Source organism: Lynx rufus, unplaced genomic scaffold, assembly GCF_022079265.1.
Source record: "Lynx rufus isolate CCGP_SWC_20201006 ecotype Redwood Valley unplaced genomic scaffold, mLynRuf1.p SCAF_13, whole genome shotgun sequence".
Lineage (NCBI taxonomy): Eukaryota > Metazoa > Chordata > Mammalia > Carnivora > Felidae > Lynx > Lynx rufus.
Genome location: NW_025814827.1, coordinates 23141593 through 23393234, shown reverse-complemented (window position 1 = coordinate 23393234; position 251642 = coordinate 23141593). Strand labels below are relative to the sequence as shown.

The 251642-nt window shown below is 38.7% G+C and overlaps 2 protein-coding genes across 6 annotated transcripts; both read right to left on the bottom strand.

The window, feature by feature from the left end:
- Window positions 1-22297: 22297 nt before the first annotated feature.
- MYO5A (myosin VA) lies at window positions 22298-211201 on the bottom strand. Of its 5 annotated transcripts, none has more exons than XM_047075091.1 (41): window positions 211129-211201; window positions 148154-148264; window positions 144737-144908; window positions 142688-142832; window positions 123337-123493; window positions 118570-118713; window positions 110453-110534; window positions 109994-110101; window positions 108150-108256; window positions 100741-101006; window positions 100029-100110; window positions 95292-95432; window positions 93073-93198; window positions 91742-91825; window positions 88308-88469; window positions 86726-86823; window positions 84701-84787; window positions 84505-84613; window positions 81994-82205; window positions 80956-81112; window positions 76980-77219; window positions 75527-75775; window positions 72232-72325; window positions 69768-69916; window positions 65271-65384; window positions 58150-58293; window positions 57844-57897; window positions 53436-53663; window positions 48787-48887; window positions 45839-45919; window positions 43860-44058; window positions 41360-41434; window positions 40020-40113; window positions 34762-34908; window positions 32549-32703; window positions 30492-30581; window positions 28776-28926; window positions 26577-26859; window positions 24697-24871; window positions 23253-23333; window positions 22298-22974 (listed from the first exon to the last, which is right to left on the bottom strand). In XM_047075091.1, exons 1-41 carry the CDS (start codon window positions 211153-211155, stop codon window positions 22822-22824), a joined length of 5634 nt encoding a protein of 1877 aa, XP_046931047.1. In that variant the 5' UTR covers window positions 211156-211201; the 3' UTR covers window positions 22298-22821. The 5 variants fall into 5 exon arrangements, with proteins under 5 accessions (XP_046931047.1, XP_046931048.1, XP_046931049.1 ...); XM_047075092.1 differs by having other exon boundaries at window positions 69771-69916; XM_047075093.1 differs by lacking the exon at window positions 41360-41434.
- Window positions 211202-224980: 13779 nt separating this feature from the next.
- Window positions 224981-246073, bottom strand: ARPP19 (cAMP regulated phosphoprotein 19). Its single transcript, XM_047075090.1, has 4 exons — window positions 246031-246073; window positions 245750-245804; window positions 232694-232816; window positions 224981-227930 (listed from the first exon to the last, which is right to left on the bottom strand). Exons 2-4 carry the CDS (start codon window positions 245792-245794, stop codon window positions 227760-227762), a joined length of 339 nt encoding a protein of 112 aa, XP_046931046.1. The 5' UTR covers window positions 245795-245804; window positions 246031-246073; the 3' UTR covers window positions 224981-227759.
- Window positions 246074-251642: the final 5569 nt, after the last annotated feature.

Here is a 251642-nt window from a genome sequence, read left to right as displayed (position 1 = left end):
CTGGTGCCTGGTGACCATGAGTAAATATTCCTTTCTGTTGAGAGATTGTACCTTCAGGAGTTTTCAGTCACAAAAAGATTCTGAGCAATAAAATTATGACATTTTAATTTTCCTTATTATAGTTCTATGTATTTTCTACAAGTTGCATGTATTACTCTTAGAATAAACAATCTTTAAAAGCAAATGACAATATATATGTCCACAAAAAAGACTTGAACATAAATGTTCATAGTAGCTTTATTCATAATAACCCAAAACTGGAAACAGACTAGATGTCCATTAATAGGAGAATGAGTTAAAAGACAAACAAAACTGTGGTATATTCATACAATGGAATACTACTTACCAATGAAAAGAATCAACTACTGATATAAGCAAGAATATGAATGAATCTCCAAAACATTAGGTTGAATCACAGAAACATTACACAAATGAGTATGCTATGTATGAATCCCCCCTCTTTTTTTTTTTTCAGAGAGAGTGAGCTTGAGCACGTTAGCACAAGTGGTAGAGGGGCAGAGGGAGAGAGAAAATCTTAAACAGGCTCTACGCCCAGCCTGGAGCCTGATGTGGGGCTCAATCTCACAACTGTGAGTGAGATCATGACCTGAGATGAAATCAAGAGTCGGATGCTTAACCCACTGAGTCACCCAGGCACCTCCATGTATGAATCCCTTTAAATCAAGTGCTAGAACAGGTAAAACTAATGTAAGGTGGGGAAAACATAGGAACAGCAGTTGCCTCTGGGAGTAGGTAGGGCTGGGGAGTGAGTGGGAAGGCTCTCATGGGAATGTTCTGGGGGTGATGGCAACATTCTATACCTTGAAAGGGTTTGGGTTACATGGGTGGTCAGCACTTTTCAAACACCACTGAACACAGACGTGAGACTGGTGTTTCACTATCTGAAAATTTTACACAAAGAACCGAACAAATATGAAACTCTTAACAATAGACATACTAAAATATTTAGGAGGACACGTAGCAATGTAAGCAGTTTACTCTAAGATGCTTTAAAAAATAAGACGGCCCAGGGGCTGGAGAGAAGCAAAGACATGTAATACAACAAATATGGTAAAATGTTCATGGTAGAATCTAGGTGGTAGGACAGATGTCCGCTATAAAGTCCCTTTGACTTCACTGTATACTTAAAATTTTCATATGCTGTTGGAGGAAATAAAGAAAAGTATAAAACAAGTTTCAGAGTGCCAGTACTAGACTAGGAGCGAGTTGATTAAGGAGTTGATTCATATTAGTTAATATGAATTGACTTACTTAAGCAAAGAAAAACATATATTTCATTGGCTGGGTATCAATCATGAGTCCCTAAGTCATTTGGGTTGTTTTAATTCTTGATAGGTAGCTGAGAGAGAGGTATGGGTAAGATTTCAGACACAGAGACAGAGAAGATGGAAGAACGACCTAGAGGGCAATGATACACAGTTAGGTATACATGTCCATGCAGGTAGGTGGATAGAAGCCTCATAAACACACTCACACCCACTCCACACATACTTGTTGCCATGGGCTACCATGTTCTACTTCAGTCTGCTATCAAAAACATTTATTGCTCGGGGCGCCTGGGTGGCGCAGTCGGTTAAGCGTCCGACTTCAGCCAGGTCACGATCTCGTGGTCCATGAGTTCGAGCCCCGCGTCGGGCTCTGGGCTGATGGCTCAGAGCCTGGAGCCTGCTTCCGATTCTGTGTCTCCCTCTCTCTCTGCGCCTCCCCCGTTCATGCTCTGTCTCTCTCTGTCCCCAAAATAAATAAACGTTGAAAAAAAAAATTAAAAAAAAAAACATTTATTGCTCAAAAAGAATGAAATCTTGCCATTTGCAACTACATGGATGGAACTAGAGGGTAGTAGGCTAAGCGAAATTAGTCAGAGGAAGACAAATATCATATGACTTCACTCATATGAAGATTTTAAGATGCAAAAAAGATGAACATAAGGGAAGGGAAGAAAAATTATAGAAAAACAAGGAGGAGGACAAAACATAAGAGACTCAAATATGGAGAACAAACAAAGGGTTACTGGTGGGGTTGTGGGAGAGGGGATGGTCTAAATGGGTAAGGGGCATTAAGGAATCTACTCCTGAAATCACTGTTGCACTATATGCTAACTAACTTGGATGTAAATTTAAAAAATAAATTAAGTAAAAATTTAAAAAAACATTTATTGCTAATCTCATAAAGCTGATTCATTAATGGAATATCCCACTATATCATGAAGTGGCATGACAGAATTTTAGGTCCTAGATTTAGGGTCCTGGGAGATCGTCTGCTCCAGGTTGTCTGTCATAGTTCTTTTTAAAGCCAAAGAAAGCTGACTTCAAATGAAATGGTGGCGGCCTGCTCTGTGAAATAGGTGAAAGTAGAGGCATTCTGAGGAGGATCCCAGTTGGGGGGCTACAGCTGAGATCCCTGAGATCCTCCCACAGAAGCCAGGAGTTCTGAGAAGTAATGTTAAGGTCACCAAAGCCAATCCAAGCCTTTTGTTTTACTGACCCCAAAGATGTCAGCAGCTCATCAAACACCACACAAAGTCTCAAAAGCCAGGATTCCATGGAGCCAGGGCCTGCAAATCCTACTTTGAACTGCTTGTTAATTAAATAAGTCTGGCTTTGAAAATAATCTTGAACTCTCAACACGCAACCATCTACTTGAGAGCACACAGGCTGGTTTGTTTCAGCCCAAAGCAGAATTCAATGGTAGGCAGTATTAGGATATGTATGGAACTGAAAGCTGGCTTCTTTTGAGGGGTGGTGCATACAAACGGCCTCCTCAGCCCCGACTCTCCAGGCCACCCACACCTTCCAGGCCTGGTGCCTCTGCCAGCAATGCTGCCAGTCACCTAGGGCCCTGCAGCTGCAACCCAGCCTGGTAAGTAAACATGACAAAGTTTATCCAGTTGCATGTCAGTTACACCCATTGGGTCCCTCCCTCCTTCCTCACATTCCTCGACCCACAAGGCAGTGCTTCAACCGGGAGGAAGAGTTCGCTTTGCGGAATTTAGACAAACAAACGCAGTCTGTGCAAACAGTGTGACTAGCTCTCATGTGATTTCCCCGGTGTGACTCGTTCCTGTGGAGCAGGAGCCTCCGGACTCAGACTGCCTGCCAAGCCCTCAAGGGACGGGCCTGCAGGGGGGGGCACGGAGCAGAGGTGCCTGCCTCCCACATCCTTCCTGCGAATACCCTCCCACGAAGGGAAATCGTGCTGTACCTTTATTTCCAAGCCAAGGGAGGATCAACAATGAGGCAAAGACTTAGGAGCGTGACCCTTAGGAAGTGATTTGTCTTCAGGAACATCCGAATACCCCACCCTACATGGTCAGATGAGAGAAGAGGGCATCTTCTCGTGTTGCCTGCCTATTTGAAGGCATCAACTGATGTCAGCCACAGAAAGGGCTTGAGGACTTTACAGGAAATAGGGAATATCACACATTTCCTTCCTAGCAGCTCTCTGGACTGGGAGAGAGTCTCCACTTTCCCAGTCGGCCAGGCCAGGGCAGTGATATTATGCTCCCTCCGCTGCCCCTCCCTCACCCCTCCAGGCCCTTCCCAGGCTCCCTAGCCTCCCCTCTGTCTCCCAGTGTCCTTCCTAGCCCCTCTTCCTGACAGGCTTTCTCTAGAGAGTGTCCTCCATTCCCATGATTTCGGGGACTGCCCTGGCACCTGTGCACGTGAGACCTCCAGCCCAGATCTCTCCACAGGTCTAGACCACATGTTCAGTGGTCTCCCAGACATCAGGCCCTAAATGTCCTTGGACACTCATAAATTCTAAGCTCTAATGACCACTATGTCTATCCCAAACCCACTCCTCCTCAGTTCTCTTGTCCCTCAAATCAAAAACTTGGGACAGTGCTGGGTTCCCTTCCCTCCCTCCACCCTCAACAACCAAATGGTTATCAGGTGCTGGAAAGCCTACATCTTAAACAAGTCTCACCTATCTGTCCTATTCATCCCACTGCCATGGCCGTCAATCAGCTCCCCCTCCCCCAATCCCACCCCCACCAATCTTCTCTTGACAGATGTCACAGTCTGCTGAGTGCTTCTTCAACCAGGTAAAGCACCAGGTTTCTGTGGTCAAACAGATTCCCTCACCTGCACCTGAATCAGAATTTCCATGGGTGGGCCCCCGCAAGATGAAAGCTTTAAAATTCCCGCCCCCAGTCCCTTATAGATTTTGATGAGCAGCCAGACCTTGGAAGTCACTGTCCTAGCCAGTTTTCCTCCTCAGGCTTCCTTGCCTCTTCAGTCCACCCTCTGCCAGCTGCCACCCAATCCACTAGCAGTTTCTAGAACATGCCAAGCTCTTCCTTGGCTCTGTTCCTTCCACCCCCGGTGCCACTCCTCCTCTCCTGGCCAGTGAGCAAACTAAGATTCAGCTCACAACTCCTCTCCTTGGTGGCACTTTACCTATTGCTCTCCACCCCAGGCAGGATTGAATGCTTCCTCTTTAGAGTTCTCCCTGTCCCTTCCCAGAGGGACACAGAGGTTTTGAGGTAACTTTCCACCCCCCTCACTGGCATTTGAGCTTTAAGAGCCTTGTCTTTGTATCCTGGAACCCAACACAATAACTTCCCCATAGCCAGCATTCCATAAACATCTATTGAACAAAATATTCAAATTCCCAGTTTAGTTGCACCAATTAAAGACAAAACTTGGTATTTTAGTCTTTATATACTTTTTTTTTACTCTTTTGAAGTACCCATATATAATACAATGGATACCTCTAATTTTCTAGAGTTATTAATGATACATAGAAGTCTAAAAGCTTCTTACATTGGCCAAATGGAAAGCCATTAAACTGAACTTTGCCTTTAGTTTAGACAGAGATCTTGAACTGCTAGTCAAGACACTTCTCACCTTGCACATCTGAGTTCTAGCAAAACTTCCTTGCAGATGTCTTGTGAGTTCCTTATTCACAAGCAAGAGTAGTAAGTGACTGAAGGGTAATATAATTTGTGAATCTGTGGCTAAAACCAGGTATAACCTGAGTCCCAATTAATGAGCCAGAACAATTTAAGAAATATCTCTAGAGGCATGCCACAGAGTTCTCTGCCTCACTGCCCACTTACCACTTTGCCCAATATCTTAGATGAAAAAACCATACTCACATATAGCAAATATACAACTATAAAGTGGATGGACTTCCCATGAGTCCTCTGTGTCCTTCCTCCCTTGAAGAGGAGGAAGATGGTAAAGGTGGTTGAACCATAGTTGTGGTAGTGGGAGGTATTAGGAACAGAAGCTTTTGGGATGCCTGGGTGGCTCCGTCAGTTAAGCGTTCGACTTTGGCTCAGGTCATGATCTCACAGTCTGTGGGTTCGAGGCCCATGTCAGGCTCTGTGCTGAAAGTTCGGAGCCTAGAGCCTGCTTTGGATTCTGTGTCTTCCCTCTCTCTCTGCCCCTCCCCTGCTCATGCACACTCTCTCTCTCTCAAAAATAAATAAACATTTAAAAAAAAAAAAAGAACAGAGGCTTTTAATCCTGCCTCCTCCTCCACTTCTATGTGATCTTAGGCAATTTACCTAACCTGAGCCATTTGTAAAATTGGTATAACAACATCTACACATATCACTGCTTATTAAAATTAAACCATGAAAGATGGTATATAAAGTTCTGAGGATGGCATCTGGCACAGAAGAAGTGCTCCATGATTGCAAGATACAAGTAACCATCATTATCTTCTTCAGGCCCACAGCTCTCTCTGAAAGCAGAAAAACTCATTCATGCATGCGCACACACATTAAATGTTGCTTAAGCCCCCACTGTTCCCTGTTCTCTGGAAACTCTTGGTCAATGGGGGAGACAGTTAATGAGTGTTGACAAATCAACATGCAAGGTGTCCAGAGGAGCTGGCTGTAAATATTTCTCAGAAAAGACACTGCTCAAATTGAATTTGGAAGGTGAGGCGCTACTGAACAAAGCAGTTATTTTAAGCACAGGGAGTCTTGCAAGCCAAGGCATAGAGTGCTGACCAGCAGCAGGAATACACCAAGGGATGGCCGGAAATTTGCAGAATGAGCTGAGGTAGGAGTGGGCAGGCAGTGGGGAGATGCAGAGGTGGAACCTTGTGGCTGGTCAGTGAGTCTGAAAGTGACAGGGGCCTCCAGAGAGGTTCCAACAGTGAATGGCCAAACCGGTTTTTCTCAGCGAGATTTTAAATCATGGAACTTCTGGGTCAAATGCTCTCAACACTTCCAGGGCATGTTGCCAATAGCTTTTGAAAGAGATGGGTCATTTTACACTTCATCCCGGCAGCTACTGCTACTCTCACCACACTTCCTCCCAGGAGTCCCCTCTTTCTCAGAACCTCTCTTCCTATGCTCCGCTACCAGCTCTCCCATCTCCTCCCTGTGATGGCTCCATCTTGGGCCCCTCTGAATAGTTGTATTTCCCAGTGTCCTGTCTTGGCTCTCGTCTCACCCTGGGCAAGGCTCTCACTCCCTGGGCTTCAACTACTACCTCTGGGCAGAAGACTCTTGGCCCAACCTCTCCACCCACCTCTAACCTCCCAGAGCACTGGCCCCTAGAAACTCCTTCACCACCTCAATTATTGCAGGGACAAATTCTGCCTCCTGACTTTCATAAGATCTCCTCCTCCTGCTGTGCCTGTGTCAACGGCACCCCCTGCTCTCATCATCCAGACTCTGACCTCTACAGTCATCTTTGACCTCTCCCTCTCCCCAGTCCAGTCTTATCATCACCTACCTCCACAGCCTCCCTGGATTGTGTTTCCTTTTGCCCTGTCCAATACTGCAGCCTGAATTCTTTCCCGGACACTTAAGATGACCTGAGAATTCAGCTATCTGAGTGTCATGGGCATTGCCAGTGTACCCAAATTCCTAAAACACAGCCCCTGATCCTATCTTCTCCCACTCAAAATCTTCACCAGAGTATAAAGCCCCGATCTAATTCTTGGGCACAACCCTCCCCTTCTCAGCTCTATCACCCAGTAGGCTCCTCCATGCCTTTAGGGCTTCAGCAGATTGAATTATTTGACCTTTCTCATTTCTCACTAATTCGAAAACTCCTTGAGAGGAAAGACTATCCTTTAAAAAAAGTCTTTCTAACCTCCCCCAAGCACAATGTTTCATGTACAGAAAGTGCTAAATAAATGTTTTAGGGGAGATAATATGCCTGTCTTCAAGGCATAGCAGGAAGGGAGATTAGACAGGGGATAGGCAAGTAACAGCAGTGTATATAGTGACTGAATGAGGTAGCCTGGAGATCATGGATGGGTGTGGCTGTCACACAGGGGTTCCAGAATGGACAGTCCACACATCACCCTGCTGCAGAGTCACTATTTGCTCCTGGGTGCAGAAATGGGTTTTAAGTTGTTTTAAAATGTTGTGTGGCTAAGATTATGCAGAGAAGCAGCACTTCTGGAGCTTAAAGGAGGTCAAGGGTCCCAGTCACAAACTTTGGCTTAAGCCAACCCTGTATGCTAGCATTCTAGGACAAATGGCTAAATCTGTGGACTTGGGAGGGTTGCAGGAAGCGGTAGGGAAGCAAGGGAGAGGGCTTAGATTTTATTTCAGTTTAAGAAAGAACTCCTTAACATGGGACACCTGGGTGGCTCAGTCAGTTAAATGTCTGACCCTTGATTTCAGCTCAGGTCAAGATCTCACGGTTCAGTAGCTTTGAACCCTGTGTGGGACTCTGTGCTGACAGAATGGAGCGTGCTTGGGATTCTCTGTCTCTTTCTCTTCCGCATGCCGCCCCCCACACCCCCACCAAAATAAATAAATAAACTTAAAAAAAAAATGAAAGAACTTCTTAGCACAGCAAGCTCTTTAAAACCTAAACAGGCAACTACACAAACAGGGAGCTTCCCACCTCTGGAACTGACAATATGGGGACTGACTGACCTGGGACAGAAGAGATAGCCTCAGAACAAAGGTGTCTACTTGGACACCAAATGGGTAGGGTGGCACATCAAGACTCCCTCTGGCTCTGGGATTCTCAGATTCTCTGTCCTTCTAAGCTCTTCTCTAGAAAACTCTTCCGTATCAGTTTTCCTACATTATGCCTGCTACCTAGTTGCTATTTAAAAACACTTGTAGTGTAAGGTCTTGATGATAGGGAAGCTCACACCTGTGTATTTTTGCTTCTGGAATAAAAATGTTACCTAAAAGAGGTTAATCAACAATTTTCTGTTCTCCAAAGTATCTTCCAAGAATTGCCTTGTGCCAAGATTTTCTTTCACCTCCAGTAAGTTGAAGACCTCAGAAGCACTGTCAGATATCTGATGGTTGACATTCTCACTGATAAACTATTCTAGGAGAGTCATGGTTCAAACATTGCCCATTTAGAAGTCTAGTTAGTGGAAAGGTGTTGGAGGGCACAATGGCATTTGGATGGTTTGTACTTGTATTACTAATTCAGTAAAGTAGAAGAAAAAAGTTTGCTTAAACAGTTGTGAAACAATTATTTACAACTATTGTTTATATCTACAGGAAAGTGTCTTTTTAAATATAAAGCAAGGGCATGTTCAGTGGAAATGGACAGATTCTAGTGTCATCCATTTGAATACTGGGAAACATAGATTTTACTCCACTGGGGTGTGAGAGGATGTGCCTTCATAGCCTTTCAATTTTTTTTTTTTTTTTCAAAAGGGCCAACACTTTCAAATTATTTTTCATCCAGACAATTAGCCAAGCTCATCTCAGAAGGTTTTGGGTGTCAGAACGCTGTGGAGTCCTTGGCCCTGGGGAAGAGGTAGTTTCAGAGGAATGCTCTAGAGTGACTCCCAGAATCAGGGTGTATGTGAAGTGCTTTATAACTTGTGAAGCGACGTATAAGTGTTAGGTGAAGAGCCTGTGACCCCTGGATTCACAGAAGCCCTCAATTTCTAGCACCGGTGAAGCTTGCCCCGCACGCGCAGGCAGCCGCACCTTTGGACATCAGATGAACTTAAATGAGCGCGCAGGCATTTCTGAAGACCCAGTAATTCTAGAAAGCATCCTGAATACCGCGGTCCTAAGCTTCTTGTTCAAGGGCTCTCTGAGGAGGACCAGGATAATTATGGATACTATTATTTGCCCGTGACTGAGACTTCTATGTCCCTGTGAGCAACTCTGATTTCACTTGTGGCTCGGGAAGAGGGGACCGAGAGGCACGAGAGGTGGGGACGGACGCGCGACCCCGGGGCACCGAGAAGCTCGGGCCCGGGAAGGCAGCCCCTCGCACTCGGTCTTCCCATTCCGAGGGGACCCAGGCTCCCGGGGCGGGGCGGAGGCGCTTTCCCCCGCGGACAGGAGCCGGAGCCCTCCGGTGCCGCCGATCCCCAGGGCCTCCGCGACCTGTCCCTGCGGCGAGTGCGCCAGGTGCACAGGTGTGGGCTGGGCGCCAGGTACAGTCAGCATTAGCGCCGAACCATCTTCCCTCCCGCGCACCCGCGCTTCGGTACCTGCGTGTAGAGCGCGGCCACCGCCATGGGCGAGACAGGCCAGAGCAGCTGGAGGGCCGGGAAGGTGCGAGGCTCCGGGACTAGGCGCGCGGCTTCGAGACCCGGGGGCAGGTAACTGCGGGGCCGCCGCGTAAATCTGCGAGGGGTCACCTTGCGGGGTAAGTTTTCCTGCGACGACTACCTTCCCCGGGGCTAGCGGCCTCTGGAGGAGAGAAGTCGCGGATTGGTTCTTGGGCCCCAGCCTGGCGGGTCGGCGCTGCGATTGGCTGGGGCGGGGGCTGCGGGCAGGGCTCCGGCCTCCTTGCGGCCAGGGCTCGGCGGTCAAGTGGGTCCACCTGGCGGGGGTGCGGAGCGGTCCGCCCAGGATTCGCTGGCTCTTGGAGGCAGGAAACAGGTGTGTTCTGAAACGCTCCCGTCCAAGTTTTAGTTTCCTTAGTCCGCAGCGTGTTTACTGGAAGGAGCAGCAGATATGACCATTGCCGTAGAAAAGTCCAAGGGAACTTGTAAGACAGTTCAGCCGGGTGACCATGTTCAAAATCAAATGTAAAAATGAATCCTTTTCCTTTATGTGAGCAATAATCATTCAGAAAATGTTATAGAAAGATGGAAAATAAGATATTTACAACATCAGTGAACATATAAAGTGTCCAGAGATTACACTAAGAGAAATGCGCTCGGCCTTTGTGGAGAAAAATGTTTAAATTTCTCTTCAAGGACATAAAAGAAAGCCTGAATAAATTGAGGGTGAGGGCTGGGGACAGGGTAAGATGCCATTTTCATGGATGGCACTATTTAATACTGTACTGGTGTCAATTCTACCCAAATTAATAATATAATGTGTGAGTCTAATGTAGTTGGAATAAAAATCCTAGCAGAACTTTTGAAAAGTTGTACAATTATTCTATATTTTATATGAAGTAAAATTCATATATAACAAGACACTCTTCAAAACAAGGACCAAAGAAGTGAGATTTGCCCCACACGTATTAAGGGATATCGCAAAGCCATCATCATTAAAACAGTGTGATACTGGCATGGGAATGGATAAATGAATAATGGAACAAAATGGAGTCCCCCAAGAGGGCCCCACATTATATGGTGGCTTTAAGGATCAGAGTGGGAAAGAAAAGAATATTTAATAGATGGGCCCATTGTGTGTGTGTGTAGGAGGGGAGAAGAAGCAAATCCTTGGCAAATGCTGTATCCAAAAATAAACTCCAGATGGATTCATGATGAAAACTTAAAAGTAAAACCATAATATTCTTAAGAAAAAAATGAAGGGTAACACCTTTTAAATGTTGGGTTATAAGGGATACAGGAGTACTGATGCATAGGGGCACTTGTACCCCAATGTTCATAGCAGCACTCTCAACAATAGCCAAATTATGGAAAGAGCCTAAATGTCCATCAACTGATGAATGGATAAAGAAATTGTGGTTTATATACACAATGGAATACTATGTGGCAATGAGAAAAAATGAAATATGGCCTTTTGTAGCAACGTGGATGGAACTGGAGAGTGTGATGCTAAGTGAAATAAGCCATACAGAGAAAGACAGATACCATATGGTTTCACTCTTATGTGGATCCTGAGAAACTCAACAGGAACCCATGGGGGAGGGGAAGGAAACAAACAAACAAAAAAAGACGTTAGAGTGGGAGAGAGCCAAAGCATAAGAGACTGTTAAAAACTGAGAACAAACTGAGGGTTGATGGGGGGTGGGAGGGAGGGGAGGGTGGGTGATGGGTATTGAAGAGGGCACCTTTTGGGATGAGCACTGGGTGTTGTATGGAAACCAATTTGACAATAAATTTCATATATAAAATAAAAAAAAATAAATGAAGATTGGACAAACATGAAAAAAAAAAAAAAGATGACCTTAGTCCATAATTCACAGGAAGAAGCAAGAGCCAGCAGAAACAGTAAATACCAGAAATAGATACCCAAGATATACTAAACTGATTATAAGATAAAGATATCTAAAATGCATAAGGTCTCCCAATCTTTAATTGAAAGTGTAGCTCTTTGGGGGTCAGATTTTATAATGGGCCCTTATTTCTAACCCATCACCTGACCCAGCCCAAGATATTGTTTCTTTGTTCTCATTGTATCAAAACCTAAGCCTCTACTTTTCCCAGACCAGCAAACCCCACTAGTGAAGTTCTGGTTCTGTTTCTTTTGTTTGTTTCATCTTCATTTCTGACCCCCAGGGGATTTCTTATGAGTATGCATTTAAAAGAATGTTTTTCTTCCTACCACTTTTTTTTTTTAGATTGATGAAGTCTGTAGTTGTATTTTAAAACTTTAAATAATAAAAAATGTTAAGATTAAAAACAAAGAATTTCCATGTAGAAGATTTAGAGACTATAAAAATGTTAGAAAGTAAAAATAAGTGTTTTTAAATAAACTTGGAATTATAGCCTAAAAAAATAAATAAATAAATGTTGGGTTAGGAAAGAATGTCTTAAGACACAATCATAGAAAAAATGATGCAATTTGCGGTCATCAAAAGGAAAGATTTCTTTTCAGTGGAAAACCACCATTCATAAAGAAAGGCAACAGACTGGGAAATACACTTGCAACTTAACAACCAACAAATGATTAATATGTATAGTATTCATCTAAAATAGACAAGAAACTACTGTAAATTGGTTTTAAAAAGATACTAAGTCCAATTTTTAAAAATTTACAAAAGAAATTAATAGGTAGTTTGTCCATGGGAACACTCAAATGGCTGGTTAGCACATAAAGAGATGTCAACTTTATTAGTAACCAGAGAAATACAAATGAAAACAAGGAGATATAACTTTATACTCATTGGATTGGCAAAAATATTCGGCTTGAAAAACATCAACTAGGATGTGAGAAAATAACTTTTTGCTCCCACAACTGGTGGGAGCTATACTAATACACCATTCAAGAGAGCAATTTGAGAATGTTAATTAAAAATGGGTTTAGGCATGGGGCGCCTGGGTGGCTCAGTCAGTTGGGCATCTGACTTCAGCTCAGGTCATGATCTCACAGTTGTGGGTTTGAGCCCTGTGTCAGGCTCTGTGCTGACAGCTCTGAGCCTGGAACCTGCTTCGAATTCTGTGTCTCCCCCTCTCTCTGCCCCTCTCCCACTCTCTCTCTCTCTCTCAAAAATAAACATTAAAAAACTATAAAAATAAAAAAATAGGTTTAGGCAGATAAATTATCACATAGACCTGAAAAAAGTTAAGTAGATCTTCATCACAACACAGTTACATATCAAAGGAGATATTCATCAATATCCATCAACAGGAGAATGAATAAATAGTGTGTGTGTATGTGTGTGTGTGTGTGTGTGTGTGTGTGTGTATATATATATATATATATATATATATATAGTATAATACTCTATAGCTGCCAGCAAGAATGGATGTGATCTACTTAGATTGACTCAGAGAGATGTAAAAAGCCATGTTGAATGGACGTATGGTACAAGTCTTTATATATATTTCAAAACTAGCAAAGACTGCAATAATATGTTGTTCATGGAAAAAAGTATATGTAAATGAAAGTGTGGATGATAAATTACAAAGTCATCCAATTAAATATGTGAGAGTGAATATCTCTGAGGTTGAGGGAAATGAGATTGGTGAATAAAGAAAAAAGAGGAACTTGGGGCTCCTGGGTGGCTCAGTCAGTTAAGCAACCAATTTTGGCCTAGTTTGTGATCTCATGGTTCATGAGTTCGATCCCCGAATTGGGTTCCACATTGGCAGCAGAGCCTGTCTGGGATTCTCTCTCTGCCCCTCCCCCACTTGCATGTGCACAGACTCTCTCTCTCTCTCAAAATAAATAAATATAAACTTAAAAAGAAAAAAAGAGGAACCAAAAAAATTTCAAAGAACCTGGCACAGACCAACAGTGATAGGTGCCACAAAAAAGAGGATTATGATGAACTTAATGTTGTGTACCTCTGGTCCAAAATAACAACATAAAGAAAAAAGGCATAAAATGGGTAGGAAGAGTTACCTGGTTGCTCAGAGTTAAGAAGGGTCTAGAGGTCTAGCCACGTTTATCATTTAACTAAAAAATTATAGGGGCGCCTGGGTGGCTCAGTCGGTTGGGTGGCCGACTTCGGCTCAGGTCATGATCTCGCGGTCCGTGAGTTCGAGCCCCGCGTCGGGCTCTGTGCTGACAGCTCAGAGCCTGGAGCCTGTTTCGGATTCTATGTCTCCCTCTCTCTGACCCTTCCCTGTTCATGCTCTGTCTCTCTCTGTCTCAAAAATAAATGAGCATTAAAAAAAAAAAATTAAATAAAAAATTATATTTTTTTATTTATTTTTTATTAAGTAATCTCTATTTCCAACATGGGGCCTGAACCCTTAACCCAAGACCAAGAGTCACATGCTCTACCAACTGAGCCAGCCAGGAGTCCCTTTAAATACAATTTTTATTGAAGAATAACATACAGAAAAGTAGACAAATAATAAGTGTACAGCTTAATGTATTCTTACACATGGACATATCAACACATCCAAGTAACCACCGCCCAGATCCAAATATAGAACATTTCTAACATCCCCAAACCTTTGATGTCCCTTTAAGTCATTACCCCTCAAAGGTAACCACTGTTATAACTTCTTTCACCGTAAGTTAGTCTTACCTATTTTGGATGTTTTTATAAATGAAATTATTTGTGTATCATCTTTGCATCTGGCTTGTTACGTGACATGTAACAATGCTGTTGTACATAGCTAAAGTGTGCTATTTTTTGTTCCTAGATAGTATTCCATTATATAAATATTCTATTGTTTATTCATTCTCCTGTTGATAAATATTTGGGTTATTTCAGTTTGTGGCTATTATGGATAACACTGCTATAAACATTTTTACATAGGTCTTTCAATGCACAAACATATGCATTCCTGTTTGATATATAAAAGGAGTAGAACTGCTGAATCATTAGGTATGCAATGCTCAATATTGTTAGTAGATATTGTTGTATATATATATATATATATATATATATATATATATATGTATATGTACACACACACATACACACATATGTAAGGATTTTTTTAAGTTCTTTTTAAAGTAATCTCTACACCCAATGTGGAGCTTGAACTTACAACCCCAAGATCAAGGGTCACATGCTTTACTGAGCTGACTAGATACCCCTAGATATTGTTGCCTTTAAAATATTGCATCAACTTACTTTTTTTTTTTTTGAATGTTTATTTTTAAGGAGAGAGAGAGAGAGTGAGCATGGGCACACACAAGGGAGGGGCAGAGAGAGAGAGAGGGAGAGAGAGGATCTTAGCAGGCTCTGGGCTAAGAGCAGACAGCCCGATGTGGGGCTTGAACTCAGGAACCATGAGATCATGACCTGAGCCAAACTTGGATGCTTAACCGACTGAGCCATGCAGGTGCCCTGCATCAATTTACTTCTATAAATAGCATATGAGTTTCAGTTGTTTTATATCCTCATCAACGATTGATACTGTCAGTTTTCTAACTTTCAGCCTCTCAGAGGAGTATGTTATAATATCCCTCACAATCTCTGCCTTGTGATAGAAGTGTTTAATCCATTCACATTTAATGTAATTGTTGATATGGTCATTTTGTTTTCTATATGGCTGTCTTTTTTGTTACTGTTTCTCCTTATGTTTTTGGTGATGGTGGGTCTTTTGTTGTTTTTGTTTTGCTTTTTTGTGTGTGCACGATTTTAATTCCCATTAAAAAAACAAAAAAAAAACTTAAAAAAAAACAAAAACAGTATTTCTTGAGTTAATTTTTTTAATGGTTCCTCTAGGGATGAAGATATACATCTAAATTCATCACAGATACTCTAGGTTAATACTGTGTTACTTTCCTATGGTTGCTGTAACAAAGTACCACAGACTGGGTGGCTTAAAACAACAGAAATGTATTCCCTCACAGTTGTGAAATCACTAGCATTATTGCTATTGCTGGGTAAGGGGTTTAACTGCACTTCATTCCAATTAAGTGAGCCCCTCCAAAGGCAAAGCTGCTGGCTTTTATAGCTTGCCTGACTCTGGTAGAATTACCATGCTATCTGACCTGGGTGAGGGGAGAAGATAGGAGCAGCCCCAGGCAAGACTGTTAAACAAATGCTGTTCTTACTCAGAGGTCAGTAGCTTGTCATAAATAAACACTACTAATTTGTTGTATGCTGTTGGAGAATTTACAGAGCCCTAAAATTGTTGTTTTTGACACTTTTGTCCAGTGTTGTCCTTACTTTTTTGAGAAGAGAATTTGCTGAGCCTCTCAGTCTGCCATACCAGAAGTGAAAAGTCTACTTAAAAAAAATTTTTTTTATTAAGAGATAAGTTTTATACCATACACTTCACGCATTTAAAGTATACAACTCAGTGGTTTTTAGTAGAGTCACAGATTAAACTGTCACCACAGTTTATTTTAAGTTTCATCATTGGGGTGCCTGGGTGGCTCAGTTGGTTCAGCATCTGACTTTGGTTTAGGTCATGATCTCAGTTTGTAGGGTTGAGCCCCATGTCAGGCTTTGCGCTGACAGCATGGAGCCTGCTTTGGATTCTCTTTCCCTCTCTTCCCCCTGCCCTGCTTGCTCACTCTCTCTCTCTCTCAAAAATAAACATTAAAATAAATTAATTAAAAAAATTTCATCATCTCAAAATGAAATTCCATGTCCCTCAGTTACTGCTCCGTCCCCTTGATTCCCCCTGATCCAACTCCTCCCAGCTCTAAGTAACCACTAATCTGCTGTATGTCGTCTCTCTTTTTTAATTAGCCTGGCTAGAGGCTTATCAATTTTATTGATCTTTTTTAAAGAACCAGCTTTTGGTTTCATTGATTTTCTGTCCTCAATGTCTTTGATTTTTGCTGATTTATATTATTTCTTTTCTTCTGCTTACTTTGCATTTAATGTTTTCTTCCTTTTTTAAGCTTCCTAAACTGGAAGCTTTAATGATTGATTATGTATGGGTCTTTCTTCTTTTCTAATGCATGCATTCAATGCTATAAATTTCCAAATGAGCACTGCTTTCACTTCACTGGACAAATTTTGATGTTATATTTTCATTTTCATTTAGTTCAAATATTTTAAAAATTCTCTGGAGATTTCTCCTTTGTTCCATGTGTTAGAAGCATGTTGTTTAATCTTCAAGTATTTAGGGATTTTCCAGCTATTTTTCCATCATTGATACCTAGTTTAATCCTAATATCATCTGAGTGCAGACATTATACGATTTCTATCCTCTTAAATATTAAAGGTGTGTTTAACAGCCCAGAATGTGCTCTCCATTGGTGTGTATCTCATGTTCCATGTGCTGTGAGTTTATTTATAAGACACTAACAAAAATCCTTTATTTCCATATCTTTATTTGAACAATTTTCTATAATAGCTAGGAGAATACAGCATTAGTGACGCACATTTACTAAGGACAACATTAGACAACTACAAATTTAGAGCGTAAATGTCAATCTGATATTGTTTTGGTTTTCATCTTATCACTAGGTGATATCTAGTGAAAACCCAGGTTTCAAAGGCTTTTGCTGATATGAGGTGAATTGTTAACTTATTTTTAAAAATTCCATGTGGGATATGCTGGGATGGTTTCAGTTTAAAACCAGAGGTGGTTGATAGTGCCTTTCACTTCTCAGTATTTCTGCTTCCTTTCTAATGGATGAGTATTTTACCTAAGAACTTTTCAAAGATTAACCATATCATGTTTTTCTATGTAGATCAAAATAGAATTCCTTTTACAGACCCAACAAGGAAAAATATTTGAAAAACTTCAATGTTCATTTTCATTGTAGTTAAAAGGCATATCCATTTCACAGCAAATTAATAATTAAAGTTAATAATTAAAATACAATATGTTAAATGTCATGAGCTCATTCCGGTGTAACACTGTTAGAGCAATTTAAATTTTCCAAGGACACAAAAAAATGAACATTACTCCAAGAGTCCACAAAAATACATAACTAGGAATCATAAATTACAACATACATATCCACATTTAAAGGAAAAATTCATCATTTGTTGGAAAATATTAAATGGCTCAAGTGATTTAGAGAGCCTGAAATATAGGCTACAGTTTTATAACATGTGGTACCAATAAGATATTTGAAACTATTGACTGAAAAATGCATGAAAATGTACTGACCTACCAAGCATTAAATTATACGTACCAGTTTCCACGCAAGAAACATTTTTCTTTCAAATATTTCAAGCTATATCACAATACTAAGGAAATGTTAATCGTTTTCAGTCATTTTAGGAAGCTAATGACACTCATTAAGTTAAGCTAATGAACATTTTCGCTAGACCAAATTATAAAATTAAAAAATGTATAAAATGCATTTTGGCAGGTATTTTACAGATTACTTTTCAGTTCCTGATCTGTTGAGAAGTCTACTGTAACTCCAGGTTGATTTAATTTAGGGTAATACAATGGAATAGAACTTACAGCACTCTTCCCTATTTTCATTCAAACTTTTACATATAGTACAGGGTTCTTTAAAAAAATTTTTAAAGCATGTCCATGGAAGGTGTTACAGCTGTACCCTTTACCTGTATCAAGAAAAGATCTGGGGAAAACAAGCCATTTAAGCATTACCAAGAAGCGAACTGATCTATTTCTTCCATATGTTCATTTGCTTACTTGTGACACCAAGCCCCCCAAACTCAGGAACACTGTCTCAGCCCACATTCACTGGCTCTGAGACTGGTGCTGCCTGAGTTCCAACACCTGTTTGGAAATAACAGAAAAGAAAAGGAAGGAGAAGTAACAGGAGGGGAGAGTCATGCAGGAAGAAAAGGAATTAGCGGTTGGAGGCCACACCCAACCAAAACCCTCACAAAACCTTGAGAAACACGGCAAGATATCCTCTCCAGGTAAGTCGGTCCCTTACAGAGGAAAAGTTCCAGAGAACTTAAGGCAGCTCTCGGAGGGAAGGGAGCAGGGGTTAAGGCGGTCCTCACAGCACGCCCTGAGAAGAAATTACAACGCACTTAACCATGAACGGAGGCCACAGCAATACACACAGCCTCTCTGACACGCATGCACATAGCGTACCTCCTAGCTCCAAAGTAAACACCGGCAGCATGCACACACCAAAATGTCCAAACACACGGACGTGGATACGGCTTGCCCATAGACAGGCCTCAGAAGGTACCCAGGGGCTTGACGGCCGGCTGCATAGCTCGTCTGGTGGCTCTTGTGCTGGCTCTGAGGAGTGTGTGTGTGGAGACTGACTTTCCTCTGAACTTTTGGGAGGCTTTCACTGCTTCCAGTCAGTTTGAGCCAGCCTGCCACTAATTAAAGACCTAAGCACAGAGTGTTGCACCTTTCAAGGGAGCTCTGACTCATTACAAAAATCACACCTAGTTATAGAAGGTAACTGACAAAAAGAAAGCCACCAGGCTCTGGGCACTTCATCTCGTTAGCACAGACAACCTGGTCCTTGGCGCTTGCTCAGTTCCCATATGCCCGTTGCCAATTTTGATAAGAAAAAAAAAAAAGCACCTCTTGTTGACCCAGGGTACCCCATGGGTACCAGGAGAAACCAAATGTCACCTCGAGATCTTTTACTTTCCTGCTCCCACCTGCCACTGCTACATTCAGGAAAGCGGCATGGCAGGAGGGCTGTGTGACCTCAGCAAGTCACTGACCTCTTTCTGTGTAGCATCAGCAAGTGACTATAGTAGCTACCCTTTCTGCCTTCCAGTGCTGTTGTGAGGACACAATGAGGTAACAGAGGAAGTGCGCTGAAGAAAAGCATAGCCAGATACAATGTCCTGTTCTGCACTACTTTCAGCAGGAGAATCTAAGGGTCACGTGCTAAGTTTTGCTTACTATTTTATTCTAAACAATTGCAGTTACCCAGAGGATCCTTGATTATGCCTCCTGGGGAACTCTACATTCTGGTAACTGTGTGTGTGTGTGTGTGTGTGTGTGTGTGTGTGTGTGAGAGAGAGAGAGAGAGAGAGAGAGAGAGAGAGAGAGAGAGAGAGAGAGACAGACAAGGTGGGGTGGGGAGGGCAGGTTGGTGCATGAATATTATGTGAGGATTTCTCAGGATAGGACAGGTACCCCTTGACCTAGGGTTACCAGGATAGTAATTTCTTAAAACAATCACTACACTGAAATTCCCAATATTTTCATAGCCTCCCTCACATGGTATTAAAAGATCTGATCTGTGTTATGCATAATTACCCAGAAAGAGCCAAACGGGATAAAGCAAATCATACAAACTGACCAGGATCCTCAAATTTTCTTTTGGTGGGCTTTGGAATGTATCTTTTTGTACTTTTGCACTTGACAAAAGAAGTGTCAGGTACATGGATATTTTTCAAAACTTCCAAAGGAATCACTTTATGGATCTTATTTTCCCTCTTCTTTATAGTAACGCTCAGGTCAGGCAGACCAAAGCCTTAAGCCAAGGAAAGCTACAAGGAAAACTGCTCCTAATTTTTCAGCCTTGCATTCCAAGGTATGAGCTAGGTCTATAGGTAAGGTGAGTGAGGAGACTATTGAGAAGGGGCTACGAAGATAGGACTGTGTTCTTTCAAGATTTTTCTGTGAATCCCTACTGTGTGTCACAAGGGAATTATGAAAAAGCAAATTAGTGATAATGTTAAAGAATGTACTGCTGAGAAGCGAGAACAAGAAGTTGTGCAAAGATCGGCCTGAAGTCAGGCCAGGGGGGCAATTGAGGACTGACTCTACTGCCTTCAGCACAGTCAGAGCAGCTGAGCAGACAGGCAAGTGGTGTATGGTCCAGCTGAGGGAGGGGAAAGAGTGAACAATGGAATGCGCGGCTGGAAGGCTGGGGAAGGGATGTTTGAAGTTGGGTGAGGAAATGTGGTTGGAGAGAGGGTGGGCTGTCCTAAGAGGGGCTCAAGGAAACCCCTAGTAAACAAATAACTGTTGCATCCTCAAGAAAGTAGCACACGGAGTCATTTATCAGGTCTTGGGGTTCCCTGGTTGTAAGGTTGTAGTCTTGTAATGACTAAAGATCTTTATGTTGCTAAGAGAAGTTGATTCAGATCCCCATCTTGGGTTCTGGGTAGGCCTTGGAGGAAGCTGGAGCCTGGAATAGTAGAGTCTTTGCGTGGCCATCACTGAACAGGAGAGATTCTGGCCCAGGTGTGGAACGGAGGCTTCAGCACTTTCCAGCACAAAGGCAGGAGACAAGAGAGTGATGTTTGAGGATATGAGCCGTCTGGGCTCAGATAAAGGGCTGCAACGGCAGTAGGAGCTACAGCATGCTCTTGAAGACCTGACAAGACTCAGGGCATGCACATTACACAGGAACTAAGCTGGGAAAGGGCCCAGGAGGATTTCCAGGTCTGAGGTGGACAGCCTGCATCATCATGACATTTTTTTTGGCGTTTCCCCTGTGCAATGAGTCAGTACTCTGGCACATTCAGTACTAACCAAGAGGTAAGAGTTCATTGTTCACTGAAAACCACATTGACAGTTGGGGAAAACTAAGAGAACCTGATTGGATCAGTAGTGTTTTTGGCTGGTTTTGCAAATAAATAAATGTATCCAAACTGAATATGGCAGTACATGATTCAATAAAAATTACTAAAACTAATTCACTTTCTAAAAGCATATATGTAAATCATGTACATTTAAGAAAGGTTATAGCTACACCAACTTGTGGCTTTACATTTTATTAATCCCCTAGAATTAACAGGCACCAAACAGTGATCTTTCAATTAGAGGGTGAACTCACTGAGTAACTGTATCTAGTTTTTCTAGGACCTAAGAGCCAAAAGGAGAGAATTTTAGATGTGGAAGGGTCCAACTCTCTTACTGTATAAATGAGGAATGTGAGGCCCAAATAAGTTAACAGACAGTATTTATCTTTTAATAACAATCTTTATCATTGATTTGAAACTGTTTGACTTCCATTAATATTGCACATGTATTAATAAGATGTCATTTTTCATAGACCATCTAACAGTTAAGTTATATAAATCTATGATTGTAATTCAGAACCAGAGTTTCTAATGAAAACTAAGAATTTGCTTTTGCACAACCTGAAAGATTTACTGTATAGGATGTCCAGGAAAAACTGAGAATATGTTTAATTAGAATTTCAGAATGAAACTTATAGGATCTGGCTCTTACTGAAACAAATCCTCTAAAATTCAGCAGTCTTCTTATATAAGTCTTAAAGTATTTCTAGTATGATGCTCTTTAAAGTATCTAGTGGTACTGAGAACATTTATAGAAGTTGCAAAGCCTAAAAAAATGGAATCATAGTATTTATTATATACCTTGTTTTGCATAATTTATAGGATAATCAAGGTTTCAAGACCCGAACCATGACTATGCTGACACTCTTCTCTAGATAGTGACTGAGATTAATTCTTAATAAATTAAGAAGAAAGAAAACCTGGCTGGGTTGAAAATATGCAGTGCAGGAATCTGATCTGGGAACTAAAAATAAGTCACTTCACAGAACACTGTACCCTGATGTGATATCCACCCAGGGAAAATTAATGAGCACATCAATGTAATACATTCTGAATAAATAACGACATCAACAATAGCCACTTTGTCTAATCCTATCCCTAAATGTCAAACATTTTGTCATATTACTACATGACTTCCCAGTGTCCGCTACTCGTGCAGGGGAATCTGTATATATTTGCACATAATCCAGTTAAAATGGTCTGATTGAATTGTAAACAGAGTTGATAAAAGAGAAGCTTACTGTTGTAGTGCCTAATAAGAATATCGCTTACATGTTAAAGTATACAGTATGTAGCAGCAATTTAAAATGCTCAGTAAACTACAGTACAAATGGACTTCTATGCTATATGGCAAACCAACATTCTCTTAATATCTCTATATCAGAGTGACACATATAAGGAAGTTACTTGACCAATTACTTTACATATTGCCAGTTTATTTCTTTGATCCAGTTTGACAATATCAACATAATTGATTCCTGAACTGATATGATATATACTCAATGGCAATTTTTCTTTCAATTCTTCTGGTTCACACAGAGGAGGTTCTTTGTTGGTGCCTTCCTAACAACAGCTCATAGCTGGAATTTACATTTTTACCATACCATTAGGATGCAGTGCTAAGGATTGAAAATAAATGCTGGCAGCTGGAGACACTCTTCCCCCTTCTGTCTGCCATTTACTTGCATGTAACTCAGGATACCTAACTGATCAAGGGTGAGTGTTGCTATGAATTAAAGGTAACACAGTACAAAGAAGCCTATCTGTCTCTCCAAGGTGATGAAAGTATTTAGGGAGATTTCCAGTTAATAACCTCTTGTTTGAAAGATACTCAGTACTTTCTCTTTAGAGCATATTTTCAGTAGCTCACTGGAAATAACGGGTTCTTATTTCAGGCAAGAAATTTACTGTCACTGTTTGCCTTGACATCACATCACTTTCAGACCCGTGATATGAATCCCAGGCCCAGGCTGGCTGGAATTTGGATGGTTTCTAGTGCGAGGGAGGATGGGTTAAAAGGAAAGGTGACAGGAAAGATGTGTTTAGCATCCATGAGCAGCTGAGGAGAGTCTTTCCTGTCTCGTAAACGCATCTGAGATTTAAAAACAAAAAACAGAACATCAGTTCTTTGAATCTACAAATATTTTTTTCCCACCAAAAATCTACCAAAAAGTCTTCAACTGCTAAAGAATGTTTATATTTGTTTTAAAATCACTGCATTTTTTCTAATAATCTGTTACCAAAAGTTAATGCACTGTCAGAATGAGATAATACAATAACAAAACCACACTTTCCTTCAATAAACTGTAAATTTCCATTCAAAAGACTGTGTTGGTGAATCAAAGGAAAAGAAAGCCTGGGAGATCTTACCTGTATAGTACGAATAAATGCTACAGAGACTCTTTCTTCAAACTCATTAACTGGAGTATACAAATTCAACACTTTGACAATCTGCGAGAAATGAAATGATCAAAGTTTTCAGCATATAACCAAATACACACTGGGTGCTGATAATCTGGGAAACTAAAAGGATCTGTGCATACAGTTTATAATTCTACTCAGGGCTGGGTTGGGATGAGGGAAGAGGGAGCTAGTCTAAAGGGCACATTTACCTTTACTATGTGAAATTTTTAAAATAAGAATGTATTAATGTATTATCTGTACTTTTAAGAAGAAATATAAATCTGGAAAAACAATCAAACTATACAAAAGAACACAACATGAAAAGGAAAAGTGTCTCACTCAATCTTCCCAGTCTACCCAAATGGCAACTTTTAACAGTGTCCCTAGTTTCCATCTAGCTGCTTTCTATACATATTCTATGTATAGTTTGTGAAGATGTCTATGTTATGAGATGCGTAAAGAACATTAAGAAAGCCCAAGAGTCAGCATAGAAATAACTGGCAAAAGAAAAATGGGTAAGGTTTATGCCTATTTCTTGCCTCGTGCTGTTGCCACTGTCCTCAAATGTCCTTCTCACTTCCTTAAATTCAATACCCAGCTTAATGGAGCCTTCCTCGAACACAGTGACTGCCCCTCGGCACTTCCTTTAGACATCTTACTGTAGAACTTGCTAGAACCTCTTATAGTAGAATCAGTTAGGTACATCTGCCTTGTCTACTAAACTGGAAATTCTTTTTAGCCAAGGATTGTTTCTTATTTTTTGAAGCATCTCCCCCAGCAACAGGTATGGTGCCTCAAGATAGGAGCTCAATTAGTCATTTATTGAAATAAAGGAATAAGAATAATCTGTCTTAAAATAGAGAAGTCTAAAATATCATTCAATTATCAAATAGTATGGAAAATTACTTTTTGGAATACAGGTTCCATAGAATGCAGAGAATGTACACCCCATGAGAGCAGGGACATTGTTTTGTTCTTGGTTGTATCCCAGTGCCTGGGACATTATGCAGAACACTATACACACTGAATAAATATTTACTGAGAGGCGCCTGGGTGGCTCAGTCAGTTAAGCATCAACTCTTGATTTTTGACTTAGGTCATGATCTCACGGTTCATGAGCCCTGTGTCGGGCTCTGTGCTGACAGTGTGAAGCCTGCTTGGGATTCTCTCTCTCTCTCCCTCAGAATAAATAAATAAACATTAAAAAATAAATAAATATTTATTAAATGTTGACTGTGGATGACTGAGTTGCTAGTAAAGTCTCCTTTAAGACCTGTATAGGTATATGTCTTCTCTGACACATATGAAGTCAGCTTAGAGACCAGAGCAATGGCTAGGAGACCTCCTCACTTCCCTGAGCAGCACCCGTGAGGAGTGCTACCTTACCGCACAGCAGGGCAAAGTGTTTTACCTGGGCAGTAGTTAAAGCACTGCACATGGAACAGATGGCTTCTGCGTCATCATCTGTCTTCTTTTTCACTTGCAAAAGCTGCGCAGCCTGAATGAGAGGTTCCAGGGTTTCTTTAGCCCCACTGTTCATCAGATTCTTGTCACGCAGCCACTCTTCCAGTTGACTGACATTGTACCTGTGCCAAAAAAAGAGAGAGGGAGAGAATGCAAATTTACCGAATGTTATCATAAATGTCTTAATTTTTTATGTATGGCTTTGTCAGGAATTTCAGTTAAAATGACAGCCAGTATTTATGTTCAATTTTCTTAAATCTTACCAGTGCTTAAAATTTTATTATAGCCATAAGGTTTATAATCATAATTATATAAGAGTAAGTGACTAGAGAATATAATTAACTTCAATGGAAGGTAGAAATATAGCCATTACAGCAAAAGTTATGAAATATGACTTGCTGAAAGACAAAATAGAACACACAATATGGCTGTGTCCTTATTAAACAGCTGACCGGAAAACACTTTCTAGCTTATCTTACAATTTCAGAGGGTAGAATCAATAACCTCTGAGTATCCATTCCTCTTTATTACAGGTTAAATTCCAAGTTAGTCAAGAAAAACAAGATCCTTCCACACAGACCTTGTGCTCCAGCTCTGTTTAGGGAAGAGCCTGGGTGATAGGGTAGTGGCCTGAGGAAGCTCAGGGATGGAAGGACAGCAGGGTAAGTGGGGGCCGCTGGAAGAGACGAAGACTCCAAATATGGAGAGAGACATGGAAACTGCACAGACGCCAAGGTTACAAGAGGTGGTCAACCAAGTGACAGTGGTTTTCATACTAAAATGCTAAAGGGACGCATGAGCAGCACTGCACAATCAGGCAAATAGGAGACCGCATGTTATTACGATGGTGCTTCACGTGTATAAACAAAGCTTACAGAGAAATAAATCCTACTACTTGAGTGGGAGGCATTATCTTTCTAACATTAACTACAATGGCTGTGCGTCAGAATAGAAAATTTGAAAAGAATGCCAAGGTTTCCTGAGATTAACTTTTGTAAGAGAAATCCTTTTTTCCTCTCTTGGCAAATATTCTATTTTAAAATAAATGATTTGCAAAAAAAAAATCAATTCTATTATGAGTATGAGGTTATGTGGTGGAGTAGTTGGGCATAAAACTGAGTGCACATTTTCTTAAGAGATGAGGGGCATATTTGAAGTTAGTAACAGATCTATTAGACACGTTCTTGTTACCATGGTACAAAAAGGTGTTTTGTCAAAATAACTTTCTTTTTTTTTTTTTTTTAATTTTTTTTTTCAACGTTTTTTATTTATTTTTGGGACAGAGAGAGACAGAGCATGAACGGGGGAGGGGCAGAGAGAGGGAGACACAGAATCGGAAACAGGCTCCAGGCTCCGAGCCATCAGCCCAGAGCCTGACGCGGGGCTCGAACTCACAGACCGTGAGATCGTGACCTGGCTGAAGTCGGACGCTTAACCGACTGCGCCACCCAGGCGCCCCTCAAAATAACTTTCTAAGAGAAGTCAAGCATCAGAAATCTTCATTATAAAGAATTAGCTATTTTGTTATGTACAATTAAAACACATGCAAACGGCGAGGAAGCAGCTATCTCAACTGTAAGAATTTTGCATCATCTTCTCTCCATTCCCTCAAACAAATTAGCGTCACAGTGGAGCGGGGTTCCCAACTAGTGGTGGGTAGAGCCTACTGAAAGGCACAGTCAGGAGCGGTAATGAATGAAAGTGGAGAAGCCCAGCCAGCCAAGAGAAAGCAGCTCCATGTCCGGTCCTCCCGTGCTGCCCGGCTGGCGGTAGCAGACATTGGGTGCACTGACCTCAAACAAGCCATCAGCTTTGGTGTTCGCTCACCTGATCTGCATGCCTTTACTCCAGGAGCACATGTCCTTCCGCAGAAGGAGGTTGTTCAGGGTGATGGCCCCAACAATGTAGAACATCTGTTTGACCACCTGCTTGATCAGTTCAGGGTCCATGCCGTGCTGACACATGACTGAATGGAAGGAGTTGAGCTGCCGGAGGATGGAGTCCAGTGTATAGGTGCCCTCGTCAGCGATGCTGGAGGTTCGCTTTCTTAGCCCTGTGGGCTTCACCCCAGACACGCCCTGAATGGTTTCATGCTCCAGCATGCCAGAGACTGCGGGAGTAGTTCAAGTGTTAGAAGAGAAGATGCGTGTTCCACGTGCATACACGCATGCTCACACATGCTCTCACACATTCAATTGAGGAAGATCATCTGAGTATCAAAACAGAGGGAGAAGGAACTTCCCAAAAAGAGGGCTTCCAGATTTTAAACTTCAATGAAGGAATAATTCTTAAATGCGAAAATTTACCATGAAACTAAGAAATCGTAATGGTGTATTTTCAAAAATAGGAAGCAGCAACCTTATAACAACACAAGTGTGTGATATCTTGGGAGGGTTTTTGAGAAAGATGTAGCAGTTAGGGAGAAGATAAGATATTCTCCAGGGATATCTAAACCCCACAGGCAAACAAATTAAGTAGCAAGTACAAGAGGAGATTGGGCGGTGGTTGTGGAGAAGCCTTGAGAGGGGATGGTCGTGTGGGGCTGGAGAACTGGGCCATTCCTTGCCCTGAACTTTCCACAGTGGCAGAGAGGCCCCGGGGTTAGCCTCAGCCTCCCAGAACTCAGTTTTCTCGAATCTGGGGCACTGCTGCTCCCTCCACTGTGCCCTCACAGTGTTTGGCTTATGCCCCCTCGAGGATGGTTGTGGGATGACCACCGCTTGGACTGACAGCGCCTTGACAGCAGGGGCCATTCCCGATTCAGTTTTTACATCTCCTATTCATTTACATCTCACAGTGCTAAACGTGGCTTCCATAGCACCTGACAATGACACAAAACACTGGTGGTTATTATCACATCACTGGGAGATGGGGAAAGCAGTTTAAAGGGGGGCATCTTGGAGGTAAACTTCTTATTTAGCCAATAAAAATAGGCAAAAATAGAAAAAATATTGGCTGAAGTTGACCTCTGTGTCCGTGTCACCTCTTACATTGTAGCTGACCTAGGTCGCTTTGAACACAACCTTTAGGGGACAACTGAAGAACTGATGACTGAAGTTGTCCCGTGAAGAAATCACTGCTATCTCCCATGGCTTCCTCAGCCTTTTTGGTTTCTAGTTGGTTAATTGTGGGCCTATGATGGAAGACAGAATACTAAAGGCAATGAAGAAGTTGTGGAAATGTGGGAAACACACAGGTAGGAAAAGAAAGTGTAGCTGGGAGTAGCCTTAAGAAGGTGTTGCTGATTTGCCTGAAGATAACAGAGTTTGATAACTTAAAACAAATTTAATTCAATGCATTCAAAACTAGCATCCTGCAATTTATATATGCCTCCTAATTCCTATTTCATGAATGCTACCCATTCCGAAGGAATAGAGGTAGTATAGTACATAAATACACACTCAGAGTGAGCATATGCATATAAAAGAGAGGTATGTGGACTCACACACCTAGCTGAATACACATATATAGAAACACACACACGTGCACACCCCAGTCACTCATCCACTGAGAAAATGCTACTTTAAACCAAATTGTCTTTAACAATTCCGTAGGGGCCACAAGATGAACAACCCACCGTGGAGTGTCTGACACCTATTCTTGTTGCTGTGGTACCCCGCAGCCCTTTTACTGTAGCCTAATAGGCAAAGTGCAAACTCTCCCCAGCCTCCTTAGTCTTAGATGGGCCCTGAGGAGGCTCAGTGTAGCAGTGTCCTGGACCAGAGTTTAAAGTTTTAATTTTTGAAAACTGGACAAGGTATGAGGTATATTGATGGGTATATAGCATAACCCGGTCTTAAGGGAGAGGACTCACACAGTGGGGAGATTAACTAGATACTGCCATTTCGATCATATGGAAGCAGTGATTCTGATGTATCCCAGTTAGTCACGGCTGGGGTTCTGGGATTCCTCAGCTAATTTCAGGACTCGGTCTTACTACTTTATGTTCTTTGTATGAAGAAACAAATGCCACTGGTGGGCACATGAGGTAGACAGACCTCGATGTCAGCAATGCTCTCGCCTTACCGATCATTGGCTGAAGGATGTTCTCTAACACCCGCACGAGCTGCTGGTAGATCTGAATGGCTAAGTCACTTAGCACCTGCCGGTACTCAGCCAGGTCAAAGTTGGTGAGGCAGTGTTCATTCTGGCGAGACGTGTTGTGTTTCATAAAGCCCTAGAGCCATAAAGCAGAGTTACTGACACCCGTGAAATAAAAGCTCTCTTCTAACTCCCTCGTTTGATCAGACGTCTCCTGCTGTCTTTCCTCTGAAGAGTTTCCTGTCTGCTCTGCTCTTGAATGCCAGACAGTCATTCTCAAATGCTGGTGTTTGTTTCCATCATATTCCCCTTCCACTTCTTACTAGCTTTTGAATAGTATCTAAAGTTGGCAAGCTAGCATTCAGTGAAACAAGATGGGGGAACTTAGTTTAAAAAAAAAAATTAATGAGTGTTTTCACTTATGAAGCAGCAGGTTTACTGCCAAACAGTAAATTATCTAAAGCACTAATCTCTTAACTTCCTATTTATAAATATTGCACCTGAAGGGCATACATCATCTTAAACTAGACTGGCTTCTACAGAGATTGGTGAATAAATAAAAAATTTCCCTTCATTATATTTCATTGTAACCATACATGATTTTCAATCCAAGCTTAGAATGGAATCTTTTGGTGGTATGAGCTAAAATGGGAAGCCAACTGTACAGGCAGGTACTTTTGTCAGACGTTGCCTGACAAAAGGCAATTGCCTGTTTGATGGATTCTGCACATAATCAAGCATGTGCCTCCCTAAAACTACCTAACAACATGGTCAGAAGTGGGGCCTGACAGGACAGTTAATGGCCCCTCGGGGGGATTCTAGTCTGTCTGTCCCACCTACTCAGGGAGCACGTCTTACTCATATTTATATTTTCCGTCATTTGCCGGGATAGTCCCCTGCTGCTAGCCTCTTGGTGCCCAGAAAATGCTACCGCTCAGCTTCTCTGGCTGCTCTCCCAGCACAAGGTGGAGGTATGGAGGGCAGTGGTTAGGGGCACAGGCTCTTGGAGGTGAGCAGACCTAGAATTCTAGCACTGCTCCTTATGGCTAAGAGAACCTGGGCAAAATGATGAACTTCATCGAACTTCAGTTTCCTCATCTGTAAAACTGGGTTATAATCCCTACCTCACAGAGATGTTGCAAGAATTAAATAACACAGAGTAAGTACTATCTGATATATACTGAGCAGACCTTAATAAAGAGTAATTATTAATAGATAACAGTATTGAAATATTAGTTTTGAAGTCTAGTAAACACCTGATGAACATATCACTACAAATAAAAGCAAAACAGGTTTTGGGACCAGTCTAGAGAGACATGCCTTAGCTTGATCACCTTTCATGCATTTGGAAAGCCCAAATCGATGAATTTCTTTAAGTAGTTCTATATTTCTCATATCAGTCCTTGAAAAGCCCACTTCTGCATGCTGACAAGAGGTTTCACTGCTGGTAACAATTCATCGACAAATGCTCATTTTATTTCTGCTATGCTTCATCAAAATACAAACTCTCAGAGGGAAGAAACTATGTCACTGTCTAAATCACTGTTTCATAAACAATGAACATCAAACAAAGCTACAGCATCCAAGCCACCTCTGAACTCAGGCTTCTAAATTAATGGCTAAACGTTTTGTGCTTTTCAATTTTTCCCTAAAAAGTTCACAAAGTATATCACACTGGTGTTTTAATGAAGGTTTTCTCACCTCTTCTCCACTGTACTGCTTCAAACAGTGCAAAAATCGGCATGTGTTAGAGAGCCAGAAGGAGACGGTTTCAAAATCATCACCTCTTTTCTGAAAGAGAGAAAAAGGCTAAATTCACTTTTCCTTAGGGAAATAACAACCTGAAGGAAACTGAACAGATACCAGAAGGCCTCAGTTAAATTATAAAGAATTACAAAAATAAATCACATTGCAAAGTCTTACATCATTGCTAGAAAATTTCAACCGAGTTTGTTGGTTGGTTGTTACTTTGCTTGGCATCTAGTTTCTTGCCATTAGAAAAGGATGCCCAGTCACTCAGTTGATGTCAGTTTAATGGTCCCTTTCAGCAGAAAAAAATTCATCAAGCCACAGCTTACCCCAACTCACTTCCTTCAGGATTACTAAGGGGATCAGAGAGGACTAAAAGCATAAAAGGGAATCACAGACTATGAAACGCTGAAAGCCGGATTAGGTTACAAATCAGGTCAACATTAAGATACAATTCCTGAGCAGAGAATCAGAAACGGGATGAAGGAAGTCCTGTGCAGAAAAGGAGACAGGGGAAGCTGAATAGCTCTTCATCAGGACTGGGGCACATGTCAAACAACCAGTTGCTAAATCAAAACAGGGACTCAAGGCAAATACACTTCAATTCAAAACTGGGATGTGAGACAAGCTCACATCAATTTTAAACGGTATTGAAAGGGTGTTATATTCTAGTACCCATCCCTTTTTAATTTTTAAACAATTTGATATAATAATTAGTTAAATTAGAGAAATGTCTTCTTGCAATTAAGATGAGAGGGAGAAAACGCTTTGGTTTTGTGGTCTTTGCAGGAGCTGACTTACAAATTAGTAAAACTTGCAGACTAAGTGCAATATAGCATCAATACACCAAAAATGAAATGAGTTATATCAGAAGACATTCATCAATTTTTAAACATTAAATCTTCAGAAACCCCATGTTTTAGTAACCACCGTAAAACTAACTGCATAGCATATCTGCACAGCAGGGATGGAGAACCAGCATTTGTCAAAGGTTCACTAGCAGGGACTGCAAGGAGGGTGTGTTCAATGGGGACAGAACTTCAGTTGTAGGGGTATGAAAAAGTTCTGGAGGTGGACAGTGATAGGGTTGGCACAACAATGTGAATATGCTAACGGCACAGAACTAAGCACTGAAAAATGGTTATGCGGTAAATTTTATGTTATATATATTTTACCATAATTTAAAAAATAGTGCATTAAAGACATCTTAGATTTGAAAGCATCCACTGGGCATGTTAACTACCTACTTATCTCCATCCTAAAAGTTCTCATCTAACTTCAGTTAGATAATCAGAAAGCAAAGTGCTTGGAGAACATTTTCTTAGCTCCTCATAAAAACACGTGAGGTAAAGCTAAGTATAATGTTCATTGTTTTTCTAGAGAGGCAAGAGGAGTATTATGCAAGGTGACTCAGTGACTACTGAGTTATGTAGGGCTTTCTACTCTATTACATAATTCTGCTGCCGTTTCCAAATCTTTCCTCTCTGTTAGTATCTATGTGTTGCTTCTCACATGGAACCAGGCATTTCAGGTAACAAGGAAAATTATGGGGTGAGTTGGAGAATAAGAGGAAGAAAAGTTGGAAGAAAAATTATAATGTTTTATCAGACATCTTTTTATATGAATGAAACATATGGTATTGAACTTATTTAATACCTTTCTAACTAGAGCAACATACTTCCTAGATATATGGATCACACTAAGTATTTTTAATTTACTTTTAAGACCTCAAAGCAGACTATTTCCATTTATGGAGAAACTTAATTTACTCTGCACTTAGGTACAATTATATCAAATTAATTTTGATTACTGTTCAACCTGAGCCCCAGTATAAAAGAAGGCATACAGACTTGCAAGAAAGAATGCTTCCTATAGTGGAAGTTACCAGTGAAGACTGCAAAGTGTCATATCTGGTAACTTAGCTCCAGCTTAAGGAAGGAAAAGTAACTTGGGGCAGATTCTGTCATCATTAAGATTAATTATGAGAATTTTGTTGAACATGAACTGACCTTTAATACTTTTTTGATGCTGTTAATTGTTGATGTTAGCAATGACCTTACTTTCTGATCATCATTCAGGTAGTCAGCATGTCGAACACACATAAACAGGATATATGCTGGTAACCCTGGAATCAAATTGACTGCCACACCACGTGGCTTCAGTTCTGAAAGGAAATGAGGAAAAATAATCTTATATAACACTGAAAGTCTTCATGAGGAATGTTTTGTAAGATACAAAAGCACAGTTCTTGTGAAAGAATTCAATCATTCAGGGCTAAGAGGTCACACTAAAAAAAGAAGCATTTTAATAGCTCATTAAGTAGAGAAATTTTGAGTCTTAGTTGGGACATATGAATCTTAGTTGTCTATATAATGACAACTCCCAAGTTTATATCTCTTGCCCTGACTTTTCCCTTGAATTCCAATTTAATGTATCAACTGCCTTCTTAACACCTCTGCTCAGGCACATCGAACTGAGTCCATTCCAAACCAAGCCACTAGATCCCTTTGGAACCTGCTCTCCCAGGAGCTGTCCCCTTCTCAGTTAAATGGCAGTTCCAGACTTCTGGTTTCTCAAATCATGAGCTTAGTCAGCATCTTTGACTCATTGTTTTCTCACACCACACATCTAATCCAGTAATAAGTCCTATTGGCTCTACCTAGAAAACCCATTCAGAATCCAATTACTTACTCTACTGGCCATCCTAGAATAGACTATGCTCTTCTCCTGGACTGTAGTGATGGCTTCCAGACTAGTTTCCCTGATTCATCCGCTGCTCCCTAATAGTACATTTTTCACACAACAACCAGAGTGACTCTATACAAAGATGTAGGTCAGATCCTGTCACTCTTGTCCTGAAAATCTTCCAAGTTACTTCTCATCCATTTATAAAATAAAAAATCTTCGCTATGGTCAGTGTGATCTGGCCCTGTTCCCTTCCCCAGCTCACAATGAATCTCCTTGTTGTTGGTTGAATATGCCAGGCATGCTACCACTCCAGGGACTATGTACTTACTATTTTCTGCCTGGAATGTTCTTTCCTCAGATATCAGGATGATTTGCCTCCTTACCTCCTTTGATCTCTGTTCAAAGATCACCTTATTGAAGACAACTTTCTGGACAGTCTTATATAAACTAATACATTTGCCTTTACTCTTTATCCTTTTCCCCATTATATGTCTATTTTTCCTCTGTTCCCCACCATCCCCCAAAGTAAGATCTATGAGAACAGGGACTTTATTTTCGTTCAGTATCCAGTACCTAGAAAATACTTAGCATGTGGTAGGAGCTCACTAAATGTTATTGAACTGATGAATCTTTGTTAACTCTATGCTTAAAAACCAGTGGCTTCTAAACATTTTTGCTAAATAAAGATCATGCTGAAACTTAAGTGCCTCTGCACCTATATATAGCACTCATGCCATGAACCCTGGGAACATTAAATCAAGTATAATTGCCAATCACATTACTGTCACCCCACACCTGCGGGGAGGAATGCTATGCAAAAGCTGAGAAGAGAGGTTTTTTCCCTTTTTCAGTTCACAACTTTCAGGCTGTGTGCACTCCCTACTCACTTCCCACTGTCCCCTAAAGAGTCTTCTTGCAGAGCCAGGGGGCTTACACACGATCTTAACCCTATGCTGCTCTGAAATGCTTCCTTCATGTCCATTTCATTTGTTCAGTCCTCTCCTTCCATTGCTGGGATCTTTTCCCTAATTCTTTTGTTTCTTCTCTTTCACCAAACTGTTGTTTTTGACATATTTAGTTGTCAAAGGAAGCAAGGAAAAAATGAGATTCAGGAAGTTCAGTGGCTGAGACCAGTGGGTGTTCAACTGTGGCTTACACTTCAGAATCCTTTGAAAGATTGAAAAACATATACCAGACATGGTCAGGCTCTTCCCTCTAGAGATTTTGATGTAATTAGTCTGTGGTGGGGACTGTACGTTAATACTTCTCAAAAGCTTCCCCAGATAATCTAATCTTCAGCCAGAGCTGAGAAGCCCGGGCCTCAAAAGATCCTGATAGGTGGATTCCAGACCAGTCTCCCTGCAGGTTGACTGCAGCATGACGTGGTCAGGATGCTACTGTAGAAGGATCACGCACAGTATGCAGTGATGACTAAAGAAACCAGCGTTGAATATTTCAAACATTAGTGACTAGTCTTTCCCACTGCCGACGCATGTACCAGAAAGACCTTTTATCCCATGCAGAAAATACTTGCCCAGAATCAGGTTCTTAACAAGCTTTTGCTCATCCTCCTTCTTGTATTCCAGCATTCCTTGGAAATCCTTTTCTTTCCTAGGAATATTGACCGGACGGATGGGTTCATCAATGATCTGTCCTGGGGATATGTTCTCCATTTGGCCCACTTCATGAGAAACAAAAAGGAGAAGAAAATATTTTCCAGGTAGAAAAGATAAGAGGGTTCCATAGCCCAATAATTTTAAACGAACTCTATAACAACAAAAGCTTGTCATATTTGCCACTTACTTGTTCCCTCTTTAAATACCTTTTTCTGCTAAAATTGAGTGGACACTTGGCAAAATTATATGGTGATGTCACCCTAACATCCACTAATGCTTGGCTACTATCAATATCAAAGAACCTTACTTGATTTAAAAACATTTTTTTTTTTTTTTGGTAATAAAATTTACTTTGTAGTAAGATTAAATGTCCCTGAAGTAAGTGGTTTAACTTCTTGGTTAATTAATCAGTACCATCATAATGGTTAAATATACTTAAGCTTTAATCACAGAAGAAAAAATATAATATTCTAGGAAGAAGCAGCAAGAGTATTAAAGATTCCCTGTCACATTTAGCTCTATGAATCCAGTCATCAAAGAAAAAGAACACTTACTTTCACTGTATAATTGCAATCAGTTCAAACCACATCAAGATAAATGGCAGAATAGTGTTTGTTCACACTAGTTGATGTGAAATGTTATCATTTTTCACAAAGGCCTTATAAGGCAAAGCACTAACTTTTTCCTACTACCCCTCATCCCCAAAGAAATCATGAGCAGATAAAACACTTCTATTTAATATGATTTCCTAAATATTATTCTGGTTTTTGCTTGTTTGTTTGTAATCAAGTGCTAAATGACTTAAGTTGAAACCATTTAAAGTATAACCACTGGTTAACAACCCTTTTAGATGTTAAAAATGGTCACTATTGTTAATGGCAGGTGCTAGAGAAGGATTATGCTAAGGATTAAAAAAAAAAGTCTTCAATTTCATCTCAAAATTGAGAATTAAATGAGAAATGCAAGGGAAGAAAAGGAAACACAGAGTCATGGTGGTGTTTGTGGAAGTATGTGCTAATAAGCAGGTTTTTCTTCTTTTATCTATAGGGAGGGGGCAGTTAAGAAATCTCTTTAGGCATAGATTGAGTTGAACCTGGTGTCAAACAAACAAAATGCAGCTCAGAAGCATTAGAAAATTTAATGTTGCTGATTCTACAAGGTATCAGTAGAGCTTCCCCTGTCACCCTGGGCAACTTCCTATGTTAGTTCTGGGAAGCCAGCTCCATAGGACAAGGTTATCACAGAGAACACCAGTACCTGCCAGTGTTCTGGCTTAAGTGGCAGGGAGCCAGCCTAGTGACACTCCGTCCACCTCATGCTGCAGCATCACACACCGGGATTACCAGCGCTGACAATCACCACCGTCCATCACCACTATGATATCTGAAGAGTGATCATATCGTGATTGGACAAGTCAGGACTGGGATATCTAGTGTTTCATATGCATGGTAAACTGTATGTCTCTATGCAGGAGACAGGAGATTCAAGCTATTTAGTTTTACACAAATTACTTCTGGAGTCAGTTTAAACACAACACCATGAAGAACTCAGGATCAGCACACAGTGGGCTTCACAGCTTATACATATGCTGCATGTAAGGTACAAAAGAGTAAAACCCCTGCCATCTGTGTTACTAGATGCTTTGAGGCATAGAAACAATTCTGAGAGAGGAAACAGAGGAAACAGATTCAATATATTATATGTTTATCAATAAAGGTACATATTTGGACCCTATGTAATCCAAAAAGAATGTTTTAAACCTACTGATTTCATCCATTGATGATGAGATATACCATTATTTTATATAACACTGAAGAAGGAAAAACACTGCCAATTAAACTACAACCCATCAACAATTTTTGAAAGACGCAACCAAATTTGAGATGTTAAAATGTAAAAATTTGTATATCTCAGAATTTATGAAATACAGTAAATATTTTTATTAGATTTCATGTTTTAAAAGAAAGCTTCACTTTCCTTTTGCAAAACCTCTAACCAAGATATTTTTGGTTCTGTACAAAAATGTCAGAGACAAAATTTGCCATATTTTCATTAAAAGTTTCTCTCTGCCTTTGAATTCTCCTCAGAGATTTGAGTCTTTATAAAAATGCATAGATAAAATATATAGATGTAAGCTCAACACAAACTTGATTTATTTAGCAAGCTATCTTCTAATTAAAATAAAATGTCAAGCTTTATCTAGCATCAGGAAAATATAAGGCCACAAAGAATAAAGCCAGGACGACATCCCAGTTTTCAAAGACTCAAAAGATCTTGGGGTTGTTTGGTCCAATGTTTCATCTAATACAGACTTTCTTCTAGAAAGACCTGAAGCGATCTCTATTTTCTATTTTCTAGATTCGTTATACTTGAGGGATAAAATATTCTGAACCTTCTTGTCCTGGAAAAGGAAAGGAAATTGCATAATTTTTTAAAAGTTAAATTTTCCTCACTTTGGTACCAGAAATATCTTGATTTCAGGCTTAATAGAGACAGTCAAATAAATTCCTACAAGAAGAGAGGTTGTGTTGGAAAATATGACACAAAAGGAGAGTTAAGTGTTCCTGGAAAGCTTGGGTTCTAGTTTCAGTTTGGCTACTAACTGCCGAGACCTTGGCAGTCACTTACAGTTTCTGGACCTCCGTTTTTTACTCCCATGAAATAATTAACTGATTTCCAGAATTCTTTTCGGTATAAATTCCCTGACTCCATGAAAATTGAGATGGAACACCCACTACTGGATTAAAATACAGCACAAAGCACATCAAATTTTGAAACACTCTCAATTTAGCTATATCAAATTATATATGTTGGCGTTTTAAAAAAAAAGCCACACTGGCTTCTAAAAAAGTCTCCTTAATTAAGGGTAGCCCATAGGAGGAGACAAGAGTCTTGCTATTTTAAACCAGAAGAATTTAAGTATATTATATTTAGAGAAAAATATAAGAAAACTTTTAGTTTTTAAAAGATGCTTTGTTGTAGAAAGTTGCCTGTATTTTCTGTATAATGGGAGATTAGGAAATATGAAAAGTATTAGAAGAGCTTGCTACCTTTATTCTCTAATTTGGGGGGGCGGGGAGGGACACTGCACTCAGCACGTGTCCAAGTCACACACATCTATTTTGTTTTATTCTTTAGATACATATCATTTAACTCGAAATATAACTTTTCTGAAGAAATGATGTCTTTGTTTAATCTATGAAGTGTTTCTCAAATGCTACTTATAGATTTGAGAACATAGCTGGCAAGATAGTTTCATTGATGAGATTGATTTCTGATTGATAATGGCTTAAAATTTCTGACTTCTTGAGGTATTCTAACCTATCTCAATTTAAAGTATACATAACAAAAAAAGCTGAGTAAAAACTTAAAATAATAAGTGGCTTTGTTATTTATGAAATTTTACTAATGTATTGCAAAGAAATCATTAGAAGTTGAAAAAACTAATCAGCTAGTTAATATCCTTAAAATCAGTTCTTTCAGGCACTCTGCTAATTATCACCTCATGATATAATTAAAGCAGAATTAAATGCAGAAAGGTTTTCCAAATAAAGATTTTTTAAAGTTCTGTCGACAGACATTACAGTCCATGTGTGTGTGTGATTTGGAGGCTCAAAGTTTTAATGTAACATATGAATCATGTAATGCTACATGATTATAAATAATGGCTCCAAAGTAATCTATATGGTTTCTAAATAAATATCTCAACATTCGTATACCCAAAGAGTATTATCCTCTTCAAAGTGAACACCTATGTTGCCATTCTAAATATTTCTGGAACTGATTTATTTGTTCAACAAACACTGAAGGAATGATTATCGTGGGTCAGACACTATGCTCAATGCTGTGAAAACAAGGAGAAATAAGAAGTGGTCCCTATGCTCAGGAAGCTCATGGCCATTGAGGAAGCCAGTGATTCAAACAGAAAAACTGCTAAAAGTATGACTGTGAAAACCACAAAAAATGTGAGCCATCGTGGTACACAGAGGGCAGAGCCATAAAGCCTGCCTGCATGATCAGGAGAGGCTGCGCTTGGGGATGTGACATATGACTCTGGTCTCAAAGGATGAGCAGGACTTGAGCAAGAGAAGATGGAAGACCAAACAGAAAGGACAGTCAGGACAGACCTGGAATGCTGAAAGAAGGAAAACCACACAGAGTTAACATGGTAGACTCTTCTGAGCATTCCCAGTGTTGGGGACTCTTCATCCTTTGAGCCAAGCAAACACTATGCAGAGTGACACCAAGAGAACAGATGGGTAGTCAGACTGCACAGTATCATTTCTGGTCAAAATCGCATAGGTTTGAAGGCAATTCCAAAGAGGGTCTCTAAATCTCTTGAACAACGAGAACATTATTAGAATATGCTTAGAACCCGGCTTTACCTCCATTTACTGCTATATCCCTGGCACCTAGATACATACCTAGGGAAGGAACAAGCATACTGATCCAAAAGACAAGATTCATTTGTATATAATAACAACTGATATTTGATCATTTTTTCAAGGTGTTTTCCCATCGTCATATACAAACCATGAAACGCTTAAAGAAATTTTCTTTATAATCATAATTCATTTTTCCTTATTTACTTCTCTTATTTTCTCTATTAGATTCTTTGAAGATGCAGACTTAATTTTACTCATCTTAGTTTCCTTAATACTAGAAGTTAACAGTAAAAATAATAATGAAGTTGTATATAGCATTTACTATGTGTCAGGAAATACACCAAATACATTATACACATTAATTATTTCATCTTCACAAACTGTCAGATAGATGCCATGATAATTCCCATGTAACAAGTGGGGAAACTGAGGCATAGAGAGGTTCAATAACTTGCCCGACATCAGAGGACTAATAAAAGAGCTGGGAGTTGAAGCCAAGAAGCTTGGCTATAGAATCCATGTGCTTAACCTCTGTTATACTGCCAAGCACAGTGTCTGGCACAAAGAATACAGTCATTAGATGCTTGTTGAATGAATTCTCTCTCTTCACAAATTACTACTACCATGAAAAGAACATTTTTCCCTACTAGCAATGGAAATTTCCACTCTATAGAGGCCAAGTTTGCTGGTCTAATACCATCCTTAATAACTGCATGCAAACCTGTTAGACCACTAGTATAACAAACATAAAATCAAGATTTGGCAACTGTTATAAAATCATGTTTAAATACCTTCTAGTTCACCAATTTTTTTGGCAAATACTTTCAGTTGTTTTTTCAGTTTTCGAACAGTCTTGTCTTGTTTTTCAAGTTGCTCCATCAAATCCTAAAGATTAAAATGAGAAATATAACAGAAAAATCAAAATGGGCCTTCGAAAAGGCAGAGAAGGAAAGCAGACACAAAATCACAGGAATAGCACTGTTAGTTTTACATAAAAGCTCCAGAAAAGCTCGCTGGTGGAGCCACCACCTGGCTAAAACTGGCAGGCATGGGAAATACAGCTACCAGAAAAGCCAAATGTTAAAATACACACTGCCATAAGATCCTTTACAGCGTGATGGAGAGCAGGCTCCCTGGGGAGTCTTTTCCAGTAGACTCCATGTAGGTAAAACAATTGAATGCTCAAAAAATGTACTGCTTTTCCAGTGGAATGCTTTCCTTCAAGGGGGAAGAGGCAAAATAAATTTTGATGAATGCTCAAAAAGTTCTGTGGGAAGTTTTAAGGATGGTTGAACTTAGGCTGGGCTTTTGACACCTGTGTGTGAGAAGCACTGTCTCTATGAGACCCACCCTTTGGAGATGCTAAAATTAGTCCTATAACTTAGAAGTTTGGGGAATTAAAAGGTAAGATGAAAAAATAACCACAGAGAAAGAATAAAGAGTGGCATGTGGCATAACATACACGTAAAATTTCACAGGTGATATAATTTTTCTTATAGAGAAAAACGGGAGCAATTCCTAATGCTTCATGCCCCCCAAAAAAAAGAAAAGAAAAGAAAAGAAACAGTGCATTCAAGGGGAAGGGGTAAAAAAGTCTGTGATGACTGGCTAATTAATCCAGAATTCTCAGATCACAGGCATAGTTAAGAGATCAATAAGTAAGAAGAAAATGGGTAACAGCAGACTTGAAGCTTAGGGGAGAAGTCAATCAGTGATATCCATGGTTATTATTCAGGTTATGGTGAAGAAAAGTATTTACAAACACAAATACTCATTCCCTTTGCAGTTTAAGACAGCACAGATTTAGATAGTAGACCATTGAGTCAAAGGGAACAGGTGCTAACATTTCAAAGTGTTCATTTGTGTTTCCTGGATTGTACTTTATCTTTCAAATCACATTTTGCTTCCATCACACTGTAAGCCTAGTGTTAATAACAAATCCAACGTGACAATGGACGCAAGACACTGATAGAGGTGACACCACTGGCTACGAGACAGCTGTGGGAAGAAACAGGTTTCGTGAAGGTTTTTGAAGAGATTCCTGAGGAGGGGCGGGCAGCAGTGTGCTGTTCAATAATAGAGGCTACAAGTAGCAAAGGAGACAACAGAAATGCACTCCGAATTTACATACAATCATCCGCTTGTAAAGTGAAATCCGATATGATTGATACTTCTTAGGGTCATCTGCATATAATTCCTCAAAATACTGAAAAAACAGGCACAATGGATATTTGTTTTTCTCTGTGTCTTTGAGGGGAATTCAACTTCTCAGCAAAATCAATTTAAAAATATTTTTAAAACCCAAATAATTAAAGTATATATTCTTGAAAGGCTCTGCCATTGCCTTCTGATCTTTCCAGTATAGATGATTCTAATTATATATATATATGCATATATATATATATATATATATACACACACATACACATATATTTTCACATGTTCAGAGGACACAGGCAACATCATTTCACGTGCTCAGAGGACACAGCTCAGGCATCATCATTTAGCAGGTGAATAGAGCAGTGGCGATTATTCCTCAGATAAAGCTGTTATTTCACTCCTCAGACCTGCTCACGAGTTGCTCTATTTTTTTTTTTTTTTCCGCTGTCAGCAGTAGTGACAAGGGCAAGAAGGCAAATGAAGTGAAAGGGAGAATCACGGCAAGGTGGCACTCTTGTCTGAAGTTGTAAAGGCTGGTGAGAAGCTGCGTGCCCTCTTTCCCTGAAAGGCAGCATGGGGAAGGCCTGTGGAGTATGCTTCCAAGAGGAGGGAGAAAGGCCATCTTTGTGTTCGTGTTGGGAGGCAGGTGGGTAAGAGGGTTACGCAGGGTAGGGTTTCTAAGAACACTAAGCCTAGATCTCACTGCTGCTTTACTATTCTGCTCAAGTGTTTCCTAAAGAAATGCACAATTACGAATGAGAAACTGTATAATGGTTTTGAAAAGTGCATTATTCCCTACACTTAAGTTTGAAACCATTCTCCAGAGTGAGGTATGAGAAGCAGCTGACTTGAGGAGGCTTTTCTAAAACTCAGAGAAACTCATTAACTAGTCTCTTCCCCTTAGAATTTGAAAGCTTGATTTACTTTTCTATTAGCTATGAAAAACTGCCAAGAAAATTCATCCTGCAGACAAGCTTGCAAAAAAAATGGTGAATCAACTTAGTAAAAAAAAAAAAAAAAAAAAAAAGACTCTGGGAACTTGCCATCCAGAAGCATCTTGATTTCACGGTTTCACCTTGTATTTTAAGATAATCATTCACAAGCACAGCATTTATACACTGATGAATCATTATAATTTAGCATATTTATCAATACTTAAGCATTCAAGCACTGTTCATTCAATTTAAGCAACAATACACTTGAGAGTAATAAAATGACATTTTAAAAATATTCCGTGATTCAGAATACTTTCTCCCATGAATTAGTAATATTTCAGTCACTCTGGAAAGAGTCCAACACCTGCTGTCACTTGCCTCTCCCATTCCCACAACAGAGCCTCATGCAGCAAGCTATCCTCAGAGGGACAGACAGTGAGAAGAATACTTTTAGGTTTTGTGTCTAATTTAATAAAAGGTGGGTGAATAGATGACACTAGAAAACTATTTGTAACATAAATGATCACTAATGGAGTTTTGGAGTGGTAATTCAGACTGTTAAATCTGCAGAGAAAATCCAAACTATTTTTATTAAAGGTCATTAAACGCTGAACAACAACAAAAAAGACCGGTCACTACCAAGTCTTAATAGCTTTTCTCAAAACTAGGCTGACACGACAATATAGATTTTATGTAGAAATGTGGAGCTATAACTTTTCAATGACTTTTAATTTAATAAATATATTTATTAAACTTAAGTAGGTTTAAAAAATCTGTAATAAGTTATTTTGTGACAGAAATATTTTAGAAAATATTTCCTGTAAAAGAAAGAAAGAGGAAAAAAAAGGAGTAAGAAATAACTTGGACTCTGTGCCAGCACTCAGAATCTGGCAAGAGAAAAAAAAAATATTCATTGCACTTCTGTTAGAATAAAAAATGTATAAACTTGAATCCTGATGTCCCTGCACCCTGACCTGGGCTCAGGTATGCTGACGCTATCCAATGTCCACCAAAAGCCCCTGCTTCGTTCTGCCAACCACCTTTCCTGACCGTCACTCCAACCCCACCTGTCTGCTAGAGATGGAGGCAGGAATGGCCTTCGTGGCTGCCTAGGGACCAAAGGTCAAAAGAGCTTGTTCCTGGTCTCTACTGTGACAACCACATAACAACCTCCTTATAATGGCAGGGTCTGAAGCTGAAGTGGAGAAAGGAGGTCACCTGAGTTCTCAAGGATAGCAAAAGCCCAGCACACAGTCAGGGGATATCTCCCAGACCCTCCAAGCTAGGTCTAAGAATGCTCAGACACGCCAGAGCCTTCTGTCAGAAACACAACCTGTGCACGTGCCTTTTTCATTTCTACCAACACAATCACATTTTCCTTACTCCATCTCTGCTAGAGAAAGAGGGTATCATGTGTGAGGCAATGAGTCTCTCCCAGTCAAAAAGGATGTGTTTGATCAAAAAGAAACTAGGACCGTGCTGGAGGGCCAGGCACTGCCTACTAAGGAATGCACGGACCTGGGCGCCTCTCCTTACCAAATTTTCATTGGTCAACCTGGTGATCTCGTGTTGCAGGCTGGCCTCGATGCGGGCCTCCGGGGGCAGCTGCAGGTTCTGGGCCAGCAGCTGCTGCTGCCGGTTGTTCTCCTCCTTCAGGCTCTGGATCTCTCCACGCAGGGCTTCAGCCTCATTCTCGTGGCTCCTCTTCTGTGACTGGAGCTGGGATTCCAGGAGCCTGAGGAGAAGCCACACAGGTTGAAAAGGGAGAGGACACCTGAGTCTCTGCTCGGTGGGTGTGACACTTTGTGCTCACTTGCAAGGGCAGGAAGAGTTTGTGTAACTTCTGATTTCATTAAAGTCAAGAAGCTCAAACAAGGGCCAGCAACGGAAACAAGCGCTCTCATATTTTGTGTCTTTCTGAATTGTGGACCCTGCTACAAATATATCATCTTCAAAGGCTCTAACAAATAGAAAAGTTTAAGCTCTTTTGAAAAGTTTGTAAGAAATGATGACTAAAATAATCAATTTAAAAGACACAGCTTTAATCTGGTTTACAACATTTACATTTGAGTTGGCAAAGACAATACCTTTGTCACAGAGTAACTCTACACTGCAGAGGGCAAGATTACAAACTTCCAATCTAATTAAATATGCCTTTAAGAATTTCAGTGTTACTAATTTCAGGCAGAGAGTGCGCCCAGGGTCCCATTTCTACTTTCTACTCTTATCTCTGAAGGACAGAAAGGCTCGAGTGTGACTCTGAAATATATACAGATTTTCCCAAATGCAGATCGTTCTAAAACTTCATATACATGCATTTTAAATTTGTCATCTTCTCTCTTCCCCATAAACTTCCATATCAATAACAGAATCCTAACAAGACATGGTTTTAGAACAGAGATGTTAATAGGATGAACAAAGTGGTTACTGCTTCTCTGAGCAAGCATGCAAGTCAGCTGTGCCTGTAAGTAGACCAGGGTGTTGGTGGTGAGAATATCAGCACCCCCCATTTACGATGCACCCCCACTCCTACATCCACCCCTTTTCCAAACACAGAACCAAGTTATGGTTACAAATTAACTAACACAAAGAAAGAAATGACGTCCTTTTATCCTAATCCCCTTTGTTATCAGCTGCTGGGCAAAAGTTAGTGATGCCATTGCAAGCAAATTGTTAACAACAGACTGAAAATATCTAGTAATTATAAAATTTCAAAGGAATCTGAATAACACCACAAAGTTAATAATGATGGCTTGTGGTTAGAACAAACAAAGCAGAATAAGCAGGAACTCCTTGAAAAAGAAGTTAAGTATTTTAAAAATGTAATTACTAACGTAGTATTTTTATGAGATTTTAAAAATACAAATATCCCTAGAGCAGATGAATGTCTACGTTAGAAAGCTGCTGTTGTTTCAATTTTATTTTGCTTTCCCCTAAACACATGTAATGTGTTGAGTTTAGGTAATTATTTTGAACTGCAGCAATGCAGGAGACCCCCCCTGATTTGTGGTCTCACATATCAGAATTTCACAAGAATCACATAGAAGGCCAAATTATGCACTCAACACTGCTGTTAGGCAGCATGGTACTAATATAGAAGACCGCACAGTCTCAATGCCACAGGTGCTTATGTCCTTTAGATTAGTCATTATTCCAAACAAGAAACCACTAAGTAATAGGTATTAATCTCTCCTACGGTAATTTGGGCTCTAGTTGAAAGGTTTTGTCTTTTTTCCCAACTCCTACTGGGAGATTCACAAATTTTAGTGTGTGAAAGAAAGATCCTTCACTTATGGCCCGCAACTCCTATATTCACTATCAATCCATTTCAGCTTTAATTGCATCCTTTAGTGGAGAAGATATTTAAGAAGGTGTTGGCTGAATGTTCTAAGTTTTGCTGAAATTTACCCAGGAAGACAATTAATGTATAAGAAACATAGAAGTTAAAGTCAGGAAGACACTGTTAGTAAGAGAAACAAATTAATAACATTCCATTTTGAAGAGACAAATATAACCTGTTGGCTTGTTTTAACCCTTCATAAACCAGCCACAGCTCTCCATCCTCATTCAACTCATGGCAATCCATAGCAGGTGATCTTCCATGCAAAAGGAACAACAATGCAAAACACAAAGGGATACAGGACGGTCATGAGATGATGATGGACAAGAGCAGCACATGGTATTCCAATACTTAATTAAGTCAATGAGACTTTTTTTTATTAATTACAAATGACTTTAAGACATTATCACAAAAATTATTTTTGGTTAATTTTTTAAAAAATGGGTAACATATAACATCACATGTCAATGGGTAGAAAGTAAAACAAAATACAATCAAGGAGTGAGAAGCACTTTTTCTGCAAAATCTGAAATGAATGAAAAGGTGAGAAAGAGGTTCTGTTTTTAACATTTTATTCAGCTAGCAGAGTGATCTTATATGTCACATATTATATTAGAGACCAAGCATGACAATCACACACACATAGAACAAAAACGTCAGCTGTCTTCATGGGGCAATCTTCACAATCCATTTCAAAATGAATGAAGCTTTAAGTCTTCTAAGTAGAAACTGGTTTTCACTTAATAAAATCTGCTTTCCTATTTTTAAAACTGTCTTAAGAAATTCTTATAGGGGTAACTTATAAATAAGTATATGTCCTAAGTTCTCAGCTTTTATGACATGATTATTAAAAAGATTTTTTGTGTCAAAAATTAACGTTAAGATCTGGAGAAACTGCTTTTCTTTTAGAGATGTGACACATTTTAATAAAAGTATGTATAAATAATAAATAATAATGACAAAGTCAAGTACAGGTTTTTTTCTACCTGGAGTATAAAAATAATATTTTGGGGTATTTGCCATCAGACACTGTCCTACATCCTTCCACGTGTATGATTTCATTTAGTTCTCCTAGTAACCCATCATGTATCATTTGCGACACTGCAAAGGGAGACACTGAGTCTTAGAAATAAGATACCTGTGGAGGTTACACAGCTGGCAAGTAGCAGAGCCCAGGGCTATCTGACTCCAGAGTCCAGGTTTTTACTCTTCCTACTAGACTTCTCTTTATATGATGTGTACATAAAGCACAGGCCAGAGAATGCTCTTCTGTTTACCATCTCCCCTTGGAGAGTTTATCCATTTTCATGGTCGCAATTATATTATTATATGTTGATGACTTCAAAATTTGTATCTCAGTCTATATACCTCTTCCATTCCAGATCTATATTTTCAACTGCCTATGGATTTCTCTCCTTAGATGTCTTCCTAGCTCCTTAAATTCATTACTTATAAATCTGCTGGTCATCTCCACCCTGAACTTCCCCACACTACAGACCCAGGATCATGAAATGGCATCACCACATCCAACCAAGTATCCAAGCAGACACTTGACAGCCACCCTCCATAATTCCCTATCCCTCACCCGCACATCCAAGCCACAAGATTTACTGACTTCATCTTATGTATCTTATGTATCTTTCAAAGTGTCCCCTTTCAATCTCAACTGCCACCAATCACATCAAAGTCACTGTAATCAGTCATTTAATTACAGTAATAGCTTCCTAACTAGTTTTTATGCCTTCAATCTCTTTCTACTATAATCTGTTCTCTAACATAAAAGCTAGGGCTAGCTTTCTAAAATTCCAATATCATATCATTCTCCTACTTAAAACATTTCAACAACTTTGACTGTCATTGGAGTGATGTCCATATTGTCTTGGCTGTCTCCCCAACAGCCTACAAACTCTGTGAAAGCAAGAACTACATTTATCTTCCTTACTGCTATATTCCCAGTGTGTGACACAAGGCCTAACATGAAAGTGGCATGCAATACATATCTCTGGTGATGGAATAGCAGAATGGATGGGTGGACAGTGTAATATAGCTCTTTCTATACTAACACATTCTTACATAGAAGTTATGCTTATACTTTATATCATAAATTAAAATTTAAGTTTAATCCAATACTTTTTAAGCATTCTCCATTCTTACCCATAAAACAAGAACAGTACCTTAAATTTTGTATGGCAATATTCTTTAGTCTGTAAAGTATTTCTGTATACTAGCCCTGATACGACACAGCAGGAGACTTAGACTGCACACTTGTAACACAAATCCCCAGAATCATCTTTCTCTGTGATCATCACATGTTCTCTTAAGCATGTAGCCTGTAAGTTCAGAGTTCAAAGGCAAAGAGGCTCTGTTGGGAAGTGGGGGTGGTAGGAAGGCTGAAGGAATTGCAGAGATGAGACTTCACTCTGTGATAATCTCAGCTACAGGGGAAGTCTTTAGTAAAGTTTCATCATTTAGTGGCTGTGCAAATCCTGTACCTTCAGTCAGACTATCCAAAGCTCTTGGGTGCTAAGTGCCATCTATAACTTCACTTGTGTTTGTGGTAAATAAGATAAAATCAGAGTTAGGATTTTCTCAAAACACCTTAGGAAATGTGACAAATACTTGGTCTTAAATATCAGGGTCCCATCCAAGTACTCTTGTAGAATGATATGGCCAACACTGATATGATTCCAGACACTTCCTCACTTCTCTCCACTCTGAATTTCAATTACCGAAAGCTAAAGTTGCCCCTATAAGCCTTTACAAATAACCAACCATCCTGAACAAAATATGAAAGTGACTACCCAAGACAGTCCAACAGTGAGCAATTGGTTTTCCTCTCAAGGCTAAGACCCTAAATAATACAGAAATATCATCCCTTGATGTAAAGAACATTCATTCCCCTTGACCCCTCTCATCAATAATGCTACCTCAATATTATAACTGAGATTTTAATGAGGAATTTATTAGAAACCTTGAATTCCCTCTGAAAGTCAGATGGTGTCTAATAAAGGTCAGATGATGTCTATATAAACACTTTGACTTACTGTACAAAAGACTGGCTTAAAGACAAAGATACACATGACTATGATTAAACCAAAATGAATAAAAAGAAAATGGGCTTACCTGTTTGTTTCTTTCAAACCAATGTATGCTTGTGCTATTTCACCTTTATCTTTCATTTTTTGCACATCTTCCAAAAGTATTGTGGAATCTGTCATTGTATTCTGAAGGGGGAAATGACACATTTCCACATTAACAGTCAACTCGAAAGCTTTAGACCACACACAACATTGCTCTTTCCTCCAGAAGAGAGGATTTATGTGTTCCTCCAGAGCTCCTGGTCCCACCAGAGTGCCAGGCCTGGCCCCGTGCAACTACAGAGGAGGGTCTGGCACAGGCAGCTAAGATCAAGAGACACCTTCAGTCCCTCTCTTGAAAATCCCTATTGCTCTACTACAAAGGTGGTGAGATTCTAGAGCACCAGTGTCCTGTAAATAAAATCACTTATGGGCTGTGTGTATTTTACATGATGTGTAAAAATATATATGTGTGTGTGTGTGTGTGTGTGTGTATATATATATATATACATATACATATATATGTATACAAATATATATATATATACACATATATATATATATATTTCATTAAATAGCTCTTTAGTGTCCTTGCCTGATAATTGTTCTAATGCTATATAATAACACAAATATATATATTTCAAAGTGTGTATATATATATATAAAGTATATGTATACTTAATATATAAAGATATAGATATATTTCCAAGTATACATAAAGTATTACAACAATAACTAGGTAAAAACACCAAGCAACACTGAATGAACAAAGACCAAAACTATTCTTTCTACTACTTGCCATCTAGTTATAATAAAATAAATGCCCCAGTAAAACACCGTAAAGTTTGACATAAACCTCATCTTTCCATTAAAAGCTCAGTACAAAAAAGTGGATGATATGCTTTAGTAAAATTAGAAGTTTTTTCTCACATATTTAAATATATATAAATGGGAATGATTTAGCTCCCTGTAAATATCTACCATCTGCTGTTATTCAACTAACTCTTTTTCTGTCTGTTACATTATAGTATGGTACATAAGTTTTTGAAATACATATCTAGCAGGTCAGCATTACTAATGATTTTGTATAAAAAGCACTTTTCTGCCAACATTTTTAATTCCTTTTTTTTTTCCTTTTTAGTCTAATCTGTCTGACAACCAATGTAATTTCCACATCTTGCTTCTAGTTGGCTACTCTCTGTCTCTCCTAAATCAGGGCAAGAATAGACTAAGAACTATTGTTCTTTGGCTTCTAGAGAATAATACACTTTAGAACACAGGGGACCATCCTATTTGTCTAACTAGTATATGTCTGATCTGTTAGTCAATGTTTGCTCTAAAGCAAGGTCTCACAATGAAGTGGACTTAATAGAATACATTTCGAATACCATGATCTTAGAGACCAGTTCCAAGTTCAAGACCAGATCTTGCTAAGAAACACACTTCAAAAAATCCTACTTTTCTCCTAATGCTGTCTTTTTTGTAAGTTTATAAATGCATCCTCAGAGAAGACCAAATATAATCTGATAAGAGCTTTAACAAGAGCTTATGTTTTACTGAATTTTAAAAATCTTTCCCATAAATACCACATAGAGCATTTCTTTACCTATTATTTCTAAATATTTTAGTACATATTTCATAGAAAACTTTTTTTCTCTTTCCCTGAAAGAAAATTTTTCTATTCTACAAAGGGATGTACTCAGATTTTTGACATTTAAGTAGCAACTCTGAAAGACCCAATCCCTATATTAAATGATGCCACATGTATTCTCTGATACCTGAACACCTATATGATGTAGTTTTGAACTTTCAGTAAATTAGGTAATTTGATCCTATTAACTAATGTAAAGGAAAGATAAACTTCTTGATAGGCTGCTTTCCTGGTAGTAAGCAGCCAGTCCTTCCCTCAGCTGGTCCATCTTAGCTAAGAAGTGGTGGTTGGGGCATGGGATCAGACTTGGACCACAAGTGTTAGGAAATCCCTGACTCACTGCTCAAAGTTTGTCTCCCCTCAAGCTAGTGACCAGAAGTTCAGAAATGGTTGCACCATGTAGGAAAATCCTACCCTTCCCAGGAAGGCTGTACTCCATTCCTGAGGCTCTTTCTCACCCTTGGCCAACAAACTCAGAGCTTTGAGACAAGAGTGCAGGACACACTGAGCTTTTAGGTGTGCTCCAAGTTACGGGACTCCCATTCCAAGCCCCCATGCTTGTGGATGGCCTACCATAACTACTATAGTGAGTCAGAGAGCCAACTCTGAATTAGAAGCCACGGAGACCTCTCTGTTGTCCAGACTGGAGCCTACTACATCATTTTTCCACTGACTTCTCACACACGTAAGGGTCAAATAGAAAATTAATTTGTAAATATCAAAACAGACTTGGTGGCCAGAAGCATCAATTGCATATATTGGGGAAATAAAACTTAGGGTTAAATAAGGTATTTATTAATTTTTTTTTTAATTTTGTAATTACCTTGTCATCCTGAAAATCACAAGCCAGCAAGCACAAAGAACAAATGGAGAAAACAATAAGCCCTTAGTTCCATAAATAAACCCCATCAATGAGCACCATCATAACAGAGCAAAGCTAACTGTAAAATAAACCCATGAGTTGTCTCTCCTAAAACCAACTCTGTAAATAAATTAGTATTCATGGAACTGGCATGAGGTGGACATTAGCATATACATATGTGATAGTTCTCACTTCTCAGGAAAAACTGCTTGAAATCCTATTTGAGTTGTTTTGGTTTTTCTAATTGTAGGGCATTTGTGAGTATGTGAGAAAATGACCCTCCTGTTAATGTGTAGGGGTGAAATTCTTATCCTAGGTCTGTGAGAGTTATGGTAATGCTCTGATAGGAGGTCATTTGTCCAAGTGAAGCCTCCCAGAATACTTGGGGGTGAAGCAGATAAACTAGACATGGCTGGGCTGGATTATCACCTAGCTCACTGGATGTCACTCACTACTGCCCTGCAAAGGAGTTGTGAAATGAAGTCTCTGCAACTGGAAACTGAGTGCGACAGCCAGGGGTTTGAAAAGTCTTTATCTGTGTCACAGGCATTTTTCTAAACAAAGAAGAAGCTGCTGCCATGTGTAGGCTGGGAATTGGAGAGCAGGGGCCTGAGAGTTGGAGACAGGGCCATCCCATTAGGGGCTAGAGAGTATTTGTGAGCTGGGTAAGTGAGGATGTGTGATACCAGAACTATGTGCTCTGTTAGCTAGGTTGTTTTCATGTCCCTTGGTTCATTTTTCTTTTCCTTTCCCTTAACTTTAGCTAAAGTTTCTTGTTAGAATACCACTTTGTCACCAAAGAACTAGAGAGAGGAGTTGTGATTTTGGACTCTGCTCCAGCTAGTGTGCAGAGACAGGCTTGTATCTCAAGGCCCAACCACAGTGGTAGTCATGGGAACCAAACTGACACAGAGAAGGTGAGACGTATAGGGCCAGATCAAAGGAAAGATTCCCCTGCCAGGATCTTCTCATTTCAGACTGAAAGGTTTGTGATTTGTTGTAAAATAATAAAGCCCATTTCTTTATATAACTCTATTTATGGCTGGGATGTTTTTTCCCTCCCAAATTATTTAGTCACAAATATCTTGTTTTCAGAATTTGATATTTTCTGGATCAGTGTTGATCTCTCAGGTACGATCTGCCTTTCTTAAACCCAAATGTTATGTGCCAGAGTCAGTATTTTTAACCACCATGCAGAACTACCATTACTCTGAGATCTTCCAGTTAATTTATCATATGGTATGTCATGCAGCTGGATTACTTGATTGTCTAATTCTTAGTAACATTTTGTTTGCTGCATGAACATGGGCAGGGACACAGGCTAGGTTTTAAGATGATTACCCAGAGTCCCTCTGATGGCAAATGACAAAAAGGCCCATCTTTCACCAACACATGACAGCACTGGGTCTCAAATTACCTGAGGCTTCACAGCAATGACTTTGAAGGGCCATGTATACCCTCTGGCATGGGTCCTTTCTGTGGAATCACTACACGCAGCCCCTCTCACCCGCCACCCATCCCCCCCCCGCCCAGCCCCCGGTTTGGGACAGCTCACCCTATTAGACAAAATTCCCTGAAGTGAGCAGAAATCATCTCCATGGAACTTCTACTCAATGATCTCATTTCTAAGCCTTTTATATGTTATCTTTCCAGTTAAAAGGGCTATTTTCAACAAGTAATTTTAAAGTCATATTTAATACCTTCCCACAGCAAGACAATTTATGGATTTATGTACTTAAAAAAAAGAGTAAAATCTTATTTCTTATTTATTCATTTAAGTAATCTGTACACCTAGCATGGGGCTTAAACTCACGAACCTGAAACCAAGAGTCACATGCTCTTCTGACTGAGCCAGCCAGGCACTCCAAATTTTACTTCTGATCAACATTTATCATGGCCAGATTACTACTTCAAGATTAATTTTAAAAGCCCTTTGCTTATGAGAAATGAAATTTGGAATATCATTTGGGATTTCATTTATTTTTTGCTCACTTTAATTGGCATTTTCAACAGTTTTAAAGCAACATTTAGACTTTTAAAAAAATGACAATATCCTTTAGACTAAATGCTAATTAGACTAAAAATGCTCCTAAGTATTTGCTTCATTATAAACTGGAGGAAAAGGATAGAAAGAAAGAGACTTGTTCCCAGACATCCACTTTGGTCACTTGCTCATGCTTACCTTGGGTTGGATAGCCTCCTTCTGGCTCACCAGCTGAGATCTCAAGATGAGGACTTCCTCCTTGCGGACATCGAGCTCCTCACTCACAGAGGTCAGCTGCTCCATGAGGACACGGTAGGCTGGTGCACCTGGAGCGGTCACCTCTGGGGCACTTTTCTCACTAAGTGCCTTGCGTAACTCATTTAGCTCATTTTTCAGTTTTTTGTTTTCTGATTCAAGCTCTTGGCGCTGTATGAAGAGACAAAGAATAGTTCATTGCTGTTATCTTCAACTTTACACTGGAATTCTCTCTTCGCCCAAGATGGTAGAATTGTGCTGGAAAAGACTGTAAGAGTTACCCTAGTGAATGGCTTCCCAGGCTCTACTGGGATCTCTGTTCTTCAAATTAAGAAAGCTGACATCAAAAGGGATTTAGCAAGGTGAATGGTAGTTTGCTTCATCAAACCAAATTCCAGAATCACATTTATTCCGGGCCTGCCTAGGGAGTGTTCACAGGCCTGGAGGGATTGCTAAGCCCCAAGGGGTGAGTTTAGTCCAGTCCTCTTAGAGCCCAGGTTTTGTTCACAGGTAAATATAAAGGCAGGTATGAGGGTGCAGCTGGTCAGGTTATTTCCAATGAATTGGGGCCTGGTGGGGTTAGCTGAGGACTGGGGACACGGGACACGGGCTGGTGGGAGCCCAGGGCTGCAGTGGGAGTGTGCCTTCAGGAAGTGGGTAGGCTCTGTTCCAGAGACAGGGCTGGGCTCCTGCCGCTGGGCTTTGACCTGGGAGTGCCACAGAGCCTTCAGAGGCCTGGGCTGGTCCTGTTCCCAGCAGTGCTCCTGCTCACAGAAGGTTCAGATGAATAGAACCCTGAAATCTTAAGTAGCATCCTCTTATTTCCTTTGTAAAGCAGAATGGAAAGAGCGATGAAATCTTAGACTTTCAACTTCTAATAAAAGAAATTACCATATCATTTAAACTAACAAAATTCCATTCAGTGTTTTGATGACAACAAATAGTATATTTTTCAAACTTCACTGACATGTGTGTGACAGGCTTGTGAAGTTGCTGGCAGAAGTCCTGGGAGGTTGGGAGGAAGGGATGGGTCACCTCTTCCTTCCGCCATCCAGATGGCCACACTCATCCTTTATCCCCTCTATACTTTCACATACTACCAGCCATCCCCATGCTACCAGTTAGCATTGCCCTCTCACACGCCACTCAAACAATGGCAATGGCAGCCCAGAGTAGCGTTCTGACACTGAAATACAAATGTCTCAGGATACTGGCTGGGAAAGAGTAAAGCAGACAGGTATTTGAAAGCACCATGCTGCCTTGTTTAGCACATCACATAAGGCCTTACAACAGTGGAAATGAGACAGTTCTGGGTGTCAAAGACAAAATATTTTATTGTTTCTTCCAGAGCAACTACCTTGGGTTTGTAGCACCATACCAAACCTGTCAACATGTTACAGTAAAACAATTTATAGTCTTTTTTTTCTACTATAGAATATATAATGCTTTCTTTCATGATGTAATCTATTCTTAAGTGAAAATGAATGAGCCTTCCTATCCCCAGTCTCCCATCACCTGGTAATCAGATTCATATTGCTCCTTTCTACAAGAGAAAATATGAATGTCTTTACTTGGACACTAAGGTCTGATGCTGTGCTTCCCAAACCTTAAAGTGCATCAGAATCACCTAAAGAACAGATTGTGTGGCCTCACCCTTGGGGTTTCTGATTCATACCCCTGGGGTGTGAGATCCACAAATATGCACCTCCAACAAGTCACCAGGTGATATTGATGCTGCTGGCCCAGGGAGCACATTTTGAGAAATACCAAGCTAATCCTTGGGAACTTTATGATCTGGGCCCCATTTTTAACATACCACAGAGAATGTCTTTATTTGTCCATTTTTGTGTGATCTGGAGATGACAATCCTACGTTCCATGGGCCTGTGCCATCCCATCCCATATGATCCTTGTCTTCTATGACCCATATTGTGAGTTAGTCCTTTAGACAAAGGGTACAAAAGGCAAAAGAGTCAGGATAATAGAGATGACTCTTTGGTGCCACCCTTTTTTCTCTTCGAAAACATAAGTACTGTCACAAGTAGTGCTATTACTGAAGGAACAGTAGATTTATTCATTTTATAATTTAGAAAGGGCAAAAGGTTCTTCAGGGTATTTTATTTTATTTTATTTTTTTAACGTTTGCTTATTTATTATTTATTTTTTATATATGAAATTTATTGTCAAATTGGTTTCCATACAATACCCAGTGCTCATCCCAAAAGATGCTCTCTTCAATGCCCATCACCTACTCTTCAGGGTATTTTAAAATACTACATTTTTTTGGTAAGAATTAATTTTCAAACAAATGATGCTACGAACCTAGGGTATTTAGAAAGTTTCCTACTGTCTGGTATTCAAGATCAGGTTCTACCCACCTGATAGCAAATCTCTTAAATGTTCTAAGCATGCTTTAAAAAGGAAATACCTTATCTGAGAAGTTGTGACAATGACTAAGATAAAGTGTAGGAAAAACTTTTCAAACTGTAAAGCAAATACGAGGTATTATCAGTAAAGTGTTTATTAAAGGTCAGTGGAAGAATTCTAACTGCCTTCAAGGGGAGGGCTGCTAAAGAAACTGTGGGCTGGGCAGGGATTCTCTACACCTAGATGTGCAGCCTCAAAAGGAAGCAGTAGCCACCAGTTCTGGGCTGTAGGAAGTTGCAAATCCACAGAGGACAGGTCCTACTAATGTAAATTATGTTCCACATCACAGTATTAGGAAATAACGTATCAGGACCAGATTGAAGTAATATTACTGAAAAAAACAATAATGCAAAAACCCTCATGACAGTTTAGGGAAACCCTAGGAATTCTCAAATACACATAAAGGCTTTAAAATAATGTGTTTCCTTATGCTATTTTGTGGCTTTTCTAATTCTTAGCTTGGGTTATAATCATAAACCTTGCTATAGTTTTCTAGCTATTCTAGAATATAGTTCACAAGAGGAGAAAACAGTAAAAAATAAACATAGGCAGAAAATGTCTGAGAAAAAGAAATTTAAGACTAATAACCTGATTAATAACCTAGAAAAAATTTTAAAGCTGGGGGTGTTTTGATAGCTGATAGCCTGATAGCCCAAACTTCACAGGGCTGACAAGGTTCTGATTCTGGAAAGCAAAGGAAGGAGCTGAGTGAAGCACAACCTACCCTGATTTTAATTTAATTTAATTTAATTTAACTAATTTTAATTAATTAAAGTAAACTCTATGCCCACCGTGGGGCTCAAACTTATGACCCTAAGATCAAGAGTCGCAGGCTTCGCCGACTAAGTCAGCCAGGCTCTCCAAGTACATCTATCCTTTATCAAGAAATACGCTCTTGTTTATTTTAAATCTCAACTCTTGGGTTACCCAAGATGCTTTGTATTTTAAGAACTCCTGTTCCTTCTTAATCAGAGCCTTTTCTTGTGTTTAACTGCTCTGGGACACAGAGTGCCTGCTAGATAGACATTGCCTTTAACCATTGAGAAGACAATTCTTGACCTTCATTTTCCTCCTCGCAACAGTTTCTAAAAAATAAAACAGAATATGTTTCTACTGTAATACCTAGCAAACTAATACCTAGTTATCTTCCTCTACAAATACGTAGTTTCAGTGGGGTTTGGTGGTTAGAGTACGGAATTTGGAGCCAAAGATAACTATGTTCAAATCCTGTTCCTGTTGGTTTCTAGTGGGGTGATCTCAGGGAAGTTATTTATATCTCTTAGCCTCAATTTTCTCATCTGTAAAATGGGAACTAAAATACTCACTTGCAGTATTATTCTAAGAATTAGAGCTAATATGTACTTTACATAATATATACTTTGCATACTAAAGTACATATTAGCTCTAAGATTACTGTAAGAATTAGAGCTAATACATAAAGTATAGGCATTTAAAAATGATGATAATAATGATAGCAACCAACATTCGCTGGGTACTTAACTATGTGCTGGGCATTATCCTAAGCAGTTTACTGGATTACTTCACATAATCTTCAGACAGCCTTATAATATAAATATTACCATTATCTCCATTTTATAGATGAGAAAAGTGAGGCACAGAAAAGATACATCACTTATACACAGCCATATAGTGGCAGATCTGGCATTTGAACCCACGCAGTCTGACGCTAGAATCCATAGCCTCAAATGGCAGCTACTGCTCCTGATCTGCTTGGACTCAATTCTAGCTTATGTGAAATAGAATCTACAAAAAGGAACAACACAAGGCTAGAAGTAAGGCCTGAATAAGGTTGAAGCTAGGACTTCTGGTGCCCTTAAAGACATTCTGTAAGAAAAACAGAAGCTCTGAGCAGATTATTTGCCAAAACAAGATATTCAAAGCCTTGAGCAGTAACTTCCCATTACCTTGAGTGACTCATATTCCAGTTCTGCGCCTCTAATTTGTGGTCTTTCTTCTTCCTAGGGAAAATGTAAAGTTAAAAACTTTATAAATAAGTAGTTACATTTTAATTGTCACATTTTTACCCAGAATATTTCCTTGCTCCACAGAAAATAGTGAGGAGAGTTGAGCCCTCACTAAATGAACCAAATTCTGCTCAAAGTACTTCTGGGCAGGGTTTCCATTAAAGAAGAGATTACAGACTTGCACATAAAGTCCCAGGCTCAGAGCTCAATTTGCCCTTAGCCCTGGGCTGGAGGAGCACTGCATACCTTTGCCTTGCTGCGGAGCACCTGCTCCTCCTTGCGGTCCAGCTCATCCTGCATCACCTGCTTCTCCTGCTCCAGCTCTGTGACCCGCTTCTGGAGCTTGAGGAACAATGACATGTCCAGAGGTACCTTCTTCTCACTTGGCTCCTAAACCCCAGAAATCATAAGATGGTCAAGATGATCCAGAAGATGTACAAGCCAATGGGAAAATAATGAACAGTCCAATAAAAAAAAAAAGAGCAAACTTACAGAAGAAAAATAAATGGCCAAAAAGTATATAAATAACACATCCAACCTAGCTAATGAATAGAGAAATGCAAACTAAGCAACAATTAGCACTACTTTCCCCTGTCAGATTGGCAAAGACTGGAAAGATTGAGAATGCCATGTGTCAGTAACAGCGTCTTATATAATACTGATGGAAGTATAAGTAGGCCTTGTAAAAGGGCAAGGTAACTGCACTTATTAAAATTTAAATGTGTATACCCTTTAACCTAGCAATATGTGTTTAAGAATTAATCCTGCAGAGATTCTTATACAGGTACACAAAAATATATAGAAAAAAATGTTCATTGCAGCATGTTTTGCAATTGTAAAAAATGGGCAAAAAACCCCTGAATGTCAATACAAGAGTTGCTTAAATCGGGGCGCCTGGGTGGCACAGTCGGTTAAGCGTCCGACTTCAGCCAGGTCACGATCTCGCGGTCCGTGAGTTCGAGCCCCGCGTCAGGCTCTGGGCTGATGGCTCAGAGCCTGGAGCCTGTTTCCGATTCTGTGTCTCCCTCTCTCTCTGCCCCTCCCTCGTTCATGCTCTGTCTCTCTCTGTCCCAAAAATAAATAAACGTTGAAAAAAAAAAATTAAAAAAAAAAAAAAAGAGTTGCTTAAATCATAGTATAACCACACTATAAAATATTTTATAGCTGTTAAAAAAAAAAAGAAATAGATATACATGAGTGGATAAATATGTCCTAGATAAAAGCATTAAGCGAAATATACAAGTTGTAGGGGTATTTATATTATTATCTTATTTTCATTACAAAAACAAACAAATAAATGCATGTGACTCTTAAATATATCTAGCACATGGCATACAAAATTCGAAAAGGTCATCAATGGTTATCTTGGAGAATGGAAGGTGCTACGGGAAAGTTTCATTTTCTACTTTACACATTTCTTTTCTTTTCTTTTTTTAATGTTTATTCATTTTTGAGACAGAGAGAGAGAGTGAGCAGGGGAGGAGTAGAGAGAGAAGGAGACACAAAATCCAAAGCAGGCTCTAGGCCCTGAGCTGTCAGCAGAGAGCCCAACATGGGGCTCGAACTCACAAACCATGAGATCATGACCTGAGCTGAAGTCGGAGGCTTAACTGACTGAGCCACCCAGGCGCCCTGACTACTTTACACATTTCTATATTAGAATTGTTTATAATGAGCATGACATGTTTTTCTATTTAGGAAAAATGATTTGTGAAAAGGTGATACCATAAATATATTGAGATCAGACAGAGAAAAGCGAAAAACTAAAACATGTATAGCTCTTAGTAAAGTGAAATATAACTGAGTAGCATTTGAAAAGTACATCAATTGGTTCCAAAACAGACTCATAGTGAGAACTACTATGTGTAAATAAAGAGACACTAACTAAAGGTGAGCAAAGGGAAAGAATTACCAACCACTACCACGGAAGTTCTGATCATGACTTAGGTGATTTACCTGGTTTACTTCAGGTTTGAATTTTTAGTGAGGTAAGAAGAGAAAGAATTGTGTCATTGGATTTAATGGAGAGGATAAAGAGTCTCTTTGTGTTAGAAAGAGAGAAAACAGTAACAATAACTTAATTAAATGGTCAAAGTGTGATTCTTAACTGATTAGTAAATCTTATATTTCAAATTGTCAATTAAAACAATTTTTTTTTTCTGATGTAAAAGCAAAATAAGCTTATGAAGAAAGCTTAGGAAATAAGTACAAAGAAGAAAAACAAAGCCTTAATCACATACCCAGAAAAAACCTACAATTTCTGTCCAGTCTTTTTTCTATAGATTTAAGTAATTGGAATATTTTCATTCTAATTTTGTATTGTCTTTTAAATTTAGCATTGTATCACAAATGTTTTCCAAATATAGAATATGATACTTGAAACCATAATTTTTAAAAGCTATATTGACATGTGTACCATCATTTGATTATCTATTACCTTACTGATGGGCATTGAAGTTGTTTCTAATCGTTTGCTATTGAAATATACTAAAATAAATATCCTAGTACATAAATATCCAAATATTAATGTTTTAAAGTCTGCTAACTTGGTTGGACCAGCTTACACTTCCATCAAGCAACCAACACCTTGCCTGGTACAATGATGGTTAGGATTTAAAAAAAAAAAAAAAGGCTCAATTGATAGACCAAAAGTGGTATTTAAGTATAGTTTTAATTTATATTTCTTCATCTTTTGATGAGGTTGAATCATTTTTATATTCATTAGTTATCTTCGGTCTTTTGTGAATTGTCAGTAGTGTCGAATTCAGTGTTATTCCAGTTGTAAAAAAACATCTAAGAAGAATTAATTAAACTAAGAAGTGGGGCATTTATATGTAGACTATCAAGGTCATTTACCCACAAACTAGTTAGACCTGGATTTTTGCTTACTGTCCACTCTTGCAATGTTAATGTTCAACAGTAAGAAAAAGTTTAGGTATATGGTATTCACCATAAAGTTTGTCCTGACTTAGCAGAACAGACATAACATCCTGCCTGAACACGAAATTATTACACACTTTCATATAAAAACTCATTTCTATACATCCCATAAACACTTGTATATTAGCTTATTTACAATGTAAACATTCCATTCATGTGTTTTTAATGTTTGTTCATCTATTAATGATGTATGTGTACCTGAAAATTTTAATTATTTAATCTTTTTTTACACTGTAATAAAAGACTTTACCTCACAATGAGTATAATATTTCACTCATTGTACTCAAAATGTCATCATTTGGGAATCATTCCTTTCAGCCTTGAATGGGCATTTTCATTTAAAAGGAATCTTCTTGGGGCGCCTGGGTGGCTCAGTCGGTTGGGCATTCGACTTCAGCTCAGGTCATGATCTCATAGTTCATGGGTTCAAGCTCCACGTCAGGCTCTGTGCTGACGGCTCAGAGCCTGGAGCCTGTTTCAGATTCTGTGTCTTCCTCTCTCTCTGCCCCTCCCCTACTCTTGTGTGCTCTCTCTCTCTCTCTTTTTCTCTCTCCAAAATAAACATTAAAAAAATAAATAAGAAAGTAAAAGGGATCTTCTTATTAAAATGGGACGGGGTAACTCTTCAGATATTACCAAATACTACATAAAGGATTAGTTGATTGCTAGATAAAAGCAAAATTCTATAGATAGGAATATTAAAATAGGAAATGAAAGAACACAAAACTGCTTGAGGCATAATGACTGGTAATTATTTAGGAGTGCTCTGCATGGTGTCCATTCTTAGCCCTAATGACATATCTAGTCAAAGAGATACCATTTGTCTTCTCTACACCACATGAGCAAAAAGGAAGAACGGGCCATCTGGCTCAAAGGTTTCTGGGGTTTTGCTTTGCTTTCCTTCCTCAGAAAGGACTTTGTCATCCAGAGCTTTTCTGAGAGAGTGAAGCTTTGAAACTGACCTAAAAAATAACAGTCTCTCATCTGAGGAAAATGAGGAAGACAAGAGAACTTATTCATAAAATTACCACCGTAGGTCTGCAGTCATTCTGGAATTATTGCTAACAACAGCTGAGAAAGTTATGGTGACCTTTTCCCTGGGTTTGACATGTGTGAGGAAGCTCAAGGGCAGAAGCAGAACTGGGGTTATTTGTCAATGGCTACCAAGAAAGGAGAAGCCAAGTTTCCAAGAGAATGCAACACCTGACAATGAAGATGCACATGTGGGAGGGCTGCACAGAAGTGGAGCTGAGGTGGGCTCTCCAGAGGGAAACAGCAGTGGAGGTGACAGCCTGACTCGTGAACAACAAATCACAGGTTTGGCAAAGATAGAAAGACATTAATTCTTTTTTTTTTTTTAATTAAAAAAAATTTTTTTAATGTTTATTTATTTTTGACAGAGAGAGAGAGACAGAGCATGAGTGGGGGAGGAGCAGAGAGAGAGGGAGACACAGAATCTGAAACAGGCTCCAGGCTCTGAGCTGTCAGCACAGAGTCCGACGCAGGGCTCAAACTCACGGACAGTGAGATCATGACCTGATCTGAAGTTGGACGCTCAACCAACTGAGCCACCCAGGCACCCCTAGATTTCTATCCTTCTGATCCTGACCATACCTCATCAAAATTGTAGGATATTCACTGGAAGCCTGTTGATAAGAACAAAAACATGGACTTATCGAACACTTACTAGGTACCAAACACCATTGCAAGTGCTTTCTAAGAATTACCTCAATTATCAACTTACTATAAAGTAACATAATAATAATAGCATATCAATTCACAGATGAGGAAACTGAGGCACAGAGAGACTGAGGCTAAAGTTATGGACTCAGTTCCAGGAAGGAGAGTTATAGTAGTCGGTCCAATGTTCAAGATAGCCTTTCTAACCAGAGCCGGCTACATTTCAAATGCATGTACTTAATCACAAGGAACAAGATGACTAGTTCAGTGAAAAGTCTTTCCTATTAGTGAGAGAAGATTTCCAGGTGCACGACCTACTGCTAATGGTCAGTGCATGTGAAGGACAATATACAATGCTCCAGATCTGTCTGTGATTTCTGGAGCACAATTCATACTTCATTATTCAAAAGAGATGAGCAAAGTACTAAATCCCACTCTAAAATAACTGTTTTTTAAATTTATTTTTACTTTTTGAGAGAGACAGAGAGAGAAAGAGAGAGAGAGAGAGAGAGAGAGAGAGAGAGAGACAGCACATGCACTCAAGTAGGGAAACAGAAGAAGGAGAGAGTGGGTTCTGTGCTCAGCTCACTATCGTGAGGTCATGACATGAGCAGTAATCAAGAATCAGATGCTTAACTGACTGAGACATCCAGGTGCCCCTAAAATAACTCTTATTTGGGAAAAGATTCAGCAGAATATAGGTGAGAATTAGAAACAAAAAGGTTACCCCTCCCCTCAAATCTGGAAGAATTTGGACAAAACTTGAAAAGAGTAGAAAAATTAGGTAAAGCACAGAAGAGTTTTTGAGATTAAAAACATAATGTCCTCAAGAAAAACTATCAATAAGATGCCTCTTGGCCCTGAGTTTAATACAAAATAATCTGCAGCAAAAACACCCTTTTCTGTCATGGCTTTCCTCTCCCTTGCAGGAGCTGCTCAAGAGGTATTGCACTGAAGCCAACAGTTTGTAAACATACTTCCCTCAGACTGCTGGGAATGAGTACTCCCATTAAGACCAACTGCATGCAATCCTAAAACCTTCATATCCACTAGAGGCTCAGAGGCTGTAATTTTGAAATCTTCAAAGTCTAACTTTGTGGTAGTCTCCAAAGATAGCTACCAATGATTCCTCCCAACACAAATGTCTTTTCTCCTATCAAGAGATGAAGTCTAGGGCATCTGGGTGGCTCAATCGGTTAAGCGTCCAACTCTTGATTTCAGCTCAGGTCATGATCCCAGGGTCACGGGGATCCATACTGAGCATGGAGGCTGCTTAAGATTCTCTCTCCCCCTGTGCCACACCCCCCACCTCCCACCGTCAAGCTCTATTAAAAAAAAAAAAATGTTTAAAAAAATAAAAAGAGATGAAGTCTATTCTCCTTCTCCTGAGTCTGGGCTGGTCTTGTAATTTGCTATGACCATACAGTGTGGCAGAATTGACACGATGTTGGTTCTGGGCCTGGCCCTAAGAGCCCGGGCATCTTTTGCTCTTACATCCTTAGAACCTATTTGCCATGCTGCTGAATAGAGAAACCACATGGAAAAGCCCAAGGAAGAAAACCTCGGCATCCGAGCTAAGGCTGGGAGGTGCTCTAACCGACACCATGTGGAGCAGAAGAACCACCCAATCAATATTCAAAGAGCTTTGAACAATAATAAATTGCTGTTGTTTGAAGCCACCAAAGTTTGGGATGGCTTGTTACATGGCAACGAATAACTGGAACCACCTCTATTCTGCTACACAGTGGCCAGACTGCTGTTATCAATGGTCCCCAGACTAATGTTAGCTATAGACAGAAATGGCACTGGGGAACTGCAGTGTAAAGTCCCCGGATGGGAGGAAGTAAAGAATGGAGCTCCTAACAGACCAGCCTCAGTTTGAATGCCGGGTCTGCCACTTATAAGCTGTGACCTTTGATCAGTTAACTTAGGCTTCTTGTATGTATAGATTCCAACTATATGACATATTTCCTTAAAATGAACACAATTAGATGGCAGAAAATTCATTCCTGAGTAAAACCAAGACAAAAAAGGAAAGAATCATTCAATTTTCTTTGGCTGTTCTGCCAGAAGCAGTCTATTTCTGACTTGGCCATTTTCTCAGAATATGACATAAAAATAGAAGAGCTGTGCCTGAATTATCCATTAGTGAAACTAACATCACATTTGAAAAGAAGATCTGAGAATTAGTTTGGCAAAAATCTAACTTAAAGTCACCATACTCTTGGAGTTACGGTAATGTGCCATTTTGGTTTCATACACCATAACACAAAACAGTAAGGCAGATTTATAAGCTATTTTTCTTGCATTTTTGTGGAAAAAAATTATTTTGGTAAAAACTGTCATCAAACAGAGGCAGCAGATTTGCTAAACTCTTGGACATTGGTTATTTATAATATTCAAGGACAAAACAATTGACCTCAGTCTGAAATAAATTCATGACAGGCTATGTTTTTTTGTAATAGGGTATGTTAAGATGTAGAAGGGAACTGTAAAAGAAAAAAATCTGGTCATCAAAATTACATGAAAAGTTAAGATGTCTATTGACAACAAAATATATGTAGTAAGTAAGCAAGTACATATAGGAAAATATAAGTAATAATTTATAAGCTAATTAAGTACCCATTAGTCACTTATGAGTATAGTTTGAAACGATTGTTACATTTAAGGGCAAATGGGGTCTGCCCCACAATGGAAATGTTCTCTGTTAATAACAGCATGGTCACATCCTGGTGTCTAAAATGTACCTCTGTCCTCAATGGCATATCTTCAGTTTCTGCAATTTCAGAGCTAAAGGTGTATTCAGACTCATTGCTGCTATGAGTGGAGTCTGTTCTCTTGTGTCCAGGCTTAGGCACATTCTGCAAGGCAAATAAACCAAGAATAATTAACACAACATAATGAAAAAGTTAAGTCAGACTTAAGACAGCATCCACCTTAACTTGGTTCTAATCCCCACTCACTGACTTGCTGTTCTCATGCCCAAATACGATGTTCCATGTTGTCCTTACCAAACCTTTACAAAAAGGTCATTTTCTGGACTCTTCAAAGAAAGAGAAAGATGCACCATCAGGGCATGACAAGAACACAAAACCAAATACTCAAATGAAAATCATCTGTGATTATTAGCAGAGTCCCCTTTGGGTTTTTAAAGTTGTGAGTAGCCAGTCACACTGGGTGAAGTGTAGGTATAACACCTCAGTACCCAAACACTGACTTCAGTGTTGCAATTACATAAAACTTGGTAAAAAGCTAATGAAATATGTTTAATTAAAGCATAATCATTTTCCTGCATTGTATTTGAGCATAAGTGGAAAAAAAGAGAGGGGGTTCTACATAGGTGACTATAAATTCTGCCATTTTTGTGCATGGAGTTGATTTTCTGGAGTCAGCAGTGGGAAGTGTGAGCAGTACAGGAGAGGTAAGAAACCTGTTCCAAGAATCCTCTGAAGTCCTGAAGTTACTGATTCAGGGAGTCCAAGTGACATTTCTATGACATGTGGTACCTATGAGATTAGCATTCAGAAAGCTGATGGAAAACAAGTTAAGCAATTACAGTCTGTTCCTTCGTGTAGGAGAAAGGGTTAGAGAATGACTTGAAGAAAGAAGGAATAAAAAGGCTCGGTTTTGTACCCCTCACTCCTGGGGTGTTCCCCACCCCCCCCAACCTCAGAAGAGGTGAAAATGTCCAGAAAGACCTCTGGAAACTTTTCATCTGTCCAATTTCCTTTACTCCTTCCCCCAGCTGCAGGAAGAGCCAGAAGCCACAAAGAGCTTCTTTGCCTCTCTCTCTCTCCCATAACCAAGCTTATAGAGAACAGACCCAACTGCGTGACTAAAGGAAAGCCAGCATCCAGGGGCAGTTGAAAGTCTCCAGGCCACCGCAACCGGTACTCTGGTGCATAAGGAAGATCCAAGAACACCAGAACTTCTGAAACTAGCTAGCAGCTAGGATCCACCCTAAAGGGGACAATCACTCCACATAAAGTCAAAGGCACTCAGATTTACTTTCTGTTTACATACACCGGCAACCTTAAAGTTCCTAGCCCCAGCCAACAGGTGTATGGGACGCTGTTTATTAATTAGTTGTGTCATTAAGAAAAACAGGTCCAGGGGCGCCTGGGTGGCTCAGTCGGTTGAGCGTCCGACTTCGGCTCAGGTCATGATCTCATGGTCCGTGAGTTCGAGCCCCGCGTCGGGCTCTGTGCTGACAGCTCAGAGCCTGGAGCCTGCTTCAGATTCTGTGTCTCCCTCTCTCTCTGCCCCTCCCCCGCTCATACTCTGTCTCTCTGTCAAAAATAAATAAACATTTAAAAAAAAAAACCAACAAAAACCCAGGTCCATATAAATACGGAGACAAAGGGTTTTAATAAGCTTATTTAAAGATGAGTTAGACCCCTATTTTTCCTCAGGTATGTATTACCAAACAACAAATAGCTTAAGGTATGAATAGAAGCAATGCTATGTCTGTGATTTAACGTAACTTTTGTATACAGGACAGTGGTTAAATGCTCTGAGTCTATAGGAGAGAGCTGGGTAGGAATTCCAGGTCTGCCATTTTCTTGTCCCTTACTTCTCCAGGCCTCACCTTCGTTATCAAGAAAAGGTAGATAATAATATTATCTACCTAAGAGGGTTTATGTGAGGATTAAATAAGATAGCGCAAGTAAAGAGCATGGTTTTTGGCACGTAACAAGGATTCAATTAATGTTAACTGATGTTGCCATAATTGTTAGGACTCTGAAGTAATGCAACAACTCCCTCATGCATTGCCTTTTGTTCCCCAAGTTTTTAGTCCATATGCTATTCAATTACAAGGACAAACATACTACTTGATCATCAAGTGCTCCTTCAAGATCTGCATCTCATGCCTCCTCTTATCTGTCATTTCTCCAATAATTCCTTCTTTTCTTGGACCTGTCTTACTCCCTTCGTCAAGATTAACGACCCCACTGTTGACACGCAGGACTCCCTCCTTACTTGGAATGAATTTATCTTTAAACACTTCACAAGCCTGTATTCCATTGCCTCATTATCCTTTCACTGTCTGCTTGAATTTCCTTGGCCCTGGGTTTAGTATTTTCTTCCTTCTGCTCTACAACTGAATGTTCCTGGAGAAAAATCCGACAACACTTCTTGGTACCAGGGTCAACAAATCTAGTAATCACTGGTAATCAGTGCCATTAACTTTGGCCCATGTATCACAGGTTACCAGAAGCGCTGAAGCAGTCTTTCAATTCCCCCTCCCTAAAGTTTCCTGCCATCCATTTGAGGAGTCTATTTACCATAAATGCTTCCTAAGCATTATGGCAGTGAGAGCTGCATCTGCAGAACAGTGTCAATGATAGATTAGCCGAGTACCCATCTGTTAGTTGCGAAGTCCCTACCTAAACATTAAAATAAGATATTGCTATTATTTATTTATTCCTAAATTATAAAGTCCATTTTTTAATTCTCTGCAATTCTTGGCAAATATTTTCTACCAAGACTGCAATCTTCACTATGTCTGGAACTAGGAAAGGGGACCTAATGAAGAGCTGAGTAGGAAGCAAGTAGATTCTCATCTTCCTTCCTCTGCTATTTTCCTTTTCCCTCCTTCTGACCATTTTGTTACCCAAAAGGAAGGACAATGAGTCATCGGCATACAAAAGAGAGGGTTATAAGCTGAGAAATAAGAAATTAAGCAGCTAAACTGTCCCTGGAACTTGATTACATCTTCCTTTTCCCACAGCACTTCTGGGAACAGAATGGGTAGCAGGCAGAGACTTGCTCAGCAGGAAGGAATAGCCCTGCTAAGTTGCTGGAGGATGGCCATTACTGGAGGGTCTTTTTTTAGACATTTCCAGGAATGTGCTCAGAAAGTGATGTACACGTGGCACATGCTTGTCTCATTTTATTTTCTGAGGTTCACAAGACATGCAGTATTAAAGAATCCCAGAAATTCTGAGGGAGAAAAAAATTTATCTCTCTTTCAACAGAGCTAATGTGGTTCTCACACTTATTTGACCTCAATCATTTCTTTTCCCAATGCCACTTCTTAACATCTCAAGTAACTAGTGTCTTCAGAAGCACCTCATGGGACACAAAGCTTAGTGCTAACCAAAGCATAAATTAACTATAAACGCTGGCACAGTTATCTAGAAAATAGGATAAAAATACACCCAAGAATGGAATTCTGGGGAACATGATATTCAAAGACAGAGGAAAAGGACTCTAGGGAAAGCTAAAGATGGGAGAATGTAAAGGAGGAAGATTGCAGCAGGGAGAGCACGGAAGACAAGATTTAATGAGGCTCCTTTTGATTTGTCAATGATAAGGATAATGGTGACCTACTCTTATAGTTTCTCTTTGCCACGTTCAAATCAGGATAGAGTAGCAAGGTTTGAAATAACTGTCCAACTGGCATTCACATTAGGTTTTTTAACCTCTTTGAGACCAGATTTTCTCATCTTCAAGGTGATACATTTATTTCATTTTTTTTGTATGTTACATAATCTCCTTTATTTTCCCTTGTTAAATGTCATATTTAAAAAACATTGTCAAAGGGTACAGATAAAGGCAAAATTTGAAGCAAACATTCTCTGCCACAGATATCTGATTACCTTGTTTTTTATAAGACATATTTCAGAGCATTTCTAGCCACGGGTACCATCAGGTTACCTTCAAGGCTGGCACCTACAGGGAACAAGAGAGCTAGGGAACTCTTTGTTTCCTGACAGCAAGATAAGTAGAAGTAAGAGGCTGTGAGAAACTATTAAAAGTATAAAAGATACATTGGTAGATGCAGAAGAGTTCTTGAAATAGATGAAATAATTTGTCACAAATAGAGGCTGAACTTTCCTTTTGTAGGAATATATCTTTGAAACTGCAACAAAAACTAGTGAAGGAAATACTCAGTTATATAAATATTTGCTTTACATGCAAATTTTACATGAAGTCATCCAATACATAAAATGAAGTCCAGCTATATGACTTTATACTCACCTACAGTCCAGTCTTTAAAATGTTTGACTTTGCAAAGTATTTATGAATAAAGTTATATGATTTGTGGGATCTTCTCTACAACAACTCAATCCACTGGATAGGGTGGGAAGGAGGGATAGAGTCGGGGTAGAAGTGTGTCGGCCATTTTGGAATTGGGTAATAAGTACATGAAGTACACGGGGATTCATTCCACTATTCTATCTGCCTTTATAAGTGCTTAAATTTTTTCATTAAAAAAAAAAATCAAGTGTTTGACTCACTACCATCAGAGTCATCTCTTCCTTGAGGTCATCATATCGTTCTTCTAAGCGACTGAACTCATTCAGAAGGTTCTGATATCTCAGCCTTTCATCATTAAGATCGAGTTCCAGTTGTTTTGTTTCTTCTACTAACTTCTTCTCCATAGTCTCTGAAAGAAAGAAGAGAGAAAAGCATAATAAAGATGGCTCTACAAAATTCAAGAGTACAAACATTTACACTGACTCCCAGCTTCTCTGCAAAGAATTTTTTTTTACCACCATGATCTATGAAAAGTATCTTATTGAATGTAGGGAAAGAGAAAATACCATGACAAAAAAATGAAATTGTTTGTTAATAACAACAATCATCTACTGAGTTCTTCCATATACTATGGATTCAATGCCACTACTTCATTCACTGGTTATGGCACATCCTTGATAAACTTCTACTAGTCATTGTCTAGTAACTAAAGTACTGTATTTATTTTTTATTCCAATATTCTGTTTCAGGCTATCACAAAATTCTTTTGTCCAAATTAGTGTACTCTGTCAAAAAGTCAGAGATAGTTCTCAGATCTCTGAGGGAGTGGCAAACTCTCAAGGAACACAGCTATCCTTTGCTACAGTCAACTCTCTGCTCACCTCAGTCCCCAGGCTGAGATCTTATGTTTTCCAGCATGCTGAACCGCCCCCAGTCCTATTACTCTCCCAATTCTAACCAGATAAGATCCCCATGTCTGGTCATGTGTGTGGTTACTTCTCCTGTGTGCTGCGGGGGGCACCCTGAACTTTCCATTTACCACCCCATTCTGCTCGCTCTGTTGCCAGCAGCTTGCATTTGCCTGGGATGTCATCTGGAGACTGGAGACGAGCCCCTGACTATAAATAAAGCAATGTAAAAAAGCCACAGATCTCAGCTGTATGTTTTAACTCACTGAGTCAACCAGTCACATTTATAAATGTATTAAGCTTCCTAATATTTATATGGCCCACTTTATCCTCATGCTTTGTGACTAGACCTTAATCTGCCCTGCTTGCTTCGATGGCTTCACCATTTCTTTCCCCATCAGCTCTATCATAAGGGCAAGGGCCGCAAGTGCCTGGTTTCTACTGCTTCCCTGGTGCCCACTACAGTGCTTCCCTAAGGTAGGGCTCTACTAATGTGTAAATGAATGAGTGAAAGAATCTCTTCTCCCTATGACATTCTATAAATTGTCTTGTTCTTACCAGTTTGCAGAAGCTGCCTGAGGCTACCAAGAAATTTTCCCTAGGCAAATCCAATGTTATTTCTTTGTTCTTCTCATCCAATTTCAAGTAACATTTTACAATTTCCCAGAAGTATTTTCATCATTCTGGATCTTTCCATTACATTCTGCATCCTAGTAGCCTTCTTTCCATGTCTTCAGTGACTGTTTCAATCTCTCCTATCAATTTTCCTTTCTGGTTTCTTTTCTTCACCTTATCCTTTACCTGTGGACATCCTATAAAGCTTAATTTCAGATTTCTTCTCTTTTCTTTACATTAGTCCCTTTTAGGGAGGAGGTGGTAGGGGAAAAGGCACAGAGGGCTCTCTTACCATCATAGCTTTAATGGTACCTTAAGGCCTATTTCTTTCTGTCTCTAATCTTTAATCTCAATTTGTTTTTAGGACATCTCTATATAGAGGCCCCAGCTGACATCCAAAATTTAACATTCTAACAACTGATCTCATTAATTTTATTCATAAACAAGTATTTTCCCCCTTATTTTACTCATTAGTAATAACACATCATTATTGTTGAAATAGCTCATGTCAAAACTTTAGAAAATTTTTATCCCTTTTTTGAATACCACATCAAAAAGGATAATGTTCTGGTGATTCTTTCATATACTGTATCTTTGCTCGAATCCATTTATTTCTCCCTGTTTCCACCACCAATTACTATAGCTTAGATCTACATCTTCTTAGCCCATGTTTACTTACATGTGGACTACTTGTAAATTATCATAATTCTTATCTATCTTACAAATGGAAAATGGAGTAAATGTCCACATCTAGTTAGTTTTCTATTCAAAAAATTAGAGTTGCTTTTTTTTTCTTTTTTGGTGGAAAAAAGGTAATTTATCTTGGGAGAATAATGTCTATTGGTTTAGCAAAAAATAAGTAAATAGACATGCACACGTATTAGCTCACGATTTCTTCCTAATTCAGTAGAATCCTATGAGTCATAAGTAACATCATAAATGGAGAACAATTCATTTTTTTTAATTGCAGATGATAGTGACTGTACATGAATTCACATTCGTACATAGAAAGATGAGATTTACGAGTTCACCAACTAAATCAAACAAAATACTTACTGTGCTTGCCTCTTGGAACTTCCTGAGTTGAGGGATGACAATCTCAACTTTTTAAAACATTTAAGCTCTAAGCAAAGTTGTAACTTAGAAAACGTTGGTCTGAGGTTGGCTGAAGCACTGTAGGTTATGGCCACGCGAGCCTTACCTGTCATCTCCTTAGCCTGCTCCACGATAAGATGATTGAGGGCCTCTTTTTCCTGCTTCAGCAAAGTATTTTCTTCCTTCAGATTTGATACCAGCTATAAAATAAAACAATAAACTCAGGTGGCTGCAGTAGACAGAGGACACCCAGTACCAAATATAAAGACCACACAGCAGTCCCTCCTTACTTCCACATCTCTGTGCCCCATTTCTGTGCCTAGTTCTATCTAGTCTTCTTTCAAACTTGGCTCAAGAATTACTCCAGACAGCCTTCCTGGAAACTCCCTCCAATTGGGTGTCTCTCCTACAGGACCCTGTATGTCCCTTGTTACAGCCCTTATAAATGATTTACTTTTCCTTCCCCAATAGACTAGAAATTCCTGGAGGATGGAGATAACTGCTGTTATTTTACTTTGTACCTTGAGCATTTAGCAACTGCCTGACACCTAGTAAGTATTTGCTCTTGAAGGAATGATAATGCCTTCTCACCTCAACAGCCTAACACAAAACTTATGTGTACTCGTGATTCAGGTATTAAGAGAGATTAAGAAGGTTCAGAAAGATATGAAGGGCATTTTGGTTCTGGAATTCACTGAATTCCTTCTGAAGCTCCCTGCTGTCTGTCTTGAGAAAGAGAATTTCCCTTTCATCTCCTTTTAAGAGTTTTACAAGGTTGCAAACTGGTCTTTTTATTCCATGTTTAAGCATTGGCCTTACAACAGTGTGAAAGTATTTAATGCCACAAAACTGCACACTTAAAAATGGTTAAAGTGGTAAATTTTATGTTACGTATATGTATATTTTGAAACACACACAATAAACAAAACACATTGACCTTTCACTTTCTAGTTCCCAGTTGGATAAGGATTCCCAGGAAGCAAAAATCAAAGCAAAGGTTAACTGTGCAAAGTCTATAATTTACTCAGTTCATCGTTGAAATAAATATGTGTTTGTGATGAGTGAAATTTGAATTTTTCTCTAAGCATAAATTTAAGGAACTCTTAAAGTGATAGCTTCATTCATTCATTCATTCTTAAAGTAAGCTCTATGCCCAATGTGGGGCTCAAACCCATGACCCTGAAATCAAGAGTCACATGTTAAAGCAATAGCTTTAATAATAAAGAGAAAACTATCAGGAGTTCAGAGACAGAGAAAGAGGGCTCTGTGACTGATAATCCCTAAAGACCAGGGAGGTTAGACAGGAATACTGTGCCAGAGCAGAAGTCAGTCCAGAAGGTATTCCTTCTGATGGCTCAATCTCTTCCCTCCATACTGATATGGCCTTAATAGCTGCTCTCAGTAGAAACGCCAGAGTTCCCTATGTGCTTGTGAAAGAAGTTGCTCTGTCAGCGGTGTGCAACCAGTAAACTGTGCTGCTTCTTTGAAATACACGTGCCTAGCCCCCCCCTAGAGCTTGGCCAGGCATCTTTCTAAAAACTCTCCAGGACATTCTGATACACACTCCTGGGTACAAACCACAGGTCTAGTGTACCTTCTAAGCTCCTTGATCAGCCTGGCTGGGAATGTAGCTTTTCTGACCACAAAGCTGGCTGTCACAGTGGAATTTTTTCATTCTTCTCGATCACTACACTCTACTCAAAAGAATTAATGGTAGTGCCTACTGGGACACGTGGGTGGCCCAGTCGGTTAAGCATTGGACTTCGGCTCAGGTCATGATCTCACAGCTTGTGAGTTCAAGCCCTGTGTCAGGCTCTGTGCTGACACCTCAGAGCCTGGAGCCTGCTTCGGATGTGTGTATCTCTCTGCCCCTTCCTTGCTCACATTCTGTCTGTCTCTCTCTCTCTCTCTCAAAAAAAATAAAATAAATAAAATAAACATTAAAAAAAATTTTTTTAAGAATTTATGTTAGTGCCTATAGCTCTCTCTGGGGAAAGCAGAAGATAATGAAATAAAAAGAAAGGAAAAATCTCAATCTGTTCATGTGTGCTATTCTTTCAGACTAGAAAGGTATGAACTTAACTTTGAAGAGGAAAAGAGAATACTCCTACCAAGCCTAAATACCCTATGGACTCAGAGGAATCTGAAAAGCTTCTGTGGGCTCAGGAAATGAAAAGGAGCTCTTAAGCTTCAAGAATATCCCTTTCAATGCATATTTGAATTCTGATAGAGTAAGTTTATCATGTCAAAATAACGTGTTTTAAAGGCATTGTTGTTTCTGTACACAGAACTCAGATCTGCTAGAGACAGAGGAGGAAGTATTTTATTAAGACCCTGAACACCATGGAAAGATTGTACACTATCCTATCTGAATTGCATCGTAGCTCTTTCCAAGGTTTTTACTGCATAGGCTGTATTAATATTCAGAAGTCAATACAGAAAAAGCATAGGAAACTGGGAGTTTTGCCAGTAGTTACAGCCAACAGTCAAATCTGTTTTCACTTAAAAATGGTAATACTAGTGGAACTTATGAAAATCTATCACTTTTTTCAAGTAAGCTTTATGTTGAGGTACTTTTGTTTAAATTTTTTTTTTTTTTCAGCGTTTATTTATTTTTGGGACAGAGAGAGACAGAGCATGAACGGGGGAGGGGCAGAGAGAGAGGGAGACACAGAATCGCAAACAGGCTCCAGGCTCTGAGCCATCAGCCCAGAGCCCGACACGGGGCTCGAACTCACGGACCGCGAGATCGTGACCTGGCTGAAATCGGACGCTTAACCGACTGCGCCACCCAGGCGCCCCGAGGTACTTTTGTTTAAACAATACATTGTATCGCTGTTTGAGAACCTTAATGTTTTCCGTATTTAATAAAATTCTGATAGAAGTTAATATAAATGTGTGTAATGTAGAAGCACCAATATGCAGGCATTCTTGTTATTGTTCTATCTGCACAGCAGCTCCTGGCTACCCTCAGGGTGCAGACATTTGGATTTCTCTCTCTCGGACTTCTAACACAGCCTTGATGTGGGTTTCCATAAAGATCTCTACTATCAGCAAGTGACATTTCACGGTTTGATTGGTTTCTTAATCATGTTAACTCTTTCGAAGAAAAAGGAGTCTACACTTCATCCAGACCTATGTATTTAAAGTAAGAGTGAGAGTAGGTACGTGGCCTTTAATTCTCTTCTTTGCCTATGATCTTACTAGAGTCAAAAGATTCTACTAAAAGACGCATCATGTGGGAGAAATGCTTGGAAAATACTAATAAGGAACGGGAAGCAAACTGACATTTGTATTTCACCTTCAGGTGAAACCAACACTGAGCCACATGGGCCAGGTCATGATGACAGCACATTTCCTTGGTGAAAGGAGTAGATGGGGATACGATAACTAGATCCTACCTGCTCAGTTTCCTGTTTGTACCTATCTGCACGCTCCTCAATGGATTTTTTCTCCGACTGAGTTTGTTCCAGGTCTTTCCGGAGCTTGGCAATTTCTTCCTGCAGACTGAGGACCCGTCCAGTAGCAATCTTAGCTTCCTCCTCACTTAGTTGAAGACGCTCCAAGTCACTTCGTAGTTTCTCAGTCTCAGAGGTGTATATTCCTTCCAGATTGGTCAGTTTCTCCATGAGGCATTTGTAGTCTTTGTTCTTTTAAACATATACATAAGTAACAATAAGTAAACATATGTATCATCAAATGTATTTTGAGATAACCTTATTTATTGATCATATTCATGCTGTATCATCACAGCAACAATAGAGTATCTAACCACAACCTGTACAATTAAGGCCTATTCTTAGGGATACAAAAAGAAGATTAGGCACAGTTAATTCTGTAGCATGGATGTGATTTTCTCACAGTCACAAGGTAAGTACCACAGTAAATTCTTAATTTCCTATTCTTAAGCCACAAATAGAAACATCTATACTTGCTTTGGAAAACAAATCCATATTCTATAAAAGCCGTATGCTCCCAAGTGATTCTTAAAAATGATAAAATGGCCACAAAATTGCAAGTTACTTACAAATCGTTTTGTTACCTTAAAACTCCTCCCACTCAGAAAACCTTCCTGATGGATCCTGCTTTATTCTATTTTTTGGGTTTTTGTGTGTTTTTTTTTTTTTTTTTTTTTTTTTTGCTGTCCTCAGTATTTATATATTACCAATTACCATTGTATCATTTGCATGTGCTAAAATATTACTTAGTAACTATCTCTAGGAAATCAAATTTTATCTCTGCAAATAGACTGTAAGCTCCCCCAAAGCACAGACGTCTTCCTGCTTCTTTTGCCATCTCAATGCTAAACGACTCATCTGTAAAAGGAACATTATACTTTATGCAAATGAATGATAATGACAAAAGAGATTTAGAAAGTATAAAGTATAATATGACTCTTGGGCATTAAGGTCTGGCTGTAAATTTCCTCCCTTAGTCCTTGCAATCATAATCTTACCTATAAGCTTGTTACTATTTCCGTACTCCTTACTGTCATTATTATTTTACCTTTTTGCTGCGACTAAAAAGTAAAATAAGGAGAGATACTGCTGAAAATAATCCCAGTGGAGTTCTTCAAGCATGCCCCACTCTCAGGGCTCCTGTTTAAAACACACCTGGTTGGGTACCTGGGTGGCTTAATCAGTTGAGCATCCAACTTCGGCTCGGGTCATGATCTCATGGTTCGTGAGTTCAAGCCCTGCAGTGGGATCTATGCTGACAGCTCAGAGACTGGATCCTGCTTTGGATTCTGTGTCTCCCTCTCTCTCTGCCCCTCCCCGCTCAGAGTCTGTCTTTCTCGCTCAGAAAAAAATAAACATTAAGAAAAATAATTTTTTTTTAAATAATAAAACACACCTGCTCATCAACTTTGCGCTGTAGCTGCATTATCTTGTTTTCCATGCCGATGTGGAGCTTCTTATAGCGCTCCACAGAGCGGGCCTCGATCTTGAGCTTCTTTAGCTCACGCTTGGCCATCATCCGCCGGAAGCAGCACTGAAGATAGATGATGGCATGCATACTCCTCCTGTAGTAGGTACGAGCCAGCCAGCCCCGGACCCACTTCTGAATGATAACTGCTTTGTGCTCACGGAGCATCTGCACAGAAGAGGTAAGTACAGGTAATGTCAGACCCTGGACTGGACTCAAGGTTCAACATTATATGGAATCCATAAACTATCTAAAGGGAAAGATACAAAATTTGAACCAACAATGTGCTATATGGATTGTACATAGCACAAATATACGGAGGCACAAAATTATTTTAAAAGGAGATTTAAAAAGTAGACTCAGGGGCGCCAGGTGCTAAAGTGTCAGATTTTTTCAGCTCAGGTAATCATCTCACAGTTGGTGGGATCAAGGCCTGCGTTGGGCTTCACACTGACAGTGCACAGGCTGCTTGGGATTCTTTCTTTCCCTCTCTCTTTGCCCCTTCCTTGCTCACGTGCACATGTGCTCTCCCGCTCTCTCTTTCCCTCAAAATAAATAAAATGAAAGGTGATTTGAGAATCATATAAAAGTCTGTGTTATGTTCATATGTTATGTGTATACATATGATGATAATGATGATAAGCAGAGGATACACATAGATGCTGTGTATGTGTATACTAAAAGGAAAACAATTCTAAAAACAAAGAAAAAACCTTATTAGGTTTCTTATTGGTATATGACTTCTGTTAGCAATAGGTGATCCCTACAAAAAGAATTGAACCCTGTAGTATTAAAATAAAACACTGACCCCCCCCCACACACACACCCTTACTGCTGATACCATATGACCATTCATTAGGTCGATGCTTGAAAACATGAGGCATGACCTGCAAGCTGACTATAGAAGCCAACGCTAGGGGCACTGCAAAGTTTGTTACTGATTTATTGACTTTATCCCCCAGAAACAAAAAAATAACACTCTTGTTTGCCATATTTGAGGAATACCATTTTAATGAGGATCTCCCATTGCTATTTCAAATGTAGCTGGAATCCACTTAGGAAATGCCAAGGTAGTAGGGAGAAGCTTCAAAAGAAAAGTAAAAGTTGAAGTGAAGTAAACTAATCTTAATTTTGATTTTATACCATATTGTCTAAAAAAAATTATATTACCCTAAATTTACAAACAACTTATAACAAAAAGTTGCCTTATGAAATGAATTTGTTAATAACAACCATCAAGTAGGGAGTTTATAAACAATTTCCAGAAATGATAGGGAAAAAACTCTTGAATTTTAAGAAAGGTTAAACTAGCAAAACCTTGAGGTCCTTCCAAGGACCTTGAGGTTTAATGAGATAACTCTTATGTGATATAGATGATGTTTAAATGTACACACCTAACTATTTATTAGCAATTATTACAAATGGACATAATGTATCTCTTGTGAAACTTTTTATATGTAAAAATCTCTGAAACTATTCAAAAAGAGAGAGTACCTTAATAAAATCATTAAAAGAATAGCTTCTCTTTTTAGGTTATTTAACAATGAAAAAAAGGTAACATTCTAAAGAATACATTTAAGAGATAAGTGGTTAAGTTTTAAATGACCAAATACAAAAAAATCATAGGTGTTTAGGAGATCTTACTAGTCCCTCTGGCAATTGAAGGCCGCCCTTTCTGGCTGCTCCCCTAATGCTAAGGCAGCCTGCAGGTTCCACTCAGTACAGTCGCCGTGATTCACATTGCAGTGAAGCCAGCATACTGAGCTCTCACAGAACATCAAAATCCTGAGGGAGCCCCTAATCTCATCCGGATGACTAGTGACCAACTGGGTTAGACTCAGTGATGGAAACTGAAGGCTTTCAGATTTAAAACTCAAAAGCACACAGTGGTAAAGCTATTAATGCCATTTTCCTATTCCATTTCCTTCTCTCCACGTTACTTCAGACATTGGTCCATTTCTGAAATTTAGTCAAATGGAAACAGTAAATAGAGAGCTTCCACTCTCAATCTCATGTCCATCAGTGAGTCAGAAAAATTAAATAACACCTGCTCTCCCTTTAAGATCCCCAAATCCCATGAAGGGGAAGCTTGGACTGAACACAGCCAGAGGAAGCACTAATGGGGTGCTACTGGCCTAAATGTGAGTTAGCCTCTAACTTGCAACCCCTGCCACATCTAGTCACAGTGGGAGCTGAATTGGCCAGAGCCTGCCTCTGCTAGACCAATGGCCCCACAACCCAGTTCAGATGTTCCTGAGGCAAATGGTGGGGGAGTGCGCGGCAGGGAGTAGGGTAACCAGTTTGTTGTATCAAAAAGGTCAACATTAACAAGGCTATTCCCTCCCTGAAAGCTCATGCTTGTAGAGAAAGAGCACCAGAAGGTGTGCGTAGAGAGAGAGACCTAGAGTAGCTGTCTTCAAATTTTCTTTAAAACAGAGCTATAGGGGCGCCTGGGTGGCACAGTCGGTTAGGCGTCCGACTTCAGCCAGGTCATGATCTCGCGGTCCGTGAGTTCGAGCCCCGCATCAGTCTCTGGGCTGATGGCTCAGAGCCTGGAGCCTGTTTCCGATTCTGTGTCTCCCTCTCTCTCTGCTCCTCCCCCGTTCATGCTCTGTCTCTCTCTGTCCCAAAAATAAATACACGTTGAAAAAAAAAAAATTAAAAAAAAAAAAAGAGCTATAGAATATGCTCATTCAAGTCTCATCAACTTTCATTTTTCCTTATTCTTTAAAATTATTTCAAAATAAGAAATATAAACACATAAATAGGACCTAGGTCATGTTCACGCATTGTCTGTGACCAGAGACATGTCTCTCAAATTACCCTACTGATGCTCATTCTAACGATGATGACCACAGAGCTCTAAGATCCAGACTGTATTTCTGTCTTATGTAGAGTATATCCTAAAGGACAGACTCAAAGCCTTGCCAAAATAAGAGATAAAAATCATATACTGTCAGACGTGATGATTAAGATTAATCTGGTGATCCATTATGTATAGTCATGTTGATTATTGCCAGCTATAAAGATTATTTGTCAAAAATGTCTCAAGCATCATATTCTAATCAATACAACTGTAACCACATTAATGTAATTTATTTTCTTTTCACCATGTTAAATTCTTCTAAGGTTGTTTCGTTCTTGGAACTATCTTATGCCCATCTATCATATATTCTACCTATTCACAGCTCATCATAATTGGCTGAAAAAAGGCCCCTAAGGACCTCAGATCCTCATCCCTGGAATCTGAAAGTTACCTTATTTGGGAAAAGGGTCTTTGCAGAGGTGGTTAAATTAAGGATCTTGAGGTAGGGGGATTATTGTAGATTATCTGTGTGGGCCTCAAATCCATCATAAGCATTCTCATAAGAGACAGACAAAAGAAGCAAAGTTAGACACACAGAGGAGAAGATAATGTGCGGATGGAGGCAGAGGCTTTCGTGACATAGTCACAAACACAAGGGACACCAGCGGCCACTTGGCAAAAGCTGGAAGAGGCAAGAGACAGATTCTCTCCTAGAGCTTCTGGAGAGAGTACAGCCCTGCTGACATCTTGGTTTTTGGTCCATTGATACCAATTTTAGACTTTTGGCCTCAGAACTCTGAGAGAATAAATTCCTGTTTTTGTAAGACACCAAGTTGTTGGTGATTTATTACAGCAGCCATAGGAAACTAATACACTTTTTTTTCAAATTACAAAGATAAAAGGGGGAAAAGGAAGTAATTTATCCACTATCCTGTTAATAAATATATGTACTTATTTAATATTTAAAAATATATTTCAATTGTTGGTTGTCTCCCTTCAGTTTCTATGTCCACAGGAACCCCCGTGGTATTCTATACAGACGTAGAATTTGATTAATGTTCATGGAATGAATAAACAAAGTTGGAAATAACGCCTCACCTTGCGGTACCTATTTCTGGCCAAGTAGCCTCGCAAATAAGACTGAAGAACAATAGTGGCCATTCGTTTTATCTTGTATCTCCTGCGGACTATGTACATGCGCCAGTATTTCTGAATGATGGTTGCTGCCTTGGTTCTGCGCAGGAACTTAGCATAGCTGGCCAAAGAAAAGAGCAGTATGTTGTCAGTAATCAGACAAACCCAGGAATAAGTTTTGTAGAGACTTAAAGCACCAATATCTTCAGCATAATAAGTAGTACCTCCATTGTCATTGTTCTAATAATGTACATGTTAAATCACTTATATTTGTATAGCAACTTATAGCTCCCCCAAATATTTTTGCACTCATTATCTGATTTGAGCCTTCCCTAACCCAGAAAAGTAGGATGTCCCACATTACCTGACATTACAATAAAGAAAGTGAAGCTGAAAAAGGTTTGCTCTTTCTAGAACGGTGCATATTGTCCCTTTTACATAGCCAACTGGCTGTCCACAGTCATCCCATGCTTACTTACCACCAGCTTTCTTAGAAGTGCCATTGCTAATGTGTCTATTTATCCCTAATCTATCTGTTTGGGCATAAATTCTTCATCATTAATTCATTCCTACTGACAGTCCTAAATTAAAATTATCCTCATATGTAATCACACTGAAGTGTCATTCTCCTCCAGACCTCCTCAGTTAATTGCTCCTAAAAACTCCTCAATGGAATCATTATTAACAAGCACATATTCATGATTATTTTAAAGATGATTTCTTCAAGCTCACATAAAAGTACAAAGTATAAAAAATACTGGGGACATGAGTAGGCAGTAATTTGTAATTTTTTTGAAGATGAATCTACATCATTCATAAGGGTGAGTGAAATTTTATTCTATTTACTGTCTTGTGAGTCAACCTGTTATTCTTTGAAACTAAGAAGAGGTGAGGCATTGCCTTCTCAAATGGGAAGACCACTCAAAACTGTCCTCAGTTGGACAATGAGCTCTCCAATGCCAGGGGACCTGAGTCAGGGTGGACAGGCGCCGAGAGACCTACCATCGGGCCTGGTAGCCCCGCACGTATCTCTGCACAATGATGGCCGCCTTCCGCATGCGCAGGTACTTCTTCCGCAGCAGCCACCCTCGGATGGTCTTCTGGATCCGGATGCAGGCAGCCCTCAGCTTGTCCGCCCTCAATTTTTCTAGATAGGCTACTTGACCAGCACGGAAAAAGATCTTTGTCTTACCAAACTGGTATTTGTCCTTGTCCTATTTTTTGGAAGAAATTGTATACTCAGAAGTAGAAATGATGACCATGTAAGTGAACTTTTAAAAGAGAAAAAATATATCTAAAAGCAGAATCAGTAAAGGGATGAAGCTAGTAGCTAAAACTTGGGCTACATCATAATTAACTAATGGAGCCAGATTTTTTATCCTATGTAAGTTGAGCAAATAGAAGGGACTGTAAGGAAAACTGCAGTTTAAGAGTTATTTTCCAGAATAATTCTACCTGGAATTATTATCAGAGGCCAAAAACTTGGTTGTGAGTTATAGGCAGCTATTATTTGCATGTTTGCATTTTAAATATCTCAAGGAAATGGAGATGCTGACACTCCCTCTGACTGACTCAGGCTGTAAGTTTTACATCAGGCTGTATGTTCCATGAGAAAGCTGAAGGGACAAAAACACCAGCATGAAGAAAAAGGCAGGAAGCCGTGCACACAAAATTAGAATCGAACAAAAAATTTTGCATATTCATATCAAGAGTTAAGTTTTCAACAGTTATCTGTTGCTTTTATCAACAGAATCGAAAAATAAACAAACACAATCCTACACATGTATCTAAAATCCTTCTACAAATTTCAAAACTCCTTTTACAAAACCATAATCACTTATATTGCTCATTGACTTTGGATTACAAGATATGCATGCTATTTTTGGCCTATTGCATTCTGATCCACTTTATCTAGAAGGAAGCAGGTTATTAACCATGCTCATGTCAAAGGAAGAGTGGGATTTATTTATAATAATCACTACCATGATCTGCAATTCTAAGGGAAAACAAAGAAAACTACTTTTCAGGGTAAATAAGTATCTCCTATCCATCTTGCACATGAACCCGCAAAATCAGAAATCTCCACATATACGTAAAACATGTAAAATTATTTCAATTTAAATCACAAAAGTTTACATAGGAAGCCCAGCTGGAGACCTAAACAGCTTAAACAGAGCTAGAAGGTGGTTCCTCTCCCCAGCCCCCACCCTGCCCCATCTCATCTCAGCTTCCCCCACCACACCCCTGCTCTCTTCTACCATATAGCCTCCTCTGTCAAACCACCCTGTAGAGCCCTGAACCAGGCCTGGCATGGTCTGGGTGATGAGGTAGAGAACTATCCCTACCTTCTGCTCTCTGTTCCCTTCTGAACCCATGATAGAAAGGAGTTGGTCCAAACTCAAAAAACATGATTATTATACATTACAAAGATAGTGGCCTTAGCTCCTCAAAAAAAAAAAAAAAAAAAAAAAAGGTTTTATTACCAAAGACAAGATATTACATTTAGCTAATAGTTAATAATTAGGACTAATTACCTCAAAGTTAGGTAATCCATCCAAATTAGTGTCAAACAAGTGAAAATATTTTCTAAGAAAACCTCTCATGAATCTTAAATTCTTCATGAATTAGATCACTGGTTCTCAAAATGGAGTCCTCAGACCAGCATCAGCATCACCTGGGAACTTGTTAGAAATGTGTATTATTGCGCTCATTCCACACCCACTGAATAAAAAATTCTGTGAGATGGGGCCCAGAAATCTGTATTTTGACAAGCCTTCCAGATGACTTTGATGTATTCTGAAATTTGAGAACTCCCTAGCTTGGCATACAAGACCTTTCAAACACCAACCTACATTTCTTAACCATTTCCCTACTGTGCCATACACCAATCTTATATAGCAAAATGAACACATTTTGCCATTTTCTGAGCAATTTCTATGCTTTCCTACTCCTTCACACTTGTCCCTAGTAGAATATCCTTCTACTTTTATACAATCTTACCAATTCTTCTGGGCCTGACCAAAACACGCATCTTCCATGAAATTGTTCCTCCTTCCCATAGCACACGTGGGATGTGCTTTGCCTTCCTCTGATTTCTTTAGTATTTGATAGACACTAGGCATATTATACTTACCTTAAAATGAATGAATTTCCAAGACAGACTATGTTGCCTTAGGACAAGACTTAGTTTTTTTTTAATCACACAGTACCTGGTCTTTTATCTTCCATAAGTAAGTACGAGGTAAACTTTTACTGATAATGATCAAACTCTAAAACATATGTGTCTCAAGTCTGGGTCCAGGCCTCATTCTGTTTCCTGATAGTAGACCATCACCCTCACTAGGGCTAGCATCCTAAACACAATGAGCCTCGACCTCTAAGACAGTGTGCCCCCCACCTTCTCACCCCCATATAATCTGGATTAGTGGTATTTCCCAGGGCATTCAAATGTTACAATCACAAGGCCTTTGGCCAATACCTGTTCAGATAAAGTTAAGTGAAAATCTTTCTTACCGCTATCAGTTTCTCTAATACATTCTTGCATGTTTGCTTTCTGTCACTCAGCACATCCTTTTGCTTCATTAGGACACGGTAGCGACTGAAAAATTCTTGGTAAGTCCACCTACGTAAAGAAACTCACATCAGCTTATTTAAAGAGGTAAGAATGTCTCCCATAGGATCCCTTATATTTGAAAACTGCCACGCTCACCGTGAGGGGAAGCCTGCTGCACTGATGCGGATGGTTTCCAGGACACCACATGCTCTCAGTTGCTGCACCGCCCTCTTCTCATCAAACCTATGTGTACAAGTGAGCATCAGTAATACACAAAGAAGCCTGGTTATAGCCACAAAGTACTCCCCTCAGTCCAGAGAATAAATTATTTTGTAAAGAATCAAATGGATAAGTTAGAAAAGAAAACATTCCAAAGTTGGAGCAGTGATCAACAGGGAAAACTCTGTATGACAGTGGGGAGGAGACAATCAGCAGGAAAGATTAAGAGCTGTAAACATTATCTGTAGCTCATACCACAGACCCATAAGAATACCACTGAGCATATTTTTAAAAACCCCAAGCCCCTCTCTATTTTGCCTATACTCATTAAATGCCTTGGCCTGATGAGCTGTTTTCTTAATTCTTTAGCTCACTCTATACACCTACCTGGAATAAAGACTGGCCAGCTCTGGAGATTTCTCTAAGAGGAACAAATTAAATATGCCCTATTTAATTATTTAAAAAAATATAGTGGTGTTCTAAAAGCTATTCAACTTTGTGTGTGCATTTATAGTGTCCGCATCAAGGAGAAATATTTTTATTTTGTATTGTATCTTATATATGTTATGTTTATTTTACTCATATTTACTCATGCCGTTAACTGGCGTGTAACATTAAACTGACACTAGAAGAGGAAGTAGCGAGGCCTGCTTCCTGCTGGATGATCACTCTTTGTAGACCCCCAGTTAAACCTGGAGTACCCTATCCGAGCCTCCTGCTGTGCTGTCTTGTCAAGCATTCTGTTGGTGGTGGGAGATGAGGTTGGCTGATAGAAAGTAACACCCCTAGGTTTGTCCAGGAGAGTGGCCCTGGATGTGGCAGCTTTTCCTGCCTCCCATTTCCTCCAGAAAGGGCTTCTCGGCACCATTCAGAACTGCCCTGCATCTAAGGCAGAATCTCAGAGGACAGGATCGGCAGGATGTAGGAAAATGAGCACTCATACATTATAGGGTGGGAGTGGGAATTATTACAACCTTTGGTAAATGTGCCTAATCTATGACCCAGAAACTCCACTTCTGGAAATATATTATCCTAAGAAGATAATCAGGCAAATATACAAGAATGTTTGGCAAAATATATTTATTGTAGCATCGCTGGAATAACTTAAATGGTCATCAAGAGGGAATAATTTAAATAAATGATGGTATGTTTATACAATGAGATACTATGTAGTCATTAAAATGATAATACGGATTTTTACTTTCTAACATGTAAAATATCCATATTAAGTTAAAAGCAGATACAAAACAGCAATTACAGCACAAGTTGCTTCCTTTTATTACTGTCTCTCTTTCTCATTCTACCTCTTAGTCTCTGTCTCTGTCTGTCACACACACACTCAGAGCAGAGAAGGAAGGGATGTTGGTTGGTCAAGAAGGATCTATGTGAGTTAATACCAGTTATCTCTCAGGGTATAATGAATGTTTTTTCGATTGTTTTTATCCTATTTTATATTTCTTAAAAACTGTTTTTGCAATGCACATGCATTACTTTCAAAATTAGAGAAATAAATATTTACATTTTTGGAAAAAGAAAAAAAACTTCTCCCTTATACATGGTATTTGTGTAGGATGAGACATTTGGTAATAGTAGACATTCTCTGATGGCGTCAACAGTTGAAAAGTAGCAGAGAGAACTGTGAACATTCACCAACGCAGCCTTATCCAATCCAGCTCTGGAGTTAACTAATGCCCAAATTAACAAAAGCCCAGAAAGATCTTGAACTAAAATAAATTCAAAACAGAAGGTAGAACTAGGAATGCTTGGTTGACCTCAACTTCTAAAATCTTTAAAAGACCACCGGCTGATTTACCGCTAATTTGTTATCGTATTCTCAAAGGGAAACAAAAACTAAAAAACAAAAACAAACAAAATTTACCCAAATATTTTTTTCCTTCTGTTGGTATGGAAATCCTTATGGGAGGTGAACTCTTTTTAATTTAGTAGTTGGGAAATACTTACGTGAATGGGAACTTGAAGTCATTGGGCTTAATACAGCGCACATAGTGAGGGGTAGTGGCATTGAGGGTCTCCATAAGCAGGTGAAGGGAGTTTCGGAACTGCATGGAAAACAGAACAGAAAGGGACATCAAGGTTTTGTCAAAATCAATGATGATATAAAACAATTAAAAAAATTTTAATGACACTATGGGAGATGATTTTGCCACCTATGAATTTGATCCAGCCTCAAAGGGGGGCTGCTACTATTTAAGAATACAGGGCTTTAGGTTAAGATTTGCTTAAACTCTGCCATTTATACAGGCTTATTCTACTAATATACATTTGTTCTCCTCCCACCACTTTTCCCTGCCACTCCTTTTTTACAGACTTATTTTCTTAGAGCAGTTTTAGGTTCATAGCAAAATTAAATAGAAGATACAAGGATGTGGGTGCCTGAGTGGCTCAGTTGGTTAAGCATCTGACTTTGGCTCAGGTCACAATATTACAGTTTGTGAGTTCGAGTCCTGTAACGGGTGAGCTCATGCACCACTTCAGGTGAGCCCCGCTTTGAGTAAAAACACGAGCCCCACTTCAGGTAAGCCCCAAATCTCTCTCTCTCTCTGTCCCTCGTGGGATTTTCTCTCTCTCCCTCTCTGCCCTTCACTCACTTGCACATACACACACTCTCTCTCTCTCTCTTAAAAAAAAAAAAAAGTTATATGCATTTTCCATATATCTCCTGCCCCCACACAGGTACAGCCTCCCCCATTATCAGTGTTCTCATCAGAGTGGTATATTTGTTACAACTGATGAACCTGCTTTGACAAATTATTCACCCAAAGTCCATCATTTCCATTAGAGTTCACCCCCACCCCCACCCCTTGAACACACGCTTCTGTAGCTTTTTGTTGTGAACCTGGAGTTTTGACTAAAAATATAACTTTCCTTTAAGAATAATAAATCCATTTAATTACGTATAGTGGAAATTCTGCTGCAAGATACTAATAAAGAAGCAGGGGACTTACAAGAGCACAGGAAGTGAGCAGGAGGATGGGGGCGTATAGCCAGTTTGGAGTTACCATTAGGGACACAGGGTCAAGCCTGGAGGCTGTGGTCCTGTCTCAGTCCCTGTTTCTTATTTTACCTGGGCATAGGGCCCCCCACACAGGAAAGCAAGCTGACTGGCTTCCCATCCAGAGCACCCAGCTTTGTCCAGACACTACATATGTGAGTAATATCTCCTATTCCCCACAGAGCCGAGAACATCAAAAAAAAGGAGAGGCTTCTGCTTCTGCACTGAGGGAGCCGGTGCTCTGTACAAATCCAGAGAGGAAAGAACCAGAGGACAAACAAAAGGCAGCAGTGGTCTGTGAGGGAGGATATGCACTACCAGAATGAAGACCTAGAGAAAATTATTTGGGGAAAGGCTTAAACAGTCATGGGTCTAAGCCTGGGTGGAGAGGAGCAGGAGGAGTTTTACATGTTCCCACAGTAAAAGCTCTAGTCTCTCTTCACCTCCTCTGGGGTGCTAACAGAAGAAGATCTGAGACTTCAGCTAAGCTTGAGGGGAAGGAGCCCTGCAGTGGCAGCTCCCTGAACTCACCTGGTGCCCCACTGTTTTCTTGTGCTCTTTGGCTGTCTGGCCTGGTCTACCTTTGGTCAGTTTTGCAGGAGTGCGGGTGAGGGGCGTGCGCCCTGACGAGGTGGCTGAGGTTGGACTGATGGCCTTCTCATCATCTTGAAATAGTTCTGGTAGCATCTTAAACTGAGTCAGAAACAATAAAAGAAAATTACACTCTAAATAAACACAAATGTAAACCTTCACAAAACAATGTTGAAGACTTGGAATCCACAGTGATTCCCTTCCTTAAGTAACTCCTTTGAGAGTCCCATTTCAAATATAATCAATATCTGTGTTAGGAGCTAAAGACAGAAGAAGGTGACACAAATGCTACAAAAATATAGGGGGAAAAAGCAACGATTCTATGACCATGTTTGGGGGAAACAAAATCAAAACTACTCCAGTAACACTTGAAATCCTAATCTACAGGAAATGGCCACTATAAACATATTACTCGTCTTTAATTATTTTATGAGCAAAATACTAATTGAAAGTCCTATCTTTCAATAAAGTCCCAGCTCCACAAAATGTTTTATCATCATGTTTCAACTGTCTATTAATTCAAATGGTAAGCACCAGCTTAAAAAAAAAAAATCACTGGAGATCTCAGCAAGAAGGGTGTCATGAACTAGTTTTTTAATATCATAAGATTCAAAAATAATCATGAATTAATAATAAATTTTAGAAAATAGCATAGATTATAAGGAAAAAAGTTAAAAGCCCTGTCCTTGTCCTGTAACCTTTTATATTTGTTTTCAAGGGATTGATAACTTGATTGCATAATTCCTGCAATCAATCTTGTGTTGTACCAGGTTAGCACTATGAAAGACTATTAAAAGATCTAGCATGGGGCGTCTGGATGGCTCAGTTGGTTGAGCATCCAACTTCAGCTCAGGTCATGATCTCAGGTCATGAGTTCAAGCCCCACATCAGGCTCGCTGATGTTAGCCTATCAGATCCTCTGTTCCCCCTCATCCCCCATCCCTTCTCCACTTGTACTCTCCCAAAAATAAACAAATATTTAAAAAAAAAGATCTGGCACTTAACAAGTGGATGGATGGTATTAGTCAATATGGTTGGGAGAAATTTTATGGAATAAAAGAGACTTCAAACTAATCCACAAGAAAATCTTGATATATGTAGGTATCTTTTAAAGAGTGCCATATTCCACATAAAGTAAATCCTTCAAATTATAATTGCAACTACCAATTATTTGTCTAAAATTTTGGCATATCTGCCGAAAAAATAATTTTCTTAGGAGAGCCGTTTCATTAAAAAACAAAATCATGGGGCGCCTGGGTGGCTCAGTCGGTTGAGTGTCCGACTTCGGCTCAGGTCATGATCTCACGGTTCTGTACTGACAGCTCAGAGCCTGGAGCCTGCTTCAGATTCTGTGTCTCCCTCTCTCTCTGTTCCTCCCCCACTCATGCTCTGTCTCACTCTCTCCTTCAAAAATAAATACAAACATTAAAAAAAAAATCATAAAATTTCATTTGCTCCTGATGTGCATATTAATCATAAGGGTAATTTAGGAAATAACTCATGATGTATAAAACAAATTGTTATATAAAACATATCAATAATGGCTGTTTGCTACACAAATGAACGTATCCTTTGCTTTACAAAATAAGTAATACATTCTAGTTTGGTTGTCTATAAACAGGAAAACATGTTGTACCACTATCTTGTATTACAGTGCCAAAGTTGTGTTCCAAAGGGGTAAAATAAGAGTTCCTAACAGTTTTGATTTGCAAACCCAAGCTATGTGTATCATACACCATCTCCCAACTCCAAGTGCAACAATGCTATATAGACTGGAGTCCCTCCAAACAACCCCTCAGAATGCATGGCTATCTTCTGATAATTAAGGATCCACTAGCCAATCAGAAAAGTTAGTCAGAATAAAGCTACAACTAATTACAGGTGCCTGTGAATGTTCCACTTAAGCTAAATTACCTAGGCAGAGTAGTTAATACAAGAATTTCATGGTTTTTATCACTATTCATAAATAGAAATGATTTATAATCTAACTGAATAATATTCAGGGAAAGGCACTGTGAAAGATTTTTCTCTTATACATAAGTCCTATAAGTTATAAAGCATTAATACCCAGTGCTTATAAGTGAAAAACTGACTTTTACTTAATGTCATTACTTTTCTGGGGATTAAAACTGGAATTTAGTCTTTACATGATCTTTCTATTATCAAAATAATTGAAAGTAAAAGTTTTAATTCTAAAAACAAGAGTAAAAATGTTTACAGAATATTCCACTGAACTTAAAAAGTCTCTCTTAGAATAAACTAGGAAAACAAAAGTGCCAGTCAATAGTCTAGAATGATTCACATGAATAATTTTAGTTTTTGTTTGTTTGTTTGTTTACTGAACAATTGAATATTCATTTTGCTGAACTAAGTAACTGGCTTCCTGGTTTGCTCCCCAGGATGAAAGTGAGCAGTGTTCTCCTCCCCAACTTTTCCTGAAGAGAGAGTCAAAGAGTGGAGGTTGAGACCAAACTAATAACCAATCAACTGCAGTCATCACATTCTCTGCAATCAGGAATATTCATTTCTAACCAGAAAGCACTCTTTCTAGTATATATGCCTATGGAAAATAATTTGAAAGTACTCTGGGCCACACTTGCAACTGTATTCCGAGATCTAAAGATCAATCTCCATCTGGATGGAGTGCTTAAGGCCATGTTTCCAGAGCAGCCTTTTAAAATGACACAGCAAAAAAAAAAACCCCTGTTTTCTCTCATAGTCTCTCACAATGGCATAAGAGAATCTAGAACCAGTGTGGAGAAAGCAATTTCACATACAACTGAAAGACAACATTGCATAATGGTCAAGAGCACAGACTCAGCCAGACAGCTTGTGTTTTAATTTGACTTGAAAACTTACTAGCTATGAAATCTCTGTGCCTCCATTCCCTCATCTGTAAAATGGGAGTGATGGTAATATCACCTCATTATAAAAATTACATGAGTTAACATTTCTAAGGCATTTAAAACAAGACCTGACACACACTAAGTGTTATGTATTTGATAAATTAAAAACTCACAGTAAAGCTGATTCTGTTAGAAAAATCATCATTATTGTTAAAAGGCTAATGTTTCAGGGCGCCTAGGTGGCCCAGTCAGTTAAATATCCGACTCTCAATTTTGGCTCAGGTCATGATCTCATGGTTTGTGAGTCTGAGGCCCACATCGGGCTCTGCACTGATAGCAGGAAGCCTGCTTGGGATTCTGTCTCCCTTGCTCTCTGCCCCTCCCCTGTTTGCTCTCTCTCTCTCTCTCAAAATAAATTAAAAAAATAAACTTAAAAAAATAAAAATCTAATGTTTTATTACTTAACACTTTAAGATCATTAGCGATTAGAGACAGTATATACATAGTTACATGTATATACATAATTACCTTGCTTGATTTCAGAACTTTAATTTGTTCTTCAAAAACAGTGTCTTTATTCTTTTCCAGAAAGCCTTCACACTGGTATTCCACCTGAAAACACATGCAAAATCTCCTTAACAGAACTTTTGAACAGATATTATTGTCATCGACAACAAAAATGCTTTTTAGCTCAGGCTATATGACTGGCTCTCAGCAAACTGGAATCGGTTTTATTCTAAGAAATCAGTACCATTCTTGGGAAGAAGTACGTGAACTCTAGAGTAAAACTCCTCAAATACTGTTTTTCCTAGGGAACAGTGGTAGTACTGATTAATTGTGGTCTAATAGATCTTCCCAATTCATGGGTAATGAGACTCATAAGAAGTTGACTCTCATCTCCCATGCTGGCTGAAAAGGGCTCTTCCAAGGCTAACCCAATGTATTTTCTTATGACTGAGATCACCATCCAGGAAGGGTAGTCCTCTTGGGAGAGAAGAGATTAAATTGGGAGAGAGATCAGAAGGAACAAATGGCTGCCTGACTGAGAGCTGAGGTGGAGGCTGGGTAAATACGATGTGACTGGTAAGTGGAACTACTCGAGAAGGGACTGTTCCTGCTTCCAAACCGCCAACTACTTCAGGCATCTACCACTCAGGGTGCTCCCCAGCCAATACCGCAAAGCCCTTAGGTGACCTAAAGTCACATTCTTAGGCTTCCAGAGAGGATTAAGGAGATTCAGAAGGTCTTCAATTCCTGAAGGAGACCCCAGAGAGCTTACCCCCAATGCCTATTTACACTTCCTTGAAATATAAATTAGTCTCATGGCTCTTGATTTTCTAGGTACACTACTGAACTTGTGAAGCAGCGAGTCTGCGTGCACTGTCAGCAAGGACCGACTGACTCAAACACAGAGGGGGATACAAGTCCACAGGCTCTATTCTGACCCCTCCAAATTTTTCAGCAATCTGAGGCAGCAATCTGTAATCAAACACATTAACATTTCTACATTGAAGTACATAAATATCCAGCCTTACTGGGATAAATAAATACTATATATAACCTCATGTTAGTTCAGGTCACAGATCAGGTTTAGCCAAGAAATAAATGATGAAAAGATTTTTTAACTTTCAGAGTTCCTTGGTTTGCAGAAATATACAGGATTGTAGACTCATATTTATTTCATGATATAATTCCATCTAGGTTGAAGGAAAGGAAAACTGACAAAGCAACACATTTCCTATAAGGTCCTAAAGAACGCAAACTTCAGCAAAGAAAAAATTGGTATCGCTTGACTATTGATTTTTTTCCTCTTTGAACTTAAGTATTCAGAAAGAAAAAATATAATAAAGCTTCCTTACTTTGTCAGCAAAATGTTGGATGATGAAAGCTTTGTTTGACAGACGGGGCTTTTCAAAGAGTGCACATTTGTTCAAATGTGTGTTGTACAATTTTTGGGCCCAAGTGTCATCTGTACCTTTAGGCATCTACATTTAGAGGAGTTAAGAAGAAAGAAAACCAACAACAGCCAAGGTGAATATTGTTATGAGATTCTTCTCATGCATTAACCAAGAAAGCATTTTTTTGCTTTTCCAACAACTTTTATATTCAATTAGGAACTCATTCCTTCCACATTTTTCATTTAGATGCCAAAATCAATTACTAATGAAAAGCATTGATTGAGACCTTCCCACGGGTGAGTCAGCCCAATCTTTGGGCAACTCCATCTGCCTATACCAGGAATAATCAAATAAATATTCTGTTTTTAACACAACAAAAGCCTGACAAATAAAAGATGAACTACTATGATTTCACGTATTTTTTTTAAGTAAGCTATACGCCCAACGTGGGGTTTGAACTCATCACCCCGAGATCAAGAGTCATGTGCTCTACTGACTGAGCCTGCCAGGTGCCCCATATCATGTATTTTTTTTTAAGTTCTTAACAGCTGCACAGAGTGAAATATTTATATAATTCAGAAAGGTATAAAATGAAGAGTGATCTCTCATCATTTGCACCAACTTTTTTCTTTTTGACTAAAGGCATGCACACAAATAGGATCATTCTATAAGCTCCTTGCATTTTTTTCTTAATGATAGCATTCTTGTATTTATGGCCACCAGGTTGTTATTCTTTTTTTTTTATTATTATAAAATGGTCACCATTACTTCTTTCACATGTATACCTTTGATACTTTTGCAAGCATACTCATAGTGTGAACTCCCAACAGTTCCACTGTTGAGTCAAAAGGTACATGTGCTTATAGTTTTGATAAATATTGTCAACTTTCCTCAAAACTATGTTGTATTAACTCGTGCCCTTCCTCAAGAGTATAGATGCAATAAACATTCATTTGGTATTATCAAGTGAAAGGTATTATCAAATTTAAACTCGCCTATCTTGCGGCGCCTGGGTGGCTCAGTTGGTTAAGTGTCTGACTGCGGCTCAGGTCATGAGCTCGCAGTCCGTGAGTTTGAGCCCCGCGTCGGGCTCTGTGCTGACTGCTCAGAGCCTGGAGCCTGTTTCAGATTCTGTGTCTCCCTCTCTCTCTGACCCTCCCCCATTCATGCTCTGTGTCTCTCTGTCTCAAAAATAAATAAACGTTAAAAAAATAAGTAAATAAAAAATAAACTCGCCTATCTTATAGGTAAAAAGCAGTATCCCATTTTTGTTTTCATTTGCATTTTTTATTAAAAAAAATTTTTTTAATGTTTATTTATTTTTGAGACAGAGAGAGACAGAGCATGAACAGGGGAGGGGCAGAGAGAGAGGGAGACACAGAATCGGAAGCAGGCTCCAGGCTCTGAGCCATCAGCCCAGAGCCCGACGCGGGGCTTGAACTCACGGACCGCGAGATCGTGACCTGAGCTGAAGTGGGACGCCCAACCGACTGAGCCACCCACGCGCCCCTCATTTGCATTTTTTAAATTTCAAGTGAAACTGAGCATCATATTCATTCTTAATGTTGTAGGAAATCTGGATGCTTAGGAGAACCAATCTATGGTAAGTTGTAACTTATGGCATACAAACTACAGAGGAGTTAAGAGAAAGGATAGGTTATTTGTCTAAGATCACTCAGTAGTAAAGCTGGAGATCCATTATTTTCCCAGTATATTGTGTCTATAAATATTAAAGCTAAAACTCCCTTTCTACCATATCTGTCAGTAATAAAGAATAAGCAGTCAATTTTTAAATCAAAGATATTTAGGACTATTATTCAGAATATCTTTTGTACAATTTCTTGCATTTCTTTAAATATGTCATACCACTGAACAAAAATACCAAATATAAGCATACTGAAAACAGAAGTGGTTAACACTGGGTAGTAGTTATGTCTAATGTTAATTTTTCACACAACTTAGAAGCAGCTGAAAAGAGAAAGGAAATTCTCCAAGTTTCAATTGTAGTTAGAACCATTTGGGCCTAGTGACTCTTCAAAATGCAAGCTAGGGTGACACCCCCCTCCCCCACTTGCCACGGTGGCACCTCATGGTATACTAATGAATCTCTGCTTAAACTCATTTAACTTCAAAGACATACCTCTTCTGATAGACTGGGTACATCAGAAAACCATATTTACCTTGCATTCCTCATCCAGCAAATCTAGAATACCTAGTTTAGATTCTATAAGATTAATGCAAGGCTGATTATCATAAAAATCTATGAGTGTCCATGGAATTTGTTCCTTCATATATTCTTCTTGTTCTAATTTGAAGACATGCTGAAATGAAAAAGAAAAACTGGTGTTACTGAATCATTATAAATAATGTTAGTCAAGAAAAAACATTTATAGAAAACACTCTAAGAGGAAATCTGACAATTTGAGATAGTCCATGGCTTCCAACAATAATAATTTCATGGGAGAAACATGATTTACATACAGAGAACAATAATAAGAAGCAAATAAAAATGAGAGACAGTACAATTTCAGCTGTAAACGATTCTTGGTGAACAAGTAAATCTAGATATGTGGATGTATTAAATAGCTGACAAATGTAGCAGTCTTTTTAATTTATTTTTTATATGTATACATCCAACACTGCACAATACACTTTTTGGCCTCAGATTGTTGCACAGTGCTTCTAACAATGCCGTAGCTGGCTTGAACAACCATGCAGAGCAGATGCCTCTTAGACTACTAAACCACACTGGGCGATGCTTACAGCATGGGGAAGTAATGCTCTTAAGGGACGGTGATATTGAAGTTCATGTGCCTCAGAATTAGCTAACAGTCTTTTGTGTCTGCCTCCATTATTTTCCACATCAGGGAATCTACAGCTCACTTTTCTAGATTCTACATCCACTGCTGCAAGCAGCTGCAACAAGTAGCAAGGTACCACTGTTTCTGCTAAAGGCATTGGCCACCAACCTCACCACTGCTTATCTTCATTCACTCGTTCAGACAAATATAAGTATCCACTTTCTCTATGTGCAATTACCACACACCATTAACAAAGTAGACACGGGTTCTGCCCTCACAGAGTTTGCAGACTAGTGGAAAATCAGATAGAAATCAAATAATCACATGGGATCAGAAACTGTAGTGTTACAAAGGAAAATAATTCAAAATAAGGGAGCAAGAGTCCTCATCTAGTTTGGACACGGGGTGGGGGTGAGGGGAACACAGGAGAGGGGAGGGAATGCTTTCCTGAGGAAAAGCTGCTGTGTGACATGAGCTCTGCAGATGAATGGTAGTTAAGTTAGTCTAGGCAGAAGGGCAAGCCAACCACTGGTACAGTTCTTGCTTCAGGCTGCCCAATGCAGCAACCCACAACTTCTAGTCTTTCTAAGATGTTAATGGCCTTGACTCATTCGTTGTTGGGGGTTTCTGCTTTCCTTTGTCTCTTTTGTGTCCCTTGTTCTCTCGTACATCTTGATGTTTTTTTCTGGAAAGAATAGCCCTCTGTGGCTATGTCCATACAACATATTTTCTAGGACCCCAAACCCCATGAAACTTAGGTGTCACTCTGATTTCTCAAACATATTCTCCTTATGCACCTGGAATTTTTTCACTTTATTCTGTACTTGTTACAATGCCCTTCCTGGCTCACCTGCAGCATTTACCAGCTGCAATAAGCTTTAGTAATTAAAAAAACAAACATCCATAGGAATATTTATGTCATGTTAATCAGAAAGTAAATTTCTTCTGTTCTTTTGATGAATGAGAAGGCAAATGGGGCACCAGGTGTCAGCAGGATACCCTGACTGATGGTACCAATATTTCCCAAAACAATGAGCCATGTCTTTTTTTAATTCAATAATGTATATGCAGTCTCCACAATGACAACAGAAACAGTGCTCCAGATTTTAAATAGAGCTTGTTTCTCTTCCATATCTCTCTGCCTAATTTGGAAAAGTCCATGAGGCCTCAAAAATTTTAGATACTTAGTTGTCAAAAAGATAATGTTGGCATGAGGTTCAACACAGCGAGAGATCCTTGGTCAAAAAGTAATGCCTCCAAGCACTAAACATGCCAAACACCGTCTTTCTCACACCCAGTGCCCCACCCATAATCCCTGCCAAGGGAGCGGCCCGAAGCAGACAAGTTCTTCACTGTGAGACCCCAAGTTCCTAGTCACAGCTGGTTAATTGCTAGAGATCTCTGAAGAAGAAATGAACAAAGTTAATCAGAATCTCTTCCTCAGCTGTTAAGAACTGGGAAGCAGGCAATTAACAGTGTAAGCTGAGGCTGAAAGAAGTCAAGATGAATGGGAACTAAGCGAGTTAAGAGGATGAGAGGAGCAATACAACCACTGGTGGATTCACAGGAAGCTTGAAGTAAGTGGGGAGGAAATACATACAGAACAGAAGGGAAGAATATGCCATCTGATAGTAAGAGGGAGTGGAGCAGCTGTGCAGAGAGAAGCTAAGATGCAGTATGGGGTGTGTGTGTGTGTGAGAGAGAGAGAGAGACAGAGAGACAGAGAGAGAGAGAGAGGGAGGGAGAGAAACAGAGAGAGAAGAAGGAGAAACAGATCAATAGAGACAGAGGGAAAGAGAAAGAGAAACAAGAGAATCAGAAACACACATGCAGAGAGAGACAGGGCATCCTTGAGAAATAGACAAACTAGCCAGTCCCTAATGAAGGCCGGTGTTGGTTCTTTGTATTTCTAGTCACGTTGTGCCAAAACATACTAGGAAAGAGCAGAGGCTGTGGCTCTGATTAAAGTATTAAGAAACTAAAAAAACAAAACAAAACAAAACAAAGTATGAAGAAACTCAGAATAATTAGTCTCTGATAGGTTTTTATTAATGATCCTTATGCAGAGATGAAAAACACACCAATTATATTCTTATAGAAATAGTCATAGCCTAAGGTTTGAAGATCACTTCTGCATTATTTCCTTGTGCCAAGTAGCTTAATTTGCTAAATAAAGACGGTCCAAATTTTTATCAGAGCATATGCACTATTTTTTTAAAAAATCAAACATTCTAAAGGTTTGGTGAAAACAAGCAACAATCCCTTGTCCCATCCCTCCCCAACTCAGTCTCACTCTCTGGAGAAAACCATTTTTAACTCCTTTCGTTAAGCAGTTAGGCAGGCATGAGTGAGAAGAAATATAGCAGATGCTAGCCACAGGCTCAGAGCCACGTCAGAGGGTTAAGAGCTACCTTCAGAGCCACCTCTAAGGGGTAACAGAACAGGAAAGTCCTAGCCACAGAGCGGGCTCAAAAGCCACAAGGGGACTTTCAAGAACGGAGCATGCACACAAAAGATGCAACTTGCCCTTAGGTTACACAAAGTCACAACAAAGCCCATTGGAAACTAATAAATATACAATACAGAAAAAATTAGAAGGCATCATGGGTAGACACATGCGCAGATGCCAGAATGTTATATAAACCACCGGTTGTCCATCAAAAACGTCAAAGTCAAATTTACATGTACACAAGGCAGACTTAAAAGGATGCAGCTGGAGCTTGTCAGGGCCATTGCTACTGTTGCTCTGGCAGTGGCCCACTTTCTCTCTTCAAAGTGTACTGTACTTATCTACTCAATAAACTCTACCTCCCCATTCTGGTCTCAGGTCTCTAATTCTTTGGTGCATCTGGCACAAGAATCGAGTGACTCGACAACACCTTAGCTGTTTCTTCTGGTACTTAACCTCTAAAGAATATGTTTATCTGCTATTTTTTTATTTATTCATTGGAAAAATCATCTACTGATCTCTTGATGAGACAGATGAGGCTAAATTCATATATATCACCTCTCCACTGCTCCTCTCCTGTCCTCCAAATATTACTACCTTTAGATCTTCTTTTGATTTTTATTAATTTTGTAATTTAAAATAATACCTTTAAACTTCTATTTTTTGTCCTCATCAACTATAGACCATACCACTTGACCTCTCTCTTTATAAGATAAGGATACTAAAGGCTCTTTTCCTGTCATTCAGCTCTCTTCTTTCCCATCTTCAATGTCTATAGGTGGCTCATTTTTAATATCCTCTTTCTTCAGTACTAATAACCATCCCTAATCTTGCTCTTAGAACTGTGCTTTGCATCTGCTTAGCACTTTACATATTCTAACTCATTTAATCTATACAACCATGATAGTAAGTATGATCATCATCCCCATTATATATATGAGAAGACTAAGGCCCAGGAAGGTCAATTAACCTGCCCAAGATCCCTTGAGTAATCAACAGAGAAGGGGGGGGATTCCAATGCAAGCAGTTTACTTTTGGGGGTCTACTTTTTGCTCTTCACTATTATAATCTACCGTCCCTCATTTTTAAATACCTTGAAATCCCCCAATACCATGATAATGCTTGAAGATATTTGACATTACTACTCCACAAGAGCCTCTCTCAAAATATTCCCATTGCCATTGTCCTGGTGAATGTCTCAGACTGCTGAAGAGAATATGTAAAACAGCATATGTAAAAAATATGTACAAAAGAGAATGTATTCTGATTTTTTATTCTGGCATTTTGCTGATATAGCAAGTAAGAGTTAAGATAGTCCTAACTCCATAGGAACAACACACTGAAGGATATCCTGGGCTCACAACTTCATACTGCCTATGTTACCACCTAACATACTTCCTGCATACCTCACTCAATTTATTTTGACCAAATTTTCAGTATACTCAGACTATAATATAAAGATCACCTTGAATCCTATCTGGGCCATAAACATATTTCTGGTGTTGCACTTACTTATTAATCATAAGTTCCTCATCAGCTCAGCTGTTCTAAACCCCAGATAATAATTGTAATTTACAACTTCACTTCAGAAACCAGACTTTAAAGACAGAGTAAAATTCAAAAGAATAATTTATAGTAGAATATTAGTTAAAAAAGAAAATTCTTACCATATTGAATTGTTGCTGTAGTTTTTCATTTGCATAATTTATGCAAAACTGTTCAAAACTATTTATTTCAAATGTTTCAAATCTGTAAAACCAAAAATATTGTGTGAAGAGAGAAAAAGAAACAAATAGTTTTTTAAACTATTTAAAATATACACATTAGCAAGAAAGAAATGGGAAATTTTCTAACATTGTAAAACTTTCTTTCCACATCAGTGAAGATAAAGATCTATAAGTCAGTAACATGGACTCTGTACCCAGCAGACAGGCATCAGCCATGTAGCAGAGAGATTTTTTTTAAAGGGTCCAGCATGCAGAGGTGTTCAACAGTTTAAGTTTTTGAGGGCTAATTCATCCCCAAGTGGGGGAACAATCAGAATTATGACAAAGCAATTGCTCCTGTCACTTTACAGATTCACACTCACATAAGAAAGGGGAAATGGGAATAGAGATCTCATAGGTTCTTTTGCAAAACTACACAAGATAATAAAAATATTAGGCATCAAAAAGCACAAGTATACAGGAAAGGTTTTAACAGTTAAAAGACGGTACTCAGAGAAGGCAAATTACCAAATGAAATAAGATTTTTAGAAATGCTCTTCTAATGTTCTTTTCTCCTTACCAGTAGGAGACAGAATCTAATAGCCACTTAGAGTTACTAGGTAATCTCTAGAAAGAAATGTCTGTGGCAGACCGCTAAGCCAAATATACTTACCCATATATGTCCAGCACTCCAATAAAAGAGTGCTGTTTGACAGCAGAATGGAGGGCTTGATTGACATGATCTACAATCCAGTTAAAGAGCTTGGCATAAATGTGCTTGGCCAAAGCATCACGGGCATTTGTGGCCTGCAGCTTGGATATGGGTTTGATGTATGTCTCCGTGGTGGTAGCCAGTTTCCGATGGCAGAGCCAGTGACACATCTCTTCATAGTCCACACCCATAAGGTCACAGAAGATGCTGAGAGGTTCATGCTTGGGCTGACAAAAGAGAGTGGGTTATTTCCAATAGAATTTACTAGAAAACACTAAAATGAGGTAAAACAAAACAAAAAACAAACAAAAAAGAACCACAAAAACAAAAAAAAAACCCAGCAACTTCTTTGTTATGAATGTCCAGATCACTTGAAGCTGATCAGTGATAATCACAATCATCAATCAAACCAGCATCTAGGTAGCATTTTATAGTCTATTTTAGGACTCATTTCACAAACTATCTCTTCCTTTGTCTCTTCACAGCATTTGTTTTTAACTGTCTTCAGGCACCTTCATTCAGTCAGTTGATCAGAAGATCTGTCAGCCTGTCAACAAATATTTACTGAGTGCCGACGATATGCCAGTAAATAAAACCAGACATGGCCCCTATTGTCAGTCACTAAGGGATATGGGTATTAATCAAATGATTGCTCCCTAAAACATAAAATCACTGCAAAGAACAAGGGCACTATACTATGATTCCATGTAAAAAGAGCATGCCCTATTCAAAAGGCAGGGGCCCGTTGCCTTGAGAAACAGAGTTGAGATCTGAAGGATGGGAAGGAAAGCAGTGACTCAGTGAAAGGGTGAAGAAAGGGTCTTCAAGCTGAGGGAACAGCTGGTATACAAATCCTGTGGTTGGAGAGAAACTAGCAGTATGAGAGACTGAAGCTGAATGAGGGAGAAAATGTCTGAGTTGAAACCAGAGAGACAGGCAGAGGCTACACCATGGCTGGTCTTTATCCTGAGAGCAAAGGGAAACTATTGAAGGGTTTGAAACAGGTAACTTGCATGACTTCTCAGATTGGAATCTCTTTAATGACTTACACATCCCTATCCCCTACAATGTCTTCTGTAGGCCTTGCATTGAGTAGACATTCAATAAAAACTTGTTTAATTTAATCCTTATGAGTGCATTATATTTTTTAACATCTTCACTAGCATGTTTCAACTGAATCTGATGACATTCTTGGAGAATAGGCAGGATGAACATTGCTATCTTTTAACTGAAATCCAAGAGGACAGCTTGTCAAACATCGCATGGCCAATTTATAACAGGGTTGTTATTAGAACCTGGGTGTCCTGAACCCTCTTGCACTGTTGGTGGGAATGCAATTTGGTGCAGCCACTCTGGAAAACAGTGTGGAGATTCCTCAAAAAATTAAAAATAGACCTACCCTATGACCCAGCAATAGCACTGCTAGGAATTTACCCAAGGGATACAGGAGTACTGATGCATAGGGGCACTTGTACCCCAATGTTTATAGCAGCACTCTCAACAATAGCCAAATTGTGGAAAGAGCCTAAATGTCCATCAACTGATGAATGGATAAAGAAATTGTGGTTTATATACACAATGGAGTACTACGTGGCAATGAGAAAGAATGAAATATGGCCCTTTGTAGCAACGTGGATGGAACTGGAGAGTGTGATGCTAAGTGAAATAAGCCATACAGAGAAAGACAGATACCATATGGTTTCACTCTTATGTGGATCCGGAGAAACTTAACAGAAACCCATGAGGGAGGGGAAGGAAAAAAAAAAAAAAAGAGGTTAGAGTGGGAGAGAGCCAAAGCATAAGAGACTCTTAAAAACTGAGAACAAACTGAGGGTTGATGGGGGGTGGGAGGGAGGGGTGCGTGGGTGATGGGTATTGAGGAGGGCACCTTTTGGGATGAGCACTGGGTGTTGTATGGAAACCAATTTGACAGTAAACTTCATATATTGAAAAAAAAAAAAAAAAAGAACCTGGGTGTCCTGACACCCTCACCTCCTGACCCTTCCCACTGAAGCAGTCCTTTCCATCTTTCATCTCCCTCCTCCCAAGCCATCAATTCATATACAAATTAGCACCACAACCAACAGCATGCTACAACTCCCTTAACTAAGCAGCTAATTTCATTCATATAAATATGAATGATTTGACAACATTTAGAATTGGATCAGTACTATCTAAACATATTCTATACCATAATATTAGATCAAGGCTATAAACTGCTTTGTTCAAATTTTCTGTAACTTTACTAATTTTTGGCCTTCTTCATCTGTCTCTTCTCTTTGTCTTCTCTAATAATTGAGAGAAGTCAAAAATCTATCACTATGATAGATATGTCTATTTCTTCTTGTGGTTTCTGTTGATGTTTGCTTTACATATTTTAAGGCTGTGCCTTTAAGTACATGTAAGTTTGGAACCATTACATCTTCCTGTTGAATAAAATCTCTATCATTACATAGTACTCTATCTCCAGTGCTTTTGGACAAAGTCTATTTTGTCCAATATTGATACAGCCTCTGCCATTTTTCCCTAGTTATTATGGCGTGTCTTTTCTAAACTTTTTATTTTCAAACTTTCTGTACCTTTATGTTTTAGGAATGCTCATTTCAAAAGTATATAGCTGAATTCTTAAACCAGTTATTGTTATCTAGCACTCTAGTTGTAGGTTTTTGAGGGGAGCAGGAGCTGGTGATTCATTTTATTTTTTTAACTTTTTGTTCTGAACTGGTTTTATTTATTTTTATTTATTTATTTTATTCCTGGATTCCTGGTTTTATTTTTTATTTTTTTAATATAATTTATTGTCAAATTGGTTTCCATACAACACCCAGTGCTCATCCCAACAAGTGCCCTCCTCAGAGCCCACCCCCCTGTTTTGAACTAATTTTAGACTAACAGAAAAGTTACCAGTGGTAGGAAGAATTACCTTCACCCAGATTCCCTAACAGTAACATTTTACCACATTTGTATCATCCTCTCTTATATACATGTACATACACATTAATTTTTCAGAACCTTTGAGAGCAAGTTGCAAACATGATGCTATTTTAGTACTAAATATTTCAGTATGCATTTCCTAAAAACCAAAGATATTATCTTATGTAATTATGGTATCATGAAAAAAATTTGAAAATTAGCAATGATGGAACCCTATTATCTAACCTATAGATCTAATTCATTTCTCCCTGATTGATCTAATCAATCTCTATGCAGGGGTGGGGGAGATATTTTTATAGTCTAAGATCCAGTCTAAGTTCATACACTGAATTTGGTTGCCATGTTTCATTAGCCTCCTTTAATCTGAACAGGACTTTGTTCTTTTTTTTGTCTTTCATTTGTGACCTTGACATTTTTGAATAGTATATCCCTCAATGTGTCTCTGTATGATGCTGCCTCATGATTAGATTTGGGTCATGCCTTCTTGGCAGGAATACCAGAGAAGTGATGTTACCCTCTCAGTGCACCATATCAGAAGTTATATGATACTGAACAGACATTTTTCCAAAGAAGACATCCAGATGGCCAATAGGCACATGAAAAGATGCTCATTATCATTCATCAGTAGGGAAATGCAAATCAAAACTATAATGAGATATCACCTCATACCTGTCAGAATGGCTATAAATCAAAAACAGAAGAAACAACAAGTGTTGGCAAGGATGTGGAGAAAAATGAACCCTTATGCATTGCTGGTAGGAATGCAAACTGGTGCAGCCACTGTGGAAGACAGTATTGAGGTTCCTCAATAGTTAAAAATAGAACTACCCTATGATCAAGCAATTGCACTACTATTTACCAAAAAAATACAAAAACACTAATTTGAAGGGATGCATGCACCTCTATGTTTACTGCAGTATTATTATTTATCAAAACTATGCAAACAGCCCAAGTGTCCATCAACTAATGAACGGATAAGGAACATGTGCCCCCCCACACACACACAATATTATTCAGCCATGAAAAAGAATGAAGTCTTGCAATTTGCAACAACATGGATGGAGCTACAGAGTATAACACTAAGCAAAATAAGTCAGTCAGAAAAAGACAAATACCACATAATTTTACTCCTATGTGGAATTTAAGAAACAACAAATAAAGGAAAAAAAGAGAGACAGAAACAAGCCAGAACAAACTGATTATCAGAGGGGAGGTGGATGGGGGGATGGGTGAAATAAGTGATGGGAGTTAAGGAGTGCACTTGTGATGAGCACTAGGTGTCATATGGAGGTGTTGAATCACTATGTTGTATACCTGAAACTAACATAAAACTATATGTTAACTATACTGGAATTAAGATAAAAACTTAAAAACATGTTCACTATAAACTACAAACCAGAGAAATAAAGAAATACCTTTAGAGGATTTTTAAAAGCAAATGACAACAACAACAAAAAGAATTAAAAAAAATAAGTTAAATGATGTTGTTTGGTCTCATTACTGGTCTTGTCAACTGTGGTCAGGAGATTAAGGAAATGTCTGCCAAGTTTCTCCACTGTAAAGAGAGCTATCATTCCCTTTGTAACTATTAAGTATTTTGTGGGGAGTTCTGTCTTTTCCAGCCCAATACACTATTCATTATTATTACTGTTTAATTAATGAAATTTTACCTACATTTGCACATGCTTTTCTAGTTTATTGATCCATTATTTATTCTCTGACTTTAGATCTTCTACTTGGGATCACTTTCCTTCTGCTTAAACCACATCCTTCAATATTTCCTTTAGTGAATACCCTGTTGGTGACAAAATCTCCCAATTTCTATTTGTCTGAAAATACTTCTTTTTTTTCCATCATCCTGGAAAGATATTTTTACTGGATACACAAATTAAGTTAATAGTTACTCTAGAACACTGAAGACAGTAACACTGTTTTCTGGCTCTTATTGCTCTAGTTAAGAAGTGAGCTATGGGTTTAACTGCTATTTCTTCAAAAGTAGTATGTCTGATCTCTTCCTGTTTTAAGATTTTTCTTGGGGCACCTGGGTGGCTCAGTCGGTTAAGGGTCCGACTTTGGCTCAGGTCATGATCTCAGGGTTCATGGGTTCGAGCCCCACACTGGGCTCTGTGCTGACAGCTCTGACCCTGGAGTCTGCTTCGCATTCTTACTCCCTCTCTCTCTGCCCCTCCTTCACTTGTGCTCTCTCTCTCTCTCTCTCTCTCTCTCTCAAAAAGAAATAAACACTGAAAAATTTAAAAAGAAAAAATTTTTCTGTCTGCCTCTGGTGTCATTATGGAGAGCCTAGGGGTGACTTTCTTTTTATTTATTCTAATTGGGATTTTTTTAGACTTTCCAAATCTGAGGTTTAGTGTCATTTTCACAATTTCTGAAACTTATTAGTAATTATCTCTTCAAGTATTATATCTGCCTCATTCTTTTTTTTTCCTCTAGGAACTCTCATTGGATTAAAATTAGATTTTAATACTCTATCCTTCATCTCTCCTGTTTTAAGTGCTCCATCTCTGAGTCCTGTCATGCATTCTGGAAAATTTCTTTACATGTCTCTTCTAGCTCATCAGTTCTCTCCTCAGTTGTGTCAAATTTGCTATTAATTACTTTCAGCATTCCAAATAGGTCTGACTCTTATCTGTTGTTTCACCTAGCTCCTTCTATTTTGTTTCCTTGTGGAATTTGTGATTTTTGACTGTGAGCCAGTATTTCTTGTAACTTTTCTCAGGGGACTCCACTGAGGCCTGGTTTGAAGGTGGATCATCCAAAGTAGACTTGCATGTGCTTCTGTCAGCCATCTAAGGCACCATCAGTCCAGGACCAATTTAAGCTAAGTTTTCTGTATTTAGCTTTCTGGAACCATCTAGGAATCACAAAATCAGTCTGGGAGGAAGTGTGAGGGTCAGTTCATTGTTGCAAATCTTTAGGGAACTATTTCTCCTCCTTCACTTAGCAGCAAGGCTTGCTCAAACCAGTTACCTTTTCTTTGTACTCTTGGAACAGGTGGTGGGCAAGCTTATTACTAGTTTCTCATTTAGGGTCTCAGCTTTAGTCAGGAGTTCCCCTGTTTATATGAGTCCTACTCTTTGTGTTTTGTCTTCTGAACTCAACTTGGCTACGAAAACAAAAGCTCAAGGTCCCTGGGTTCAGCAAATACCTTATGGCAAGTCCTAACTTCAGGGTTCTCCTTTCTCATAGTTCCTATTTTCACTTAATTTCTGACATCTGAGTAGTTTTTACATATTTACTAAATTTTTTAAAAATATATAATTTATCCTGGCTGGCTTAGTCAATGGAGCATGAAATCCCTGATCTGGCTAGGGGTTGTGAGTTCAAGCCCCACACTGGGTGTAGAGACCACTTAAAAATGAAATCTTTAAAAAATATGCACATAATTTATCCAGTATGAAGATCAATCAGAGTACCTAGTCAAAAATCGCTGGAAAAGAATGTCTCATTTTACAGATGAGGCAACAACGGCTCAGAGAAGCTAAGTAACTCACCAAAAAACCTAGTGTGAGTAAACAGTAAAGCTGGGATCGGATCCAGGCAGAGACACTGAAACATATATTTCAAAACTAAAGTCTAAATCACATGAATTAATTTACACATAGTTTTGCTAATATCAACTTGGGTATCTAAACAGTGAAACATAAATCTTAACATTGTTTCCTATCACAATCTTGAGAAAGCAGGATGAAATAAAAATTAATATATCAAAACTCCCTCCATTTTAATAAAATTAAAAAACACCTAAAAATATAGTGTGTGTGTGTGAGAGAGAGAGAGAGAGAGAGAAAGATTTGATGGTGGTGATCAGCAAATACTACAAATCATAAATGCCCAATGAGGATAATCAGACTGTCAGATTTTGTTACAATTTAAACAATTGTTTTCACATATGGAATTGGGTTTTAATTCTCAGATGCAATTATCACTATGTGGAGAAGAATATGCAAATCCTCGTGAAGACACCCTATCCCCCAGCCATCTAGTTCATTTTCCCAGGAGTAACTACTACTAATAGTTTCCTCAATAACTTTTAAACCGTATTACAATTCCACAGCTGAAGACACAAAATTTTCAATTATTGGTACTTGTGCCATAGGCCAAATAAATCCTTCTCTCGAGATGGCCCCAATCCAACTTTCACATCTAATACTTCCCACCTCTGTTCATATGGACCAGAAATGTATCCAAGTTCTCTCTTCTCCTATCCCTAACACACACAATCACTGTGCACCAGGGATTAGCATCCATATTTCTTTATTTTCAGTTCCAGATTCTACTTGGAGTAATTTATCCTTCTAATAATTATCTCTCTGATAATATTAATAGAGATACTTCAAATATACTGCTTCCATAAAGAATCAACAAAACTGAAACACAAATAAGCCGCTACCACACTAAGCATATTCTGAACTTACAGGTATTGTGCAGCTGTCTGAATCCCGGGATGTAAATGCAACATTGCCTAAGTGAAGGATGCCAGCAAGTATTCGGAAAATTCCCATCTGATAAGACTCACTAATTCCTGAAACAGCAGAGTAAATGAACAAGTGATTACAAACCATTACAACAGACAATTTTAAGCCTATTTTTACCTCTTGAATATTGCCAGATGTGCAGATAGTAACATGTCGTCATTAACAATTTTCACCTTTACTGACATTAACACGTAAGACAGTTCAGCAGCATGGTTGAGAGCACAGGCTGTGGAGCAACGACTGGGCTCAAGGCCTGGCTTTGCTCCTGACCTGCCATCTCACATGGGCAGGTACTATCACCCTTCTATGTTTCTGTTTTCTCATTTGAGATATGGGAATAGTAGTGAGTATCTCAAAGGGTGTCTGTGAACATTAAATGAGAAAATTCAAGTAGTCATGTAGTATACTTAACACACTATGGGACACGTGGTAAATGCTAAACAAATTATCACCATCATACACTGGAATTAAGTATTTTATTAACATTATTATCTTTTCTACTCCAAATGCAATTTGCAGCCCAATAAGGCTGTTTTGATTCATATTATTTAATTACTTCTAACTACAGACCAAGTATAAGTCAAAGAAATCCCAAGATTAGAAGTGTTCAGGTTGGTGCTGTCTCCCAGCCTGATGAGAGAATATCTAAATGCAGCATTAGAGCAGGAACTGAAGGAGGAGGCAGGATGAGACAGCTGTTACAGCCCTTGGCTTTTTATCTGATCTGGCTTCATTCTTCAATAAGGTAAGAATTTCTTGAACATTAGATATAATTATATGGAAGTAAAAGTAGTAAAATTATTTCCAAGTATATAATCATATACGAGGTAATTGAGAGTTGATCTCATAATGAATGCTTTCATTAACACTTACATTATGGCTTTTATTAATTTGCCATTTTCTATTTACAAATATATTCAGCCCTAGAAGTAAAGCGGTATTTTTCAAACTTAAATATGCATATGAATCACCAATGGATCTTGTTAACATACAGATTCTGATTCAGTAGGTCTGAGATGAGGTTTGAGTTTCTGAATTTTTGAAAGCTTCACTATGGTTTTGTACCATACTCTGATTAACAATGCTTTTAAATCACTTAGCTCACCTCATGGTATTCCTCAAAATACCAACACATGATTTAGTTATTAATATTCTGAGGTCTTTAAAATAAATAATCCACCACTTAAAGCTGTACATTAGAGTTCTAAAGATTAATTTACTCACATGTAGACCTCATTTTTTAAATCTCAGAAACAAGACAGTGACATCTCATTTTTAAAATGTTAGAATAATCTACATATAATACAAAGTTTTGTCACTACACCAGCTCACCACATTTCCCAGCCACAAAAGACCCCAGAAAAAACAAAAACAAAAACCCTACAAAATGTGAGCTTGTTCGGGAAACCATAACATTTACTTTAGGTTTCAGATTCTGTGAAAATTTAAAGAATTACAGTTCGTCCTACTTACTTTAATGCCCCCAAATTGTTCTTTAAACAGCTTTATTGAGGGATAATTTACATACCATAAAATTCACGGTTTGAAGTATGCAATTCAGTGATTACTTGTGCAACCACTACTACAATCTGATTTTAGAATAATTCCCACCACCCCAAAAAGAAACTCTGTGCCCATTTGATGTGCAAAGGTGTTTTATAAGGAATGTTAAATCTCCCAACAACACTCACAGCCTAATACAAAGCAAAGCCAATATTCCAAGCAAAGGTTGTTTAAATCAGAGAGATACTGCTCACAAGAGCTCAAAAATAAAATTACATTACCTAGCAAAGTGCAGGCCTGCCTGGTATGTGCCATCTCCTTGGTATCATCAACTCCTTCAATCACAGGACTGCCACCTTGCTTTGTGTAATGAAAGTTATTTGCATTTCCTGTAATTAAGGAAAAAAAAGATTTGCAGTCTATGAAAAAGCTTTGACTTCTACCTTTATGTCCACTCTAAAGTAGAGGCACTGATAGCACAGATAAGTGTACAGAGTCTGGAGTTCGATTCCAACTCAATACTCAAACAGGTATCAACACATGGCCAATCTTGCTTCATTTACACAGTCATTCACCCCTTCTCCATCCCTAGGGTATCGTGAAGCCAATTACAGACTTGTTATCATTTTATTCATAAATATTTCAGTATGAGATAATCTCCCTTTTACCAAATAAGTTTATGAACTTGGGAATTAAAAGAAAACAATACCAGGACAATAAATTTAACCCCATATTCATACCTAATCGCAGCATTTTAAATTCAGGTAAATTTGCTGAAGCACAAAGCTGATAGAAGATATGATAGTTTCTCTCCTCTTCTGCCTTTGAAATAAGAAGAGTTTTCAATTATAGCATTTTAACCTAAAACTCATAAAATTCAATCACAAAAATTTTAATATTTAATTCAGTGCAATAAGTTGTCCCTTCCCAAATTTCCTAATACAGGATTATGATTATTAAATTTTATGATTAGCTATGTGCATATATGAGTATGTATCTATTAGTTACATTCAACAAAAATTATCTGATAATGATGTTTTTGGAAGTAAACTAAACCCATGTTTTTGGGAAACAGGTATCCTCTGCTGTTCTTTTTTTCTTTTTTGTTTGTTTTTGTTTTTCATTATGTTCCTTAAGTCTTTATTTATTTTTTTAATATTAAATTTATTGTCAAATTGGTTTCCATACAACACCCGGTGCTCATCCCAACAGGTGCCCTCCTCAATACCCATCCCCACCCACCCCTCCCTCCCACCAACCATGAACCCTCAGATTGTTCTCAGTTTTTAAGAATCCCTTATGGTTTGGCTCCCTCCTTCTCGAACCCCCTTTTTTCCCCCTCCCCCATGGTCTTCTGTTAAGTTTCTCAGGATCCACATAAGAGTGAAACCATATGGTATCTGTCTTTCTCTGTATGACTTATTTCACTTAGCATAACACTCTCCAGTTCCATCCATGTTGCTACAAAGGGCCATATTTCATTCTTTCTCATTGCCACGTAGTACTCCATTGTGTATATAAACCACAATTTCTTTATCCATTCATCAGTTGATGGACATTTAGGCTCTTTCCACAATTTGGCTATTGTTGAGAGTGCTGCTATAAACATTGGGGTACAAGTGCTCCTATGCATCAGTACTCCTGTATCCCTTGGGTAAATTCCTAGCAGTGCTATTGCTGGGTCATAGGGTAGGTCTATTTTTAATTTTCTGAGGAACCTCCACACTGCTTTCCAGAGCGGTTGCACCAGTTTGCATTCCCACCAACAGTGCAAGAGGGTTCCCGTTTCTCCACATCCTCTCCAGCATCTATAGTCTCCTGATTTGTTCATTTTAGCCACTCTGACTGGCGTGAGGTGGTATCTGTGTGTGGTTTTGATTTTATTTCCCTGATGAGGAGCGATGTTGAGCATCTTTTCCTGTGCCTGTTGGCCATCCGGATGTCTTCTTTAGAGAAGTTCTATTCGTGTTTTCTGCCCATTTCTTCACTGGATTATTTGTTTTTCGGGTGTGGAGTTTGGTGAGCTCTTTATAAATTTTGGATACTAGCCCTTTGTCCAATATGTCATTTGCAAATATCTTTTCCCATTCCGTTGGTTGCCTTTTAGTTTTGTTGTTTCCTTTGCAGTGCAGATGCTTTTTATCTTGAGGAAGTCCCAATAGTTCATTTTTGCTTTTAATTCCCTTGACTTTGGAGATGTGTCAAGTAAGAAATTGCTGTGGCTGAGGTCAGAGAGGTCTTTTCCTGCTTTCTCCTCTAGGGTTTGGATGGTTTCCTGTCTCACAATCAGGTCCTTTATCCATTTTGAGTTTATTTTTGTGAATGGTGTGAGAAAGTGGTCTAGTTTCATTCTTCGGCATGTTGCTGTCCAGTTCTCCCAGCACCATTTGTTTAAAGAGACTCTTTTTTCCATTGGATATTCTTTCCTGCTTTGTCAAAGATTATTTGGCCATACGTTTGTGGGTCCAATTCTGGAGTCTCTATTCTATTCCATTGGTCTATGTGTCTGTTTTTGTGCCAATACCATGCTGTCTTGATGATTACAGCTTTGTACTAGAGGCTAACGTCTGGGATTGTGATGCCTCCTGCTTTGGTCTTCTTCTTCAATATTACTTTGGCTATTTGGGGTCTTTTGTGGTTCCATACAAATTTTAGGATTGCTTGTTCTAGCTTCGAGAAGAATGCTGGTGCAATTTTGATTGGGATTGCATTGAATGTGTAGATAGCTTTGGGTAGTATTGACATTTTGACAATATTTATTCTTCCAATCCATGAGCACGGAATGTTTTTCCATTTCTTTATATCTTCTTTAATTTCCTTCATAAGCTTTCTATAGCTTTCAGAATACAGATCTTTTACATCTTTGGTTAGAGTTATTCGTAGGTATTTTATGCTTCTTGGTGCAATTGTGAAAGGGATCAGTTTCTTTATTTGTCTTTCGGTTGCTTCATTATTAGTGTATAAGAATGCAACTGATTTCTGTACATTGATTTTGTACCCTGCGACTTTGCTGAATTCATGTGTTCTAGTAGACTTTTTGTGGAGTCTATTGGGTTTTCCATGTATAATATCATGTCATCTGCAAAAAACAAAAGCTTGACTTCATCTTTGCCAACTTTGATGCATTTGATTTCCTCTTGTTGTCTGATTGCTGATGCTAGAACTTCCAACACTACGTTAAACAACAGCGGTCAGAGTGGACACCCCTATCATGTTCCTGATCTCAGGGGGAAGGCTCTCAGTTTTTCCCCATTGAGGATGATAGTAGCTGCGGGCTTTTCATAAATGGCTTTTATGATGATTAAGTATGTTCCTTCTATCCCAACTTTCTCCAGGGTTTTTATTAAGAAAGGATGGTGAATTTTGTCAAATGCCTTTTCTGCATCGATTGACAGGATCATATGGTTCTTATCTTTTCTTTCATTAATGTGATCTATCACACTGATTGATTTGCGAATGTTGAACCAGCCCTGCAGCCCAGGAATGAATCCCACTTGATCATGGTGAATAATTCTTTTTATATGCTGTTGAATTCAATTTGCTAGTATCTTATTGAGAATTTTTGCATCCATATTCATCAGGGATATTGGCCTGTAGTTCTCTTTTTTTTGCTGGGACTCTGGTTTAGGAATCAAAGTAATGCTGGCTTCATAGAATGAGTCTGGAAGTTTTCCTTCCCTTTCTATTTTTTGGAACAGCTTGAGAAGGATAGGTATTATCTCTGCTTTAAATGTCTGGTAGAATTCCCCAGGGAAGCCATCTGGTCCTGGACTCTTATTTGTTGGGAGATTTTTGATGACTGATTCAATTTCTTCACTGGTTATGGGTCCGTTCAAGCTTTCTATTTCTTCCTGTTTGAGTTTTGGAAGTATGTGGGTGTTTAGGAATTTGTCCATTTCTTCCAGGTTGAACAGTTTGTTGGCATATAATTTTTCCCTGATAATTGCTTGTATTTCTGAGGGATTGGCTGTAATAATTCCATTTTCATTCATGATTTTATCTATTTGGGTCATCTCCCTTTTCTTTTTGAGAAGCCTGGCTAGAGGTTTATCAATTTTGTTTATTTCTTCAAAAAACCAACTCTTGGTTTCGTTGATCTGCTCTACACTTTTTTTAGATTCTATATTATTTCTGCTCTGATCTTTATTATTTCTCTTCTTCTGCTGGGTTTGGGGTATCTTTGTTGTTCTGCTTCTATTTCCTTCAGGTGTGCTGTTAGATTTTGTATTTGGGATTTTTCTTGTTTCTTGAGATAGGCCTGGATTGCAATGTATTTTCCTCTCAGGACTGCCTTCACTGCATCCCAAAGCATTTGGACTGTTGTATTTTCATTTTCATTTGTTCCCATATATTTTTTAATTTCTTCTCTAATTGCCTGGTTGACCCACTCACTCTTTAGTAGGGTGTTCTTTAACCTCCATGCTTTTGGAGGTTTTCCAGACTTTTTCCTGTGGTTGTTTACAAGCTTCACAGCATTGTGGTTTGAAAGTGTGCATGGTATGATCTCAATTCTTGTATACTTATGAAGGGCTGTTTTGTGACCCAGTATGTGATCTATCTTGGAGAATGTTCCATGTGCACTCGAGAAGAAAGTATATTCTGTTGCTTTGGGATGTGGAGTTCTAAATATATCTGTCAAGTCCATCTGATCCAATGTATCATTCACGGCCCTTGTTTCTTTATTGATCCCGTGTCTAGATGATCTGTCCTTTGTTGTAAGTGGAGTATTAAAGTCACCTGCAATTACCACATTCTTATCAATAAGGTTGCTTACATTTATGATTGTTTTATATATTTGGGGGTGTGCGTATTCGGTACATAGACATTTATAATTGTTAGCTCTTCATGATGGATAGACCCTGTAATTATTATATAATGCCCTTCTTCATCGCTTCTTACAGCCTTTAAAGTCTAGTTTGTCTGATATAAGTATGGCTACTCCAGCTTTCTTTTCACTTCCAGTAGCATGATAGATAGTTCTCCATCTCCTCACTTTCAATCTCAAGGTGTCCTCAGGTCTAAAATAAGTCTCTTGTAGACAGCAAATAGATAGGTCTTGGTTTTTTATCCATTCTGATACCCTATGTCTTTTGGTTGGAGCATTTAGTCCATTTACATTCAGTGTTCTTATTGAAAGATGTGGGTTTAGAGTCATTGTGATGTCTGTAGGTTTCATGCTTGTAGTGATGTCTCTGGTACTTTGTCTCACAGGGTCCCCCTTAGGATCTCTTGTAGGGCTGGTTTAGTAGTGATGAATTCCTTCAGTTTTAGTTTGTTTGGGAAGACCTTTATCTCTCCTACCATTCTGAATGACAGACTTGCTGGATAAAGGATTCTCAGCTGCATATTTTTTCTGTTCATCACATTGAAGATTTCCTGCCATTCCTTTCTGGCCTGCCAAGTTTCAGTAGAGAGATTGGTCACAAGTCTTATAGGTCTCCCTTTATATGTTAGAGCACGTTTATCTCTAGCTGCTTTCAGAATTTTCTCTTAATCCTTGTATTTCGCCAGCTTCACTATGATATGTCATGCAGGAGATCAATTCAAGTTACGTCTAAAGGGAGTTCTCTGTGCTTCTTGTATTTCAATGCCTTTTCCCTTCCCCAGATCAGTGAAGTTCTCAGCTATGATTTGTTCAAGTACACCTTCAGCCCCTTTCTCTCTCTCTTCCTCTTCTGGAATTCGTATTATTTGGATATTGTTCTGTTTGATTGCATCACTTAGTTCTCTAATTCTCCCCTCATACTCATGGATTTTTTTGTCTCTCTTTTTCTCAGCTTTGTCTTTTTCCATAATTTTATCTTCTAATTCACCTATTCTTTCCTCTGCCTCTTCAATCCATGCTGTGGTCGCTTCCATTTTATTCTGCACCTCATTTATAGCAGTTTTTAGCTCCTCATGACTATTTCCTAGTCCCTTGATCTCTGTAGCAATAGATTCTCTACTGTCCTCTATACTTTTTTCAAGCCCAGCGATTAATTTTATGACTATTATTCTAAATTCTTGTTCTATTATATTGCTTAAATTGTTTTTGATCAATTCGTTAGCTGTTGCTACTTCCTGGAGTTTCTTTTGAGGAGAATTCTTTGTTTTGTCATTTTGGGTAGTCCCTGGGGTGGCTCCAAACTGCAGGGCACTTCCCCTATACTGTCCAGAGTAACTTGTGTTGGTGGGCGGGGCCGCAGTCAGACCCAATGTCTGCCCCGAGCCCACCGCTGGGGCCACAATCAGACTGGTGTGTACCTTATCTTCCCCTCTCCCAGGGGCAGGACTCACTGTGGAGTGGTGTGGCCCCTGTCTGGGCTACTTGCACACTGCCAGGCTTGTGGTGCTGCTTCGATGGGATCTGGCGTATTAACCGGGGTGAATCCGCAAGGTGCACAGGGGCGGGAGGGGCAGGCTTAGCTCGCTTTGCTGATGGTGGTCTCCTGTGGGAGGGGTCCCTCTTCTGTGGGACTCCTGTCTACACTTGGCTCCAGAGAGTCTGTTCTCCTAGTCTTCTGGCAGTTTTCTGGGTTATTTAGGCAGATGTGGGTGGAATCTAAGCGATCAGCAGGACGTGGTGAGCCCAGCGTCCTCCTACACCGCCATCTTCCCTAGGTCTCCCTTAAGTCTTTTCTCCTCTGCTTTTCTAACATTCACATTATACCACTTCACTTTTGCAAAAGGCCTACATTAGTACCTGTTTCGCTAACCAAAAGAAATCCACAGAGGATTTTTTACAGAAAAGCTAAACAGTGTTTAGTGTTTGTTTTCAGTGAGCCATTAGAGGCAGCACACACCCAGAGCAGCGAGGGTGGCCCCGCCCAGCTCCTTGGCAGGGAACTATGCTGAGCATCTCAGCATCACCCTGCCATACCTCTGAACTGTGTTTGTGAACATCTGTGCTTCATCTTGACTTATTTTGTGCATCCATTAGCAAGATGTGTCCCAAGGCATCAGAAAAGCCTAAGAGAGGTTACTTTTGGGGTCTAGCAATGCTCAAAAACTTTTCCATGTAAATTAATGGTATTTTTTCTTTGCTTTATTCCATTTCAGCTTACAAAAGTTTTCATATGAACAATCTGCTTTTGGATAGCGGGGGAAACCTGTACTCAGTATTTTCTCACAGTACCTTTCAAAGTCATAGTCTTCCTAACACTTTATTTTTTTAATGTGTATTTATTTTGAAAGACAGTGAGCACAGGGAAGGGCAGAGGGAGGGGGAGAGAGAGAATCCCAAGCAGGCTTCATGCTGTCAGTGTAGAGCTTGCCGTGGGCTCAACTGTGAGATCATGACCTGAGTGCAAGTCAAGAGTAGGGGCTCTACCAACTGAGTCACCCAGGCACCCCTTCCTGACACTTTATTTATTTATTTAAAAAAAAATTTTTTTTTCCCTTAATGTTTATTTTTGAGAGAAAGAGAGACAGAGTGTGAGTAGGGGAGGGGAAGAGAGAGAGGGAGACACAGAAAACAAAGCAGGCTCCAGGCTCCAGGCTGTCAGCACAGAGCCCAATATGGGTTTCGAACTCACAAACCATGAGATCATGACCTGAGCTGAAGTAGGAGGCTTAATCACCTGAGCCACCCAGGTGCTCCCACTACTTAACACTTTAAATGAAAAAGAATATTCCATCTTTGCCATATGTCAGAATAGATCACCTACTGTGGTTGTTTGTAAGAAATCCACAAATGTACTACACCATCCATATCATTTTAGTTTATATATTTTAACATCAGTATTTTACAAAATAGAAAATAAATCATGTACAATTCTAATATCATTTCTTAGTATTTCCTGACAGTCCTTTTTCTACATACATACTTTAAAAAAAATACAACTGTAGTAAAACTGAATCCTTATACTCTACCACCACCAAATCCTTGAATTCTGTAGTGTATTCAGTTGACTAAAGAATAGTGTGTCCTCAAGGTCAGGTTTGATGCCCAAAGGGGGCTTATGTCTGGTAAAGAAGATTTTTTAAATTAATTTATTTATTTTGAGAGAGCGAGAAAGGCAGAGAGAGAGAGAGAGGATAAGAGAGAGAGAATTCCAAGCAGGCTCTGCACTGTTGGCATGGAGTCTGACGTGGGGCTCGAACTCACAAACTATGAGATCATGACCTGAGCCGAAACCAAGAACTAGACGCTCAACCGACTGAGCCACTCAGGCACCCCTGGTAAAGAAGATTTTTTAACTTTCATTATTCTATCTAAACAATATATTCTAAGAGAGGAGAAGGAAGGTAAGAGGACAAGGAACTGAGTTCAAACTGTAAGTCACTGAAAGCATATCCCAATGTCTTCCCTATCAACTGGGAAACATGAGAGTTAAGACTAAACTAAAAGCACCTTTTTTTAAATAAGCTTACCCTACCAGCATCTGTAGGAAAAGTCAAAACCATTAAACCTAGACCAGTGCCGAGTCCCAAAGATTATTAGTCTAATAGGTACTGTCCTGCCTCTGACAGGTACCATTTTACATACTGTGGTCCAAATGTGGTCTGTAGTAATATTGTCATAAGTTATCAAGACTTATAAGTTATAAGTTCAAGAGCTATCTGCAAATTAAATGCACACCAGCAGGGCACCTGGGTGGCTCAGTTGGTTAAGCGACCGACTTTGGCTCAGGTCATGATCTCACAGTTTGTGAGTTCAAGCCCCGTGTTGGGCTCTGTGCTGACAGCTCAGGGCCCGGAGCCTACTTCAGATTCTGTGTCTCCCCCTCTCTCTAACCCTCCCCTGCTCATGCTCTGTGTCTCTCCCTGAATAATAAATAAACGCTAAAAAAAATAGTTAAAAAAATGCACACCAGCAAGCGTGAGCTCTGAAATTGGCAATCTAATACAAGTACTTATGGGTATCTGCCCAGCTTACCTGGAATACCACTCTGGATTTCTCTAAAAGGTAAGTTCTCATATTGGCACCAATGATTCGATATCTCTTATCAAAACCAATTTCAATGTACTTCCCAAAACGGCTGCTGTTATCATTCCTGGTTGTCTTAGCATTTCCAATGGACTAAGAAGCAAAGGGAAAAATAATATTTTAGAAGTATAGTTCATGACATGATATTTACAGAGTTTGTTCAGGGACAGAAAGGACAGAATAGAACACAACCCTTTATAACTGATTCTTTTAAGAACAGAAACAATTTTGCCCCTGCAGGCACCAGGGTATGCTTTGCCCACTGTGCAACCACACAGATACCCACTAATAGTTCATATCTGTCTTGTTATTCTCACACAAATTATTTTCAGAAACAGCAAACCTGAACACAGTGGCTAGGGGATTTTCACACCATTTGTGGTATCAGAACACGCTCATTGAAGTCAATAAGGAAAGAAACGATGGGAATGGGGGCTGCCAAGGCAAGACCTCTTAGTTATACACTTGGGTTTGGATTTCCTGAAAAACTTGGGCTGTGTAATATAAATAAGCTGGTTAAGACAAATTAATATTTTCATGGAGATGCTATTCCGGTGTTCAGAGCCTCATTAGCTAGAAGTTTCTATCATTTTACCCTGTGACAACAAAGGCCTAGTTGGACTGTTTATTAGCAGAGTATTAATAATTACCCACTCAATTCAAAGCCATTTTCTGAAACCAGACATACTAAAATCTGCCCTTGGGATTTGATAGTTTTCTCTATCTTACAAAACATCTGCTATAGAATTCAGAGAATGTAACTTTCTGCTAATTTTTTATATAACTTTAAAAATTAAGGTAACATACGTACTACTTTTTTCAATGTTTATTTATTTATTTTGAGAATGGGGAAGAGGGGCAGAGGAAAAGACAGAGAATCTCAGGTAGGCTCCATGCTCAGCATGGAGCCTGACATGGAGCTCAGTCTCACAGCTATGAGGTAATGACCTGAGCCAAGATCATGACCTAAGCCAAAATCAAGAGTCAGATGCTTAACTGACTGAGACACCCAGATGCCCCTCATACGTACTACTTTCTGACTTAGGTAACATGTTTCCATAAAGTTTTGTTTCAAGGCAAAGCAAAAAACAAGTGTAGTAAGAAAAGCAAGTGTTCACATAATGCATATATTAAATGTTTAATAAACAATTTCACATACAATTAATACCATTTACTTGTACAAAGCCTAAGACTATCAGAATTAATATATTAAAGTCGTAGCAGAGAGAAAGGCGTGAAAATGCTCTGGTGTATTAAAAAAGCAATACAAATATAAGTGATGAAAACAGTAATAACATAACCACAAAAAATCAACACATTAGATTCTCTGATCAAAGAAAGCACATTTTCACTCTGTGAAATACAAGGCAGATATTGTGCTATTTTGCTTTGGCAGTGAGAACACTGCTATATTTCAGATTAACATTTTAAATGGAAAGAGTGATGGAAAGCTATCTTCCAAGCAAAATAAGAGTGAACTAATATAGCCTAAGATAATTTAACAATACATTTACTTAGATATTCCCTTTCTTGATGGCATGAAAAGTACAACAAAAAAATCTCCATATATTCCAGTTATTTTTATTTTATTTAGAAAAGGAAATTAATGATAAATGCAGGATTTTCATTCACCACACACGTTTCTTTCACCACTCTGTCACAGAGCAGAGGAAGACGATGTAGTAATTATGGCAATGGCAGTAATAGCCACCGAGTGTTTACCAGGCACTGTCCCAAGCACCTTTCTGCCAGCAACTAAGGAAGCTGGGGAAGGGGGCGCCACAGCCACTCCTTCCTCCCTGACTCTATCCCACCTTCCAGATGCCATCTCTCTCCTATCTACTCAGAGTGGGAGTCAGAGCGGCCAAGCTGTCAAAACAGCACTACACTCTATGAGAATCTGCAGTGAGTAGGCCAGGGTTGAAACAGACTCCTCCCCTTTGTCTTTGAGTGAAATGTATTTAAACATAGAGCAAAGAATGGTAGAAGAAGCAAATGAAATAGAAGTCTGAAGATCTGGGTATTAGACCAGGCCCTATTACCAACTTGCCAACATTTAATCCTCTGAGGAATGCTAGTGACTCCAAGTGTAAACTGCCTAGGTGAGATGAGCTCCAGGATCCTTTTCAAAACTAAAACTATATGATGCTAAGCCTTGAACCTGGTAAGGAAAGGTTCTATATACAAACAATACCTTTTGTTCATTCCCTCTAATTGCTCCCTCTGCCTTTTAAGTACTATATTTACAACAGACCCCCTTAATGCTATTTTCATTTCAGTTAGCAAGAAACTTCTGAGGAAAAGTTTGGTGGTCTTGATTGTACCACTGATTTCAGTGAAATGTTGAGTGAGTTCCTCCTCTTTACTAAAAGCACATAAAAGTCTTCAACTATGGTTATTAAAGATGTAAAAGAACTATTAAGATCCAGTATGCCCCAAGAATACTTCCCTGTCCCCATCTTAGGATGAAAATGTCCTAGAGAAAAGGAGGAAAACATGAAAAAATGAGCAAAAAAGATTCATTTCTCTGTGCCTCATTTGTATTTTGCCAAAGGAGCCTATGCTGAGGATGAGCTTGCTTTCTAGAGGATAATGTGGAAATCCCCTTAGCCACTGGGCTGTGATGTTAATGTAGGACGCTCATTATCCCAGGAGTTTCAGATCACTGGAGACCCAGACATGCCATCCTTGACATCACAGTAAAGGACTCTGATATAGAGATGCAGTCTTGAGAAGCAGGTTTAAAGTTACAAACTTTCTAGGTCACATACTCAATATTTCATCTGTCTTTCTCCCATGACTGCAAACCCTTTGGTACCATTCTTAAGCCCCAGATTCCACTTTAATCTTTGAAATTGTTATGCCCTCATTTGTAGTTATTGAAAATTATTCTCTGTGTGCCAAACTTTCTTAATCCAAATTCCTTTAGAAAAAATACACAATGTAGAAGGGAATAGCTAAGCATAATTTTTTTGTTCAGTCTAGCAAACAAAGTAAATTCTTTCTAAGTACATATTAAAAAGTAGTATTTGTAGCCATTCTACTATCTCTCCTGCTAACACAAGTGAACTATGTATTGTGGAAAAACCGATGTACTATTTTTTGAATGAGAATATAGCAAGGTCATAAAATATGTCAATCAACTTGACATATTCTAGAAGGTTCATGCTGGACTTACATTATTATATGGTCCACGACTAGAAAAGGTGGGGTTCCTGGATGCCATCACAACTTAGACTGGGATATTCTAACATTAGGGACTAAGAATGAGCTAAATTATTGCCAAATACAGAGAATTTGTTGTTGTGACCAAAAATAGTCAAACTGATGGTAGGAAGCAAAGCAAAGGCCTGTTGTTTTCTGCCCCAAACCCAAAACATGGCTCTACAGATTATATTTCCCCAATATTAACTGTGGCATCCAGCACTACAGTTGGCATCCGTAGCTTAAATTCTTCCGAAATCTTAATATTTGCTTAAATTCTCTACTACTCTTTTTGGCATAAACCTGTTTCCCCCAGTCTGTGCCACTTCAGAAAGCTTCTCCAGTTCTCTTTCCACAGTGCACTTAGCCCAGGCAGCCCCATAACTTCCCCAGCATATCCTGTCCTCTCAATCCCAAGAAGAGAAGTTCCGCTGCTCTGGAGGACAGCCCTGTGGGCAAGGGGTCACAGCACTCTGTTCTGAAGTGTCACACATGGCACTGCAAACCAGGCACAATTACCTCTGGACTGATTATTGCAAAAACCACTTGTACCACAGGTGCACCAGGCCAGTTCTAAACTCCGTCTGTGTTTGGGTGACAAATAAGGCTTGACAAAGGAAAAAAACAGGAATAAACAATGCTGACTTGAATTCTCAATGAGAAAGGTTTGTTCCTCCCTGTCTAAAATAATTTCTCTCCATTATTAATGAGAAATACTTTTCTCCATTTAATGGAACTTCTTGCAAAAATGTTTGACTTTCTTAAAATCATATTAATAGACAGATAATTCTCTAACTACAAATCCTGGAATATTCAAATTCTCACACAAACAGGTCCACTTTCTTTGGAATCAGCATTTCCACTCTATACATATTTCACCTTTGAAAGGACATCCTTTTGTAGTTGTCCTTTCTCAGGAATTTATTAAATTGTACTGAATTTCTTTTTCTAGCCTACAGCTTTGTGATATGCTAGACAAAAACAAGAAGAAAAATGTTCATAAGATCATGACTTAAGCTTATAGTTAAAATCTGGGGGAAAAATATAGAAAAGGCTAACAGGTTGTACTAAGTATAGAAAATGAAATGTGGGCAAAGGGATGATAAAATTCTTCATGCTTGAGCATGGAGAATCCTATGAACTCAGAATTAGAGGGAAATGAGGAACACACTTCTACTACAAGGAACAATAGATAGGAGTCAAATAACTAGGAGAATAGAAATTTAGAAAATGAAATACCACTACCAGCTATTTAGAGGCAACAATTCAAAGGTAGGTTAAAAGTGCAGGATTATGGAATAAAGTAAATGCCTCCATAGCTGGGCTTTACTCAAATGTCTACCTTACTGACTTTTTACTTTTCTGAGGTATCTTCTTACTGATATGTGGAAAAGTATTTTCCTACTTTTAGTGGCCAGGACATCCTCAACTTTCTTACATGTGCTGTTTCAATTTTTTGGGCATGTTTCTTAAGAAAATATAGTAACAAGGTCAAGGCTGCTGCTGTCTTACCTCCATAATGGGGTTGGAGGCCAAGACCTTTTCCTCAACATTGGCTTCACTGGCAGAACCACTTACAGTTGCAAAGTATCGCATGGCATACTTAGCTGAAACTGTTTTTCCTGCCCCAGACTCTCCACTTACGATGATGGACTGATTTCGTTCATCTCTGTAAAACAAAGAAGAGTAACTGTCAGTGCTGCCCACTCCTGAATGTTATTAACATTATTTCCTCTGTGCTCTCATCAAAGAGCCATGGTGAATTTCTCCTGGTTCATATGTCCAGCAATGTGGGAAGGAACATAAGAATGATATTTCCTAATAAAAGTAACTACTTACAGGGGCATCTGGGTGGCTCAGTCAGTTAAGCATTTGACTCTTGATTTTGGCTCAGGTCACTATCTCACAGGTTTGTGAGTTTGAGCCCCACAATGGGCTCTGTGCTAACAGTGCAGAGCCTGCTTGGGATTCTCTCTCTCTCTCTCTCTCTCTCTCTCTCTCTCTCTCTCTCTCTGACCTTCCCCTACACACATGTGCATTCTATCTCTAAATAAATAAATAAACAAACAAACAAACAAACAAACTTAAAAAAAATAACTACTCATAAACTAGTAATGAACAGAGAGGGGGAAGAAGATATAAAGCATCGAATCAGAGAACATCACATCTGAGGTGAACCTGTAATAGAGGGTCTCTGAATTTTTTGTGTGTACATGTCTCAAACACATTATTTAATTTCTGGATAATAATTCTAGTATACTACAGTACTGTTGTCAATCACCTCAGAAGAGAAAGGAGCCACAGCAAAGGAATTTAAAAGAAAATCCTATTAAAATTATAAATTGTCTAGTATTTAACAGTCCTTAAAGTAATGTCTCCCACGAACTCCAGCTTCTGCTGAAAGTGTCCTCATTAGTAGAGAAGAAACGCTTCATTTATTTGTTGGTGATTTGTTCAAATATGTCACAACTCAAAAACTACTATTACCTCTTTAATTCACCCACACAATGACTCAAAAACTCTGATACACTTGCTCATAAGACTATCATTTCTTTGAGGATAAAGACCTAGATCATCTTTATCTTTAATATCCAGCACCTAATCCAGAGCCCGACACATCACAGAAACTCAATAAATGTGTATTGATTATAAGTAAATAAAACTTCAATGAGCAACCTAGCCTAAGAATAAATCTTTCTGTTTAGACTACAATTTCTACTAGGACAGAAGTAGGAAATTGTACTTCCTAAGATGGAACCTGCAACCAGCTTTTTATCAAAATAACAGAACAAGTACATAAACGTGGTATCATTTGTGCCCTTAATTTGCAAAGGGACAGGATCAGGATGATATCAAAGATTTTTAGTGGGACTATCCTACAAGGCCACAAGATGGGGAGGTTATTCTACTACAGAAGATGATCTTTTTATCTTTAAAAGGAGACTTATTTATCCAACAAATATACCTACTACACCTATCAAACACCTACTACATGCCAAACATTGTGCTAAATACTAGGGATACAAATTAAATAAGCTGGGATCCGTGTCCTCAGTGGTGAATGGTCTAACAGGAATGAGAGACCTAGTAATTCAAGATTATAATACTTGTGATGGGGCACTGAAAGGAGGAAGAGGTGATCAGGGAAGGCTCCCTAGAGAAGATACCAGAACAAGGTCTAGAATCATAACTAGGAAAAAGCAAGGGACGAGGAAGTCAGAAAGGAAACATACCAGGGAAAAGAGACAACAAAATAAAAGCTCAGAAGCATGAGAAGTTATAATTATAATGAGAAGTTATAATTCAATTTGGCTGGAACATGGAGTTATGACAGATAAGGTTGCAGAAATGACCAAGAACATGATCACAAAGTTCTTACATGAGAGGTTAAGGAATCTGAAGTTTACCTAAAAATGATGGAGTGCCATTATAGGGTTTTACACAGAAAATAACACAATCTAATTAGTAAAAATCACTCTGGCAGCAATATGGACTATGGGCAGCAGGGTGTCCAGATGTAAAATTATCAAAGTGTGAGTAAAGGTTGTGGTGGTCCTGACTGAGAGAGGTAGATGGGTTTCAGAGACACCAAAGTGATAGAATCCACAGTACTTGGCAATAAATTTTCAAAGTAGAAATTTAGGACTTTTCTGAGGAAAAGTTTCTTTTTCTTTTGAGAAATGAGGCTAACTCTCTTATTTTATAGACCTTGAAAAATACAGTAGGAGTACGCAGTTCAGGCCTGAGTATGCACACTTACATCACATTACCAGGACAGATAGCAGCCTATTCCTAACACCCAGACTCCCATATTGTGGGGAAAATCAGGAGGATCAAGGTGACACACTAAGGAATGTTTAATTTGTATAGTACAACCTTGCATGTAATCCCCATTTTTATGACACATCATGGAATCTCATACTCATCATCTCATCATCTTTCTTTTTATTTGAATTTACAGATGGAACTGAATACTCCCATTGCCTCTGTTGATTCATGGCTGATTTCAAAATAAATCATCTAATAAAACAGTTCTCATTTTGGTGCCAGTGCACTTTCTTTTAGTCATTTAAAATGTCCCCAGAATTCACCTTTTTTCGATACATTAATCAAGGCATAGTATCAATAGTTTTTGGATTCCCTTCTACAGTATGAGTGGAAAAATTATCTCTTTGTAATTTCTGCATGATCAGTTCTGTCACTGTGCCTGTGTGACAGCACTCCTTCCAAGAGCAAACAAGGTGAGGAGGCTTCCACAAGTCTGACGAAATTATTAATGGGAACTGCTATTCTAAACTGTACTGCGTTTAAAAGGCTACTTCCAAGTCTTAATATCAAAATGTTATATCAAAAATCTAAAAGTTCATGTGAAATAGCCCTTTCCTATAATCTGGGGAAGAAGAAAAATATTAAAGATGATAAGATCAAAAACTATTCAAATGAACAGAGATTTGGACAAATACATACATATATGCACTGATATAAAGCACATGCCATATACATTTTCTTTTCCAGGATATAGGATCCTGGATCCATATGATCAATAGTTTTTAAAATTTTTTAAGGGATTTTATTATTTCTTTTATATTTCCCTGACTTTTTGGCAGGCTTCCCTTTTTTACCAAGGTTAGTAGAGCATTCCAATATATAAATAAGCACCACTCTTTCATTATATAAGCTCCTTTGCATCCAGGTTCTAATTTTAGATCTGTCATTTACCAGGTACATAGCTTAGAACAATTGCATGACCTCTATGGGTCACAGTTTTCTCATCTTTAAGATTAAATAGTACCCAAAGTCCTTCTCAAATTCTAAAGTACTATAATCTAAAAGTCTAACTCTGGAGTGGATTTTTCAAATCTTGGGTGGTCTACAGCCTGCACTCTAGCCAAGGTAAACTCTTAGGACCCAGAATAGTTGGGAAAGGACAGGCCTATAGACACTCAGATGGTCTTGAGTGGCCATATTTGAAATGAGCAACATTTCTTCTCTGGAGGATCCCTGGATTTAAGATGGCCAAAATCAAAAAAGGGCTACAATGAGGAAAAATGTAAAATAATCAATTCACCTGCTTTTATTATTTATAAATGTTTATTTATTTATTTTGAGAGAGAAAGAGTGCAAGTGCAGGAGAGGCAGAGAGAAAGGGAGAGAGAGAATCCCAAGCAGTTTCCATGCTGCCAGTGCAGAGCCCAACGTGGAGCTCAATCTCACAAAACCATGAGATCATGACCTGAGCCGAAATCAAGAGTTAGACATTCGACCAATTGACCTACCCGGGCAATGCAATTAAATGCTTTTAAATTAAACACAGGAAGTAGAAATTTGTAGGTACAATAAAGTTTTTAAAATGTTTTTCAGTTTTATGTGGCCATACGAAGAAATGCCCAAAAGATAGAACAAGAGCGAGATAGGTAGAAGTGGGGAGTCAAGCAGAGACACAGATGAGAGAAGGTTAACACATAATAAAGACACACAAAAGGAAAAACAGGAAAAGTATGACAGAGATGAGGAGAAAACAGACAAAACCATCAGGGACAAATATTTTATGGTTCACGCTTGCTTAGACCATGCACAAAAATAAATGCAAAATGGATTAAAGACATAAAACCTTAATTCCTAGAAGAAAACATAGGCAGTAAGGTCTTTGACAGCAGCTGTAGAAAACATTTTTCTAGATATGTCTGTCTCCTTTGGTAAGGGAAACAAAAGCAAAATGAAACTATTTTTTTAATGTGTATTTATTTATTTTGAGAAAAAGAGAGAGTGTGTGTGCAAGTGGGACAGGGGCAGAGAGAAAAACCCAAGCAGACTCTGCACTAACAGCGTATAGCCCAATGTGGGGCTCATGAACTGTGAGATCATGATCTGAGCTGAAATCAAGAGTCAGAGGCTTAACCGACTGTGCCATCAAGGTGCCCTAAACTATTTTTATTTATCAAAATAAAAAGTTTTTGCACAATAAAACAAAAAAGGCAACCTACTGAATAAGAGAAGAGATTTGCAAATGACATATCCAATAAGGGGGTTAACATCCAAACTATTTAAAGAACTTATACAACTCAATACCAAAAACCCCCAAATAATCCAATTTAAAAATAGGCAGAAGCCATGAATAGACATTTTTCTAAAAAAGACATAGAGATGGCAAACAGACACATGAAAAGATGCTCGTCATCAGTCATCATCAGGGAAATGCAAATCAAAACTACAATGAGATATCACTTCACACCTGTCAGATGGCTAAAAGCAAAAAGAGAAGAAACAACAAATGTTGGCAAAGATGTGGAGAAAAAGGAACGCTCATGCACTGTTGGTGGGAATGCAAGCTGGTGAAGTCACTGTGAAAGACACTATGAGGTTCCTCAAAAATTTTAACATAGAATCACCCTATCTATGATCCAGTAATTTCACTACTAGATATTTAGCCCCCCCCCCAAAAAAACCTACGAAAACACTAATTTGAAAATATAGATAGATAGAGATAAAGATACTCCTATGTTTACTACAGCATTATTTACAATAGCCAATATATGGAAGCAACCCAAGTATCCATCCATAGATAAATGGATAAAGATGTGGTATATTTACACAATGGAATGTTATTCAGCCATAAAAAAGACAGAGGTCTTACCATGTGCAACAATATGGATGGACCTAGAAGATATTATGCTAAGTTAAATAAGTCAGTCAGAGAAAGACAAATACCATAATGTCATTCACATGTGGAATTTAAGAAACAAAATAAATGAACAAAGGAAAAAAGCCAAAAGAAAACAGATTTTTAAATACAGAGAACAAATTGGTGGTTGCCAAAAGGGAGGTGGGTGGGAGGATGAGTGAAATAGGTGAAGGGGATTAAGAGTCCACTTATCGTGATGAAAAGTGAATAATGTATAGAATTACTGAATCATTATATTGTAAATGTGAAACTAGTATAACACTGTGTTATTTATACTTGAATAAAATAAATAAAAAATTTTTAAAAATTTATGGTTCAAGGTGAATATCATAGGCTACCCTTTTCTATTCATTTGAGCTGTGAGCTTTAAATGGTTATATATGTGTAAATAATAATTTATAGTTCTTTGAAATTTTGACTATCTGATCAGTCAGTATTTATAATGCTTCAAGTACTCTTGTCCTTATATTACAAGAACCTTCTTTCTACTTGTAGGATATAGATATCACTTCAAAAGCCAGACAAAACCAAGTTAAAGAACAGAGATTCTCCACTCTTCATCAAGGACAGATCAATCTGGACCATCTTAAGGCTGCATGAACCAAAGATTTATGATTTCCGGCTTGGCCAGTTCTCTCAAGGGCCTCTACAGTAATACCAAATACCTGGGTACTGGGTGTCTTGGAGGTAAGCTCTTCTGACCTGTTTTATCAATGGTGGTTGCAGGGGCTCTAATGTGAACTAAAAGCCCCCACCTAAAAATACTGTTTCATTCATTTATTCAAAAAACATGTAATGAACAGCCACAATGTGCCAATCATTTTATGAAGATAAAAGACTCTGGGGCCATTGTTTATTGAGAGAGAATTGTACTTATTGAAAGTATAGTTAAAATATAGGGAAGTAATTGCTAGAAAAGAGGTCTATCCAGGAGAATATGAAACAAGGGAGGAAGGATATGAAATTGGTGGGAGATGTAAGAAGATGATGTCAGGAAATACTTTCTTGAAAAGGTGATGCCTTAATTGACTTTTACATGATTAGGAAAAACTAGGTTGTATAGGAAGAAGGCAATGGGAATTAAATTATATAGAGACACCTGAAATCTCAGGGGAAAAATTATTCAAGAATAGAATAGCCACTCTGGGTTAATGAAAGAGAAGAGTTACATCGCAGTCCATTTTCCTTCTTTGGTTTTCAGTATCTATATCTATCTAGTCTTTATACCTGTATCTATTTGGTCACCCCAACCTTTTCTTGTATCTATTAAGTTTTAATTTTATATCAGGTGTATTCTTTTATAGATTTTCCTTCTGAACTTTACCCTTTAAAAAATGTAATCTCTCTAGTTCATCATGGTCATATTGAATACTATTCATATCTTCTAAGACCATCAACCTCTTCTCTGCAAATTTAATGAGCATACTTCTCATTCACATCCTGGTCATTCATGACTCAGCTAAGTAATGCCAACCTCAGACCTGACTCATGCGGAACACAACTTAATATATCCACCCATGTTGATGTTGACTCTCTGATAGCCATCCACTGGGTGTTGCCATTTACTTTAGGTAAGTGTACAAGCACCTGCATCTAATTTTTAGCTTATAAGTAAACATGTTTGCATTAAACAAAATCTAGAGGTTTACTTTTTTGCAGGCAATCAATCTAATTGTTTCTTATTTAATCACTTGTTGAAAAGAGAAAATATTATGTTCACGTGATATAAGGCTTTCTTCCAAAGCCATGTTTTTTACTGTGATGACTTAAAGATGTGGCTTCAGCCAGCATTATATTGATTCTAAAACCAGACAAAGACCCCAGTAAAAAGGAGAACTACAGACCAATTTCCCTGATGAACATGGATGTAAAAATTTTCAACAAGATACTAGCAAACCAAATCCAACAATACATTAAAAGAATTATTCACCACAATCAAGTGGGGTTTATTCCTGGGATGCAGGCTTGGTTCAATATCCGCAAATCAATGTGACAGATCACATTAATAAAAGAAAGGATAAAAACCACAAGATCCTCTCAATAGATGCAGAGAAAGCATTTGACAAAATACAGCACCCCTTCTTGATAAAAACCTCCAAGTAAGTAGGGATAGAGGGAACATACCTCAAGATCATAAAGGACATATACAAAAGACTCACAGCTAATATCATCCTCAATGGGGAAAAACTGAGAGCTTTCCCCCTAAGCTCAAAAACACAACAGGGAAGGGGTGCCTGGGTGGCGCAGTCAGTTAAGTATCCGACTTTGGCTCAGGTCATGATCTCACGGCTCATGAGTTCAAGCCCCACATTGGGCTCTGTGCTGACAGCTCAGAGCCTGGAGCCTGGTTTGAATCCTGTGCCTCCCTCTCTTTCTGCCCCTCCTCTGCTGGTGCATTCTCTCTCTCTCTCTCTCTCTCTCTCTCAAAGATAAATAAGCAATAAAAAATTAAAAATTAAACAAACAAACAAAAAGAACGCAACCAAAATGTCCATTCTCACCACAAGTCCTAGCCTCAGCAATCAGACAACACAAAGAAATAAAAGACATCCAAACTGGCAAGGAAGAAGTCAAATTTTCACTCTTCGCAGATGATATGATACTCTATGTGGAAAACCCAAGACTCCACCAAAAAACTCCTAGAACTGATAATATGAATTCAGCAAAATCACAGGATATAAAATCAACGTACAGCTATCAGTTGCATTTCTATACACCAATAATGAAGCACTAGAAAGAGAAATCAAGGAATCGATCCCATTTACAACTGCACCAAAACCCACAAAATACCTAGGAATAAAACTAACCAAAGAGGTCAAAGATCTGTATGCTAAAAACTATAGAAAGCTTATGAAAGAAACTGAAGAAGACACAAAGAAATGAAAAAACATTCCATGTTCATTGATTGGGAGAATAAGTATTGTTAAAATGTTGATACTATTCAAAGCAATCTACACATTCAATGTAATCCCTGTCAAAATAACACCAGCATTCTTCACAGAGCTAGAACAAACAATTCTAAAATTTGTATGGACCAGAAAAGACTCTAAGTAGCCAAAATAATGTTGAAAAAGAAAACCAAAGCTGGAGGCATCACAATTCTGGACTTCAAGCTGTATTACAAAGTTGTAATCATCAAGACAGTATAGTAGTGGCACAAAAACAGATCAGTGGAACTGAACAGATAACCCAGAAATGGACCCAAAAATGTATGGCCAACTAATCTTCGACAAAGCAGGAAAGAATATCCAATGGAAAAAAGACAGTCTCTTTAGCAAATGGTGCTGGGAAAACTGGACAGTGACATGCAGAAGAATGAACCAGGACCCCTTTTTCGCCATACACAAAAATAAACTCAAAATGGATGAAAGACCTAAGTGTAAGACAGGAAACCATCAAAATCCTATAGAAGAAAATAGGCAGCAACCAGTTTGACCTTGGCCACAGCAACTTCTTACTAGACAAGTGCCCCAAGGCAAAGGAAACAAAAGCAAAAATAAACTATTGGGCACCTTGGGTGGCTTGGTTGAGCATCTGACTCTTGGTTTTGGCTCAGGTCATGATCTCACGGTTTGTGAGTTTCAGCCCTGAATCAGGCTCCATGCTGGCAGCACAGGGCCTGCTTGGGATTCTCTCTCTCTCTCTCTCTCTCTCTCTCTCTCTCTCTCTCTCTCTGCCCTTCCCCTGCTTGCACAATCAATCAATCTATCAATAGAATGTGCCGGCACACTGGTGAAAGCTGTGCTTTAGAGAGTCAGAGAGACAATTAAGGTCATTCAATTCCTGAGAAACTGGTCACACTGCTATCAGATCCTCTCATGTCAAATTGAATTCTCTGTTCCATCACTACAGAGCCTTAATATAAAGGTGTCTTAACAGAAATAGCCAGTTACATATATTTATAACTTTTATAGACTCATACTTACTGTATTTTAATGCTTCTACAACTTTACGGGGCAGCTAGTACCCACTAAGTGCCAAATTTTTCAAGAATCCTGAAGAACAGTCATATACAAGGAGCTGAGGTAGTCTCAAAGTAAAACTTGAGTGGGATCATGAAGAATACATAAAAATCGGGCAGAAACAGGAGCATGGAGAAGGAAATTCTAAGCTGAATAAAACATGCAAAATTTATGTATGCAACGTTAATTTGAGGGAGTAAATGTATTAGAATAGGGGAGTGTAATTGAAAATAAGAAAATGACAAAGAAGAAAGGTTTTGGAGTCTCAAAGCTAGAACCAAATACCAGCTCCTAGATTCTATTTATTAGGCTGACAGCCTGAACAAGTTATTTTCCTCAGTTTCCTCACCTGTAAGGCAGGGGTGATGATGTCTGCTCCCATGCTTGCACAGCAGACATCTAAACCTGGTAGCTCTTAATACAAGTTAATCTACCTTTATATATCATACCTAAAGTTCCTTACCAGGTAGCATATATTACTTCAAGTCTATTTACATAAATAGGATACTTGGTACCACAGGGCAGCAGAGTCACAGTTGGTAAGAGGAGAGATTTTATAATCTATAATAGCAGGCCAATGAAACTCAGGACAGAGAAGCCTTCAGAAAAACTGCCTAGGGGCCCCTGGGTGGCTCAATCAGTTAAGTGTCCAACTTCAGCTCAGGTCATGATCTCACAGTTCGTGGGTTTGAGCCCCATGTCGGGCTCTGTACTGACAGCTCACAGTCTGGAGCCTACTTCAGATTCTGTGTCTCCCTCTCTCTCTGCCCCTTCCCAATCTTACTCTGTCTCTCTCCATCTCTCAAAAATAAATAAACGTTGAAAAAAAATATTAAAAAGAAAAAGTGCCTAGCCAAATGAAAGAAGGAGCCACCCTAAGAAAAGGCCTAGCAATAAATAATCAAGAGTAATAGGGTGCCTGGGTTGGTTGAGCTCAGTTGGTTGAGTGTCTGACTCCTGATTTCAGTTCAGGTCATGATCCCAGGGTCATGGGATCAAGTCCCATGACAGGCTATGAGCTGAACGTAAAGCCTGCTTAAGATTTTCTCTTTCTCCCTCTACCATTCTCCCCTACTTGCACACACTTTCTCTAAAAAATAAAAATAAAAAAAATAATTAAAAAAAACAATTAACAAAAAAAGGGGGGCGGTGCCTGGGTGGCTCAGTTGGTTAAGCATCTGACTCTTGATTTCGGCTCAGGTTGCATTTCATGGTCATGAGATCAAGCCCCAAGTTGGGGTCCACAATGGGCATGGAGCCTGCTTGGGATTCCCTCCCCCCAACCCCTCTCTCTTCCCCTTCCTTGCTTGTACACACATGCACACACATGCTCTCTCTCTCTCTCTCTCTCTCTCAAAAACTAAAAATACATTTTTAAAAAAATTTTTTAAAAGAATATAACCAGATGAGAGGCTAAAGTAAATGAAAAGAGAATATAGACCTAAGACTTCATAATGATGAGGACTGATGATAGTAACAGCCTATACTTAAATACTTATTAAAATTTTTAACTGAAGTATAGTTGACATAGAATGTTACATTAGTTTCAGGTGTACAACATAGTGATTCATTAAGTCTCTATGTTATGCTATTCAAAGTGCTTTTATGTTTATCATCTAATATACTTTTTACCTTTGAAGTAAGCACAACAGGTATTTTTTTTTCCTTATTGGGGAAAATAACACAGAGAGGTTAGATGGCTTATCCAAGTTTAGAACAGAGCTCTATGAATGTCACATACCACACCTCCTGGTTTCCAAGAACAAAGTCTATACCATGCTCCTTCTGCTTTACTACACAACTCCTTACCATAGTCTGCTCTCTACTAGGAAGAGCAAAATGCTTATGTATTAGTCTCCATGAAACAACAAGGTAACAAACGCATACCACAGAATACTATATAAGTGTCAAGGTAAACCATCCAGTGAAATTGCTCCATTTTATAGGTAATAAAACTGAGACTAAGGCAGATGAGGAGATTGAACCTTACATGGTTATTTATTGATGCATGTGTGATTAGTACAGAGCTCTTTTTCATTATACCAAGGTTATGCATATAAACTAATTTATGTCAAGAAAACCCAGGGTTGCCTGGGTGGCTCAGTCAGTAAAATTTCTGACCTCAGTCCAGGACTTTATGAACTCGGTTTGTGAGCCTGAGCCCTGAATTTGGCTTTGTGCTCACAAGTGCAAAACCTGCTTTGGATCCTCTGTTTCTTGCTCTTTCTGCCTCTGACCAGGCCCCCCCTCCCCACCCCTGCCTTGCATGCACACTCTTTCTCTCTCAAAATATTTTTTAAAAAAAGAAAACCTATAAATGAAACTTAGTCAAAAAAGTTTATTTACCTTTTACAATGGAAAGAAAATAAACCAAATTGATCAATATTGCCTGGTTTTAAGGAAATAAAAGAAAAAAATTATGTGTTAAGGAAAATTTACTGTCATTTAGTTACCAAAGAGCAATCAGTGGCAGCATGAGAAAAGACTGGCAAGAATGGGAAACAAGAACATGAGAAGAAAAACAGACACAGCAGCCCACTGACACTTGCACATCTCCTCTGTAAGTCAAAGGGACTATTAAAAGTAAGAGGCTAGACTATGAAGGTATTCTAGGAGGGCACTGCTCTCTATAAAAGCTTAGAAAGGAGTCCTGAGGCAAGGATCCTGGTTATTGCTATTGTCATTGGACATATGCCTACTGGGGAAGAATCATTTGTATCAGTTTTGTTTTGACAACAGATACCTAAAATGAAACTCTAACCCTTCCTCCTCCCTCCCTTCCACCCCACATACAAAACCTGCTCTTCCTTCAATCTCTTCCATCTCAGTAAATGGCAGCTTCCACTTTCTGGTGCTCAGACCAAATACCTTGCCTCCATCCCTGACTCCTCTTTTTCTTTCATACCCTCACATAAGCAAGCCTTTGTCCATTCTATCTTAAAAATATATCCAGAATCCATCCATCCACTCTTACCATCTTCATTAATATACTCTTCAACTGGATTATTATTTCTTAATTGGATCAATATAAAAACCTCCTAACTAGTCTCTTGGATTCTACCCTTGTCCTACTACCAACTCTTTTTTTAATTTTTGCTTTTGTTTTCTAACTAGTCTTGATATGATTTCAAACTGGTTTTTTTTCCCCCACTGATTTCAAACTCACAGAAAATTACAAAACTAGTAAAATGAACTCCCATATATGCTTTACTCAGATTCACCAATTGTTTAGGTTTTGCCTGTTTGTTTTATTAACCTCTCTATTTCTCTTATATTTTCTGAAATATTCAAGAGTAGGTTACAGACATGATGGCTCCTACATAATTTAGAGTACTATATTTCTTAAGAACAGTGACATGCTTTTATACATCTATAGTAATCAAAATCAGGAAATGTAACAGTGACATAGTAATATTATTTATTTCACAGATATCTATATTCCAATTTTATCAACCATCCAGCAATGTTCTCTACAGTTTACCTTACCTTTCCATCATCACAGATTCAATTCAGAATATTCACTGCATTTAACTGCATGTATTGTTCATCACTTTTAATCTAAATGCTTCCTCAGCCTTTCCTGGACTTCTCTGACCTTCATAATTTTGAAGGGTATCTATAGTTATTTTGTACAATGCTCCTCATTTTTAGTTTTTCTGGTGTTTCTTCCTGATTAGATTTAGGATATGTATTTTTGGCAGCAATTTATGGTTAATTTTTATCATAGCTGCAAGATGAGGCCATTCCTCTGTTCAAAACCCACACTCAGATAAGTCAAATTTGCTATGACAGCCCACACCTCTTGGTAGGATCCTTGCAGTTGATGATTTTTCTGCTTGGAATATTCTTCCCCAGATATGTGAATGACTTGCTTTATCCTTTCCTTCATGTTATTTTTTTTTTAAGTTTTATTTATTTGTTTTGAGAGAGACAGAGAACATGAATGGGGGAGGGGCAGAAAGAGAAGGCGAGAAAGAACCCAAGCAGGCTCCAGGCTCTGAGCTGTCAGCATAGAGCCCGACACAGGGCTCGAACTCACAAACCATGAGATCATGATCTGAGCCAAAATCAACAGATGCTTAACCACCTGAGCCATCCAGGCGCCCCCTTTCTTTCATTTTATTACTCAAAAGAGAGCTTAAGTTTTTATGGAGTTAGGTAAGTTGATATCAAAGTCTCTATGGAAAAACAAACACCTAAAGATAGCTAGGAAAATAATGAAAAAGACAAACTATGAGAGGGTTTAATGGTACCAAACATTAAAAAAAATACTACAAAGCCACTATAATTAAAACAATGTGAGGGGAAAGTGGGTGATAGGCACTGAGGGCACCTGTTGGGATGAGCACTGGGTGTTGTATGGAAACCAATCTGACAATAAATTTCATATTTTAAATAAATGAATGAATGAATGAATGAATGAATAACAGAGTGAGGGGGCACCTGGGTAGCTCACTCAGTTAAAGTGTCATGATCTTGCGGTTCATGAGTTTGAGCTCCACTTCAGGGTCTCTGCTGTCAGCACAGAGCCTGCTTCACATCCTCTGTCTCTCTCTCTCTCTCTCTGCCCCTCCCCCATTTGCTCGCTTGCTCTCTCTCTCTCTCTCTATCCCTCTCTCAAAAATAAACATAAAAAAACAAAAAAACCAGTGTGGTACTAGGACATGAAGACATAAAGGGAGGTGAAAAGAACCGAGCCAAGATATTGACCCCAAAACATGAGAAAACCAAGGATATGACAAGTGACATCTGAAATAACTGGGGCAAAATAGGTTTCTTAATAAGTGCTGCTGGGGTAACTAGGTAAGCATTTGGAAAAAAGATAAATTTAGATCCATATCTCATATAATACAAAAGAATAAACTTCAATGGGATCAGGGACCTAAAGGTACATTATAAAACAATACAAAGAAGAAAACATGGATAAATTCCTCTTTTACCCTGGTATAGGAAAAGGCGTTGGGTGTTGTTTTTTTTTTTTTTAAGTTTATTTATTTATTTTGAGAGAGAGAGAGAGAGAGCAGAGAGAGGAGAGAGAATCCCAAGCAGGTTCCTCCATGTCAGCACAGAACCTGATCAGGGCTCGAACCCATGAGCCATGAGATCATGACCTAAGCTGAAATCAAGAGTTAGACACTTAACTGATTGAGCCACCCAGGCACCCCTAGAGAAAGGTTTTTAATACTGACTCAAAATCTCTAGTAATAAAATAAAAGATTGATAATTTTGCATGGAAAAAAAACAGCACAAATAAAATCAAAAGAAAACTTATAAATGGAGGGGGGATATTTACAATATATACCACAAAGAGCTAATATCCCTAATGTATTTTTTAACTCTTAAAATTGAGGACCAAAGGACTAAACACACAACCGAAAAACTGAAAAGACATAAATGGACAGTTCACTGCATAAACAAAGACACAAACACATTGATAAAATGGCTTTTAAACATACAAAAAGATGTTCAAATTCACTCATATTTAAAGAAATACAAATATAAACAACCTTGAGATACCACTGGATAGTGAAGAACTGCAAAGAAAAACTACATATTTTTTGTTGATGAGGCTATGGGGAAGCAGGCATTCTTGAACATTTTTGGCAGAAATAAAAACCCGTATAACCCTTCTAGAGGGAATCTGGAAATACCTACTAAACTACATTTAAACCTACCTTTTGACCTAGCAATGTCACGTTTAGCAACCTACCTTAAGCTACATTTCCAAAAATACATAAATACATATGCACCAGGTTATTACAGCATTGTTTAAATGTTGTTGAATTTAAAATGTTGAAAACAATCTAAATGACCACATATGGGAAAGTGGTTGAATAAACTAATAAAGTGAGTAAGATAAAGAACTAACCTAAGTAACTTTGGAAATCAGTACTTTATATACCATAAGGCTAAAGACAAAATGAATTGGACACAAATATTGTACTTGAATGGTAAATTTGCTTCTGACGGGAGTATGGGATAATATTTTTAGAACTACTTTACTACTTTATGAACATTCTAGGATTGAGCAAAGAAATATACATATATATATATGTATATGTGTGTGTATGTGTGTGTGTGTGTATACACATACATACAGGATAAGGAGACCAGGTTTCTAAAGACCAAAGAAAGGAGATAAATGAAGGAAAAAGAGAAAGCAAAAATAAAAACTGTGGTGTTGAACTGGAATTGGATGTATCAATATGAACTCAAGTTTTTTTAATATATATACAAATAGACACAATAATATATACAGACATGTATCGGTGTGTGTGTGTGTGTGTGTGTGTGTGTGTGTGTAAAAATGTGTAACTTTTATATTTAGAGAAAGGCAAATTAATACAACACTGGGATACCATTTATCACCTGTCAGTGTGGCAAAATTTTAAAAGTATGACAACACATCCTGTTGGTAAGGCTATGGGAAAACCTTTATTTCCTAGCTCTGTGAACTGGGCTTAAAGATGATGCCCCAATAGTAATGAGCATTCCTAGCAGAAAGATCTTTGTTTCTAAGTACCATTCCTCCAAAAAAGAAACCAGAGCTCCCTGAAGAAATTAAATAGCTGATTCTAGGGTTGGGGTAAGGAAATCAGAAAATGAGCCACATGTTGCTAAAATGTAAGAAAATGATCAAAACATAATAAAGGGCTGTTGAAAGTACACTTGAAAAGAGCTCCAAAGTTTCAACAAAATAAATCTGATAGAGTTTGAACAAAATCTGATAGAGTTTGAACAAAATAAATAGTGATAATCCATAGACTAAAATAAATATCCATGAGTCCATACTGATAGAAATAAAAAATAAATACTAAATAAATGGGGGAAAGTAACAGCTCTTCCTTACAGTAGAAAATAGCAAATGACCACTTGACCAACACCACAGTAAAAATTGTTGCAGTCAAGAATCATCAATGGATGTTAAAATTAGTAAGTGAAAGTATGATGAAAAACAGGATATTTACATGGTCTCAAAGTATTTTCCCATAACACACTTATTAATTTCAAAGTTTAAAATAGTAATTAAAATAGAGAAATCTGGTAGATACTGCCTTAACTAAGTGATCAATGTTAGTATCCCCAGGAATCAGTATCTTATATCTCCTCTATATGATGAAGGGCACATCACTTCTGTGATATGACTGTCCAAAATGTGTGGCTAGCCTCAATTACTCAATCAGGAAAAAAACTCAAACTTTCAGGAGGGTAAGAATTTTTGGAGTCTATTTTGCCTAATTTTTCTACTGCTGTGTCCTCAGAGCCTACAAGATAGTTGGCCAGTATGCATTCTTCAAAAGTGTCAAAATCATGAAAGAAAAGAGGATTAATGGATAGTTCTAGATTGGAGGAACCTAAGGAGAAACACAAGGTACTATGTATGATTCTAGATTGAATCCTAGACCAGAAAAAGGGCATTGGAGGGGAAATGATAAACAGTGAACAAGGTTTTTAGATTACTTAACAGTATTATACAATGTACATTTCCTGGTTTCAATTATTTACAATGGTTACATAACATGTTAACATGGGAGGAAATGTGAGGGTAAGGAAATCAGTACCTCTGTGTACTATTTTTCCAACCTCTTTGTAAGTTTAAGGTTTTTCTAAGTTTGCAAAAAAAACCAGAGAGGGCAGCTTTACAATGAGGCTTTCCCTGAAACTACTACATATGCCCTCTTGCCTACCTGGCATTCCTTACCTACTTTCCTAACTTTATTTTCCAGGATAGTACTTATTAATATGTGAAAAACTGTGTATCTTCTGCCTCACTTCATGAGGGTAAAAACTTTTGTCTATTTTGTCTCATTTGTTTGCTGTTGTGTCCCCTATGCCCAGGACAGTGTCTGGATGGTGTTCAGTAAAGGTCTACTGAACAAGTGTCTCTAACTTCCCTGAAGATATAAGGGGCCTCTAAGAGTACTGGAAATGTGAAACTCCAGGATTCACATCTGGTAAACATGGCACCTCATCACTTGGTAAGGAAAAAATGCCAAGAAACGATCCTGCAATATCTATCTCCAACTATAAGCCTAAGAGACGTGGTCTATTTAGCTGCTGTAGCACATTTTCTGTGTACAGACTTATAAATATATTTATAAATGGTGAACATAAAATCATAACTGAAGCGTATTTTAAAACTGCCTAAAAAACAAAACTAAGCAAAAGGAAAAGAAACCAGCAAACCTATAGTAAAGAAATCACATTGACTGAGTCACAGGGGAATCATCAGGGAAGAAATGTTAGGAAACCAAAGTAAATCTAGGGTTGAAAAGCCAGAAATATTCAGACAAATCTAACACTATTTTTGAATTTCCTGTGACAAAGATGCGGAGAACCAGACTTTCATATCAGTATTTTTCAGATTAGTATTTTCAAAGAAGTCATATAATTTTCTATGAGCAGCATAACATTTTTCAGAGATAATTTTTAGGGCCTAGCACTCCATGCAATTCCCTCTCTGCCTGATAGTTCTCTGGCTGTACTTGTGCCGTGCTCACTTGTATTGCAATGCTCCAGGATTATACACATCGAATATTGGTGGGTTTTTCTAATTTTAGGGGGAAATTATGCTGATAGATGGAATTTAAAAGCCTCAAAAAGTAACATTTCTTACACTTTTGATACTAGTTCCTATTTTATAACAGAATCTGGTATAATACACCATGTTATATAGTACAAAACTATAGTTAGTCATTTTGTATTTAATATGATAATATTTCACAGTGTTAGACTAATGGAATTTGAAAGCTAGTGTTCCTAGTTATGTGGCCTTAAGAAAGTTAAGTAACTTCTTATTGCTTATATTTTCTCATTTGTAAAATGAAGATTAATAATAATACTAACTTCAGAAGGTTGCTGTGAGGATAAAATTACTTAAAAAATTGAAGGCAATTAAACAGTATGTTGCAAAGACAGAGTACTTAATAGCTATTATTAGAAATAATAATAATTTATTAATAAAAGGGCATAATGACTTCTATGGACTCTGTCAATGAAATAATTCTAAAATTCTGTCACATGCTAGTCCAAGTATGTACAAACACTCTCCCCGTTTGGAAAGGAGAAAATAAAACCTCTGCAGTATTAGTTTTTTCTCCACTTCATAAATTGCTTGAGGATATATGCTGGTTCTTACCTGAAGACGGGAGATATGAATTGAATATATACTCTTCTATACCTCCATAGTTTTGTATTACATCACATTATTAAGAGTCTAATCTAGTCCTGAAAGTAGCTTTTTCCTCTGGTTTTCTACTGTCATAGTGTTAGGGTTCCACGATTAACATCAAAGACATTTTACTGATGCTGTTCAGGATCACTGGACACTAGAACATAATACTAATGTTAAATTCAGTTTCCTTGAGATTTAATTCTCTAAGATACAGATTTCTTCTTGTCCTTAGCCCTTTTATTTCTTTTTTTTTTTTTAATGTTTATTTATTTTTGAGACAGAGAGAGACAGAGCATGAACAGGGGAGGGTCAGAGAGAGAGGGAGACACAGAATCTGAAACAGGCTCCGGGCTCCGAGCTGTCAGCACAGAGCCCGATGCGGAGCTCGAACCCACAGACCGCGAGATCATGACCTGGGCTGAAGTCGGACGCTCAACCGACTGAGCCACCCAGGCGCCCCAGCCCTTTTATTTCTGTTCTGCCACTCATTAGTTGAATCATAGTGAACCCATCACTTATTACCACCAACCCTTGATCCGCTCTTCTGTAAATATAATATCTGTCTTTGCACATAGTCACAGGATCATGAGGAAATTCCAAAGGCAGGTTTTTTTTAAGTTTATTTATTTATTTTGAGAGAGAGAGAAAGAGAGAGCACATGCACAGGAACAGGGGAAGGGCAGAGAGAGAGAGAGGGAGAGAAAGAATCCCAAGCAGACTCTGCACTGTCAGTGTGGAGCCTGATGCAGGGCTCGAATTCACGAACCATGAGATCATGACCTGAGTCAAAACCAAGAGTTGGACCCTTCACCGACTGAGCCACCCAGGCACTCCCCAAAGTCAGTTTTTAAAAATTGGATGTTCTTTTATAAATAAGAAGTTATTTTAATAATAATGCAGGCCATCTGAAATAGTCAAGTCTGTTTATTTAATAATAATTTACCAGTTGCTCTTAACTGTGTTTTAAAATATCTGTGACTCAGCAAAGAAGAAATTATCACATCTAGTAAGAGTCATGAAAAAAGAAATAGAGCTCCCACCAACCTGGCCATTTGCTTGTAAGCTTCTTCAGCTACTGCAAAGATATGTGGATCCATATCACCCATATTCTGACCACTATATGCATTAATAATATCTTCTCCATAAATAGGCAGCTGTTCATAAGGATTTATAGCTACAAGGACTATACCTAGGGGAGGGGTAAAAAAAGCAAAAGAAGAAGTCAGTGGTACACTAATGGACATATCAAACTTGGTAAAGCGAGAATCACAGTTAACACAAATTTCAACTTGAGTTAATATTGAACTAACAAATTGTTAAAGATCGAAATATATCACAGCCTTTGCCTCTGAACACAATATACCCAGACCTAACTAAAACACCATTTAAAAACTGGCCTAGGTTATTAAAGATAAAAACCATGGCAATGTTAAAAGAAACATAAATATTTTCATAGTATTTTAAATTGAAAATTACACTTTTAGAAATTTATCCAAATGAAATAACCAGAGATTTAAGCAAAGAGGTTTTTTTTCATAAAGATGTTTATCATATTATTCACAGTAGTGAAAAGCAGAAACAAACTATATAATCAAGGAAGAGTAGCTAAATATTTTCTTACATCCCTATAACAGACATGGTAGACATTTGTGCTACCACTACAAATCATGTTTATAAAGAATATTAAAAGTAATAGGAAAACATGACACAAAACTATCAACAGACTAATTCTAATTTCATATCTATTTATACTTTCTCACATATACACACATATAGGATATGTGAACATAATACTGGTTTTTTTCAGTAGTGAATTACATGTATATATTTTTCGTTTTTAAACACCTTTTTTTTGTTTCCTTAAATTTTATAGTAAGTATATTTTAAATTAATGAAGCCCTTCATTCTACAAATATTTATTCAGTTCCAAGTATGTCCCAAGTCTTTTCTGAGTGCTAGGTTTATAACAGTAAACAAAAAAAGACAAATCTTTACCCTCACAGACCTTATATTCTAGTAGGAAACTCAAACAATTAACAAGTTAAGAAAAAATAAATATTACAGGTTAGATAGTAAAAAGGAAAAAAAGAGAAAAATTAAACAGAGAAAGAACACGGAAACTTAGAAGGGGAAAAGGGTTTATGATTTAGATAAGGTGGGCTGCGAAGGCTTTATTGACAAGGTAACATATATGCAAGAAAAAAGTAAACGGAGAAATGAAAATTGACAATCAGAAATAGTTAATAGAGAAGAAAAAGAGTTAGCATCAAGGATACAAGAGATATACATTCCTTTAAGAAGAAAAGATAGTTGTCCCTGTCCAAAGCAGGAGAGTAAGGAAGAAATGATAGGTGCTGAGTTGGTTACACCAAGCAAATAGACTTAGAAGAAAATGAATGAAATCCCAGACCTGAGGCTGGGGGAGAATAATTAGTGAAAGAAAGATAAGAAGTCAGTAGAGAAAAGAGCCAGGGACAAGGGAGAAAATAAAAGTTAAGAAAAAAATAGAGACACAAAAGAAGGAAAGGGGGGAAGAACCCAAATGTACATGTGCTTAGTTTCCAAGAGAAAGAAAAAGACTACTGAGCTGGGTCACTGGCAGCTAACAATGCAGCGAGCATGGGTCCAGACAAACACATCAAGCAAGAATAGTTACTATGAGTTGTCAGTCCTGCACTGAGAACAAGAGAACACTAAACTTGAACTTGCTCCAAAGATAAGTCTGGACATCTACTCTTCATATAGCAGTTCTTGTAAGAGATGAAAATAACTACCAAACTGTCACTGAATTTGGCAAATAATTTCTTTGGAAGGAAGAAAATCTGGAAGATGGGCCTAGCCCAGCTCAGGGTTTTTTGTTTGTTTGTTTGTTTTGTTTTTTTTTGAGCAAAATTATGTAATTTACAAAAGAGCTTATTCAGCACAAAATGCAATGAGCTAATGAACACTGGTAAATCTTTTTTGATAACTCAAGTGATCCTCTCTCTAGGAGGAAATCCAACGACAGCCTTCTTTCCCCATGCACAATATTTCCATGGTACGTCCATTAGAGGGAAGAGTTCATGGTCCACTCAGACAGCAAGGCACACTTACCACAATATGTATAGATAAGTTTGGAGTCAATAAAGCGGACTCTGAGATTGTGGAGCACAGCAGGCTCATGAAGATAGCTGAGGGCTGTGAGATCATTTTCACCCACAAGTATGTCAGGGTTTCTTAAGTGAGGCAGTTCCTTAGTCTTTGGATCTAGACGATATTCCAAATCCTGAAAATGCATAAGGTACAGCATCTGGATAAATCATGGCAATAAAAGTGAAACAAGTCCATGCATTTTGCTTATTTCCTATTCCTCATTTGCTTCTCAACTATTAAATGCATTCTTTTGCTGGCACATTTCCCAAAGCCACAGAAAATGGTGGAAATGAAGAGTCTTCTTTTTCACTAGATGTATTAACTTGTATTAATAATTTTTGCTAATATAGTTTGAGAAGCCTAGACGTTTTTTTACCCGTTATGGAACCAGAAGTCTTTAATCTTTAAATAACCTTTCTTTTTCTCTCTTTCTCTTCACCTGTGATAAGTGAACAGACAATAAAGAGTGGTCAAGAGCTTATCTTTAGAGTTAGATCGACCCAGGTTCAAATCCTGAAACTGGTACGTACTTCTTTTGTGGCCTTGGGTATGTTATTTAATCTTAATCCTTCATTGTAGAAAGGGCATAAGAGAAATAGCTCACAGGGGTGTGATAAAAATTAAATGAGGCAATGCATGGCATGTTGTAAGTACCTGGGAACCCCTGAACCCTGAGAGGTCCAAGAATCTCCTGAAATTAACTGTAACTGTGCATATGTGCACATGTGTAAATATATATACATATGTATATTGCTTTTGGAATTACAGTTCATAGTTTTCATTTGATTTTTAATGAGGTGATTGGCTGCAAAAGTTCAGAAGAACTACTCACTTTAAAGCCAAGGAAAATATGGCTTTATGACAAAGCCAAGCATGGAAATTATCACTCAACTATGTATTAAGGGCAAATAACATATGACAAATAAAAAAGGAAAAAAATGTAATTTAATTATAGAGAAGGACTAGTTGGTTTTGTAAAAAGCCACTTTTCTTAACATTGCAGAGATATAGAGGTCAAATATTCAAAATAGGTTGGAATGAATCATGCTAAATGGAAAGGAATTTATAATCTGCTCCTCAATCTCTCCCTGCCTGTTTATTAGGATATAATGTCCTTCCCCAAATTGAATGGTCCTTGCACTGGTCTCTGCAATACACAAAAGCCACTCTGGCTATGTAATCTCAGGCAGAACTACTTAATATCTCTGAGCCATGGCTTCCCTTATTTGCAAAATAGTTATAATACTACCTGCCAACCTACAGGGTTGTTGTGAGAATTAACATAAGAAAATATATCTCACAGTGCCTAATATTGTGCCTAACACAGAGCAGTTGAATAAATTATTTTCTTAATTTGACATTCAAGGTCCTCCTAATCAGGCCTAATTCTTCCCTGCCTTTTTCCCAACTAACCTTGCCTCTATTTTGCTCTCCTGAAATTCATCCTCTGTGCTTCCACCAATGAGTCCTTTCTAAAACACAAATCAAACATCCTTCCTCTGTTTAAAAATACTACAATCATTCCGCATCGCATATCTCTTGAAGTCCAAGAGTTTTAACATGATCACCAGGCCCTCTGTGATCTGGTTCCCACCCCCCATTCTCTTGCCAGTTCTGTACTCTTACTTCACATTCTAACAACATAGAACTTATGTACCTCCCCAAATGCACATTACTGTGCATGCTTCCCTGCCTTTGCACGTGCTTTTCTGGATCCCTTAATTGCACTTCTGCTGGTCTACTCATTCTTCAGACAATGCCTCTCTGAACCCTGACCTTCACCAGCCGGTCTGATCACTCCCTACTCTGTTCTACTTTTGTTCCTTATTTTCATTATATCACATGCCATACTATTCACAAATATATCTATTTCTCTTACCGGACATTGATGTCAGAGAGCACCTTTTGCCAACATGATATCTAGCAGATACTTTAATATGCAAGCCCGGAACTTGAACACAAACCTAAATGTCTGCTCCAGGCAACTTGCTATATTCACTATCTCCAAAATACATTCCAATCCTCATAAGGTCTATCCCCTTCTAAGTCCACATTCTATCTACCTTTTAAGATCCAGTCAAAATCATTCTTCCTCCTTGAAGCCTTCCCTGACAAAGAAGCCTGTAATGAAATTTTCCTCTTAAAGATCCTAAAGTCATTACTGTCTTTCTTTACAACATAGCAGAGTGGGTGTGAGCACAAATCATGAAGACAAATTTTCTGGCTTAAAATCCCAGCTTCATTCCTTAATAGCCATATAATCTTGAGCATCTCTCTGAGTACTGGTTTCTTCATCCATAAAGTGTAATAACAACCGCCCCACTTCATAGGATCGTTGTGAGGATTATATGAGTTAGAGCAAATAAAGCACTTACAACTATGTGTGACAGATAGTAAGTGCTCAGTACAGCTAACTGTTGGGATAGTAATACTCATGTGGTAATACCTCATCATAATCTTTTGACATCTTTGGTATTGTGGTGTTGAACTCTTTAGATCCTACATTTTACGTAACTTTTCATGTATTTGTATCCAGTTTCCTTGGCTAGACTATACGTTGTTTAAAGAAAATTAATGTCATAAAGGTTTTTAAGAAAAAAGTGGGACATGCCTTGTCAAATGCAGTGGAGAGATTAAAAAGGTACAACTGGGGCACGTGGGTGGCTCAGTCGGTTAAGCACTGGACTCTTGGTTTTGACTCCAGTCATGATTTCATGATTCGTGAGTTCAAGACCCATGTGGGCTTCACAATGGTAGTGCAAGAGCCTCCTTGGGATTCTCTCTCTGCCCCTCCCCCACTCATGCTCACACACACCCTCTCTTTCAAATAACTTAAAAAAATAATTTAAAAATAAAAAATAAATAAAAAGGTGCAACTCAGATGAGTCTACCCATGCAGTGAATGCAGACAGGAAAGCATAGAGATACAATTGGTTTTAAGTTTTTTTGGTTGCTGGTGAACAGCTTTGTACATAATAGCTTCTCAATAAATATTTTTCAAATGATTAGGTGCAACAAATATCAAATATCAGACTGGCTCCTTAAGCAATGTTTTCTTAGTTACTATGAAATAATTGATGCTAGCCTAAACAAAATAAACAGGCATATCTTTGGGAGGATTAGATGTGAATTTAAACCTAATCATAATAAATTTATAGACCAAATAACAGATTTTTACAGTTCTGCCATTTTGACTAACCAATTGTGATAGAAAATTGAGTTTGCTATTTTGCTTTTTTCTTCAATTTAATAAGTAAAAAATATTAGATTAATTCAAAATTTAACTTCCATCTGAAGTCAGGTATGTCACAGCAAACTCCCACTTTTGAATTCCCTTCACTTTATGCCAATGACAACAGATAAAAGCAAAATTCTTACCTTTCCTTCTTCAAGGTGAAGCAGGAGGACTTTATCTCCTGGTTTATAATCTTTCAGCAGCTCTGCTGACTTCCAAACTTCCTCAGGATCAGGTATCCAAACTCTAGCAAACTAGAAGGCAAGAAAAAAAAAAAATTAAACTAGCAAAAAAAGTATTTTAGCCCCATTTTAGTACCATCCTGCCCACATTATATAAAAGGTATGCTCTATATTGTGCTAATAATTTCACAATACATCTAAGTCAATTCACTATGTTGTACACCTTAAAGTAATATAGTGTGTATGTAATTATATCAGTAAAATTGGAGGAAAAAGTATGCTCTGAATAAAGAGCTACAATTAAAGTTTGAACTCTCTTTACATAGGAAATGCTACCTGAAAATAAAATTTTAGGTAAAAATGTACATATAAATCCATTTTTCCATTGAATGTGGACTTTTAAAAATCCCAGAACGTGACTATGAAGCTCTGGTGTGGTGGCTCTGCCAGTGGATTTACAATTTGAATTTTTTTTTTTTTAAGTATTTCTTTTTTTTAATTTTTTTTTTTCAACGTTTATTTATTTTTGGGACAGAGAGAGACAGAGCATGAACGGGGGAGGGGCAGAGAGAGAGGGAGACACAGAATCAGAAACAGGCTCCAGGCTCTGAGCCGTCAGCCCAGAGCCTGACGCGGGGCTCGAACTCACGGACCGTGAGATCGTGACCTGGCTGAAGTCGGACGCTTAACCGACTGCGCCACCCAGGCGCCCCTACAATTTGAATTTTTGATTACGGTTTTCATCCTGTGTTCTGCAAAGACTTGGTGACTTCTCAAGTATTCCTCAGGGGCCAGTAAGGTGTGGCAAAGAGGAGAGTAAGCTTGTGGCCTGGAGTCACAGCTGTTTTATAGACTGGGCATCTAGAATTTTCTTGGAAGAAAGTTCTGTTGCTAATCTAAAAAAAAAAAAAATAAGAAAGTATTGTCGTCTAGTATTTTGCCTTTATTATTTTATAAAGATGAGTGAAATGGTAGATTTGGCTAGCAATAAGTTTCGCTTTCATAGCCTCAATAGCATGAAAAAGGTATGGTAATCAATCATCAGGGGTTCCTGGAGCAGCAAATCTTTAGCCTCCACTAGTTACTCTCTGGACTTAAGCCTATTTTGGACTTGAGATCCATTTTGAAGAAAAAGAAAAAAAATATATTAAAATGAATGAATCCTCCAGACACCACACTGAAGAAATGTTTTGTGACCGCTTGGATTCCTCAGGGAGGAATCTTCCTTAAAAAACATTATGTACATTAAACATTGATGGACATTTTCAGGAATATATCACATATAAAAAATATCACCACCAGCAGCCTTTCTCTATTTTCTTCAGAGTTCCAAAACTACCTGAACTTACTTATTGTTATATTATTGTTTACTTATTTATTATTTCTCCTTCATTAGAACATAAGCTCTATGTCTGCCTTGTTCAACACTATAACCACTGCCTGTGTATATAGCTGGGTTCATAGCTGGGTACATAGTATCTAATGAGAGAATCTCAGAATAAAGGGCATCTTCTTAAAGTGAATATAAGCAGTATGGTAAAAAACTTACCCATTGCTTTACTTTTTTCTTATTATCACAGACTCATGCAAACTTTTTGTCTGAACAGTTTGCAAAGGAAAGGGTACTGAACTAGGTTATGAGTTCTAATCCCAGGACTACCACACTGGCATCTTAGCCTTTATTTCAGGCATTTGTAAAATGGGGATGACAGCAGTACTCATTTAGATCATCTCAAGGGCTTTCATACATAGAAACCTTGTAAAAAGCATAAGCCAATATATAAGTACAGGTTGAGATTGTTACCAAGTGTGTATTCTATAAGAAATGATTGTTAATGTTCTATGTCAAATATGTTAATGAAAGTTGTTTTATGGCTTTCTTCCCAGTTATACAGTCCATAAACTGAGTAACAGCTGTCCAATTTACTAAAATTTTACTCATTCAATAAACATTTCTGTGTACCAACTACTCCGACTCTGAAACTCACTTTCGAAAGCCAGTATTTCTGTAACTTTCTCTGGAGGGATTTACTGGTTCCAGAAGAGATATACCATATAGGAGATTCAGAGTCATGAAATGACGTACTATCCTGACTAATGAAAGCAGAAAAAAGCAAAATGAGTCCAAGTGAGTTTGCAGAAGTTTGACCAACCTGCTCCAAACATGAGATTTTCAACTAAATCTAGAAAGAAGCACCTTCCTATTATTTGTCAATAATAAGTTCCAGCTCAGATTTCCGCAAGTGTTTTGGAAACACTGGGTGCATGCTTTGCCAAAGGCTAGATTTCCAAAGGCTAGGTGTTAACAACACTTGCAGATAGGTGAGGGAGGCTAAGGCCCTTACACTGACCATAGGTGAGATATTTAAATAACAAACAACACCCTGATAACCAAATTTCCCATTATCCTATCTCTATCTCTTGGTAAAGTAACCAAGGAGAAATAGGTCAGAACTCAGTCTGTTATTACCATTGTCTTCTTATGGTTCTTTTCAGTCTTAACCGAGGAGATTGGTGACTCTGCAAAAACAACTATACCAGAACTGGGTCAGTCTGGGAGGTATATATATACCTTAGCTGCTGAAACCGAGAGAAATTCCAACCTGACAATGCCCCTTCCTATTTCCTGTGTCACCTCCAACCCTATTTTCTATTTTTGCCTTAGGCCCCCAAGGAGAGTACACAGAGCAACCCTGAGAAACTGGACGAAACTTGTCCAGCCACATCCAGTGGGAAGACTGCAGGAAAACTGCAGTGGGAAGATAAGGCCCCGAAGCCATACGAGAAACCTGGAAGTGAAACACAGCAAGAGCCAGGCAGGAATCACATAGAGGGGTGGACACACATACCTAGTAAGTCTGCTCAGGATTTCTTGGTGAAACAGAGGCAGTTAGCAAAAGATAAACCTAGCCAAAGTGAATCAGACTGGACACAGCTCCCAGCAAGACAAGGGAGTGTCCAATGTCATGCAACTCTGCTCTGTCATAATTAGCTAGTAGAGGGTGAGGCTTTCCTGCCATGCTCCTCATTCCCTTTTCCTACTCATGCTTTTCTAATTTTATCCCTCATTATCTTGTGAGTCCCTCAAAAATCTCACTTATGATACTTCAGACCTTATCTTAGTTATTTACGGATCTATCTACCTCCCACACCATACCATATACTCCTTAAAGCCATCCTGGAATCCTCTCTAATTTTGGCCAAGTTGCTGGCTCATGTTTGGTAAGCACCACATTTATGCTGGTTTTATTTAAGGCAGAGGTAGGACAAGATAAGGAAAAGAGATGGGAGAACTGGGATGAGAGGTGGCAAAGGCAAACTTCACAGGCATACCTTGGGATTTTTCCTGAAACCACTAAGCACAGTTGAGATGGGTAGGAGTCAGAGACTAAGAGAAGAGAGATCCATGAATTAGTAAGCAGAGGAAACACTGCTGTAGGAACAGGTAGGAGAAGGGAAAGCAAGGATTTAGGATCTGAGGTACTGTGACTAAAGCCAAAAAAAACCCCAAAAAACAAAAAAACCCACTGTAGGACAGGAAGAAAAGATAAAGAGGCTTAAAATAGATCATGTTAAAATGTAAACACACATCAAAGAAGATTAATGACAATCCAAAGGAACTCCTGATTAGAAAGGAGAGTAAGGACAAAATGGAGATGGGCTAAATTTTATGGTAACAGGCAAAATTTGAGTAAATAATGCTAGCACAGATTTAACTTGCATAATAGCTCACAAGGAAAATAAAAACCATCTGTCTTCTACAGTACAGTTTAATCAGGCCTGCCTGACAATGATGAGGTAATACTGACAGAGACTAATGGAAGAACACTGGAAAGATGGGTTCCGGGGACATGCTTGCACTGGTACTCGCCAGAGCGGGGCACAAACAGTGCTGGCTCAGCCTAGCACAGCCCTCCTACCTTCTCGGAGATCACACCCATCCATGCACACGTAAAGAGGCACCAGTCATCTTTCTTTTCTTTTCGTATCCTCCCACAATGACAACACTCAAGAGGTTCTTGAATAATGCAGATGACTCAGGGGAAATTTTGCTAACTTGCACTCTGTCAGTCAAGGAACTCCGAGGTGTGGGCACCGAGAGCAGTTTTTCTGATGCCTCAGACACTTTGGGAACAAGACCGAAAGCACTAACCAAGTAAAGGACCAGTCCCCGAATCCCCCAAAATCTGACCCATGTGATTCTCTCTCCTCCCCACACACATTATTCATTTTTCATATAGCACATTTATACATCTTTCCTAGCTCCCCTATTAAATCATATGCAGCTTGGCAACATAGAACAACCTCTAGAACACAGTCCCTCCCCTTTTTCAGCCAGCATGCTCCTATTTATCATTCATATCTGTGGTAAAGTACCACCACCTCAAAGAAAGCTTTCCTCGTCATTTGATGGCATTCTATTCTCACTGTCCCCATTACCTCACACCATACTCCACTAGAATTCTTATCCTAAATAAATGATAACTTTGTACGCCTAATCTCCCTTCAGTAAGTGTGAGCTCCTTCAGGGTAAGAGTGTCTCTCATTCATCTTTGTCTCTTCAGCACTTAACACAGGGCCTGCCTATAATAATTTCTGAATGACCCTTTGTTATGTGAATGTTCTTGCCTTCAGTCATTATACTCTAAAAGGGCAGACTAAAAGAAGTATTGGCAAAAGGCTCTCAGAATCTTCTAGAAGGGTCTATAATATCCAGAAATAGAGAAAGATGCAAGCAACATTAGATAGGTGAGTTACATAGGAAATCATGGTATTATAAGAAGGAAAAAGAACCAGACATGTAGGGAGATTAGTAATAAAATATTCTTTCCATCCCCACTCCCCAAAAACCCATGTCTCTATCCCTTCATAATTCATATGTTTAAAAGTGGAAGCTACTACTCACTTCTAGAACAGACAGCCCCACTCCCAACCCGACCACAAATTCCTCACTCCCTGCTTAGAAGAGCAGGGTAAGGGGTCACACTAAAATGAGAGGAAAGAGAAGATGGGCTGGGGGTGAACACAAGGTGCACGGTGGATAGGGTTGGAAGTTAAGAGCAGTAGTGTTCTGTGCTCCTACGGCAGCTCTAGAATAATGCTGCTGATGAGCGAAAAGACAAACACCAAGTCCACTTTGTGGAACTTGACGAAGACTGTGAGGAATGACAGCTAACATTTATTGAGCATTTTCTCTATGTCAGTAAAGGCCTAGATATTTTACATATATAATTTCATCTAATCATCACCATAACCCCATTATTAACCCATTTTAATAGATATTGAGGCTCAGACCTGAAAAGTGGTAGAGTCTTTGTCTATTCTAAAAGCAAATATTCTTTCCACTTTACCATGCTTTCTCCCTTGTTCTAACAGCACATCTTATAAAGAAGAAACCCACTCCCCCAATCCAAAATTGTTCCTCTTGGTATCATAACTGAAACAGTTATTAAACTGGTCCATGTCATCAGGTGAGACTTAAGAATGTTTCTTAACATTAAGATTCTTAACATCCAAGACTTAAGATAATGTGTCAAATCCACAGTAATCAGCCTGGCATCCATTCTGCAGTATTCCAATTGGCTCTGACAGGAGAATGAGGCTCTGCCAAAAATGAGTTGAGGAAATAATAGCAAAAAATCATCTGATGATGAGAAAGACTAAAACTTTTAACAAATGAATGATTCCAGCTTAACTTACTTCCATAAATGAACAAAATGATAGAGCTGATTTAAGATTTTTAATTTTTTTCCAACCCTTGATGTCACCACGCGTGTACTGTGAAATGTGCATGACTTAAAAGTAAATTGAATTTGTCAGTTTCCAGCAGGCATTGAAATGATTTTAAACTCACGAAGAAAACAACTCTTCAAATTAATGGATATGTTTTGTTACCAACAAGAAGCAAAAGTTAAATAATCTTATTTCTCTAGAAATTTACATGAGATGGCAGAGCTTTGGAATGAATATTTTTAGACACTGCAGTTCTTTAACATTTCTGTAAAGATTATTTTTGGAACTAGATCTCACTTTACAAGCACAGTCTTCATATGCACATCAAGAAAAATCACTATTTCTATCCACAATTAGCTAGTGGTATTTGAGGATAAATTACAAAATTTTAAATAAGAAAAACAAAGTTAAAACAATCACCAACAAAGAAAAGAATCATACTGATCATCTTCATTAGAAGGACTTTCATTAGGATGAAGAAAACACCTAACTTTCCTGTCTTTTACTTAATTCTTGCAATATTCTTTTTTTTTTTTTCAATGTTTATTTATTTTTGGGACACAGAGAGACAGAGCATGAACGGGGGAGGGGCAGAGAGAGAGGGAGACACAGAATCGGAAACAGGCTCCAGGCTCTGAGCCATGAGCCCAGAGCCTGACGCGGGGCTTGAACTCACGGACCGCGAGATCGTGACCTGGCTGAAGTCAGACGCTTAACCGACTGCGCCACCCAGGCGCCCCAACAATATTCTTTATAATTGTTATTAATAAAGAGGTTCCTCAATCAACAGCCTGAGCAAAGTTAAACAACTGGCCTGAAAGCCACTCAGCTAATAAATGACAGCGACAGGATTCAAACCCAGAGTGAACTCGAACATCAAGATGTTTAGATTGTATAAGGAAGAATACAACCAACATAATTCAAATAAACCACTTTCTCCTGATTGTGACCAAAGCTGCCCAATTAAGCAAAACTCACACCTTCCTACTATTTTCAACACTTGCTCCCAATGTGGAGAACAGTATAAAAAGGGTCATATTAAATATCTACAGGCCTGTGTGTATAGATAGATGTCTTCCTCCCCCACAGAATATCTATCATTCTGATAAATGATCTGGTGCTGAAAGAAGTCATGGGTAATTTTTAGATCTCAAATAAAATGTCTCAACATAGTAAGTTTTGAAAGAACTGGACAACATATACGTTATATGAGACAACATAGGTAAGCAGGCACCAGTAAGTAGTTCCATCCCATTTATAACAGGTGGCTACCTTTGCTTTGCTCCCAGCTTTAGGGACAGACACTTCTGGCTACAATCACGGTCTGGTGCTAACAACACATTACAGGTCTTTCATGATCTGGCCTCTGCAAAAAGGCAGAACTTTAATAATACAACAACCCAACAAACCCAACTCAGTTTAAGTGTTATGACCTCCAGGAAGCCTTCCTTGACCAGCACATTGAGGCAGGGCTCATGCTTGGACTGTCTATAATATCTGGTTTCTATCTCTATCTATGCACTTGCCACATTCTTTTTTTTTTCACATGCCCACCTCTTTAACTCTTTAACTAGATTGTGACCTCCTTGAGGAAAAGATCTATGACTTATCCACTGGCATCATCTCCATACCTGGCCCAGTGCTTAGCAGATAGATGCTCAAGAGATGTCTGTTGAGCGAATAATAAATAAATAGACGAGTCTTTAGGAGCCACAGAGCTTTCACAGATTTGAAATGTGAAGGAATGTTACGCAGTGAGCTAGTCAAGGCAGAAGTCATAGAAGAGATTTGAAAATAATTTAATTAGAGGTGTGTGGATGGCTCAGTTGGTGAAGAGTCTGACTTCGGCTCAGGTCATGATCTCACGTTTCGTGAGTTCAATCCCTGCATCAGGCTCAGTGCTGACAGCGTGGAGCCTGGAGCCCGCTTTGTTCGGTGTCTCCTTCCCTTTGTGCCCCTCCTCCACTCATGCTCGTCTCTCTCTCTCTCTCGAAAATGAATACACATTAAAATAATAACAATAATAACCATGAGTGTAATAATACAAGCATGAGTGGAAAAGAATAACCCAGTCATCCACACTTAAAAATACAAGCTGGCTTGCCCAAATGAAAGAGCATTTCTTTTTTTCTTTTTTTTTTTAAATTTTTTTTTTCAACGTTTATTTATTTTTGGGACAGAGAGAGACAGAGCATGAACAGGGGAGGGGCAGAGAGAGAGGGAGACACAGAATCGGAAACAGGCTCCAGGCTCTGAGCCATCAGCCCAGAGCCTGACGCGGGGCTCGAACTCCCGGACCGCGAGATCGTGACCTGGCTGAAGTCGGACGCTTAACCAACTGCGCCACCCAGGCGCCCCGAAAGAGCATTTCTTAATAGGAGCTTACTTTAAAAATGAAGAATAGAACATGAATAAACATGAAGAGCATTTAGGGTAGTAAAACGTATTCACATTTCTCTTATCTGCTACCTATTACTCTGCCTGTAGCTTGAGTAGACTTTTTTGATCAACAAAATCCCCATAAAAACTGCTTAAAAGAAACCTACATGGGAATGCAAGTTGGTGCAGCCACTTTGGAAAACAGTATGGAGGTTCCTCAAAAAACTAAAAATAGAACTACCCTATGACCCACCAATTGCACTACTAGGTATTTATCAAAGGGACACATGCACCCCAATGTTTATAGCAACACTATCAACAATAGCCAAAGTATGGAAAGAGCCCAAATGCCCATCGATGGATGAATGAATAAAGAGGATGTGGCATATATATACAATGGAGTATTACTTGGCAATCAAAAAGAATGAAATCTTGCCATTTGCAACTACATGGATGGAACTGGAGGGTGTTACGCTAAATTAGTCAGTCAGAGAAAGACAAAAATCATATGACTTCACTCATATGAGGGCTTTAAGAGACAAAACAGATGAACATAAGGGAAGGGAAACAAAAATAATATAAAAACAGGGAGGGGGACAAAACAGAAGAGACTCATAAATATGGAGAACAAACTGAGGGTTACTGGAAGGGCTGTGGGAGGAAGGGTGGGCTAAATGGGTAAGGGGCACTAAGGAATGTACTCCTGAAATCATTTTTGCACCATATGCTAATTTGGATGAAATTATTTTTTAAAAATTATAAAATTTTAAAAAATTATAAAACAAAAAAGAGAACTGCAGAAGTGACTGGATCCAAGGAGCTGCTGGCCATGTTTGCACTGCCAGCATGGTGAGACTATTACTAGCGAAACAAGAAGCAGAAATCATTAGATACTGAGATTATAAAATACTGACTCAATAATTCCCAAACTTCTAGAGAGACCAAGAGACACTCTTTTCCCTCTACTGTGACAGCCCTATGCTGCAAAATGATATTACTGAATTGATAAAGAAGTTATCAATTTGGTAATTGACTGGTTGTGGGTTCTCAATAGGACGGAGAGGAAATGACAGGACAAAGGGGATGATAGAAAAATCAAAAATTGGTACTTGATTTTAGGTGTAAATCTCTTTATAGGTCATGAAATAAAGGACATGTGTTTTTGAGCAAAAGTTACTCCAACTGTGTATCCTGAGAGAATATTGTGAAAGACAAATGCAGCACAAGCAAGCCAAGGTTCTGAAAGAACTTGTGGTGGCGCCTGAGTGGCTCAGTTAGTTGGTTGACAGTCCAGCTTCAGCTCAGGTCATGCTCTCATGGCTCATGAGTTGGAGCCCTGCATTGGGCTCTGTGCTGACAGCTCAGAGCCTGGAGCCTGCTTCAGATTCTGTGTCTCCCTCTCATTCTGCCCCTCCCCTGCTCATGCTCTGTCTCTCTCTCTCTCCAAAGTAAATAAACATTAAAAAAATTTTTTTACATGGAAGAACTTGTGCCTCAAACTTTTCCTCAAAGGTTAAGCTGGTGTCCTAGCACTGACTTGACCACACCCTTCTAGAAGATCAAAATGAATCTCCCTAGAAATAAGAATTTCATTTGGTCTGTGATGACTGAGGAAGTACATTATTTCCTTGTACCCCTCTACAACCATTGCTTCTCACTTAAAAAAAAAAAAAAATCCATGAGTTTTTTTTCTTCTTAACAAAGAAAAAAGCTAAAAATTTTAAATATTGCCAAATTATCACACACCTAAAACTGCTTTCATTTTTTATTACTGTATAATAATAAATAAATTTCTCCTAATTTTTTTACCTAATCTTCTTAGATATTTACACTTCTGTTACAGAAAATTTCGCTGGTATTTTAGTATTCTTCATACAAAAGAGGTTCTGTTTTGCTAACTCACTGACCTTCATAAAAGCTACCCTAAATTTACTTTATTTTCAGTCTGTATCTGGGATAATCAGCTTCTTCTATTTACTACCCAGTGTGTAAAAAGTACTTCCCTTTATTTGGCCTATAACTACTTCTTTGAGCTTCAAAAGATGCCTCTGAGTTCTTACTTATATAATGAATAAGTCCATGTTGCCCTCTTCATGTGCTTTATGGCTTTCTGAGCTCCACCAGATAAAAAGTTCATTCTTTATCCTTCCAGACTGAGGGGTCCACTTTCTTTTTGAACAGTGCCTCATATCCTCCTACTCATTCTAACTTATTTTTAATCTCTTTGAATTTCATTTTTCTCACTTACAAAATAAAGCAATTAGTGTAGAATCCAGAGTCAAAGTTAAGAGCTTGGGCTTTGGAGTCAGAGACCTAGAGACGCCAACACTTTCCAACTGTGTGACCTTGAGAAAAATATCCAACTTCCTTTCTCAAGATCATTATTCATAAAACTTATTAATAATATATGTATCAGCAATCAATGGTACTACAATTGCGCTGTAGGGCGGTATGCATGGCATAACATATATACTTGTGGAATCACTATGCTGTACACCTGAAACCAATAATGTAACATTGTGTTTCAACTACACTTCAGTAAAAATAATGTTATGCAGATAAATGAGATAAAGTTTAAAAATCATTATGTTGTATTGTCACTACCTCTACCCTACCTCCAGATTTAAACACCTCATTGTGCTCAATCTGAATTCTTTTGCTCTATCAATAATGCACTGTGTGCTTTAGCCCAGGTTTAGTATCACCTCATGAAGGTCGTCTTCTAAGCTCCCGCTATGCCAGCCTAGAACACCCCAAACTTTCTGACTTCAAGGCTGTTACTGAGCTTGCTGCCCAGAGCATCCTCCCCTCATCCCCCAACTCTCCTTACGGCTGGTTCCTTCTCACTATTCAGGTCTCAGTTTAGATGCCTCCTTCTCAGAAAAGTCCTCCCTGGCCATCCTATAAACTGCTTTGCTTACCCGGGGTTATCTGTCTTCCCACCTAGCCTGAAACCCCTGTAAGAGCAGGGACCACCACTAATTCCAGAACCTAGAACAATAACTGTTAAGTACTAGATACTGAATAAATATGTGAGGAATGAACGTGCTCAGGATAGTGTCTGGCTGGCTAAAAAAATAGGTTATGACCAGGATGTGAAAGACCTCACATGCCATGTTAGGCAGTTTGACCTTTATACTGCAGAAGATAGGGATTCATTAAAGGTTTTTAGGCAGGGTAATGAGTGACTGATATTTCTAATATCCTATTTCTAATTGGCAGTTTTTTAAACATCATGAAAAGCACATCTTGTACAACTTCTGTTCATGATTAGTTGTTATCCCCTCCCCCAATTATCCATATACTACTATTATTCACATTTTGTCTGTAGACAAGATTTATCTAATAAACACATAACTGCTTCCAAAACGCCATTCATACTAGGCAATTAGGGCTTGCATCAGAGGGACTGGGAGTCAGCTTTCCCTAAAGGCAGGGGCTGGGAGGGCAGTTCAGCTGGTATTGTCTCATGAATTCTGGGAGCTAGTGGGGAGATTCTTGCCTGGAAATAAGAGCCTTGGGAGTAAGGAGGAGGGCGATAGGAGCAAGGGGATAGGGGAGACCCTGTAGTGAGCCAGCTTTGGGAGGGCAAATGAGCAGGACACCCTGCAGGCTGGTTGAGTCACCTAAGGAAAAGAACCCTACTGGCCTGCTTCTGAATGGAAATGTTCACTCCTGGGCACCTGGGAGGCTTAGTGGGTTAAGCTTCCAACTTTGGTTCAGGTCATGATCTCAGAGTTCAGGAATTCGAGCCCCATGTTGGGCTCTGCATTGATAGAAGGGAGCCTGCTTGGGATTCTCTATCTCCCTCTCTCTCTGCCTCCCTGGCTTGCACTCTCTCTCTTTCTCAAAATAAGTAAGTAAACATTAAAAAAAAAAACAAAAGGAAGTATGCACTCCTAGGCTCCAGGGTGCCTCCTTATCCCATCAGTCCCCCCCCCACTTTTTTTTTAAAGTATCCTTTTAGCTGAATTTTAGCTGGAAAAAAATTGGCCTAGGGCCTATATTTGGAAGAAAAGCTGACTCAAAACAAGTTTACAGAAAATTTAGAAACCTCTGGGTGGCAAAATACATCATAAACAAAGTTAACATACAAACTGGCCAAAAAAAATTTGTAACAAACTAATTCCCTTAATGTATAAAGAATTCTTACAAATTAAATAACAAAAAGATAAACAACCCAGTAGCAAAATAGGCAAAAGAAAATAGGTAACTCAGAGAGGCACCACTTAAAAGAATTAAACATAAGAAAAGGTGTTTAATCTCATTAATACTTTAAAAAATACAAATTTAAAACACAACTTAAAATTTTGTATATGGAGTTTGAAAAGACCGAAAGGGTTGATAATAATGTGTTGGGAAGAAAGGAGACAATCAGGCATTTTCATATATTGGGGATAAGATAAATAGGCACAATGTTTTTAGACAGAAATTTGGTAATTTCTTTTACAGTGTAAAATTTATATTTCAGGGATGGATATCAAACTGGGAAGAACACATACTTTTGATTTTGTACTTTACTTCTATATTTTACATTTTTTATGTGTTACTTTTTTAATAAAACACAAAGTTTAAAAAATATGCATATCTACGACTCAGAAAATCTATATCTAGAAATTTTTCCCATGAGATGCTGAAAAATACAAATAATTATTTCCAAAGTTGTTCTTCAGCGTTGTTTGTAAAAGTGAAAATTTAGAAATGACACAAAGGTTAATATACATTTACATTAATAAAAAGCTTAATACAACTATAGTAACATATAGTTAACAGATTAAGGTACATCTGTACAATGGAATACTAAAAAAGAATAAAGTAGGTCTATATGTACTGACATGGAAAGATCCTATTAATTGAGAAAGGACAGGCTGCAAAACAGCATCATTTTATGATTCTATACAAATGTTCAATATATATCCATATATCTATGTAAAAGAGTGGCTTGGGAGTCACGGATTTACATTTATGGTTTATACTCTATGTAAACAATGCCGAAAGTCTATGGCATCTGAACACTGATCTTTATGCCTAGTCATGAATGAATGACACCCTTTGTAAGACCTCTCTTTGGAAGGCAGATCAGAGCTGGACAGTGGGCCTGGCTCTGCCCTGGACTCTCCCTCAGTATGGCTTTGCTCTTTCCGATTAGTCTGTGTGTGCACTCCTGAAGAGATATAAAACTATTTCTTCGTAGGAGAGAGCTGTGAGAGAAAGCCACCTGTTTGCACCTGTGATGGAAGTGAAGCTTATGCAGAGGTCTCTGAAAGTGACTGTTCTAACCATACTCTGTCTCCTCTACCCCAGTCTCTATATCCCTTGCCTAGCCTTGGTCTACAGAGGAACAGCCCCCTGCCCTCCTTTCCAGCTTTACCTCTTCCTACACACCCCTTTGCTTTTTTTGTGGTCTAACCTCACTGGCCTTTTTCAGTTCTCTCTCCACCAGAAGATTACTCACAACCTATGCCCTCTGCTTGGAACTCTCCTCCCTGCTCTCATTAACAACTAGGCTTCTCTCAAACCTCAACTTGGCCTTTTTCTGAGAAGTGCCCCTGACCGATCAACTCTAGCTGTTCTGTGTACCTTTATAGCACTGAGAACCTCCCCTTTTGGGTGCTCAGCACAGTTATGACATGACATTTGCCTCTCTCTTCCCAGTTAGTTCCATCCTGTCTATTTTTGTCTATTGTTTCATCTCTATCATCTAGAACAATCAGGCATATGAGTGGATGATATGTGTGTGTAGGTATGTATAATTATGGATAATACATTAGTACTATGTAAGAAGTTACCACCAGCAACAAACAAGTAGAATTTGAAATTATAAACACAATACCATTTACTTTAACCACCCCCCCCAAATTAAATACTGAGGTATAAATCTAATAAGATATGCACAAGATGTATATGAAGAAAACTACAAGATTCTGGTGAATATAAAATCAAAGAACTAAATAGGTAGAGAGATATTCCATGTTCATGACTAGGAAGACTCAATATTGTCAAGATGCCAGTTCTTCCCAACTTGATCTACAAATTTAATGCAATCCCAAACATCCAGCAAGTAATTTTATGGATATCAACAAAGTGATTCTAAAGTTTACCTGGAGAGGCAAAAGACCCATGCTAGCCAACACAATCTTAAGAACAAAGTTGGAGGACTGACAACTATCTGACTTCAAAACTTACTATAAAGCTATAGTAATCAAGACAGTGTGGTATTGATAAAAGAATAAACAAACAGATCAGTGACACAGAAGAGAGAAACCAGAAATAGATCCACATAAATACAGTCAATTGATCTTTGACAAAGAACAAGACAGTAGCAATACAATAGAGCAAAGACAGTCTTTTCAATAAATGGTGCTAGAACAACTGGACATCCACATGCAAAAAAAAAAAAAAAAAAAAAAAAGAAGAATCCAGACACAGACCTTACAACGTCACAAAAATAAACTCAAATGGATCACAGACCTAAAATGTAAAACTCAAAACTATAAAACTCCTGGGAGATAACAACACAGGAGAAAACTTAGATGACTTTGAGTATGGTGGTATCTTTTTAGATATAACATCAAAGTCATGACCCACGAAATAAATAATTGATAAGTTAGACTTTATTAAAATTAAAAACCTCTGCTCTGTTAAAGACAATGTCAAGAAAATAAGAAGACAAGTCAGAATGGGAGAAAATATTTGCAAAAGATACAAATGACAAAGGATTATTATCCAAAGTATACAAAGAATTCTTAAAACTCAACAATAAGAAAACAAACAACCTGATTAAAAAAAATAGACCACAGCGGGCGCCTGCATGGCTCAGTTGGTTAAGCGGTTAAGCGTCTGACTTCGGCTCAGGTCATGATCTTGCGGTTTGTGGATTTGAGCCCCAGGTCGGGCTCTGTACTGACAGCGCAGAACCTGGAGCCTGCTTCGGATTCTGTGTCTCCCTCACTCTCTCTACCCCCCGCCCCCGCTCATGCTCTGTTTCTCTCTGTCTCAAAAATAAATAAACATTTAAAAAAAATAGGCCAAAGATCTTAAAAGACACCTCACCAAAGATATACAAATAGCAAATAAGTATATGAAAAGATGCCCCACATCACATATCATCAGGAAAATGCAAATTAAGACATTCAAGAGATACCACTATATACTTATTAAAATGGCCAAAATTCAGAACACAGTCAAGGATGAAGAGCAACAGAAACTCTCATTCATTGCTTGTGGAAATGCAAAACGGTATAGCCATTTTGGAAGTCAATCTGGTGGTTTCTTACAAAATCAAACATATTCTTATATGATCCAACAATCACAAACCTTAGTATTTATATAAACGAGTGGAAAACTTATGCCTACACAAAAACTTGTACACAGATGTTTATAGTAACTTTATTCATAATTGCTAAAACTTGCAAGTAACCAAGATGAATCTCAGTACATGCATGGTAAATAAACTGTGGTACACCTAGACAATGGAATACTATTCAGTGGTAAAAAGAAATGAGCTATCAAGGCATGAAAACACATGGAGGAATCTGAAAGAGCTACATACTATACGATCCCAACCGTATGATATTCTCAAAAAGGCAAAACCGTAGACAGAGACAATAAAAATATCACTGATTGCCAGGGTGGGAGTGGGGAAGAGACGAACAAGAAGAGCACAGATGATCTTTAGGGCAGTGAAAAAACCCTGTGTGATATAATGACGGCTACATGTCATAACACATTTTCCACACTCACAGAATGTACAACACCAAAGGTGAACTGCAATGTAAACTATGGACTCTGGGAAATTATGATGTGTCAGTGAAGGTTCTTCAATTGTGCTCTGGTAGAAGATGTTGATAATGGGGGAAAGCTATACATGTGTGGGGATGGGTTATATGAGTAATCTCTGTACCTTTCCCTCGGTTTTGCTGTGAACCGTAAGCTGCTCTTAAAAAAAAATAATAGTCTTTTCAAAAAGTTAGGCACTTGGTTGAAATTTGTTATTTATTTGTTTATCTATTTATTTAAATTTAAGTAATCTCTAAGCTTCTGACTCCTGATTCCAGCTCAGGTCATGACTTATGGTTGTGGGATCAAGCACACGTACCCTCTCTCAAAGTAAATAAATAAACAAAAAAAAGAGTTGCATGCTCTTCGGACCAAGCCAGCCAGATGCCCCAAAATTTGTCATTTTATACAAATGAGCCTGTCTCCACATCATAGTTCATTCTAGGAATTAATAGTGATTATGACAGGGGAAAAAAAAAACAGTTCTTTTAATCTTCTATAGCATGTCTATTTTGTTTTTCATGTGTGAAGGAAGAAATAAGAACTAAATACTAATCACCTGGAAACTTGTCAAACAACTGCACAGTCTTTAGCTAAAACCCAAAGAACCTCAACTATGTCAGCTATAATTTGATCTATTTATATTCAGCTTTTAACTCACCCAGGAAACACTGCAGAATTTAGGAAAACCCCTAACTATTCAAACCACAAAGAAAGTGTGAAATTTTAGAACTAGAATAGAGGTTAAAGATTATTTGGTCCAAACATTTCATTCACAGCAAACTTAAAGCTCCAAGGGTAATATATCTAGACTGCAAAGCTGGCTCAGACCAGACACAGCACCAGACCCAGGATGCCCTGAGCCCCAAGATCTGAGACTTTTTGGTTCCCTCTGGCTCCAGCTCTCTGCCTCTCCCTGTCTCTCAGTCTCTGTCTCCCACCTCCTTCCATTCTCTCTCCCTCCACACCTCCCCCTGGTTTGCCATCTCACTGAATTTCTCTCCCTCTCTCACATGCCCCACCCCCCTCCTCTCTCTCTCTCTGTCTCTGTCTCTGTCTCTGAATCAGGCTTAATAGTTCTGTAAGAAATTATACAGCTACACAAATGGCATGAGGAAAGCAAAATCAAGGCTTAATAAAAATTGCACTTCATTACAGCTCAGTTACCCACACTCTTCCCCCAGTAGAAAGAGTTAAGTTGGAGACTGGTATAAGGAGGCCCAAAGGAAAACTTTTTCTTTGGCATCATCTCCCCTTAGCTTCAACCCTTAGCTGTGCCTCTAGCACAATCAAAATCTACAGAGCTACAAAGCACCAAACCATATGTAGTCATTCATTCAGCAAGTGTTTAATGAGTACCAGTTCTATACTAGGTGTAGGTCTAGGTCCTGAGACACAGCACCTGTACTGGCAGATAGGCTTATGCTTGGGTTCTCTTGTACCTATCCACTTGGGAGAGTCCACGAGAGCCACGGCATTTGATTGTAGGCTGGACCACACTACAGATGCTCATTATAGTAAGATTTTATGATCATGTCCATTGATTGACTTCAGAGGTGTGACAACCCTAGATTCAAGTACATTTCTCCACAATGCCAAAATCCTGGTCAACCCTTGTATAGGAAAAACCAGGTGGTGTGCCTGTAACTCATGATCAACACATTGTTGCAACAGATGCTAGGGTCATCTTTCTTGCATATTTGGGTAAATGGTCTATAGCAGTAAAAAACAATGTTTAATGCAACTATGGATTGCCCAGAGATTCTACAATATTTTCTTTTTTTTTTTTTTTAATTTTTTTTTCAACGTTTATTTATTTTTGGGACAGAGAGAGACAGAGCATGAACGGGGGAGGAGCAGAGAGAGAGGGAGACACAGAATCGGAAACAGGCTCCAGGCTCTGAGCCATCAGCCCAGAGCCCGACGCGGGGCTCGAACTCACGGACCGCGAGATCGTGACCTGGCTGAAGTCGGACGCTTAACCGACTGCGCCACCCAGGCGCCCCTCTACAATATTTTCTATTTGACATTATGCCATGACTGATTTGATGCAGTTCCACAAGTGTTGGTTATGTATACATTCTATACCATGTACTGTTCTAAGAACTGCAGAAACAAACATGAGAAGGTGTTTTTGTCCCTTCTTTCAAGGGCACCAGCTGATATAATCACTATGATATGAGAAGTGGAGGTATGCACAAGGTGGCATGGGAGACCAGTGGAAGCACACATCACCCAGCTTAGGCAAATAAATAGGGCACAGAGTGGCTTCCCAAAGGAGTGGAAACTTAAACAGGTAACAGAGGGATGCATAGGAGTTAGGCAAATGGGGGAAGCATGTTGTAGACAGAGACAACATGAGTGAGTGAATATATGAAAGATGATGAAATATTTGTGAGGAATACAAGCAGTTTAGAATCATGGTAACAAGAAATGAGAGGAAACCAGGGAGATACCCAGAGCTCAGATCATGAAAGGCCTGGCACATAGTAGGTATTCAAGAAATACTTGGTAAAAGAAATGTCTAGAACTTTCATCAAGAAAAAGGTATGAGTATGTGGGTATGCATGTTGGTCATATTTTGTATATTTATTTTGTTAGGAGAAACAGAATATAACACATCAGTAGAATTATAAGGACATGACACAGTCAGCAAGAACATGGCTCACTCAGCATGATACTTGAAGATGCAGGCATCATAAAGAGGAAGTGGCTGGACAGTTTTGATATTCTTGTGACCACAAGAGAGGGAAGAATCAGGGTGGTGTCTGCACAGAAGACAGAGAGATCATATGGAGAAAGATAAAGGGGGGGGGGATGCTCAGAATGTGTAAGCTTAAGAGCTTCTTGGATATAGCAACCATCTCTTTGTTTCTCCTACTGGCTTACACACAACCAACATAAATAAGTCAAGCATCTGTGACTCTACCTTCCTTTCTTCGTGGCATCACACAGGGGAAACTGAACTGGGAAAGAGTAGAACTCATATTCCTAATAGCTGTTTTTTTGTGAGCAGACTTGAGTCCTTTGTGATTGTTGAAAAGGGAAGAGGATACCCAGGGCTGGGAGAAAAGGAAGTCAACACAATCCATACCCTAACAATTCCATACTGAAACACACAAGAACTCTGAGTCAGGGTAAATTTTCAAGAAGTATAAGAATATAGAAGCAGTGAGGTTAATAAGGGAGGCAGACACCATCACTACTAGTCATAAATTCTAACAACTTCAGTACACTGACACTCAAAAACAACTCATCATGGTGAAATTTCTCTCTTGATTTTTTGTTTATAGTTCATCTATTTTTTTAAATAGAAAGGCTATATATGCATAGCGTCAAGGGCTACTATGTACCTAAAAGTGCTCTAAAATATAAAATATAGGTTTTTGTTTTGTTTTTTAATGAAATTTGTCCATTAATATAGAAGTTGAGGCAACTCAAGACTGGGAGCCTGAGGCCAGGCTCCTAATCCCCTGCCCCTGAGTTGTGACTTTGACCCCTGATGCCCCTGGACCACACACCTGTTTTTTGCTCCTCCAGGCATCTAAAGGCCTATGGTTGGGCTCCTATGATTATAAGGGGTTGACTTGAGACTCACTTAAGCTCATTTAAGTGAAGGACAAGAAGAGCATATATTAAGTACACAGGGGTAAAATAAGAATAAGGAACCAGAGAAGAGCTAAATTTCACAGACACCAATACTGAAGCATAGGTGATTTCAAGACAGGCCCAGGAAGCTCAACATTAGAGATTTATGGCATTTCTGATGTACCACTACAATGGGTTTATTATCATACAGGTGTCTATACCACTCTTCTCTGGTTTATCTTTTCTATCCTCTTCAGTTGCAATTCCCAAAATGGGACATATGAATGGCTCAGTTAAATACTGCTGCCTCTGTTTAGACTGAACTTTTGAGACCAGGCAACATCATAAGACCCTTGCCAGCCTGTGAGTGAACTATCCTTGGTCAGGGCCTCCCCTTATCCAGTCAGGTTGGCCAGAAGGGCTGGGTCACGTGGTTCTCAGCAGAAATCCAGAGTGTTGGGTGGGGGAGTGACAGATACCCTTTGAAGGGACTGTGGGTAATGGCAAGCACTGTGAATTCATTTATGATATACTGATGATAGCAATCCCTTGGAAGAAGTCTCAGGAGTGGAAGATGGAAAAAGTGACCTCTGGGTGGTATTTGAGATGTAGCAGTATAAAAAGTATGTGTGTGAGGCCTTTAGCAGTCAAGAAACACCTAGACATTCCTGAAAAGTCCATCCTTAGGGCCCAGTATTCTTTCCCACTTACTCTAATCCCATGATTTAGAAAAACACCTGACTCCCAATCCCCAATATCCTAGGTTCTGAAGCCATTTTCATTGATCAAATGACCTTAAAAGACACAGTGGCAAGGATCTGATGAACCAGACTGGATGAACCTTTTCCTTAGCTTATGGCTGTGTCCACCTCCTTGTCATAACCCTAACTGTGGTTCTTCAACTTGTATCATTACAACACAGTAATGTGGAAAAACAGTTTCATCTATATGACTAATGTCCATTATAGAAATGAATACCTCTGACCAAAAGCCTTGCTTCTAGTGATGCTAATCCCTTCTGAAAGCAATTGTAGGAGCCCTCTCTCAATCAGGAAGCATGGGGGCAGCTAGAGCACTGGAAGCCTCCCTAGGAAGTCAGTCCAAACTAGAGGGACTCCTTTTTTAAATCTCTCTGCAAAGATTTGTTAGTATACACTGGGACTGTTGAGCTCTGACACACAGACAAGCAAGCTAGGGAAAAAGGTAGCTAACCTCTGATGTTACATTTTAATAAAAATTAAATTGATTAGATTCATTCACTAAATGACTAAGTATAAGGGCAGAATGAAAAAAAATTTACAATTCTAAGAAGTTGAACATTTTATATGTGTCTCATTTTTACACATTACATTTTCCTCAAAAGTACAGTTGAATTAGAATTCAAAAGACTAAAATACAAGAGGTAGTTGGGTAGCTACAGTAGAATGAACACACACACACACCTTCAAAAAAGAAAAAAAAAGAATATGGACCTGTTCCAATAGCTGGGAAGGGAGGAGGTCAATATTCAGAGGAAAAGCATCATACCCTCCTTGTTCTTTTTATTATCAGAAAAAGATGGGCAGGAGGTAAGCTTTAACCCTGACCACTGTTTCAATTTTCACAGGCTTTTGCAGATTGAAATACTCCAAAGTGATCATTATAAGAGATGCCATAGAATACAGAATGCATTTTTATGTCCCCAAATTAATAAAATAACTTTGCAGACAGAACCAAGACTGCAGGTATATCCTTATTCCCTCAAATAGTTTCTGATTTAATACTCCTTTTTGAAAATTGAATAAAGTGATCATAATAAAGACACTAATTACAGAACTTTTCTCTGCTAAGAAATACCTAAGTCAGTAAAAAATGATCTTCATTTCTAATCAGTCTTCAACTGACATAGAAGTTCCTAACACTTTAAATTAGTCCTCCTCTACTAATGACCTTTAATGACAGAACACTGATCTTAAAAGAAAATAAAATAAGATAGAGTTGACTATGTGAAGACTACAACGACTGTCAGGTGATGAATCATTTCAATGTCAAAAACTGTTTTGGATATTGAATTTGAATACAGTAGAGCACATTTACAAATACTATTTGAATTAAGGGGACCCCTAGAGAGTTCAAGTTTTGTCACAGGAGTTAATTAACCTGTTTAAAAGAAATCAGTTGACCTCTATATGAAACCTCTGATTCGATCATGAAATGCTGAATTTTCAAGTAACAAGTTGTCTTTTTAGAAATTCTTACCCTAGGTAGCACTGACCAATGTACTGAAATGAAATAAAAAGAAAAACATAAATCAGCATAATATTTACACTTTCTTTTTTTAGCTTTATTAAGTAACCACTTCCATGGATATTAACTATACACGTTTGTATCTATATACAAACATATGTATGAATGTGATTTTACATACCACAGCCAGGAAGTGGAATGGTGAAATACTAAACAAACAAACAAATAATAAAAGCTTTGGTAGAAAAGCCCCAAAACCTTAACATAGAAGAATAAAGATTGTTGTCCTGGGGCGCCTGTCCTGGTGGCTCAGTTGGTTAAGCGTCCAACTCTTGATTTCAGCTCAGGTCATGCATGATCTTGGGGTTCATGGGATCAAGCCCCATGTCCGGGTGAGCATGGGCCCTGCTTGGAATTCTCTCTCCCTCTCTCTCTGCCCCTCCTCTGCTTGCATGTGCACGCTCTCTCTCTTCTCTCTCTCTTCAAAAAAATACATAAACTTAAAAAAAACTGTTGTCCTGTTTTTGACATTATGATAATAATATTTAAACTTCTTAAATCTTTTCCACAACAACAAGCAAACCTATTTGTCAGCTCTGAATGTTGTTCTTTTGAAAACACTATGGAAAATCCTTTAGGTTGAACCTTAGAAATGATTCAAGAGCCTGGCATTAAGTAGCTATATAAAATTATTTTAAGTTGGTAAGTGTCACCATAAACAGTCAAGAGAATACAGTCCTACCAACATTTCTATGGTAAATTGTTTTTCATTTTTATAAATTGCTTAAGTCATTCTTATTCTGTATTTTTCCTATTCATATTCAAATGAAATTTTATTTATTTTTTTGGGTAATATTGGGTATTTATTTATTTTTTATTTTGAGAGAAAGAGAACATGCGTGCATAGTAGAGGAGGAACAGAGAGAGAGAATCCCAAGTAGACTCCATGCTGGCAGCAGGGAGTCTAACGAGGGGGCTCAAGATCATGGTTCATGAGCTCATGACCAGAGACAAAACCAAGAGTTGGACACTTAACCAACTGAACCACTCAGGGGCTCCTCAAATGAAATTTTAATTTGACATGTATTGATTGAGTCCCTCTGTGAACAAGGTTCTAGGTTAAACTGGTGGTGGGAGTGGAGGAGGAAGTGGAAAAAAGGAGGACCATGGCATGGTCTATTCTCTGCTTGCCAGGGCCAGGCTTCACTTCCTGATCAAGGTCAAAGGAGGTCAAAGAACCAAGGTCCATTTTAACCTGACAGCACTATCACTGGGCATTGTTATCCCTGTCTTACAGATGGAGAAAACTGAGTCTGGGTGAGGTAAAGTAGCTTGGCCCACATGACATGGCTAGTTAAGTGGTGGAGACAGCATCTGACCCAAGAATGTCTAGCCCCAACTTTTGTTCTCTCTCCATTACATTGTGCTGTTAGTGGCTTTCTTATCCAAACCTCAGCTCAAATGTCACCTTCTGAGAGGCCATCCTCTCTATAGACTAGAAGTTTCATTTTCTTCATTTTTTTAAAGACATTGGACCCATGAATAAATTGTGAAAATATCTTCCAGTTGGAAAGAAACAAACAAACAAAAGCTTTTTGCAGATTTTTTTCAAATACTAACTTAGGTAAATTTCTCCAAAAAGAAGAGAAAAAAAAGGAAGTGATACACAGCACACACAAAAATAAGTATGATGTTGAAAAGAAAAACAGACTTACACTTTCTCCCTTGTTGCTTTACTAAAAGGCTAAGAGGAGTGAGGGCTGATTCTAAAGGCCAAGTGTGCACACTTGACTGCCATCACGCCCATGGAGTCATCAGATGCCCACAATTGAAGCTCTGTGGAAGATTCCCCACAAAGATACACCCCTTTAGGCATGTGGGTGAATTGTCAGAGATTGAAATGTCAGCATGGGGAATGTGAGCTTTTTTAAGAAAGTAATGAGTTAGTATTTGTGTTACATATGAATGTTTCTTAAATATGTAACAGAAGACTGAAAGCAGTTTTTCCTCAATACTAAAATTTTAGGGGCTCTCAGAGAAGAAAAATAGGTTAAAAGACACAAAACTACTTATCTGAGGTATGTACGGAACAGTGTGCCAAAATGGGTTTTGCACCATAGTTTTTCCTGGTTTCTATTTTGCATTATCTTTAACCATCACTCTGGAGTTTCTTGACCCTATATATAGACTTACTCAATATTCTCCTGATTGAAAGAACTAATTATACAGCAAGAGCTCTCAGAACCTCTGGCCGCACTCAACCTTACCCCCCAAATTACCAAATCAGCCCTACTTCAAATAGCCTGCTGAGATGATCTATCTGGAGCCCACCTTTGGGTTCTAGTAGCACTGGACAATCAGGCAATACAAAGACTAAGAAGAAAACTCTAACCTTGGATGAGGCCCCTGATTATCTCTCAATTCGATGGTCATGTGTATCTGAATTCTTAATTTCGACACAGTACTTCCTCTATATCAAAAAACCCCCTACTTTATTGAAATTCATTAAATTCCCTAATTTAAAAAAAAGTAAAGAGCTGAAAGAATAATGGATCAGGTGGTTGGCCTTGTTATATAATATCCAGTTGGTCTCAAAACACTGAGGGAGAAAGAAAAGAGAAGCATATTTTTGTAATCTTTCCTGTGAGTTCTCATTATAGTAGTTTATAAATTTAAGTAGCTGATATCTGTAAATAATGAGTTCTTGGAAATCACACTGTAACATGGAGAACTATAAAACAGTTCATATGTTCCAAAAGAGTAATGCTATAGCTGAAGTTTGAGTTCCTGAGGCTTAGGCAGCACATTAATTGCAAATATGATGAAAACAATGCCATAGAGTCAATACACAAAATTATGAAACTCTACAGCAAATATCAAATATCAAAATTATGCTTTTGATCCTCGTCCAAGGGCTTAAAACAATATGAATTGATCACACAGTTGACCCCTGAACAACATGAGTTTGAACTGCACAGGTTCACTTATACGTGGAATTTTTTTTCTTTTTTAAAAGTTTATTTATTTATTTTTAAGAGAGAGAAAAGTGGGGAGAGAAAGAGAGAGAGAGAAAGAATACCAAACAGTCTCTGTGCTATCAGCGTGAAGCCCGATGCAAAGCTTGAACTCACTAATGATGAGGTCATGATCTGAGCCAAAATCTGGAGTTGGACACTTAACCAACTGAGCCATCTACCCCTGTGGGTTTTTTCAACAAATACAGTACTATAAATGTATTTTCTCTTCCTTATGATTTTCTTAAGAACATTTTTATCTCTAGCTTATTTTAAGAATACATTATATATTATGTGTAACATACAAAATATGTGTTAATCGACTGTTTACATTATTGGTAAGGCTTCTGGTCAACAGTAAGCTATTAGCAGCTAAGTTTTGGGAAGGCAAAAGTTATACATGGATTTTTTTACTGTGTGGAGAACCAGTGACACTAACCCCCATATTGTTCAAGGGTCAACTATGCAAGTATTGTATTATAAAGTACAGGAAAATCACACTTTTAACATAACACATATTTGATCAGAGATCTGTATATTTACATTAAGCATATAAATATGAATGGAATGAAAAAATAATTGGGATTCACCTTAAAATACTCCAGAAAGAAAAATAGTTGGGAAAAGCAGTAAATGAAGCAAGATGTGCAAAATGCTGACATTTGTTGAAACTCTGTGCTTGGGAATTAGTTTTACTATTCTCTTTTCTTCGTTTATGTTTGAAAACTTCTCACAATAAAATGTTTAAGACTCTAAAAATTATAAATAATTACTACTTAATAAATAATAAGTATTATTTAACAATATATCTTACTTTCTTAAAACTGAGAAAGAGTCTTAGGGAAAAATGAGACAGGTCAGTAACAACTGCCCAAAGAAGGAGGCATTATGGCAAGTTTTCCACGAAGAGCAGTTGTCAATAGTGTAACTAACTTGAGAGCCCTTCCCCCACCTTCCAGATGGTGCATTCATGCATCATTAAGCCAAAGTGTAAAAGTGTAACTTCAGGGAGTGAGGTCAGTCTCTAACCTTATACCACAAATAAAAATAACTCAAAATGGATGGAAGATCTAAATGTAATAGCTAAACCATAAAAACTTTGGAAGAAAACCAAGGGAAAAACTTCCTTACATTGGATTTGGCAACAATGTCATAGATATGACACCAAAAGCATAAGCAACAAAAGAAAAAAATAAATTAGACTACATCAAAATTAGAAACTTATGTGCATAAAAGTTCACAATCAAAAGAGTGAAAAGGCAACTCAGAGAATGGGAGAAAATAATTTATAAATCATGTACCTGGTAAGGGGTTAATACCCAAAATATTTAAAGAACTCCTACAATTCAACAACAAAAATAAACAACATGACTAAAAATGGGCAAAGGACTTGAATAGGCATTTCTCCAAAACAGATATACAACTGGCCAACAAGTACATGAGAAGATGCACAACATCATTAATCATTAGGGAAATGCAAATCAAAACCACAGTGAGATACTACTTCACATTCATTAGGATGCCTACTATCAAAAAACCTGAAAATAACAAATATTGAAGAAGAGGCAGAGAAATTAGAACTCCTGGGCACTATTAGTAGGAATATAAAATTTCCAACTGTGATGGAAAACAGTATGAAGTCCTTTAAAAAAATTAAACATAGGGGGCACATGTGTAGCTCAGTTGGTTTAAGCATCTGACTCTTGATTTCAGCTCAGGTCATGACCTCATGGTTTGTGGGTTCAAGCCCTATGTCAGGCTCTTCACTGTCAGCACAGAGATTCTCTCTCTCCCTCCCTTTCTGCCCCTCCCCTACTCTCTCGCTCTCAAAATGAATAAACATTAAAAAAAATAATAAACATAGAATTACTATCCAACCCAGCAATAATTTATACCCAAAAGAATTAAAAGCAAGGTCTCCAAGAAGTATTTGTACACTCATGTTCATAGTAATATTTTTCACAATATCTCAAAGGTGGAAGCAATCCAAATATCCATCAACAGATGAATGAATAAACAAAATGTAGTATATAGACACAGTGGAATATTATTCAGCCTTGAAAAGGAAGAAAATTCTGAAACATGCTACAACATGGATGAACCTTAAGGATATTATGCTAAATGAACTAAGCCAGTCATAAAAGTGACAAATACTGTTATGATTCCACTTACATAAGGTACTTAGTATAGTCAAATTCATAGAAGAAAGTAGAAAAGTGGTTGTCAGGGGCTGGAGGGAGGGGAAAACAAGGAGTTATTGTTTAATGGGTAGAGAGTTTTGCAAGATGAAAACAGTTCCAGAGATTGGCTGCACAATATGAATGTGCTTAACATTACTGAACTATACACTTAAGATGGGACATTTTATGTTATTTTATTAAAAATAGAAATTTTTAAAGTGTACATCTGTATTCTAAATGTTTATTAAATGCCCAAACACATAGTCATTTCAAAAAGGCACGTCTCCAAAGATGACTTATGATAAATAACTACATTGGACCCTTGCTCTCAGATTATTCCTATAGAGTAAAGTAAGAGGACTTAGTAACTCAGTAATTAAAACTAAGTTACTGAGATACTAAAGGATTCTGTTGCATAGGAAATTACTACATGTTGGGGTTTAGACTTTAGTAGGGTTCTGATGTTTCCCATTTTATGTTTTAGGGTCCTAAAAAAAATAGTAAGATATGCTTTTTAAAACTACAATTCCACCTACATATGATATCTGCTCACCATAGAATTGTAGCAGCCCTGGATAATTAAAGCCAGCTTTAGTTCAGGGAACTCTGCCAGGGTTAATACCTGAAAGACAGGTAATGAACACCAATCCATATAGTTTTGATGGGATTCTCTAAAGACAGTGAGTCAGGCTCCAAGTGTCAAAAGATTTAGTCTCATGAGAACAAAAACAAAGATATTTACTGTTAGAACTCCTTTTATCCAAGTACCTCAAAGTGCTTGGCAAACATTAAACAAATGGAAATTAAGACATAGCCTCAGGCCACATGAAGGCATTGGCTTTCAAAAACTCACACAAAAAGTCTCTAGATCCAACCACCAACGTATAGACCACTTTAAACTACACCATGACAAGATCATCAGCAAAAACCAGACTGTGGGAAATTCTACAGGACAAATTACCCAATTTCTTCAACAAATAAATTTCAAGGGAAAAAAGAGAAAAGGAAAAGAGGGAGCCTATAGATTGAGATTTAGAGAAATACCAAACAATTGCAATATCTTAACCTTGATTTAAACAAACTGAAAAAAGTTATGACATTTAAGATACATTTGGAAATGCAAACTGACTTGAATGTGCTGCTATTAATAAGTTATTGAGAATATGTTTATGTATAAAATGCTATTGTGGGTATTTATTTAAGTGCTTGTGTTAGAGATACTGTTTCAAAGTTCTCCAAGACCACTCTCAGGTTCAGTGATTTCCTAGGAAGTTTCTCAGGACTCAATATATACTGTCACGTCTAGGACTTATTACAGCAAAAGGATACAGAGCAAAATTATAAAGGGAAAAGGCACATGGGGTGAAGTGCAGAGGAAACCAGGTGCAAGCTTCGAAAAGTCTTCTCCCGCTGGAGTCACACAGGATGTGCTTAATACCCTCCACAATGAGTTCTGAAATGTCATCTGTCAGAGACACTCATTAGAGTCTCAGTGCCCAACATTTTACTGGGGGCTGGTTACCCTGAGGGCTAGGCCCTCTCTGCCTAGCATGTACCAAGATTACAGACTTCCAGAAGGAAAGCAGGCGTTCAGCATGAACCATATTGTTTGCACACAAAGTGGAGGCACAGTGAGCCACTAACAATTAAGGTGGTGAGAGAACCCTCCTGAAACCCAAGTTCCTAGATGCCAGCCAAGGGCCAAACTTGTAAGCAAGCCTTTCAAAGGACAGCAGTCAGGCCTGATAATAATAACTCTTCTCTGCACAGATACATACTGAAATACTTGTGGTGAAATGACAATATGACTGGGATTTCCTTCAAAACAATATAGGAAGGCAGAGCTGGGTGTGGACAAAAGATTCGCCATGAGTTGAATTGCTGAAGTTGGAGGATGGACATGTGGGAACTTACTGTACTGTTTTTAGATTCTTCCATAATAAAAAGCTGCATTTTTTTTTAAAGTTTATTTATTTATTTTGAGAGAGACAGAGAGAGTGCAAGCGGGGAAGGGGCAGAGAGAGAGGGGGAGAGAGAGAGAGAATCCCAAGCAGGCTCCATGCAGTCAGTGCACAGAGCCCAATGCAGGGCTCAAACTCATGAAACTGTAAGATCATGACCTGAGCTGAACTTAAGAGTTGGACACTTAACCGACTGAGCCACCCATGCACCCCTAAAAGGCTGCATTTGTTTTTAATCATAGGAGAAAACTCAGAACCAATGCTTAGGCTATGAATCAGGAAAATGAGATGGGATGAGAACTGGAGCTTGTAGAAGGCTTGGGCTGCTACAAAGGTCTTAAGGAAGAGAGGTTGCCCTAGGTCATGTGTGAATAGGCTTTGAACCCTGACACTCACTCAAGAGTTAGTTAACATGTTCTGGGAGAAAGGGACAAAAAGGGTTGCCTCTTGTCCAAGGTAAACTATATATCAGAACCAAAATTTTGAGAGTAAGTTAATTGAGCCACAGATAGGGTGGCTGGCAAATGATCTTAAATAGTCTATAGAATTTACAAATCAGATTTACTATACTTTTAGTCATTAATTGCTGAGCCATAAAATAAATATGTAGCCACTCTTTCCCACATTATCAAAGAATGAAGAATATTTCTTCCATTTCAAAAATGTCTTCTTTAGCACTTAAACATGCTACTTACTCACATATTATGCTCTGGAAAACATTAGCCTCAGAGTGACTAAAACCTTGGCAACAAGTTCTGAACATCACAGATATTGAGCATTCTGACTCATTGCTACACAACCTCCACAGACACTATTAAATTTTGGTTTACTTAGGTGGGGTATGCAAGAGGTAGGAGGAAATAAAGGTAAAAATATATCCTTTCCTCAACAACTACAAATAAATCTGTATTTAAGAAATTATTTGTAACACAAATACAATGAAACTATATTTTAGCTTGCATTATATAAGGCTGGAAAAAAAAAAACTAAAAGGCCAATGATGAACTACCAGCCTAACAAGTTTCACTGACTGGCCCCTTGCTCCAACACCCACAATATGACAGCTCAAGCTGTAACAGACAGAAAAGAAGGAGGCAGGGAGGACCGGTCTAAATCATTAATACAGACTCATACATCTTCCCTCTCTTATATGAAGAAAACATATGTTCATCACTAAGTGGTGCCATCCCTGGTTTCCAAACAAAAGACATTTTGACTCATCATCAATGACTCATCATCAATAAAACATTCCCTATTAGTGGGGATGGCTTTTCACTAATCCATCCACACTATAATCCAAATGCCAGTATTACCAAAAATGTAAAATGAAATCTCTGGGCTGGGGATCCAAACAAAGCCTACAAATGAACAAGGAAGGGGCCAAGGGTCTCTCTGATTCTGCACTGAAACCTTCAAAGCTTTCCCACCAATAGAAAAGCGTATCAACTCTATAAAGCACTTCGTCATCACCTAGCAGTGAGTTACAAATATACTGCACTATTAAAAAACAAAAAACAAAAAACAAAAAAACAAAAAAAAAACACAAATATACTGCACTATTTTGTCAGAGTTCCTTCCAGATAAATGTTATCAAGACAAAAGTCACTTTGCTTAAATAAAAGGTAAGATGTTACTTCTTGTAATGTTATCCAGGTGCCAAGCTCTGGGCAAGTATTAACGATTCTAATGAATTTGCCTACCTGAGCACTTCAATACCCAGAAAACCAACTACTGCTGAGACTTTTAAATAAATGTTAAAAGTTGACAATTACATAGCTCTCAATAATGTCCAATTGGCAAAGTAGTATTCCTTATGCTATTTACAAAAGCCAATGTTAGCCAATAATCTTATTCTTGAGATCCATGTATAAAAAATATATTTCTGCCTGAAGTACTAAAGAAATTAAACAGACTTAAAAAGGGGCCAAAATGCAACTATCCAGAACACTATTCAGAATAAAAGGTAAAAATGGCCTCTGGGTATTCAAAAGAGAAGACCCAAATGAACCCCTTGCATGCACTAAAGCTTTACTTGGAGAAGAAGCCCTCAAGTTTTCCTTCAGACTCTACCTATAGTCTTATTTCACAGTTTTATCTGTTCCAAGTTCACATCAGTTTAAAGACAGAAAAGTAATGTTGTCCTAAGTAACAAACTAACTTGAATTAACTTAGGTGAGGAGGATTTTAAGGATATGGAGCTCCTCATGAAGCCTAAGGACAGGAATATGGCTTCAGTCAGAACTAGAAGCAGGGCTGAGAAAGCTAATCAATCCCTCTCACTTTCTCATCTCTGTGCGTCTGTTCACATCTGCAACCTCTGCTTTCTGGGCCCCATGACTGGTGAAAGATGCCCACCACACAGCTCCCAAGTTTCAATTCTACAGGTCTAACTAACCATAGAAAGTGAGCTGCCCTCCTTTGGGAAAGTCCCAGGAAATGAACATGGAATGGCCAGCGTAGGGAAGGTTGCCACCCCTGGTCTAGCTGCATGTGGCTGAGGTGAGGGAGGATGCTGAGTTATACAAAATGGCTAGGGATTAAAGAAATTCTCCACAAATAAAATGAAAATGAAGATTCTCCAAAGAGTATCCATTGAAGAAGAAGAGAAGCTGCAAAAATTATGGGTACTAGAGAATAGCAAAAAGTAAGATTTTATACTCCCATAATGGACAATGCAGACCATCTCAAACTTTTGACTTGAAGTAATATGTATTAGTACACGGGCAAACTTTCTACACACCTTAGTAGACTATGAGAGTTTCACAGCATTATTTGCACTATTAGTCACATTTATTATGATGATCCATTACTCATAAAAGTTTAAGTTAAATTCAACATCATCTCTTTGGAAAGGAGAGATAATACTTATATACTATTGGGACACTTGGTGAAGGATACTGATATACTGCTGATGGGATTTTAACTGGTACAGCTTTTCTGGAAAGCAATTTAGCATTATATACAAAGTGCCTTGAAAGTATTCAGCAACTTTATCTTTAGGACTTGATTCTATGAAAATGGTCTAAAACGGGGCGCCTGGGTGGCGCAGTCGGTTGAGCGTCCGACTTCAGCCAGGTCACGATCTCGCGGTCCGTGAGTTCGAGCCCCGCGTCAGGCTCTGGGCTGATGGCTCGGAGCCTGGAGCCTGTTTCCGATTCTGTGTCTCCCTCTCTCTCTGGCCCTCCCCTGTTCATGCTCTGTCTCTCTCTGTCCCAAAAATAAATAAATAAACGTTGAAAAAAAAAAATTTAAAAAAAAAAAAAAAAGAAAATGGTCTAAAACACATATAAAAATGTATTTTAACAAATATTCAAAACATTGTAATACCCAAACTGTGAAAATAACTTAAATGTCCAGTGATAAAGCAAAGATTAAATAAACCATGTCTAATCCATATTATAGCCTGAAAAATAAACATTTTTAAATAACAAGAAAAAATACGCATGCCATAAACAGTGAAAAGAGATGCACAGATACATATATGAGAGATCTATATATATGAAATAACCCTGAGTATATAAAAAAAAATATGAATGAATGGAAAAAGCTAGAAAGAGACTGTCACAGTTTGAGCTCCCCAGAAAGCACACTCTGAAATGGAGATTAGTACACAGTTTATTACAGAGTACTCTTACGATCTACAGCTATAGGAGGAAGGGAAGAAAACATGACTGGGGAGAAGGAGAAGCTAAACTACAATGCAGACCTAACAAAGACCTCTGTCAACTGCACACAGAGCTATGAAATTGAAATGGCACCATGAGGCTGGGCCTTCATACCCTGCATCAACTAGTCATTGGACATAAGTTGCCCTAAAAAAGAGTATGTCCTTGGGCAAATGGCTCTTCTAATCTGAGGAAATTCAGATCTGGGCAGTATAGCACAGTATCTACAGCAGAGACTACATCCAAAAATTACCATTTTTTGTCTTTGGAGAATAGTTATTCATTTATTTACTTTTCAATTATTCACCAGGGTTTTCCATATTTTCCAAATAAAAAATAGGTTATACTCTATTCTTTTCAAGTTTTTATTTATTTAAGTAATCTCTACACCCAATGTGGGGCTCAAACTCACGAACCTGAGGTCATGTTCACATGTTCTTCCAACTAAGCCACAAGGCACCCCAGTTTACCTTATTTTTAATAATAGATCTTAGAAAGATTTATATACAATATACTTATAATATAAAAATAAATTTGTTTAATGGAAGTAACTTATATACAGAAAATTTAGTTATAGAAAAAATAAATATTTTAGCTAAGGTTTGGTTAGCTCAATTTTAAAGTTTATTTTTTTAATGTTTTTTTTTAAATGTTTATTTTTGAGAGAGCGAGAAAGTGTATGCGTGTCCACGCAAGTGCAGGAGAAGAGCAATAAGAGAGGGCGACAGTGGATATGAAGTGGGCTCTGCGCTGACAGTAGAGAGTCCAAGGCAGAGCTGGAACTCACGAATTGTGAGATCAATTACCTGAGCCAAAATCAGACACTTACCCAGCTGAGCCACTCAGGCACCCCAGTTAGTTTTTAAATTCAAACAAACTGAAATTTATAGGAAAAATTATATTTTTTTAATGTTTATTTATTTATTTTGAGAGAGACAGAGAGAGCAAGCAGGGGAGGGGCACAGAGAGAAGAAGAGAGAGAATCCCAAGCACGCTCCTCCCTGTTAGCACAGAGCCCGATGCATAGCTCAGTCTCACAAACCATGAGATTATAACCTGAGCCAAAATCGAGAGTTGGACACTCAACCAACTGAACCATCCAGGGGCCCCTTTAAGAAACATTATTTTTTTAAAAAAAGCAAAACAACTTTTTTATAAACACATCATAAAGTGATGACTAGCCAAAATTAAGTTTTCATTTTGCATACCAACCAACAAAAATATGAAAATTCCAAAAATATTAGAAAAAAAGAGTCCATCTTAAAAAATGGAAAAGGTATTTTAGGGTTTACTTCACACCCACACACACATCTGCTGGGTTAAGCATCTTCGGAACGGCTGATAAGATATCTGAAGTAAAGTTTTTATAGATTGTTATTTTATCTAACAGAATAGTTCCTTAAAATGATATAAAAGAAAGTTAAATTAAGCCATTTGAAAAATGCCTGCATCTGCATAAGTACTTACACACTTATAAAATAGCTTACGAAATGACTTCTGGTTCTAGATAAGAGGGAGTAACTTGCATCAGACTAACATTCTCACCTCAAACTAAGAAAGCTGGAATTTTCAAAATGCAAAAAATCCAGCAGATTAAAGGTGTTGGAGAGCAACCAAATAATCATGATTTGAGGGGCCAAAATCCCAGAGAAAAGGGATACGCACCTAGGTGAGCCCTACATTTGCTACTTTTTTTTTTCCTTCAGATCATTTGCAAATTCAACTTATGGTGCATGGAGGTTGAGTACTGTGTGTTGACCCAGAACTTATGGCAGTCTCACAGGTCTATGAAAACAAAACTTATCTGTACCAGTCGCTTTGAACTCTAAGACTGGAAGGGGATAAGATCTTGGAGAAAAGAAATAGTTGCTCACAATTTCTCCTTGGAGCATTTTGTCAGTTTCTAAAATGCAGATGTTCAGGAAAAGTGGCTGAGAAACCAAGCAGAAAGCAACCATTAAGAAGCTAAACAGCTAAACAGAAATTATGGCAACCCAACTGGTGAGGAAACAAAAATTGGAGTTCAGAGCTAGGAAGAAAAAAAGGTCTGGGGAATATATCCCAGCTTTCATTTGACACCCTTAAAACATTATATTCTAAGACTACTAAGGCCAAACTGGAAATTGACTACCCTTATAAATCCTGAAACAGTGACACATCTCAATCCCTAACTGGACAAGGCCATCAGTCTGGCTGCCAGGAGAAAATTAAAGCATTTACGCAAGAAGATATCACCCAGAAACTCTGTAATTTTTCATACAGAACGTGTTTCATTTAACAAAAAAAAATTGGCAGGCATGCCAGGAAAAAAAGGTGAAATGATCAAAAACCAAGAGAATAAAAGACAATAGAAAAGGATCCAACAGTGACCCAGATATAGCAGCAATTAAACACAGACTTTGGAAGAACAGAAAGCCAAGCTCAAAAATATAGAGAATAGATTGGTGGTGGCTTGGGGGGGAGGGAAGGAGGAATAAAATGGGTGAAGGAGATCAAAAGGTACAAACTTCCAGTAACAAAACAAATAATGTAATGTAATGTACAGCATGGTGGCTATGGTTAATAATATTATATTGCATATTTGAAAACTGCTGAAAATAGATCTTAAAAGTCATGGGGCGCCTGGGTGGCTCAGTCGGTTAAGCGTCCGACTTCAGCCAGGTCACGATCTCACGGTCCGGGAGTTCGAGCCCCGCGTCAGGCTCTGGGCTGATGGCTCAGAGCCTGGAGCCTGTTTCCAATTCTGTGTCTCCCTCTCTCTCTGCCCCTCCCCCGTTCATGCTCTGTCTCTCTCTGTCCCAAAAATAAATAAACGTTGAAAAAAAAAAAAAAAAAAGTCTTCATTGGGGTGCCTGGGTGGCTCAGTTGGTTAAGTGACTGACTCTTGATTTCTGCTCTGGTCATGATCTCATGATTCGTAAGTTCGAACCCCACATTGGGCTCTGTACTGACAGCACAGAGCCAGCTTGGGATTCTCTTTCTTCTGCTCTCTGCCCCTCTTCCCCCTCTCAAAATAAATAAATAGATATATTTTTTTAAAGTCCTCATCAAGAAACAAACTGTATTTATGCATGGTGATGGATGTTAACTAGACTTATTGTGGTGATCATTTCTCAATATATACAAATATTCAATCACTATGTTGTATACCTGAAACTAATGTTATATGTTAATTATACTTCAATAAAAAAATAATAACTGGGGCACCTGGGTGGCTCAGTCGGTTAAGCGTCTGACTTCACCTCAGGTCATGATCTCACTGTTAGTGGGTTTGAGCCCCGCATCGGGCTCTGTGCTGACAGCTCAGGGCCTGGAGCCTGCTTCCAGTTCTGTATCTTTCTCTCTCTCTGCCCCTCCCCAACTCGCACTCTGTCTCTGTCTCTTGAAAATAAATAAATGTTAGGGGTGCCTGGGTGGCTCGGTCAGTTAAGCGTCCAACTTCAGCTCAGGTCACGATCTTGCGGTCCGTGAGTTCGAGCCCCGTGTCGGGCTCTGGGCTGATGGCTCAGAGCCTGGAGCCTGCTTTCGATTCTGTGTCTCCCTCTCTCTCTCTGCCCCTCCCCCGTTCATGCTCTGTCTCTGTCTCAAAAATAAATAAACATTAAAAAAAAATTAATAAAAAAAAGAAAATAAATAAATGTTAAAAAAATTTTAATAAAAAAATAACTATGTTTAATATATTAAAACATATGCAAATAGTTGATAATTTATTCAAAGAACTTGAATATTTTTTAAGAAGGCAAGTAGAACTTTTAGAACTGAGCAATACACTGTGCTGACAGCTCAGAACCTGGAGCCTGCTTCCAATTCTCTGTCTCCCTCTCTCTCTGCCCCTCCCCCACTCATGTTCTGTCTCTCTCTGTCTCAGAAATAAAAAGACATTAAAAAAAAAAGATTTAAAAAATAAATAAATAAATAAATAAATAAATACACAGAACTGAGCAATACAATAACTAACAAGTAAGTAGATGGACTAGACACAGCAGAAGAGAGGATTTGTGAAGTAAAAAATAGGTCAGCAGAAAATAACCATATTGAGCAAAAAATAGAAAAAACAAGTAAGAAAGAAAAGAGAATCAGAGACATAAGGAATAAAGTGAAATAGTCTAATTTATACATAATTGAGGCCCAGAAGTACAGAGAGAATAGAACTAACATCTGAGAAAATACTAGCCAAATATTTTCCGAAACAGATGAAAAACATTAAGCCAGAGCAAGAAGCTGTAAGGACCCATGATAGATGAAATGAAAAGAAAACTACCCATGGAAACATCAGAGTAAATATGAACAAAGAGAAAACTAAAAACAAAGAGAAAAGCCTTAAAAGTAACCAGTAACAGGTGTAATGGGGGTTAGGATGGCAAGTTTCAACAAAATTCAAAGAATGTACACAGATAACAGAGTATTTTCATTGTCCACAGTGGAATTATGCTATAAATCAACAGCAGAAAGATAACTAGAAAACTGCCAAATTTTTGGAAAAGAAGAAGTGTATTTCTAAATACCCATGATTCAAAGAGATCTCCAGCTAAATAAGAATATATTTTGAATTAAATGATAATAAAAATTCAACATAATACCATAGGAATATAGCCAAAATGGTGCTTTAAAGGAAATTTATGTCTTTATACATAAGAGATGGAAGGCTAAAAATCAGTTTCTAAGGGTCCATTTCAAGAAGCTAGAAAAAAAATTGCAAATTAAACTCAAAGAAAGTAGAAAAAAATAACAAATACAAAAATAATCAATAAATTAGATAATAATTGTGTAATAAAGAAAAATCAATAGAGCCAATTTAATTATCTGAAAATCAATAGAGCCAAGTTAGTTATTTGAAAATACTAATACAATTATCAGAAACTAGCCTTATACAGATACATAATCTTCATAAATAATTCCCTATTATTGAACAGCTACATTGTCTCCAACTCCATACCACTGTAACTATCATCTTTGGCATACTCATTTTCTTAAAACAAATTCTTATAAATATATAACAACATATATATATATTATTTGTGAAAAATTTTAAGGCTTTTGACACATATACTGCTAAACTGCCCTAGAGAAATACTGAACCTATTTTACTTCCACTAGCATTTTATGATAATGTTCATATCGCTAAACAATAACTATAATTTTTAAAACTATCAATTTGGTAAAAACTAATAATATCTCATCATCTTAATTTGCATTTCTTAGGTTACTAATGAAGTGAAACACCTTCTCAATGTTGATGGGCTACTTAAGTTTCACATTTGGTGAACTATTAGTGTTGTCTATTTCTCTACCAGGATGTTAGTGTTTCTTCTAGATTTCACTACTTTTTTATATATTAGAATATTAAGCCCTTAATCAAAGAATTGAAAATATTTTCTTGTTCTGTAAGTTTGCCTATTAGTGTCATTTACAGCATTTAGTTTTATTGTTGTTGCAGAGTTGTTGTCTTTTTCCTTTATGGTTTGTCTTTCATTTGATGTTTAAGAAATACTAGCCATATACTGAGATTACTATGTAAATAATCACCTGTATTAATCCCTAATGAAAAAGCATGGATAAAGATTTGATGAATCTCTACAAATGTCTTGCCCAGGAATGTAGTCTGAAATTATATAAAGCTTATCAAAGGTAAAATATCATCTAAGATTCTTAAAAACACTAGAGATGCTATTGGATTTGAGACTGTGGGGCTGAGTCAGAAAAAGGCAAAATTGTGACGTAACTGAAATTGTTTTTAGTGGCCCAAAGTACTTCTTCCTTTCTTTGCACTTTTTACTACTGAAGCAGTTTTTCCTCATCCCTAGTTCCAGATGTCTCCTCTAGCTATCTGCCTCACTCTCACTGAAGGAAGGACTGACACTTGTTCACCATAAGACATTAAATATATTTATGCTATCAAAATAACAGCTTGTAAAGAGAAGGCATAGGAATAGTTTTAGAAGGGAAGATCCTGAGGCACTAATGGGCTTTCTTTTTGTATCATTTTTAATTGTGGTAAAGTATACAGAACATAAAATTTACCACCTTTACCATTTTTAAAGGTATAGCTCCGTGGTATTAAAGTATATTCACATTGTTATGCTATCATGACCTTCATCCACCCACAGAACTTTTTCATCTTCTGAAATTGAAACTCTGTGCCCTTTAAACAATAACTCCCTTTTTCTCCCTCCCCTAAGGTGCTGACAACCACCATTTTGCTTTCTGTCTCTATGAATTTGACTACTGCAGGTACCTTATGTAAGTGGAATCATAGTATCATAGTATTTATCATTTTGTGACTGGTTTATTTCATTTAGCATAATGCCCTCAAGGCTCAGCCATGTTGTACGTTATGTTGGAATTTACTTCCTTAAAGCTGAATAATATCCCATTGTGTGTGCGGGGTGTGTATGTGTGTGTGTGTGTGTATATATATATATATATATGTATACATGTATACATGTATACATATGCACATACATATGTACATGTATACATATATACGTATATATGTACATACATACGTATATATGTATACATGTATATATGTATATATATATACATATATATGTATATATACATGTATACATATATACGTATGTATGTACATATGTATATATAATATATACACACACACACACACACACACACATGCACCCCATACACCTGTTGAAGGACACTTGTGTTGCTTACATCTTTTGGCTTTTATGAATAATGCTGCTATGAACATGAGTGTACACAATAACTCTTTGAGCTCCTATTTTCAATTCCCCTATTTCAATTCTCTTCATTATATATCAAGTGGAAATACTGGATTGTATGCTAATTCTATGTTTAATTTTTTTAGGAGCTATCATACAGTTTTTCATAGTAGCCACACTATTTTACATTCTCACCAAGAGTACACAGGGTTCCAATTTCTCTACATCCTCTCCAACACTTATTTTCTGTTGTTTTTTCTTTTTAATAATAGGGATCCTAATGAGTGGGAGGTATTATCATAGCGTGGTTTTGATTCTTCCCTAATGATTAATAATGTTGAACATCTTTTCATGCGCTTATTGGTCATTTGTAAATCTTTTTTTGGAGAAATGTGTATTCATTCAAATCCTTTGCCCATTTTTTAATCAAGTTGTTTGTTAGTTTGTTAAATTGTGAGAGCTCTTTATGGATTTTTCTTCTATTTGCAGTTCCTCTCAGTACCCAAATCACACTATACAGGTAGCCTCCCTCCTTCTCTCCCCACACCTGGATAATGTTCTTAATTAGAATCTAATCCAAGATGTTAATTCCAACACTAAAAAAGGGCCAGGAATGAGACACTTTAGTTCTAAAGGCACAGAACAATGTTTAGATATATTATAAACTATTTTAATATATTAAATATATTATATACACACATACACCATCATACACCTTTTCTTAACTTGAGAAATGTTTCTTCGAAACATCTTTGTTTACGCTACTTAAGAAAGAAGGGGCACCTGGGTGGCTCAGTCAATTGAGCAGCTGACTCTTGATTTAGGCTCAGACCATGATCTTGCAGTTCATGGGTTCAAACCCTGCATTGTGCTCCATGCTGACAGTGCAGAGCCTACTTGGGATTCTCTCTCTGTCTCTCCTCCTCCTTTCTCTCTCTCTCAAAATAAATAAATGAACTTAAAAAAGAAAGAAAGAAAATATTTGTTTTTTCTAATTGCAAAAGAAACATACACTGATTATAAAATCTAAATATTATAGATATGGATAAATTAGAAAATAAAAGTCTCCCATAATTCCCATAATTACACCTCTAGAAATAACTGTTTTCAATAATCTAAGCAGTCACATAGAAACTCTTCTAGAACACAGCATATACACACACATATTTTGCTTTTTTTACTTAACACTATATCCTGTACATCTATTCATATCAATATGAAATGTTATCTTTTATAATAGCAGTCAAAAAAGTATTTATATATGTAAACTAAAACTGAATTTTTAAAAATTCACAAAACGCCAGACAAAATGAGTTCTAGTAAGATTAAAAACACTCAGAGTCTAATGCTGCATGAGAGAATGAGGAGGGCTGAGTGGGAAGCAGAGCCTATGGTTACTCTATACCTCTTGTACATAAGGTCTAAATCTAGTAACACAGCCTTTACAGCCCTCTCATACCTGCCCACAGTGCCGGTACAAACTCTTTTTCACTCTGTACCAGAAATAATGCATCCTCTGGTCATGCTGTATCTACAGAAATGTGTGATAAGGCCAGCCATTTCCATAACATCTAGTGAGAGAACAATGACGCTATCAGCCTCATTGGTCAAGGTAAAAGACTGACGGACATGTATAGGAGTTTGCATGTGTCAGCGTCCATTTAAAGCATAATTCTCTGATTGTACCATTGGTAGACAATATTTTGGTTTAGTTATTTCCTCAATTACACAAAGAGTTAGTATTTTCTTTTATGATTAACTTTAAAAAGATGCAAAAAAGTTATTGACTTGGCAGTCTTAACAAATGATCAAATTTAAGTGAGAGCAATTCCTCAGTGGAAAATATCACTATCATGTTCATCTCATTACATGGTCAAATTTTCTTAATCTTCTAACTAATTTTTTCCACAGGACTTCTCTGTATTTTCTCATATGTATTCCCTTCCTTGCCTACCTCTATTTTTCTTTAAATTTTACTTTGATACTTTTATGAAGCACTCTTTTAAGTTTATTTATTTGGGGAGAGATAGAGGCAATGAGTGGGAGAGAGTGGCAGAGAGATAGAGATAGAGAGAGAGAGAGAGAGAGAGAGAGAGAGAGAGAGAGGATCCCAAGCAGGCACCGCACTATCAGCACAGAGCTCAACACAGGGTTCAAACCCGTGAACCGTGAGACCATGACCGGAGCCAAGATCAAGAGTTGGTAGCTCAGCCGACTGAGTCGCCCAGGCGCCCATCTACCTCCACTTTAAATATTCACATCAAAAGGACAAACTTACCAAAAATCTTAACACCATTCAATAATCTAAAATTTAATAGGATTGGGTTAAGCATCTGGTTGGTGTGGCTTCACCATAAATTTCACATAAGAGTTGAGAGATGAAGCACAAGTAAACCCCAAAGTTGCAGAGGCTTTTAATTTTTCTAGGCCTTCAATGGCAGTAGCTGCTGCTGCTTCTCCTTCTCCTTTGTCTTTTTAGTGTCTTGTTCTCTTCTTCCCCCACTGAAATTCATGAAAGCTTAACTTCAAGATATCCTAGGAACAAGCAAGGCTGGAAGACTGGCTTGGTCTCCACACACTCATCTTATAATTGAAATCTTCCACGCCCTCACCTTCACTCATACCCAGCTTTTCCTTTATTCTTCAAACTCCAGTCCCAGCCTCTGTCATGTTCAGGATTCTAAGCCTGAAGAAAGCAAGACTTTAAAAAGTCATAGATAATGTGGGAAAGGACTCGCGAGGTCACCAGACAACCCAGAAATTATGACTAGGACTAGGTTATTTGATATTACTGCCCATGTTTTGCAATGTCTAAAGATGTTTCACCTCTTGGATTCTGTTTTATTCCCATGTTACCTGCATTTATTTTGTGCATACATAACCCTGTATAGATTGGACAAACATCTCCCAAATTTATGGTAACTTTATTCACATTAAAGCTGCTTTGACTTAAGTTGGGAATGCTTTCAGCTATAAGGAACAGACAAGTCTAACCAAGTAGCTTAAACTGATAGGACTTTAAAACCATAGGAAACCAGAAGTCCAAAGAAGGCTATCTGAGGGTTGTTCTGACAGTTTGATAATATCACTAAGAACCCAGACTCTGTCTTTTTGCTCTACCACCTCAGCTTGTTAACTCTTCATTCACAGGCATGTTGACTGATGATCGCAATTTTGCTGCCACAATGCCATACGTCATATTCCACATTTTAGAGTGGAATAAAGAAAAGGATATGCATCCAAACTGTCCTCTTGCTTCTGTTCCTTCTATCAGAAAAGCATTTTTTTTCTCGTTGTATCACTTTAGCCAAAACTGAATTATGCAGCTAGCTCTAACTTCAACAAAAGTGAGAAAAGGGAATATTTGTCTTTTAAACCTCCACAGTGGCAAAAGAAAAAGGCCTGGGACTGCCTTTTCAGATTCAACCAATAGTTCATGATACATGTCTATATTACGCATGAAGTGCTAGTTCCTCAGTTAATTACAATTGGGTGCAGGACTGTTAAGAGCCCTCATTTAGAATAAGTTCCTCTTACTGGCAGAAAAAAGGTTGAGAATGCTGATGAAGAAATTTCAAAGGGGCTGGGAGGAAAGCTGCAGCCATGTCAGATGATGCTGACAATGTGGAGTTACAGACAGATGATACGTGAAAGAGAATCACTAGCCAAACCCTATCTGGAATGAAGGGAAAATTGTATTAGTGTACATAACTCATGTCTTGAAATCCTCCAAAAGCATTAAGAGTATGATAAGGAGAGATCTATCAGGACTATGATTTTTTTTTAAGCAAATGAATTTTTACAAATCATTTAAAATAGACAAGCTAGACAAGCTCCCTCTCTCTCTGCCTCTCCCCAGCTTGCTTGTGCACACACACTCTCTCTCTAAAATAAATAAACATTTAAAAATAAAATAAAATAGACAAGCCAATAATACCAGCTAAGAGTTAAGAATCAGACTCCATTATGATGTGCCAAGTACTAAGCTAAGTGCTTTACACACATTCATGTGTGCTTTACATTCATACAATATACATAATCTCTCAGCTGTCCTTTGAGGTGAGCACATGCATTAATTTGCCAAATCACCCAGGAAGAAGCTCAGCCTAACACAGGAGATCATGCTTTTAACTATATCATATTACTATTTGCTAATTCATCTGTTCTTACGTATTTTCCATTCCTTTTACGTACTTGTTATTTAACATTTCAAATTCAGATGGTTTAACTCTTTTTTGTGTGTGTTACAAAAAACAAATCCAAGCAGGTAATGAAATAAACATATTTTTAAGTGTCCATCCTGGGGTCTCTGTCCTAGAATTTAGTAACAAGTTCAAGTGTAGGTTGCTTGAACTGGTAGGTCACCAACACCATTGCCGCCTCTGAGCATCAGGTTTAACTCTTGTTTACATGTTGTAAATAGTCTTTTCTCTACTTTCTTTTCATAGTATACCTGGCTCACACAAATCCCTACGTGGCAAAACTGTTTCAATCACATCTTTCAAAAACCTAAAGTCGGGTAATTAAAACAGATTTTGTAGTTAATTTTAGAAATCTTAGGTAAAAATTACAACTAACCTCACAGAACAAACAACCAAAACAGACATCACAACACAAAGACAATGCACAAAGGACTCAAGTAGAAACATAACTAGACATCTATTATTAGACCTGATGCCTCTTCTGTTTTATCTACTGTGAGTTTGCTATTACAGCACAGTGGCCAATATTATTTGTAGACAAGTCTTGGTTCCCTGAATTATCAGGCTATCTCCTAGGACAAAACTGTTTGCCCTACACATACATGGTAACACACATTTGGGTAATCCAACCCATATCTCCCAATCTCAAACTGCCCTTTTTTCAGCCTTTTTTTTTATACTTTTATTTCCTTACTTTCTCTTTCTTTACATCTTTATTATTATGCTCCCAAAAATTTAGCTACTGAACATATATAAGATCCTGAGCATATTTTCAACACATAATAAAATCCAGACCTTTATATTTGTCAAAAAACTCCATATATCATATGTTAAATGTTAACTTCCTCTTATTCTCTTTTTACCTACTAAAATTAGAAGTAGATTAAACTTTCTAGCTTGCTTGAAAGCAGTGTCCTTAAAGGTTAGGCCATAAAATGAAAGTTTCTACTGATTATATTAGATTGGAAAAATAAGATAACCATGTATGAGAAAGGATATTCCTACTTATCTCTTGACCTGGTTTTCCCTAACTCTGGCTATCTTTGTCCAATAATCCCTTTTTCCTTAACTATTTGGAAGACAAACAACCAAACAAAACAAAACCTCATAATAGCAAAATCATCTGACAGTATGATTAGCTAAAGAAAATAATGATTGGGGGGGGGGGGCGCCTGGGTGCCTCAGTTGCCTGCTTAAGTGTCTGGACTTAGGCTCAGGTCCTGATCTCGAGGGTGTGGGTTCAAGACCCATGTCAGGCTCTGTGCTGACAGCTCAGAGCCTGGAGCCTACTTCAGATTCTGTGTGTGTGTCTCTCTCTTTCTGCCTTCTCCCAATTCGTCCTCTCTCTCTCTCTCTCTCTCTCTCAAAAATAAATAAACATTAGGGGCGCCTGGGTGGCACAGTCGGTTAAGCATCCGACTTCAGCCAGGTCATGATCTCGCGGTCCGGGAGTTCGAGCCCCGCGTCAGGCTCTGGGCTGATGGCTCAGAGCCTGGAGCCTGTTTCCAATTCGGTGTCTCCCTCTCTCTCTGCCCCTCCCCTGTTCATGCTCTGTCTCTCTCTGTCCCAAAAATAAATAAACGTTGAAAAAAAAAATTTTTTTTTTAAATAAAATAAAATAAATAAATAAACATTAAAAAAAAAAAAGCCAATAGTGATGGGATGGGGTGCCTGGGTGGTTCAGTCTCAGTTTAAGTGTCTGACTCTTGATCTTGGCTCAGGTCATGATGTCACAGTTCATGGGATTGAGCCCCCACCTTGGGCTCTGTGCTTACAGGGCAGAGCCTGCTTGGGATTCTCTCTCCCCCTCTCTCTCTGCCACTCCCCTGCTTGTGCATGCTGCTCTCTCTCAAATAAATAAATAAACTTAAAAAAAGAAAAAACAGTAATGGGCACATACATAGCCTCTTCTTCTCTCCAATAACCCAGCAGGCAACGTGACCTGTGCCTACTTGCTATCCTACTTGTACACACATTTTTTTTGCTTGCTAGGTCAACTGTATTTAAACTAAAATATGACAACTATAAATAAAATAACAAAAGAGACCATTTTTAGATTCTGACAAAGCCAAAGTTCATAGATTGCTCTCTTGAAAACTGTCACTGAAGTTAGAGAGCCTCAAGAGAAAATAAGAGAAAAATCACTCCAGGGCCTGAATGATTCAGGTGGAAATCAGAACCATCAGATGAAGACTGTAAGACGGATCAATAGCTGAAAATGGTCTCAAGTGAACAATCTGTGCCATTCTCCTTCTCTAGTCCTTGAAAAAACAAAAAGTACTAAAGTCTTCTAAAGAGACTGTTACTCCACTAATTACTTGAGGCAGTTTTTGTTTCACGGGAATTAATTCACACGGCCCTTCTTTAAGCTCCAGCTGCATCTGATGTCACTGTGCCATGGCAGCGACAAATGAGAACCAAAAGAATTAAGCTGACTATAGTGAAAAGCGTGCACAGAAGCAGTTCCAGTGCTCTCGCTGAGACTGTTTGTTTATACGCTGACCATATTCTGAAGAGACTCAATCTATGTGACTTCATAGTTACAAAATTGCTGTCCAACAGAATAAATTTTCAAGCTGGAATCATATATAGTGGTGCTCCATCTATCTCACCCACATATATTTTAAAATAATCTGGCCTCTACTTACTCACATTTATTAAATTTCACCATAGTCTATGACAGTTACCTTAGAAAATCCTGAAAAACAACAATAGATGAGCAAGAAGATTATAGGAGATGTTTAATCTTATGAACATAATTATTTTAAGAATGTAGGTTTAATGTACAGAATGGTACCAATTACAACCAAGTCTTACAGATTTGTGAACTGATGCTGACTTAAATGTCCGCATCACTTATATTTTCATCAACTCCAACGAGACATCCTAATCCTTACTCTAGTCATTTAGGCTGCACACTACAGGTTTTGTCCAGATCCTTGTTACACACCATAATGGAGGCCCCAGTTCCCAAAGACAAATTAGACCTCAATGACTCTAACAGGCAGTGATGGAAGAGGAAATTTTGCATGGGCCACAGATTTTTCAGACTAAGGCACTGCTCCTGACACAGACTTAGAAAATCCTTGGACCCAACAACGTGCCACCTCTGCCCCAAGGGGACAGAGTACCTCAAGAATGGGCCCTTAAGAATCCCTGGCCAGTGTCCCAGACATTTCAGGTAGAAACTCATTATAAGAAACATTTATAGTATTTGTAAACCAAGGGGGCTTAACTGAAATACATTAACCAAAATACTCCTTTTAAGAGCTTTTAAGAGCTCAATCTTATGTCTCAAAGATTATCTCCCACATTACTTCTCTTGATTGGAAAATGTGTTTTTTCTTGAATAAAAACAACTGCTCTATTTCTTCTCCCTTTAGCCTAAGTCAACACTTTCATTTCTAAAGCCAACAGTTTCTGAGTAACCAGGCCATCCTGCCATTAAACATGGATGCATACGCTTGACAAATTCTGAGTGCTTTTATTAGTCAGGGACAGCCTCTTTGACTAACAAGAAAAAGCGAGTATATCAATATATAGATTACAATACAATTCATCCTACCTACCATATGGCTTCCAAAATACTGGTGGAGGAAGGAAATCATTGTCCTCTCAGTTGGAGCTAACCTACAGCTTAATGCACCTGGCCCACTGATTAATATCCTTGATCTATCTACATCTATAATCTGGAGAATTTCCTTCTAGTGGGCAGTTGTGATTGATACTCAGAGATCTCAAATATTTAAGGATTTATTTCTGAGTGCTTTGATAGTCCTGTGTTTTTTTCAGTCCTTCTAAACTCTAATAAGTTAATCCTCTTAACACTGATATGATAATCACCAAGTTTTTATACCGATACTGTTATGTAGAAAAACAGCATGTTCTGTATAGTCAAATTCATGAACAACTACAAATGATTTCTTTTTAAAGGAACACACAAAGGCTTTTGGCTCTTCAGTTTAAATGTAAATTGTCAAAAAATTGGAATTTACCATAGGGGACTGGTTGAGCAACATTATGACCAATTGATGCAATATAACATTCTGAATCCATTAAAAAGATATTGTAAAAGAATATGTATTGGCAGAATACACCATTTAGACAAAAAAATCTTGCTGCAAAATAGTACGAAATAAACCATTTTGTTGGAGAAAATATACATAAAAAAATAGAAGGGCATACATCAAAATATTAAGAATATGTAAGGACAGAGATTACATGCAATCCTTTATTTTGTATTTCTGAATTTTCCAAGGCTCTGCACTGAATATTTATTATTTATATAGTTTTTTAAAAGGTTTTTTTAAAAGGAAAATAGTGGGGCGCCTGGGTGGCGCAGTCGGTTAAGCGTCCGACTTCAGCCAGGTCACGATCTCGCGGTCCGGGAGTTCGAGCCCCGCGTCAGGCTCTGGGCTGATGGCTCGGAGCCTGGAGCCTGTTTCCGATTCTGTGTCTCCCTCTCTCTCTGCCCCTCCCCCGTTCATGCTCTGTCTCTCTCTGTCCCAAAAATAAATAAACGTTGAAAAAAAAAAATTTAAAAAAAAAAAAAAATAAATAAAAGGAAAATAGTTTCTAATGTAATTTTGCAAGTCATTTATTATACTATTTCACATCTATTATTAGTAAAGGTAACGGAACATCTTTCACCATAGAAGATTCCCAATTTAGTTTTAATATAAGAGAGGCAGTTTTTCCAGTTGCCTTTAAAAATAGCAAAAAGATTTACTGGGTCACTTCCATGTGCCTGGTTTTCTCACATATTCTATTAAAAGTGAAACACCAAGGATAGTCAGGGGGAAAAAAAAGTGACCCACAATGTATCCACAGTAATATCATCTTTTAATTTTAAAAAGACTCACCACCACCACTGAACAAATAGTTCAATTCAACTAACTTTTATTGAGCATTTACTAAGGAGGGGGGGATTCTGATAAGAGGAAGTACGGTACACAAAGTCCAAAGTCAAGCCAAGATGGCACACAGGCTCAAGCAGCAAGGTCGTTTCTATGTCAAAGAGTGGAGTTCTATAGACTACCTGCATCAGAATCCTTTATGGCGTTGGTTAGAAATGCAGATTTCTGGGGCTACCAAACCTACTGACTCAGAGTCTCTGGAAGCAAGACTCGGGAATTAACAATTTAAAAGCACTCCAGATGATTGCTACATATGAAGTCCGAGAAACCCCAGTGTTGTGAAAGATCAAGCTAGGAGAACAGGGTTAGAAAAAGATCAAGAGTCTTAAATATCAGGATAAGGAAAGAGTTAATTCTATAGTAGATAAATAGGGCAGTGGAGGAGAGGCTGGGGACCAGCCAGATGTTTTTTGTTTTTGTTTTTGTGTTTTAAACCTGGCCCTGCCTCTAGGGTAGGGTTAATGTTTTCTTTTTCTTTTTTTTAATGTTTTTTATTTTATTTATTTATTCATTCATTCATTCACTTAGAGAGAGAATGTGTGCACAAGCCGGGGAGGGGCAGAGAGAGAGGGACAGAGGATCCGAGGATCCGACATGAACCATGAGGTCATGACCTGAGCCGAAGTCGGCCACTTAACTGACTGAGCCACCCAGGCACCCCAACCAGCCAGAGGTTTTAAGCTGGAGAGCAGGATGGTAAGATCTATGTTTTAGGTCAATACTGGTCATTAAAGTCTGACTTGAAAAAGAGAACTGGAAGCATTGGAGAATTCAGGTAAGCAATCTATAATGATGCATTAAAACTGACCAAGGGAAGAATAAAATCATTCCTATCCTGGTGCCAAAAAGGGGGGGTGAAAGAAGGAAGCTCATGAAGAATTACTGATGAATAAATAAGATGACTCGAATGCTGAAACATTAAAGCCAAAAATTACAGATACACAGAGGAATATCTGGAGAAAATTTTCCAATGGTATTTTTGACATCATCTAATTCATTCATTCATTCAATCATGGAGGTGTTACTTAATATGTATTAAACCCAAGTCCAGATGGTAGGTCAAAAAACATCGGAACCACTGAATTACACCTTTAAATGAATGAATTGTAATGTATATAAATGATATCTCAATAAAGTTGTTATTAAAACACAACAAGGGGCTCCTGGGTGGCTCAGCTGGTTAAGCATCCAACTCTGGATTTCCACTCAGGTCATTATTCTTACGGTTCATGGACCTTGAGAGCTTTTTTGGAGGTTCTAGCAGGGGAGCACAGCTACTCGTATACCCATGACCAAAGAACGGTCCTCCTCTATCAGGGAAGGTCATCCTCTTCAACCAAGCACACAGCTTCAGGAGGGATGCACATGGAGTGGTGAGGGAGAAAGGGGACACCCGCCTAGCCAGCCAGATCAGCCAAATCAACACTGGCAATCAATGGGGTGACAGATGTCGCAGACAGATTGCCCCCACATCCTCTTATGGTTCATGGGATCAAGCCCATGGGGCTCTGTGCTGACAGCATGGAGCCTGCTTGGGATTGTCTCTCTCCCTCTCTCTCTCTCTCTGCCCCTCCCTTGCTTATGCTCTCTCTCTCTCTCTCTCAAAAGTAAATAAACTTAAAAAAATAAATAAATAAAACAAAACAAAACAAAACAAATGTGATATTTCCCTTCCTTAAGGGGCTCAGAGAAGCACTGGGGAGATAAACATCTGCAATGCAGTGTTGTGTCAGGACAGATGTATAAGAACACAAAGGAACATCTTACACAAACTAGGATCTGAAAGACCTAATTCATGAATAAACAGTGGAGAAAGCCAGGCAAGGGGAATGCTGCAAAGCAGGAAGAGCTCCTGACTTCAAGTGAACACCTGAATGTCATGAGGGAAAATGAGATAGGAGGCAAGCCCACGGGTGAAGGCAGATCAGGAAAAGCCCAGTATATTACAGCCTCACTACTCAAGTGCAGTCCTCAATCCAGCAGCAGTGGCGTCAGCTGGGAGTTGTTAGAAATAGAGTCTTGGGGCCCCATCACAGACCTACATCATAATCTCCATTTTAACAAGATTACTAGGTGATTTCAGATGTACACCAAAGTTTGGAAAGCACTGCACTAACATACTTATTCTCAAGACAATATCCTATAGGGAATCATGAAAGAATTTCAAGTCAGAGAGTACCATGATGATATCTTCATTATACAAAAACTTTGGGGGCACCTGGGTGGCTCAGTAGGTTAAGCATCCGACTTCGGCTCAGGTCATGAGCTCACGGTTTGTGAGTTCAAGCCCTGCGTCGGGCTCTGTGCTGACAACTCAGAGCCTGGAGCCTGCTTGGAATTCTGTGTCACCTTCTCTCTCTACCCTTCCCCTGCTCATGCTCTGTCTCTCTCTGTCTCAAAAATAAATAACACATCAAAAAATGAAATAAAATAAAAATCACTCTGGTAGCAGAACAAAAACCAGATTATAGGAGATAGAGCAAGAATTGCTTAGGATACTTTTACAAGATACAAGAAAAAAATAATAAAGGGTCCAAACAAAGCATGGATAGCACCAGGAAATGGTAAGTGATTGGGGTATGGGGTTAAAGGGGAATAAATCAAGACAATTTCTAAATTTTTGGTTTGAGTACATGGATAGATGTTGACGCCATTCACAAGACCAGAAATATAAATAGTAACAATTATAGTGGCTAACATTTGTCAAATAGGTACCAGGCATTATTCTAAGTGCTATGCATAAACTATGTCATTTAATCTTCTTAATAACCCTACGAAGTAGATATTACTATTACCCCATCCTACAGATGAGGAAGGAAGACACAAAGAAGTAGGGTAGAGTGGGATGAACAGAAAGGGAGGAGATGACGAGTTCAATTTTGAATATGCTAGGCTCCAAGTGCTTGTAAAGATGCCCATAGGCAATCATCACAGAGACCTAGGTTTGTAGGGAAAGCAAATAGGCTGGAAACAGATTTGCAAGTCGTCAACACAGGTTCATACCTAACTTTTCAGGAGCAGATCAGGCCACAGTGGGAGGGAGTTTAGGTTACAGACAGAGCCTGGGAGCACCAATATCTAGGGGGTAATAGGAGGTTGCTGAGGTTATGAAGAAGACAAAGCAGCCAGAGAAGAGAATAATAGCCACAACCAAAAGAGCAATAAAGCAGCCAACAGTTAAGTATGTTATTATGTATCAGTTACTATTCCAAACATTTTTTATATATTAAAAAATTTAGGGGGCACCTGGTGGCTCAGTCAGTTGAGCATCTGCCTCTTGATTTTGGCTCAGAACATGATCTCATGGCCATGAGATCAAGCCCGGCATCAGGTTGTATGCTAAGCATGGAACCTGCCAAAGATTCTTTCTCTCAACACTCTCTCTCACTCTCTCAAAGAAAAAAGAAAAAATTTAGTCATCATTAAAACCATATGAGGTAGGTGTTATTATCCTTATAATAAAAATGAGGAAATTGAGGCGCATGGAGGCTAAGTAGCTCATCAAGGTCACACAAAAAGTGAACAGAGAATCCAGGATTCCAACCACAATTCAAACTCTAAGTATAGGTCCATACCTTGACTGCTATGATATAGTGCCTCTCTTTCAGGCACTGGAAGAGGTAGAAGCCAAGGAAGGACACAGTTGTACCAAAGTCCTCAGAATAGTGTCTGGTCCATAGTAAGACCTCAGTAAATATTAACCATGATTATTTGATAATCATACTGCCATGGAGTCATGCATTTATGCAAGCCACAGTTTTTAGAAGAAAACAAGTAACAACTAAAGAAGGTAAAAATCAAGGTTTTCATGGAGGAATAAAAGCGAAGAAATTTCCAACGACACTAAGGCTTCTGCTCAGTTTCCCATGGCTTCAATATCCACATTTCCAAACAATCAACTTTCAACCACACTTGTGGCTACCAGTCCTTAAGCAGTGCTGCTGTACACAGCAATGACCTCACTGGCCTCACAAACCCCAAAACACCTTCTGAGTGCTATAAAGATTCTGTTCTAGGATGCTATCTTTAACGCTGGGTGTATTTTGCTCCATTCTACTTGTGTTTTTGTTTTATTTTTTAGAGAGAGCGAGCGAGCTCAAGCAGGGGAGGGGCTGGGGGGGAGAGAGAGAGAGAGAAAGAGAGAGAGAGAGAGAGAGAGAGAGAGAGAGAGAGAGAGAGGGAGGGAGGGAGAGAATCTTAAGTAGGCTCCACTCTCGGGCTCAATCCCACGACTCTGGGATCATGACCTGGGCCACAATCAAGAGTTGGATGCTCAACTGACTGAGCCATCCAGGCACTTCCATTCTATTTGTTTTAAAGCAGGTGCTGAAGATCTCTCAGGTTCTTGAGTATCCACTGAAAACAAATAATTGTTCCAGACCACTCCAGACAAATAATTGTTCTAATCAGGAGGACATGTTGTCTATAATAAAATGGTAACATATTTTCAGGTAATTTTCAAGTTAATATTATATTGTTTGTACTCTTAGGACAAAAGCTTCATGGTTGTTTCTAATTCAATAATTCTGTCTGGCCCAGATTCCCCCAAGATCAAAGAGAAACAATGAATAAGGGCAACAATGAGGAAAATGGTCAGAAAAAGCAAATAGTTTAGATTTCCAAAAGGTTAAGTTTTTGAAATAAATTTATGTATTTCAATCTAAGAGGATTTCTCAAAACACAATAAAGGCACTGGATGGCAAAAAGCATCTCACATAAGTGGGACATCTGGTCATCCTAGCCCTGAAGCAATGTACATAGAAAGTGCTATTTTTAAAATGAAATAAATGTGAATACACTACCCTGCATAAATGTAAATGATAACACTTATCAGGGAGACGTGGAATATAAAATTGACTAAAACTGACTAATTCAAAGATTTATGTACATAGATGCTCACCATAGTCCCTGTCTTATAATAGTGAAAAGGCCAAGCAGTAAATAAATTATGGTACATGCAGATGATGGAAAATTATGCAGTCACTAAAAACATTCTTAATGAATATTTAATCATAAAAAATTTTTCACAATACATATTACATTTAAAACATCATAAAAACTACATTATGAATACAGATGAGGGGTGCCTGGGTGGCTCGGTCGGTTAAGCATCTGACTTCGGCTCAGGTCATGATCTCGCGGTTCGTGGGTTCAAGCCCCCAGTCAGGCTCTGTGCTGACAGCTCAGATCCTGGAGCCTACTTCAGATTTTGTCTCTCCCTCTCTCTGCCCCTCATTTGCTCATGCTCTCTCTCTCTCTCAAGAATAAACATTAAAAAATACATACATACATACATACATACATACATACATACAGATGAAAGACTTAAGGAAGCAAATTACTAATTGGCAATGATTATTTCTGGATGGTATTAGTTTATTTTTAATTTTCTTCCTTCATATGTTTTTGTATTTTCCAAATTGTTCATGATGTATCATTTCTATAAGCAAAAAAGAAACTACTGAAAAGTTATTTTTTAACAGTTTTTCCAATAAATCTCTGCTTCTGTTTTTAACTCTTTCCCACTTTTTCTTACCCTAGTTTAAGCCTTAAGGTCTAGGGCAGAGGTTCTCAAATGAGGGTAGTAGGGAGAGGAATTTGGCCCCCCCATGGGATATTTGGCAATGTCTGTAGATAATAAAGTTTGGTTGTCACAACTGGGGGTGGGGGATGTTACTGGCTCTAGCAGATAAAGGTTAGGGATTTGGCTAAACATATAATACACAGGACAAGCCTGCAGAAAGGAAGGATTATCTAGCCTTCTATGACAATAGGGCAGAGGTTGAGAAATTTTGGTCTAAGATGAAAAAAATGAGTATAAACAGGAAGGGTGGGTGAAAATGCAATATTAGCTCTAGTGGCTAGCGGCTTTTCACTTCTATAAAAAGATATAGATATATACCTAAAGAGATAGATAATGCCCATCTATTTATTCTGAATTGATAAATACTGAATCCACATTTTGACCCAAATTCCTTATTAAAATACACATCTCCTGATTTTATGAAACATCTCCAGGACTTCTGCTCCCAGCATGACCATGACACTTGTCAAATAAGAAGTAAGATTTTTCTCAGCTTGAACACATAGAGACCAATTCTGAATAAAGTTTTTAAAATACTGTTACAACAATGTTTTAAAGTAAGATGGTATCCTTAAAGAAATAGCTGGTCATCTTATTGTATATACTTCAGTAGGGCAAAATGAAAAACTAAGTTCTCACTAGTGCAGTCTAGACTAAAAACTAGTCTAACACAGAAGTGTTTAATTGTTTAAAACACATAGACACCCCCATACACAGAAAAAAACTTACATAAACTCATGAGAAATTATTTTCTATTGTGATGTCAGGTTCAGAGAATGGTAACAAAGCAGAAGTACAAGGATTTGAGGAAATGAAGCACCCTCCACAATCTAATTAGTTACTGAATAACAATTTACTTCATAAGAATTTGTTTTATTCCCTTTTTGGGGAGTGTGTGTGTGTGTGTGTGTGTGTGTGTGTATGTATGTATGTATGTATTTGATTATAACAAAGCACAAGAGAGCACTAGGATGAATAGATAAAATAAAGGAGTAGGGGGATCAAGATGACAGAGGACATCTGTCGACGTAGACAGATAACACTTGTAGATGACAGAATGGAAGGCAAGAGAGCATAAAAAGAACATTGAAGATGCATACAGGATGATTTAGACAATCAAAGGGGAATAATAAATTTTACAATGTATTCATTGCTGAAAATGAGGGAAGAGATCATGTATTCAAGCAAAAAAATGAAGAAAATGAGGGGAAATAAAATGCTGAGTAAATAGGGCAGAAAGAGATCAGAAGGAAAGGTGACATAGGTTTCATAACTCCCTAATTAAGACTGAATGAAAAATACTTTTCAAATCTTCAATCTCTGATAGGATTTCAGTAACATTTGCTTATATGGATTCTCCATGGCTCTTTTTTCTTTTTTTTTTAATTCAAATGATTCTCTAGGGAAAGATATACAATGTCTTCTGTCCATGCAAAATCCTCCCATTCTTCTGCATAAGACCAGAAGGGTAGGGGCAGAATTCAATCACTTTGTCATTTTTGGTGACTTATTCATAGCAGACACTGACTATTCTTTATGATGGGCAACAGTTTTCAGCCACCAGATGTGAGCAGAGCTATTCATCATGAGATCTTATCCTCTGCCTGGCCTGAGATGAGCAGGACTTGACTACACATAGTATTTTTCCTCCACTGCCTACACAGCAGAGTGGAATGAGAGGGCACATGACCCCTAGCAAGGGCAACCAGGATTCTTCTACCAGACTCTCTTCCTCCAGGCCCAGAGCTGGAAGATCATGTGGTCGGCAGGTGCCACTGACCATCTTTTTCATCATGAAAAGAGCTGTCATGTGGATGAAACCAATGGTAGACAGCATAATCTGACATGAAAGTCAGTGACAGAGAGCCCAAGAGACCACATTCTAGCTTTGAATCCATGGACCTGGGTGTTCAGGTCATAGAAGCAAATAAAATCCTTTTTGGCTTTGAGTCATGTTTCTGTTACTTCCAACTAAAACAGCTCTGGCTGGTAAACTGTTTAACACTGTCAAAGAGATGTTTGTTAAGTCAGTATCTCAGAACTATGATGTATGAATTATCCAGACCCTTTTTATTTATCTACTACATACTAGCTGCCATCATAACTTGAGGTAATAAGTTTCATAAATGTAAACATAATGTTTAAAGCAGAAATTCATTTTACAATGTTTATTTTTGAGAAAGAGAGAGACAGAATGAGAGCGGGGGAGAGGCAGAGAGAGAGGGAGACACAGAATCCAAAGCAGGCTCCAGGCTACGAGGTGTCAGCACAGAGCTCAACATGGAACCCAAACCCACAAACCACGAGACCATGACCTGAGCCGAAGTCGGATGCTTAACTGACTGTTACCCAGGCACCCCCAAGTAGAAATTCATTTTAAATAACATATTTATTTATTTCAAGATTTAACAAGAATCCCTGAGATTTGATGTTATAAAACTTCTATTATTCTTGATGTTAAATACTTCATCATTTTCCACCTTCACCTTTCTGAGTTAAGGAGTTCTGCCTTTCTAATCTACCTTCTTTATTGTCATAATCATTTTACTTCTCCCATTCTGAAACTCCTCTAGTTTCCGTGTGTTTTTACAAAGAAGTAGAAACCCCAAACATACACACAGGATTCCTGGCCAGGAAAATGCAAGTTTCTGTATGAGTGACTAAGGAGAAACAAAACTTGTCTTTTTAGTGCCCGGCCTCCCTCCAGTTCAGCACTGTGAACACAACAACATGTTCACAGCACAGCAGCACATCACGCCAAAGGAGGTAGACAGATGGTCCTCATGAACACTTAGAAGTGGACAATGTACTTCTCCCTTGATTTCAACCAAGTTTGGAGTCTTTATTTTGAAGTCAAAACACAATCACACCATCCCCAATTTCCACAACTGGCAAAAAGCCTCTGTGGTACAAGGAGCTGTTTAATACTAATGGCTGCTGGTTTAGGAGGGCTTAGAAAAGAAATGGAGAAGGTCCGAGGCATGAAGAAGCCAGGGATAAGTTTCTGCAGTTTAAAAATCTGTATCACCACAAACCCAGACTGACATTACAACCAAGGTAGATGGAACAGGACAACTGTTAAAAGGCAAAAGTGACCAACGGGCATTTTAGCACACTAAGGACCTAAGGACCCAAGGCATCAAAGGCAGACCCTATCAATAAAGGTAAAGGGGTAAGTGTGTGAAGGAAAAATTAAATAAATCACCTAAAATCCTTTTCGATCCACTCCCACCTCCCACTGTGAATGAAACTCCACAGAAAGGACACCTCAGTTCAGGCCTCTAGACTAAGTATCTCTCTATTGGTTGGGCTAACGTGAAACCATAACATACATTTTGAAAACAAACAACTCTTCCTGCTGCCCCACTGGGCAAGCACAACTCCAGTAAACAGGAGTTCATTTAAAAAATTATCCTTTTAGCCACAAAGAATTAACTGGGGAAGAAAAGAAGCTTAGCACAAGGAACTTTTGAGGATGATGAAAATGTTCTATATCTTGTTTGTGGTAGTGGTTACATGACAGAACATATCTGTCAAACTCACTAAACTGTACATTCAAAATGAGTGAATTTTATTACATATAAATTATACCTCACTAAAGTTGTTGGAAAAAGAGACAGAGAGGCAGGTGCTGGAAGGAAAGGAGAGGACAAACTCCCCAGGGAGACAAATGGACAAAGTCTGGGACGACTCTGTGGGAAGGAGACCTGTCAGTCGGGTGGAATGGGAGGAGTGGGGTTGCCCACATGATACTTTACCGAGGGCCAGGCCTTATTACATAGAAACTCCTGGCTAGGAGTCTCAACTTTTCACAAGACCTTATACTTCATTAGGAATTGCCTAAGTAGAGACGAATACATCAAACTCTATCCTCCAGTGGGCCATGTGCCCCTACATTCTCCCTATGGAGGCAAAATCCGTTATAAAGTAAAAAACTAAGAAGCTATATTACCTTCGGAGACAGGATGTAAGGAAAGAGGGTTTGCCTGTCCTCTCCCACACTTTCTTATAGTGCACCTCCACCCTGCCCCAACCCTTTGGAGGTAATGGTTAAATCCCAGGAACCCCATTCATAGACCTTCCTCCAGTATTCCCCTACTTTGAACTGCTAAAAGCACCAGATTTGAAATGTTCATCTGGCAGTAGCAACTATCATTAAAATGAGAACTCCTTTGTACTCTTTTAGCCACTGGGCAATACACCAAACTTTCACACTTCAAGAGACAGTAACAAATTTCAAGAGGAAATCATGAGCTTTCTGCTGTGCTCAAGCAGTCTGAAGAAGTATTTCTTAGTAGCTTACAGGTTACACGGAGTCTGCAAAACTCCATGACATAATAGGAATTAATTTCCAGTTTCCAAATCTAGAGCTACTGGTGTTAACTTATGCTGTTCCCTCTCCTTCCCTTCCTGTACCTAATCCATCACAGAGACCTGCCTCTCAGCTTTGTCCTTTTCTCACATAACTTCTGCCTGTGCCTCAGTCTACCAGAGCTTCATCACTTCCTATTTTGTTTCCTACAATGGTTTTTTTTTGGTGGTTTTTTTTTTGTTTTTTTTTTTTTTGTTTTTTTTTTTTTGGTTTCCCTGGCTCCCAGCTCTCCACTCTATTACTCATCCTGTTCAACATGCCTGGAAATGTGCTTACTTGTTTAACCACTTCTTTGTACCCTGCTCCATTCCTACAAGTGAACTAATCATCTCAAACTATCATTTAGAGTCTGTTTCCCTGCCATTAGAGACATCGGGAGGAAATATAGATGGAAGGGGCAGGACAGGATACTTGAGGAAATCGAATGTATTTGCTAAATCCTATATCAGGCACATGATGAGACATGAGGTTTCTGTCCTGCTTTAAGATGCTGAAAGTAGTCTGAGAAATGTAATTTCAACACCCAAATATTAGAATTTCCAGGATTGATGGTAGGGGGAAAAGGGCATAGAATATAAAACAGGAACTATCCCAGAAAAAAATCTAGGCCATGTGGCTTCAGTAGGTATGAAGAAATATAGTGGGAAAGGAAGATTACAGATATACAATCTATTGGCCTAAATTGTAGTTTCATCTAGGAAAGTTTATGTTGCTTCTCTAGTAGCGGCTTTAGTTTTTGTACTGTTACAAAACTCAGCATCCTGATACACAATGGGACTCCTAATTAAACGACTTCAGGTAATCTTGGGCATTCTAGGGCATTTATGGTGTTATCCATGATGTTTGGGAAGCTCATGTGAGGAGGACTACCATGACATTTTACTGCTGCTGGTGATCTATCCAGGCCTAATTAATAAACTCTGCTCCACAAATGCTGAATTCTTCGAATTTACTGAAAGCATCTATGGGTGACATCATGATTCAAATCTCCACTGGCAAGTCAAGACTAGCAAATATTTTCAAAATCAGAAAGCAATGAGATATCATAGCCACCTTTAATTCTTTTGGGAACAAGCCAGGTGGATCTAAACACAAACTGACCCACGACTGTGATTATACTAAATATCTCTGAATTATATTATTTTTTTGAGAGAGAGTACACACACACAAACACACAAGAGGGGCAGAGGGAGAAGGAGAGAGAGAATTTTAATCAGGCTCCACAGAGCGTGATGCAGGGCTCCATCCCATGACCCTGCAATTATGACCTGAGCAGAAATCAAGAGTCGGATGCTCAACCGACTGAGCCACCCAGGCGGCCCCTGAATTGTAAACTTTATTTTTTTTTAATGTTTATTTATTTATTTTGAGAGAGAGAACATGAAAGCTTTTTGTTTTTGGGGTTTTTTTTAATGTTTACTTATTTAAGAAATGTACACTTTAGGGGCACCTGGGTGGCTCAGTTGGTTAAGCATCCGGCTTCAGCTCAGGTCATGATCTCACCATTTTTGAGTTTGAACCCCACGTGGGTTCTGTGCTGACAGCTCAGAACCTGGCACCTGTTTTGGATTCTGTGTCTGCCTCTCTCTTGGCCCCTCCCCTGCTCGCTTACTCTCTCAAAAAATAAATAAACATTAAAAAAATTTAAAAAAAGAATCGTACACTTTAAATTGGGAGTTGCATGGTATGTAAATTATATCTCAATAAAGCCTTTATTTTAAAAACCAACAAAAAGGGGTGCCTGGGTGGCTCAGTCAGTTAAGCATCTGACTCTTGATTTTGGCTCAGGTCATGATCTCATGGGTTGTGGGCTGGAGCCCTGAGTCGGGCTCTGTGCTGCCAGCGAAGCCTGCTTGGGATTCTCTCTCCTTCTCTCTCTCTCTCTGCCCCTGCCCCTGTGCTTTCTCTCCCTCTCTCTCTCTCTCTCTCTCTCTCTCAGAATAAACTTAAAAATAAAATAAAATAAAATAAATAAAATAAAATAAAATAAAATAAAATAAAATAAAATAAAAACATTTTAACCAAAATGTTAGTTTCCAGAAATGTTATATCCTGGGAATCTAGCTATTGTCCTTAAAATGTTTATGCTGCTGGAAAAATTTACAAAATGGAAGCCCTGATAACTTACTATGAGAAAACCATTATCATTTTAGCTACAAAGAATAAACTGAATGATCTCTTGCTTTTCACTGTTATGCGAGCTGATATGTATCACATATCAAAATCTGCCTTTAAACTCTGAATGACATTTTTTAAAAGGGCACTTTTCAGATTTAACCACTACGTTGAATACCATAATTATGGCATGTCACTAATACATCTTTCCTTATAATCTACTCCAGAACTTCCTTCCCTATAATCCTCTGTGAGGGAAAAATCCTTGTGTTTATCCATTGATTTAACCTCTAATGATTTCCCTCTTCCTCTAATAATCACTACCCAAGCTTCTATCTCTAGAATCATCCAACCTTCCCCACATCCCAACCCATTCCCTAATTTCTACTAATAAATACCACACCAGCTGTCTCCCTGCTATGGAGGTAACAACAGGTTATTTATGCTCCTGGATATTCAAAGTAGGTCAAGAATATAGGAAACAGACTGTGAGCCCTGTGCGGGAAAGGGCTGTGTCTTGTTCATTGTTAGAACCTCTCAATATTAAATAAAGTACCTGGCACCCAAGAGGTGCTCAATAAATATTCTGGCCCACCATTAAGCTAAGGCCCACTCACAAAAAGAATCAGCCAACAAATAGCCAAGTGAGGAGATTATACTTAGGCATAAATGTATTTAGAAGGCAATTTAAGCTCAACTCACTTTTGATGTCTAAACCAGTCTGTCTTTACAATGCCTAAAAGCCAAATTTTAACAGTGTGTGATGAAGCTATGACCAAAACTCAAATCCTTGCAATTTAAAAATCACAGTATTTAAAAACTTTTTTTTTTCTTCAAAATTATCTTGGGAGAAAAAAAGCTGATTTAACACCAAGAGCAATTTATTATCCAGTCTCTAGTTAAGCAGCCCACAATTAGGCAGCTCACTGATGGACTCCTCACCACAGTGAAGAGTAGAGGGCTATACAAAGGAACTAAGGAATGTTTACAGACCTCTATCTCTTCATGGCACTTCTCAGTACCTACCCTCATACGTTCATTATGAGGAATAAACGAGTTATTATTTGTAAAGCACTTAGAGCAGTACCTGGCACATAGTTAGCACTGGATCAATGTTTATTAATAAAGTAACCGAATCAGTTCCTAATTGCATTCATTCATACATTAGAGGCCTACAATGCCTAAGAAAATTACCAGGTTTAGAGAGAAGTTCCTACTGTGAAGTCTTTAAATGTATGGCTGGGGAAAAAAAGGGGACCTAAAGAGTGTTTCAAGCAAACTCCTCATTTCATGGTTGAAGAAATTAATCATATACCTCATATTTGTTGAGAAATTCACAGGCTGCAAAGCTTTCCCATCTATTACTAGGTCTGATCTCACAACAGCCTTGTAAGAGATGTTGGGCAGGTGTAATTAACTCCATTTACAGATATGAGACAACCAAACAAAAGAAGTTAAGTGACTTGCCCAAGGTCACACCGTAAGTGAAATGGCCTGGGCCAGAATCCAGGTCTCTTGATGGTGGGTTCAGACTTCTTCTATAACATGCTGCAACTTGGGTCCTGGGTTTACTTTGCATCACATTTGGAAGCAATGATTCTAAGATCCTAAATGGAGATTCTGCCACAAACGTGAACTTGAAAAGTTAAGGCAATTCTGTTAACTGGAATTAAGGGTAATTAACAGTTAGCAAAACACCTACGTACACTGGAGTTATAGTATAAAATGCCATGACTACATACATTCACAAAGCACCACACCGCCCAAGACAAATTTTCATAAGTGTTCAAAGGGGCAGTTTTCCAAAATATGCCATTCATAGATTACCAGACCCGGAGAATACTGATGTCAGTGTAAGAAAGAAAAGGCTGCCACTTTCCTTAAGGCTTGCCCCAGAGGATGGTGAAGCCATGGAGCATAACAAGGCTCTAAGGGATTCACGTAGGTAGCAAACTCCCAGGGACAAATGAGAGCCGAGCATCCGAGCCCATGAATCATCTCGCATTTATCCGGCTGAATCTTCAAGGGCTCACCACCCCCAGGGAAGCAATGTGAAACCCGGCTTCAGGGGTGAAAAATCGACTGGCGACCGTGTTTGCAGGACTCCAAATAATCTCACAGAAAGGCTGGCTGGCGGTAGAAGTGGCACCGCATACCAACACAAGACGTTATTTTAAGCGCCCGTCCCCAAGGGAGGGACCATCTGATCCACCCGATCAAGCATCTCCCGCAAACAGGCGTTTTCCGAAACCAAACCGGCGAGCAGGGCAATCCTGGCGGCGGCCCCCCCTTTCCAATCAGAAACACGCTGAGCACCCAGCCCAGGAAGCGTGGCAGGGGCCAGAGAGACCCCCAAGGCAGGCCTGCACCCCGAGCGCCCGAAAGAGGAAGGCGCCTCTGCGGCAGGCGGGCCGGGCCGGGGGTTTTGAAATGATCGGGAAGGGGTGGTGCAGCCGCGCCGGCCCCCGCGCGCCCGCCCCTCCCTAGCCCCACAGCGGGCGGTGCCGGGCCGCGCGGCCCCCTCCCCGCGGCGCCTCACCTTTGTGTAGAGCTCGGACGCTGCCATGGCGGGGCCCCGCGGCGCCGACGCCCCCCGCCTGAGCGGAGGCCGCACCTCGCCTGGGCGGCCGCCCGCGCCAACTAGGAAGCGCCCAGGCAGCCGCCGGCTGCGCGCGGGGCAGGGCCGGGCGGGGCGGGCAGCGGCGGGCGGGGCGGGGCGGGGCGGGGCGCCTCAGGCGCGGGCGGCCCGCGGAGACCTCGCCATCACTCCCGGGCTCGCCACGAGCAGGCGCGAGCGCTCCGCGTGCCCAGGGTCCTCGGGGTCGCAGCCGCAGCCCCCTGGGCGGCCGGTGATGCTGCCGCTGCCGCCGCCGCCGCCGCCGCCGCCCTGTGCATTGTGGGAGCGGGAGGAGGCTGCGCTCCGGCGCTGCCACAGCGGCTGCTCAGGGCTCTCTCCGGCTCACGCTGCCTCACCTCGGCTGCCGGCTCCGAGCATCCTTGCCCTGCTAGCCAGCGCCGCCGAGGCCCGGAAGCCCACCCCGGCCACTCTTTCGCGGCACACCTGCCCCGGGGGCGCGTGGCACCCCGGACGTCCCTTCTCCCCTACAGCGAGCCCTGGGCGGTGCAGAATGGCCCAGCCACCGAGAGGGGCGGCGATAGCTGGTGTCACTGCGTGTGTCCAGGTAAATGACTAGGAGTCTCCAGATGCTTTTCCTATCCTTCCAGGCAATTTTAGAGAAACGATTTGGGAGGAGGCTTCTTCGAAGTCCACAGAACAACCTAGAACTCACAGAAGATCCTGTTAGGAGCAGCGAACTGTATCAAAAGGTCAAAGGAGTCTCAGGAGTGCCATTCAATCTGCTCACTGTTACTCTTGCACATCAAGCCCAAGAATGTGGTCTTTCCCCACCCCCAACCCCCTGTGCCCATACTGTCTTCACCTTCTACCTGCTCTGCACCCCCACTTTCACTCCTGGCTGACTAATCTCCATATTTTTTTAATCCCAGCCTCTTATTATTCTCATGTTATTTCTTTGAATTCTGAAATGCCTGTCCTGGCAATCTGAGATGGGTTCTATCAAGACCATGTCTCAAGGCTGGCCCCGGTGTGTATCCAGCATATGTATGTGAAGGAAGACCATTGATATATGGGGGGAGGGCTTAGGGCCAGTCCTCACTCCCTGGAATTCAAGCTTGTCTTTCCCTTACTGTTCACAATCCCCTCAGAGATGCCATAGGTAATGGCTACAGAATCCAAAGACCCACAGAATTCTCTGTTCCTTCCAATTTTAAAATCACATCTCTTTCATGTTTTGGGGTCCCACCCTTTGTTTGTCCAGACACAAAAAGGGAAAATGTGTAGCTATGACCAGTACAACAGGAAGGGCACTGGATTGAGATTTAGGAGGCTTGAATTCTACCTCTTATAAATTCTTCATGCCTTGTGTAAGGTGGTAACCACTCTGTTTCCTCATCCTCGGATAATACTTACCTCTCAGGACTGTTGAGAAATGTTGATGAAGGAGTTTACGGCATACACCCCAGGGTATACTGCTTTGGCATACCAACTATTTTGAGTTCAGAGCGCTTGAAAAACAGCAAATACAAGAAAAACATTCTTTTTCTTAAAAGAAGGACATGAAATTCCTATAGGAAAGATGTCCTCCCTATACCAGAAGGAAAGTAACATTCTTATCATCAAGGAGAAGCTGAGACCAAGAGAATTCTGCACCAACAAACCTTTCTTAAAGTAATTCTTACCTACCATTCGCCTCCCCACAGAGTTTAGTCACTTTTCTACAATTGCTTCTCTTTGTTCAACCTACCGTAAAAGCAAATAGGTTTTGCCATTTCTTTGGGTCAATGCTCCCGTGTCACAGAAAACAACATAAATACATATGTCACTTCTCCTCTTAATCGGTCTTTGTCAGTTTAATTTTTATACACAGCTAGGGACTCCAAAAGGGTTGAGGAAAACTTCTTCTTCCCCTATATTGAGAAAAAGCTTTAAAAAGGGTCTCATAGATGAGACTTTTTTTTTTTTTGACAGAGAGACAAAAAACTAGAATTATTGTCTTCTAATTCCTAAACACGTGCATTCAACCACCCAAATTTGGGGGGCCACAGTAAGAGAAAGGTAGTGGAGATGAGGAAGAGAAGGATTCTCTACCCTTGACTTGACTTTACCTCATTCAGAAAAAGAGTAGGCTTAAAAGCCAAAAGAAGCAACAAAGGAAACCCAGATGGCTGACCTCCTTTACTTTAATCACATATATTCACAGTTCCAAGCACTTTGTCATTAGTGAAGTATGGAAACTAGCAATAGTTACAACTTTCCAGGATTTAGGATTCCTCCCTCCCAAAGAGTTGCCAGATGTCATTGTATGTTTGAAGTTAATGAAGTTCTCAATTATCACTTTATAATTGGGAACATTTTCATGTAGTTTGTCTCAAATAAAAACAATGCCCAAGTTAATGTGAAAAATCCCTCTCTTCCAAAACATTTGTATCACTTTTTGCAACAAATATTGAGAGCTATTATGTGCCAGACACTGTTTTACATGTTCACTTGTGAGTGAACAACACAGATAAAATCTCTGACCTCAAGGAGCTTATATTCTAATCAGGGAGACAATGATAAAGGTAGAAGGGAAAGACGACAAGTATTCATTTGCTGAGATTGCACTAATAAAGCACCACAAATAGCATGGCTTAAACTGTAATGTGCTGTATGATCTGGAGGCTAGAAGTCTTCGATCTAAGTGTTGGCAGAGTTGGTTCCTTCCAGAAGCTGGGAGAGAGACTGTTCCAGGCCTCTCTCCTATATCCCAGTGGTTTGCTTACAGTCTTTGACATTCATTGGATTCTGCTGCTCACCCCAATCTCAGTCTTCATTTTTACATGGCATTCTCCCCGTGTGCATGTGTGTCTGTGTCTAAATTTCACATTTTTATAAGGCCACAGTCATGTTGGATTAGGGCCCAGCCTAATGACCTCATCTTAACATGATCATTTACAAAGACCCTATTTCCAATAAGGTCTCATTCACAAGGACTAGGAGTAGAAAGGACTTAAGCATCTTTTAGAGGTGGGGAGGGGACACACAATTCAACCCATAGCTGTGTACAATGAAGAAAAACTAAACAGAAAACAGAATGTGGGAGGCTAGCAATTTAGTAGGGTGGTCATTGCTTTATTCAAATTGAAAAAAATAATTTGATGGAGGGCCTATTATGTGCCAGCACTTAAAATAATAAAGACAGAAATTAATGAAATATGGCATTTGACCTGGGGGAGCTCACTATAATGAGTAGCTGGGGAAGGGGCAGTCCATGCTGCATGATCATAGAAAATAGTAATTCTAGGGGTGCCTGGGTGGTTCAGTCAGTTAAGCATCTGATTCCTAGTTTTGGTTCAGGTCATGATCTCATAGTTCGTGAGTTTGAGCTCCACATCGGGCTCTACACTGGTGGTGCAAAGCCTCCTTGGGATTCTGTCTCTTTCTGCCACTCCCCTGTTCAAGCACTCTCTCTCTCAAACTAAATAAATACATTTTTTAAAAAAGTAGTAATTCTGATTCTGTAAGACTAGCCTATTCTAGAAGCAGAGGCAAAACACTGTGTTACTGGTTAATTAGTTGGCATTTATATATCCTAATATTTAGTGTTTCAGAGGACTAAACCCTAGGGCACAGGTGACATTTGAATGGGTGGGAAAGAACCCCAAATAGTTCACTGGAAGATCCAAATAATGATATGTATGAGAGGTCTTTTATTATCAAAGGATATATAAAAGAATAGTATAAGGGAACTAGGCTATGAAGCAAAGCCAAAATTAAGAATAGAGTAAGACCTAGAAGACTTTTGAAAGATGGAAGGCAGGGGGCGCCTGGGTGGCTCAGTCGGTTGGGCGTCCGACTTCGGCTCAGGTCACGATCTCGCGATCCGTGAGTTCGAGCCTAGCCTGGAGCCTGTTTCACATTCTGTGTCTCCCTCTCTCTCTCTCTGACCCTCCCCCGTTCATGCTCTGTCTCTCTCTGTCTCAAAAATAAATAAACCTTAAAAAAAAAAAAAAAAAGATGGAAGGCAGGCATCAGGAACTACTAGCTCCCCACCCCTTCACTTCTCCAACCCCAGCCAGTTTTTCTAGCTCCCTCCCACCTGAATTTAGGCCTAGGCACACTTTAAGACTCCCAAGGCAAGGAGGATTAAAAGTATAGTACTTAACTCAAAAGGTGCAATTATTTTTAGTCTCAGTACCTATTATTCTAATTCTAGATTCTAATCTTATGTGTCCTAAAATATCTGTGTGATCTCTGGCCCTTTGTTCCCAGTGTTCTCCCTGTGCCCTGACCACCAGCTATTTGACTAGCCTCTGCATCTCTATGCCTGGTTCTTTGGTACCAGATTCCCCCATCAGCTGATGTTCTGGATCTTGAAATGCTTTCTACTCATATCCATAGCATTCACCTGCTTTATACTACCCTGATCTTCGTGAATTACTTGATTTTAAGTACACCTAGTTTCCATGTGGTAGTGATGGAAGCTCCTCAGTAGTCAGAATGACTTAGATTAAAATGACCTTGATTCTAGTCCTAGCTCTAATGTGGGACTAAGCCACCTAGCCCATGTGAACCTTCTTTTGTTTTGTTCTTTAAATACACTTCTTAAAAGTTTATTTATTTTTGAAGGGGGGTGGAGAGACAGAGAGAGAGAGAACACTAGGCAGGGGAGGGACAGAAACAAGGAGAGAATCCCAAGCAGGCTCTGAGAGGTTAGCCCAAAGCCCGATGCAGGGCTCCAAATCACAAAACATGAGGTCATGACCTGAGTCAAAGTCAGATGCTTAACCAAATGAGCCACCCAGTTGCCCCTAAATAAACTTTTAATTTATGTTTTATATTTATAGAAAAAATTGCAAAGATAATACAAAGTTGTCATACACCTGGGCAATGAATTGAATGTTTATACCTCTGCCACCCTCCCATCCCTACCCCTACCTAATTCATATATTGAAATCCTACCCCCCAAGGTGATGGTAGTAGGAGGTGTGGGCTTTGGAAGGTGATTAGGTAATAAGGGTGGAGACTTCATGAATGGCATTAGTGCCCTTATAAAAGAGACCCCAGAAAGATCCCTCACCCCTTCTACCATGTGAAGATACTGTGTCATCAGACACCAAGGTCAGCACCTTGATCTTGGGCTTCCCAGCCTCCAGAATTGTGAGAAATTTCTGTTGTTAAGCCATCCAGTCTATGGTATTTTGTTATAGTAGCTTGAATAGATTAAGACACCCTGCAACCATTTTACCTTATTATTATCTTAGTATAGTATATTTGTTACAATCAATGAATTAATACTGGCATATTATCATTAATTAAAGTCCACACTTTATTCAAATTTCCTTAGTTTTTACCTCATTTCCTTTTCTGTTCCAGGATCCTAGATTGCATTTAATCATCTCATGTGGATCTTCTTGGATGACAGTTCTTCCCTTGTTTTTGATGACAGTTTTGGGTAGTAAGATCAAGTATGTTGTAGAACATTCCTCAATTGGGATTTGTCTTGCTTAGACTGGGCTTTTTTTCGTGTGTGTGTGAGGGAGCGTGCCATTTCATCACATCAAATCAAGGGCCATACTATCAACATGATATTACTATTGATATTGACCTAGATCATCTGGCTCAGGTAGTGTTTGCCAAGTGTCTCTATTGTAAAGTTACTATTTTCCCTGTTACAGGCTGAATTGTATCTCCTCAAAATCCTTATTTTCAGTTCTAACCCTCAGTAACTCACAATGTGACTGTATCTTGAGAGTGTCTTTAAAGAGGCAATTAATTTAAAATGAGGTCATTTGGGCCTTCATCCAATGATTGATGTCTTTAGAAGAGGAAATTAGTGCACAAACATGTGCAGAGATGACCATGTGAAGACACAGGGAGAGACACAACTGCAAGCCAAGGGGAAAGGCCCCAGAAGAAACCACACTTGCTAATACCTTGATCTTGGACTTCCAGCCTCCGGAACTGTGAAAAAATAAATGTTGTTTAGGCCATCCAGACTGTGGTACTTTGTTATGACAGCCCTAGCAAACTAACACACAGACCCCTTTCTGTACTCTTGAATGAAATCCCTCTATAGAGGCCATGCTTCAAGAGTGGGGAGTTATGCTCCCACCTCCTTGAGGACAGAGTACTTACATAAATTTGGAATTCTTTTCCATGGGTAATTTGTCTCATCTTACTCATTTATTCAATCATTTATTTATATCAGTATGGATTCATGGATATATTTATACTCTGGGTTATAATCTCATACTACTTAATTTTGTTGCTCAAATCATTCAAGCTTTGGCCACTGGGAGTTTTGCATTGGTTCCTGTGTCCATCCCTTTGACACACACCTGCATTATTGTGTGTGGGTTTTTTTTGTTTTTTGCTTTGTGTTTTAAAGTACTTCCTTACTTTCTAGCACTACAAGATACTATAGATTCATCTTATATATTTCCTCTCCAGTCCTAGAATCAGCCATTTCTCTGAGGAGCTCTGGTTCCTTTCACTGGGGAATGGTATTAGAAACAAAGATCTGGGACTCATTGTTACTGGGGTATTGTTGCTTCTTGGATCTGTCAGTCACAGAGCAAGAACATAGAACATACATATACTGACGTGTATGTAGAGATATCTATACTCATTTCTATATGTAGCAGCCTATATTTATATTAAGCTGTCCATGAATTCATACTGATGTCTCTAATTTCAGACTATTACTACGTAGATCATTCTGGCCTCCTCCCCTGGCTTATCTGTAAACTCCAATAGTGAGGAACCTGAGCCTGTCTTCTTTTAATCAGCAACTTAGATGTGTATTGAAGGGTTCAAATGAAATAAATGAGAAAGTGTACTGGAAAGTGGACTGTGCTGTATAAGAGATCATTATCAAATTTTCAGTCTTCTCTTCCCCCACCTACTCAGTCCCTGCCCTGGACTGCCCAAGCCTATGCTGTTGTAGGATTCAGTGGAAATCCAACAAAGAATCGAGTGACTTCTGAAAGAGCATTCTGGAAGAGGAACAAAATGAAGTGAGGGATCAGCCAGAAGGGATGAATAGCTCAAAGATTAGGACTGTAAAAGTGTACTTATTTGGCTATACCACCTGTCTGTATAGTTTAAGCCTTTTTCTTCTTTCTTCTCTTAATGTTTCTTATTTCTGAGAGAACATGAGTGGGGGACCAGGGGCGGGTCTGAGAATCTGAAGTGACAGAGGGTCAGAGAGGATCCAAGGTGGGGCTCTGCGCTGACAGTTAATGAGCCCAACGCAGGGCTTGAAGTCATGAACCATGAGATCATGACCTGAGCCAAAGTCAGCCTAAGGCTCTTTGAGTGAGGCATGTCAAATCGAAATGAGTAAGGGAATAACTGAATTCCCTGAAGTTCTCATACACTAAGGAAGACAATACTGCAGTGGTGTGTTGAAGAGGCATCACAGGTATAACAGCATCTGTCCTATTCGTTTGCCTGTCATCTTTTCTGTGTTTTGGGGAAATTTCTACATTAGTCTTGCCTCCTGATAGAAAAATCAGGATGCAAATCCCCCACGTCTCTTGCAGTTCAGATGTAGTTGTATGACCTAGTCTACGAAGATCAGATCCATCTGCACGGTTTAGGATATGGGAGGGAGCAGATACCAGAAAACAGACTCTTCCCAGAACTTCCATTTGCAAAGGAAGGTAGCAGCAGAAGTGGTCCAGTTCTGGGGACAACAGTGGTTACATCCAAGTTGGATTCTCGGCTTTTAGTGTTTGGTTGTGGCGGCGGAAGCAGCAGCAGCACTTTGCCTATCAGGCCGTTGCTGTAACATGCATGTTTCTTGGCGTTATTGCAAGACTGTTTCTCTAGCCTTTCCAACAATTTTGTAACTGATGTATTTTCTGATAAATCCTTTTCAGCTTAAAGGAGACAGTGCTTTGTGATTGAGAACCTTGACCAGTATAGACTGGAATAGCAGCAGTTAATGGGAATGGCTAAAATTCAAGGGTATTCTTTCTTTCAGAAAATACTGGGCACTTACGAAGCCTGGGCTAAGTAAGTACTGGAGCAAACTGATAAGGTATTTTCCTGCAAGGGAGACTAACTGAATGGAGGCAACTAGAATGCACTGTGATTAAGTGTTAAAACAGTGTTATGTGGAGATGGTTATTGTGTCTCATAGGATGGAACAATTATCATGATGTGGGGGAGGTGAACATTCAATTCTTACAAAAGTATGCTTGAATTAAGTTCTGAAATACAACTAGGAATGTATCAACAGATAATACCAACTAAGACAAGCCACAGACTGCGGAAAGATATTTATGATGTATATACTATGCGCAAAGTTTAAGATAAAGAACTTCCATTTCTTCTAGGGAACCTGACCTAAGACACAGGCGAAAAGCAATAGTTGCCATATATGGAATCTAGAAAATAATGGATTCAGTTCAGGAGAGCAGCTAAGTCCCAAGATGAGAGCTGTATATAAGAATTAGAAAGCAATGAGTTCAGATTGAAGCAAAGAAGTTTCCTGGAACAAAAGGAAGACTTAGAGAATACTTAATATAATGAAAGACAGTAAAATAATTGTGGTTATGATAGAGGCCAAAAGTACAAGGGGAAAAAATAATTAAACACCAAAAACCAAAATACTATGTAAGAAAATGTGATCACAGTATAAACTGTGATCTACAGTGAACTGTATCAACTGATAAATCTGAGGTAACTGTGAATAATAGTTATAAAATAGAATGCAAATGTTACCAACTTCGATAATGTAACTGTAAGAATAGAGATGACAAAAGTTGAGGGTGGGGGGAGAGTCAAAAGACAGGAAATTAATATTGTCATTTTACCTACCAGAGAGGCAAGAATTACTGTTGACAGCCAATAAGAAATAAAGGTGAAAAAATAATATTAGACACTGTAAAGGAAGTCTATAAAAAGAATCCAGAGTAGTAATATTATAATCCTTGAAGGAGATTGGGAGGGAGGTAAGTGATGTAAACTAAATCCTCATCAGTCTTGAAAACCATTAATTTATGTCTAAAATTAAGCAATCAAGAAACAGTGATATGAACGTACTTTTGAGAGGTATGGAGCCAACTACCAGGAAAAAACACAAAACTGAATGTTTCAGTTAGTTTTCCCTCTGGGAAGCTAAACTTGCCTGTAGAGGTCTATATTGTGATTCTTAGCTTTTCACGATGTCCCTTTTATACTAACCTTCAGAATAACATACAGGAGAACTTTAAAAAAAACCTGAAAGGAACAGAAATTTAGTAACAATTTAGAACCAAGTTTGGCTTCTATCATTCTTTTCCATATTTTTACCCTATGATTGATGCCCTGCTTGAGACCATCTGCTCCATTTGGTTCTCTTACAAAAGAATTTAAGCAATGATCCCAGTGAAACACTTTTAAATTTCTAGGTCCTTTCTGATCTGTATTAATGTACATATATGTGTTTTACAAAGTTATAAAGACCCTTTTGGGTCTCAAACTTCCATCTTCTTCTCTCATCCCCTCCAGGAAGTGACCTCACAACCATGTCTTATGAATGGGAGTAAGGTCACTTGGGGAGCACTCTCCTCTAGTGTCCCTTTCCCCACCTGAACTTTATTCATTCTGACTCTTTGAAAGACATGCTAAGGCTGATCTCTTCACCCATGCTCTCCATCCTACTTCTTGCCTTTTTGCCTCTTCTACATCTTTGGTCTTTCTTCCTTACTTTTTGTTTTGCCTGTAATCAAACTCAAACCATTCTTATTTAAAAACAAATCCAAAAACGGTACCTTCTTTCACGTGCCTCAGAAATCTCTCAAAAGAACCACACCCTTACCACTAATTCCTCTTTAGTTGTTTATCATTGCTTTTCTATTCCTCAGCCGCATGCCCACCCATACCTTTTCTACTGAAACTATTGCTTAAGTGACCAGGTATACAAATTTTCATTAAATCTACAGGCCTTTCTTTGAGTCCCACCCTTCTTACTGCTCTGCCATCCTCCCCACTTTAGAATATCTTCCTTTTATTGAAACTTTTTCCGAGGCGCCTGGGTGGCGCAGTCGGTTAAGCGTCCGACTTCAGCCAGGTCATGATCTCGCGGTCCGCGAGTTCGAGCCCCGCGTCAGGCTCTGGGCTGATGGCTCAGAGCCTGGAGCCTGTTTCCGATTCTGTGTCTCCCTCTCTCTCTGCCCTTCCCCCGTTCATGCTCTGTCTCTCTCTGTCCCAAAAAAATAAATAAACGTTGAAAAAAAAAAATTTAAGAAACTTTTTCCTCTTTGCTTCTGACATTTGTAGAGCGTACCTCTCATGGGAATGTGAATTAGTGCAATTAGCTGACAATGTTGTAACAAAACATAAAGGAGTCACAAGATATGAAACAAGTATAATGAATAGTTCTTTAAAGTTTACATATAAACCTTAACATGAGAAAATAAACTTGGCAGGAATAATACTAAGTGTGACCATTTTAAATGTCCCCAGCTGGCAAACACTGGAGCCACAGACCTAACTTACTTACAGGTATTCAAGACAGAAGTCTTAGAATCAGTAGTAATTGTCTGCCAATTACAAAAAATCAAAAACAGGGGCGCCTGGGTGGCTCAGTCGGTTAGGTGTCCAACTTTGTCTCAGGTCATGATCTCACGGTTGGTGAGTTCGAGCCCCATGTCGGGCTCTGTGCTGACAGCTCAGAGCCTGGAGCCTGTTTCAGATTCTGTGTCTCCTTCTCTCTTTGACCCTTCCCCATTCATGCTTTGTCTCTGTCTCAAAAATAAATAAACGTTAAAAAAAAAATTTTTTTTTAAATCAAAAACAAAAAAAACAATTATTTTTAGTCTTTTAGCAAGTACATTCACAGTAATTGGGGGCTTTTCATAATACTGATATTAAAGTGGTTGAGAATAACCAAAAACAGTAAAGGTTTGTGTTCTGTAACTTAACAGCAGAAAGCTGCCCACTGGCGTGTCTTTGATCTTTACCCTTAAATTAAAATATGGCTGCTCTATAGTGATCACTTCCGCAGTAACCCTTACCCTTGAACCCAGGTTTGAACTGCACAGGTCCACTTAGATGTATGTGAACTTTCTTCCAATAAATACTGCAAATGTATTTTCCTTATGATTTTCTTAACATTTTCTTTTCCCTCAAAGTATGTAATACATATAATATACAAAATGTTAATCAACTGTTATCAGTAAGGTTTCCAGTCAAAAGTAGGCTTACGTAGTTACATTTTGGAGGAGTCAAAAGTTTTATTTGCGTATTTTCCACTGTGCAGAGGGCCACGGACTTAACCTCTGCACTGTTCAAGGGTCAGCTTCACATCAGTAGACAAAGTCATTAAAAACATTAGCTTGAATTCTCAGGTATACCAATTTCAGTGATGTGAGGTTTAGGAGAAAAAAGCTCTTTGACACTTCCTCATTCAGAGAATTGAGTATAAAGACTTACCTCAATGAAGGAAAGGCCAGATACAGCTGAGACAGCATTCTCTCTCTGCATCCATGTCCTTAATCTGGTTTTCCACTTACATGTCCAACCCAATACTTCATTTTTTATTAAGCGTTTGAGTATATATAAACTGCTTGGGATACAATAATGAATTAAATCTCCCTCTAAGAAAGTTAAAAGTTGAGCAGAGATCAGAATGCAATAGAGCCAGCCAAGCTATGAATCCAGGGAAATGTCTAGTGGAAAAGAAATATGTCAAGCATAGGGCAGAAATAAGCTTCGAACATTTTTAAGTGGTTATTAAGAGTGGAAGCCAGGAAAGGTATAGAAGCACAACATGGACAAGAGAGCAGGAGCAGAAAGTGATGTGTTAAGAACCACAGCAAGTGTTCAGCTCAGAAATATTAATCAGGGGTATGGTGCCAGCAATGGAGAGAAATCAGCAAATTCAGTATGTATTGGTGACTATTGGTCACGGCCTCTGAGCAATCACATACGACTCCAAGTTCATTTGAGTACCTGAGTAGATAAATGCATGGTGTTATCATTTACCGATGGCTGGGAAGAAAAAACAATGTGGAGACAAATCACAAGTTCTTCCTTGACATGCTATGTTCTCCAACCAAACTTCCTTATTCAGCCCACATTTCCCCAAGTCCTTGCCTATTTGAAAACAACATCCCCTCTACCTAAAATGATCTTCTAGCTCCCTTGCCCCCCCTCCCAACCCATGCCTACAGTAACCCATCTCTCAAAATTCTCTCCTCTACCACTCATCCCATTTATCCCCGACATTGAATAACTCATTCCTCTGGACTTCCTGGAACTTTATTTCTACCTCTCTTAAGGGATGTAACACCTTCTACCTTGCATTAAATATTATGGAAGTTCTCAGAATGTAAGCTCCTTGTCTAACCCATCTTCTGTTTCTGACAGTATTGTATGAGTGTTTTATTTTATACATGAGATGAAGACTTGCAATGTGCAAACATTTAACATTATCTTAATCACAAAGCCTTTACAAACATCAGATTGCTAGAATCTCATTATCACACATGATTTAAAACAAAACTTAAAGACTCTAACAAAATTCTTTCTGCATTTAGTAGCTGAAATCTAAAGGTATCGACTTCAGAAAATATTTTGAAAAACAGTAACATTTAAATAAGACAAAAACTGCAAATTATATCAATAGAAATTAAGCAGATCAATTTATTTTTTTGTGTATTTCACAAGTATAATTTTGGAAGGGCTATTTGACAAATTTCAGCATTAACTGCCAACTCTATAGACATGTTCAACAAAAAAGGCATTTACTCTTGGCCCTTTTAACACAGGCAAAGTGTCATACTGCATCACAAATGAGATGCAATAACAGATCTGAGGCCTTATTAATTAGGTGTTTTCTTTCAAATGCAATTTGGTTGGTAAGTAACATAATACAAATATACATTAATGGTTTCATGACCACCAGCGAATGCAGAATAAAACCCACAGGTCTACCTACTTTAAAGGCCCAGACTAGTAAAACAGTATTAAAATCAGTGTTTTTAAATCCTTAGATTAACAATCCTGGAATGAGATTTCTTTGATCCCAATTTTACAAGGAGTGGTGGAGAGTCAGGGGGAGAAAGGATATGAGGGAAGACTGGCAGTGCATACGCTGAGTTGTAGAGTTGGGACAGTCACTCAAATTAGTCATCCAGATTAGGATAGTGTTTTAGAAAATTAAAAATGTGTCCTTAATTGTGGCATTTTGGTAAGGATATTCAAGGTTGACACTTCATCAGCACTAAACATTTAACAAACACCATCTGGAGGCTTAAGAAGTAAGCAAGGATGTGGGGTGAAGTACAATGAGGTGAAAAAGGAAAATGAAAGGTACAAGGAATGTGTTTGAATGCTGGGGAGGGAAAAGGCCACCAAGAGAAACTTGTTTTAGTTGCCACTCGGGTGTGCTCTTCCTATAGGCTCCCAGCCCCTGGATCACCAAATATCAAGTTTACAGCACAATTTAAGTAGAGATTACATGTCAGCTTTGATAAAACCTAATTTTGATTGAGAAAGAATGCATGTCCGATTTAGTAAAAAGTATCAATACTCAGAGGTATGGTTTTGTTACATCAAGTAAAAAGAGCAACTAATTCCAACTTTTGAAGTAATAACAAGTAAAGAGAAGCTTCACCAGGCCTGTCTTGATGAATAGTTACGACTTATTTTTAGGTCAGCAGCACAGGAGTATTGAATAACTTGTAAATAGACTGTAAACATGCTACTGCCAGTTCATCAAAACAATCCAACAATCCTTACTATCCCAACATGCCAAGAACTACAATTGTGTTAGTCAGATATAGCCTTCAAAAATGAAATGTTCCTCAAACGGTACTATCAAAGTAAGAGCTACTAGACATGAAACAGGTACTTTATTTCAGATTTAGCCAATTTTCATCAAGTATTTGTTATCATGAACTTCAGTTCACTTCAACAGTCATTTGCATTAAACAGGACAATTAGCCATTTTTCAAACCACAACTCTGAAATTAGAGAAATGGAGAATTAAGCTCATCTAGTCAACATCTTCATTCAAGCAATGGTGAAACAGTTTGCAAATATATCTTAAACTGAGATTTGAGGCAGAACAAAAAATAGAAAAATTAAAAGCCTCTATATTCCAAGCACCAATAATGGAGGCTAAGCTATTATACCTACAAAGTCTTATTGACAGTCTTTCCCTAATGGAAAATCCTGACACTTTAAGCACTGTGACTTTACAGAAGGCAGGTTGGTTTAATGAGGAAACTTACTTTTAATAAAAAGACAATCAACAGTATTTTATTTTGGGCACTTACTCAGTATTTCACAGATCCTCAACAAGTTTTGAGGTAGGTTAAATATTAGCATTATACTTTACAAAATAAAACTTAGGCAAAGGTTGTATCATTTGTTGTAAACTACAGCGTCCTAGAGTCCTATCATGGTCAAGAATAACATGGTTTCCGTGATCTTTCAGATTAATCTTCTCTGATGTAAATTTAGTGGTGACAGCTTGCAAATAGTCACAAAAAAAAAAAAAAATACATATTACAGAAATTCTACTTTGGGGTATTCCATAATTCTTAAATGGATCCTACAATGATTATATATAGTGGAATAACCTACTTGCTCCCATAACAAATATATTTACATATGACTGACCCTTAAAATTACAAACTAGAACATTACTGATTTCATTGCTTTTCTGCCTTTTGGGGGTAGGTGGAGAAGGAAGATAATCAGCAAGCCTTACAGAGCGCTAGGCAGCCTTTAAGTGCAGGTGCTGTGCTCAAGGCACCATTTACAATGATTTGGGGTCATAGGAAAGCAAGTATACAGATGGAGCCAAGATCTAGAAAAGATGCCTAGATCCCAAAAGAGGGATGCCGATGCAAGTCAAAGACAAAGAAAAAAAATGCTATCATCTCAGGCTACTGATCTTCAATGTCATGCTATAGCATTACAACACCAATGGGAAGAGCTCCTAAAAGAGCAGTAACTATATCCCAATAAAGTCTGTTAATTAAATTCTTACTATCTAGATAAACCACAAGTAAAATTAAATTGGTATTTTATTAAAATGACATCTACAGAAGTAAAATATCTAAATATTTTAATACGAGTATGTTCCACCTATCACATAAATGATTCTAAGTGTCTTAAGTCTAATTCACTTATTAGCTCATTAGAATTACTTAAAATTATTTACCAGAATTCAGCTCATCCTGACATGAGTTCCTGGGCCACGCTGCTCAAGTAAATGTTTCAGTATAAAGTTCCTTTTATTTAAACAAGTGTCAAATATTAGTAATACAGGATTAAGAATGGTTAATTAACTAAGAAATTATAAGAAAAACATCATTCTGTTATAAAATATAGCATTCAGCAGAGTAAATTTCAAGAGTGAGGATAGACACCTAAGCTTCTGAAGACTGAACAGCACGGGTGAACAAGATTTGAGTCAAAGCAGCAAGAAAAAAAGGAGGGAGGGGCCACAGGAGGCAGAGTATCGAAGCCTTTTATTCTAGTGTTCCCCAAATTGACTGTGGAAGTAAAAAGTTTCTACATTAAAAAAGTTTATATAAATTACATGAATTGCAATTTTCATAAAAGTCAAAATGAAATGTTCTGCATAGGACAAAAGATATGCCTAAGCAACATATCATATCTGCACAAGGCCACTGAATGTCATGGATATTAATAACAAATGAAAAAGCTTAAGTCTATGACAGACTAAGCAAAGATTTCAGTTTAGTATTCTATAAGCCCAAGACTGTAAACTACTCTTACTATACAAAAGCTCTAATGACATACAGAGTTTTGTGTAGGAACTCTTGTGCTTCTGGTTGGCACATCATCTGCTTTTTAATATGTGAAATTAATACAGACATTTGTGAGAGGTTGTGCAAAACTATTGTATTTACAAAAATGGCACAAAAGTGAATTCAACAGTCAATGCACATGCACACTTCATTCACATCTTCAACAAAAGATACTCTAACACTATAGAATGGAATAAGAATACTAGCTTCAACGGCAGCTGTTAAGCACTATAGTCACATAAGTTACACCAGAATGGGCAAATATTGCCCAAGTAAAATTCTATTGTTAAAGCTGAAACAGGTTTAAGGCCATTCAAGTTCAAGCAGAGATACAAATCTTTCAGAGCCCCATCTATTTTTGTTTGAAGAATGTAACCTTTCTTCCAACTTGTGGTCTTAAACTTCTGTTTTACAAAATCCAAAAGGAAAATACAGAAGAAATCAATACAATAGAGGTTATATTAAATAAGAGTAACATACAAAGCTATAATTAAGATGAGTTAAGGAAAGCCAAAACATTACAACTGTAAAACTTGCTTGTTACTTGTTGAAACAGTCCTACACTAGGAGTTAGGTAATATATACAATTATTTTCAAGTAGATTACTTTATGTTGCTCTAACATGTTCTCTTTATCAGTGCACTGTTAAACTAATCAAAAACTCTACACATGTATATTCCCTTACAACAGCAGCACACACTACCGCTACCTGCAAAGCTGTCATTCTGAAATGACTTAGTGAATGAAAGGAAATAAAAAGCAGAGAAAGTAACATATTAAGGAGAAAAAAATGGGAATTGAAAGATTCATGCAGTTCAGTTCTTTTAATCAGCCAGCCAGCTTGCTAGCAACAAGGGATGGTTTCCGTTGAGGAAGGTCCTGTGGAGTGGGAATGTGGTCACCAGTGACCTCTGTCTTATCCGGAGCTGCAGTAGGAAGCTGCTTGTTCTTCATTTTTGCTTTAGCCATGTTGTAATCCCCAGAATCAAAATATTTTTGCTACAAGGGAAAAAAAAAAAAAATTCAGACTGGAGTTTAAAACTTTCATATTCAATCACACTGAATTTAAGATGTAGATGTAACCCTCAACTGTCAATATAAAATAAGCTAATCTAAAAAAATTTAAACAAAAACATTAACATGAAATAGCACAACTTTCAATTACTAACAGAAAAACCAGAAATTCTTGCTTAAATTATTCGGAAAATAAAAACACTTAATTCACCATCTTGCATTTAGGATGTGCCACACGCTTTCAATTATTAAAAACATTATTTATAGTTCCTGTCACCTAGGATGAACATTCCTGAAAGGATTTAAAATCATTTATTTGAGGGAGGCTAGGGTGGCTCAGTCAGTAAAGCGTCCAACTCGGTCTCAGCTCAGGTCTTAATCTCAGGGTTGAGAGTTCAAGTCTTAAGTTGGGGTCCACACGGGGCATTGGAACCTACTTAAAAAAAATTATATATATATAAAAATAAAATCATTTATGTGAATGAAAGCAATTCAGTAAGATCAAAATTAAGGGTAAAATATAAATGCTAGGGTGACAAGAAAACTCATTAGAAATTATCACTTAAAATGTACATCCTTATCCCACACTTCCATATTTCACTTAAGACATTGAAGAAATACAACTTTTTAAGGTAGAGGAATGAATAAGGTAGCAATGATACCCTATTATCACTAAAATAGAAATTGCAAGGAGAGCTAAATATCAACCTTAATATAGCTAATCTACAGGAGTTATCTGTTCCAGAGTAAAAACGTACAAATCTGCCTGGTTTCCAACTTCTACCTTTCATGTTTAACCTACCTTTACGGACTGCTTACTATACCTGAGGCACTGTGTGAATCCTTGAGATACAAAGATGGACAATAGTCGAGTATTCCAACCATTATACTGTTTTAAGTACACAAGGTGCTACAGGTGCTCAAAAGAGAGTAACTTAACCTTTTAGAGTAGGCAAGAGGGAATAGTCCAGCAATGAGATGAGCACCTCACTGACAAAAGGAGAAAGGGGGAAAAATTCTCTTTGAGACTTCAGGGATATCTCATATGGTAAATGAAGTAGCTGGGAATTCACAGCTTGGTCTAAGACTGTTGAGTGGCCTGGGAAAAGGTCTCAGTGGCTGCCTCCCTGAAGGGACTATTATTCTTTGATAAGACAGCTCAGGCCTAAAGCCAAAGGGTCTAAAGCTAGAAACTGCTACTATACACTTAACACACTGAGCAGTTAACAAGGAAACTTGGACCAGACCCTACTAAAGCTTGCTGCAGCTTTATTTCTACATGTTTTAAAATGAGTATGGTGCTCCTGGGTGGCTTAGTCGGTTAACCATCCGACTTTGGCTCAGGTCATGATCTCACGGTTTGGTTCATGGGTTCAAGCCCTACATTGGACTCTGTGCTGACAGCTCAGAGCCTGGAGCATGCATCAGATTCTGTCTGTCTCTCTCCTTCTCTCTCTGCCCCTCCCCTGCTTGCACTCTCAAAAATGAATAAAGGTAAAAAAATAAATAAATAAAAATAAAAATAAAAATAAAAATAGAGTATGGTGGGGGCACCTAAGTGGCTCAGTTGGTTGAGAGTCTGACTTCAGCTCAGGCCAAGATCTCACGGTTCATGGGTTCGAGCCCCACCCATGTTGGCCTTTGGGCTAACAGTGCAGAGCCTGCTTCAGATTCTCTGTCTCCCTCTCTCTGCCCCTGTCCACTCAAGTGAGCTCTCTCTCAAAAATAAACATAAAAAAAATGAATAGGATGAAAAAAAAATCTCAGAACTTCTGAGTATCATATTAGAGAGCTACTTCTGAAATTTAGTAGCTTCTAGAGGAGAACAAAGCAGACTGCCAAATTCTTTCTCAATAAAAAACACAAAAGGAAAAATTTAATATACAGTGCAAATTTTAGGCAGACTGTCCCCATTATAATAAAGTCAGTTTCTAATGATCCTATTAACCCTGACATCTAAAAAATTCAAAACTCTTTTAAAATAGTAAGAAATGATATAGTTGAATATAAGACTTCATTTCCCAATATAAAAGTGCTTATTCATTGACATTTTGGTATAATGCAAAATCATTCAAGAGTTCCCTTCTCAAATTCTATTTCTTGATTCAAGCAGCATTTTCCCTTTCACAACCACTTTCAACACCAATTCCAAAATACAAGATTTATAAATTCTGATTTGAAGATACTTAAAAATTCATAAATAGTTGAAGCTAGAGGAAAATTACAAAGATAACAGCCCAAATGTTGGAAGAATGGTTGAGCATAAATTATGATGGAGATTAACAAAGGAAAAGTTTCCTAAACACTTAAGAGTCAATCAATTCCAAATAATAATTTCATAGTCAAAGATGATTATATAATTTATTTCATAAATAAAACCATACCTGATGGGACCATTTCAAAATTAGACTTGATACAAATACATTCTACATAGCTATGCTCTCAATGAGTATGTTTCTCATTCTGCTTTTTCTATTTATCCCCTACATTATGGTATTTAGAATAATGCTCGTAAATAACTACAAAATATTCTATTTTGTTGACTTATTACAATTTAACTATTCCTCTGCTGCTGAACAGCGGTGCTGCTTCTAGTTATAAAGCTACAAATAGTATCTTCAAACTCGATTTTTTCCTTATATTGAATTATATTCTTAGATTAATTCACAAGAGATTATTCATTCAAAGAATATGAACACTTCTATAAATCTTGATCCATATCTCTTTCCACAATGAGTATTAAATGCTACACATGGCAAAGAGAATATTAACTATATTCAACTTCAACCTTACCAGTGGTTATTATATTTTTCTAATTTACTTGTACGTGTACTATGGTATGATCTAATAATTTACATTTCACTGATTTCCATATTTATCCACGGATAAACATTTTTCTAACAGTTCTTCTGATGAAATATTTTACATAGGGGCACCTTAATGTTTTTCTTGAATATCTGAAAAATCTTTTTTATGTACTACAGGTATTAACTATCATTTTTGTAACAATTTCCCCAATGAATTACTTCTCATGAAACAGAGATTTTACATTTTTATATATTTGGAATGATTCCAACCTGCCATCATATTATTTCAAAGCTGTGAATGTTATTCTTTCGTAAGACAAAGAAAATTCTGTATTTTGCCACTTTTAAAACTAAGAATTTATTTAATATATAATTCTGTAAAAATTTTTATTAGGTGAGCTTTATTTTTTCTTTTATAGGTAATCTCTATGCCCAACACAGGGCTTGAACTCACAGAGTTCAACTCACAGAGATGCAGAGTCACACATGCTACCAACTGAGCCAGCTAGGGTGCCCTGTTAAAATACTCTCTTGGTAAAAAGACAGTGTATGATTTGACTTACATGTGGAATCTAAAAACATTAAACTCACAGAAACAGCAAAATGGTGGTTGCAGGGGTGGAGGAGTGGGGGAAATGGGGAGATACTGGTCAGAGGGCACAAACTTTCAATTAGAAGATGAATAAGAAGTTCTAGGGATCTAATGTACAATAAGTTAACAGTACTGAATTGTACACTTGAAAGTGCCTGGAAAGTAGAGCTTTAATGTTCTCACCATAACAAAAAAATGGTAATTATGTGAGGTAAGGGATGTGTTAACTAACCTTACTGGTCAACATTTTACAATATGTAGGTGTATCAAATCATCACATTGTACACAGTAAACTTACACAATGTTGTATGTCAACAGTATCTCAATAAAGCTGGGAAAAAACAGCCTTTTGCAATTTGGAGAAAATAATCCATATGTAACTATTGCCAATACCTACACATATAAACATACATATACATACAAACATGTTTTTACTAAGCAAGCAGCAGATACCAGTATATTCAAGGTATTTATTTTAGTAAACTCATGATTTGGCACCTGATTCTATTAACAATTCTTTTCTTTCCCTGTTCCCTGTAAGGTAAATAATTTAAATGTACTTAAACCAAAGATGGAGTCCTTTAATTTTTTACAAAGGAGTTAGAAAGAAAACCTAAGGAATAAGCATGTAGCAGTATCTCAATTCAGATCTCATTATTGAGCAATAATGGTTTATGCCTCACAAAGAATTAGTAAGATTTTGAAAAAATATTTTCAGTAATCTCAACTACTAAAATTACCATGTATAAGTCGTATTAGAGTAACTCTGTAAAATGTATTATGTAAAGGAGATAATAAGCTCTGCCTTTACAAGTGATCATTTCATCCAAATAAAAATTATTTTTAGCCTTTGCATGGAAATCATCTTTAAAACAAGTAAAAGTTAAAAAATATTGGCAGAAGGATAAATGCCAGCTTCTGGATAGTCACTGCTTTTGGAAAGAAGGGTGGGTGGGGTGGGATAAAGGAAAGAAGGGGGCAGGGGATATATACATACATGTGGTAGGTTTCAACTATATCTACATTTTCTTTCTTACAAAGATAAAACTGAAGTAAATATGGCAAAATATATTAAATCTGGGTGGTGGGTACATGAGTTCTGCTGTATTATTATCTGCACTTTCTACATGCTTGAAATAGTTTATAGTTAAAAGTGATGAGATGTACATTCTTATACAGATTTATAGAGTAAATGATATAAAATATTGGAAAAAAATGATGTATATCTATGTATATATTTGTATCTGATAAAGTACAGAGTTACATACACACAGACACCCTTTTCATAATCGCAACTAGCACAGTGAGTTCAGGGTTTAAGCATTTGAAGATTATATATAAGAACTTACCCCCTTCTGCAATCGTTTCCTTAAGAAATCCGAACCTCCAGGCTTTTGTCCCAAATGAGGATACCTTGCTTTTAATTTTGCTTCTTCAGCTTTCTCTGGACTAGTCACTTTATCTTCCATTTCCTGAAATAATTTAAAATAAATTACTTCTCTATTACAATTCACTTATTTAAAATAATTCACCTTTCAATATCTGGACCCTGACTTCAGTTGTCAAATACCAAATAATGCAGCATCTGACTAAGAAATCAAGCGCAGAAGCTTTTAAAACATCTCTGTCTTGTTTTTCAAATGATCCATGTGATAGCTCTATTATAGCTGTGATGCACACAACACCCCACACACTGGATAAAAATATCAAGATAACTCAGCTCTGAAGTCTTGCTTGCCATTACTTTCCAGTTATGTATAATACATTTATAGTTAGTCACCTTCCATGGAACTCATCAGCTCTGTGCCTATATTTAGAGAACCATTTTAATGTTAAAATACAAGAGCTTTTTGAACTCCTATTAATTCAAATTCATGTATGACTGGGAAGCTCTGAGATTCTTTAATAGGAATTAACAACAGCTGATTTACCAGAATATATTCCCTAACTCAATACAGAAGACCATGTATTTTTTATTTGTTTTTTAAAAGATTCTATTTTTTAAGTAATCTCTACACCTAATGTGGGGCTGAACTGGAACCCCAAGATCAAGAGTCGCATGCTCCACCAAGTGAGCCAGCCAGGTGCCCTGACCTTGGTATTTTTAAAGGGAAACACCATCTTTGTCAACCTTCATATCAATGTCCATTATTCCCTAATCTCCCCCTGTATTTAATGACATGCCAAAGGTCCCATTCTTTATCAAAAATGTGTTTTCTGACCAAATGATATAAATATTTTTAAGCCTATTCATTTTTTTTTTCTTCTTTAAAGTAATCTCTACAACCAATATGAGGCTTGAACTCATGACCCTGAGATGAAGAATTGCATGCTTGGAGCGACTGCGTGGCTCACTGAAGTGTTCAACTTCAGCTCAGGTCATATCTCCTGCTAGTGGGTTTGAACACAGAGTCAGGCTCTGTGCTCACAAGCTCAGAGTCTGGAGCCTGTTTCTGATTCAGTATCTTCCTTTCTCTCTCTCTGTCCCTCTTCTGCTCGTGCTCTGTCTCTCAAAAATAATTAAATGTTTTTTTTTAAAAAAAAAAAAAAAAAAGAGAGAGTTGCATGCTCTTCAGACTGAGCCAGCCAGGAACCCCTGAGCCTATTCACTTTTTTTTTTTTTTTTTGAAAAGCATACACGATTTATTTAATACAAATTTTATGTGATACAGAAGATTTCATAAGGATGAAGACCAAACAAACAATTTAAACCTGACTTTTATGCTAGGTTTGAACAAAAGTACAGAGAAAGTGAAAAAATATGATAGGACAAAAAGGAGTATGAGCTGAGAGTGGTAAATAGAGGAAAACAGCAAGGCCTATTTGCTCATTTTTCCCAGTGTCCCTCCATCTTTGGAGATAAGTAACCCACTGAACCAGCCTCAGTCCTGGGAATAGGTCAGTCCTTTCAAACAGTTATTTCTCTTTTCAGGAGGTGGTGGTAAAGATGGGAATAGATACTCATCTACAATAGATCTGTATATGGTATGAACAATCAGGCATTTAAAAAAGGGACATTTCTCTTGCACTGACTTTTGTCAGTTTTCCCATGATCCCATCTGCAGACTCTGGAGTAAGTGGGGTGTCTTAGCCACCTCTTCATGGTCAACAGAAACTATTTGTCAAGTTGAAAAGGCACTGACTCTTTCCATTCTCTCTCCTTTTCTCAACTCCTCTTCATTCCCCCTTCCAAGGGCATGTGGTCTTCCCACCTGGGGCACGAGGTGGTGGCAGGGGGAGGAGGTGAAGCAAGGGGCTCCACGAGGTGGGGCAAGAGGCCTCCACTCAAGCTTATTCACTTTTAACACCAGTCTTGATACAGTCTACTTTCTTTCAAAGAGCCATATTTTATAGGGAAGCAACGTTTATGACTGTATGGTAAATACTGAAGAAGAAAGAATGAATCAAGAAAAAGTTGCCCTAATAGGCGATGCTGGGCAATGGCAAGGTACACACACCTTCCAGCTAATGGACGCTTTTCTGCATACCAGCTAGACAAAATCACACACCTTTGCATATCTCGATTCTTGCAGGTTATTTGCAAATGTCAAAAAGCAGAAATGTTATATCCATAAATGTCAAGCCTAGTATTCTTGTACAGCAAACAAATTACTTATGCCCAAAATGACTTAATATGATTTTTGCATTTATTTTTCAAAATTATATTCATACATGCTTTATAACTAGCTCTGTTCACCTTATACATTGTATTTCCTTCATCTTGACCAGCAACCTCATTTGTTACTACGTCTTCTCATTTTTAGTCTTAGAGGATTTTGATATTAAAACTGCTGCTGCTGTCAAATATGCTTTTTCTATGGGGCTTCCTTTATATGTATGCTCCTTTCTGCTTCAAGTGTTCTACCTTCCTCCTTTTTTTATGCTACAGTTTCATGCATCTATTTAGATTTTCAGTCTAAGACATCACCTCACTTGATGTACACAAAATTCAACTATGCTGCCAGAGAGAGAGACTCTAAACAGTATGAGTGGTGATCCTGCCAGTCATCCCATTCAAGAAGAGTATGCCTCAGAGAGCTCAAGTGTGAGGTGTGTGATGCCAACCTGCCGTTTCCATGATGATCTCACTCCTGGGCCTCTTTCAGAGTTTTAGCATAGTGATGTTCTATTTATCATCTTAGTATTTAAAAACTCAGTCCCTACATACAAGTCTGCTACCTCAGCTATAAACTGAAGAATCAGCCCAGACATCTGTTCAACCACTGGATTAAAGTGACTACTTGTCCTACTGAGAATTGATGGGGCTGTTTCCACTATTAGGGAATCATGGATTATGACTTCATTGGAGTTTTTCAAGAGTAAATTTAGTTATATGCTATTCCTGCCTTACTAACTTTAGAATATAACCCCTATGTAAGGTATGACTGTATTGAACTCATCACAAAAGGTAGAGAAATATTGTAAATTTAAGGTTACCAGTTTAGTGCAGGAAGATGGGCGGGGTCACTGCAGTTTGTCCAGCTGTATTCACATCGGTGCTACTCAGACGGAACTGGGAGAAGGAACCTACTCTTGGGTCCCTCTGTACAGTTGTGTTTTTTAAATTGGTTAACACTGAATTTGGATGTTAGCTGAAAAAGACTGTAACTTGATTTACACCCTTTGAGTCCTTGCACATTCAAAAAAAAATTTTTTTTTAGTGTTTATCTGAAGCTGGCTCCAGGCTCCGAGCTGTCAGCAGAGAGTCCAATGCTGGGCTCAAACCCAAGCACCGTGAGATCATGACCTGAGCTGAAGTCGGATGCTTAACCGACTGAGCCACCCAGGCACCCTCTTGCACATTCAAATTAAAGAGTGTCAAGAGAGTCCTACATTTCCACTAAAACCATCCAGCTTTCTTGGGCCTGTCTGGGAAATAAAGGCTCTCCACTTCCTTTGTTTGATTTGAATTATCAGTTCTTTATATTTAAGAAAAATTCCTTAACATTTCTGGTATAGAGGTAGCAACTTTCCCTAATTTCCAGTGTTTCTGCAGGTTTCCCTTATTTTATATGAGAGGGGAAAAAGTTACACATAATATACAATCGTATCTGGCATTCCCTTATTTTCTTAATAAAGAATATATTCACATATATGTTTATACATGATATATACTACTCGCGTTCAATTAAATCGAGTTAGGTTACTATAAAATACGTCTGGGCAAATAGCATTTACAGAAGTATTGTTTAGGTTTAGAATGGATCTATATAATGTGTCCTAGAAAAAACAAAGTCAATCATTGAACTTTCTTGCCAAATACATAGCACAAAGTTAAGTGTCTGCAAGCTGCAACTTTGTAGCTGGATTCAGAATTTCAGCTGCATTTAATACCAAAAGGGGGAAAAATATGACCAAAGCTGTATTTTTAAAACACAGTATATACCATCAACACATCTATTTTTCATGGATCATACAGAAACGTTCTTAACCTTTTGCAAATGTACAGTTATAGGACCTTACTGATAAGCAAGTTGAAATGCTTGGACTTTATGTAGAGTCAATTATAAATAACACATCAGGTGGCAGGCTGTCCGCTGGCATTCAGCCAACACTTACTCTTCTTTAAAACACTCCCCTGAATTAGTTAGAAGCCTGAAACTACCTTTCCCAGACTGAACTATTAGGTTCTGCTAATGGCACCTACACCAGATTAAAAAACATGGGAGAAAGAATCCACTCTGTTCCTGGTGATGCGACCAACAATGTGAACACCAGCAATAGCCCATGAGTTCCTGCAGGAGGGCACCAGGCAGATCATCAGGGGCTAGTGCAGCTGCTCCATGAGAGTATGTGCAGGGGATGGTCTGCTCAGAATAGTGCTCACTTATGCAGAGTCAACAGCTTTCTACAATCCGCACCTGTAGAAACATTATCTTCCCCCTTTATTCCTCCATCCCTTCTAATAATTTGTAACCTAATTCCCTAAATCACAACCCTTTCTGTTTGAAATACCCAAAGTGGTTTCTACTGTCCAGGACAGAAGCCGTCAATAAAATCAGGTAAAATAAGCAATTTATCCCTACAGTCATGTTAAAAAATGCAAAAGGCCACAATGACTGGTGTGACTGCATGTTTCTGGACATCCTTCAAAGTAACTCTTAAAACATTTATTTCAGCTAGAATCAAAATAAATCTTGAAAAAGGTTTGAGATATAGAAAGAAATTGCTAAGAGGGGCACCTAGGTGGCTCAGTCAGTTAAGCGTCCATCTTCGGCTCAGGTCATGATTTCATGAATCATGGCTCAGAGCCTGGAGCCTGCTTTGGATTCTGTGTCTCCCTCTCTCTGCCTCTTGTCTGCTCATACTGTCTCTCTCTCTTAAAAGTAAATAAATATTTAAAAAAAATTTTTTTAAAAAGGAAAGAAATAGCAAAGAAACTGAAATACATTAATGTACACTGACAAGTCACTTTAATAACTCCCCCCCAGCTTTGCTGAGATATAATCAACACATTCGCTTTTCAAATTTTAATATCTTAATATGCGAGGTTAAAAACAAAACAAAAGGAAAACAAACAAAAGGGGAGGCTGGCTGGCTCAGCTGGCAGATCATGCAACTCTTGATCTTAGGGTTTTGAGTTCAAGCCCCTCATAAGGAGGAGCATTTACTTTAAAAACAAATAAAAAACAGGGGCGCCTGGGTGGCGCAGTCAGTTAAGCGTCCGACTTCAGCCAGGTCACGATCTCGCGGTCCAGGAGTTCGAGCCCCGCATCAGGCTATGTGCTGACAGCTCAGAGCCTGGAGCCTGTTTCCGATTCTGTGTCTCCCTCTCTCTCTGCCCCTCCCCCGTTCATGCTCTGTCTCTCTCTGTCCCAATAATAAATAAACATTGAAAAAAAAAAAAATTTTAAAAAAAATAAAAAAATAAAAAAAATAAAAACAAATAAAAAACAAAAATACTACATAACACAGTTTAAGTGTTCTATGGTCCACATTGTTTACTAATTTTACATTTTGTTTAATTAAGAATGTATGATAAAATTTCAAGGGGAAACAATTACATAACAGAAATGAAGTATGTAATTTCCATACTAACAGTAGAGGTAAAATGGAAGAAGAAAAATCAATCATGAGGGGAAAAAAACCCCAAAGCCTGGGAGGTCAAGAGATAAGAAAAAGAAAAAGAAAAAAAAAAGGGGGGGGGGCAAAAAGCATTAGGGATGCAGAGAATCTAGATATTCATGCCTCTGATAAAAAGCCTCAAAAATATATAAAGAAAAAATTGACTGAATTACAGTAACTGACAAGTCTATCAGTACAGATTTCAATACACCTTCCTCCATTATTGATAAGTGAAAAAGACAAAGTAGTCAAGATATCGTATTTTATTTCTGCACCCAATAGTTAGGAAATGTATATTATTCTCAAGCACAATGGAAAAATTGACTAAATAGGCTATAAAATAAGCCTTAACCATTTTCATCCAAATGACCATCTATGACTACAATTCACAAGATCAAAAGTCAACAATAAAAAAATTTATATATCCCTATTCAGAAATTAAAATACGTACGTAACTAAAATAGCTTAAATCATTAAAACTCTAATGTGCACAGGGGCAGACGCCTGGGTGGCTCAATCGTTTAAGCATCAGACTTCGGCTCAGATCATGATCTTGGAGTCTGTGAGTTCAAGCCCCACATCGGGCTCCGTGCTGACAGCTCAGAGCCTGGAGCCTGCTTCAGACTTTGTCTCTCTGTGTCTCTGCCCCCCTCCACCTCACCGCTTGTGCACGCTCTCTCTCTCTCAAAAATAAACATTTAAAAAACAAACAAAACTGCAATGTATATAAGCTTAAAAAATATATTACTAAAATAATTCATGGTTAATAAATAATGGGAATTAAAAAAGAAACACATGGAACTCACTGATAAAAATTCTATACTTACCAAACTTGTAAGATTCAACAAATGTCCCTTAAGGGCATTTATTAAACAAGAAAACTAAAAGTCAATGAGCTATACATCTAACTTCAGTAGTTAAACAAAGAACAGAACCCAAAGAGAATGAGAGAAAATAAAAAACAGGTTAATGAAATAAAAACCAAATGGATCAACAAAATATGGAAATGACAAGCTTAACCAAGAAGTATTTTTAAAAATTCAAATCTGGGGGCCACTGCATAGCTCAGTCAGTTAAGTGTCTGGCTCTCGATTTCAGCTCAGGTCATGATCTCACAGGTTCATGGGTTCAAGCCTCCATCGGGCTCTGCGTTGACCGTGCAGAACCTGCTTGGGATTCTCTCTCCCCCTCTGTCTCCCAGAATAAACTTAAGAAAAACTCAAATCTGTTTTCAAACTTTTATTCTCCAAGAAGCTTCTGTGTCATAGAGCAATTTTACTACTTTGTAAGGATTCATCAGCTAAGTAGTTTCTATGCTGATAATACCTTGGGCGGGGAGGAGAGTAGTAGAAAAAGGATCATTAGAATTCTAGAACATTTAACCATACGCTACAAACTGGGGAAGCAGAAACCCAAAGATATATGCTTATAATATACAAAAAAATACTTAAAAACAGTATTTTAAATGAAGGTTATCTTCTTGACAAGTACATTTATCTTCAGTGTATACTCTATACCTAGCACATAGCTTAACATTTATTGTTTAGGCACTTGCATTTTTGTGAAATAGTCTACTGAAATATATTAGATGTCCCTTTTGTGAGTAGGTGGGGTATATGGCATAAAAACATAAAAAGAACATTCAAACAATTAAGGATTATTATGTCATGGACTGATAAGTCTGAATGATTAATACCACTTTTCCACCTTCAGCAGAGAAGTTACATAGCAACATCAGCAATAAAAATCTGGTAACTCTAAGCAAATTTTCCTCTATCTGCTCAGCAATATGTTCACTGACGCAATGATTGATAAATAAGTAGAAAAGATTAATGAAAGCCCAACAAATCCTTTGGGATATTGCCAGGAAGGTATCGGAACTGTTATCAACCTCTAGGGAAAAATACTGTGGTCCAATTAAGTCCCTGCTGCTTGCCTAGTGCCTGGCATTTAACAGGTGTTCAATAAAAGCCTACTGAATGAACAAACACAACATACTCCAATTGTTTCAATAAAGCTAAGAAACTTTCCAAACACCTGACAGCTTCATTATCAGCTTATCTTTGAAATATATCATGTTATAGTAGCAGACACAGAGGCAAGCCTAAAACACTGCTGTATATATAGCACATTTGATAAGGTAGCAACAAGAAACATTTTAAAACTTTTCTGAGGTTTACTTCTAGATTGCTGAGTATCAATGGTTGCACACAAACTAAACAAACAAGTTATGGTTTAAAAACTAAAATTAAAAACACTCTTGAGGGGCACCTGAGTTGCTCAGGCGACTGACCGACTCTTGACTTCTGCCCAGGTGTCACATGATCTCATGATTCATGGGTTCTGGGCTGGAGCCCTGCACTGGTTTCTGCACTGACAGTACGGAGACTGCTTCGGATTCTCCCTCTCTCTGTGCCCCTCCACTGCTCTCAGTCTCTCAAAATAAATAAAATAACATTAAAAAAAAAAAAAACACTCTTAAGCCTTTTAGTTACCAAAGGTGGTGTTAAAATTGAAAATGTCAATACTAACTGCAATTTTTTAAAAACTGGGAAAATGGGAAAGCAGTTTGTACCCACTCTTTAGTGATGATATATGGACGTAATAGTTCTCTTCCTTTTCTACTACTCACAAAAGCACCAAGCATTATCTTTTAAACTGACAAAAATGTTTCAGTTGAGAGCCCCACTTCAGTTAGCTTCTTCCAAGACATCTTACTAACTTAATTTGATCAATATTGTAATAAAATCTCTAGAAAACCTGCTCTTCAGATCTTCTTTTTAAAAAACTTATAAGTGGGGGCGCCTGGGCAGCACAGTCGGTTAAGCGTCCAACTTCTGATCTCAGCCCAGGTCATGATCTCACAGTTTGTGGGTTTGAGCCCCATGTCAGGCTCTGCAATGATGGTGCAGAGCCTGATTGGAATTGTCTCTCCTTTTCTCTGCCCCTCCCCTGCTTGTGCTCTCTATCTCTCTCTCTCTCTCTTAAAATAAATAAATAAACTGAAAAAAAAAAAAAAACCACTGGGGGGCACCTGGGTGGCTCAGTCGGTTGGGCGTCTGACTTCAGCTCAGGTCAAGATCTCACGGTTTGTGGGTTTAAGCCCCATTTCAGGCTCTGTGCTGACAGCTCTGAGCCTAGAGACTGTTTCAGATTCTGGGTCGCCTTCTCCCCTGCCCCTCCCACACTCATGCCCGGTCTCTATCTCTCAAAAATATTAAAAAAAATTTTTTTTAACTTAAAAGCAGTAATATATACACACACACACATATACATACACACACACACATACATACGTGTTCCTTTATTCTCACTCAGATTTCTTAATTGGGTCTAAACAAAGGTTTTTATATTACTATAGTCTATTCTTCCCTCTTTCAAACTGCAGTACAAGCTTTGTCATTTGTATTAGATAGTACTTTGGCAATGGTTTCAAATGAAAAATTCTGAGAAAAATTCATTCAACCAGTATTTTCTGAACAATGAAATGAATGGAATGAATCAGGTAAGATAGGAGCAACGGGAGAAAAGATAAATAAAGGAGGGTCCGTGACTTTAAGATGTTCACAATGAAAATAGAATTATGTGTTTTAAGTCATCACTATGCCTCTTCTCACCCCAGGACAAGAGTGTACACCTGTCTGACTGAGCTTAGTGTTATTCAAAGTGGAATTCACAGGTGATAGATCCATGAGGTCTCTGCTAAAATTTTTTTAATGTTTTGTTTTCACTTCAGTGATAATCCAGAAGGAAAAAGTTTAAGTATATACCAGCACATATGAATTGCCATCTCATATCTAAGTGCTACATGATTTCCATTTCAGCTTTCATTTATGAAGGAGACTGAGCAGTACTACTCCAATTGTCCAGAAGAGTGAGAAAAGAACAGAGCTGAATTTAAAATGTAAATGATGTATTTTTGATCCTAGAATTAAATGATCACACAGATTACTCTTAAAAAGGACAAGTGAGGGGTGCCTGGGTGGCTTGGTCAGTTAAGTGCCCAATTTCGGCTCAGGTCATGATCTCACTGGTTAGTGAGTTTGAGCCCCATGTCGGAGTCAGCACAGAGCCTGGAACCTGCTTTGGATTTGGATTCTGCGTTTCTTCACTCTGCCCCTCCCCCACTCACATTCCCTCTCTTGTCTTTCAAAAATAAACATTAAAAAAAAAAAGGACAACTGAGTCATCACATGACCTAGGGAAGCGTTAACTTGCCATACTCAAAATGCCCTGCCTGTAACAACTGCTACCACATTCTCAATACGTTGGAAATTTACTTTCAGCAAATTCCTATGCCACAATGGATAATTCACACTAATTTTGTTTGTATTTAATTTGTTTAATCTAAAATAAATTTTAAGTAATCTCTGTCCAATGAGGGCTCGAACTCACGACCCCAAGATCAAGAGTCGCATGCTCCACCAACTAAGCCAACCGGGTGCCTAATTTTTTAAACATTTTTGTTCATTTTTTGAGAGACAGTGTGAGCAAGCAGGGGAGGGGCAGAGAGAGAAGGCCAGAGACAGAATCCCAAAAAGGCTCTGCACTGCCAGCGAGGAGCACAACACAGGGCTTGAACCCAGAACAGTGAGATCATGGCCTGAGCCAAAACCAAGTCAGACGCTTAACTGAATGATTATCCAGGCACCTCAATGTGTGTTTATTTGAGAGAGAGAGAGAGAGAGAGAGAGAGAGAGAGAGAGAGAGAAAGAGAGAGAGTGCTCGCAGGCATACATGCAGGTGAGGGGTAGACAGAGAGGAGGAGACAGAGAAGACAGAGAATCCAAAGTAGGCTCTAAACTTATCAGCACAAAGCTAGACATGGGGCTTGAGCTCAGGAACTGTGAGATCATGACCTGAGCTGAAGTGAGATGCTCAACTGACTGAGCCATGAAGGAGCCCCATCCATGTTTTAATTTTAAAGCAGTGTTAAAGAGGTATGTTTATACTTATTTTCATGTTTATACATATTTAATATCCCAATAAAAAAAAGTGGCCCATACAGTTTTTCTTCTCTTAACAAGCGGCCTGCACTTCTCAGAGAAATAGTGACTTAGCCCTTACTCCATGCAGTCTCATCTCTTTATGTTAATTTTTCAGAGGCAACAGGCCAACGTACCATAAAATTATAAAGGTGTTTTAGCTGAATGCTTTGGCTTTAATTGAAAGGTCAACTGGGTACACAGAGAATAATCCAATTTTTTAAGTCATCTATTCTTCCAAAATAGAAGAAACAGGTGATTTGGCCCATAGGAACACAGAAGTGACTCTGCACATTCTCCTCATGTTTAGGGATGGTATCCATGCTACGGGACACTTAACATCTACAGCCAATCCCTAATTCAAGAAGGGACATTATATTACCAACCCACTTTGGTATTAATGACAACAGACCTAAAACAAAAGGACGAGTTAAAATTTTAATGTAGACCTTTATGAAAACATTCAAGACATGTTTAATATTGTTAAACCTGATATTAGGTTGTTTCAAATAAAAGCATTTACCCGGTAGAAATCAACACTTTATACTTTGGCAACACACTAAAAATCTCATAAAAGGAAACTACATAGCACACCACGGTACATCAGAAGTCAAAACCAAAGTTGATGTCAGTGTTTAGGACAAGACAGCACACACATGGGTTTGTTGTTTTTGGGGGTTCTTAAATCCCAAGCAATTATGAACAAAATAAATGTTTTTCAATAAATAAATGATATTTCATGTTATAGTTAGGATTTAGGATTGTAATCTTTTTTTTTTTAATTTTTTTTTTCAACGTTTATTTATTTTTGGGACAGAGAGAGACAGAGCATGAACGGGGGAGGGGCAGAGAGAGAGGGACACACAGAATCGGAAACAGGCTCCAGGCTCTGAGCCATCAGCCCAGAGCCTGACGTGGGGCTCGAACTCCCGGGCGGCGAGATCCTGACCTGGCTGAAGTCGGACGCTTAACCGACTGTGCCACCCAGGCGCCCCAGGATTGTAATCTTTAAACTCTATTTCTGTCCTAGAAGTCCATGTTTTTGTAAAGTGTGAAAAATACCAAACATAATCTTCATTGGAATATCCCTGAATAATATGGTAACTTGGCCTACTACCTATGCAGTTTTGTTTTTTTTTTTTAATATTTACAAGTAACATAACAGAATCATTCAAATGAAGAAAAGTTACCATACTTAAGAACATATGGAGTGGGTTTAGAACACTAATACACTAATCAAATTTCTAACCTGTTTAGGAGCATGAGGAGAACATGAAGCAGAAGGAGCCCTTACAGAGTCCAAGTACTAGACCAAATCCTATTTATAATAATGCCGTCTGACTTTTCAAGAAAAGGTGCTGGCAACTCTCCATAAACAATTTAATAAACAATATATGGGCCTTTGTAGGCCAGCCACAAGTACCAAGGAGGGCAAGGCAGCAGAAATAATAATGGTGGAAGGGGCAAGAACTAGCACAGACGAAACAAAGTCTTAACATTCGTAATTGGAATCATATTGATTTGTGGATTATTTTCCTACATCTGAAGGATGTTAGAAGTAAGTGTACAAAATATTCCTGTTGCTACAAAAATCCAGGTCAACTAAATTGGTAATAAATTTTCAATTCCAAGCTTTTGGTTTTCAGTCAAATACCATATGCGGATCCCAGTGGCTCACATTTCTGAGCACACACTGCGCTAAATAGTGTAAGTTACCCACGTCATTTAAGACTCACAACAACTTTACAAAGCAAGTGTTATCAGCATTATTTTACAAATGAGAAGATTGAAAACTTGAAGAGTTTAGCGACTGGCCAAGGTTACGCGGCAAACTAGGACGGGATCGGAAACGCCAACCCTGGTCTAACTCGCCACCCGAACACGAGATACCGCCTTTGGAGTTAAAAGCATGCCGACAATACCAGTAGTTGGGAAGAGTTCGTTCTTCACGGAAAAATAAGACTTCCTACGCTAAGTGAGACTCATGGAAAAACTTAGGTTCCACCACAAAAACGGGAGTCCTGGGCTCATTATGTACAGTCGAGCGTAAAGAAAAAGGCGACACACCGAGGCGCTGAGAAAAGGCAAATCTCGGCCAAGACTCGGACAATGCTCAAACTCCCACCACGCGGGCGCTAATCACCAGAGTTACGGCGGGCGGCAGGTCTGGGAGAGCTCGGCCCTCACGGCGGAGGCGTCCAGGCAGCTCCAGCTCTCTCCACCAGGAGCCCGCGGGCCGACTCAGGGCGCGCCCCTCCGCACGCGGCGGGAGCAGGCCACCCGGCAGGCCCGGCCCGCAGAAGGCTCGCCTCTGGGCCTTCCGAGCCCCCGGGACCGCTCGCCGTGCACACTCACCTTCTGCTCCTCCGCGGAGGCTGCCTCGGGGACTTCCGCGGACATAGTGCTCCCTCTGCAAACGAGACGCCGGGAGAAGACGCGATTACCGGGGGGCCGAGGCCGCCCGGCCGCCGCAACGCCTCAGGCCCGCCCGCCCCCGCTCTCCGAGCGCCAGCTCGGGCAGCCTCCGCCCGGGAAAATGGCCGCCGCCTTATGACGACACGGAGCCTCGCGGCGCTCGGTGGCCACTGCAGCCCGCCGCGCCCCAGCCGCCCGTCCCGCACCGCGCCCCTACCTACCTTACCCCGCTTGTCCGACTCTGCGACGCCGAAGCACTTCCTTTCTTCCTTCAAAGGTCGCGGCTCGCACCCCACCTCACATCCGTCTGGCAGATGCTTCCTGGGAATTGTAGTTTATAAGTGGAGCCGCCTCTCCCCGCCCTTTCCTGCGTATTCCGGGAGATTTACTATTTCTACTTTCCCGGACTCGCCTTGCCCCGTTCTCTTCCTCGCTCCCCGCAGTGTAGCCACGCATGCTTTTTTGGGGGGCGCTTCAAAGCTCTGTGCTCCTTCCCTCCACAAGCCTCTTCCCGCTCCCCTTTTCGTACTTAACCATATTCATCTTTCACATCCCAGATTCTACGTCATTGCCTCAGGCTTTTCTTGAGCCCCTACCCTAGGTCAGATCCACTTCTTAAATGTCTTCACATGTCTGTATCTTCAGCAACACACGCTGTACCATTAGACATATGATTATTAATGACACCTTTCCTGCTCAAATAAGCCACATCAGGACAGGGACCTCGTCCATATTTGCTTATGTTTCACTCCCAGAGCCCAGCATTTCCTAGATGTTAAATAAATATCTGACGAAAGAATTCAAATTCCGTTCATTTGTCTACTCCCGGAGGTCCACTCCCACAACTTGACTGAAACCCCTGACACCAAACTATTCCAATGACTTTAACTACCAAATCTGTTGGCTTTACATTTAATCCTCATAATAATTAACATCTGGATAGCTACCGGCAATACTGTACAGGGTGGTTCCAATGAAGAATTTGTCAGAAACTTGGAAAAAGTTGCCCTCTAAGAGTTAAACTAGTAAAAAGCAGCGGGTAATGAATGCAATCCTGCGGGAATTTGGAAACCATCAAAAGAACCAGTTTCCTAGGAAGAATTTCAGACAGGAAGTATTGCATGGGGATTGCAACTTGAAAATCCAAGTGTGGTACTGCACTCCTTTTGGAGAAAAGGAAGAAGTTTGTCAGGCAAGCAAGTACCTAAAATACAAGAATTCAAGATGCCAACTCTTTGACAAAGATATCCCTTGAGAGTGCTTTAAGTGGGCAGCTGAGAAACTTCTTAAGATCAACTATTTGTTCTCATTCCATACTCACAAAACAACCTACTGAAAATTTGCCTTCCCTTCGTGTCAAACAATAGGGAGAAAGGAGAATTAACTAGTTAGGCTAACTGGAGTGTCTAACAGTTGTATTTTTATTAATAAATTGGCATTCTGGTATATATCCTACATCAATATATTTGCGAGCTTGAGTTAAAATCTGAGACACCCATATATAAAAAAAAATTAGTATATGTGATCTTGGATAAAGAGATTCTGTTCCTGAAAGATAGTGACATGCACGTGAGGGCAAGATTGAATTTCTGGGAGGGAGACTTTGGTCAATGGGGAATTTACAAAGGTCAGTGCCCCATTGTGGGGACGTGAGAAGCCATCCTTCCCCAGGTAACACTCCCCTGCATCATTAACCATGTACCTTAATGTTTAAAATTGCACACTAATCACCAGAATCCTGTTTTTCAAAACTTTTTTCTCTTGGCCTCTAGGATGCTACTCTCTTATTCTCTCCTACTTATCTGGCCATCTCCTCTTAATCTCCTTTGTTGAGTCTTTACTTGCCTCTTTCTTTTTATTAAGTTTGTTTATTTTTTGAGAGCAGGGGAGGGGCAGAGAGAGAGAGAGAGAGAGAGAGAGAGAAAGAGAGAGAGAATCCCAAACAGGCTCTGAGCTGCTTGAACCCACAAGCTGCAAGATCATGACCTGAGCCAAAACCAAGTCAGATGCTTAACCAACTGAACCACCCTGACACCCCTTTTCCTGCCTCTTAAAGGGAGGATTCTAACAGTTCTATCCTTGGATCCCTTCTTTTTCAAGTTTACACTCTCCAGATCACTTCCACCTCATAGGTTCAGCTGCCATCTATGTATTCCAGATCAGTGCTATGCAATAGAACTTTCCGTGATGATGGAAATATTCTCTATCTGTGCTACCAATACAATTGCTACTACCCATATTTGACTATCAAGCATTTTGTTGTTGTTGTTAACGTTTTATTTTATTTTTGAGACAGAGAAACACAGAGCATGAACGGAGGAGGGTCAGAGAGAGGGAGACACAGAATCTAAAACAGGCTCCAGGCTCTGAGCTGTCAGCACAGAGCCCGATAACGGGGCTTGAACTCATGGACCGGGAGATCATGACCTGAGACGAAGTCAGCCACTTAACCAACTGAGCCACCCAGGTGCCCTTGACTATGAAGCATTTAAAATGTGACTAGTACAACTGAGAAACTGAATTTTAAATTTTATATCATTTTAATTAATTAAATTAGCCACAGGGATTAGAATCACTGAAAAACCGTATTAACAGAGATCCTCATTAGGTCTGAGGCAAGGTTCAAGTATTCATGTTTAACCAATGCTCCCCTGGTGATTCTGATCCACACCTGCACAAGATTTTTCAGGCTTGGAACTTGGTAGGTGTAACAAAAGCTTTAAAAAGACCAGAGGTCTTTTAGAGGCTTAGGTGCACTAGCTCAAGAGTTTGTACGAGTCAAGGAAATAATGTTCCACCACATCCATTCCTCAAGCAGCTGAGAGAGGAAATCCACCTACATCGTTGCTGAGATTGTAGCAAGGATCAAGAACAGAATACATTTACCCCCTTGTGGCTGCATTTTGCATTTTATTGGCCAGAGGGGAGGCGGCCTCCTCTATGTCACCAGCAGTGCTCATAATTTCTTCAGCCACTCCAGGCTTGGATCTTGGGGTCCTGGGGGTGGCTGGGCATGTCGGGCATGTCCCCATCATCTCAGAGGGGCACTGGATAGTTGTAGGATGTGTCCTGGTCAATTATGGTGGCATATTTAATGAAGGGGCTAAGGATGGGCAGAATTGTAGCGAGGCCTCCTTAGTGAAGGATGCAACCAGCACTCGTTCCTTAGCCCAGGTATCCTCGAGGAAGGTGGCACCAGCTTATTTTTTTAAAGATGTTATTTTTAAGTAATCTCTATACCCAGTGTGGGGCTCAAACTTAACCCTGAGATCAAGAGTTGCATACTCTACTGACCAAGCCAGCTAGATGCCCCAAGAACAGAATATACTTTTAATAAAAGGACGCTATAGGAAGAGCCTGGAAGATACATTCGGGAAGTCAACTGAGCCACTGAGTGCCACAACCCCTGAGGATAAATGGTGATTTCTGAGAGCTAAGCCCAGGGAACAAAGATTACCTGAATAGGTAATACAAGCCAGATAACTATAGAGAGCAGTTTCAACCACTTGAGTACTGGCAATGGAACTTAGAAATTGGAAGATGCCACTTCTCTAGGGACTGAGATGAGAGATCTTTATATGAATTGAAAATTCAAACAGGAAAATTTTGAATGAATTTAAAATAATGATGAACAGTGGGGTCTAGAAGAGACTTCACAAACTTTCAACATTTTAAATCTCATAAAATATTTGCCACAATGTATTTCTAAACTTTCCCTTAACTTTACTTGAGTGCCTCCTGACAGTATACTAAGTTGGATGGCCTCTGAGTTGGTTTAGGACATTCCTTCCTTCCTTCCTGAAGTCTTTTTAAGTCTTCCCCCTTCCCCCCCACCCAATGATTAATAGGCATGCCTTATATATGTCACTTATCACACACATATTATAAGCTGTATTGCCAAGAATATTGATGAAAAATATATTCTATGCCAGGCCATAAATACTAGTGGAAAGAATGGAAAAAGAGGCAAAATGCCCATGTAGTAGGGTGGAAAAGACATAAGCTTTAACTCAGATTTGATTCCTGATTCTTCTAACAGTGAGACTCTGGGCAAGCTCTTCAAGCTTCCTTTTCTTTCATTATAGAATATCTATACTCTCTGCAGTATGGCTCTAAGTATTAAATAACACATAAATTGTTTACAGTGCCTGGCACATTCATAGTAGGCATTCACATGTTCTCTTCCTCCTCCCAGTGTCCAAGTTTAAAATACATATCGTCAACTGTACTTCCATAATAAAAATTTTTAGAAAGGACATCTTTTTCATAGATTATCCATGATAGAGTAAAAGGGGCTGATTCCAATGCACATATAGTTTTAGGAATTGAGAATGAATTCCTACCATGATGAAAAGCCTTCTTCCCATCTAGACTGACACTGTATTCCTAGATCTAGTAGACCATATGGGGTGTCAAATACCAAAAGTTTAACAGTGACCACCTCTGTAAAATGATAGCTACAAGGGTGAACAGAGAAAAGGACTTTCATGTTTACATAATTATGTAGTGTGAAAATTTTTATAATGAACATATATTGCATGAATTTTTAAAATTAAGTTTGAAAAAGGATCACCACTTGATTCACAAACCTAAGTAAGAGTGAAGATCCTTAGAATGAAGCCTTGAAAGAGAAATGCTTTCCTTTCTTTCGGGCTGGGAATGACAAAGACCTGGTCTGGGGAAATGGCAGGAAGAAGGAATCTTCTTTTGGATGCCTTCCATTCAGTCCCCACCCATTTCATCACTATTTTTCTTTTTCTTTTTTTTTTAATTTTTTTTTAACGTTTATTTATTTTTGAGACAGAGAGAGACAGAGCATGAACAGGGGAGGGTCAGAGAGAGGGAGACACAGAATCTGAAACAGGCTCCAGGCTCTGAGCTGTCAGCACAGAGCCCGACGCGGGGCTCGAACTCACGGACCGTGAGATCATGACCTGAACCGAAGTCGGCCGCCCAACCGACCGAGCCACCCAGGCGTCCCTTCATCACTATTTTTAATTCTCACCTGATAAGAAAATTCCCAAGGACTTTCTGCAGGTTGGTTGTGACTTGGAGTTCTTTTTCAAAGCAAATTATTAGTATGACTCATTGGGTTAGAGTGCACAACTGTCAAGTGAGCCTGTGGTAAATGAGGAGATCCCCATTACCACAGGTGGACAGGTTGTCTGCTGGTATCTTTACCTGCATGCCAACACTCAATCTAGTGACATGGTCTATGAATACAAAGAGGCGTGATATGGCAAGAGTGGTAAAGACTCTGCCTGTGACAAAAGACAGGTAGGAAAAGAACTATTACAATAGAGATAGTGCCAGGGCAAGGGAGAGCAGATTTGTACTTGGTCACCATACCTCAAGTGGAAAAAACATGGGCATAAAAGACCCTAAGAAGAAGAGGGACAAAATGCCAGCATGTTTCCCTTGCCAGGAAGGGCACAGGATGCAACCAGATGTTGCAATCATCTTCTTGAAATTTTCTTTAAAATACCCAGAAACAAGAAAAACCATGTACTAGCAGTAATTCTAGAAAAGTTGCAGTGAGGTATCCACATAAGAAGACACCTCTATCCAACATATATTACTAATTTTTGGATTACTGGAGAGGTCAAAGAATAACTTTTTTTTTTTTTTTTAAAGCATTTTGATGGTTTAACTACTTGGTGTTTTCCAAGTTGCACTCAAAATTGTCAATATTTATTTTGGTCAAATGAGTAAGTCTAGATACATATATTGGAATGCCAATTCCAAAAATCATATGACAGAATTTAAGAAGGCATATTATCAATACTCTCACTCTATTCTCTCACACAGACCCAGAAAGGTTAGAGGATTCCTG

Excerpts from the sequence above, each read along its gene's own strand:
- MYO5A (XM_047075091.1), bottom strand. The coding sequence starts at position 211,155 with ATGGCAGCGTCCGAGCTCTACACAAAG. Across the intron at positions 110,535-118,569 it reads AATCCAGAGTGGTATTCCAG|GCAGAAGAGGAGAGAAACTA; the intron begins GTAAGCTGGGCA and ends CTTATTTCAAAG. Across the intron at positions 86,824-88,307 it reads AGAAAACAGTGGGGCACCAG|TTCCGAAACTCCCTTCACCT; the intron begins GTGAGTTCAGGG and ends TTTTCCATGCAG.
- ARPP19 (XM_047075090.1), bottom strand. The coding sequence starts at position 245,794 with ATGTCCGCGGAAGTCCCCGAGGCAGCCTCCGCGGAGGAGCAGAAG. Across the intron at positions 232,817-245,749 it reads CCTCCGCGGAGGAGCAGAAG|GAAATGGAAGATAAAGTGAC; the intron begins GTGAGTGTGCAC and ends AAATTATTTCAG. Across the intron at positions 227,931-232,693 it reads GGAAACGATTGCAGAAGGGG|CAAAAATATTTTGATTCTGG; the intron begins GTAAGTTCTTAT and ends TTTCCCTTGTAG.